We start from the raw sequence: 259,190 nt of genomic DNA on the forward strand, positions 1-259,190 counted from the left end.
GTATAAAGTTGGACTGTCCAGTAGGAAATTGTAACGGTGCACAATAAAACCATTTGACAAATCTTTGCTTATCCCGCTGAGGTCAAGCAACGTTATCACAAATTGCCCTGCAATCTCTCTTTCTGTGAAATGGCACATTTTAATCCAAATAAATATACGTTTCATATAGTCATGCATCAGAAAGATTTGATTCTCTTTTTGAAGGTAAAAGTAACAATCTGTAGATGCATGGAGTCACTCAGGTCAGTGTTTTCTCCTGGAATGACGGCTTTACATTGTGTAACATTATCAACAAGCAAAATCAAATTGTATTCTTTTCTTTTCTGAGATGCAACTAGAGCAAAACTGGCAGAACATTATTACTGCTATAGCTTAAAGAAAGCCACTTGCTCTTCATATTCTGTAGTGAATTGGAGGCCTTATGAAGTAAAGTTTACTTTTGCCTAGTATTGCTTTTCAGAAGCAATCCCAAACTATTCTTTCTTTGCCTGACAACAGTTGATTGTACCAGATTTCCATGTATCAAAATATAATATTAAATCTCAGTGAGACCAATTTGTGTGAGAAGGTTGAATGCATTTCTTGTTCCAGACATCCGGAGTTAAATAATGATATTGTTCACTTCATTTGAACTACAGGGATTTGTTGCATTTTGATTTCCAAAGTAATGGGAATTAATTAACTTCTAAAGTCACAGTTAAGGTGTTTTTTTTTTTTTTTTTTGTAGTTATGTTCTGCTTTATCTAGTAACTAGAAATTAGTGTTTAAAAAATCTTATTCAGAAATGACGAATTACTTGGAAAAATCATGAAAAAATTGGGGGAAATTATTTGGTAAAATGTGTGGGAAACCTTCCAGTGATATATAGAAAGTATACCAATTTCAGAGTTATTTCACATTAACTATAAAATAAATAGAGTTTGCTATAACTTTTAAGTACCAAGCGATATTGTATACGTGCACATAGCCTATAATGTAATGAAACCACTATCTATGACTTTACTAACTTAGATGCATTAAACCAGGGGTATCAACTGCACAGTTTAGCTCCAACCCTAATTAAACACACCTGATCCAGTTAATCAAGTCCTTCAGGCTTTCTCAATACCAAGTTCGCAGAGTCTGGACTTCCGTCCTTTCGAGTTTGGACTTGCCAAGTTCGACTCGGAAGAACGAACTCTCGAGGACAAACTGAATTCTGGGTTATGGCCCGTATCAAGTCCGCACAAGTCACCTCTCGATGCATCCTCGGTAAAAGGGGCGGATCAAGAACACATCCGGGGATTTGAACTGGACTTGGCTAGATGTGAACTTTGAATTGGAACAGTACTTCGGCAGCGACTGATGACGTTTCACAAGTCCACAAGAACACAAGTACAGATAAGTACGCATATTGAGAAACGGCCTAAATGATTTGTGTGTTGGAGCAGGGTTGCGGCCCTCCAGAACCGAGTTTGGACAGCCCTGTGCTATTATCACTGAACGCAAAAGGCACCACAGCGCCATCTGGCGTCATAAAAGTGCACTAATACAAGCAGAGGAATTTCCCAGAAACCATTGCGCTGAAAGAGTATAAAAATCAAAGCGACGCGTTCGTTCGGTCTCATTCTCCTGCGGCGCTTCAAGGGCGGAGCAGGTGATTCATTGCTTCGTTTTTATCACAGTACTCTAATGTTATGTGGGGTGTTTTATAATGTTAGTGTTTGTGGTGTAACGGTCATAAGAAGTTGAGGTTTATTTTTTTGTTTTAAATTCGATTCTGGAAGAAAGGGATTTGTTAATTTGAAGGGCGGTCCACGTGTTACAGGCCTCGAATGAGCGCTAAAATACTTGTAATTAAACTACCTTTTCAGACATGCTTCAGGTAAGTATTAAATGAAGTATTTTAGTAGTACTTTAACAAAAGCTAACTATTTGACGCTTAATTCAATTTTGTCACGTGGTTTGAAAGTACGTTGTGGCGAGTCATTCCCTCGTGTGCAAATGATGATACATGATGTTGGTAGGGACATCTGATAATATTTGATGAGAACCAACATCTCTGACATGCATAACTGTGCTCTGCGTGCAGTCTTAATGTCTGTTACGTGCAAAGCCTTTAAGGTTTTTTTTGTTTGTTTTTCTCTATATCTCCAGATCCAGTATCATGAGGACTCGTTTAAACGCGGGAGACACCTCAAGTCTTATATTAAATCTCTTCTGGTTGGTTGATTTGCTTATGATTACTATAAATGTATAAGAGTAGTGGACCGGAGTGGTCTCTCAGATTTTTAGTTTTGCACTGAAGAGTTGTGAGGTCTTTAACTGAGGTTAACTTTCTTTTTTTCTCAGGAATCGAGTGGATCTGAAGCAGCATTGTCCAAGGTTTTAATATATATTTTTTTTCTCGCAGGAAGAAATGCGTTTTGATTACTCTGCTTATGATGAATTAAAAAGAGAAATAAGAGTAGTGGACAGGAGTGATTTCTGAGAACCCATTTTCTGAGGCATTGTAAGGGTTTATTATTTTAAACTATAGTTGTTGGATTTTTGTAATTTATTTTTTTTTTAATGCAGGAGTGAATTGTGAATCTGGAAAGCCGTGTCAAAGGTATATCTTTTTATATATGCTGTGCTTTCATAGAAGTGTGTATATGATGACCCTATTTGCTACTCTTGAGTTTATGCTGATGAAACTGCAACCACCAAGATATCTTATCTGAAGCACAGCGTTTGAATATCATAGGTGCATTGGGTGTGGTCCCTGTTAATTTGTGGGTTTTTGTCATAGGAACATGTGCAGTCCAGTTGAATTGAAAGGTAAACATTTTAAAATGCCTCTTAAGCTGCAGTTATCCGCTGTTTATGATGATTGTTTTATAAAACAATGGGAATCTCTCTGAATTAGACTGAAAGACATCCGTGTACTGAAACAGTGCTTGTTTAAGACCTTGTCGTCTTTGTCTTTGTTCTATACTAACAGCAGTTTATTACAGGTTGTTTAAGATGTTGGCACAAGAGGGATGATTCCATCAGCTGAGCACGGTATTTTGCATTTTAATATTTAACTTTCTGTGATGCAAATGATGACCGCATAGTTCAGCAGAAAGTCCATGAAGAACTCAAAGCATAGTCTTTCGCTCCTATCTGATGCATCACAGGCGTTCTCTTTCTGTGTTTTAGTAGTTGCTTTGTCTTACTCCTGTTTCTCTCTCTGCAGCTTGACTTCTGCAGGGGCGGGCGTAAGCATGTCTGGTGAGTTTGGGATTTTTGAAATGGCTTTTTCTAAGATCTAATGCAAATGATGACTGCATAGTTCAGCAGAAAATCCATGAAGAACTCAAAGCATAGTCTTTCGCTCCTATCTGATGCATCACAGGCGTTCTCTTTGTGTTTTAGTAGTTGCTTTGTCTTAGTCTTGTTTCTCTTTGCAGCATGGATTCTACTACATGGGAGCAAGCATGTCTGTCTACGAGAGACTCGGCAGCAGTCTAAATGTGCTGCAGGGTAAGTCTAGTTAAGTGATTTGACTGCAGCCAAAGTGGTCTCAAACTGATGAATTAGAATCAGGTCTCTGATCTTTTTGAGGACATGTTAAAATTCTGATTTAAGGCCATGTAGTTATGCATTTAACATTTTTAAAGCAGAATGGCGTTTTAATTGTCCTTGTGTCTTTTAGGTCCGATGACCAGCATGATGTGCTGAGTCACTGTAAGTTAATTTTTTTTTTTTTTGGGCCATGGAGGATGGATATTAGCTCTGGCTGATCTGGTCACATGTTAAAATTCTGATCCTCATGGATATCTTCTGTTCTAATAGGCATCTGCTGATTGACCGATATGGTGGTGACCGCTCCTTCGTGCCATGGGGAGTACATGTGTCTTTAAAGGTTGGCTTTGTTTTTTGCTAACATACCCAATATCTATCTTACTTGGGTTTTTGTGATGCCTCAAATGTCTGACCTGAACACGCAATGTGGACAGTCTTTGACTGAAACCCAGGTGCTGGTTGGGCAACATGTTGACTGTGACCAACTAACCAATGGTGGTCTCTTTAGGGAGCTCAAGATCATCCAGGATGGCTCTGAAACTATCATGGTAGTATGATTATGGCACTCTTTTTCAGTGTTTCTTGCAACCTGTGATGACCCGATTCTGCCAAATGAATCTGCTGATTATATCCCTATACCGTTCCTTAAAATCTGAGGTTGACTTTGACTCAACGTTAACCTTTATTTGCACTTGTGCTCTTCTAAAATCTCTCCTCGTTTCTTGCAGAAGTTGCCTGCATCTGACTCTTCTGAACAACGTTCCAGGGCTTCAATTCTCTTTTTGACTTATTTAAAATGTCAATTGTTATCTTTTGTAAAGTGTCATTACTTCAATAAAGTGGTAAAATTAAAGGTCAGTCTCAAGTTTATAAGGTGTTTGTATGATTGTGTATGTGGGTTGGTTAACTGTAAATGTTGATCATTTAAACGGACACTCAGGTATTTGGTACACTTGGCATGTTTTAAGTCAACACTCCTCAAGCCATGCTATGGAAATCAATTTCTTACACATACCTTGCAACTCATTAACTGGGTTAATTCTGTCATGACAGGATTTGGAAGTTGATTTACATTTATTGACTTGTCTTGTGACTGTCACTTCCATGCATTTACTTTTGCTTTGAGGTTTACCAAAGCGTGACTCTATATAGGTATGAAACGGGATTTAGTAACTGTCACGTTCTCAGCATTAATGGCAGCAACTTTTATTGGACCGAGCATTTACTAGCATCGGTTCTACAGAAGCGGCTATACCTGATATGCAAATTAGCCCCAGCCATCTCATAACTAAAATACATCACGTTCTCAAACTACTGCGATTGAACAGTCTGACAAAATGAGCTGTTACCACGTGACAGTGCTACTTCAGCATGAGGTTAAACCGGAATATTTTTATTTGATATCTTTCATTGAGTTGTTTTAGTTTATAATAGCCACTGGTTTGATAAAACGAGTGGCAAAAAAATGCCTCTCGTTCTTACATGAAGCCCCGCCCTTTTTCGTTCTATTCCAATGACGATTGTGACGTTGCGTTTCAGTTCTGAACATTAAGCACAGAGGCGGCCTGCAGTCTACGAGACTCGGATGTATATGAATGGACGCTACAGTTACATCTAATAGCTCAATGTTACAGTCTTTGCAAGAACAATATTTCCGTCGGCACCGATGTTTTCACTCGTAATTTTGTTCTCACTCCTGGCTATATCGGCTGATGCGGATTTTTTTCAATTCGACAGCATTTCAAATGTTTCTACCTATTATTTAAATTACATCTATTGCAATATTTGGGAAGGGGACTGTCAATCACACCAGGATGATGCGACTCAACAAGGTAAAGATATAATATAGATATGTGTAATCAAAGTATATTTTAACATATGCTATGGTAAAATGATTATAATACAAAATATACAAAGCACATATATAATTTAGATAAAATGTAAGATCTAATGAATAACCAACGTGTCATGCGTTATTTTTTCTGCTAATTGTTTTATGAATGCGTTTAGAAATTTTCTTCCAATACTAAACAGAATGATGTATTGACTATAAATAAAATGCATTTTAAGTTGAATTGGATAAACTTTTCCGAGCGTATTTTTAAAGAATGGCAGAATTTGTAATGATTGTAATTTAACTCACTGCAGGCTTATGTAACACCTCTCTTCTCAGTGCCTACTGGGGACATTTGGTCAGGGTTTCCCCTGTACTACACTGGCATGCTGACTGCATGGTACTGCAGCCTGGGTCAGTGCTGTGATTCAGGAGACTGTAGGATTACAAATAACATCACAGGTAGAGCCATGCATGCGTTATTTTATGCAAATGTTCAGGTTTTTACAATTGTGGAAATCCTACAAATATCAGCAAGTTGAAACAAAAATCTTGTAAATATCTGAACATTTATTGAAGTGAATTTCTCTTATTAATGCATATTACAGGATTGGAAAAAGATCTACAGGTGGAGCTTCATGGGCAGCACCTGGTCCAGTCTGTGGTTCTGAAAGCCATTCAGGGATTCATCAGAAACCCTGAGTCCAACAAACCACTGACTCTGTCCTTTCACGGCTGGTCTGGTACAGGAAAGAACTTTGTGGCCGGGATAGTCGCGGACAACCTGTACCGGGATGGTATAAAGAGTGAATGTGTGCGTTTGTTCATTGCCCCATTCCACTTCCCTCACGTGAGATTGGTGGACGTGTACAAGGTGAGCAAAGTTTCAACATTTGACATTCACACAGCTGCCCATGTCATTTGGTCTGATTCAGCAGTCATTTGTTGATTTTTTACAAACAAATGAGTAGTATTTGGTTCCATTATAACATTAGACTATAATTAATTCGCTTGGATACATTTAACTTGAAAAAACTAAATGCAATGCATTTCACATAGGCAGGCATCTAATACAATCACTTTTTGGGGGGATTCTGGGGAACATTTATTGGATCACAGCCATTTGATGTCAAAGCTGTGGTATGATTGTATGATTATGCAATTCACCCTTGATATACTTGGATAATTCAGTTAGAAAACCTTACTCAATTGATTGCGGTCCAAATTCTGAAATATGCACGTAAGTTTTAGTGAATCCTGAAACTTTCAATCAGTGTTTGTAATTGTGTGGGTGTGTTTGCGACCAGGGCCAGCTAAGAGAAGCCATTCGAGACATGGTTCTGCGATGCCCACAGACTCTCTTTATCTTTGATGAGGCAGAAAAGCTTCATCCGGGACTCATCGATGCCATAAAGCCCTACATGGACCACTATGATAATGTAGATGGGGTCAGCTATAGAAGAGCCATATTTCTGTTCCTAAGGTTGGTGTGTTCTTTACAGATGCAAAATCTGAAAAATTTAATTTGTTGCTATGATCCAATTAAAAAAGAACCTAAAAACTAATGTTTGTTTCCTTAATATCATGCTTTAGCAATATCGGTGGTAGAGCCATCAATGAAGTGGCACTTGATTTCTGGCACTCGGGACAGAATAGGGAAGATATTGGCATGGAAGACCTGGAACATCTTCTGCGTGCTGAAGCCATGGAAGCAGGAGGTACCTGCAGTCAAGCACATCATAACTGAATTAATAAATCTAATTGTTAAACATCTGACAATATCTCATAGATGTTGCGTATTAAAATTCATATAAACAAGTCTGTGATTTTCAAGATAAAATGTTATGATTCCTGTTGTTAAATTACTTTTTACCTTTGCAGGAGGTTTTGCGCAGAGTGAGCTGATGTCAGGCCATCTGATTGACTTCTTTGTACCATTCTTGCCACTGGAGTACCGGCATGTAAAACTGTGTGCACGTGATGCATATGCAGCTCGTGGTCTTCAGCCGGATGAGGGGACTCTTGATGAAGTGGCTAAAGCCATATTGTATGTTCCGAAGGAGGAGAAACTCTTCTCTGCACAGGGCTGCAAATCCATTCCTCAAAGGATCAATTTCTTTTTTCCATAACGGAGAGCAACATAAGATCACTGACACACAGAGCATACTTGAATGAAGCAGAAATGACTGCTGATATCTGAAATGCAAATTATACAACACTGACAATGCAGAAAAAAACTTTATATGTAGAGTTTCAACTCTATATAGGACGGGGAGAGAGGGGTTTGCTCATGGTCAACCCTACTGAAATTATATATTTAAGAACTTTTTATCTATATCTAATCTATTTCTCCCAAGCAACGTTACAGTTTACATTCATTGATATGAACTTAAGCAACCTAACCTCTTTAAAGAAGACTGCATTTACAGTAATGCACTTACAGTGGAAGCCTCTTAGTCAAGCAAGCAAAATCACAATGTTTAACTTTTTTTTATTTTTTATTTACAGTTAAATGGAAATTGCTGTTTGCAACCTTTTTGTACTTCCATACTATGTATTTCTGAGTAAAACAGGATATTCAATAGAAAAATTTTATTGATTGGACCTGCTCGGCTTTTCCTGTAAGTATATTATTGTCAAATGTGTTTTTAAAAGACCATTTTAAATGTTTTTCTGTGGTAATCGACCGTATGCCACTGTTTTCTTTAACCTGGAATATTTCTTTTAGTTGCTGTTTAAGACCTTTTTTATATTTTTTGCATATTTCAGTCATCATTAACTGCATTAAAGATCATATTTCAAGACTTGCGTACCAATAATAAAAAAAAGTGTTTATTTTATATCTTTTGTATATCTGTCATGTATATTTAAATGTTACAACCTCTTCAAAACAAGTTAGTCATATGTGCTTTTTGTTCATTGATATTTCCATTTTGAACCCATTCTGATATGAAAATGTTGAAGTGATTCAGTTGTTGGTGAAGATATGCTACTGAAATGATCATTTTTATGTAGGTAGTAAAAGAGCTAGAGGGTTAAGCTTGACAAACATGAGATTGAAGGAACCATTGCTTTACAACTGAGATTTGATGCAATGCACATTTTTTTTTTACATGGGCCAGTATGCATTTTTCTGTAGTTTGCCAATTTATCAAATTCACCTGATTTTATTCACTGTAGGCTACTCTGTTTTCAACTGACAGCAAACTCATTGCTAAAAGTAAAAAGCTTCTTGATTTTTACGTGTCAGCTCTGATAATGTGTACTGAAAGAACTATATTCAAGTTTTTTGACGGATGAGCCATTTTATGCCACCAGCTAAAATTCTAAACTATTGTAAGGGTTTTGTCTACAAATAATGCCAGACAAGTGATGCCAAAGTCAACTTTTTAAAAGCGAAGATACTGTACTAAACATTCAGTTTCTGTTTAGAGTTTGGCTTTGTGCAGTTTGTTGTTATTAGCTAAACAAGCTTAAATTCTGCATTCCCTTTTCCCATTGATAACACAGAAACCAGAGGGAAATGGCATTGTTATACTAATATTTGTCTAATGTAAGAGAGAAATAAAAGATAATGTGCCAAGCTCTCAAAACTCTTGACTTGATATCTCTATATAGATTTTGCAAACCACTAAACCACATGCTTGGTTTAATAAAATGCAGTGGAAGTAAAAACCCATTACAGTAACAAGATCTTGTTTTTGAACAACTTCACAACTAAAATATCAGCGAAAAGCAGGATATCATGTTCATATGAGCACAAGAGATGCCAACTCGTGAATGAATATTCCTTCGAATTTGGTCGGTTCTTTTTAAAGAACGTCCTGAACCTGTTTCACGAGCTGATCTGAACGATTATTCACGAGTAAAATCGAACAATTCGTTCGCTAATCGAGTGGAAGCAGTTTTCGACTCAAAAATTCACTCGTCGAACCAAACAAATCTTCAAATTTCAGAAATATTACAAATGAAACTGGAAATATATTCACAACTTGATTGCACGACCATTTTTATTAACATAGATGGTTGTAATAGCATTTTATTGAAACGTGAAAAAAACAGTAACTTAATGAGATTGTTTGGCGGTTTTATGATCTGCCAAACAGTAGTAAGTATATACATGTGGCTATTATGAAATATATTAGATCATATACCACTATGTAATATAGCACTGCCAGACTGTCTGATGTCAGGAATCACGCAAGAACGTAATGGAACCACTGAATCCGTTTTCCGAACCGGTTCACTGAACCGATTCGCGGAAACGAGTCTTCTCATCTCTAGTGTCTGCCAAACGCGTGGTCAGCTGGCATTGGCCAGAAAGGACCTTCCACAGCATTCCGCAAAATAATCTGATTGGCTGACCGGTGTGACGCTATCGTCTCCAGCTGCCGTCCAATCAGAGCCAGCCATCTGTTCCCAGTCTAGAGGCGAGACCGAGCGAAAGAGAGCAGCGCACAGAGCTCATTATATACATATTCAAGCCTCGTATTTCTTATTAAATCGTTTTCTTTATATTATACCGTTTTGTCTCTCTTAAAAAGAGTATATATTTTTACTGCAAAGATGACAGCGTTATCTCTACTGTTTATGGCCGTGTCCATCGCTTTAATAACTGCAGAATCGTCTGTTTATTTCCGAGAGCAATTTGAAGACGGTGGTAAGTTTGAATCATTTGTGTTTTTATGCTTTTTGAATACCATTTATGCTTTCTTTGGCTTTCGAGCATGTGATGGAGTCACCATAGACCCGATTTTCTATGAGATGGAGTCACTATGCTATTTTAATGGCTTGGGAACAATGCTGTGTTGCATTCATTTAATAATAATAATAGTGATAATAATAATTTAAAATTGTAGTCTTGGTTTAGATAGTGGTTATCTTATAACAAAGGCATCATGGATGAATAATGGTCAGTGGAGCAAACGTCCTTGATTTAATCTGATTTTACTCATAATTATGCATATATGCATGCTAATAATAAAGCTTTTAATTTTATATTCATGTCACACATGCACATTTCAGACACTTGGAGGAGCCGATGGGTGGAATCCAAGCATAAATCAGACTACGGGAAATTTGTGCTCTCTGCAGGCAAATTTTATGGCGATGCTGAGAAAGATAAGGGTGAGTGTTGCTTCATTTATTACAGCCACCAGATAATTGACTCCGGTTTGTTTGAATTTGTGGTTTCCTCCGTTTTGCATTATTTTATGCTCTGAATAATACGCCAGGGGAGGGGCTATTATATGTGACGTCATTCCCTCTGCTGTACTGAACTGTAGGCATGTAACACCATCTGATATTTACTATGTTTCAAAACATGATAAAACCACGTGTACTGTAGGGCCCAGTTACCCTGGCACAGACTAGATTTATTTTCTCCAACTTTGTGTTTTGCTGAGGTTGAGGAATATAGTATGCTTTAAAAACCATGGGAAATTTAAATGATAAACATATGTAATTCAAATATATATTTGAGACTGTATCTTTCAAAAAAATTGACCAAAAATGTTGATGATTTGATGTTTCAAAAATATTGGTTGTTTAAACATTAAATGTTAAACTTGTACTTTTTTATGAGAGCAGTAACAGTAAAGAGACTATTTATAATGGAAAAATGTGACATGATTGAATGTGTTTATATGACTGAACGTGTTCTGCCTACCTTGTATCTTGCATGTTATTTGGAGAACACTGTGAAATAACAAAATATTTAAATAATGTAGATAATGGATTAAGATTTTTTTTTTTTTTTTAATAAAACATTTTTTGATTATTACATTTGATTAAACGAAGAAATAACCTGCAGATTAATCAATTTTTTAAATAATCGTTAGCTAAATCGTTAGTTAAAGACTGTTTTTGGATTTTCTATCCAATTAATAAAAGAAACAGTCAAAAGATTAATCAGTTATCAAAACAAACAATCACAAGTTGTAGCTCTACTCATCAGATGATTTATATGGGGATTTTAATAACTCACAAGTTACTCAGATATCTCACTTTGAACTTGCAGGTCTTCAGAGCAGTCAGGATGCTCATTTCTACGCGCTGTCATCCCGCTTTGCTGATTTCAGCAACAAGGATCAGCCTCTCGTGATCCAGTTCACTGTAAAACACGAGCAGAACATTGACTGTGGTGGAGGCTACATCAAACTTTTCCCATCAGACCTCAAACAGGAAGCTATGCATGGAGACTCCACATATAATATCATGTTTGGTGAGTATCTTAATAACCGCTTCATTGATGAACATTTTAAACATTTTGTGCTTTTGGACACACAAGATGATTTAACTTGTTTTGTCTCTCCCAGGTCCTGACATCTGTGGCCCTGGAACCAAGAAAGTACATGTAATCTTCAATTACAAAGGCAAAAATCATTTGATCAACAAAGACATTAGATGCAAGGTAATCCTATTGTTCATGTATTTCTTTTTTGTCCCATAATGCTCCATGGCACCAGTCCTCCAAGCTCATATACCATGTATTTTATCATCCAGGATGATGAATACACCCACCTGTACACGTTAATTGTCAATTCTGACAACACTTATGAAGTCAAGATTGATAATAAGAAGGTAGAGTCTGGATCTCTGGAAGAAGACTGGGACTTCTTGCCTCCCAAAAAGATCAAAGATCCCGACGCGAAAAAGCCTGAGGACTGGGACGAGAGAGAGAAGATTGACGACCCTGATGACAAGAAACCAGAGGTAAGGACAGTGTCCTTGTTGTTTATCCAGAAACCAAACTGATTTTTACTCTTGTTTGTCGCAAAACAGATTAACTTTAAGCCACTATTTGGAGTAAATGTGCACAGATCACCAAGTAAATAAGTGCATGCGTTGGATTTCCTGTATCTTAACAACAGCTGTTCCAATATAAAGTATAACATTTTATGTTCCTTGCTAATATCACTTTTGTCTGTATGTTTCTGTAGGATTGGGACAAAGCCGAGAACATCCCTGATCCTGATGCCAAGAAGCCTGATGACTGGGACGATGAGATGGATGGGGAGTGGGAGCCGCCCATGGTCACCAATCCAGAATACAAGGTACTATTGTTTCTTCAGTTGTGGTTTCTGTAATGGAATATTTTCTTCCGTATTGTGACGAACATCTGAGTAAAATGGATTATCGAAAATGTATGGCAGGGTCTTAGTTCTATCCATTGGTTGTTGATTGGATGGCGGCAGAGCTGGAAGTGAGCTTGAGCTTGATTTAAAAGAAAGGGTGGGTTTATGATTGGAGAAGCCTGGAGTATGGAACATATAGGCTACATGGATAAATGATTCACAATAAGATCAATAACATGGATTTAGAAAATTGATAGGGTGAATTTCTATTTCATGCCTGATTTAATATTGGAAAAAGATGCAGATTATGCCTAAAAACAGGCTGAATACTGGCTCTGTTTTCTGTTTTATTTCAAAAATTTAATTTTTAATATTTTCAAGGGTGAATGGAAACCCCATCAGATTGACAATCCTGCTTACAAGGGGAAATGGGTGCACCCTGAGATTGATAACCCAGAGTACACCGCTGACAACGAAATCTATAAATACGATAGCATCGGAGTGATTGGACTGGACTTGTGGCAGGTAGCAATTTGCCTTGTGTCTCAAACACAATTACAATTTTCAGATATTTAATACTGTTTAATGACACATTCTATACCACCTTTCCTTGTATTTTATATTTTAGGTGAAATCTGGCACAATTTTTGACAACTTCCTCATTACCAATGACCCTAAGATGGCAGAAGAGGTTGGCAATGAGACTTGGGGTGCCACAAAGGTATGTTTCTTCAATTATTATGTCTCCATCCTAAATAATTTTTCACTTAATTGTGGTTTTCAATAGAAATTTCTAATTGTTATGTATTGTTTATGTTCCTCTCAGGATACTGAGAAGAAGATGAAGGAAGGTCAAGAGGAGGAGGAGAGAAAGAAGCGTGAGGAAGAGGAAAAGACAAGAAAGGAGGAGACAAAGGATGAAGAGGAAGAAGAAGATAAGGAAGAGGAGGAGGAGGAGGAGGAAGAAGAAGAGGAGGAGGAGGAGGAGGAGGAGGAGGAAGAGGAAACAGACTCTAAACTCAAAGACGAGTTGTAGATTTCAACAGGAACTTGTGAAGAAATACCCCATGACTATTGGGGTACAAGGCAGAGAACTGGACTAATGCTGGACATTCCTTTTTGTTTTCCGGCAGGATTTTATTTTTTGTCTCATTCCACTACTACAAACCTATTTATAGATGAATTTTTTTCATAATTTTCATTTGCATGATGTCAAGCAAAGTGCCAAGCATTTTCAGTTAGGCAGGGTTGAAGGCAGCCAACATAAAAATCACACATCCCCATCTGTAGTGTGAGATATGATCCATAAAAATTCAATGCTCATCTTTACAAATGTCAGATATCCTGTTTGCTAAGCAATTCTGTGACATGAAACTTGAATCATAACAGTCATCAACTGGTAGCTACAATACACTAGAATAATTACCTCAAAAAACATTATCGTTATCTATTTTGTTGATGATTTGGAGCAAATTTGAGGTACTGTTGTCGCCATTTCGTTCCCATTTCACTTCTGTTACAGAATATGCCAATTTGTTTAGATAGATGTCATCTCATCTGCAGCATTTTGGCTTGACACAGTTGTGTGTGTGTGTGTGTGTGTGTTGGGTTTGAGAGAGTGTCCTCGCTTTATTGCATGTTTCATCTTAACCCAAACCTCAAATTCATAACCTTTTCCTTCCTCTTAATATCAAACTATCAGTGACTAGGTTAAATTCTTGGTTGTGTACTTTCCCAAACACACTGGATCTCACAAGCTGATACAATTTTGATCTTGCCCTGGTCAGCAAGCAAATTCTGACTCGCCTGGTTTCTCAAGAGTTGAAGTGAATAATTTTCTTGTCCAACTGACTGAATATTGGGAAAAGTGAATTAATATCAGCAATGATTTCTCTGAGTAGCTGCAAAACTCTTGTGTGTTTGCGTTGGTTCTGCTGATTGCTGATTCATTGAATTTGGCAAATATGGTAATCAGGCCCAAGCTGAACCTGGAGTAAGGAAAAATTGAAAGCTTGTGAGACTTCAAGGGTGTTATGAGGAAAGTGCTATAGTGATTCTAGTAACACTTCTGCTCTCCAACAGAGATTTCACAGCCATTGTGAATATTGCACTGCTGTACTGCTTCAATCAGATACTTCTCCCAGCAAAATAGATTGAGACCTTTTTTTTAAAGATATATTTTGTACTTTTTGTGTTTGAAGGATGTTCCTTGACATATTGAGAAGAAAAGCTCTAGTATGAAAGTTGTTGTCCAATAATAAAACTACAAAAAGAGTAATATACCCTAGTGTCTTTTTTTCGCTTAAACTAAATAAATTATTGTAAATTAATTACTCCTTCAAAAATTAATAAATCTTATGAATATAATAAATAAACACACTTAATTTCACAGCAAATGTGCACTTTTTGACTTTGTAGAATATAGCTTTTATGAGTAAAATATGTCTGTGGTTGAAATTACATGGTGTTTTTTTTTGTAGTAAATAAGCTGTTTTGTCAAGTGTAGTGGGACTAGGGATGACACTTAAAATTAAGATGACACAAGTTATCAATTTATTAATTCAAACAAACATGAAAATAGACCACTTTGTAAATAGACAACTACATTTTTAATTCGTTTTAAAATGTTAAATAAAATAATATTTTTTAAAAGGACAAAATTAAAACTTTAATTCATCTTTTAAGATACAGCAGCTTTAGAATGTCAACAAAGTGTGAAAATTAACCACACTTTTTTTTTACATACAAATTTTACACACACACACACACACACACACACGTTGGTTTTTGTGGTTTATGGGGACTCTCCATAGGCGTAATGGTTTTTATACTGAACAAACTGTGTGTGCTATTGCCCTACACCAGCCCTACACCTAAACTTAGCCCTCACAGGAGACTTTGTGCATTTTTAGATTTTCAAAAAAACACCATTTAGTATGTTTTTTTAAGCCTTTTGAATTACGGGGACATAGGCAGTGTCCTCATAAACCTCCTTCATATTGTAATGCCTCTGTCATACCCATGTAATTATACAAATTTGTGTCCTCATAAACCACATACACACACACACACACACACACACACAAAATCTCCATTATAAAACCTATAGTCTACTCTAAGGAAAGGAGAAATTATATTTTTCTGGACTTTAGAACTACAAAATCCACTGATAATTCCCGCGCCAGGTTTTGTATATCCTTCTGATCCCCCGAGAACTCCAGTGTCTAGTGTTGCAGTGCCATCGCACGTCACCCACCGCCTACAGATCCACTGAAAAATCCAGTGCCGGGTTTTATTCATCCTCAATCCACAAAGTAATCCAGTACCAGGTTTTGTAGCATCCCTATATTGTCCATTGCCTATCGCAACGCAGGATGAACTAGTGGGAACAGAAACACTATGGCTGCCAGTCTCTCTCTGACTCAGGTAACCTCCCTTTCTACACAAATATAGCGCTTTCCAAACCACTTTCCAGCTCGTTTCATACGTTTATAAGATCCGTTAAACTTTATTTTGACAGCTTAGGGTGGAAAATGATCACATCCTGCTATCTGACCGCAGCTGTTTAAAGTTGTTTTCAGCCATTTGCTTGGGCAGAGAAAAAGTTTCAGTGTGATCTTTTGGGGACTTGCGTAAGGGCGTAGTTTAGTGTGTCAGTGTTGAACTAAGCTGTTTAAAGTTTATTTATTTTTCCAGCTTTTGCATGTCTTCAGATCATCCAAAGTTACTGTACTTTTTTAGATCAGCTTGTATTTGTACATGTCTCGGCTATGAACGTGTGCGAAAGTGCTTTGCCTTTATGAAAACTTAACAGAGGGAGCAATGGCGAATGCTTCTTCAATTTATGTCACAATAACTCAAGTTATAATATTAATATTTCACTTATATCTGACATTGGTGTTTGGATTACTGGTGTGTTTTAGTGCAATAAACCATGCTCGGGGTTTCTCGAGGCATTGAAAAGCAGCAGGAAGTTTTGGTTCACTGCTAGCATACTTTATCTCTCTTCATGTATTAATAAATAGGAACTAGTCGCTGTTTTATGCAAATTTGGCATGTACTATCCTGTTGGAGACATTTTGTGTAAACGTTTATGGACTTCGTTATTCTATCCATAGCAAATTTGCCTCTTATCTAGAGTCTGTAAACTAATTAGCCAGCTAGCTAAAGCATTTGACACTCGCTATCTGGCTAAACAGATCATTAACCTTCAAAAATGGTAATAATAGTCTTAATAACATCTTAAAGAGTCAGAAATCTCAAACCAGATAAGTGTGAACGTATTTCCGGTGTGGTCTTTGTGTATAATGAAATATTAATGAAATGGCTTCAGTGACACTCATACAGCTGTTCTTCTGTAAGAGAGGTATCTGGCAGCATATGCATTACATGCATAGAGTCTGTTTTAATAGTCTGGAGGGATCCATGCATTGATTAGTTTGCGTGTTTGCTTTTTTATTGCTTTAAGAATAACACTTCTCTAATGGCAAGGATGGTTGTAGTGTTGACCACATTGCAGCTGATGGTGTGCTCAGTTTTAGAAGCAAGGCACACATGCATGAAATATGCATTGCAGCATTACCTCATCAAGGAGACTTAAGACGGAGCAAGAGACATGTCTGATATGTCTTCGGTCTCTTGTGCTTTTTATGATTCCAAGATCATAGGGTTTTTTTAGGCATATTGCAAGGAGGGAAAAGACAACCATTAAAGGATCTAGTGAGTCACCATGATCATATTCAAAATGTTGGTTTTTAGAATGTTGTTTTTTTTTTATTTGTATTTTATATTTTTAACATTGTATAAAAATCCATTAATTAAATTTTTTATATTTGCTGCTTTAATTTCACCACATTATTTCTTGCAGTTGTTTAAATGCATTTGTAAATGCATCGTTTTGTATTTTTTTAATTCAGCTTCTGTGTTGACTTTGCAGTGTACGGAAAGCATGACAGAAAGACATTAGGATGGCAAGATAATTTTGTAGATTTAGTTGATGGTATTTTTTGTTGTATGTTTAATCATGGGTTACTAAGTCTTTGCTTTGTCGGAGCGTGGTAATTGTAAGTAGAACATGCCAGAATAAGTTTCAGGAAATGAGTTGGAATCAGAACAGCCTAAAAGGCCTAAGTGGTTGGAGTCTTTTTTTTTCTTTCTTTTTTTAAAAGAAACACAACAAAAACTCCTACTCCTTTCTCAGCGGGGCAAGGAAATGTTTGGTGGCACTTAGCTGAATATTGTGTGCCAGCATCACATTAGCATGCACCAGTAACCAACTGATGGGAGGCAGACAGAGCTGTTGAACTACGATCAAAAAACGGTTGGGATCTGGCAGAACTTAATCTAACATGGCCAGAAAAGCAATTTGATGCTTATGCATCATGTTGATGTAGATGTCCGATATGTTAGATCATTTGAGTTCCTAATAGCTTTGGATTGGCAGAGTGTTGACGTTTACTAAAAACACCATTTAACAATCATGATTTGGTCTCCGTAATGCGTCTGATTTCACTTAATCTGTCCATATGTTATAAATTTGCCTTTTGGCCGTGACTAAACCCGATGTCAAGGGTTTGGCTTGTGGTCAGCTGCGCAAATGTGCGTTGCTCTTCCCGACTTTTGTGAATCACAACTCAATGGAAGCATAGTGTTTGTATTGTTCAGAGAATGGCAGGCGACTTAAGAAAGCCTCCGTTTATGTGTGAATGGGTGTTTAATCAACATCTTTGAATAAGGAAGGGTGTGTGAGTGCTTGAAGTCATTCTGAGATCGTTTATAAATGTTCACCTGGTTGCCAGATGGCTTTAACATTTCCTTTTCAGAGGTCTGAATGCATCAATGCTGCCAAGAAAGTCAACAGTTTAGAAAGAATGTGCTGTTTAATTGGTTTATTTATGTCCTTTTTTATCAGTTTGACGTATTTTAGAGAAATTGAACAATGTCTTCGGAATCATTTTAATCAAGTTTTGTGTTATTTGGTTGCAGCTTTCAAGTGGGAATCCTGTCTATGAGAAATACTATCGACAGGTAAGCATTTAATCAGCTTTCTGTGTTATATTTCGCTTTGCTATTATAAAGCACTTGGCGGAAGAAGAGAAATATAAACCTCACCGCACTGTCAGTTTGAGCTAAAAGCACTCTGAGGCTTCTGCCTCCTGTAAGTGTCTTTCTCTCAGTAAGAGGATGCCGTTATGAATTAGTGATGACTTTTGCAAACCGAACAGAACATGGTGAGTGAAGCAGCTTGTTTGAACCAGCATGTGGTTTAAAGATCTTGCTGCTGGTTTCTCATTCAAGTGAATCTCTCCAGATAAGCATTTGTGCAGTGCATTGATCCTGATTCATTTTTCAGATTGTTTTTAGATGTTAATATCTTCTATATACTGTGAAATCTGCCTTAAGGGCTCTTAAAGTGTCTTAAACACACTTCACCTTTAATTATTCGATGTGATTTGCATACTTGATTGATAAGTCACTTAGAGTATTACGTAATTTGAATGTGAATTATGACTTTATTTGGCACACACCCTGTTACTAAAAACGCCATTGTGTGTCATCCTATAGTTATGAAAAACCAAAAACCTGTTGTCACATTTGACAGTAATATTTATTAGCTATTTAAAGAAATTATTTATTAAGCAAAGGTGGGTTAAATTGATCAAAAGTGACAGTAAAAATTTGTATGATGTTACATAAGATTTCGATTTAAAATAATAAACGCTGTTCTTTTGAACTTTCTAGTCATTAAAGAATTGTAAAAAAAAAACAAGGTTCAACAAAAACAGTAGTAGCACAACTGTTTTTAGCAGTGATAATAAGAGATGATTCCTGATCACCAAATCAACATATTAAAATTATATCCGTAGGATCATGTGACACTAAAGACTGGAGTAATGGCTGCTGAAAATTCGACTTTGCATCACAGGAATAAATTACATTTGGAAATATATTCCAATATAAAATTTTAAATTCTAATAACATTTCATTAAAATTAGTTTTTACTGTATTTTTGATCAAATAAATGCAGCCCTTGTTGTGCATGAGAGACTTTCAGAAATGAAAAAAAAAACCTTACAGACCCCAAACGTAAAATAATTTGTATGCTTTATTCCACTACAGGTAGATCCGTCCAGCGGTGGGCGTGTAGGAGCTGCTGATGCGGCCTTATTTTTAAAGAGATCTGGCCTTACAGACCTGATCCTTGGCAAGGTAACATCGGTTAGCGTGCCTTCAATATAGCAGTGTGGGAAATGCAAATCAGTGAATTGATTGACGAGTGCTGGAAACATCAATATGACTTAAATAGAAAAGGATAGATGGTGTAATTTACTTACCTTCTTTATATTGCTGTATTGATTTTCTGCAGTTTGTTGTGTTCTGTTACATAATTGGTGAAAACATTTATGCTTATGCTTCTATTTAATTTTCTTCTTTGTTCCACAGATATGGGACTTAGCAGATTCAGATTGCAAAGGCTCGCTAAACAAGCAGGTATTTTGAAAAGCATTAATATTAAGGTAAATAAAAACAGTTTGAGCCATACGTTCTCAAATATATTTGTCTGTTTGTCGCTTTTCAGCAATTTTTTGTCGCCCTCCGTTTGGTGGCGTGTGCTCAGAATGGACTTGAAGTGTCTCTTAAGAGCTTAAATACTGCTGTCCCTCCCCCAAAGTTTGTAAGTCAGGCCTTAACTTCCTCTTCCTCTTAACCAGATCAGGAAAATGACATCTTGCTTCCCTCACAATAAAATGATCAATGACTTAAAAGCTGCTGAGTTGTTGGATTTTTTTTGCTTACGTGGTGGAAACGGCTTTATGTCTCTTGTGAGTTAATGACTGTTCCTCTTTTTCCTGTCTAGCATGACACTAGCAGTCCTCTTCAGTTTGGCCCCGTGCCCACGGACTGCCCATGGGTTGTCAAGGTCAGATATCACCAACAGATTTTTGGAATCAAGTTGCTAAATAAATGCTGTCATTAGAATTAGTCATAAATTAGGTTGACTTTCAGTTCAATGCACCAGTTGCTTAATTGCTCATTTATGAATGTTGGTGTGTCTTGCATGTCATATAGGCAGAGGAGAAGCTGAAATTCGATGTCATCTTCGACAGCCTCTCTCCTGTGGGCGGCATTCTTACAGGCGACAAGGTCAAACCAGTGCTCCTTAATTCTAAACTCCCTGTGGACGTTCTTGGCAGGGTAAGACGAGCAGGTTTATAATGATGTGGGTGTGGAGACACAACTTTTAACCTTGTCTTTTATATAAAGATGCATTTTTTTAAGGCCTAACCACTAGGCTATGCTCATGAGCCGTATTTTGAAAGTATTGAGGACTTTTTAAAAGGCAAAAACAAACAAAAACCTAAAGTTTAGCTAAATTGTCCATCCCACTTGAAACTGTATTATAATCAAACCACAAGTATTTAATTCTGTTCTAGGTTTGGGAGCTCAGTGACATTGACAGAGATGGCATGCTGGACAAAGATGAGTTTGCTGTGGTGAGTTCTTAGATTTAAAGCAGTGTTGTTTTAGTATTAAACAAATTAAATTAGCTTTAATTGTAAATTTTTATTTTTGAATGTAATTTTATTTGAAAGTTTTGAGAATTTATATGCTTTTTCAATTTTTTTATTTCTATTTAGCCTAAAATTGTTATTTCAGCTTAGTAAAAGTAGTACTTTAACTAAGATTTTATATAAATCTCTTTTATATAAATAACATTTTAAATTTTGCTTTGTTTTTTTTTTATATATAAATTATAACATTGATATTTTATTTTATTTCTGTTTTTTTCAGTTGAATTCAGAATGAGTTAAAATGATCTTTAATAGTTTTATGGTGTATTCTTTGGTCCAGACCAAATACAATGTTGATTTTTATTTTTTGTTTGTTTGTTTGGTGCAGTTTGCTTTCACACTGCCCTTTTTGCAAGTGAACCAGAAATTGTAAACAATATAACAATACGCAATATGAAGAAACTTTTGAGCATCATATGAGACAATGTCATACCGATGTTGTAATTACGACTTACCAAAAATAAAATCTATAGATATAAAATACTTAAAGCATATCACAATGTTAGTTTAAACATTTAACCTAGATAAATGTGCGCTATTAGGCGCATATCCAATAGTTTGTGCGGAGAGTGGAAGCTGAAGCACGCTTCGGGACATCAGTGGAAACAAATGAAATACACTTGTCATTTTTGCTCATAAAGGTATAAATAATACATCGTTTGGAACTGTAAAGGGTCTATTTTTATACACTCACAATATCAACAAAATGTTTCTTTTGTAAAATAAAGAAAAAACAAAAAGGATGTGCTTGCTCAGGAGCGCTTCACAGAAATGAACCGAAACTCAGCGAATATTTTCCTTACAGACATGATGAATATATCTAAAGAAAGCTTTTAATGACTACAAAATGAAATAATTCAAATCCAAGACAAAAACTCTTCCATTAGCCTATGTAATCCGTAAAGATGCATTTCTTTCTAAGTCAGGATCATCAATTTCATCTTTGCGACACTGACTCTGCGGCAAGCTTTAGCCTATTTTGCACGCTCGCATCATGTTGCTGTGCGCCACGATCACGAATACTCATCATTTGCATGCATTTTTAAGCATTTGTGGTTTAAAAACAAGTGATTTGAAATGCAAAAAACAGCACTACATGTTTCTGAGCGTGATTTCTGCAATTGGATCGGATCGAGGTTGGGTCATATTCACACCTTAAACGAACCGTACCCACCTCTTCAGCTGGGTCTCGGTACGGTTGTTTGGTCCTCACCCAAATGCGATTGCTGTATTCACACCTACACAAAAGATCCGCACCAAGAGGGGAAACGAACTTGAGTTCGAATCAATCGAACCAAACAAGACAGGTGTGAATACACCCTTAGTTTCAGTTTTAGTTAACAATAATAACATTGGTATAAAGCCAATCTAAACAAGTCTAAGCTGCAACTAACACTGCGTGGCTGTTCCCATGTTTCTGTTTGGTTCTGCTATCATAAAGGAAAACATGACTTTGTTTTATCAGTTATGTCTATCACAAACTTAAGTCTCTGTTTTTTAAACTCATAAATGGCTTATTCGTATTTGTATATTTATATTTCATCTTGCCTTCACCCTGTTTTTTACTTTCAGGCTTTCATGAAAATGCCATGAATTCAGATATTTGATGCAATACATCTTGTTTCCTTTTTGTACAAAAACTGCCTTTTACACTACACTGATTCTTTACTTGAAGATTTGTTTTATAACCTAAGAAGCTTGTTTGTAATTAAAACGTTCTGTGTGTGTTTGTGTATTTTAGGCCATGTATTTGGTATACAGAGCCCTGGAGTCCGAGCCAGTTCCCATGTCTCTGCCTGCCGCTCTGATTCCACCATCAAAACGGAAAAAAATAGCCACGCCTCCTGTGATGCCCCTCCTACCATCACCAGCACAGCATAAAGAGAGAGGCTCCGCCCACTCTGGATCTAAAACACTGCCAGCAAAACCCACACCACCACAGGTGACATTCTGACTGGGTTCGCTTGGCTTTTTACCGCCAACTTATTGTTAATTTAGATGTTATGAATGATACTTGCTGCAAGTGTATTTTGAAAATGTCTCAGAGCTTCATTAACAAACCATGTGTGTTTGTATGTGTGCAGTGGGTGGTATCTCCAGCAGAGAAAGCCAAATATGATGACTTATTCACCAAGACAGACAGTGACATGGATGGCTTGGTATCTGGTGCTGAGGTCCGAGATATATTTCTAAAGACTGGTTTGCCATCTGCCACTTTAGCCTGCATTTGGTGAGATGGCATTGCTTGGATTTAAATTTCTGTTATTGGTTTAATTTTACATAAATTCTCATACACAACTGATTAGAACTAATCTTGTAAACACTAAAACTGTATGGATTTGTTTTGTAATGTTAATTTAGCTTACTTTTTTGTGCCTGTTTCTGTAGGGAGCTTTGTGACATAGGAGACATCGGGAAGCTGAACCGAGATCAGTTTGCATTAGCTCTATATCTAATCAATCAGAAGCTGTCAATGGGAATAGACCCACCCCAGACACTCTCTATGGAAATGATCCCTCCTTCTGATAGACTGGCACGACAGGTATATTGCTTGTTGAACCATAGGTTGTTGTTTTGAGTGTGAAAAAATGGAAGATTCTAGGATTTTGTTGTTGTTGTTCTTTCTTACCAATTCCTGAATCCTTTGAGTTTTTATCTTTTTTTTCTAACTTGCTGCTGATGTTTTTCTTTTGTAAGTCTGTTTCTTTTATACACTAAGGTGCAAAGGTTGGGGTCAGAATGATTTTTTTCTCACAAGTTTCTTATGATCACCAAGGCTGCATTTATTTATATAAAAAAAAAGGAATATTATGAAATATTATTCACATTTAAAATAATAATTTGCTATTTTTAGATATATTATACAATGTATTTTTTCTGTGATGCCAAAGCTGAATTATCAGTCATTATCCAGTCTTCAGTGTCACATGATCTTTCAGTAATCATACTAATATGATGATTTGGTGCTGTAAAAACAATGTTGAAAACAGTTGTGCTGCGAAATATTTTTGCAAAACCTTGATCCATTTTTTTTCCAAGATATTTTGATGAAAATATAGCTTAAAAGAACAGCATTTTATTTAAAATAGAAATCTTTTGTAACCTTATAAATGTCTTTACTATCACTTTTTGTCAGTTTAATGCTGCATCCTTGCTGAGTAAAAGTACAAGTTGTTGAAAAAATTTTCTAACTTTTGAATGGTAGTGTATGTTAGATTAGTGTTTTTAAAATTAATTTATTTGTGATGGATTTCCAGTTTCTTTTAATGATATTTATTTTTATTTTTTGTTCTTTTTGTTCTAACAGAATAATGCTTCCACAGTACAGGCTGCCGATTTCTCTGCAATTAAAGAGCTGGACTCGCTCACTAATGAAATCATGGACCTACAGAAGTGAGTTACCGATCATACTTTCCCCACATATCCACAAGATAGCTAGTGTAAAATCTCAGTCCTGTACTTAACATATGTCTTGTAGACCCATGGATATTCATACATGAAGTAAGTAATGATGGGTAATCGCTGCATTGTTGTTCTATCTGTCTATAAGTCTTTACTATTCATAATATATTTAGCGTACAGTACTCTCCATTTCTCTTTTTTTTTTTTTTTTTTTATTAAACCATCTGGCCATCTGTTTTAATTTAGTGTGCACTTGTATTTTCCACACAATGCCCTCACACAGGTGCACAGAAGATTATGAAACCACAAAAACAGAAGTATGGGTCTGAACGTAATCTCAGTGTGTCAGTGCACCCAAATCTGTCCTCAGGTCATGATAGATGCACTTGAACTGATGAATGCTTTCTTTAATGAGTATCTCATTACTTAATGTTCTTCACTCTGTCATCATAACTTGCAAGGTCATCTCAAGCTGAATTAGATTGTCTTCACCCACAGACAGTATTTAGAAAAGGACTTATTTTAAAGCCAAAGTTCATCCAAAAAAGAAAATTGTGTTACAATTGTGTCATTCTCATGTTGTTCCAAACCTATATGGATATATATATATATATGTGTGTGTATATATTATTATTTTTATATTTTTTCTTTTATTTTTATATTTTAAGCTTTAATTTTAAAGTTTTCATAATTTTTTATTATAATTTTTTGCCTTCAATTTATTTTTATTTCAGTTTTAGTCATTTTAATTTCAGTTAGTTGCCAAGGAAGCATTTCTAATTTTATTTATTTTTTTATTTTATTTGAAGTTTTCCATCAAATATTTATTTTATTTTAGCTTTATTTTAATTCATAAAGTTTTTAGTTAACAATTTAGTTAACAACAACTATTATGCAATGTTCCAAGTCTTTTGGAGCCATATGGCAATGATTGTGTCAGGAACGGAGTGTAATTTAAATCTCTATTCACTGATCAATCAATCTCTGAACTGATTCAGTTGATTCATATGTAAGAGTGAATCGTTCACAAATCATACAACAAATTTTGGTCTATTCCTCACAGTCTCACTCCAGAAAGCTTGGAAAATAGAACAGAACTAATGCAGTCTACATTTATTTTTTCAAAATAAATCATGTTTTGTAGTTCTCAGAATTAAGTCACATGGGTTTGGAAGGACATGAGGGTGAGTAAATCATTATTGGTTGAACTAATCATTAGTAATTAAATATTTGTAGGACAGATGAGAATAGTAATAATACTGAATGCAACAAGTGTGTGGGTGGCATATACAAGCCCTTAAATCACTTCCTGTAAGCAATAATTCTCCAGAGAAGTTAAAACTCCTTGTGATGGGAGTCGCCACCCCACAGAGGAGAGGTGGAGCTCTCATTTACACAAACACTGAAAGAGGAAGATGCCCCCACCTCTGGTTTTCCCTCCATCTCTGGTTTACAGAGTTTGAGTAAAAGCAGATACAGTCACCTGTCAGCTCCTAGCACACTCAGTCTTACAGCAGTGCTAGCACTTCTCACTTCCTCCTTCATGGGAAGAGCACAAGATAAAGAGTAAGTGAGAAGTAATGAGTCTGCCTGAAATGGAGAGAGAAGAAGAAGATGAGCAGAAAGGATAGAAAACAGAAAGATTGTGTACGATGGGCTGTTGTTTGTTGCTAAAATGATGCGTGCGGTTAGGGATTGCCTTAAATCTCCAAGGCAACGGGCGACCTCAGGTGACAGGTAAGAACAAGCCACGCCCTCTTTATAAAAATAAAAAAAAGAAAGAAAAGTAATTATAGGCTGTTTGGACGACTTGCGCTATGTTGTTTTTGGCTGATCCGGGCTGCTTAAGAGCCAGTTTCTAGGTGGATTTAGGACTTTTGGCAAACTCTTATTTTGCCCTGTATTATTTATATATCCCATTTTAGTCTTTCTGTTTTCTTCTCTCTCTCTCTCTCTCTCTCTCTCTCTCGGGAGTCTCTGACTCACAGTGTGTGTGTTTGACTCTTGGTCAGATCCTTGTGAGTTTCTCTGTTGCTGGGAAGACTGTAGCATGAACTCACTGTGTCAGAATCTGGGAGGAAATGTTGAGTCAGAGCTTAATACAGTTCAGCCTAATATAGGAAAGGTGTTCTGAATCTTTTTGAGAAAGATTTGTTATTCAACTGTTTTATAAGGGATTTTTCTTTTCTAATCTTTCTGTTTTACTCTTGCTAGCTCACTAGCCTCATAACCTAAGAGAGATTCCGCACAAAGAAACATTCCAGCATCATCATAAACCAATTTTATTCGTTATTTTCTAGAAAATTAGTTTTCACACTGTGACCTGTGACTAAGATAAATTTGCTTTCACACTAGAGCACTTTAAGATGATGCTTGGTAATGAAATGGATTTAACATGCAAATGCATTAGTGTTTTGTTTCCCTCATTATACATGGATGGTGTGGTGTAGTAGTTACAAATTTGGCAAGCAGCCAAAAGGTGAATGGTTTGAACCTTAAAAGATGAGTACCATGAAAAATCTACATTGTACTCTGAATCCCTGGTCGACTCTCTATATAACTTGTACTTTTGGCATAAAAATCTAATAATTAGTGGTGCCAGCATGCATTACTAGTACTTTAGCTTGTAGCTTAGGTTTTGTTGAAAAAAGATGTGCTATTACTTTGCAAAATTTTAAGACTTTGAGTGAAGTGACATACTGCCAAGTATGGTGACCCATACTCGGAATTCGTGCTCTGCATTTAACCCATCCAACATGCACACACACAGCAGTGAACACACACACACTACCCGGAGCAGTGGGCAGCCATTTATGCTGCGGCGCCCGGGGGGGAGGTGGGAGTTCGGTGCCTTGCTCAAGGGCACCTCAGTCGTGGTATTGAGGGTGGAGAGAGCGCTGGACATTCACTCCCCCCACCTACAATCCCTGCCGGCCCGAGACTCGAACCCGCAACCTTTGGATTATGAGTCCGACTCTCTAACCATTAGTTCACGACTTCCCCTTTTTTGCATGGTGAAAGATTTCCCATTTACTCTTTTGAGCTGGGCCATTTTTGTGCATCAGATTTGTACTAAGCAACCATTCAGAACACCCTGGCAACTGCATAGCAACACAGTCATTTTTTGGCTGTAGAATATAATAAAGCACCCTATGAAGCATGCAGCAGTACACTAGAATAGCAGTTTCTAAGGTGTATATGCATTACAGTATATATGTATATACAGTACATATGATAGTAATAAGAATGATTCTTGAGTACCAAATCAGCTTATTAGAATGATTCTGAATGATCATGTGGCACTGAGGACTGGAGTAATGGCTGCTGAAAATTTAGCTTTGCCATCACAGGAATAAATTACAATTTAACATTATTAAATCTTATCAACTCTAGCTAGACATCAGACAATTAATGTATTGGTCTATCACTAGCATTCATAAAATGTATGTAGTTGATTTGTTTGCTAACCTGTATGACCTGAAGGTGAAGATGCAGACAGTGTGATGAGTGAAAACACCTCTAATGTATTCCAACCACACATCCCCCATCTCTCTTTCTCCATGCTTCCCTCCTCCCGTTCTTCCTGACGTTCAGAAAACCATCTGCTCATGTGCAGCTCTGACACACTCACTCACGGACAGCCTCTCTTCTCTCCCACATACAAGCTCCAGCAGCAGATGCAGAGATGGTGCTGGAGGGAGATGCTGTCCATCCTGTTCCAGGCGGCTGGCTGTCTGTACCCGCCGTCGCCACTGTGATTAAATACTCATGTCTGTGCTGGTCTTTCAGGGAGAAGAGCGTGGTGGAACAGGACATCAAAGAGAGGGAGGAAACTATACGACAGAGGAACAGTGAAGTCCAGGTATGAGTGATTTTAAAATTGAAGGAAATAAATTTGCTGTTTTTTATTTGACTGGTGATCCTGACGGAGACATTCAGATGTGCATGCATAGACAGATAGCTTAACAATCCACAATATACTGAAAGATATACTGCATTTTATTTTGAGTCGTTTTTATATTAACAAAATATTGAAAATTGTGTTAAAATGTATTTTTATTTTATTTTAAATCATTTTATAGTAGTTGTTTAAAGCTAGCTAATATTTCTACATTTTAACTTTATTTTATTTTTTATAATTTATATTAGTTTTTTTAAAAGCAGCTATTATTTTTTATCCTTTTTTATTTCTATTAGTTTTATACATTGTGTTAGTTGTTAAGTTCTGATTTTTAATTTGTTGAATCATTTGTTATTACTTGTTGAAAGGCAGCTATTATTTCTATATTTTTCTTTTGAATGTTTTATATATTAGTTGTTTAAAGGCAGCTAAAAGTTTTTTTTTCTACAATATATTGACTGTTTCATATATTATAATGTCTAGAGTTTACTGACCACTTATTGGATCAATAATGGAGAACATAAGCCAGCTGTTTTCCAAAGGCTCCCTTCTTGTCTGTGTGTTTTATCCTTCCTATCATATATCTGTCCACTCTGCTCATCGTGGATCGGTTCTCTCCTCACTGCCAGTCAGCAGAGTAGAAAGAATTTCAAGGTCTATACTGTATCTGCACTGGCTTCCTGACTCATAAATTTGGTGTTTTTCATTTCCATCGTGATCTGAGCTCCCTCCTTCCCTCTCACTTGCTCTCTCTCACTGTGTGATAATTTAATTTCCTGTGTGTGTAGCTGAAAATTAGCCGTTTTGTTGATTGGAAGATGCTCTAGACTGCTGAATTAGATGCCAGGTACAGATTCAGAGATGTTCATGTTAGTCTTTTAATATGTGGTCATTTATTTAAAAACATGAAGCATGCAACACTAGTCATAAAATGTATTGACAGATGGATGCCCAACGAGCCAGAAAACCAATAGTGTGTGTGCGCGCGCACGTAGGCATACAGGAAGAGAAGCCTGATGTGTGTGTATGTGCATATGGATATTAGATGGCATACTGATAGCACAGCTGGTCCCGCTCTCTAGGGCTCTCCTTTCCTGTCATCAAACAAGGCCACTTACCATGCTGATTTGCTGTTTTCTTTTCTTTTTTGAATCTGAAAATGTGCCCATGACACTTGTGATCTCTTACCTGTATGAATAACATAATTAAAATGGGTCTCTCTCTTACTGCAGTCTTAGTAGGGCAGTTCAGTTGATGTCCATTAAACCAAAAATGCCCATATGGCTTATAAGTTGTCCTCTCAAAGAAAATAAGTACTGCTTAACGATCTCACCTGTGCGAAAGTGCAACATTAAGAGAATTAAAAATCAATATTGTAAGCTATCAGAGGCACGGCCTCTCACAAATTATGAATGTAATCAGTATTTGTTTAGGCTCTAATAGATTAGCCTTGAAACACTCAGTGCTGTTAGGCAGCTCCAGGTGCTGAATAATTGAATAAAAATGTGTGCTGAGTTTTAGTTTGAGCCTCCGCTGTGTTTTTAAACCCTGGGATGATGAATAGATTCTATTTCAGGGGTGGTCGGCTCCCAGCACAGCCTCTGATTGGACGAGGAGACGTTTGTGCATTAGACGTGTGAAGGTTTCGATCTTCACCGTGAGCGGTTATTCAGTTCTGCTGCTGAAGACCTGTTATTTTTAGGACCCACTCAGTCACCCAGCGCTCTCACAGCACCACAAGGTGAAAAGGAAATTACATGGTTGTCTTGTCATCTTTGTAGGTCCTTTTCTTTTATTTCCTTTCGGATCTGATTCTCCTCTTAAATTTGATAAATTTATTAGCTTTTTTCCTTAGTCGTCAGTATCTAACCTTTGCTTTTGTACTGTCAGATATTCTGTATTTTCATTGTAGTTCTTATAGATTACTGTATACGTTCTGCCTCGGGTTTAACCTGCCAACCATTACAGCACACAAAAATAGCATGATTCACTGAACATTATTTTCATTTCATTTGACTGGGTCTACCCTTTTTGTGTGTTAAAAAATAAGGACTCCTCATTTTGTTAAATGTCTAATGTAATAATCACACTACCAATCAAAGGTTCAGGGCCAGTATGATTATTTTTTTTTATTTAGAAATGAATACTTTTGTTCGCAAGGATGCATTAATTTGTAAAAAAAAAAAAAAAAGAAATGTATATTGTTACAAAAGACTTCCATTTCAAATAATTGCTGTTTTATTCAACAAAGAATCCTGAATAATATGTATCAGGGTTTACACCAAAACTGTTTTCAACATTGATAATAAGAAATGTAATAACTCCGCATATTAGAATGATTTCTGAAGGATAAAGTAGCACTGAAGACAGGACTTATGGCTACTAATTTATTTATTTTTTCAATTCAGTTGAGTTTAATGAACTAAACTAGTTGTGTATTTTAATATTTATTTATTGTTTGTTTGTTTTTTCTTTGTATTCTCAGATATGTCAGTTATATTATTGTTATTATTTTTTGGTTACACTTTATTTTGTTGTCCTTGTTACAGTGCAATTAATTAAGTACTGAGTAATATTTATTCATAACATACTATATAGTTAGGGTTAGGATTAGGGTTTGGTTTGAGTTAGTTCCATGTAATTACATGTAATTTACATTTACATTTATTCATTTAGCTGACGCTTTTATCCAAAGCGACTTACAATTGCTTTATATGTCAGAGGTCGCACGCCTCTGGAGCAACTAGGGGTTAAGTGTCTTGCTCAGGGACACATTGGTGTCTCACAGTGGATTCGAACCCGGGTCTCTCGCACCAAAGGCATGTGTCTTATCCACTGCGCCATCACCACCCACCCAATTTACTGATATTACTATTAGTATATGTAACTTGTAAAAAATGGCACTAAAATAAAGTGTTGTTTTTAGTTAGTTTTTTTTGGTCTTTTATTATGGTATAAACCATTTCAAATAAAGCTGCCCCTAAATAGCACAAAATCAGAACTAATTGGTTGCTTAACATGTTCAGACGTTCTCTTCCTATTTAAGTGGGCAGCTCTTGGCCAGAATAATCTTCAGTGTGGACCAGACTTTATGGCCCTCTATGGGCCTCACAGTCCTCCTACGTGTCTACACTTTCCCTCATGGACTGTTAGATAATATTCAGCTCTGAAGTCTGCGTTATTGTAGGTTCGGCATAAGGCTGCATGGTGGCTGTGAAGACAAATCACACAATGTCCAACGGGACATTCTGTGGTCTTGTTCATTTCATTGACACGAAAGTGAAGGCCATGAAACCACAAGTCCACTTTAAGCGTGCCACTCTGAACAAGGCCATAATTGATGGTCAAAAGGCTAACATTATAGTTTTCATTGTTTATGCTTTCTGTTTCCTGCTTCTTTCTTTTCCTTTCAGTTTTTACCATGATCAGAACTGAATTTGATCTTTGTATAATGTTCTTTTCACTTCTGTGAGGGAACAGCTGCTAAGAAGTGAAAGCTGCTGTGCTGTGTCAACACTAAGGTGTCATTTCTTTGTTTGAGGATGAGCTGATTCTATCAGTGAAGCAATTGTGTTACTTTTGAGCAAATAATTGCAGTCTATCTGATTTAATTTCTGTTTACTTTGGCTTTGCTGACTGATTATAACTGGTTTACACACTATCTCAGTATCTTCTTGCCCCCTAGTGCTTTTTATCTTCATTTTAAGAGCTGCATGAGCTTTCTGCACTGTTGTCAGTGTTGATGAAGTCCTGTTTATTATTAGACCGATAAAGATGTGTTGAAAGGCCTTACAGCACAAACTCACTCTCTTTCTTTCTCTCTCAGGACCTGCAGGAGGAGGTTCAGAAAGGCTCGGAGGAGCTGAGCCGCCTGCAGGCGGAGCGACAGGAGGTGCAGGAGAAGCTGGAGAGGCTGGACGAGCAGAAACGCTCTCTAGAGGATCAGCTCAGACTCATACAGCAACAGTGCAGCCAGGAAAACCAGCTGGTATGAGAGAGAGAGAAAAGAAGCCTGTGTATATTGTGGGTAATATCGACCCAAAACGTATGCACTGATTTTAAAAATCCTCTTAAAACATGATTGAGCACTTTTGCATGCTATTTTGTCTTGAATGTACCAGTCTTAGTCTCGCATGCTATTTTGCATGATGTTTTCATATTCAGATTTGTATGTGACCAGAGAAAGAAAAGAGTGCAAGAGAAAGGGAGACACAGTCCAGCAGAATTCACACTATTTCACTTCGTCCATTTGAATGGATACAAATGCATTCTCACTAACGTTCCTTTAAAAGCCACAAAGTATACTGATCTCAGATCTTTCATTCTACTTTCTGCTCTTTTTCACCTATCTCTGTGTGTGTTCAGATCCAGTCATTGCAGGTGGAGCACTCTGAGCAGGAGCAGAGAATCGGTGACTATGAGGAGGAGTTGACCAGGGCCCGAGAAGAACTGCTCCAACTGCAGGAGGAGACACGTCAACTGGGAGAGAAAGTTCAGTCTGCCCGTGCTCAACTCTGCCCCCTTGAGGATGCTGTTAAAGAATCCCACATACACATTGCTCAGGTTAGTGAGTTTCTGTATTGTATCTGCATCAACTGTTCCTGAAGTCTTCTTTTTATTGATGGATATACACATCATACCCTACTTTTTTGTCAAAAAAGCCATGTCTCACAGTGATTTTACCTGAGCTAAAGAAATAATAAAAATATTTTGGCAACAGCACTGAGACACCAATGTTCAACAAATAATAAAAACTAATTTTGATGATGATAATAATCATCATAATAATTGAGTTATTGATTAAGTTATTATCATTCATTCCATCCACGTATTCCCCAAATCACTTGTCATATGTAGGGATAATATAATAATTGATGATTATAATAATGAATAAAATAATCTGGATTTGTATACAACTTGGCATATTAATTGCATTTTAATTGTGCAAGTTGTATGTATATTTTCTATTTTTTAGTGGCTTCAAACATTGCTCATCCAATCAGATTTTAGAACTGGAAATATCTGTTTTTATAAATATATGTTGATTTTTAATTGCAAATGAGTTGACTTTTTACTGTAAAAAAATAATAATCCTTTCTATTACCTTCCACATCCCAATTTTTTTTTCTGCTGATGGTTTTCTGCTTTCTCTCGCTGAGTATTTTCTTGTCTTGTTTACAAGTTTTGTAATGTTCTTGCTTTATGTTCTATATTTCCACTCCTGGTCACTATTAGACTTTTCTTGTTTGAAATATCTCACATACTAATATGGGGTTTGGTGTAGGAACAGAAGCGATTGGCTGAGCTTAAAACAGAGGAGAGAGAAGTGACTGCACGGCTTACGTGGAAAATCCTGGAGGAGCCAGTGCTTGTCAACGGAACAGTGCCCTCCTCTGAGGAGCCCGAGCAACTGCAGAGGCCTCGACCCACAGCACAGCCGCCGGAGAAACCCAAAGAGGATAAAGTCCAGGATGAAGAGGAGCAGTCGTCCGTGGATGAGCTGCAGGAGCTCAGAGTCACAGAGGAGCAGCCCGGGTCAGAAGCAGAGGAGCCGTCCACCAGCCCAGAGGAGCAAGAGCCTAAAGCTGACTTTTATAGCTCTGACCTTTACAACAGTGGGTTATCCACTGCCAGCCCCACTACTATGGCCTGGCCTCAGGGGAACACGGTTAGAAACCACTTCCTGTTATTGTACATCATTTAAAATGTCACTCTCGCATTACATTATAAATAGGTTCTCATGTGCGTCTGCCTTTTTATGCCACTCTGTTTTCAGGAAAGCACAACACAAGCTAACCCAGAGCCAGAGGAAGAGAAGGAAAAGGCAGAGGAGCAGCCTACCACCAGCACCCCAAAGGTTGATTATGACAAATCATATTTGTTGACCATTTTCATTAATATTGTAATTGCAATTATTTTATATATTAATTTATATTAATTATTTATTTTCCTTCATGTTAACGTTTACTTTTTTTGGGGGGAATAGTGTGGTGGTCATATTGTCAGTTCTGGTCTGATCATGTTGTTTTAGAATGTGTGTAGGTATAATTTCATCATAATTAGAAAAAAGTTTATGCTAATGGGTTTTGTGAATGTCTAGGCGAAAACTGTGGAGTCAGAGAAGAAGGAAGCTGCCCAGCCAGTTACTAACCCGCCCAGTGGTCCTGGCCTTGACTTCTTCCATTCAGACCCTTTCACTGACAGTAAGATCTGCACACAAAGTAAAATAATAATAAAAAAAAAGGTTTTTAATAAGATTAATCGTGCAGCCCCAGATTTTCTTTGTAATAAGTGTACTATAAGTTGTTTTGAATAAAAGCATCAGGTAATTGACTGACTGGCAAAGTAATGTAAAACCTTTTTTTGCACCTTACCAATTTTTGCAGGCGATCCGTTCACTGAAGACCCTTTCTCAAAAGTTGACATTTCAGGTAAGTATTAGTTTTTACAAAATATCCATTCACACCACAAATCCATTTTGGCTCAGAAAATGTTCTTTTGCTATCCAGATCCTTTTGGTGGGGACCCTTTTAAAGGCACAGACCCGTTTGCGGCAGACAACTTCTTCAAGCAGTCTTCAGTTGCTTTCCCCTCAGGAGATCCTTTCAGTTCCTCCGATCCATTCAGTGCCACCACAGGCTCAAAAGAGCCTGATCCATTCACATCCAGGACCAGTAATGCTGTCACTCCAGACCCGTTTGCTTCCGATAGCGGTAACATCCAAGACACTGATCCGTTCGGACCCAAAATGGATGCCCTGGGAGACTCTGATCCCTTTAGCTCGACTGGCACAGGACACGACCCATTTGGAGGATCAGATATTCCTTCAGTGAGTGCTGTAGAGCTAAACTCTCTTTGAAATCTCATTCAGATGTGTTCTGTTACTTTATTTGTAAGATTTTGTTTTATTTTTACAAAAGTGACAAAAGCCGATTAAAGTATTTTTAATACTTTATTGTGCCACCAATAAAGACAATTATTGGTGGTACAAACTGTAAAGCAAGCTTTTGAATTGTCCCACATTATTAAGATTACAGTTATACAGTGTTTTATTAGCATGACTTAAATATTTGGATGAATTTTGGCTAAATTCCTCCTTTTCCTTTCAGAGAGATGGACCAGCAGCAGCCAATGATCCTTTTGCTCCAGGAGGAACTACAGTAGCCACTAACTCAGACCCAGGTAGAACAAGCATTACCAGGCTGGGTTAACAGTATTTATTTCACGATTATAATCCGTGTTCATTTTGATGAACCAATATAGATTCTTAAACAGTTCACCCAAAAATGAAAATTCTATAATTAATTACTCGGCCTCATGCCTTTCCAGCGTTCTGTTATGCCACATTAAGGAGTATCAAAACAGCATTTATTGTTTGAATTCTGTGATAAAATGGACAGAATTTGTAAGCTAAGCTTTGTTTTATGTGAATAGTAAGTTTATTGTGATTATTGCATGTCACACAAGCTGCAAATAATGTTTACTGAAGTTTTGTTCATGTTTCAACAGATAGACTAACAGTATAGACTAAAGGATCGATCGAGGGTTTAAAGGGTTAGTTTATCCAAAAATCATTAATTACTGACTCTCATGTTGTTCAAAACCCGTAAGACCTTCAGAACACAAATTAAGAAATCTCTCAGATTTCATCAAAAATATCTTAATTTGTGTTTCGAAGATGAATAAAGGTCTTACGGGTTTTGAACTAACCCTTTAAATCCTCGATCGATCCTTTAGTCTATACTGTTTTCTGTTGAAACATGAACAAAACTTCAGTAAGCATTATTTGTAGCTTGTGTGACATGCAATAAATCACAATAAACTTACTATTGACATGAAACAAAGTTTAGCTTATAAATTCTGTCCATTTTTATTACAATTCAAACAATAAATGCTGTTTTGATACTACTTAATGTGGCATAACAGAATGCTGTAACTTTCTCCTGTTTATTAGTAGAGCGTGACAAAAAAATGTGAACATCAGCGTTGAAAGAAACAACAACTAACTGAAATGTCTGATGTAATCACTTAATCTGTTTCAACCACGGAAAAACATCAATGAAATTGCTTTGAAACAATGACTCGTAACTACATTTACCTCAGGAAAGCTTCACAGCTCATTAGCAACTAGAAAAAATAGCCCCACGGAGAAGCATTTAGCTACATATATGGACTAAATTAGATACTCATTTTATTTCATTATTTAATGAATGTTAATACATTAATAAATCTATCATGAAAACATGTTATGACAGCCACAATTTAAATGTTTGTTTCAACAACGAATTGGAGTAGAAACATAAATATATCATTAGAAAGTTGATATAAATTTTTCACATCCTTACGTTTTGTAACTGCCCACTTTAGGGTTGATGCTGCTCATGAACTATCAACAAGTATCCAAAATATCTGTTAAATATATTCTGTTTGTGTACATTACTTTGTTTCAGATCCCTTTGCTGCAGCATTTGGCAATGAGACTTTTGGAGGAGGTTTTGCAGACTTTAGCAGCTTAGCAAAGGTAAGGCTATTTAACGCAAACAGAAGCCCAGTATTCCAACTCTGTTACCAGTCAGTTTACCCACATGATTTAAATCAAGCTGAATATGGGTTACAGCTGTTGAACTTCTCCTTTGCATTGCAGTCTAATGGTAGCGATCCATTCGACTCGAGTACAAACAAGAACTTATTTAAGGAGGACACTCAATCAGATGTTCCTCCAGCATTACCGCCCAAAACCGGAACACCCACCAGACCTCCACCTCCACCCCCAGGTAAAGCTAGTGTTTTATCAGAATGAACCCAATATGATTTGACTGGCGTTTTTGTTGTCCTTTAAACTAATTTGTTGTACTTCGAGACATTTTGTTTCTGTGTATCTCCTTGAAGGTAAACGGTCCAACATCCACCGATCAGAGTCGTCCGAGTCATTTCAGAGGCGTGGTCTGTTCAAGGCTCAGGATTCTGGAGAGTTCTCCTCCCTTCCCGCTAAAGACTCGGTACCAGACCCCTTCGCCCCTTCCTCACCCCACCAAGCCCCGCGTGACCCCAACCGATTCGCCAGCTTTGACAAAGTGAGCTCCTCCCCCTCTCCCCCTCCTGACCCCCAGTAGTGACATTTCACCTCCTCCAAGCAGCAGCCTTGACCTCTTGACCAAACACAGCCTTTTACTTGTTGCATTTCTTTCCAGGAAAACTTATCATTCAATATTCCGACAACTCTACTCTATAATCTGTTTGTGAAAAGCCACAAAACATTGTCATTTTTTTATGTAATGTTTATTTGTACATATAAATGAGCTTCTAATGAAATTATTTATCTAAATCCCAGCTTATGCTTCTACTAAAAAGTGTTAAGTGTTTCTGTTAAGCTAAATTACAAAAAGAATGTATTTAAAACTACATATTTATGACATCACAACATGCCTAACATCACGCCTAAGTTCTCACCGGCTGTGGAAGGAGAGATGGGGCTGCTTGCTATTGGCCGTTTTCAATTTACCCCTGTGTTCTTTTGTCATGTTCTCCACCATTGGTTGAGGCTTGATTCCATCTTGCACATTCATTGCCTGCCGTACCTTGGTTGACTGATTTGCCTTGCCTTGCCTTTACACTGCACGAACTAATCACTGTGTCCACCTGTCTTTTTGGGCTGCTCCTTCCCATTCACTGGTAGAGCACTTCCTGGTTCCACCTATGTCCTATGATGTTTTTTTTTTTTTAAGAAGAGATCCATTCTGTTCTGTTTTTATACATCAAATTTGCTTAATATTTAATCAGCTAGGGTGCTGACAGCACTTGCTGGCTCCTTTCTGTATTACCATTTTTTAAATTTAAAATTAAAGAGCTCTTCTCAGATTTTCCCACTGTGAGCTTTCTTTATCAGATGATGCATCAAATAAATTAAGCTTTATAATGACAGTTCTCTGATATTTTAAAATGACTTTTTGCAAATGAAGAGACCTCAGGAGAGGCATCTTGAGATTGTTTTTGTTGTCATGTCAAGTTGTCTTGGTCTGGTGTTCTGTGTGTTGAGATGCTTACCAGCTAACTGTTGAGATTACGTCTCTCCATCCATGGTTGTCCACACCTTCACATCTGTGTAAAATACCTGCATGTTCAGCATGATGGGCTATATGAGCAATCCAGGCCTTGACACATTGAGTACATCATTTACAGTCACGTGAAAAATGAAATTATCATTTTATTATTCATTAGTCATTATTTCTCATTTCTTTGTAACATTTCAAACCCAAAGTAGAACATTTTTAAATAACTTCTGATTTTTGAGACACAGAGTTCTTTTAAACAGCATGTGGGTGACTATGTTTGCATTTTTTGAGTGATTTGATATGAAGTCTCATGTGTCAGCAGGCTTGTGAGCCAATGTTAGCTGAAAGGTTTCAAGGATTGCATCATGGCACACATCTTGTATCTCTCATCCTCCTGTGTCAGCAGCTGTACCACATTATCACGGTTTTTTCCCCCTCTCCCTTATTGCTTCCACATTTGTCCCCTATTTGATGATGAACTGCTTTGGTGATGTTGACATTGACTAAACAATACTTAAAGGAATAGTTCACCCAATAATACAAAATTGATGAAAAAGTATAGATAGAAAAAAAATAAATTGAATGTGTAATATAAAATATACTTTATATATTAAATATTAATTATATTCAATTTATTTAATGGAATAGTTCATCCAGAAATAAAAAATATAGAAAGACAAATAAATAAAATGTGTAACATTGAAATGATTTATTTAAGCCATAATAAATTAGTCAACGATTCTTGAGCTATTCCTTTAAATAGATTAAAATAAATGAATCTCCTTTATTTAGTTACATAAAACTGTAAACTTTAACAGACTGTTATGTATGTTGTAGGATAAAAAAATAAAATAGTTCACCCAAAAATGAAAATTAGCTAAATATTTACTCACCATCAGGCCATCCAAGATGTAGATCTTGGATGGCCAAGATCTTCATCGGAACAGATTTGGAGAAATTTAGCATTACATCACTTGCTCACCAGTGGATCATCTGCAGTGAATGGGTGCCGTCAGAATATGAGTCCAAACAGCTGATAAAAACATCATGATAATCCACATGACTGATCAGTTAATCTAAATGAAGAGGGGTCATGCAACTATTACAGTTAGTGTAATTATGTATGTATACCATTGATATAATGGTAAATTTATCCAAATCTGTTCCGATTAACAAACAAACTCATCAACAACTTGGATGGCCTGAAGGTGAGTACATTTTAAGCAAAACATAATTTACACTAACTGTAATAGTTGCATGACCCCTCTTCATTTAGATTTGTTAGATTAGTCTAATAAAACTGAGAATTATTACTTCAAGCAGGTGCATTTACAGGGTGTCTGATGGGGTTATGGTGTGTGTGTGTGTGTGTGTGTGTGTGTGTGTCTGTGGAGCAGTACCCCACAGAGGAGGACATGATAGAGTGGGCAAAGCGGGAGAGTGAGAGAGAAGAGAGGGAGCGTGTGGCTCGTCTGACCCAGCAGGAGCAGGAGGATCTGGAGCTGGCTATAGCCCTCAGCAAATCCGAGCTGTCCTGACCTAAGCTTGATACAGCGCCACCACCACCCGAGCCACATTAACAAGGAGGAGGAGGAACAGAGGAAGAGCTGGAACCACCACAATTAGAAGAATCCTTCCACCTCCATCTCCAGTCACTTGATAATCATCTAGGATTCCAGCTTCTTCTGAATGTCCACTGAGTTCTCCCGGTGTCCGGTTGGCTGGATAATGTATGAAGGCCAAGTTAAGATGGAGTTAAAGGTAACAGACTTATTGCAGCCTATGTGGCTTGAAACCTCTGGTGTGACTCCCTCTGTTTTTAAATGACCTCAAATCAAGTGAGCTCCACTAATCTAAAATTGTCCAGTTCAATATAATTGAACAAGTGTTTCTGAACAAATCTGTACCCATCTATTTGAAGTTTATTTTAGAGTGATTATTATAAGGTTACCAGTGCAGTGAATGTATGTAGATCTGTGACATGGAGGCTTAAAGAAATCCACAACAAGTGTTCCAAGATTCCTTCTCATCCTTTTATGGGCAATATTATCACATTTGTTCAAAGTTTACAAGCAGCTGAACTGGGCAGCTTCATTCGCTTTTCAAAGTTTCAGCAATAGTTCTCTGACTCGAGGTTTTTATTGTGGGCATGTCTGTCCACTCTCAGGAACATATCCCACAAGCCATGAAACCTCATAACTGCAACCTGATCAGTGAATTTCAGCTAGAATTGAAGCTGAGGTGCTGGTAACATTATCATCTTACATAAACCACTACTGCAACTGAATTTTACCCCACTAAAAGAGAATATTGATGAAATTTAGAAAAGAACAACCATGCAACATCCGTTTTACTTGTATAATCTTAACAGTACAGCATTTATACTTTACTCAGACTCATTCTGTCCTTTTGAAGAATCTAAACTACTAAGAGTCATTATTTGACATCACAAATTTATAAATAGCTGTAATAAATAATGAAAATGTACATATTTGTGAGTTGTTTGCCAGTAATCTTGTACTACAGTGTATTCATATCCTAAAACATTCTATTTTACCAACAAAACATATAGAATATAGGAAGTTTGCTTAATAAAAATGTCCCTTCTGTCATATTCCTAATGACAAGTGCCGAAGCAATAGGATAAGATGATTAAAAAAATATTGTGGCACAAAATGTGGAGCAAGTCTTGTCATCTGACGTTCAGAAAACTGACTTTGAGTAAATAAAAAATTAATTATATATATATATATATATCGAGCCATGGTAAATCAAGCAGTGATATTTTCTGTAGTGCCTACCTGTTCAGCTTTACCTTGGAGAGAGAAAATCCGCTTGTGGTCAATCAAACATTATAATAATCCCTTATAGCATTACTTTTCTCAAAAGCATTCTTAATCCTCAAATGCAATGTTTCCAGTGTCAGTTAGCATATAAGAACCAGCTGCTTTCCTTTTATTCATCTTGCACAACATTCAGTCACTGCCACATTTCAAAAGATGATTAAAACACTCTCTGGGGATCAATAGTGCACAATTGGTTGCATTTTTATGTGCACAGATCAGTATAAGCTTAACAGTTAGTAAATTTAAACCAAATACCAATGCAGTTGTCATTATATTTGTAACATGTCATAAACATTTCAATTGTCTGTTGTTACCAGTAGGTGGACTCACTAAGATACAACATACTTTGTGTGGAAAACAAGAACCTGCTGTTAAGGTTCAGTCTAATGGGCGGAGTTGGATTCTGGAGTAACTACAATAGATGTGCTTTGTGGAGATTTTCTTTCACACAGAATTTATATATGAAAGCATCTGACAGCAAAATGGTGTAATGTGCTCCTTTTTGAATGCTTTGTCCGATTTCCCCCCCCAATATTGGCCTTTTGGTTCAGGACTCTAGCTTGGCTTTCGGCACAGAAATATGTGGCTGAGGTCAAAATAATGAAAGAAGGGAATGGCAAAAACTGTCTAATCTGGCTCTTATTTAGCCAACCCAGCATTTACATGCAATTTATGAAGATTTGGAGCATTACTGTTAATCAGGTAGAAACACAGCATTAAAAAAACACCTGCACTCCTCATTTAAAACCAATGCTTGGCCTTCTGTTTAAGGCTGCTGCTCGTTTATTATTGGCCCTGCATATTGTTAAAAAGTTCTTATGCTCTGTCTATTGTTGTATGTATGTATGTATGTATGTATAAGCTTTGTGTGCCTCTAAAAGAAAACCACTTATATGCTGGCCACTGACTGCCTTTTAAGAACAGGCTAATTGTATTTTTTTTTAACGTCCCATTATTGGAGGCAATTGTTTAAATATGTCAAGTAACGTAATTAAAACCAACAAAATAAATATTAAACTATTAAAAATATATATATGGTGGTGCTTATTTCTCTTTTATCAATCTGCTATCAGTTTTAAAATATTTCCTACCCAAACAGGAAGTTTGGGTGCATGGGACATATTGAAGTGTTTGTGTTTGAGAATATTAGCATTCAAGAAAACATTTGATTGCACAAATACCTGTAGTGTTCAATATTTGGTTACACTTTATTTTAAGGTGTCCTTGTTACGGTGTAATTATTAATTTAAGTAATATTCATTAACTACATGTATTTACTCCTGAGACCCAGCTATGGAGTTTTTGCCTCTGTAGTGGACATTCTATTTTAGTGATTTTCTCTGAGACCTCACATGTCACAGTTGTAAGTCTGGATGTCCTGAACAGAGCACATTCAGGGCTTTATAGAGATACTAAATGATTGGAAGTTTCACCATGACCACTCCCTCTCCTTGGTCTTTAAAATGGCTACATTTAATTTAGTGAACATTTTTACATCCTTATGGAAACATGATTATATTTTGTAATTGTCATTTAAATCTGAATAATTTTCTAATTGTTTGCCATAAAGCAACATCTCAGGAAAATGTTATGGGTTTTCAAGTTCAAATATGACTTCATATGGCATCATTCATACATGTCCACTGTGGAGGACACCAGGACTAAAGCATGTTTATTATGCATTTTGGGAGACATGACATAATTGAATAGGAAAATAAATTATATATCTATGTTGTTATGAAATATTAGATATTATTATAAAAATCTGGTCAATTATTACTCCCATTATGACTTTTTCAACATGCTGTCCCAACAGCAATCCATTAATATGCAAATTAGATACAGTATAGATACACTGTGTTTAATGGGAAAACCAGTTTATGGAAATATTTACACACATATTGCATAAAACAAAATGGTATATCAAATCATTTTGTTATATATTTTATAACATAGTTGAGAATCATCCTTAAACGAAGTTTAGTATAAAAAAATCCTGAAACCTAAAAATGTATTGGTGATTTTAAAAACAAATCCCATTGTTTTTGCCTTTTTGATGTTTATTTATGCCATTTTATTTTTAGAAAAACTTAGTCCTAGTGTCCTCTACAGAGGACATAGAATAAAATATGAATAAAATATCATTTTTCAAAAATGTTAATTTTCCATTTTTTTCTAATGTTCTAAACAATGTAATGACATGAAAAAATACTTTTGGGGGGGTCTCAGGAGGATATGGTTAGGGTTTGGTTTAGGGTTGCTTGCATGTAATTATGCATAATTTATTGTTATTATAACAGTAAGCACATGTAAAAAGGACACCTTAAAATAAAGTGTTATCCAATATTTTTGCTCTATTTAGTTACGTCTCTGTTAAAGGTTCATTAAAAATATAAACAAAAAATCTGATTTTAGAAATATTAGCAAATAGTCAACACTTTCATGGCAATTCATAACTATTATTTTTTGCCAAATTTGTGACTAATTTGTACGATGCTTGTTATTTTCTAAATAGGGTACATTTTCGTACGAATCGCAACGAATTCATATTGCTCCCTCATAAAACTGATTTATTTTAGTTTTGAGATTTGGTTGGCATTCTAATAGACAAATATACCAAAAGCCGCAAAACTCAAATTTTGATTTTATAACCACAATATTTCATTAAGTTTGCCTAAAAGGCGGTAACCATAGCAACAGCTGGCCGTCGAAGCTCTGTTTGCTATATAAACAAAATACATTTATTTACCAAGGTGTTGACTTTGTAATGCTTTAGTGTTTTATTAAGTGCTTTGATGCGTGTTAGTGAGGCTAAGACCATTTTGTTTGCCAGAAATCGTTTTATAATTCGCAAACATATACTTGTAGTTGCCTACTTTGTGAATGTTGAACATGGAGGACTTTAAGACCAGGGAAGAGTTGCCGCTCAGCATTCCAGCAGTTTTCGCAAAGGATCGCTTTATTTGTGGAAATGGGTTTCTCCACACCTCCCTGTCTGCCTCACATGTTGAAAAAAGCCTGTATAGAAACACACGGCCCGCCGTTGCGTCTCAAACAGAAGTTCAGTGCTTACCTGTGCTAGGCTAGGACAGGTAACGAATGTCCAGGTAGCGACTAGCACACTCTCTACTGTCTTACTGGATTTAATATCTTCTCTTCCTCTTTGGAATGAGTTTCTGGAGACGCAACAAGAAGAATGACGGCAAAAAGTAAGTTAGCAATCTTTCAGTTTTTGGGCAGGTGGAGAGAATTCCCTACGGCAGATACGGGAAGATAATTTGCATAAATGAGAGAATTACGGACTTCAGTATTATGGTTTCAGGTGGTGGGTAGATCTAAATCACTGCCTCCTTACATCACAGAACAAATGGCATTCATAGGCACTTGGATATTAGGAATATTTAGTAACACTATAATTATATATATATATATATATATATATAATATAATTTTAAGAACATGATGCTTAGAATTTTAAACAGCATCTTCCTGCTTGCTGCTGTCTGTTAATGCTTAACTGTTTATTGTTTTATGACAGAGAAGTAGATGTTCCCTTCACACCGTAATTTGTTACACGTAAAAAAACATTTTTTCATTTTGCTAAATTGAGTAATTACTGATTTATTTTTATGAATTTCTAAAATGCAATTTTTTGTAGCTATTCAATGCTACTTCCTGTTTAACAGTGCACACATTAAGGTTGTCTTAATAAATCCATAATCATGTTTATGGAAACTGTTAAAAACTGATGAAATAGGATCTTGTTTTTTGAGTTTTTCCCAGATATTTTTTTGTGTTCAGTAATGACTCATTACTGAAGAATACAAGATCAGATTTTGTTCACATGCTTTCATTTGCTTTTAGAGATCAACTCAAGACTGAAGACTCGCTGGACAGCCCCACGTCTGCATCCCAGTGAGTGTGCCACGCTTTAAATCAACCCATGTTTCCACACTAGATCTATTGACAATGACAACAATTATTGGAACACATTCACACACACACTCTGTTAACTGATAAAGAATTGCTATCTACTCAAAATAAAAATGTAATTTGAGAAGTTCTTGGCTGATAAACTATAAGATTATTTCCCTTTTTTTTAGGTCACCTATTATAGAGAAAGATGGGCTGGACCCTGTCATCACTGATTATGGGTAGGATTCCGCCTCCACATTTCTTTCAAACTTCATTTTGCACTTTGCTCTGCCGCAGTCATGTTTTGTGAAGCAAACAATATAGAATCTTAGTTGTTCATGCATAAGTGAACATGAATACCTATAGCCAGATTAGCCTTTGTGTTGCAACAGGTACAATGGCACTATCATGTTACTTCCCGCAATGCATTGCATTATATGTGTATATAAATATAAGAGAAGCATAAATTAGTACTGAGCATTTGAGTAATAATAAATGTTTTTTTGAAGTTTTGACTGTAGATACTATAGATAGACTATTTTTTTTATTACATAATCTCACATCGGCAAACTGTGGAGGCAACATCACGTTAGAGAGATTTAACGATTGTTCTCATAGAGGGCAGGTTCCTACCACCCTCCACATGTATTATTCAAAGGTTCACTCCAGATGGCTTCCACATCAGCTGGAAGCTTTTTTTCTTAAAGGATTATCTCACCGTAATGACCTGATCATGCCAGTTACTGTACGGTCATGATTACTCTAATCTAGAGCTGAAAATGCATTGCACACCAACGTTATTGCTCTAGATGCAGATAGCTAACTTGTAATCAAAGCAATGTGCTAAAACCTTTTGCATGGACGAACATAATTTGTATTTTCTTCAGAAATGTTAAAAAATTCACAGAACTGATGGTTGCAAGTTATAGTATTATACTGTATCTGCAGGTTTGCAAATTATGTCTACAAAATCTCCCACAATCAGTTCACATTAGCACCTACTGCTCAGGGGAGCTTTCATTAGTCTTTTAGTACCTTTGCATGTGGATGTGTTGTTGTTTTTTAAGTGCAGATGCAGCCTGCGCAGTGAAGGGGTGTGCATCTGTCTAAACTGTACAGATTATTATTATTTTTTTAATATGTAAACTTTATAAGCTAGCCTACTGTTTTTTTTTTTAAAGAAATGTATACTTTTATAAAGCAGTTCATTTCAGCAATTCATTAAATTGATCAAAAGTTGATCATTAAAGACACTAATAATGTTACAAAAGATTTGTTTCAAATTATATTCAGATTATATTAAGTATCACTATTTCCACAAACATATTAAGCAGCACAACTGTTTTTAACATTTATAATAATAATGGAAAATTTTTGTTCAGCACCAAATCAACAAATTAGAATGATTTCTGAAGGATCATGTGACACTGAAGACTGGAGCAGTGGCTACTGAAAATTCAGTTTTGCCATCACCGGAATAAACTACATGTTAAACTATATTCAAATAGAAAACAGTTATTTTAAGTTGTAGTTATATTTCTAAATGTTAATGTTTTTACTGTATTTTTTTATCATAAATGCAGCCTTGGTGAGCATACTAAACTGATTTCAAAAACCAGCCCCAAACTTTTGAACAGCACTGTATTTTAAATGTTGTTTTTTTTACAGTACATATTTCACCAGTGCTGGCTTTTATCCTGGATTTTTGGCTCCATATACATTTGAATTTTTTCCTGTCTGCTGCTTTTGGTTTCACAGCTCAGGATGTGCTTTCATCAGCCAATCAGCTTTGTCATGTGGCTCCAGAGTATGCAAAATAGAAGCATTTCATCTTGCATACATTCTTTCTATAAACTTCCTTCTCCTCAACACGCCACAGGCTATGTCACTTCCTTGTGCTGATTCTGCGGTCTGCATCTGTTCTCTGTGTCTCATGATCCCCACTGTTGGGCACTGATTTACAGGCCTGTCGTTGTGTTGAATGTTATTGACTGCTGTTGAGTTCAGATTGTCACTTGACTGCAGAAGCGTGATGCCCACTTTAGGAGCATTTTGCTAGGTGGATTCTTAAGAAATTGGAACCGCCTCCATTGCATCATTGACCAACCAGAGGCCAGGATGTAGTGTATAGCATGAGGGTGATACTGAGAAGAGGAGGAGGCTGAGGTGGCGTGTGTCTGTGTTTGTTAGAAGGCGGGGAGACAGTGAGAAAGAGGCAATGAGAATATTCACTTTCTGTCTGTGTGATAGTCATCCCAATCTTATTAAGCTCTGCGTTCCTTTCCTGCTGTCCTCTCTGCAGCTTGAGTGAGTGAGAGTGTGTGTGTACTGTAGCCAGAGAGAAGCTGCTGCTCTGCTGATAGGAACCAGTACGAAGGCCTGTTCTCTCACACACACTGTGAATTACTCTGCGTCTCTTCTCTCTCCTTTTATTCCTCCTTTCTTTCGCTTTACTGCACTCCTCGATCTCACTGTACCAGATGAAAATGTCAGGAGAGGCAGAAACTCTGTCAAACGGGTAAGAACGCCATACAGCTGCGAGTGTGCTATTGTATGAATGTGTGTTTTAGCAGTGATTGAGGACTATTGATCTGTTCTCAACATGAGAATGCATTTACAGCCTGCATAACCAGAAAAACAGGGATGGTTTGGAAATATTAGACATCTAATTGTTTTGGATGCCCTTGCTTTCAGAACTGCTTGTGTTGTATAGAAATCATTTGTTAAAGTGTAGAGCACAGCTTTTAGTAATTGTTGTGGGAGTGTTCATCTCTTAGCACTGAGCATGTGTGTGTATTTTAGAGTCAGCTTGTTTGTTTCAATCATTCCGGTGATGATCATCAGTAGTCAATTAGCCCCCGGGTGGCATCAGCTCTTCAGAATCGCTTAGCATCATCACAATTAGTTTTGTGAGCACTGTAGGGTACAAGGAGTGCAAAGGTTCGTTTACCTCTGCTGTAGCTTCTGAACAAATCTCAGACCACTTCCTTTTACTAGCCAGGCTCAATGTAGCATGCACTGTTCTTCATTCATTCAAATCATCTAGCTCTGATATCCCATATCAGCATCAGGGAGGAAATTCACTCTGTGTTCCACCTCTGGGGGATGAGAAATGCTTAAAGCTGATTGTTGCTGTATTCTAGTTTTACTCACGGAAATAAAAGGTTTGCTTAGACTTTTTGGGACAAGTAAATTCATTCATTAGTCTAAAACTATGTCTTCTAAGTTTAGATACATTTTGGGCATTGTACTGCACAAAAAGTAGGTGTAAACAAGTCAGTACTATAATATTGACGATTTATTGGTTATTGATTAATGCATGTTGATAACTTGCATTAATCTAATTAAACTAATATATATATATATATATATATATGTGTGTGTGTGTGTGTGTGCTACACGATGCTGATCCAGGAAGGCAGGAAGATGAGGGATTCAGAATAATTAGGTTCTTTAATGGTGCGAACGTATTCAACAACAGAATAAACAGCATAAACATAACTTTAAGACACGACAAAGACTACAACGAAACTGAATGCTTATGAAGGAACGGAAACAAAGGAGTAAATGAGATGATTAATGAAACACAGGTGATCTGGATGATAATTAACTAAACAAGGACAGGAAATACCAAATAAGGACAAAAACGGAAGTAAATGGAAACTGACACGTGACAAAATATATATATATATATATACACGCACACACACACATGCATACATATATATAATATTATATATTTTAGTTTATATTTTTTTACTTTTATTGCTTTTTTAACATGCACTAACATAGAGATTAACCAATATTTTTGTTTCTATGATGTGGCCAAAATGGCAAATATTAAAATTCTATAGTATTTTTGACTGAAAAACAAATAAAACATTAAAATCTGATATCAGCCAATTTTAAAACAATAGTTTTAAGCAATTGTTTTATGTGAGCTTTAAATGACAGCAAAGGTAATCTAAATGTAAAAACAGGGGAATGATCTTGCACACTTAAACATCCTTTATCATCACTAACAGCAGTGCTGATGTATATTGTAGATCCATGTTCAAAATGTGCATCTTGGCTTTTAAATGGCATTAGACTACAAGATGACCAGCTTTTGTTTAATGTATACCACTCTATTTAAAACTTACAGATTATGACTTAATGCTGTAGATCTTTGGCATTGTTTGAGCAGGAAACCATGCTCCATTAATAGCAGGAGACGACAGCATTGAAGTCACCTGGCAGGCATTAGGAGGTGGAGAGACCCGACAGTCAAACCGTTCTGTCCTTCTATAGGTCAGTCAATAGCCCAAGCCATAAGCTGCATTGCTATTGGCCAAGCGGATCCCATAAAGAGCGTCTGTATTGGCCTTCATTTGGAACGCAAAGATGTGGCGCGCATTTAGTCACACTTATTGATTTGATTAGTTTCAGTGGAGAATGGCCAAAGCCATTATCTTTTTACATACTCTCAATTCCCAGTTAATTTGTCCACACAGAGAATCACGCTATGAATGGTTGGTTTCAGCAGAATGTTACAGGGTTGAAGAACTGTAAGAGGTTGTTGGGTTTTATTAGATTAGGAGGCGTGCTATAATCTTAGCAGGCCGAGGTCAAGACCATTACAAATTTCAACTCAATTTAGAAATTAATTTTAAATGATGCTGTAATTTGAAGAATGTTTCCCTTATATAGAGATACAATAGGCTTTGATCATGTTCATCTCTGAGACATTTGTCTTCTCATCATGTGTCTGAAGAAACAGTGGAACTAATTTTGTTCACTCATAAATGATGATTGTGTTTATCTGTATATATAAATTCTAAGAAACATAAGCACTCTGTCAGTATATTGTTTCATGCACAAATCAAAAGATAGCACACTTCGACTTTCCACTTTCTCATTATTCTTATACACTTTCCTCTTCACATTCTCAGTGTTTTTTCAGTTGACACTACAGATACTCACTCACCTGTGTTTCGTGACGTATTGTCAAGTATGGTGACCCATACTCGAAATTGGTGCTCTGCGTTTAACCCATCCAAGTGCACACACACAGCAGTGAGTAGTGAACAAATGCACACACACACACACACACCGTGAACACACACCCGGAGCAGTGGGCAGCCATGCTGCAGCGCCCGGGGAGCAATTGGGGGTTCGGTGCCTTGCTCAAGGGCACCTCAGTCGTGGTATTGAGGGTGGAGAGAGCGCTGGACATTCACTCCCCCCACCTACAATCCCTGCCGGCCGGGGACTCGAACCCGCAACCTTTCGATTATGAGTCCGACTCTCTAACCATTAGGCCACGACTTCCCCCACAAGTGCCTTAGTGCATTTGAAGGTGACATCTGTTTCACTGCACTTGTATCTAAATTGAGAGACTCTGGGGGGATTCTCTGCAGCAGAGAGCCGTGACTTCACATTCCAGTAGAATAAGCTTTTTGGGGACAGTGTGAGATTTTCTGCAGATGCTCAGAAGCTGAGTGAGCCTGTCTCCTGGCCAACATTACACCTGATCACTACTTCCTTGAGCTGCTTCACAAGCGGTTGTGTTGCCTCAGAGTACAATGGCTCTGTCCCAAATGGGATCCTTTAGACCTAACCAGGAAAATAATAAGTAGTGTTGATATATCATTACATTTTTGAAGATGTAGATGAGGGTTCTTTATTGAAACGGATTTGGAGAAATTTTGCATTACATCACTTGCTCACTAATAGATCCTCTGCAGTGAATGGGTGCCGCCATGAGTCCAAACAGCTGATAAAAACATTACATCAATCCATAAGTAATTGACACAACTCTGATCAATCAATTAATGTCTTGATGGATTTAATACACAGCATTTCACTTCACAAGACATTTTTACTTTAAACTAGGGCTGTCAAATAGATTAATCATGATTAATCACATCCAAAATAAAAGTTGTTTATATACTTGTGTGTGTATATGTGTATATGTGTGTGTGTGTGTGTGTGTGTATATATATATATATATATATATATATATATATATATATATATATACACACACACACACACATATACAGTATCTCACAGAAGTGAGTACACCCCTCACATTTTTGTAAATATTTTATTATATAATTTCATGTAACAACACTGAGGAAATGACACTTTGCTACAATGTAAAGTATTGAGTGTACAGCTTGTATAACAGTGTAAATTTGCTCTCCCCTCAAAATAACTCAACACACAGCCATTAATGTCTAAACCGCTGGCCACAAAAGTGAGTACACCCCTATGTGAAAACGTCCAAATTGGGCCCAAAGTGTCAATATTTTGTGTGGCCACCATTATTTTCCAGCACTGCCTTAACCCTCTTGGGTATGGAGTTCACCAGAGCTTCACAGGTTGCCACTGGAGTCCTCTTCCACTCCTCCATGACGACATCACGGAGCTGGTGGATGTTAGAGACCTTGCTCTCCTCCAACTTCCGTTTGAGGATGCCCCACAGATGCTCAATAGGGTTTAGGTCTGGAGACATCCTTGGCCAGTCCATCACCTTTTCCCTCAGCTTCTTTAGCAAGGCAGTGGTCGTCTTGGAGGTGTGTTTGGGGTCATTATGATGTGGGAATACTGCCCTGCGGCCCAGTCTCTGCTTCAGTATGTCACAGTACCTGTTGGCATTCATGGTTCCCTCAATGAACTGTAGCTCCCCAGTGCCGGCAGCACTCATGCAGCCCCAGACCATGACACTCCCACCACTATGCTTGACTGTAGGCAAAACACACTTGTCTTTGTACGCCTCACCTGGTTGCCGCCACACATGCTTGACACCATCTGAACCAAATAAGTTTATCTTGGTCTCATCAGACCACTGGACATGGTTCCAGTAATCCATGTCCTTAGTCTGCTTGTCTTCAGCAAGCTGTTTGCGGGCTTTCTTGTGCATCATCCTTAGAAGAGGCTTCCTTCTGGGACGACAGCCATGCAAACCAATTTGATGCAGTGTGCGGCGTATGGTCTGAGCACTGACAGGCTGACCCCCCCACCCCTTCAACCTCTGCAGCAATGCTGGCAGCACTCATACGTCTATTTCCCAAACACAACCTCTGGATATGATGCTGAGCACGTGCACTCAGCTTCTTTGGTCGGCCATGGTAAGGCCTGTTCTGAGTGGAACCTGTCCTGTTAAACCGTTGTATGGTCTTGGCCACCATGCTGCAGCTCAGTTTCAGGGACTTGGCAATCTTCTTATAGCCTATGCAATCTTTATGTAAAGTAACAATTATTTTTTTCAGATCTTCAGAGAGTTGAGGTGCCATGTTGAACTTCCAGTGACCAGTATGAGAGAGTGAGATTGATAACACCAAATTTAACACACCTGCTCCCCATTCACACCTGAGACCTTGTAACACTAACGAGTCACATGACACCGGGGAGAGAAAATGGCTAATTGGGCCCAATTTGGACATTTTCTCTTAGGGGTGTACTCACGTTTGTGGCCAGCGGTTTAGACATTAATGGCTGTGTTGAGTTATTTTGAGGGGACAGCAAAATTACACTGTTATACAAGCTGTACACTCACTACTTTACATTGTAGCAAAGTGTAATTTCTTCAGTGTTGTCACATGAAAAGATATTAAGAAAAAAATAGTTACAAAAATGTGAGGGGTGTACTCACTTCTGTGAGATACTGTATACATATATGTATGTATATGTGTGTGTGTGTGTGTGTGTGTGTGTGTGTGTGTGTGTGTGTGTGTATACAGAAAACAGCAACACAGCAAACACACACATCATGTTATATGTAAACAATACTTTATTTTGGATGTGATTAATCATGATAATCAATTTGACAGCCATACTTTCAAACATTGCTTATGGCCAAAATACCAGTCTAAAATTCATAATAATGCTTCCTCCAGTGGAAAAATACCCTGTTGTCCTTTCACATCAAATTCTGTTTTGGATTGTTTTTGCTTGTAAACGGTACTTCCATCTGTGAATATTTCTCTCCTGATTCAGATGAAAAGGCCTTTTCACTGAAGAAAGCAATGATATGAATAGATATGACTCATATTTTATCCGGAAGCAACGGTTTGAAGTTAAAACATCTTGATGATGTATTTGTTTGTTATAAACTTCACGACTTCACTTTACAAGATGTTAAATTGTGGACTGGAGTTGTGTGGATTACTTTTTAATCAGCTGTTTGGACTCTCATTCTGACGGCACCCATTCACTGCAGAGGATCCATTGGTGAGCAAGTGATGTAATGCTAAATTTCTCTAAATCTGTTCCAATGATGAAACAAACTTATGCACATCTTGGATGGCCTGAGGGTGAGAAGTTTTTCAGAAAAATTTAATTTTGGGTGAACTATTCTTTTAAGACAGATGATATGGAAATGATCATTTGTTTATTTAGTTGTTTTTCTTTCTGTATTTGTGCTAGGTCAGAGAAATCTGACCTGTCAGTGGCTCTTCAAGACTGCATGGTGGCATTGGATCTGTTCCTGCGAAATGAATTCGATGAGGCTTTGACCAGACTTAAGAGCAGGTAAGACCGCCTCGCCTGTGTGTTTCACAATAAAAGTTTGACCTGCTGTTTACTGTTTTTGTGTGAGGTTCTGGGTTTGGAACTTTTATGGAACTTTACACCTCAGAACTCAGGCTCTCTTATTTCTTTTACTTCCTCCTTTTGTGTTTGGGTGTGAGGCAGAGAAACCTTGGATTGTACCGTTTCATAATCAGTTTGAACAGTGTTTAAACTGTTTTGTATCTGGTTTTATCCATTAAGTAAGTGCGCAAGTGCATAATCTACTAATTTACGCAGTTGTTCTTGTACATCATTTTGTGAGGCGAGTCTTCATCCTCATTCATTGGGTGTTTCTCATGTAAATCTCACATAACCCAAAACCTACTAAATGAGTTCAGCTCTCTAGGTCTTTTCTTCGTCTCACACCACACCTTGTTTTCATACGTATGCTGTGTCTTATAGCATCTCGCATTTCTGCCTTCCTCACTACTCACAGCTGTGGATGGGTGTGTGCCTTTGTGTATGATAAAATATATAATTATTCAGTCCATTTTGTAATCTTTGCCATTTTTCCATCTATGTCCCCTGGGTCACTCCACTTTTGTTGGGTTGCATTCAGGATCCAAAATGAACTTTAAGCCACACCTTGCAATGGTGATTTTTTTTTTTTTAGTTCTCTTTATTTTATTTTATTTTATTTTATTCAATGAGAGTCAGAATATAATATAATTCTCAAATTATCTTCTTTTATATTCCATAGTTTGTTAGGCCGTTGTCGCCTAAACATTTATGTGCAATACATTTTATAAGTTCTTAGAAAAGCTAACTTATTTACTCACCAGAGGCAATATTTACTCTCACGAGTGTTAATTTTGGACACTGCTAGTTCTGTTTCATCTGTAAGTCTGGATATCATGTCAAATATTAGTTTGACACATTTATGTGTACAATTCAAACATGCATAATACACAAACATAGACACGCTGTTCAGCAAGTCATTGATTCAACAATCAGAGGATCCCACTTCTGCTGCTCAACTTGTTTGAACTTGCAAATAGTGAAGTCAAAGTTTTGTGATTTACCTAATAGGTTTTTTTTTTATCGCGTCCCACCCCATTCCAGCCAGCAGGGCAGGGCTGCTACATGCATGGAGCTAATGAAAGGTACACGTGCACAAGAGAGAAAGTTACAAACAGAGGCAGAATGAGAGACTCAAAAGCAGAACTATTAGAATCCATGTCTGTACATAGTTCATAGTTTAAAATAACTCTGCTGATAGTAGAGATGATCTTTCTGCAATCGCACAGTGGACTATTCCTTAAATAGGACTTTTTTGTAGCTCTATAACAACATCTTTATCATGTTTATAAACTGAAAGGCTGACAGACCTCATAACTAAAATAAGTATGAACAGAAAACATATTTAGCACTCCAAATTTGGCTGACAGCTGTGGTCTGCTGCTGTGTAAAAGTAGCTTCTGTCTCTCCTTCCACACTTCTTGGTGCTGTTTTGCAAGACATCTGATTTGACTTTGAAAGGATAATTACTGATTATGCATACAGATTGGTTTGGAGTTCAGGCCAGTGTCCGTGATTCCTTAGGAAAACAACAACAGCAGAAACAGCAACAGCACAAACACTATTTCAACGCCTGATATTCGTTTGCATGTCAACAGCTGTTTTGTTCTCTAAGCATTTGAACCATTTTTAGTACTCATAACTCTTACGAGTTCACAAAAAATCAGCGATGATACTTTTTACAAGTCAGCTCATTCATAAATTCAAAATTATCCTGTTCTAATATAAAAACGTAGGCCTTCATGTATGATTTTGGCATGCATTATGTATGTTGCCCTCATGGAGTATTAGAGGATGTAATATATGCCACATTCCTGTTCCCGTCATGCCAACATTATTCCAATTCCACCTGTGTAAAGGAAAGAGTGGTAAACCTGTTTATCCAGACATCTCTCTACCCAGGAATGTTGGACTAGTAGTGTCACATTCTATTCAGCTCCTGGAAGAGCTGAAACTGCACTGTAAATAGACACTAAATTGAGTTTAATTGCTGCCTAGAATTTAACGAAATCAAAGTTAAAACCTGCATAAAAATGCATGTTCTTTAAAGCACTTTTTAACCACTTTGAATTTAATTACAATAAGGTAAATAATAATAGTGCATTTTAACAAAATCTATATTCACATTTTGAATTGACAATGAGTGTTTTCTGGTAGTTTTACTTATATAATCATAATATCATTACTATTAGTGTTTTTGGTATGTTACAAGACTGTCTTCAGGATGGTCAGGTTACTCAAACACTTTCATCCATTTCCAGACCTCATTTGTGTTATTGAGTGTCTCAGGTGAATTTTCTTTTACCGTCATTGTTACACCACCCTCTCCTTTGTTCTATATATAGATCTAATGCACCATCTTCCTTTGTGTTCTCTGGCAGGAATAAAGACAGCATGTATCATGCGCTCACGTATGCCACAATACTGGAAATGCAAGCCATGATGACCTTCGACCCGGAGGACATATTGGCTGCAGGCAACACAATGAAGGAGGCACAGGCTGTGTGTCAACGGTGTGTTGTCTTTAATTCATTAATTGAAAATAAAATGGAATTTATTTAATTTTTCACTTTTTTTATATGTGAATTTTTTTTTATATTTTGTAATATACAATGTAATATTAGGGCTGTCAATTCATTTAAAATAATTATATTTGAAATATTTACATGTTTTAGAAAGAGAGAGAGAGAGAGCAACATAGTAACATACTAGCAGGTGTGCTTTTATTCCATGGACTTTGATTCTATTTAGGACGCAGGCCCTTCTATTAACATCCATACACTATTTTCAGGTTCTTTTGGTTATGTCACATATGTATTAGTGACGTAATGCCACAATGCAGCAGGTCTAGGGCTGTCACCACATCTCAAATGAAAGAGGAATTTCAGAGACCCATGACACGCTGTGTTGGGGGGGGGGTTCACAATCTGGTGTATGCTTGTGTTTCCAGGCAACTCACACCTCTGTGACTCTGCCACGTCATCCAGGCCCTGTAGCACTTGAATGCCACTGTCACCTGATCTCACACAAACTCAGAGCTGATCTTCAGCTACATTGTCTGGTCCAAATAATAGCCGCCAAGAATGCAGGACAGTAAACTGGTTCTGTCACAATATTACTGTATATTCTTCACTAAATTGATCTTAACTCGTCTAATAAGATAAATTAGGTATTTGGAGTACAGTAAGATGGGGAAGATGCACTCTTAAAGGGACAGTTCACCCAAAAATAAAATTCTGTCATTAATTACTCACCCCTTTGGTGATCTTTGGAACACAAATTAAGATATTTTTGATGCAATCCAAGAGCTTTCTGACCCTGCATAGACCGCAACAGTACTACCACGTTCAAGACTCAGAAAGGTAGTAAGGTAAGGACATTGTTAAAATAGTCCATGTGACATCAGTGGTTCACACTTAATTTTATGAAGCTACAAGAATACTTTTTGTGCAAAGAAATCAAAAATAGTGACTGTATTCAACAATTTCTGTGCATTTACCTTAAACTTTAGCATGTGCATAGATGGATAGATAGATCATTTATTTGTCCTCAGAGAGGAAATTCATTTTCACCACAGAAGGTGCGTATAACACAAAGACAGCTACACATAATGTGCACACTTGTCACAGTACATTCACAAAAAGTTGCGTCCCCCACAAAAAAAAAAAGAGAAGATGCAAGTGTAAAATGATGGCCGATTTCCTTTGTGTTTAAAGCTCGTATAGCTGTAGGAACAAAACTCTTACTAAAGTTAGTCCTCCTACACATAAGTAATCTTTACCTACGGCCAGATGGGAGAGGTATGAAATACCGATGGAGTGGGTGATCTGGTTCATTTAGGATTATGTGTGCTTTCCGTAGCTGAAGTAACTGTCTAATAATTTAGGAGTAGGAATACCAATAATCCTACTAGCCAAATTAGGTATCTTTAAAAATTTGTTTCTATTAACAGCTGTGAGCATATGAAAAAAAAATGGCACCATACATAAGAACTGGCTCAATAATACTCCGATACAAGAGAAGAAGGAGACGAGGCTCAACAGACAACTGCTTAAGTTTACGGAGAACTGTAAGTCTCTGTTGACAGCCTTTATAGATACCTAAGATTTGCTGATTAAAACTGAGATGATCATCCATTGTAATGCCAAGGTATCTAAAATGCTCCACTCTTTCAACCTTCTCTCCGTTAATGTCAATACTTGGATGGATCTGTGTTTTGGAGGAGCTAAAAACCAATTCTTTAGTCTTTGAAATGTTTAGATGTAAAAAATTGTCATCACACCATGTGCTAAAATATGTTATGGAACGTTGATAATCCAAAAAAAGAATCGTTATCATTGTTTTTGAGCAACGCAAGAATAGCCGTGTCATCTGCATATTTAAAATAATGGATTGTAGTAAATGGACTCTGACAATCATTTGTATAGAGAAAAGGACTTAATACACATCCCTGGGGGGAGCCAGTATTAAGAACAATGGTGGGTGATAATAAATTGTCCACTTTTACCACTTGCAGCCTATTAGACAGAAAATTATAAATCCAGTGAATTAATGGTGATGGAACTTGCAGGCCCTGTAATTTCTTGATTACCCGATGACGGGTAAAAGTCAATAAAAAGAAGTCTAGCATAATTTCCAGGGGTGTCCAAGTGTTGAAGCAAACTGTGCAAAAGACAAGCCACTGCGTAATCTGTACCTCTTTTCTGCTTGAGAGAGTCCAAAAATGGTGAGACATATGGAAAAATTATATTTTGGACCAATTTCTCAAATGATGATGATGATGATAATGCATCAGGCATTATGTTATTAAGATAAATAAATAGAAACATTTACTAATTTAGTTGTCATAGCACAAAATTTAGCACTAAAATCCCAGTAGAAAAAGTGCATAATTTATTCTATGAACAAGCATACTGTATAAATATATATTAATGTTTTCACCAAACTCTAGTCTCTGTTCATTTACACCATGTAAAAGCAGCAGTTTAAAAAGCGTAAACAAAACGCTCTCCTTCTGTTGTTTGTACTAAAATAAAGTGCTAAAATAAATGCCTGGCTGTTGCTCAGTGGCTAAACTGTTGACATCCATGTAGCTTATTTTCTTTGCTGTGGCTGTCACTTGAGTGATACAGAGTGACTTCTGTATTCCATAAATACACAGAACCGTGGTTGTCACTTATAAAACTTTGCAGGGTGTGCATGGCCTACTTATCTTAGCCCCCCAGCATTCATCTGCATATCTTGTATTTGTGTAAATTTAATTGAAGCCAAACTTACTTAGAATAATTCATGTTTGTCCCTCAGAGGGGAGTCGGTTTACTCAGACAGCCATTGTGTCCTCCTCAGATCCAACTGCTCTATTTATATGGCCTTAGGGATACAGTGAATGAGGTTTTTACTTTTGGATCGAGTGCAAGTTTGTCTACCAGCTTTCACACAGTAGGACTGTAACAGAGAGCACAAGACTGACCTCAGCCAACTGAGCGTGTTACCTAGTAACCACTACTGATGGATCATTGTGTTGTTTTAAGACAGGACTGATAAGGCTTTGTTTGTCTTTACAGATATCGTAAAAAGTCTACCTTCAACAGCAAAAACTTCACAGAAGGTGGGTGCCTATATATAATTGGCAATAAGTATGCATCAGTAGAAATGCAAACATTTTGAGATTTATGAAACTTCTTGTAATAATAGTAGTTTATGTAATCACTTCCTCAACCCATGGTGACCATATCATGTGCCTGTTTTTTGAAAAGGCCTTGTGACATACTCCCATAATGCTTAGATACACTGAAAGCGTAATTGAGTTTGTGTCCTTCCCAGAGGAGCTCCACGCTGAAGTGTGCTATGCCGAATGCCTCCTCCAGAGGGCAGCACTCACCTTCCTGCAGGTCTGTCCCAGTGCTGGATTCCCTTTTACTGCTAATATTAGACCTACTTTGCCCTGTTATTATGTATATGAGTAAAACATATTATTGTGAATAAAGTTAATTTGCTTATTTACTATTTCTTTCAGGATGAAAATATGATTAGCTTCATAAAGGGAGGAATGAAAGTGAGAAACAGCTATCAAATATACAAGTAAGACCTGTTGCAGCGTTGTTATTATTAACTATATATAAAAATTATAATCAAAGTATAGCTGAAACGAAACTACATATAAATATTAGATGGAATACCTATCTTTAAAAAAGTTTAAGTATTAAAATTACTACAATTAAAATTGAAATAAGTTAAAAGTAAAAGTTGTTAATTCAGTTAAAGCTGCATTATAAATAAATAAATAAAAATAGTATAAAATTAAATAGAAATATACAATAACACAAAATGACAACAGCGCATAACAAAATTACTAAGTTTAAAAATAAAAATGTAAATATTAAAATAAAAGATAATTCAAAATATTAATAAATGCTATAATTGTACATAAATAATACTAAAATACTGACCTGTGAAATAACAGTTTCCTGTGCCCTTCTCATTTGATGTGTATGAGCTTTTATTACACATGCATTTTTGTTTATTATTAATGAACTGAATTAATGAATGGGCCAAATAATAGAGTACATTCAGTATATTCATTTGATTCCTTGCAGTTCCAGCTAAATAAATTTTACTTACAAAAGTCATTTTAAGTGTCAGATCAGGCATATCTCTCTCTCTCTCTCTCTCTCTCTCTCTCTCTCTCTCTATATATATATATATATATATATATATATAAAAGATAATAAAATAATTAACAATAATAAAGCCATGTTTACAGTGTCATTTTCTTAATTTTTCTTAATCGGAAGAACTGTTTTTTCACTTACACACTTCCATAAGTTTATCTGTATGTTTATTTTAATGTGTGTTTGTGTTAATTGCAAGGGAGCTACATACAATCCTGAAGTCCTCAAATTATGTTCAAGGTGACAATCATAGTCATTTTGAAGGAGGCGTTAAGCTTGGGGTTGGGGCCTTTAACCTGGTGAGTGCATTGTGTCATATGTTTTCTTGTGTTGTAGCCTTAAAATACCTTCTAGTGTTCCCTCTTAAACCAAACCATGAGTACTTATGAATCCTAGCATAGAGTTCATTGAGGACAAGTCTGTTTTCTCAACCCCTCACCTGTGTTTCTCCCAGATGCTGTCGTTATTGCCAACACGGACTCTCAGGTTGTTGGAATTTGTGGGCTTCTCTGGTAACAAAGTGAGTATTGTGTAGTACTAAGCTTAGTTTGGCTGTGCTCATGTTTGGCGTGTACAAATGAAATTTAATCTGAGCTTGGCTATTTTTTTCTTTCTCTCCGTCTTAGCAATAAAGTGTGTCAAGGTGCATGCTGATGTTTTTTTATACTTGTCTGAATGTAGTAAAGCACAGAAGTGTGAATGATTTCCTGTGTGTTGTGTGTTGTATCTGTCTTAAAGGAATAGTTCACCCAAAAATAAAAATTTGCTAAATTTACTAAATTTGCACCCTCAGGACATCTAAGATGTAGATGAGATGAGATTGTTTCTTCCTATCAAATTCCTTGTGTGTGTAAACATACTTGGTAATAAAGCTCTTTCTGACTTCTTTATCAGAACAGACTTGGAGAAATTTAGCATTACATCACTTGCTAACCAATCAATAGGTCCTCTGCAGTGAATGGGCATCAGCTGTCTGAACTCACATTCTGACGGCACCCATTCACTGAAAAGGATCCATTGGTGAGCAAGTGAAGTAATGAAGCAAACTCATCGATATCTTTGATGGCCTGAGGTAAATTTTCAGCAGATTTGCAATTTTGAGTGAACTATTCCTTTTGGCATGTTCTACAGTTACATTATTCTACAACTAACACTGTGTATATACTTTGTGTTTTAGGAGTTTGGTCTTGAGCAGCTCCTGGAGGGCTCTGCTGAGCAGACATTTAGGTCTTTCCTGTGTAACATGTTGTTGCTTTGCTATCACACCTTCATGAGCTTCATTTTAGGTAAGAGAAAATTGCTTCTGAATCACATTTTCAATTCATACTGTATGTAGCACATCAGAAGTAACACTGTGTTATCTGGTATCTCATTGCATGTATCTGTGTGTCCTTTAGGCACTGGAGAGGGGGATGTAGAAGATGCAGAAAAACTGCTGCAGCCTTATCTGAAAAAGTATCCTAAGGTACTTGACCACCAGTTTCGAGTTACCAGTGATAAATCCCAAAACACTCACACTCTCATTTACATTAGGATATGAACAGCTGCTGCAATCACTGTTAATAGTAGAGTATGAATTTTATATTTGACAACTGCTGTGCTCCTGTCAGGGATCCATTTTCCTGTTCTTCGCTGGCCGAATAGAGGAAATTAAAGGAAATCTGGATGCTGTAAGTGATAGTTACTCTTATATAATGCATAAAAAGAGGAAGTTTTCGTTTAAATTCTTATTTATATATATTTAGTTTTATTTCTACCTGCCTGTGTGCATGTAATGATGTGCGTGTTCTTGTTCTTAAGGCTATCAAGCGTTTCGAGGAGTGCTGTGAAGCTCAGCAGCACTGGAAGCAGTTCCATCACATGTGTTACTGGGAACTGATGTGGTGTTTCACCTATAAAAGGCACTGGAAGATGGCCTACTTCTACGCAGACCTGCTCAGCAAAGAGAACGCCTGGTCTAAGGTGAAACCTTAAAATACACAGTTGACTGGTGCACTGAAGAGTTGCGTGATCTGTATGTAAAACATGGTGGGTGCCTTTCAGGGCCGAAAGGATTAAATGACTACATTTAAATTAGCGAATGATGGAATTAAAATGGGTCAAATTTCAAGTTTATGTATACATTTCCATTTAAAAGTTTGAGGTAGTTAAGATTTTTGAATATTTTTGAATATTTTTCTAGTCTCTTATTTATTTTTATATATATATATATATATTATTATTTTTTTTTTTTATAGATTTTTTATAAAAAGGTTTTACTCTGGGTTTAATAGGTCTGCTGATATAACATGAATGGAGGCTGAGGTCAATTAATATCCTGCGTGGATGTTTGTGTTTACTGTGCAGTTCGGAACTCATCGCTCTTTTTTTCCTCTCACACACTTTTTTAGGCCACATATGCGTATATGAAAGCTGCTTACCTCAGCATGCTGAGTCGTGAGGAATGCCAGCCGTTCGGAGAGAATGAGGTGGCTTTGTTTAGGTAATGGCAAGGGACTGTATGTTCTTGTTTGTTCACATGATTAAATGTAAATCTATAAATTGGACAACATGACTATAAAATCAAGAAAAAGTCATGTATGCCATATACAGCCTGTACTGTAATGCCAGTCAGTTCAAGCAAGCATTATAAAAAACGACCTAATATTTGATCTCATATTTAATTTGAACATGTAATGTAGCCCATCCTCTTGCAAATATAAAATGGTCATTACATGTACTTTACTGTATTAATGCAAACTGTGATCCAATTTGCACTTTTCAGGCAAGTTCCCAGTCTGAAACAGAAAATAGCTGGGAAGTCATTGCCCACAGAGAAGTTTGCCATCAGAAAAGCTCGCCGCTATAATACAGATAATGCCATTCCTCTTCCTGCACCTCCATTGGTCAGTGTTCAGTTTTAAACGAACTTTACTGTCTGTATTTATTTGAGAGTGCAAGTGTCTTATTTGCATAGTTCACACAGGATGTGCTCTTGCATCTTTGGCTATCTTTGAGTCTCACTGCGTTTAGAGTTACTATTCAGATGTGTTGAGTCTTATAATGTGCGTTGGCAATGGTGTACTGCATCTATAAACTTGCTTCCTGTTCTGTTCCATTGTGTTCCGTTTTGCTATTTTTAAATGCAAGAAGACATCCTGTGTGAAAATCCCTTTAATTAACAAAGAGTAAGGAATTAGAGCATCCTGATTTATGTAATCCCACTGCAAAATAAACAAAAGGAAACACCTGGACATGACGCAGTCTTAAATTCGTGTTCATTGTAAGGGTATGTTTGCATGACAGGAGATGATGTATATCTGGAACGGCTACACTGTGATTGGGAAGCACAAGGACCTGACAGAGGGCATGCTGAAGACACTGAACGAGGCCCAGCAGACGCTTGAACAACATCCAAGTAAAATCTCCCTCCAAACAATGCAGTACTGCTTATGCTGGTGTCCACTTTTAAAATAATAGTTCACCCAAAAATAATGCAATTATTTATTACCTCATGTCATTCCAAATGATATTTTGCAACCACTATTACTAATGACCATGAGTACCAAAAGTAACAGATTTTTTTTTTTTTTCAGTAGAACAAACTAAGTAATATTTTTTTCTGAAACATAAATGTCTCTGTGTTTTTGCTCTCAGGGACCGAGTTCACCACAGATGACCAGTGTGTGGTTAGTCTGCTTAAGGGGCTCTGTCTCAAACACTTGGGTTTCAAGGAAGAAGCTGAACATTACTTCACCCTCGTCCTCTGCAAGTCAGTCTTGCTCTTTTGCTGTACAACAAATCACACTAATATAAAGAGACGTGTTTGTGGTTTTTCTTGTGAAAACTTAAGTAGACATGGCCTATTTTCTTTTACTGACTCTACAGAAGAGGAAAGAGCCTCACTCGTAAAATGACGTGTTCTGTGATTTCACTGTATAGAATAAGAAATATTACATGTTTTAATCTCTAGTATGTCACAGATATTAGAGAAAATGTTTTAAACAGCTTCCTATCACAAATGCTCTTTTTTGTACTTGTACAGTGAGAGTCAGATTAAATATGACCACTACCTGGTGCCCAATGCTCTTCTGGAACACGGTTTACTGTGTTTGGAAGAGGGCAGAATAGACGAGGCCATCAAACTTCTGGAGGCAGCCAAGTAAGTTCAATCCTGACATTGAATGTTTTAAGGGAGATTGCCTCTAAAATTAATGGTTGTTGTCGACGGCACGTTCTTAAAGATATGTTCATCGCTTTGTTCGACATGGAAAATCATACCAACTGCTCAAAAAAAAAAGTTGATAAATTTTGACCTCACTGTTAAAAAAATTACAATAACAATTTTCTTTTATTTGAAAATGTATTTTTATTTATTTTAGTTTTCATAATTATTTTAATATGTAATATATTTTAAAATCAAGTCAAAATGTAAGAAAGTAGAAATTATGCTATGAAATTAAATTATTTACAGGTCGCATAAATTGTCTGAACGGTACATTGCTGTGAATGTTGCCTTGTAGCGGTGGCACGGTACACAGATGTCACGGTTCGGTACATACCTCGTTTTTTTTACAGTCTATGCTCACGGCATTCGCTGTTCTTCTGCTGGCGGTTATCAAACAGCATTGCTGCGGCGCCCCCTTTTGGATTGAGGGTGAATTGCCTGTATTCGTTGTAAGGCCTCATGCACCGAACCAAGATGCCGACTTTTTTTTTATATGTTGGTTACATAAAAACGTAGATAGTCTAAATTGAAACCAAACAATTAAACCGATTGATTACACCTAACTGTTAATTGGTCGGACGAGGCTAAGTTTATGCAACTGGCCCCAGATTTGATTTGCTTTAACTGTACTGTAAGCTGCCATTGTAATCTTAGATATATTATATTTCCACAAAAAAATGTGTGGCATTCAGCACATTCAGTCATTGACTCAATGTAAACAATTTCACAACTGATTCACAGAATTATTCATTTTATAATATAATAATAATATAATATAAAGGTTTTTTGCTCTGCACAACAATCACATATTTCACCCTGAAACACTCTGTGTTTGAGCTGATGTTTGACACACTCGGTCGTTGCCCTGTTAGTCTTGAACACTATTAACCATGATTTCTTTGCCAGGCAAAATTACAAAAACTACTCGATGGAATCACGGACACACTTCCGGATCCAGGCAGCACTACATAAAGCACGAGGCACAGCTGTGAACGGAGACTGCTCACCCTCCAGCCCTTAACGGTTGGGGTCACAGCAAGCTAAGATCAGGCTTGACTTGGGTTGCCATATGCCAAGAGGAGGACTAAAGGGCCACATGACCAATCAGACCCGAACTGAGCTTATAGAGACAAATCATCTGCAATTCACTCAAGACACAGAAGTGACGTCATGCTGTTATGATGGCATATACATAACATTGTGCTATTAGAATATTGTAAATGCACCATTATGAATAATAGTAATATAATACAAGTTACACCAGTCCAATAATATTATACTGGTACATCAGGCTAAGAACGTTGTCACTCAGAACAAAAGTAAGGCCATCTGTCAATCATTTTGGCTGCTTTCGAAGCTCTTGTTGGTAATGCTCTCCACTGTTGGTCACCCTGTGACATCAGTAGTCTATACATGGCTGTGCCTTATGGCTAAATTTGATTTGGATTTAAAACACATGTGCACAAATATTAGTTTACTTTTAATCTTTGGAGTATAAATAGGTAATGAAATAAGCCTATTTTATTGTCCAGAGGTGATATGATGAACGTAAGTTTTGATATCATGGTGTAAGGCTCCACCCATCCGGCCCAAAGAAGGTTTCCGATGGTGGATGAAGGTTTCCTGCGTGTTCGGTCTTTCCGGTGTGCAAAGTTCTTCAATTTTAAGTTAAACTCTAATCTGACTCCATTTTATTATTTAATCTGACTCCATGTTATTATGACCTCGTATTTAGCTTGAAATACAAATTGATTGCTTGTCTATTTCTAATTTGTATTCTTCTGATATTTGATTATTCTAGTTAACTCTTGACTTTATATTTACTCGTTCATTCGGTTGCTCATGTCATGTCTTTAACAAGGATGCAACGTAATCTACTAGAGTCAATAATTACAGAGTAAAACAGAATAAGGTCAAATGTAACAATTTATTCTCAGTCAGGTAAATACTGTATGTATTATCTCAACTCCACAGCAATTCAAAGAGATCAAATCATATCAATACAAAACATCGAATTCTCAAAGATAAATCTATGAGTAAAGAATGCAAACCTGACTTTATAGAAATACATAGTGTGAGTATTCAGACATACCACACTACGGGCTTCTGGCTACAGAAATCGCCCTGATCCTTTTGCCACATTCTCCTTAAGTACCTCAGACCAAGACCAACACCCCTGAAATGTAGGCAGGAACTAACAATTTGAATTTGCTTTGATCAAGCCAAGTTGGCACCTTTTGGGACAGAAGGTAATTTGCATGAAAACCACTAGGAGCTGATCCACCCTCTACAGTATGCAAAATATCTCTGAACTCTTAAGATCTGTATTACCTTTTAGTTTACTTCTTATAAGAATGAGACCATTGTACCAGTCGCCCTGAGACAATTCAAATGATACCAAACATGACTGTAAATAACACTTGCATTAATGTAGAATATTACATTCTTCTATTGACCATTCTGAGTGAGCTGGGTGAGGGGAAAGAAAGGGGATGAAAAGGAACTGATGCATATTTTAGAGAGGCATTTTCCCGCATTTTCTCTCAGTGGGATGTGGAGACAGATGTCTGTATGTTAATGCACTGTGTGTGTGTTGTCCATCTCAGAAGTTCAAAGTGTCTGAGGTTCTGTAATCCTTACAGATTCCTCCCTTTGACAATGGGTTACTCTTTGTTTGGAGTACTGTGGCCTTGTCAAATCTCATGGACAGGATTCCTGTTATAAGCGTCATTTTTATCATATAACATTATCTTTGTGTTTCCGTGTACATAATTAGTCTGTTTTAGCAATGTGTTGAGAAAACAAGCATCTTCGTTACAGCAAAAAAGGACTGTCAGAACTTAAACTGGACGTTTTGTGGGTTTAGTTTCTTTTTTAGTATTTATTCACTGTTATGGCGCCTTTCAAAATTGTCCCGTTTTAAGTGGGCAGCTGAATGTGTCTTTTAGAAAGGCAGTCTACTTCATGTGGACTTGGTCCAGATCGTACTTGAGCTCAAACAAACTAGTCTTTTAGATACATGCAGGACAGGCTGGCATGCTAGCTCCAGCCAAAGTGAGGGATGCATTGACAACCACTACAGCCTTGCACTATGAAGAGAAAGAAAATTTGAGCTGGTTCAGGACAGAGGATTGTACTTTGCTACTTCATGGAGCTTTTCCCTGTAGTGTGGAGTTCAACCTACTAAACATAGCGGCAGTGTTGTTCTTAAATGCGGTGTATTTTCAGATTTAGTTCTAATCAGTCAGTCCTGCTCTTCAAGGCTTGTGTGTTTTATTGTAATTTACCCCAGATTAGTTTAAATGTATCCATGGATTTTTATTCTTCTGCAATGTAATCTGTATAGTGCCTGTTTTATGAGATCCAGTTCTACCAAAGTAAAATTTACATTAAGCAAAAACAATCATCTGCTCATGCTGTGTTTGCTCAGAAATTTCACAGGCAATTTGTAACATGCTGCGTTTCAAATGTGGCAAAACAAAATGTTTGAAAAGGAATGATATATGGGTTTTTCATTGTAATGGCCTTTGTTTCTCCCTCATTGACATTCTTCCTGATTTAGATTGATTTTACAGGCTTTGTGCTATAGAGGTCAGCAAATCCTGTATATGGTGCATGGCTACTGTGTAAACACATTCCTGTAAATACTGAACTTACATTTTCTAATTTAAAATTAAATGATGTGATACCACTCCAAAACCACTTTTGTTTTCCTTTTTTGATCTAAGGGGCCTGGCTCCTTAGGAAGACAGTCCACCCAAAAACATTTTGTCATCATTGATTTTCTTCCATGAAAAACAAAAGGGGATGTTTAGCAGAATGACAGCTTCAGTTGCTATTCACTTTCATTGTATGGAAGAAAGATGAAGGTGAATGAGGCTGTCAATCTACATGTAGTCCTATATTTCTGATTAATCTTCATGTCTTCAAAACATAAAAGTGTGATTTAAAATGATATTACAAAAATAAAACTAGTCTGGCCCATTGTAATCAATAAAAACATCCTGGCTGCACTATATTCATCTGTAATAGTCAATGTCAGTATTGTTACTATGAACTAAAATCTAAAACTATTAAAAACATTTTTCATGAAATAAAACTCACGTGACGTATAACAAAATAAAAATATAAATGGCTGAAATACTTATGTATAACTGCAATAAAGTGTTTGTTAAAGCACTAAAATTATTCAAACTAAACCTGAAAAAAGGACATTAATGTAAAAAAATAAAAATGTCAGATGCACATGAAAAAATTACTAAAACTTAAAATTGAGGTCGCCATGCATTTTCATGACATTGTTTTACCTAACGTTAACTATGAATGTGAACAGTGACTGGGTACAGTCATTCTGACTAATGTCTCCTTTATTGTAACACAAAAAAGGGGTCGTGGGTTTTCGCAAAAACATGAGGTTAAGTAATTACAACAGACTTTTCTCTATAGAGCAAACTATGCCTTTAAATCGGCCTAATGCGGTCAAGTTTACAGGCTTTAAACCCCCAGTTGTTGGTGTTGTAAATCGGCGATCTGATTGGGTGACGAATAACCACTAATAACGTCCTTACTATAGAAGACACCCGCGGATTGGTCCATACAGCCCGGAGGCGGGACTTAGAATGACTGCCTGAAAGGCAACATTGCTTAAGTCGCCATTGATAGCAAGCGCATATTTGATATTGTAGAAATTATCCGTTGAAGGCTAACCAGTGTTTATTATTGAGACGAGGAGAAAAGGACAACACCACATACCACGGCTTTAGGGCAAATAGACGTATTTGATTTTATGTGTTTACAAAAACATCGTTTCATATGTGTGTCTGACACTTTTTGCCAGGGTTCTTTGTGTCGACAATGGTTTGTTTTTCTCCGTCAGGATCTCTCCTGATGATCGGATCGTTTTAAATGAATGATAGAGATTTAGTCATCCTGTTTAAAAGGGCGGAAGTCTGGTTGGAGTGATTAAGGGAAGAAAGCAGGGGATAGACAGGATTTCAACATTTAGACAACAAGGAGTTTGAAAAGGAGATGGGGAATTGTCTGAAATCTCCCACTTCGGATGATATCTCCTTGCTCCACGAATCACAGTCAGACAGGGCCAGTTTTGGTGACGCCAACGATCCGGATCAGGAGCCGCCACCTCCATATCAGGTAAGCTAATGAAGAACCTCCAGAATAAACAAAGAAACTTTCCTTTTGACTAAAACACACTGTGCCTCCTGCTTTTTAATATAAACATTCGCAATGCTATAGGCTATTCTTAATCTGTAATACAAAATCAAATGCATACTAATATACGGGGAAATATATCAGGAGCTCCATCTGTTTGATTTCGCCCTAGACAGTGTGCCATACTAAATCCTCTTTGTTCGACATAAACTTGGCCTACAATTCACGTCAGACCGTCCAGAAAGATGGACAGCCTGCCGCCTCCGTGACGTGTTGATTGACCAGCACCAGGTTTATTGCGACAAAGTAACAATTCTGATTGTGACGTCATAGTGATGTTATTCTCCCGGGTAGAGTTTCGCTTTTAGTATTTATAGAACTTGTTTTCTTTCCTTCAAATATCAAAAGAGAAGAATCACGTTTGTTTTGATTTATTAGCAGTTTTATAAGAGCCTTATTTGAAATCTTGCCAAGTACCCCTGCTGTACACATACCCCTGACTGTACTAGGGCAACCAGGGGGCTTGGGGTCTCTGCAAACTTTCATAGGGGCTTTCATAAGGTTTCCAACATGGTCTTAGAGTCAGAAAGGGTGGAAACGAGGGGATTTTCCCATTTTTATGGACATGTGGAATCAGTTGAAGTTCAAATCATGAGATCACGTTGTTTAAAATGATGTCATGCTGCATCATTCCTTTGTTTAAAAGGAAGACATTCATCTCACGTCAGCATGTTATAACTCTTCCAGGAGAGCTGGGTTTGATGGGATGGGTGTCTTTGTGTTGGGTGAAACAAGCACATTTAAACGGGTAATTATCAGTGCACAATAAGCAAACATTTTATATACTGTCACTGTTTTGCAACAACATTTATACTGTGCATATGCACTGAACTGAGAGGAAGTTCAGGAGCTGTCATGTTTGCTGTGAAGGCTGTTACAGCCTCTTAGTTGTGTATTGGATCTCTGCTTTACAAAAAGACACCAACAAACTTTGCTTCCCCATTAGCAAACCGCCATCGGCCCTGCAGGTTCCATATGATAGGTAATCACATATGCATCTCAAACAATCATGCAGTAATTTCCTCAGAACTACTGTGACGTAACTGTCTTATAAATCTTCTTATGCAAAACCTTCCTTCAGAAGTTTAAAACACTCTCTTCGGTCTTGGTTTCAGTTTGGCTGCATAATCTAATGTTGATTGGCACTGAGTGGAAGCAACCACCCATTGAAAGTAGAAGGTGGGAAGTTTTGTGCTGTACTCCTTGCGCTTATCAGCTGTACTAACAGCGTTCTGCCACTTCCTCCTCCACGTAGTCGCCTGGAAACAGCCTGAATGTTCTTATGGGCCAGGAGATTGACTCAGAGGAGAACCACAGTTTATAAAATAGCTTATCGAATCCTGTTGATGAAACATTTCTAGGTAGTGTTGAATGCATCATCATGATCACAGAAGAGTTATGGTGATCTCATTTTCCAGTGAACTGTGTTTTTCATCAGTACTCCTTTATTTGCTGTTTGTGTTCTGTGGCAGTTATCTATTTGCACTCCATACAATTAATAATTGTATGCTATATGAGAAGAAATATCATCCAAACCTCTCACATCTTACAGCTCAAGGGTTAAAATGCAAACAGAATTTCATTATTGGATAAATGCGCTCTTTCTTGTGTTACTGGGCTTTGTCTTTGAAGAGGAGGCACCTTTCTGCTGAACGCCAGCAAAAATTGTGCTCCGCTTTCTGTTTTGTGAAGTTATTGAGTCGCTAGGGTGCAAGATCAGACAAGGGTGTAAAAAAACGAGCAGAAGAAGACAGCACCATGCTGAATTTTCCCAGCGTTTCTTAATGACACTGCTGCTCTGTGCAATATTCCGATGGCTCGCTTCAGCCTATTGTCGGAATGTTGGACAGACAGGAGGTCTGTTTGATTCACGCAGTGGATGAAAAAATGCACAGCCTCCTTGAGAACCCAAATCATTCCCAATCTCAGCACATTCTTGCATTGCTTGCCAAGAATGCTTGACGTTTTTTCCCCCAGAGTCTCAGGCAGGGAGCTAGAAGGGGCTGTCTGTGCTCTCAAGTATGCACAGAAACGGTTCTGCTTATTTTAAGTTATAAAGGGATCTTTAAAATGCAGTAGTAGATAGTTGTAAATTGTCGTCTTTATTGGCCTTCAAAAACATGCTTCAAATACTTTGCCGCTACTTCTTTCAGTACTCAAACACAAGAAAGACAGTCATCTAAGTCTTCCTCTCTAAATAGTGTCAATGTAATTTTGGTGTTACACTGCTTAAGAGCCATTATATATTCACACATGCACATGTATGTGGGGTGAGAGTGTATAGTGTTTGGTAATGGAGGCCTGATTTTGTGCTGAGCTGGTACAGACCGTTTCTGCAGCGTTGACTTAGTAGCACTTCAAACAGCTGTTTGTTTAACCTTCCATGCGCTCAGATAAGCGTCCACCTCCTCAGCCCTCTCACTGCTTAGAAAAGGAGGACAAAGTGTGTGGGAGAGTGAAAAAGAAAAATGTTCTTCCCGTAACAGTCGATATGTTTACATACACTTTGAAAGTTTGTTTTTAGCCCGAATTGAAAAAAATATACATGTTTTTGAAAATCATGTAAATGCTATAGTTTAGGGCAGGGGTTCTCAACCCTGGTCCTGGAGGGCCACTGTCCTGCACTGAGTTTTGCTCCAACCTTGATCAAACTCACCTGCCTGTACAGTTTAATTAGCTTGTTCAGGTGTGTTTGATTAGGGTTGGAGATAAAATTTGCAGGACAGTGGCCCTCGAGGACCAGGGTTGAGAGAGCCTGGTTTAGGGGAAATCGCAACAGACTGTTTTTGTGAAGTTGGACTTTGACAATTTTCTGACTCTTTTAACTAAGAATGAATTAGAATAAAGAAGATTGTTTTACCTACTCCATTTTATTTTTATTTTTCATTATACCAGAGTCAGTAATGATTTTTTATGTATTTATGTATCTTTATTACTTTTTTTTTTTTGTAGAAATGAATACCTTTAACTTGCAACAACACATTAAATTGATCAAAAGTGACAGTAAAGCCATTTTTAAATGCTGTTCTTTTGAACTTTCTAAAAAATTATAGCATTATTCATAATACAGATTGTTTCAAAGCAGCTTTACAGAAAATGCCTGTTTCATGTTACAAATTGTAACAATATACCACAATGTTAATGTTTTTACTGTTTTTCCATCTGATATGCATAAAAGACTTCTTGAAATCTTGCTGGCCTTGTAATGTTTGAATGGTAGTGTATATATTTAAATGTGTGGTGTGTATTATTTATTTATTTTGTTAGTTGTACTTGACGTAAATTGTATGTTTACATTTAATGATGTCACCCTAATTAAAATTGTAATTGCTTTTGTGCCAGATAAATATAGCTCCAATTGTTAAAAACAGCATATCCTTTGTTAGTTATGCATTTAAAGATATATGCCCCTAACAGCTTCAATATAGTGTGTTGCTTTGTCTTGTTAGCTTAGCTTGGGAAGCTAATGTTAAAAGTAGTAGTGTTGGGGATGCTAAAGTAGCTCCTCATTCTGTCTGTAGTCTCTGTCCACTGTGGAGGGCGGTTGAGACGGTGTCTGGCTGAGTCATGCTAGCCTCTAGCCTTATTTTGGGCTATTCGAGTGAGGTACACATACAGGAATGTGAAGCACAGATGTCTTCACTTCTGTGTTTGTTGTGAAAGCACTGAATCAGGCTTGACGTTGATTTGATTTCTGATAAAGATGAAGTCAGTAGATGACACTGTTATCAGGAATAAGTTGTTTTAGTGGTTTATAGTTCTGTTTTATTATCTCTTTGGATTTTGAGGCAAGTGAAAGATACAGGGCAGTGACGGTTTGGATTGTTTTGTCTAGTCCAGTGAGTCCTGAGAGGGAGTGGTGCTTTCAGCCTTTACCGGAACAAAGTCGGAGAAAGAGAGCAGAAAATGGACCACTGGATGGTTTGTCTGCTTCAGTAATGAGGGAGGGCCGGAGACTGGACGACATGCTTTGTTTAACACCCAAAGCCTACCAGACCAAACAGAATTCCCCGCTCGCCAGCTCTTGTTTTTTTTTTTGTTCTGCGATTCCTTCACCTCTTTGTCTCGGACTGTCTGTTTCTTTGAACCAATCAAATCATTCTCTGTTGTACTCGTGGTGTTGGGGTGTCTGATGCTGTTCCTGTTGTTCTCAAATGAGAGCTGTGCTCTTGATGCCTGAAATGTCTGAATAAATTGGTATTGTAACATACTGTCAATTAGAAAGCCTTTGTCAGGTAAATGTTTAAAGATGGTATACAGTAGATGTATACCTCACTGCTTATGATACCCCACAATCCTATTTTTTTTGTAATTGTGATTTTCTTTTTCTTGTCAGTGTTGTTTTATGTATTAACAAGGTTAGCTTTGTTTTATTGATATATTAACAAGGTTAGGCAATTATAGTGCAAGTCTGACAGTTTTGACATTTTCGTTTAATTTTCTAGTGCCTAAAATAGTGTTCACAAAACACTGATGTGAATTTATGAGCCTCTGTTATAATATTTATAGGATTTGTATTTATTATAAATATTGTATGATGTATTATAGTATGTAATTGTTTTTAATAATAAATATAATATACATTGCTATATCAAATAGGCCTATGTTATATATTAAAATACATTATAAATTATTATATAAAATTATAAACTTATTAGATTTTGTTGTAGATTTTTAACATGCACACACATACAGTATATACAGTCATGGCCAAAAATATCGGCTCCCTTGGTAAATCTGATCAAAGGCAGCTGTGAAAATTAATCTGCATTGTTAATCCTTTTAATCTTTTATTTAAAAAATTCACAAAAATCTAACCTTTCGTTGGATAATAAGAATTTAAAATGGGAGGAAATATCATTATGAAATAAATGTTTTTCTCTAATACACATTGGCCACAATTATTGGCACCCCTAGAAATTCTTCAGAGTAAAATATCTCTGAAGTATTTTCCCATTCATATTCACAATTTTGAGTGCTCAAGGGTGATTATGAACATGAAATTATCCTGTTTCACAGAAATATAATTAGGAGGGAAAACAAAACCCAAATTCCCTTAATCATCCATCACAATGAGAAAAACCAAAGAATATATTTCTGATGTGTGGCAAAAGATAATTGAGCTTCACAAATTAGTGAAGTGGCTTTAAGAAAAGAGCTAGAGCAGGGAAAATTCCCATTTCCACCATCAGGGCAATAATTAAGAATTTCCAGTCAACAGAAAAAGTTACGAAACTGCCTGGAAGGAAGACGTCTGTCTGTATCATCCTAATGCACGGTGAGGAGGAGAGTTTGAGTGGCGAAAGACTCCCCAAGGACCACAGCTGGAGAATTGCAGAAAATAGTTGAGTCTCGGGGTCAGAGAAAACCTTAATTGTCACCTACATCACATGCTGTTTAGGAGGGTTTCAAGAGAAATTCTCCTAGCTAATCCAAAAACTTCAAATGGGACTAAAAAAATAGCTTTTTAGCAGCAAACACTCAAGATGGGTTTGGTGAACCCAGGGATAAAAAGTACCCCATGTGTACAATGAAATATACTGCTGTATTTTTTATGTTGTGGGGCTATATTTCTGCTGGAGGTCCTGGACATCTTGTATAGACACATGGCATCATGGATTCTATCAAATACAATATCAATAAGTGACTGACTCTGTTAGAAATCTTATAATGGACCATGTTTGGATCTTCCAACCGTACAATAATCCAAACACAAACCTCAAAAACAACACAAAAATGGGTCACTGGGCACAAAACCAAGCTTCTGCTATGGCCATTCCAGTCCTCTGACCTGAACCCTGTAGAAAATGAGTGAGGTGAACTGAAGAGAAGAAGCACCGTCATGGAGCTGTGAATCTAAAGGGACAATCTATTTATTTCATAATGATATTTCCTCCCATTTTAAATTCTTATCCAATGGAAGGTTAGATTTTTGTAAATTTTTAAAATAAAAGATCAAAAGGATTAACAATGCAGATTAATTTTCACAGCTGCCTTTGATCATATTTACCAAGGGTGCCGATATTTTTGGCCATGACTGTATGTATGTGTGTGTGTGTGTGTGTATGTATGTAGATATGTATATGTATGTAATAAGTATATTTATTTATTTTTTTCAGTTTATTTAATGGTCATATCATCTCAAATTTTGCTTTGTTTGATCAGCCTGTTCAACATATTTTATATTTTTATACTATATATTTAAATGCCATATGAAAACTTTCTCAGCCCAACAGAGCAAAATATTATATATAGGCCTATTTATCTGTATTTTATATGTATAATGTAAAGTTAATTGTCATATCAAAACATTTTGTTTGTTTGAACATGCCAACCAGCCCAACATAGCAACATTTATAGATTGCATAATTTATATTTAATTGTCATATCTAAACTTTTTGTTTAAACATCCTGACCAGCCTGACAGAGCAACGTTGGAGTTCGTTTGAGGAGGGACAAGCTATTTTTCAGCCAATGGCGGATGGGGCGAGTGTTCAGATTACTTTTGTTGTTCTTTTTGGTGAGGCTAGTGCCACAGAAATGCATATACATTATCTTTAAGATGAACCTTCATACAAAAATGCTACCTGTGAAGTCAGAAACTTGGGAAGCGACTCCTTGGTTAGATTTACATGGTGTGAAACACAAGAGTTTCAGAGACTGTCAGAGAAGACGGCGCCGTCGTTGTCAGAAAGATCGTGTTTCGGTTCTGCTTCCAGCTAAACACACACACCTTTATTTGCTGGATCCCAGAGTGCTGACCACTACATTATGAGTACATCACAAATGTTCTTTCTATTTGGTTTTGTCTTCAGCCGGTGTACAAATTAGTGTGTATTCAGATAGGTAGTATAACCTGTCGGTCAAGTGATTGTATTCAATATGGCCGCTGTGTGACCTAATTCTCAAGTGAGCGCTGAACCTGATCTCAAAGCTCACCTTTAATCTGATCTGAAATCAGAACTGCACTACGCCATGGTTGCTTTTCCCAGCAGCACCTCCCAGTCCTCAGGCCTGGTTTCTACAGAACGTCTCTCACTGCTCCCTATGGGCATTACTCCCCTGTGTGGAAACATGTCCTACATCTGATTAATCGTTATCATGGTGCGTGCGCATATGAATGTGGCTTAGAGGTTTATAATGTAAGGAAGTAATAAATATCTTCCAAGTATGAATGTCCATGGAGCAATATCTGAGCTTTGGCCGTTTGTGGCTGTTTTGAGCCAAAGCAGTGCTGCTTTTTTTTTTTTTTTTTTTTCCCAAGTGTGCAACGTCCAGTCCAATAACCATGAACACCACCATTCACAAATCAACACTCATTTACAAGGCTAATTTATTGTAGGGTTTTCAAGAAAGACATGATCTGAGCTCCAGGGTACAATCGTTGACACCTGAAACGATATATTAATGTCCTCTCTTGGGTGTAGTGGTTAATGTTATTGCACTGTAATGGTGGTTAGGTTAATACAGATTATGCACAGGGGTGTGTAAACTTTTGAGAAAAGAGAGGTATGTGAAATTGTGAGCAGAATTATAAGATGTTAAACATAGAAAATAATAAAGGGATTAAAAACTTACTGTACACTACACACACAAATGTGTGTATATATGTACAGTGGCAAAAAATTATTTGGTCCCCTGCTGATTTGTACATTTCCCCACTGACAAAGAAATGATCAGTCTATAATTTTAATGGTAGGTTTATTTGAACAGTGAGAGACAGAATAACAACAAAAAAATCCCGAAAAACGCATTGCAAAAAAGTTATATATTGATTTGCATTTTAATGAGTAAAATAAGTATTTGACCCCTTTGCAAAACATGACTTAGTACTTGGTGGCAATCACAGAGGTCAGACGTTTCTTGTAGTTGGCCACCAGGTTTGCACACATCTCAGGAGGGATTTTGTCCCACTCCTCTTTGCAGATCCTCTCCAAGTCATTAAGGTTTCAAGGCTGACGTTTGGCAACTCAAACCTTCAGCTCCCTCCACAGATTTTCTATGGGATTAAGGTCTGGAGACTGGCTAGGCCACTCTAAGACCTTAATGTGCTTGTTCTTGAGCTACTCCTTTGTTGCCTTGGCTGTGTGTTTTGGGTCATTGTCATGCTGGAATACCCATCCGCGACCCATTTTCAATGCCCTGGCTGGCTTCAATGCCCTGGCCCTGACGGTACATGGCCCCATCCATCGTCCCTTTGATGCGGTGCAGTTGTCCTGTTCCCTTAGCAGAAAAACACCCCCAAAGCACAATGTTTCCACCTTCATGTTTGACAGTGGGGATGGTGTTCTTGGAGTCATAGGCAGCATTCCTCCTCCTCCAAACGCGGCGAGTTGAGTTGATGCCAAAGAGCTGGATTTTGGTCTCATCTAACCACAACACTTTCAGCCAGTTCTCCTCTGAATCATTGGCAAACTTCAGACGGGCCTGTACATGTGCTTTCTTGAGCAGGGGGACCTTGCGGGCACTGCAGGATTTCAGTCCTTCACGGCGTAGTGTTAACAATTGTTTTCTTGGTGACTATGGTCCCAGCTGCCTTGAGATCATTGATAAGATCCTCCCGTGTAGTTCTGGGCTGATTCCTCACGTTTCTCATGATCATTGAAACTCCACGAAGTGAGATCTTGCATGGAGCCCACGACCGAGGGAGATTGACAGTTTTGATTCTTCAAATTGCGAATAATCACACCAACTATCGTCACCTTCTCACCAAGCTGCTTGGCGATGGTCTTGTTGCCCATTCCAGCCGTGTGTAGGTCTACAATCTTGTCCCTGACATCCTTGGACAAGCTCTTTGGTCTTGACCATGGTGGAGAGTTTGGAATCTGATTGATTGATTGATTGATTAATTTGCTTCTGTGGACAGGTTGTCTTTTATACAGGTAACAAATTGAGATTAGGAGCATTCCCTTTAAGAGAGTGCTCCTAATCTCAGCTCCTTACCTGTATTGTCAGGTAATCTTGCTGATTGATAAGGGATCAAATACTTATTTGACCCATTAAAATGCAAATCAATTTATAACTTTTTTGAAATGCATTTTTCTGGATTTTTTTTATTTTTCTGGTTATTCTGTCTCTCACTGTTCAAATAAACCTACCATTACAATTATAGACTGATCATTTCTTTGAGTGGGCAAACGTCCAAAATCAACAGGGGCTCTGATAATTTTTTCCCCACTGTATGTATGCATGTATGTGTGTATAATATTATTATTTATTAATAATTTTACTTTATTTTATATTTTTCTGTATTTCATGAAATTATATTGTATTTATATTTTTATAGAAATTATGAAATTATATAATATACATGTGTATGTATGTGTACACAAATTTCTATTAATTTCTATATATTCTATATGTTATATTATTATACATTATAATTTATAAAGCTGAAGTCCTGAATAAGCTGCATAATGGATATTTGAATATATTCATCAGGGTAGGGCTGAAAAAAAAAATATGATCATGAGTGTGTTAACTTATGAATTGTCTCTACACTAAAACAAGTCTTATAATTAATGTTCTTTACTGTTATACAGATTTTCTATGTATAATAGAAGTTTTGGTCTTTAGGAAATTCAAATAAATGCTTGTATTTTGATTCTCATTTGCTATGAACAATACTGTAACATCACTTGTTCTAATGTTTATAGCAGAATACATCGCACACAGATCTTAAACCTACTCAGTGTCCCAAACAGCTCTCATTAGTGAATGCTGAGCAGGCGCCTGTCTCAATGGGAGCTATTGTTCACCTCCCTCTCTTCATAAATACCCTTTGGACTCAATATGGTCCCATTTGGGCTTCTCACATCAAAATGGTGCAAAAAGGGAAAGATCGCCCCCTGGTGGAGCTTTGATTGCATATGCCTCAAATTAAGATGATTACTCATAACTGTACTGAGCATTGTACTGTATAGCTGCATATTCATTTCTGGACTAGCTTGGTCTTATGACTTTGCTTAATTTTGAGTGGAATAGAAGTGGTTAAATATCTCAAACCTCACAAGAAGTGATCCAATATTCACTGTTGTTATGTTCTTATACCATATGTGTGGGTGTTTTCAGGAGCAGATCCATGTGCCCGTGTATCACCCCACTCCCAGCCAGGCCCGGCTGGCAACCCAACTGACCGAAGAGGAGCAGGTGCGGATCGCTCAAAGGATCGGCCTCATCCAGCATCTTCCCAAAGGTGTCTATGATCCAGGCAGTGACGGCACTAAGAAGAAGATTCGAGAGTAAGTGATGATACTATGTATCTGTCTTTTAGTTTTTTAGTTATATTAAAGGTTTTGAAGTGTTTTTTCAATCTAGATCAAAAATATGAATGCACATTAAAGCATAACATGTTTATAGTGAAAAGACTCAAGTTAAGCTGAGATTTGGCATGACCAGGACTATGGTAACATGTTAAATTCTAACTAAGGTTATTTAAATGTTTAACGGCATTAGGCCTATATTTATAATGCATTGCCTTATGGTTGAATTTAATTTTCATCCAAGCGAGTACAAAATATTAATTTTATTCTTGCACAACAAGCAGAAATCAAGTATCAGCACTACAGTTAAACGCATGAATAAAGCGGTTTAAATGTTTTCATATCCCAGTTGAATATGCAGAGGCATCTATAAGTAAACCATTCTTAAGCTAAAGCCTTTCAAATGTGTAAACACTCTCTGTTTAAATACTCCAGCAAAGCTGACATAGAAACTTTAGGGCAAGTTTGAGATGGGACTGATGTAATGACTTGAAAATTCAGCTTTGCCGTCACAGGAATAAATTCGATTTTTAAATATATTAAAATAGAAAAAAGTTATTTTAAATTTTATTACCATTTCATAATATTATTATTTATCTTTACTTTATTGTTTGATCGGAGAACTGCAGTCTTTGTGCGCATGAGAGATTTCTTTGAAAAACATAAAAAAATAAAATAAAAAATCACAACAACCCCAAACTTTTGAATGGTAGTTAATATATTCCTAGATTGCTCTAATCGAAATGAAACCGGTTTAAAAAATGTAATTTTAATGAGGACACCTAATAAGTGCCTGTTCCTGACCATTCTGTTGTGTGACTATTGAACTTTTTTTTTAATTACAATTCAGTAAATTCATCTTTCTGCCATTCTGATTCAACATCCTGTAAGGCGTGACCAATTTTAAATTCTGCATTATGCCCAACCCTGTCAGCAGCCTATGGAAATACTGTGCCCTTTATTGCCAAGCTTATTGCGGTGTGTGTTAACAACACATTCTCTCTTTGCGCAGGTGTGTGATCTGCATGATGGACTTTGTGTATGGAGACCCCATCCGGTTCCTCCCCTGCATGCACATCTACCACCTGGACTGCATAGATGACTGGCTGATGAGGTCCTTCACGTGTCCCTCCTGTATGGAGCCTGTAGATGCTGCCTTGCTCTCGTCCTACGAAACTAACTGACTACTGCCTGCACTGATCCCCGCCCTACACACACACACACACACACACACACACACACACAACCCTTGAGTCCTGTCCTTACACGGCCCCTTTGCATAAAGAGAAAAACTGTCCGCTTGACTGGGGCGTGGGATGGTGTGCCGGTGGCATCATGGGATAAAGGAGGCCACACTGATAATTAAATCTCTCCTGCATGGTCCTGCTGGACAGGGAAATCTGCAGGAGCCCTTTTGCACCCTGACGACTTTATCATGTGATTCCTTTGTGTCTCATCGATGACACCCAGACAAGCCAGTCACGCACCATTCCACTGTAGCAACACTTACACTGGAAGGAGACGGACCTTCGAGAAACATACCGGAGGACTTTTAAAAACGCATCTTTAACATTCAATCTCTATTTATTCATTTCTCTCTCAGTCTCTGTTTCCATAAAGGGCTCGTTTGATTTCTGCCGAAGCTGCAGTGGAGCAAAACCAATGGCATTGCACATACACATGCAAAGAAAGAAAAAAAAAAAAAAGAGAGAAAGTCTCATGAATTTTGCACTTTTTACTCAAACAATTAACCCCAGCTTTACACACACATACACACATGCAAATGTGCATCACATAAGACTTTTATTTAACTAGATGTTAGCTTTTTTGAGTTTATATGTTTGTTTTGTTGTTTTAAGATACTCAATGTACACTTCAGCTACCCAATTTGTGTTGAAAAATTAGCATTTCTCCTGTATCACTTGCGAGCATCAAGTCTGAGTGGATTTGGTGCATCAATAAATATACACACACACACACACACACATATGTATACATGCAGTGCCTTGCAAAGGTATTCATACCCCTTCATTTTTTTCATGTTTTATGTTGCTGCCTTATGTTAAACTGCTTTAAATTACTATTTTTTCCCCCATCAATCTGCACTCAATACACCATATTGACAAAGCAAAAACAGAACTGCCACAACTTCGTAAATTTATTTAATATAAAAAAAACAGAAATAAGTACATTGCATAAGTATTCATACCCTTAACTAAATATTTAGCTGAAGTACCTTTACAGTCTCAAGTCTCTTTTGTTTGATGAGACAAGCTTTGCTCATCAACATTATCTGCCATTCTTCACCTCTCAAGCTTTGTCAGGTTGGATGGGGGCAGATACACATTTTCAGGATTCTCCAGAAATATTTAATTGGGTTCAAGCTCAGGCTGTGGCTAGGCCACTCAAGGACATTCACAGAGTTGTCTATAATTGACTCTTGCTGTGTGCTTGGGGTCATTGTCCTGTTGGAAGGTGAACATTCTGCCCAGTCTGAGGTTCTGAATGCTCTGGACTGGGTTTTCATTGAGGCCATCTCAATATTTTGGTGCATTGAGCTTTTCTTCTATTCTGATGAGTCCCTCAGTCCCTGCTGCTGAAAAACAGCCTCACTGCTACCAGCACACTTTACTTTTGGGATGGTACTCTGCAGGTGATGAGCAGAGCTGGTTCCCTTCAAACATGATGCTTAGAATTGAGGTTCATCGGACCAGATAATCTTGTTTCTCAGAGTCTGAGGGTCCTTTAGGTGCTTTTATTTTGCAAATTCCAAGTGTGTTTTCGTGTGTCTTACCTGAAGAGAGGATTGAGTCTTGCCACACCGCCATAAAGCCCATATCGGTGGTGTGTTGCAATGATGTTTGTCCTTCTGTAGATTTCTCTCATCTGCATATATGATCATGGAGCTCAACTAGACTGACTGTCAGGTTCTTGGTCACCACACTAACCAAAGCCCTTCTCCATCAGTTGCTCAGTTTGAACAGATGTCCAGCTCTAGGAAGAGTCCTGGTTGTTTCAAACTTCTTTCATTAAGAGTAATAGAGACTATATTCTTCTGTGACCCTTCAGTGAAGCAGAACTTTTTTTTTTTTTCCCCCCTGAACTCTTCCCCAGATGTGTGGCTTGACACAAACCTGTTTCTGAGCTCTACAGGCAGTTCTTTTGACCTCAGGGCTTGGTTTTTGCTCTGATATGCATTATAAGCTGTTATACAGCAGCTTTCCAAATCATACCCATTCAATTGAATTTGCCACAGGTTAACGTCACTCGTAGTATAGTGACATCTACAAGCAATATGTATGCTCTTGAGCTAAATTTCAACTGTCCCAGATAAGGGTATAAATACTTATGCAATGGAATCATTTAAGTTTTTTTAAAGATGTTAAAAACCAGTTTTTTTGCTTTACTATTATGGTGTATGGAGTGTAGATTGATTTGGGAAAAAAAATAAAATAAATTTAAGCATAACATTTAACATAGTTTAACATAAGGCAGGAACAGAACAAAACGTGAAAAAAATTAAGGGGTATGAATACTTTTGCCAGGCACTGTTTGTGTATATATACATACATACAGTATATATATATATATATATATTTTACATTTTATAATATATAACATTTTTTCCTGCATTACATTTTTGATGTTACATTAAAATGTCACAATAGTGGTTGATCTCACATATTTGGTCAAGCTGAAGTGATTTTTTTGCTTTGTGGATCATATTTTTTTTCTTTAGTTTTAAAATCAATACTGTTTATTGTAGTAACACAACCGAAAAATGTATTTACTGATAAAAAACACTGAAGTCATCGAAAGTCTGAAGGTGACTGTGAGGTCAGCCTGGAGTGATTAATGCAATATAGGCCGTAGTGACTCACGAAAGTACACGTATGAGTGTGTGAAACTGCTCAATAATGATAATTTCACCTTCTGTGCTGGTGCACTCGTGTGTTTAGTTAACTTTATTGTACATAGTGCCATGATATGTATTTTAGTGACTTTTATTTGAATTTTCTGTACCAGATACTTTAAAAGAAGTCTTTATGACATAAGGGACTCGTAAACCGCCGGGGGGGCGGGGTTCTCATAGACTTCAAATTCTTGGCATTAATTTGTGGGAATATTGTTGAATATAAGCCCACGAGCAGTATGATCACACCCAGAGCTGGGATGTGCTTGAATTGCTGTTTGATGTTTTTTTTTAATGAAAGATGGTTTAGTGAAATTACGCCCAGCCCTCTCGCTCTGTCTAAAAAAGAAAGCACAAGAGAGCATAGAAATCAAGTCTCTATTTTTCTTAACTCTCAAATTTTATATAAAGACAAAGTAATTGCTAGAAATTAGAAGTGGTAGTAGGTAATGCGCTTTTGGAATTAAATCTGTCCCCTTAATCAAAACGAAAAAAAAAAGTTCTGGTGGTTAGTGGCTGCTATTGAAGTGAAGATTTTCAGTTTTTCCTCGTGTTTGAACTCATGCCTTGTGTGGAGTGACTGTAAGTGTGTAGTTAATGAAGTTGAGGGATATCTTCTTCATAGAAAATCCATTGAACTGGTTTTGCACAGTACTTTTAGTTGTAGTTTTTCTCTTTTCTTTTTTCCTGTCTCTCCATACACCGTGGAGCTCCATTGCCTTAGACCAGACAAGCAGGAGGCTTTTGGCTGGACGTCCTGGGCTGACGGGGGCTGTACACCAGCATCGGGAGGACAGTGTGATGATGATTGAGCATTTGGACATAAGACAATTTTTGCTCCTGAGAAGACATGTCATCAATGCAATGCCATACAGAAACTGATTCTCCATGATGTGCTGGGAGCACATGGACATTATCTGTGATCTGTTTGTATGTGACAGTGTGTGTAAGGCTGTGAGAGTCTCCCGTTTGTCTGTCTGTGAATATTGCATAAACGTATGTATATATAAAATTATGCATCTTCTATGTACTACAGGCAAATAATAAATAGTATTTATGCCATGAAATTGTCTGTGTACAGTTTTGTTTGAATACCAATTTTTAATATTAAGAAGGTTGTCTGTAACACATCAAGGTAATTTTCATTGAAAAACATTATATAATAAATAGATTATTAAATGAGTCAAATATGTAGTGAAACTTTACACACAGACACGCACACACACACATAAAGCATTAATTAAAGTAGCAGGAATAAGTTTGTGAAAAACATGGATTTCTGCATTTATTATTTCTAAAATGTGGTCTTGTCTTAATATAATTCACAATTATAGACCAAGACAGTCTGACTTAATTAATAGCACACGAACAGTTGTACTTTTTAAATTTTAATTGAATACACCGAGCAATAATTGTCTGATTTCTGAATTGGCAATTCTAAAATCCATATATTTTCAAATAGGGTTCACATACTTATTTTTGCCACTGTACATTCATGATTAATGTTAATCTGAAGTCAGATCGTTACCGTTCTCTCTTTCAAATTATTGTTGGTGTTATTATTCATCATAATATTATTACTCATTCTTTATAAAATGACGTCAGTACGTAATGCGTTGCGTGGCGTGTTGAAAACCTGTTCATTATTACAGGCCTGTTATTGTTTATCCCGCAGTAGCACGTGTGTGTCACTAGAGGGCGCGTGTTGCTGTTAAAGCACATGAACTGCTGAGTCACTTTTGTTGTAGGCCATCCGGCCATTTTCACTTAGATTTAAAAACTTTATTTGGGGTGACCATTGCTAGAAAGTTAATACTGATTAGCTATTTTGTTATCATGCTGTTAAACACAAATCAGAGCTTGTTTTCTTATTGTGTATTATATTTTAGTGCAGTGCCATTGATCTGTTAGTGATGTACGTGATATATAATTCCTGCTCCATACAAATGCATAAAGAGAAGAATGGGGTCACACACTTCTTTTTTTTCCAGTGAATATTTCTCAGTGTAGGTTTATTTTCGCTTTCTGTTCTAGTACATACCTTAGAGTCTTGGCTGCAATAAGCCACTGAACACACACTTCTTGTCCCACAATTGTTTCCAAGGAAAAAAAAGATACAGGTTAACTCACACTACTGCGTGTAGTGTAATTTGGGATCACAAAGGGATCCTGCTTTGCATTGAAATTAACATTGACATTTTATTGAAAAAACAAAATATTACATTTAAATATAAATATTAAAAACTAAATACTCAGTTTGCATTAAAGATATTCACCCAAAAATGAAAATTCTGTAATTAATTACTCACTCTCATGTCGTTCCAAACCCGTAAGACCTTCGTTCTTCTTCTGAACACAAATTAAGATATTTTTGATGAATTACGAGAGCTCTCTGACCCTCCCATAGAGAGCAAGGATCCTTACATAATCAAGGTCCAGATACCACAGTACGGACATCATTAAAATAATCCATGTGACATCAGTGGTTTAACCTTAATTTTACAAAGCTACGAGAATACTTTTTGTGTGCAAAGAAAACAAAAAGGACTTTTCGAGCCCCTGACTCTTTGAGGTCCGAGGATAAAGTGCCCTTGCAGTACCACCAGGACACCTCCATCAGGGGGGCATTTGAATTTCTAGGGGAGGGGGGGGGGCACAAATCACGTTGTGTGTGTGTGTTGGGGGGGGGGGGGGGGGGGGTTGGTTGGGGGGGGGGGGGGGGGGTGATCATAATTGATGGACAACTATGCACGTGAAAGACATCAGAAATCCGGCGCTGAGAAAAAAAAAAGATGAAAACGAAGCCCTCACGTCACTTTCAGGTAGGCTACATTCATAATCAAAGAAGTATTAAGATAATATATATATTTATTTGTGGTTATAAACAGACCTAAGCCAACAACAGCCTTTAAATGACTAATAATGCATTATATAAAAACAATGAGGCAACCCTGCTGAAAAAATAACCCAATATAGACCATCACAGAAAATTCTAACACCATCACAAATGCCATTACAAACCATCTATTTTTAACCATTAAAAAATGGTTTTCTGTAGTGTGTTTTGGGACATATATTAGGATTTATTGGTTTTAACAACCAATAGAAGGTGACCAATTACCAGTAGAGTCCAATATGTTTCCATTAAAACCAATACAAGTCCCATTATAACCAGTAAAACCATTACAAATTTTGTGATGGTGTCTATAGTTTTTTTCAACATTACATGTTATAAATGCCTGTAAAGGGCGCCAAAGACCTGGTTATCAGACAACTGTATTAATAAAATAGGTAACTGTCTAGAGCTACAATTTGAATTTGTAAATAATACAATTTAATTACAATGTATTTATTTATTTACTTTTATATTTTATTAAAGTTCTATTTTTGACCCCTATGGTAGGTGTTTTTATTTTACTTCCATAATATTTGAGGGAGGGAGCACAACAATAAAATCCTACTTAGGGCACCCATTTGGTCTGCAGCGGCCCTGATAAAAATGTCTCCACAATCTGCTTTTGAAGAAATATCGTTGTATCTTGCTACAGCTGCAGTTCTGGCACCGCCGTATCAATATACTGTACAATGCCACATACATTCACATCAGTAAGAAGATATTTTGAAGAATGCTGGTAACCAAACAGTCAATGCAAAAAAAAAAAAAAAAAGTTGAGCCAACTTAAAATTTTAAGGCAACCAGCTTCAGCAGATTTATGAGTTTTCTCAACTTGTTGTTTTAAGTTTTCCACCTTCTTCAAAATAGCACTTATGTTTAGCAGAAGACGGAAACTCAGGTTTAAAACAAGTTTTGAGTGAGTAAATGAAGGTACAAAAATAAAACACTTGTCTATTTTAATTCTTGGGTGAATTATTCCTTTAATGTTAATAAAACACCAAACACAAAGAGAAAAATCACTCACTACTCTTGACTGAAAAATATATAATATATAATGTTTTATTTTTATATTTGTTCATTCAGTTTCTTGAATGCTCCTGCTAAATACACCTATTGTACCTGAAAATAAAACACTGTTTATTTTATTTGTATATTGTGTGTATTTGTAATGTGTATCTTTGTTCTCATTTTTTAATAACAAAGATAAAATGACAAATATTTTTATCTTCACCCACTTCGGCCTAAATATCTGCCATAATTTTTTATATTTTGTTACCTAGGCTTTGTTCATAATAGGGAAATTAGTTTGGCTGTAATGCTCAAACAGCTTGCAAAATAGAAAAACCAACATGACAAAGAATCGTGATAAAATCGTGATGCCCCTAGCCGAGGGGGACCCGTAACCAACCGCCCCCCCATTTCGCCCCTGCCCCTCCGGAGACCTGTGCACGCCACTGTGTAAGAGGATATGTTGTTTAAGTTCAGATCAAAGCGTAAACATATCAAATCAAAGTTCAGATCAAAGCGTTCTGGACCTTGAACCTGTTAGGATCCTTACTCTCTATGGGAGGGTCAGAGAGCTCTCGGAATTCATCAAATTTATCTTCATTTGTGTTCAGAAGATGAACGAAGGTCTTACAGGTTTGGAACGACACGAGAGTGAGTAATTAATGACAGAATTTTCATTTTGGGGTGAACTATCCCTTTAATGGCTTTTTAGCATCATGTAAACACTTGGAAAAAAATTGACATGAAAACGTTTTACTATTATAGTTAAATAAAATAACTTTTTTTCAATACAATTATATTAGGAAATAAATATATCAATTTATCTGAAAATATACACAAATGCATTCAAAAGCATTTTATTTACTGATATTTATACGGTTTTCCTTAATATAAATGTGGCAACCTGACCTGACCTGACCTAAAAGTCCCTGAAATTCCTCCTCTATATATATTTACATACACACCACATTATATATGCAAATACATATTTGTTTAATAGGCTATCTACTGTACAGCAATATACTTTGCATAGACACCCTGTAAACTGTCAGTAACACAAAACCTCATTCCATGCACTTTTAACAAATAAGGTTTAGGTGTAACAATTCCTGATAGGCACCTTAAAAATGGTGCATTTTGAAATACTTTGTATGTGACCAGAAGCAAAGAAGGCCATTGGCATGTCATCTATCAGCATTGCTATACACGGTTAAGCTATCATAACTATCATAACATGACAGGGACAGATAACCTGAGCAGATCAATTTCAGCAACATTGTCAAATCCTTCTCCACATTTTGTTATTTTTATTATTTTATTTACTATATCCATATTGGTTATTTCAACAGTGAAGGTCACAATGTCATCATTGTGTGTACGTGATTATAACCTGTAGTAATAGTTTCAAAGTCTATCTATCTATCTATCTATCTATCTATCTATCTATCTATCTATCTATCTATCTATCTATCTATCTATCTATCTATCTATCTATCTATCTATCTATCTATCTATCTATCTGTCTGTCTGTCTGTCTGTCTGTCTGTCTGTCTGTCTATCTATCTATCTATCTATCTATCTATCTATCTATCTACCTATCTATCTATCGGCAAACTCAATTCATCATTTGTGTATTTGTGTCACAACCCCCAGTGCCTGCAGAAAGTGGAAGGAAGCTGCACTTGAATTGAGTTCTGTGCTGTCAGTCACTGCGACCACAGATGAACTTCTCATGAAAATAGAAAGCAAAATGCACAACAGTTCTTCCCAAAAGTCTGATAAAAGTGGCCCTGTTGACTGGCCAATGGCTCACCACCACAGGGCTTTTGGACATATTATATCACCCCTTCTGTGGGAAAAACTAAGTTTTCAAGTGGCACTCCACCTGGCAGCTGCTCACACAAGCTCTTGTACCACTCATAAATTACAAAGCAGCAAACTTGTTAAATTGGCCACAAAATCAATGACACTTTGGATGTGATACAGTGGGTGTTTTATTCAGCATTCTGCTTTAACTTTCAAACATAATGCAAGATAGGTCGGCCGTTATTTCATAATACTACACTAAAAAAACAAACAAAATAACTTGTTTTGTTCAAGTCAAAAATACCATTTAACATCACCGAACCATCCTATATTTATCCATTTATATCAACAAAACTACCTTTTATGGCTTAGAAAAGGCAGAAATAGCTCTTTACGGTAATAATTGCAGGTTACCACTTTTTACAGTGTATTTTTGCATATATATAAAATTTAAAAACAGTGTTTTAAAAAAGCATGGGGTTGAAAAGCAATTATCCTATGCACACACTTAAACTACTATATTATATTGATGTAGACATGACATAAATAGATATGCACATAAATAGACCGGGTCAATATAATGACAATTTTCTAAGATGAAAAATTTTAACACTCAGTGACCTCACTGGAACAAAACAAAATATTGCAGTTGAGCAATTAAACATAAGACACTGGAAAAAAAATAAAAAATCAGACACATGCCTGGGCAAACAGTTTGTGAAATGCAGATGAAAGGTCTGCCACATGATGCTCCCTCAGGTCTCCATTTGGTTAAAATCGAACTGATCTTGTAGCAGGGTGACTAAAAAAATAAATAAATATTGTTAATAATTATACACATAATTATAATGTGTATAATTACTTTTTTTAGAAATTATAAATCGTATCATTGTGTATGTTTTTAAAATAGCATTTTGAATGAGCAAAAGGGAACTGTAGTGTTCACTGTTGGAGTTCATGCAATCAGAATGAACCCTTATGCAATTAATTTGACTAGAATTAAAATAATAAAAAGTCCTCTCTTAAAATGTTCTCAAGTGTAAAAATATTATTTTTTTGAATTGGTCACTCAGTCCATTGTAAAAAAACATAAGACCACTAAAGCAGCTGTTCCCATATAACTGTTAACTGTCAGCTCGATCAAACTCTCCTAAAAGGTCATGTGGAGACCTCTGCACATATTCTACAATCAATGAACAAAACATCACAATTTATCACAAGATACCACTGTAGCACTGTAAAAAGTGATGACCTGCAATTGTTACCTTGAAGAGTAATTTCTACCAGATTTAACCCATAAGATTGAGTTTTGCTGGTACAAATTAATGTCACCATTTTTAGGTTACCATTAGGATGTATGCAAATACTGTATATGCATATATAGAGAGCATATGCTTATACAATATAGTGTTTATCGACATGATTGAGGACGCAGGGTCAGGGTTTCATATTTTTCATCACTGACAACTATCAAAATATTTTTCATTGTCATCTTTAACTTTCGATTTCACATGCTATGCATTCAACATATTATAGATTGATTATAAATGACTGTTTTGACTTAAACAGTTCTACTAATAACATGAAAAGCTTTCTTTTTTAATTGTAAACTATACATGAATGATAAACTGACCACAGACATGCCCAAACATGTCTAGAATATTTGCACATTTAGACGTTGTTTTATTTACCTTTTTTTCTCGTTGACGGTTGATATAAACCCATGCCGAGAGCTGAATAATTGCCATAAATGTAATTCGTTACATTTGGAGCATAAAGCTTGATCGTGCGTTTCTAGAAGATTTTACGCAGCCGCGCAACCAGGAAGAAGATCACTGCATGGCATCTCCATAAACAAGAAAACTGCGTTTTGAAACGCCAAACACCCTAAAAGTGTCGTCTTCTCTCGCAGGGTAAGTTTGGAGAGAATCGTGAGCGTTTTTACACCGAAAGCGCCTAAATTTGAAAATCTTGGCACTGCGCACTGGACTGTTTCCTCCCACCGATCTAACGGATTTCTGCTGCTGCTCGACCATGAAAACCCTCAGAGTCACCATTTTATCATTCATCGTCTGTCCTTTTGTATTCTGCAAACGTAATAACAACAATCCATGCATCCACGACGCATTAACTTTAAAATAAAAGCGCACTGCTTATCCAAGAAAATATGGCACATTATTATACGAATTCGTGGTTGAAACGTGTCCACTCACTTTTGTTTGTGGTCTGGTTTAGAGATGGATGACTGCTACACACTACACGTCAAAATATTTGTTTTAGATTACTGCGAGAGAAAGCACAGAAATAATGTGCCCACATGACGCATATTTAGATTTCATTGTGCTTGCGTTTCTGTTGCTCTTTCGATATGGGTCAATAACAAATAAGCATGTTCGAGATTTTGAAAAGGATATTTGATAATCTAGTTTAAAACACATGTATCAAGATCATATGTGATCTTTGAATTCTTGATTTCATACATTTAGAGGGAAAAACGAGTATGATTTAGGCTAATGACTATAAAATGTAGCTTATAGTATTACCAGATACAGCCCTTGCACCTTAATGTGAGTTTACATAACTTTTAGTAATCAATGTAAAGCATTTTTTTATTATTATTAAATATCATGAATTTTTGAGTCTAGAAAATTTAGGATTAGGCCTATACTCAGTTCGACCTGAATAACACCTGCCTTGTCACGAAAAGGTAAAAATATCTGAAAAAAATCTTCCTGTTTGTTACTTACGCCACAGTATTTGTTAAATGTGAACATTTTTATATTAGAATTCTTAAAAGATATAAGTAACAAAACAACAAAAATATTTTAATGGAACTTTTTATTACAGTCTCCAATCAGTTACACCACCAGTTATAATTAATTGTTTTATTTTAATCCCTATAAATAAAAATAATAAAATTACTTTTATTTTAGAAATTTAAATGCGTACTGAAACACAATGTGCCATTGACCCTTGCAATATATTAAAAGTGAGAGAAATGTAGTTAATTCCATTCAAATGAATTTTTGGACAACGGGAATTAGAATATATTAATTCAGTTTCGCTTTTTCACTACAATGAAAAATAAATCGGATTATTGTCAAGGCTCTGTCTGTTTAGGGAACAACTTGTGCTCTGTATGCACACTAAAAATATACAACTGCCACCGCGAACGTCACAGCGTTTTATTTTTCTGTTTTAAACATTCGACAACACCAAACAACAGTTCTCAATGTTCAGCCAATGATATTTCATGTTTTAATACAGTCTCATAAATGTTTTCTAGGCCTACCCGTATTTCAGTGACACGAGGCCAGAGTTAAACACACAACTTCAGGAAAGCGTTTAACAGCTGTCTTTGGTTATTTTGCAAGGTTTTAATAATGCGACACAACACACGTTTTCACAGTAAATCAACAGTTAAAAGGCATTAATTACTAGCAAAAGTGCAAGTTCAATATCATAAAACTAAACAACAAAAACAGAGCAGTCAGGGGTTAAGTGGATTTTGACCATTATAGTGCAATGACTTCAATAAAAAGGGAGATTGGTTTCTTTACGCACATCAGTTAATTTATAGGTTATCTTTTTTCTTGTTATAAAACAGGACATATAGGACAGGCCTGACCTGCCTGGAAGTTAGTGAAAGAAATGATCAATACAAATCTAAAATGGACACTTAGATGACCTGAAAAATATCTTATATAAAAAAAAACAATAAACTGAAATCCATTTAGCCAGTTGAAATTGGGGGCAATATGAATAACACGCAACACCAACTGAAATGTTAATTGTTCTTCACAAACAGACAAGCCCCTGAGCCCAATATTTTACAATGCAATGAGAGGTAGTTGGCTGAAATGTCTGCAATGCAATAAATCGCTCATTCAGCGTTTGTCTGCTACCTCTGTTACACAACAAAACACACAGGCCCATAGTCATAATCTCTAGCTGGACTGTGAAGGCGCAATGTTCTCCAGCCACTCAACAGTTCTGTGTTTTTTGTGCATGAGTGCCAGGTCACGAGGCGTGTAGCCTTTTGCGTTAGGCACAAAAGGCGGCGCGCTGCAGTCAGATACGAGATACTGCACGACATCCAGGTGTCCCTCCCGCGCCGCCAGATGCAGAGGCAGGTTGCCGTCGTTGTCAGGGAGATTGACATCAGCACCGTTCTGCGCGAGCACCCGTAGAGTGTCCAGATATCCGTCTCGCGCGGCGTCGTGACTGATGGTCAGCCGTAGGATGGGGTCGCGCGCGTTTGGATCGGCGCCCGCTCGAAGCAGCGCCTCCGCTATGCACGGACAGCCAAGTTTCATCACCTGAGATACAACCCAAAGAGATGTGTTAAGGTGCTTAAAAATATTGTCATATTAATCAATTACATTAATCACTTTTTGGTGAAAGTGTGCATTTTATGCATGAGTGCATTATTAATTTTTTATCAAGATAAAGGGTAATATTTGACTGTTTAAGGTATATATATATATATATATATACACACACACACACACACACACACACATATATATATATATATATATATATATATGTATATCTTAGTGTACCTATTATTATTATTAGCCTACTAGCCTATTAAAAGATACTTAATTATTAATTAACTATCATGTAAATAGAAAGACATAGAAAGAATATTGAAAAAATAACCACGACTTCAAAACCTGTGATATAAAAAAAAATGTTCGTAGTTGAAATCAGTTTTAGGCACATAACGACCTACTAAATTATGACTTTCTGACCTCTGATGATAAGTTATGAAGTGATGGCATAGACCTAATCGACATACCCAGTAAAAAATCCTCTATATTATGAAATGTGTTTATGGAAATTTCACGAGGAAGTTCACCATACATCAGACAAGTAGTTTAATATAGGTAAGGCTCCATTTTACACAGCTCATTCTCGGATAATTATTATGCACGCATTTTTTAACACATATTAGCCTAATAGAGAACACATGGAATACTTATTTTATAAATTCCTTAGTCACATCACAGAAAAATTACCCAGTGAAGGTAAAAGGTGATAAAACGGTCAAAACCTAAAAAGCAGTGACCAGTCACATCACCTAAAAGCTAATTTTCCTTATGCACTCATATAATTTTTAACCTAAAATTGTAATGTTGTTAAAACAAAAATTCACGAATATTTTGTGTCATGTAGGCTGGCCTACCTACTATATGCCACATATGCATAGGCAGAAATTGACATATGTTACGGATATAAACATCAAGGATGGGGTTTACCCAGTGTTCAAATTATCACTCATTCTGAAGCCAAGAGAATATATTGTGTGAATATGACACGAGAACATGAGTAATATTAGAATATTTCATACTGACAGAAATTAAACAGCTACATTGTGCTTGGTGTAAGTCCAGACGGCCTTCTGATAAGCAGAGCATTTTATAACTGAAATAATTTAAAAAGCAAAAACAGCCTCTTGAGGTGTGTACAATTTTAATTGATTTATTTTATAGATTTCTAGAATTTTATCCTACGCCATAAAAGGAAATAATAAACAAGCATCTACAACCACTTCGGGCCTTATTGCCTATTAAAACAGAAGCTCCATGATCATTAAAAATACATTTTATCTTTGTTGTTGCACTTACGTTGTATAAAAAGTATAGAAACAAATGCCATTATATCTGAATGATCGTGTAAAAGGCTGCCAAAAACTGTAATGTCAGATTTCATTTAGCTCGTGAGCTGACTGTGGTGTAATAAAACACTTTTCAGTTTCCACAATAAATTCTTTATGTATCAGAAAACGAGTGACGCTAATTTATTGGCATAATAAAATATAGATCATTTGTAACAGGTGCGTACTTGCTGGTTAGCAGGTAAACGTGATAAAAAACCACAGGTTTAGTTAGAAGTAAATCAACCAGGCCACTGCTAGTGACTGCAAGAAAGAAAAGGACAAAATGTTTTCCTGAGGCTGATGCACTATGCATTATAAACATCGTGTTTAGATATGAAAGTCGTTCGTGGAGATGTGAGTCTAACCTGCAATGGTGTCCTCCCGTACTTGTTCTTCTCATTAACGTTCACGTTGCTTTGCAGTGTCTGCTCAATTTCTTTCAGATCTCCAATCGCAGCTGCAGTGCTCAGTCTATCTATAGCTGTGTCCTCGGCCATTATATCCTGACAAAGGAGGTAGAATATCTCTGATGCTTGCGATTTAAAAAAATGTCCGCTGCTTTAGATGTAAAAAGTACTACAAAGCTGTAGTAAATAGCCCGATCCTCCAGCCCCCCTAAAAAATATCCGTTGGAGATGCGCCAAGGTCCACCCACATTAATATCGTCCTACCGAAGCCATCAGAACCAGCGGAGAAAACAGGGATGCCATGCCATCGCTTATCAAATGCACAATCAAGAATTATATGGGATAAAAAAAAGAAACATCCTCTTTTATATGATCAATGCGCCCGTGTCCATGAATGACATGCAGCTCTCCTGTGGTCTTGGTCCAGTTATGATCTCACATTCACACAGATCTGTAGTAGTTACACGAAAAAATGCTCGAAACTTTCCTTTCATGAGTCCTCTGATATTAACTATATGCAGGTGCAGCGGGCTGGAGAACTGCGATGCGTTCATGGCATTCGCAGATGTTGTCATTTCAAGCCTCCGTCATGAAGACTGTTACTCCGCGAGGAAATTTCTATTATGCATCCCCTTGGGTTTGCGAGGATGTGTTTTAAGTTTTATGCAAGCTTCCCGCCCATTTTGAATAGGCTATGAAACGTCAAAAGCGAATCTTCTTTGATGTGCACATCAAAGAACGCTGACGTGAGGGTTATCAAAACTTGTTAACTGACACTAGTCCGGTATTTCAAACTGACACGCGTAGACAGAAGCTTTAATAGGTTTTCGGTCTGCGATCCCGCATTTCAGTCTGCAGGCGTGAATATCTACAAGTGATGATTCCTCGCGCTCTGAGGTGCAGTTACTCTGTGACGACTGCGCCGATGATGGACGACGTCATAATGGAACATTTAAAAATGAAACATTGTATCCATTACCTGCAGAATGTTTAGGCTACGTCTCGGGCATCGAGTTATCCTCTTCGAGCGGGTTATGGGCGTTGAAGGAGCTAGTTAGTAGACAGCTGATTTTGTCAGAGAGTCTGCCGCTGTTGTTTGACATCACTCCGTTTTTGAAATAAAGGGCCGACACTTCCGCCCACTTTTACTAACAGACGCGGAGTGAGGCGGGACTCTCAACGGTAATATTGCTGCTGCTGGGGAGAGGCTGAGAGATGCACTTTCTGCTTTCTTCTCACATGTTCTGCCGTGTTAAACATTCATCCTTGAGCTGTGAAGGCTTTGAAGTGTTGGTATTAAACAAAAAATCCCTCTCTCCATAAGTGCGTGTTTGAAGTTAAATTTAGGCTATTCAAATTACTAGTAAGATGAAAGGGTGTAAAACGGTGCAAGGTTTATATTCAGTCATGTGAACTGCCGAGATGAAACCCTCAAGCGCACCACAAGTACAATCTGTCTAAAAATGGCCAGTTTATCAATATTTCACCATGGCATTGTATTGTTTATTCATTGTAATTAAAGACATATAGCTAGCCTAATATGTTTACATTAACAGTCCACACTAATATATTAGTAGTAAGCTATACTGAGACATACAACTACATCCCTGCTCAAACTAAACTAGATGTTCTGGGTTTTAGGGGATTTTGGGCACTTTTCACTGTGCAAGGCTGCGAGACCAGCAAACTAGCTTAGGCTGGTTTATTATTTTTTTTTTATTTTATGATTTTTTTTCAGGCCAGGCAGCCAAGGCAAGGTTTATAAAAACTTAAGTTTAATTTTAACGTAGGCTATGTCTCTGGTTTACTGCTTTAAGATGGTCTAGCTTGTTTTCTTGCCTAAACCAAGGCCTCTCTGCCTGACTCACTAAAAAATGATCTAAACACCTCTAAAACCAGCATTGTAGGGCTGGCATACCTGCTAAGACCATAGTGGACTGGTTTATTGATTTGTTTTTGTTTTATTTTTATTTTTGAGACAAGTTTTACATTTGTAGGTTAATGTTTAAGTAAGTTTAATTGCAACAAATGTCTCTAGTTTGCTGGTTTAGGATGGTTTGACCTGGTTTTAGCTGGGCAAGGTGGTGCTCTGCTGTTTGACAAGCTAATTTCTCGTTCTGACCCATTTAAAATGGCTCTAAACCCATCTAAAACCAGTCTGGTAGGGCTTGCATGTACCTGCTAAGACCAGCAAACCAACTTAAACTGGTTTAATTCTTCTTCAGCATAGATGACATAAAGGAAACCTGTGAGTTTAGTCAAGAGTATCCATTAGTAAGATTAAATCAGCCCTTCTAAAAATTTGTTTTAAGATTTTTCTAAAATATTACTAACGTTTGGTTGTTCATCATGGTTGTGTTATATTTTCATGTTTACAAAATAAAAAAACTCATTTTGGGGGGTGGCAGTCGGGTAGTGAACTGTGAAAAATTACAATCATTTTTTTTAGAACTGCTTACAGTGCCCATAAACATGTTTCAGAAAATATTTTTAAAGATTTTTTGTTGTAAAATGTCTTAAAGTAGTCAAACATGTCGCTTGTGCGACTCGATTCAAATTCAATCGCGGCCCTGCTGCTGCTGCTGCTTTAAAAATATACAGCTCTTTCCAACCGTGAGAGGGGCGCGACAGTTCACGGCACTTCTTTACGGCAGCCGTAAGATGTTCCGTTGCTTTGAACGCCGATCCAGAAGAGCAAAGTGACGATAACAGAAAAACCGAAAGCCCCCAAACACTGACAACACGGCCCAAAAGAGCAGCAGTTATACTCAGTTACTTGCCGCACACTGATAAGCCGTGTCCTGAGCTGCTCTTTTGAAATCGGTGGTTGATATTTTTGGGGTTTTTACATGAGTCGTTAGCCTCTCACTGCAATGGCCTCCGACAGCAACATGGACAGAGAAATGATCCTGGCCGACTTTCAGGTGGGTTTCCTCTCATAAATACTGATAATCTGTGATTTTATAAGCTCTGGATGTGTAGATCAGACCCGCTCTTGTGGCTGCTCAGTGTTAGCCGGGTAACGGCTATTAAAGTCACTTCTTTTTGTTGACTTCTCTCCGGATAATCAGCTGTCAGTGGCTTTGTTTGAATTATTCAGCAAAAATGAAATCTGGGCAGCACATGACTAGACAAAAGAACATTAGACAGCCTAAAATACATTATTTTGGTGTAGTCTGCTCATCTGGGACTAGAAAACATAACTGGACTGTCATCTGAAGCCTGATCTGTGTTTTTATGACCCTGTAATGGCCTGAAGCTGTCAGATGACCCTGTACAGTTCTCTCGGTTTCTACACTGCCATCACCTGTCACATTCATGTTTTTCAGTTTGTTTACCTTGAGATTTAAAATATGAGTCAGCTTACGAGTGTTGACGATATGTATTTTGATTTGCAAACGGTTTATTTCATAGAAACTGAAAGAGATCAGAAATATGTAGCAATTACAAATATTTTGAGGTGGCATTCACCAAAATTGAAGGTTGCTTATATACACTGTTACATTGTCACTATAAACTTTAAGGTTTACAATAAATATCTCTCATATAATTGAATAGCTTTTCCTGCGTTATATTGAAGAAATATTTAGCATGACCTTACATGTAAAGTGTATGTGTGTGTGTGTGTGTATATATATATATATATATATATATATATATATATATATATATATATATATATATATATACACACACATACATACATACATACATACATACAGTGCCTTCCATAAGTATTGGAACAGTGAAGACAAAATTGCTCTGTTGGCTGTGGAATCAAGATATTTGAAAATATGATTAAAAGATGAATATGAGACAAAACTACAGAATGTCACATTTTATTATTAGCCGTTTCAACACATACATGTTTTACCAAATAAAAAGAACAGCACTTTTAGAGTTCATCCCACTCATTGATGCGAGCATAAGTATTGGGACAGTTGAACATAAGGCACATATAAAAGATTCAAAGCTATTATTTAGTTGCAGATCCCTTGCGCGCAATCACATCAGTGAGTCTGGGACCCATAGACATCACCAGACTCTTGGTCTCATCCTTTTAAATGCTTTTCCCAGCCTTTAATGCAGCCAATTCCAGTTGTTGCTTGTTTTGGGGAGTTTCTGACTTTACTCTCCTCTTCAGCTGGTGAAATTCATGTTCAATCGGATTTAAATCTGGAGACTGACTTGGGCAATCTAAGACTTTCCATTTCTTTGCCCTTATAAATTCCTTGCCTGAACTGGCAGGGTGTTTTGGGTCATTGTCCTGATGCAATATGAAGCACTTCCCAATGAATCTGGTGGCATTTTCTTGAATATTGGTAGGCAAGATGGTTTTGTACCCTTCCAAAATCATTCTGCTACTGTCATCATACATTAAGTCGTCAGTAAAGTTGAGAGGGCCTGTTCCAGAGACAGCCATGCATGCTAATGCCATGACACCACCTCCACCATGCTTTACAGATGAGGCTGTATGCTTGGGATCATTGCAGTTCCCTTTTTTTGCTCCACATTTTTGCTTTCCCATCACTTAGATAAAGGTTAATCTTTGTCTCATCGGTCTATAAACAGTTCCAAAACTCTTCTGGCTCACCTTTGTGCTTTTTTGCAAACTCTAATCTTGCCTTCTTTTGGTGCTGGTCAGAGGTTTGCATCTTTCTGTGTAGCATCTGTAATTATGTGTCAAAGTCTCCTGAGGACAGTAGATTGTCAGAGCATCACCCCAGCTTTCTGGAAGTTGTTGGTGATTTTACAGACATATCTTTTAGGGTTCATTTTCACAGCTTTTATGATTTGTCTGTCATCAACTACTGTTGTTTTCTCAGCCGATCAGGTCGTTGTTGGTTGCTGGTGGTTTCCAAACTCTTGATTTCTCCATGCCCTTTGTTTTTGCTAGAGCTCTAACTGACTTCCTCTTTTCTTTTAGCATCCAAATTGCTTGCTTTTCTCTCAAAGTCAGCTCCCTCGTCTTCATCCTGGTTTGTGTGTGTCATCATCGATTGCAAGATTCAGAACACAGAAGTAATGGATATAACTGATACGACACATTCCCTGCTTTTAATATCTGAAGAATTAATGCAACAGGAGACAGCTGATCACTTAGAAAGACCTGTGAGGCAACTGTTACAATACTTATGCTCACATCAGATAGAGGGATGAAACTCTAAAAGTGCTGAACTTCTTAGCTGGTAAAACATCTGTGTTGAATCACCCAATAATAAAATGTGACCCAATAATAAAATGTGACATTCTGTAAAATGTGACATTTTGTCTCATATTCGTCTTTTAATCATATTTGTAAATGTCCTGACTCCACAGCCAACAGAGCAATTTTGTCTTTGCTGTTCCAATATTTTGGAGGGCACTGTATGTATGTATGTATGTGTATATATATATATATATTCTCCGTGCATAATGCATATTTATGTAGCCTGCAACAAAATAGAAATTAATTTGTCGTTCTCAGAAATGTATTTTTGATCTGTTGTGTTATTTTGTTCATTCAATATAAAAAGAGGACTTTTTAGTTAGTTATTTTTAATATGCAAATATCAAAACCAGTTTGTTGTTTTCGTTTCAGGCATGTACCGGAATTGACAACATTGCTGAGGCGATCACACTTCTAGAGCTCAATAACTGGGACTTGGTGGTAAGATGCACTTTATTTGTTAAATCAGTAAGACTGACACAGCTAGATTTGTTTCAAAGTACAAACAGTTTTAACAGGTGATTATGTCTCCTGTTTATTGTTTGTTTGTGGATTGTGGTGATGCTTCGGAGACAAAGCCACTATGTTTAGTGCAAATGCTATTTAATGGTACCATTGTTCACAGGACATTCTGGCACAGTTCTGTAGTAGCTGCGTTTCCATGTACCAGTTACATTGACTTACAGCAGAAGAACCTAGTCTGACATGTTTGTAATTCAAGGCTTTAGTTTTATTTATATTTTTGACAACAACGATGAACAATTGGTTATAATCAGGGGCATCATGTATCTAGGTTTTTTAGGAGTCATCAGTTACAGTTCTAGCACTTCTTTCTAAGAGTCATGATTGAGTAGTGGTGTAATTTTATAGTAAGAATGGGGGAATGGTTCAGATAATATATTATAATGTAAATCTTTATAATGAACCAAGCAAATTTGTAGCTGTACTCGACTGCATTTCCATGTATGGAAAACAGTAGGATGAACTTTTTGATAATACCATTTGTGCTGCATAGGAAAAACCCAAACCCCAATTAAAATAACTGTTATTATTTATAATAAAACTTAAGATTCACTGTAATAATTACTGCAATGTTATCAGAGCCAAGTATATACTTGAACCAAAGTGAAAACATGTTATTAAGTCTGTTCCAGAATATTAATGATATTGTAAGCCCTGCATTGATTCATGTATTCTGTAGAAACAAATTCATTTAAACTATCAGCACTGGACAATGCAAAGCTAAACTGTGCCTTATCCCTGTGTTTGGAAGTGCATTTTGCAATACAGATTCCTTTAGCACATGTCATTCATTTCAATATGTGCTAAATGTTTTCAGTTATGTTGTTGACAATCTTTTTGTACAAAACAATTTTTTGTAGATTTATTTCCCCAACTAGGTATATGGTTCTGCACGAATCACTTAGGCTAAATTACATATTTTGCCTTTAAAACTTTTAATTTTGTACCACAATAGTTGTGGAGCTTAATTATCAAATGAAAAAAATCTTATTTTTTTGGATTGGTAAATACTTGATATGGCACCATTAGGGGTGCATGAATTAGGACATTTCAGGTCAATAATGACATTCACTGCACCTTAAAAGCTGTTAAGAGCTTTAAGCCACATGCTATATCAAAATGCACTGCACTGTAAAATCATGTTACAGATTGTGAAAGATTATTACATTCAAAAATATAAACAGTCTATTTAATACTGATCCAATGATAAAGCATTAGTAACTCTGAATTATTTGCTCTCTTATAGGATTTTGTTTAGGTTTGGTTATATAAATCAATAGTAACTAAACATTTGCAAAAACATGACTAAGTTTTGATATGGCAGGATAATTGCTATTATCAGTTATGCCAATATGAGCATGAACCGTTTCTATCAATTTGCATCTTTAATTCAGTCTCACTGTTGTTTCATTTGTTACATCAGTTTGCATTTCTTTTTCCTCTCTCTCTCTCTAATTATATGCTGATTTTGTGATACATAGAATAATATTACAGTTCATATACATTTAGAGAGGCGTCATTAGAGGCAATACACTGCAGTAACGAAATGCATGCCCAAACAAGAGACAAGATCTGTACCTTTTTTTTCAAGCAGGAACTTTTTCACTCCTACTGAACAAATAGTAGCTCCTTTGTTGCTCCTACTGTGCAGAGCTTATGTGTCTAAGTGTCTGTTTCAATCGATAATGTTATTTGAACAGGCAGTAATGTCTGCTGCAGACTAGTCTGCAGATACCCACACCTTTTTATAACCTTTCATCGTATCTTTTGCAAACAGGTCATTTAGACGGATCAAAATGGTCCTAAAATGCCTTGTTGCAGGAGCCCATCCCACCCTTTGAATACATGGTGTGGAAATTGTAATTGAAGTCCTCGTAGTCTTTTTACAAGCATCCTGGTGATTTATAGTCTGGTATATCACCTTTCATTCACAGCCGCACAAACATTTCATCTCTAGAGCCTAAAAAATATGCAGCTGTGACAGGTGTCACACCACAGACAAAGGCAGACCTGCAGCGCTTGTTTTGATTGGGTGAATGTAAGAGAGGGCGTGTCCTCTAGCAGTTTCCGTAGTGCAAATTTGCATGAGGGACTGCGTGTGACCCACTCTCGCCCTAAAATAGGGTTCAAGCCATCTCGTATTTACAGACAGTAATGGTGGTATAAAGAATGCAGTGTCAGGACAGATCTAAAGTGACAGTTTTCAAACAAAATGAAGAAATTGTGGTTTTGAGTTTTCCTCCACAAAGTTGCTTTTTATCTTAAAAGCCGTCTGTTTTACTATATTTAGCAGGAAGCTGGTTGTATGCTGGCAGCAATTCAAAGAAAACAGCCCGGAGACACGGCGTGGTTAAGTGCACCTGTGAATGTGATGACTCGCTGTTCTACTCAGGGTTGTGAGGGTGATTGAGCCGGGACAGCCAGCGAATGTTTGAACACCAAGATGTGTGCCGTGCACACTTGATCATACAAACACTGCGCTGCGCCTGAGCAAATCTTTCATGAGAAGTTAAATGGCCTTAGATGTGTAGAGCACTTCGTCTACATATTTGCAAGCGTTAAAGGGTTAAAAATATCTGATGTTCTGTCTCAACGGCAGACAAAACATCATTTCTGTGGCCTCTACCAGCATGGAAAAAATTTCGGAGCATAGCAAGCGTTGCGATGTACGTCTCTGTATACACTTTGTTATTTGGCTCAATCAGAAGCCATTCCATTCAGATCTGTATCCACTGAGTGTAAGTCTCCTTATCACAGTCTGGCTCCAGAACCCACTTGCTCACACACACACAGACACAAACACATCAGGCCCATCTCTGTGCATTTCACTTCAGTCTGATGAGAGAAAGAGAGGGGAAATATGTGGCCCACATTGCTGGATACTGCTTGTGTGTTTTATGTTTGGGTTGCTGTGTATCTCTGTTATTTCCGTTATCATCTTGATATGTAAAAATGATCAGTATATTTAGGCCACTATTTATTTAGGTATTTGATGTGAAATTTCAAGTAATGACAGCACTTATGTCCTGCAGTGTGATACGGGGCTCTAGACTGCGACCCTTTTTTGAGAGTGTGTGAGTAAAAATTTGATGTGGTCGCTCTTGTGCGAGTGCATGGTCTGCGCTGCTCCAAAGCATCTGCTTCATACAGCGCGCGCTGCCAGCCGCAGCACATTGTAGCAGGAGTCAGATTACACTGATCACTTGAAGAGAGGCGCTTTCAGTGCGAGCGCTTTGTGGGTAGAGCCTGGTTTATACTCGCCGCGTCAGCACGAGCGCAAAGTGGAGCGCAACGGAGGATTTGATTTTCAAACTAAAGTAAAAGACCGCTTCTTAAACCAGAGAAGGTGAACATGTTGGTATTCTTGTAGAAAAAAACATGCAAGCCCTGTCAGCAACAGCCAGTTTAGCAACAGCCAGTTTAGTTTTACTGTTCTTTTTGTTTTCATTTTGAAAAGCTTGTTATCTTTGTTGTTTACCTCACGTTACGCTATGGAGGCTTTCCTTAATTTTTTAATATTATTATTTATTTGATTCCTCAGTGTTTGCTAAACATTCTGTAATTTTTTAATCTGTAATACAGAATGTGATGTGTCCTTTGCCATGCCTCGTCTTATTAGTTTTTGTTAATAAAGGTTATGTAAGCTGGTTTGTCATTGTAACGTACCGTTTTATTGTTGTTGTGCTTTTTAATTAAGAATAACAATGAATCCATCTTTTGTTTTAGTATTAAAAAGTGAAAGGTGTATAGATATTAGCAAAACAGACAATTATCTTTTCTTGTAAAGCGTGACACCAAGATCGCGAATTTGAAAGTGAAAGCAAAAAAAGGAATTCCTGTTCACAAAGTTTACATCACAAATAATACTGATGAAAAAGAACGGGCTGAATGTTGAACACTTTCGTTACCATATAACTATAAACTATGATAAAAGTTCATCAGCATGCATTGATTAGTCAAATGTTGTATCAAATAAATAAATATATAAATAAATAAAATATTGCAACCAAATGATGTGCGTAATGATGTATGTAAATTGATTCTCGTTTATTACAGTTCAAAAGTAAAACAGTAAAAACTGCAGTATTGTGAAATACAATGTATTATAATTTTCTATTTTAATGTTTTAATATGTAATTTATTTATTGATTATTTATTTATGAATTTATGTCATTTATTCCTGTGATGCAAAGCAAATTTTTCCAGCAGCCATTACTTCAGGCTTTAGTGTCACACCATCCTTCAGAAATCATTCTAATATGCGGTAACACTTTATTTCGATAGTCCACTTTAGACATTCTACTAACAGTAACTTTGCAATTCTAGTAACTTTGCAACTCAATGGCCCGGTTTCACAGACAGGGCTTAGACTAAGCCAGGATTAGGCCGTAGTTCAATTAGGACATTTAAGTAATTTTTATAAACATGCTTGGAAAAAAACATTACTGGGGTGCATCTTGAGACAAAACAAAGGCATTGATATATTTTAAGATCAGTCAGTACAGGTTTATTTCAGCTGAAACAGTTAAGACTTACATTTTAGTCTAGGACTAGGCTTAAGCCTTGTCTGTGAAACCGGGGGAATGTAAACTAGCAGTCATTAGATTATTAGTAGATTCTCTGCTTAATGTCTTCTAACACTTTATTTTGATGGGTCCACAACATACTGACTATTAGAAACTTTGCAAGTATATGTCAACTTATTCTACTATCCCTCAACCTACCCAACTGAGAATTAGTTAACATGTAGTTACAAAATTACTTACTATAGTTAGTAGAATGTCTAAAGGGCACTATCGAAATAAAGTGTAACCTAATATGCTGATTTGGTGCTCAAGAAATATTTCTTATTATTATCAATGTAGAAAACAGTTGTGCTGCCTTTTGTGCCTTTTATTTAAAAAGAAAAAGTTTTGAATGGTAGTGTAAAATAAATGAATTTATGAAACAAGAATGTATGACCTCATTAGTCAAGCATTTTTATGACTTCATATCAAAGACTATGTTTGTGCTAGTTTTGTCACATTGCAGGATTATTTACATGAACTGCAAACAGTAGAGTGATTAACAGTGCACCAAATTTGCATACTGTGGAGTACATTCTGTATTACTTCTTGTATTATTCATCAATACTTTGAATCTCATTAAAATATATTTGTTTTTTCTTTGTAGGCAGCCATCAATGGAGTGATACCACAAGAAAATGGGATCTTGCAAAGGTATGATGTTGATTTGTAGATTCTTATAAATCTAAAACCATCAACTCAGGCTTTCCATTTACAAGATTATGGCAGAGATTCCACTCCATCGAATTGCATGTGGTAGTCTTTAGAGTAGAGATTAATTCTGGTAAACTCCAAAGTCGGCACATTACCTGAATCAAGACTGAGCTTGATGGCCCGTACGAGGTGGTTACTGTTTTCATGCCCCTGTAAAATGAAACTGGCCTCCTCTCAAAAGGGCATTCGTCTCTAAGCTATAATGAGACCCAGCTGTGGCTGCTGCTGGTTCCCTGAATGTTAAGGAATCGAGGGGGAAATGTCAGAGCAGCGTGTGTTTCGGTGTAGGGCCTTTGGTAGAGCTCTTATCACATCTGCTCATCTGATTAGTCAAACCAGAAGTCTGTTCTTCCATTTCATGTCTGGCTGATCAGCAAACTAACTACTGAACACAAAATCCTGCACTTTAATATTGATCTAGCTTCATTTCATAATTTACAATTAGCCTATGTGTAAAGGAATCAATGCATGATCTCTTCCACAGTTAGCCTAGGTGTCAGTGTCTGGTGCAGCCCAGTGTAAGTGAAAATTTTGCTCAATTTAAATCTTGAGGAATTGTTACATGAAAGGACTAAGCAATATTGATATGATCTACCTTCTCTCTAAAGGGATTTAAAACTTCTGGAATGCTATAGTGTAATAGAATAAAATGTTATGTCTACTATCATTAATAACATTTATATATATATATGAATAATTATAGTAGACAAATAATTAATTTATTATGCAGTGTGTATATGTACACATACACAATGTATTATAATGTAATTTTTGTGATCAACGGTTATTAGAAATATGACTGAAAGAGTTTTAGATTTTAGTGGAAGTTCATTAGGCCTGTAAGACATTGTTTATGATTTTTAAATGCAGAATTTTCTTCTTGTTATTATTTTTTTGTGTAGTTATATCACATTACCGTTCAAAAGTTTGGAATTGGAATTTATTTCTTTCTTTTTCTTTCTTTCTTTCTTTTTTCTCTCTTTCTTTCTTTCTTACTTTCCAAAACAATATATAAAGAACAAAGTATTTATTGTGCATCACTGTAATGTATATAACATTTATTGAATATTTATTGTACATCACTTTGGTACCATGTCTTAAAACCATTCTTTTAGCTACTTTAGGGTTAGGGAAGAAAAAAACCACTAGGGGAGGAAAAAGAAAGTGAGAGTTAAAGTGTGTTGCGGAAATAATTGCGGTGAAATAGCAGTGCAGAAAAGGCTGTCATCTCATTTCCCTCTGGAAGTCTGCTCCCCAGCAATTACCCCCTTCATGCCATTTCAACACCAGAGTCACAGGAAATCAAACAATCAAGTTTACTGCGGGGGTTTTCATAGCGGTTGTTTGATGACCTTGTTAATGGAGGAGAACAACCAACAAAGTCGGGAGCTTTTTATAGGACTCTGCACGGATGTAACCAACTGTGGGTTCTGCGCCGCTGGCCATATTTTGGTGTGTTAATATAGTGCCCTCCCTAAAAATAATGTTTAATGTGATGTGTTTGTGACCAGCGGTTAGATAATTTAGATGCTCACCACTGTTTCATACATGCACGTTTTTCTTCTTATTTTTTCTTTTTGAACTTTTTCCAGTGTCTTTAGTTTGGTCCGCTTTGGATGGCAGTGAACTCATTCATGGTGGGTAAGAAAAGTAGTTGACAGCTTGCATTGTTGAGCACTCTTCACTGCGTTGTGAAGGTATATAGAGGGGCCAACCACCTTGGCACAGCGTAGGGCACTAAACCGTTGACGCCCACAATTGAAAATGCAACAAACAGTTCTTGTTGTTTGTCTGTCTCGCTTGAAGAGTTTGTAAAGTGTTACACTATGCATTTAGCTGGATTGAGATTTCCCTCAGTCGCCTTGGCCTGAAAGAGAGAGAAATTGAACAGAAACGCACACAAACACAACAGCAAAAAAATCGGACCCAATAAAAGGAATTGAAACTTTGGGCAACAAAAGGCGTTTGTGAACACTCATTGTGTCCGCCGTCCATTTCTCCTTCCTCAACGGTCAGCGCTCATGAATGCACTAGAGTCTTAAGAACAAATATATTCAGACGGAGCGCGATCTGTGACGGTTTATTTAGAGGGTGTGTGAATGTAAGAGCTTGGACACGAGGACATGTTTTTCTCAAAGGCACGTAATTATGAATGGAGCCTGGCATGGCGACTTCCAGCCTGTGCATTCAGTGGGTGGCTGGCACCATACTGCAGGCTGTAGGATGGCACGGTTCACTCAAGTGCCCCCATTGAGTTGCCCGCCGCCAGCTGGATCTCTGCTCGGCGGGACCCGGAGAACTACGTGCTGCTGCCAAGCCAAGCGTGTGTGCAGACTGCCATCTAGACGCTCACGGTGGAATAACTGTTGACTGAATGCCAGTGTCTGAGAGAGGGGAGGAGAGAAAAGATAGACCTTAGTGGGTGAAAATTATATACAGATCACAAGATTGTTTAAAAAAGGGATTGAAGGTGCCGCAGGCTGTGGAACTCTACTGTTGCAGCTCCGCTCTAGAAAGATGTGTATTAACCACTCTCTCATAACACCATGGAAGAACAAACATCTAGATTTGTTAATTATCTTGATGTAGCGTCTCATTGGTGAAGTCTAGTTCTAACCACGTCAACTTCACAAATGTCATCTTGTGTTGGCCAAACTCTGAAATAAGTACAAGGGAAACCTCATCCTTAATGTCTGAGGTTTACCAGATTTGTATTTTGTCATTATCTTGGCCTTGTCACATGCTGTTTCTTGGTTTTGTTTTAGAAGTATCCAAAGAAAGATGCATTTATTTATTTTAAGCCTCACGTTTTATTTCAAAGGGATAGTTCACCCATTTACTCACCCTCAAGTTGTTCCAAACCTCTGAGTTTCTTGTGCTTAACAGAGGAAAGAAGGTATTTTTAATTTCTGGAACTATTCCTTTAAATACTACTTTTCTTTTGTTCCAAAATCTGGAAATGTGGATTTTTTTTTTTTAACAATTGTGAATTCCAGGCATGTAAAATTAATCAAAATTAGTTCATTCATAAAAATGTATTGATTCTGTTTTGTTTTGAATTAGAAATGGACCAACATTTTAGTGGTTATTCTGTAATAATGTTTCTCTCCTGGAAGCTGTAAACCGCTACGACTGGATTGAGTCAGCGAATTCTGGAGTTGGTGATCTAGATTAGTCAGGTTTGATAATGAATCATTTAGACTGGTTTTGTGAACCGGATGAATTGGGTAATTGATATCTTTCTGACCTATATGAATGATTCGTTCATTCTGTCATGAACACTTGACAGCTAGGGCAGACTGCCTGATTTTCTCTTCCTTTTTTTTTTTGTCACAATATGTGATCACCCAGAAAAATGTTATCACCCAGCTCTTATATAAAGTTGGATATATAAATATGTACATACATACAGTAATCTCGTGTAGAATGTTATATAATACATAGCATATCTCAACTGCTATATTATATACACTATATTATAGCACAGCTGTAATCTGCTAAATACAACAAGGCATGAAGATATTATATTAACATTATGATTTTCTGTAAAACTGCTTTGAAACAGCGTGTATTGTGAAAATCGCTATATAAATAAATTTGACTTGACTTTTCTAATTTTGATTCCTCATACAAAGCTGTCATAATAAGACTGCTCAAATTTTACATACTATTATATTATACTATTATATGATATACCGTGTCTGTGCTTCTTTTCCATCATGTCTAGTTGTTTTATTATAAACATTGAATTGTGTGACTATTTTGACCTATAGATGTCACTGAGGCTGCAGCAGTGACTGTGCTTTTCTTATTTTTCTGGACATTTCTTTAATTTATCCAATGTTTGGGTTTTCCTTTTTGTGTCTAACGAGTTTCTGAATGCCCCCGGAGCCTAACGTCTTTAACCTTTTGGTATTGTAATAAGATGGTATAAAGTCAGGCATTGTGTGCCGCTGTGCCTGGCCCCCCGCTCTTGCTCTTACAGCGATATGTGCTGACCCTGGAGGAGAAGAGAGGAGCCTTTGTCCCGCCAGCGCTCAGAGAAAAGACATTATTTACTGCCACAGGGGAATACGGGGGCATGGGGGAATTCAGCCATCAGCCGCTGAGAGAGAGAGTGCCAGAAAAAGCCGTTTTGTGTCCTCTGCAGAGCAAAAAAAGGGTGATTTTCTCTGGGTTGGACAATCGAGCGTCTGTTGGGCCCTGCCCATATTATTATACCAGTAAAGCCTGTTTACATTGAGTCTGATACTGTTTGGATTTCAGCACTGCCGCCATTGTGGATCATGCAGAGTGGTGTAAGAAGGTGCAAGCTTTTCCGTTCTCTCTTTTCGTCTCTCCCTCACTTTATCTGTCTCCTTTTCTAAAATCATCAAAAAAGTTTTCTATTTGGATCTTGAAGTCGATTTCCGCTTGCAGTGGTCAGATAAAGTGAACATATAATTGACAGGAGGTTCTGTTTTTAGATATTGTGCATTAAATGGGTAGTTTTGCATGATTTTGGGGTTATTATACAAATTTGTGTTCTCATATATCACAAAAACACACACACACACACACACATATTATATCACAGTATATCAGAAAGTTATTTATTTATTTATTTTTTAAAGAATTTACTTTTGCTCACTAAGGCTGTATTTATTTGATCCAAAATAAAGTAAAACCAATAATATTGTAAAATATAATTGCAATTTAAAATCACTGTTTTCTATTTAATATATTTTAAAACATAATTTCTTCTTTTGGCAAAGCTGAATTTTCAGCAGCCATTACTCCAGTCTTCAGTGTCACATAATGCTTCAAAAATCATTCTGATAAGCTGATTTGATGCTCAATAAATATTTCTCATAATTATCAGTGCTGGTTAATATTTTTGTGGAAACAGTGATACGTTTTTCAGGATTCTTTGATTAGACATTTTAAAAGAATAGCATTTACATGAAATGTAAAACTTTTGTAACATTATAAATGGCAATTTAATAATAAAATAATTATATATATATATAATTTATGTATACATCAGATATGCTTCTCGTAACAATTTTAACATTATTGGGCTAATCCTCATTTTCCTCTGTTCTGTGTAGTAATTTCTCAAGTGAAGCATCTCAGACCGGCCCCTATGGACCCCACAACCAATCAGAAGCCACAGCACCTGAGCCCTCAGCCCCGCCTTCTTCAGCATCAGCATCAACATCAGCATCAGCATCATCATCTTCCTCACCCCCATCCTCATCCAGCCCAGCCTTCTGCCCTGTCCAGCCCTCTCGGCACATCGTGGAACGGCAGTCTCGGATGCTCAACTTTCGTGTGGAGTACAGACAGCGCTCCACAGAAGTGGTGCTGGAAGAAGCCAGCACAATCGGTGAGCGCACATAATGTTTTGATACATTAACACGGTATACATGATCTTTAATCGTTCAGTCTTTTTGTAGTAGACAGCTTACTGGCCCACATCCAAAGAAAGAGTCTGCATGTCAGTGCTGCTCTTGCAAAGGTAGCACATATTATTATCACTGTCCTTTCTTAGAAGTACACGTCAGGCTGAGCCAGAGCATCTAGTAGCAGGTTTTATGTGCTTGTTGCCCACAATGCTGACAGGTTTCTCCATTTAGATTGGGCTTTTGTCAAATAGGCAATAATTAGTATGTCGTCTGCAATAATTAACCTGCTTTAAAAAGTTTTCTCAGAAATTATTGGTGCATTTTCTTGGTAGATGTAGATACTGAGCTTTGATTCTTGGTATGACACAAGCCACTGAACTGAACCACATACGGTTTATGTGACTGTATTTCTGTGAATGAAAGTTGAATCTTATGTCAAGAGTGAAGTCAACAGGAAGAGCTGTGAGCTGCAGGGTGTGTAACCCTCAGCAAGCCACACAAATACAATGAAAAAGGAAGAAAATTGCTGCTGTACCTTTTTGCTGTTGGTATAATAGTCGACTCATTGGTGTGTTAAACATACAAGTGTTTTTTTATATACTTTAAATGTATTTTAAATAATTAAATAAATGTGTTTTAATAATCTATTTATATAAGTGAATATTGTTATTATATATGAAAGTGTGCATTTGTTAATAATATAAATGAATAGTATTAATTTGTTTAAAATATTACAATGTATTATGTTTCTTTTGTTTGGGTCCTTTTTTTTTATCTTACAGTTATTGTAAATATGTAATGTGTTGTGGATATGTGTCCTGCAGCGGTTGTTTTGTGGGTGACAAGTCTTTGACATACAGGCATGGTTTCATCAAGTTTCTGTCTGAAGCTTGACATTTGTTATGCATTTCAGTATAAATGCAGTTTAGATCACTATGCTCTCAAACCAGTAGCTAGGATAAATAACCTAGATTTAGAAATGAGGAAAAATACCAAACACTTTAAGAACCGATGTTCTAATCTAGTGAATGCTTGTCTCCAGTACACATATACATTTACTAGTACACATATGCTTGCTGGTTTGACAAGTGAAAGTGTTTATTTATTTTTTTGGCAAACCCCCCCCCCAAAAAAAGAAACATTATCAGCATGGCTCCTGAATTGGCTAAAGATTAGAAGCACTTTACTAAAACTTGACAAAACCATGACAAAACTAGACTAGGTACATGCTGTCCCCTAGTGGTAACATACTGAACTGCCATGAAAATGTTATAACCTATTCTTATTTCTTTCTCTCTGCAGGAGATATTAAATCTATATTAGAGACTGAGCTACAGGTACCTGTCTCTAAAATGCAGTTAAAAGGCTGGAAGAGTGGAGACGTATCTGACACTGTAAGAATGACACTATAGAACGCATGCTTCTGATATTCAGATTATTGCTGCATTTATTTTTTTTAACGCAGCAACGATGCATTATCTTGATTTGAATGTAAAACTTAGACATACATATGTTTACAATTATTTGAATAAGTTGCAAAAATATGGTGAAAATTGCGACTGCCATGTTGAGGGGTGGGGTTGAATCTAAAAATATCAATTTTATTATTAGTAGTAGTATTGGTGAAATTATTTTAGTGTTTTTTGTTTGTTTGTTTTCCTTAAATTACACTTTGTAGTTTTTCTTGTATGTTGTACTTAGAAAATGGCAACTTTAAAAGTATTTATGACCTCTTTGATGGTTTTCTTTTTTTTTTTTTACTTTCTCTCAGACTGTTCTGCGGAGTTTACATCTGCCCAAGAACAACAGTTTGTATGTGCTCACCCCTGATATTGCCCCTTCAGCCAGCACCAGCCAGAGCAGGTATGTTTTTTGTTAAGCCCTGAGCGTCTATTTTCTGCATTGACATTAGGCATACAAGTACATTGCATTTATTTGGCTACATTGCACTTTTATTTGACTTCAGCTCAAACTGTGTTGCTAGAAGCTAAAACAATGCTAAAAACAACTAATGTACATGCTCTTTATGGAGTATACAAAAATGATCAAATAGGTTTGACACTAGCTCTTCTAAATAAAAGGTTGGACATCCATTCCTGAAATTGCCATTTACATATGAGTGGCCCATTTCTTTATACAAATATAGCTCATATGTGGGGGCACCATACTTGGCCACACTTCCCTTCCCTTCCCTGACCCCGACCCCCTCTATATCTAAACACTGAAGTTTGTTTTTTAGGAGTCTCAAAATCCAGTTTAATCCCATTGTCTAAAAGCTGACCATATATTTGTGTGAATTATTTATGGACATTGTACATTTGTGTTCCCAGTACTTCAAAAAGTGGCATCCAATTCGCAGGATCTAGGCAAGGAAGTCTATAATTCCTGGAGAATGTCTATAAAGCATTTCTATAATGTGTTTAATATAATGTGTCATTATACATAGCAACATGTGAATTGCAGTCAATAGAGAAAAGATGTTTTTTGGCAACAAAATGTTGTAGTTAACATATCTACCAGCAGGGGTTGACTGGACCTTGTTAACCAGACATTCCTTGATCCCTTGCGTTTAAGAGAATTCCCACACTAACCGCTAGGTGGCGTTGCATGACCACATTTTAGATAGAGACACTAGACAAGCATATTGAGTGTAAGGCATTTTATTCAATTGAAGAGCTTCCCTTTTTTCATTTATTTGTGTTATTATTTTTTTAATTTATATATATTATATATATATACAAAGGTTTGAGATCAGTAAGATTTTTAGAAAAGATAATGCTTTTTGTGCAGCAAGGATGTGTTAAAAATATAAAAAGTAATAGTCAAAACATTTGTTACTTTCAAATAAATGATCTTTATATACGATAAGTAAAATAAATAATCTTTTGATCTTTGTTCATCAAAGAATCCTGAAAAAACATTGGTTTCCATGAAATAGACTATGTTTAGCAGAACAATTGTTTTCAACATGGATAATAAACATGTTTCTTGAGTACCAAATCAGCATATTAGTGAAAGATTTCTGAAGGATCATGTGACACTGAAAACTGGAGTAATGGCTGCTGACACACTTTTTTTCAGCTTTACCATCACAGGAATAAATGACATTTTAAAATATATTAAAATAGTGATTTAAAATTGCAATAATAATAGTACTGTTTTTACTGTATTTGTGATCAAATAAGAAACTTATTTGAAAAATAAATCTGACTGACACGTGTAAATTGGGTCTGATAAACAGTTTAGGAATTTAGAAAACACGTGAATTTAGAGATGCTGTGACTCGATATACATTACATTAAAAAAAGAACTACATAGAAGAAATATATAGCTGATTATCGCCCTATGACTTTATTTAAATAAGCAAGGTGTTGTCATTGTGGTCAGAGCAGTGCGATTCAAAGTAATAAATGTAAGTAACTTCAATCAGAAAGGGCTGCGTGTGCGTGTGTTATATTGATGTGCATGTGTTTGTGTGTGTAATTATGTGTTGATTAGCACTGCTGTAAGCCCCGGCGGGAGGTGGTCGCGATGCCGTCGAACGACTGGGTATAAACTGGCATATCTGTCAGCTTGTGTGGACACTGTACTCTAGAGTGCGAAAACATTCTGTGTGTTTTGTTTTTTCTTCTTAGCTCTCATTTTTTTTAGATTGCAACAAAAACACACATTACTGTGACGTACTGCATGCTGTTGTGGACCACATTGCTGGTCACGGCTTTAACAGATCCGTTGAGATCACATATATTACTGTGATCCTGACACCTGCTCTCACTCGTCTCCTTTTTCCCTGTCGGGCAGGCGACGTGCCATAGAGACCTTGTCACCTCTGTCTTTAAATGGCACTATATCTAATATCCAGCACCTACTAGAGCTCATCATCAGTGCCAGGCTCTAATTATTTCCCAGAAACTATTTTAGAGGAGTTGAAATAGGGGAGAAAAAGAGAGGGCCGGTGTTAGCTAGGTGTGACCCCATTGTTGCCCGTGATTGTCCTCTCCTGGTGCATTGAGAAGAGGGCTTCCAGGAGGGTGAGGAGACAAGCTGTTAACTGCCTTTATAAATAACTGTCACAGAGAGATGGGAAGAGAGTCTGCTGTTCTTTGGTTGTATCTCTCAGGGGCAGTTCAGATGCTGTTTTCTCATCTGCTCAGGCATCTTTACTTACACTTATTTTGAACCTGGCTTGAGCAGAACACCAGTGTTTCTGTGTGATTTAGCAAATTAATAGAAAGAAACTGTGTGAAATGATAACTGGGTCACTTCTGTGATACAGTACTTTTTCCTGTCCCCGTCATGCATGTCGTAATTTATTGGATAAAATGTTTAATTACATTTTTACAGATGGAAATTATATTAGTTGGCTTTTTAAAATTACAAAGTAGCGAGCAAAATGGCGAATATGAAATAAATGTAATTTCACTCTAAGGTACTTTATTGGTATGATTGTTTTACAGTATAAATACAGCAAGAGGTTGTTAAGGATTGCCTGAGAGAAAGAAAAATGAAAAATTATTGATTTATGGGAATCATTTATTTCATTATTCATCGATTTATTTTTTTATTTTTTGTTATGCGTTTTTATTCACAAGTACTGGTAATTAGAAAAAAAAAATGCAATAAAGTAAAACAAAGTTTTAAGCTCTCATTTTCTTATTATCCATTGTATCCATTATAAACTTGATTTAAAGTATTTTTTACATATACATATTTACATATTCATTTAAACATTGCTTTCATCAGAGTGGGCAGTGTCAGGCGATAACAATATAAGCTTACATATGAAGGTCTTGTACATCCTTTTATAGAAATAATTTCCTGAATTATTATTATTATTATTATGAATTTTTCAAAATGACAGTAAAGACATTTATAATATTACAAAAGGTTTAATTTCAAATAAACGCTCTTCTTTTTAACTTAATTTCAAAGATTCACGTGTGCTTTTAACATTGATAAAAAATGACAAATGTTTCTTAAGCAGCAACTCCGAATATTAGATTGATTTCTGAAGGATCATGTGACACTGAAGACTGCAGTAAAATTCAACTTTTCCATCACAGGAATACATATGTTAATTATAATATTTCACAATATTATGTTTTTTTACTGTATTTTTGATCAAAGAAATGCAGCCTTGGTGAGCACAAGAGGCTCCTTAAAAAACAACATAAAGATCTCTATCTGCTTGTTTTTAATTTAAATGAAAGTTTGAGGTCTCAGGATGCAGGCTGTGAACAATGGGACAGTACTCAACAAATAAAAGCCACTGTAGGCAATTACTGCAAAGCATACCTCAGCACACCATATCCAAACATATTAATCAAACCCGTCTTCACACTGCGTCGCCTGCCTCATTTTCTTCCCTCTGTTTTGAATGCAAATACTGCACAGGCTTTGGAGCTTTCAAGACAGACACTCCATCCAAGGTAGTTACTGAAATCCAGTGATGAGCCAAGCTCATCTTGCTCGCTCTCCCTCTCGTGGAGGTATCCAAACCCCTAATCTCCAGCATAAATAATGGAACTTTATGAATAATTTAAAACGAATCATCTATTTCTGTTGCTTCCAGGAGATGTGTGTGTTTAAGGTTATTTTAATTTGAACTTCTGCTATTTCAAATACAAATGAGCAAATGAGTCAGTGCGCATTTGGTATTTATCTCATTTTCTGCATCTGATCTCCTGTGAGACTTGGGGGCCCGAGGAATCTGCTGGTTTTGGCGGAAAGGAAAAACTGTTTAAACTACAGCAATTAGTACTTAGACTTGTCAAAGCAAAACAGGCGGTGCAGAAAAAACATTTCGAGTAAGTGGCGGATGCTAAAATAAAATGTTAAAAGAAAGAAGGAAAGGGTATGTTTGTGTTTTTGGGGTGGTGGTATAGGTCACCCTAAGAGTGTGCGTATGGGAAATTAGAGCAAGAGCCTGGTACTGAGGAATGAGACGGTAGGACTTTAATAAAGTCTCAGTCTTGCAGGTTTTTGAGACGGCAGACTTATCACTGAATGAAACCAATCTGCTCTTCATTTACACAGTGGTTTATTTTTTGTCTATAGCAGCCAGTGACATTCTATTTCCAGTGTCTCCGATGGTGTGGAGAAGCTTTTAGGGTGAGTTTGGGGGGGTCAGCTCCAGGTGCTGTTGGGACCACAGAGGGCTGAACCTGGTTAAGCTCCTACAGATGAACCTTATGCTGTAGATCTGTTGTGAGAGGAAATTTCACATAGTTGTAACTCCTTGGAGAGAAAAGTTCTACTTTGCAGTTTACTTTTAACCCACAGTTTCATAACACCATCTTAAGTGGGACAAACCCAGAGTTCCGAATAAATTTATGTTCTTTACATTATAACAATGCATTTTGCTTTTTGAAATATATATACATACACAAACAAACAAACAAACACATCGTTCAAAATTTTGGGGTCAGTAAGATGTTTTTTTTTTTTTGTTTTAAGGCAAATTATTTTTATTCTTTTATTCAGTGAGGTCACTTTAAATTAATCGAAAATGACATTAAAGACATGTATAATGTTAATATTTTTTATGTTTCCAAGAAATCCTTTTCAACTTTACGTATATTCAAGGAATCCTAAATTTAAATTTATCATAGTTCCCACAAAAATAGTAAGCATAATAATAATAAACATTAACATTTTAAAATATATTAAAATAGAAAACTTTTAAATTGTAATATTTCATAATAGTAGTTTTACTGTATTTTTGAACAATAGTGTGTTTTTATATAAAAATGAGTTTTGTGTGTGTAAGATAAAAAAATAATATGAATATATAAAACATTTCTATAAAATGTATTGTTCTATAGGAATCTATGAGATTTTGTGTTTTCACATTTAGTATAATTGTAATAATTTAAATACTTTAAAAAAATGTACAATTCTACTTTTGAAGAAGGATACTTTTGAAACTGATTTCTCTATTCAATTCATTTGTGATCTGCAAGTTCACAATTCTGATTCTCACTTGATTCAATATCACTTAAGTTAGAAAGTACAGTTATAATGTGTATTTTGCTTTGATGTGAAGTACATTATGTGAACAGTACTAAATGAGCTGTTTTTATATAGCTAGTAGTATATAGCAGATAATAAACACTGCTTAGCAATATATCAAACAAGGTTTTGATTTTGAGGGAATCAATATTAGATTGTCATTAATCTTTAAATCAATATTTCTTACCCATACCTTATGCGCATTAGTCAATGCAAATATATTGTATCAGAATGCAAAATGTCTCCAAATCGTTCTTATTTGGTGAGTCTAAACCCCCCCTTTTACAACTTGTATTCATGACTGTGTTTTTCCACTCTCCACAGCATCACATATGCATCCTCCTCTCCTAGGCCACCGTTTCAATCTTCATTGCTAGCTACAACAAACATTACATTTACATATTGATTTCGCAGTTTTAGTCAATGTAAATAAGCTGCCATTACAGTAAATTTGGTCCTCTGTTAACATAAGCTTGTCCAAAGCTCCTCAGATTAAGGCGCTGGTTGCATAATTAATGTATGCGTTACATATTAATTCCCAGACTCTCCTCTTCCTAACTGCTTTCATTCGAACCCTGATTAGCCGTCAGGCTCGCCTCTAAGCTGTTGATTCATATTCACACACACAGACGGAGCATTTGCTCAAAGCGCTACTTAACCCCCATCGTTTGTCATCAGATGAGGCCTTCTCTCCTACAGCTCGGCACCACGGCTCCCATGAATCTCAAACCCGCTCTGAGGTCTGTGTGACGGCGGAGCGGACGAGCTGCACAAGACCTCTTGTCCTTTTGTTTGACGTTTACACCTCTTAGCCCCAATCGATACCTCCAGATGGCCTTGGTGCTGGTGTGTGCCCATGCTGTGGCCCTAGGCTTTGCCCTGGCCTCCCGCTACCCAAGCAGAGCAGTGGGGTGGCACAGGCTTGTCGGAGCCCAGAGACCCTGGGGAGACGTAGACGAGCCCTGACTCGTCCACCACTGAACTCTAATGCTACACTCTCTCTCTTTTTTCCCCCTTCTGCCCTTCCCGCCGTTTAGCAGTGCCCAGCAAGGGTTGTCGAATCAGAACTACCTGCTCGTCATTAGCCACCGTGAAGCACAGAGAGATTACAGCCTCAACTTCCCCGCCAGCAAAACCATCCAGGAGGTGAGACAACCGCACACCTGTCTGTCACCTAGCCCCTCTGCCTGTCTGTCTACACCTGCTGTCTGTCTGTCTCTCCACTGTGTTTCTGCCCGTGTTCTCTCAAACTGCTCTGATTTTTTTTGGTGGGGCGACAATGTAATTATTACATGCTAAAATAATAGTCCTCATTGTGCTGGAGAATGGTACCAATGATTAAGGCCTGTGTTGAGCCAAAGCTAATTATCTCCTAGTCAGATTTCTTCCTTTCCAGAATGCCCATGGAACTACTAACCTCAGGACTGCCTCAAAATATCACAACTGTGTGTTTAGGGTGAAACTATGCATACATTTTGACATGTGACCAATACATTTAGAATGGGCCCATCATATACAGTGTCCTGTGATTTAAGAGATTCACATTGTTTTGTATTTCAAGGCAAATTGTCTGCTTGGTAATTTATTCAAAACAAATTTTATTTATGTCTACTAAAACATTTTGTGCAACATTCAGATATTAAGCTTAAATTTTATTTAGCATGCCGCACAATAAGACTTAGGAACATAAGTAGTATATTTAGAATAGTTTTTTTATTTTTAAATGTAATTCGTTGACATTTCCCCTTTATTATACCACTTGATACAGATTTTTATTTGGGATATTGTGCGTTTTCTTCTAATTTCCAGTGATAGCAGACATTCTGAAATATAACAATTTTTAACTCTTTTTTTCCTCTTATTTCTCATTGACTATTGTACAACTCGAGTAAAAATTATTACAGCTAAATTTGCCACTCTCAGCTGTTCTGTGAAATGGAAATCTCTGAAATCTTGAGGGAGTAGGGGTTTGCTTATTTCCTCTTTCTGATAACATTATATTTTGTAGCCGGTGAGTTTAATATTCTAGAAGACTGTTGTCTGCTGTGCGTCTTTCTGCTCATCACATTGTCTGCAATAACCAGAACTCAGTATTGAGCAGCATAACCCCCCTGTGGCTCATCAGCTCCTTTCCCTCTCCCATCAGACCTGTGCAATGCCATTCTTTTCATCACTCTCCTTTTAACTACACTGTGTTGTATTTAAGGTTGGTTTGTATGGGACACAAAACCCAAACGCTCCATTCTGTACACATCCAACCCCTCCCTGAGTCCCTTGCATTCTCCTCGGCCTGCCCCAGTAACCTACACGCAGCTTTCTGGAAATGGCTCCATTAATTATTCACAGCAGGTAGCACGCACCACGTCAAGTGTAACAAGCTCCCTGTGGACTGACAGCGCCACTTGAACCCCTCCCTTAGTGCTGGGGGAGTCATGTTGGGCCAGTGCAGTGCTGTTACTACATGCACTTACTATATGGTTATGGTTAGGATAAGGGTTTGGCTTAGGGTTACTTGCATGTAATTATGCATAATTTATTGTTATTGTAATAGGAAGTACATGTAACATGTAACAAGGACACCTTAAAATAAAGTGTTACCGCAACAATATATAAAATATTAAGACTTGTTTTCTGGGAAATTATTTTTATTTTTAAAAAGATTCTTATTTTCTACTGAAGTTTTCTAAAAATCTTTGAAACAAGATCAGTTTGCTTGAGTGCTAACACTGCATAAGATATTAAGACTTATTTTTACTACGGAAAAGTCTTCAATATTAACAAAAAAAAATAATAATCTAAAAATCTTACTTAAGAAGCACTTAAGATATTAAGATTTAGATTTTTTTCTCTCTCTTTTGGAAGTGTGATAAGCTCGATGCACCAAAGGTTCCATTTTTGAAATTCCATTTATTTGTAAATATCAATTGTGTGAAGCACAAGGAATTTTGTAAGAAACTGTTGGGTCAGAACGTTCTTCCTTAAAGGAAAAGTACCATTAATGTCCTTATTTACTCATCCTCATGTTTCATTTTTGAATAAGCTCTTCCTTTAGTAGATAATACGTTTCATACTCTATATACTTTTATGTCAGAATTAGTTCTTTTTTTACTTAAAGAACAGATTTTTTCTACCTAAGCTTTGTCCACGCAATCCCAGAATCCCTTTCCCGGCGAAACTGCCGCCTTGATGGTGCTGGTCACCATTACAGTAATCAGACTACTTGACAGGTTTGTAATGGTGCTAATTGAAGAGATTAAAGTGAGATGGGTGAGCGCTCTCTTTCCCTCAGCAGATGGTTTTGATGAGCACCTACTGTGAACCTTAAGTGTTTCTGCCGGGATTACAACAACTGGAGAGTAGAGCCCGCAGGGTAGAGAAAAGAGAAGCAGGAAGCGAAGCTGTTGGCTTGGTAGGGGAGCGAGTGACTGGACAAAGCTGAATCAAACGGGCCGCTGTGGCCCCGACTGGCTTGATCCTCAGGCATTCTGTTTCTTTCTTCCTAAGATGGAGAACGAGGGGGAGAGGGAGAAGATTTGTTTTCTAAGGAGAAACAAATTGCGTGCGATACAAACTGTTTTTGTAAGAGAACACCTTATTGATTGCACGTCTCTCTCAGAGTTGGTTTAGTTAGCTGGAGAGTTCATTAGTTACTTTGGCTCCACAGGAAGATTTTCCCTCTTTTGGGATGGGAACATTTTTATCTAACGTGTCCAAGCACTTGCTTTTGTGCCCGAAAATGCCAGAAAATAAACATGTGAGCGAGAAACAAAAGCTCAGCGGGATCCACCGCGTTTCTTCACAAACGTCTCGTTGAGAAAAAGTTACTAACAAGTGAGAAGTTTTTGTTTTACAGTTGTGGCCCTAAAACTGAAGGCCTGTGTGAAAATGCAACAAAACAGCAACAGAGAGCTCTCACAATCTCCCCTCTCTCTTCTTTTCCCCATTCACCCCCTCGCAGCCACATATGGAGAGGACTCCTCTCCAGCCTTTCTTTTTCTGCTCATCTTTTGTCTTTGCTGAAGACCAGCCGATGCGTTTCTGCATGTGCATATCAATAGGAGCTGCAAAAGAGAGAGAGAGAAGAGAGACCCTCAGTGCTGTCCCGTTGTTTGTCTTTGCCAAAGGCTCTCGCTCTGCCTCCAGGCTCCCAGGGAACATACCCTTCCACTATTCGGCCCCGGGCCCTGCTCTCCTCCTCTGATTGGCATTCCCAAACCCGAGTTCGGGGCTACGCTTAAGCCTCAGAGCAAATGTTTGTCAGGAAAGTGGCGGGGAGAATAGGGCCGTCCGATAGGGCTCTGCCGTCCGTGACCAGACGACTCGTCCCAGGGATTTTTGCCGGCCCCACAGTGTTTCTCTCCGCAGCTGGAGAGATGAACGCAGAGGAAGAAAAGAAGGATGGAGAGTAAAAGAGTGTGAATGAAAGGCATCTGGTGCTGAAGAGCTTGTGACTGTTTAACGGCAACCTTTTCTTCTCTTTGATTTCTCTCCAGCCAAGGATTACCAGTACTTGGCATTTAGAAAGATTGGATCATTAATGTGCATGTGTGTGTGTGTGTGTGTGTGCGCACATGTTTGTCTGGGAGAGTGTACGTGTTTATTGACGTCTAAGTCATTTAATTTTGTATGATTTTTTTTAGGACTTTGACTAATCTTTTTCTTTTATATGAAGATATTAATACCATTAGTGAATTTAATAAAATAATCTTCTAGATTGTTTAATTGATTAGTTGAACAATTTTTCTTTTTTATTATAAATACATATAAATGATTAGATTAATCTTCAAATTGAACTCTGCAGTTTAGGTTCTGTCAATAAGGGGGCAGCAATACACAGATGCCTTTCAATTTCTTTGGATCTCAAATACTATTCTTTATCTTTGTAAATTTTGTGCAGTCCATCTTCTAAGCGGGATTCTTTGACACCGTGGAATTATTTGTTCTGAGGATGATATGTAATATTTATCTTATATGGCAACCACACTGGAGAATATATGAATGAAAGAAAACCTTTTTAAATGAAAGGCGCTGTTACATGCAGTCCTTAAGAATATAATCCCGGCAGCTGAAATGTCTTTATCCGTGAGATCTTCCCGCATTTTCTGATATAATGTCAACATTTTCTGCTTTTTTTCCTCATCCTCTTCACAGTGGATGTCTGTTCCCTGATGCTAAAAACTCTATTGTGACATTTAAAATGAAATGTCAGCGGAACTGGGTTTAATAGGACTGAGTCTTTTCCTTCGTTGTTTAATCAAACCTCATTGTTCCTTATGGGCAGTGGTTTGGGCAAGACAGAACAAATGTCAACCGTTACGAACATCTTCAAACTCTCTTTACTTTCTCTCGGAAATCAGTGGTAAATAAACTTGTTATTTGGAGGATTTGTTTGTTTATCCTTTCCGTGTATATTTTTTCTCATTTAGTTGGGTAATGTTGGCTTTAATTTGCAGACCCCTGACTGCTAAGAGGAGGAATTCGTAGCTCATGAATAGGTAATGACACTTGTGTTTGTGAATATTGCAGCAGTATGGGGCTTTCTCCTTTTAAGTCAATTATAATTCGCAGTAGTTGCAGAAAAAACCCATCACCCAACAAGTCACCTCTGATAAATTAACTTTTTTCACTGACAGGTTTGCAGTGTGGTTTTATTTGCTATTTTCTTTTCTTATTCTCCAAGAGCGTTTCAAATTCACCTTCCAATATAGCTAAATCTGTTTTGAAGTCAAATAACAGTGAATAGCTTCTCTTTGGATGTTTGTCAAGATGGGATGAAGTCTGGCTGAAGTACCGAGTGGTATAGGTATATTGACAGTAGGGCAGTGCTCATAAAAAAGACCCAATGAAGTAAAGCGGTGAAATATCAGATTCTTGCAGAGGGCCGATTTGTTATAGCAGCTAAATGCTTCTGTCTGGCCCTTGGTGATGGCATTACTTTCTACTTTCTCTTGGGCTGCGGTGCCATTTGACCCTAAACGGTTCATTACAGCCAAGAGCCGGTGTTTACGGCAGCCTGCCGGTCAGGCCTGGGCGGCCAAATCCCTGTAGCCCTCTGGTCAAACACAGATATTACACTCTGTAATAACATTGGCCAACCCAGCTGACCCTTGCTCGCTTCAATAAGAAAAACGCACAGCCCAGTGTGTGGGCTTGTGGATGTTTGAGAGTGTGTGTGCATGTGATGGTAGAGTCTCCGACTTCAGCCGACCAAGGTGATGTTGTCAATATCTGAATTTGTTTCCCTTTATTGAGTTTGTGCCTGACCAAAATGGTCTGGAAGCTCACTTTAGCCATGGTTCTTTATGTGTATATTACTGAAACATAAAAATGTAACTTTCATATCTATATGGAAAGCCTTTAAATCATCCTTGTATCCTTACAATAATCATCTATAAATTAATGCAGTGGTCTTAAAGTGTGTTGCTTCAGAACACAGATTTTACATTTTGTAGGTTAATAAAATAATTATAGCAACTGTTTTACAAGAAAATACTTTCATTTTTTTATACTCCAAAATTTCATATTTAATTTAATGTTACTTTTTTGCAAAATCTCTTAGCAGTTTCTAAGTGAAAATCGTTTCTTCCAATTTTTTTAGTTTACCAAAATTGCTCAAGAGTAAACAAATGCCTTTGTAATTAAATACATTTATTAATATTATCATGAACTGAAAGCCCAACAATATGCTTAATTATTGGCATGACATAGGATAAGTATTAATCATTTTAATTTCTGAAGTCTTGAAAAAATATAAAAGTATATAAAATCAGCTGAGATATTTTGGGTCACAACCCTCCAGTTAAGAAACTGTATTATTCCATCCATAAATATTCACATTGTTAGTGGTTATGTTTTGTCAACAGAAATGTCATGATTGTATTTGTTAATGAATTCTTAAGCCTTAAATCTCTTTCAACCCTGCTTCATGTCCTTTGTTTTCACAAGCATCTTGGAGCCATCGTTTCTGCCTCCGTGGGCACGAGTCCTCAGTCTGGCAGAGGATACATGTCCACTCAGTGCGCTGGCGGTGGGATTTAGCCATGCGCTATGAGGGCTTTCTGCCACAATGGCTAGTTTTCTCTGCCTCTGTATCTAGCGCCGCAGGGTAGTGCATTCTCTGGGGATAATGCACTAGAATCTGCTGCCCATCCAGCTTTGGGCGACGCCTGCTTTGATCACCCCCGTCCTCCGCACATCAGCCTGGCGTTGGGCTTTAAACCAACAGCGGCATAGGAGCAGGGGCCAGCATCAACTGTTTAAATGCACGCAATGTTATTAAGTGCAATTACACAGGGGTGAATAGCAGAAGGGAAATACTGTCCATTTTTCGAGTGAAGGGCTGTTGGCATTGGGCATTAGGACAGGCATCTGTGGAATTTTTTAGAACACAGAGCTCTTTTCCACTACTTGCCTTGTCTGCCTCCCATCACAGTCACTTATATCTTAGCGAAAATAGTAGGTACACTTCGTGTTCTGATGTGCACTTCACAGTGTATAAACAAAGTGTTGTCTGGTAGTGTTTCTGAAATAAACTTGAATGTGTTTGTGTTTGTGAATTGTGTTGTGTTCTTGTACCTGTTATCTAATATTTTTGTATGGTTATATCTCAGGTGAAAAGGAACATTTCAGACCTGACAAACATCCCTGTGCGACATCAACAGTGGGATGGTTGGCCTGCATCTGCCTCAGATGACTCGGTATGTTTTTTTACTCTCTCTTTTCGTTTTTCTTTTTTAATCTTGTGATGATTGTGCACCTGCCTTTTGCTCCAGTTTAATTAAAAACTGCCCAGATTGAATAATTATGATATAAAGAATAAGTTGTAAATTAAGATTAGTAGAAGTTACTCTAAGTATATATCTATCTATCTGGCCAATCTAACTCTAACTTCAAGTATGTTTTGCTTTGCTATAATTGTTGCATTTTTACTTTCAGTGTGAAATGACAAATTACATGACAGAAATTGTGCCTTAGGAGTGTAAGAAACAGGTTTCTTATAGAAGTTTAGACAAATTGAATAGAATTTCTTCTTTTCTGTAGTGGTTTAAGCATCATCCAATGTGAAAGTAAGATGTTGGTACTAATTAAGATGTCACACTGCAGCTCCTCTCCCTTGTCCTCTCTGTGTGGACATTACAGCTCATGTAGTGGGGGGTCAGTGACCTTTCTCGCCCTGTTCTGTGCTCCCAGCCTTTCAGTACGACTCGTTCACAGTGATCAGAGAGGGCCCTAACACCGAACCCTGAGGAACCCCACCTCCCAGCTTAGACATCCACGATAATCATTCGTACAATAACCATGGGAACTTTTCCTTTACTTATCTCTAGTCATTGGGCAAATGACCAGTTAAGCATGGAAATTGCCCTTGTGTTTTTAACCATGTGTTTCTTAGGTCTATGCTTGTCATTGTGTCTTCATTTGCTGTCAGGTGCCTAATTTAGGGAAAGTATGATTTCAAAGGGAGTGGCCTGATGAACAAACCTGTTTTGTTAGCACTGTTTGTTTCAGGTGTTGAAAGTCCCCCCAACCCCCCCAACTTCCAAATTTGCATTGTCAACTTTCAAAAGAGTAAAATGTATCTGACCACTTTTTTTTTCTGAAGCTATTAAGTTGGTTTTGGTTACCACTATTTAAAGAACGAAATAAAACATAAAACCCTGTGACTACTTAGTATTTTAGAGTACCAGAACAAAAAACTATGACCCCATTGTCAGTAACTTTACGAGCAGTGTTTCACAGAGCTCTTCAACAATGACTGCATTGTATATTTTCAGTGTGCGTTTGTAAGGCTCATGTATCTCACCCAATTCATTTAGCTCATATTGTTAGAAGGGCGGCTGGAGTGATCGTTTCGTCCTTTAGCAAAAAGCACAACAGACACAAGGTCACTGAATTACACCCTCTCACCACAGACTGCCCACTTGAGTCGGGCCACTTCAGGGCTGAAGTGCACTCACCGAAGACCTCAACCCACAATCTTGTTTTTTTGATGAAGAGGGCACCGCTCATGAATACTCTTTGAGGCACATTGAACCGTTAATGCCCAAGCAGTGATTGGTTATGTGTGGTCGTCATGCACTTGGCCACAGACCAGATTTTCACCTCAACTCGTCTTAGCTTATAGGGAGGGACATATTATTAAACCACCAGTCTTAATAATGGCTCCCGGCCCTTATTGAAATGCCTAGCCGTGCATTAGACGCAAAGCTCTCGCATGGCAGGCAGGCCGTTTTTTTGCGCGTATCTCATTAACCTTCCCTCATCTCCTGGGATTTGTACCAATAAACATGACAGCCTAGGCTTAGAAATACATTTACCAGCATTCTGAGTCAATGCCTACTCCGCTGTGCTTTCATTACCCTTGGCTTGCTCATATACAGCGAGTCTCTCTGTGCTCCGTTCCACCTCATAAGGGTGAAAAATAGAAAACTGATCAGTAGTCAGTTTACATTTCGCTTTTAAGCATATTGGTTGTGAAGAAGCTAGCGACAGGTTTTTTTTTTTTTTTCTTGTACTGTTGAAATGGATTGAACTTAATATATTAATCAGTTTCAGAGGGAAGTCGGAAAGTATACTTGGCTCTCAGTGCATCTTCAGTATTTGTGTATTGTATTACTGTCAGGGAGTCAAATGAAGAAAATATGGTTTGATTTTGATCCATTCATGCAGTGAAACGGTTTAACCAGTTAACATTTAAACAGTGCAGTTGTTTTAAATGGATTTGTGATTAGCATTGTAAATTCGTCTCCGGGGAGAAAGGGATTACAATGTAAAAATCAGCGTACCTTCTTATGCCTTTTGAATCTAGGGGTGGATCTTAGCGGTTGTCTTGACGTGCCAATGCAGTGTCTGTAAATTCAAAGGAGGCTGTTTACCATAGTCATGTTTTAGCCCTTGTTTGTTTGAGTGGGTGTAGTCAGGATGCATGTGGTGTGTTTGAGGGGCTGACACAGGCTTCTTCATATGGCAGGCCACTTGAGGACTGCTGTTTGCAGGCTGTGTTTGGCATTAACCGGCCAAACTTCGATATCTTTTCTGCCCGAACTTGGGCTGCAATACATTTTTTGTTGAATCCTACTAGTGTGTTCTGGAGATTTCCAACGATTTATGTAAATAATGCCAGTTCATCATTTTGTTTTATTAGTGACGATTTATTTAATTGCTTATGTAAATATAGTAATCTGAGAAAAATTAATTGTGTTCAAGATTGATTGACTTTGCACTGTTCCCTTGACGCTATTATTAAAAATGTCCCAGCGTCAAATTGTAGCTCATGTTCTTGTTTATTTTATTTGTTCTCTTAATTTAGGCTCCTAATTGGTCCATTTCCCACCTCTGAGTTCCCTTTCTCACACACACACATCCTGAGCCAAAACTCTTTTGAGCTCTTTTCATATTTCATTGCCAACCTTGTGGAGCACCTATGGGAATGATTGACAACTTCTGGAACGTCCTTATTAGAGTCTTTTCCCCCTTAATTGCTGACATTTATCCAGTGTTTCTTGGTGTTTGCTAATGTATTACTGCTGCTGCTCTCTGAGGGTCTCCGTGGCCCATGGCTGTTATGGGCTTTCAGCATCACAGACCTGCGGAGGCGGCTTATTGGGCCCGCTGGTTGCTGTAGCGACGAGGCTCAGCTCTAAGCCCGTACAGAGCCCCTTGTGAGATTGCTGTCTGCAGGTGAAGTTTTCGAGAGAGAGGTATATACACTCTTATATTGCCAATCTTCTGTCTTCAGAATCGTCAGCTTGCTGTCGATCTCCACTCCCTGTCCCTTACTGGGGCCGACTGACATAAATCATGCTTTACATGTTTAGATCAACACCCTGCTGACTATGCCAGTGTCTTATTTAGCAGTGTGTGGTGGTGATCTATATAATGCAGGTGAAATGGATCTGTAATGTTTGATTTCGAAATGGAGGGGTTTTCCATTCATCTCTGTTTTAGTAAAGACGTTTTTCACACTGCATTATAGATTTGGAAACTTTTTTAATTTAGGAAACTGTAAATAAACATTATTAATTTTTTTTAAATGTTTTAAATTTTTTTTTTTAATTATTTGTATTTTTTTTATTATTTTATATATACACTCACCTAAAGGATTATTAGGAACACCATACCAATACTGTGTTTGACCCCCTTTCGCCTTCAGAACTGCATTGATTCAACAAGGTGCTGAAAGCATTCTTTAGAAATGTTGGCCCATATTGATAGGATAGCATCTTGCAGTTGATGGAGATTTGTGGGATGCACATCCAGGGCATGAAGCTCCCGTTCCACCACATCCCAAAGATGCTCTATTGGGTTGAGATCTGGTGACTGTGGGGGCCATTTTAGTACAGTGAACTCATTGTCATGTTCAAGAAACCAATTTGAAATGATTCGAGCTTTGTGACATGGTGCATTATCCTGCTGGAAGTAGCCATCAGAGGATGGGTACATGGTGGTCATAAAGGGATGGATATGGTCAGAAACAATGCTCAGGTAGGCCGTGGCATTTAAACGATGTCCAATTGGCACTAAGGGGCCTAAAGTGTGCCAAGAAAACATCCCCCACACCATTACACCACCACCACCAGCCTGCACAGTGGTAACAAGGCATGATGGATCCATGTTCTCATTCTGTTTACGCCAAATTCTGACTCTACCATCTGAATGTCTCAACAGAAATCGAGACTCATCAGACCAGGCAACATTTGTCCAGTCTTCAACCGTCCAATTTTGGTGAGCTCGTGCAAATTGTAGCCTCTTTTACCTATTTGTAGTGGAGATGAGTGGTACCCGGTGGGGTCTTCTGCTGTTGTAGCCCATCCGCCTCAAGGTTGTGCGTGTTGTGGCTTCACAAATGCTTTGCTGCATACCTCGGTTGTAACGAGTGGTTATTTCAGTCAAAGTTGCTCTTCTATCAGCTTGAATCAGTCGGCCCATTCTCCTCTGACCTCTAGCATCAACAAGGCATTTTCGCCCACAGGACTGCCGCATACTGGATGTTTTTCCCTTTTCACACCATTCTTTGTAAACCCTAGAAATGGTTGTGCGTGAAAATCCCAGTAACTGAACAGATTGTGAAATACTCAGACTGGCCCGTCTGGCACCAACAACCATGCCACGCTCAAAATTGCTTAAATCACCTTTCTTTCCCATTCTGACATTCAGTTTGGAGTTCAGGAGATTGTCTTGACCAGGACCACACCCCTAAATGCATTGAAGCAACTGCCATGTAATTGGTTGATTAGATAATTGCATTAATGAGAAATTGAACAGGTGTTCCTAATAATCCTTTAGGTGAGTGTATGTATATATATATATATATATATATAATTTTTTTTTTTTTTTTTTTTTTTTTTATATAAAACAACTGTTCTGTGGGACAGTAGTACAAACCAAAAAGTAGCTGTACAAATTTAGAACCCATCCCACCCCCTCGTAGACTTAAAATAAACAAATAATAAAAATATATTAATTAATATTAATAGATAAGCAAGGAACAATAAAATATTTTTTTACAAAGATTTTAGAAAAGGAGACAAAACATTAAAAGCATTAAAAGCTGAATGCCATGAATGAACAGTTTTCACGTTAGATCCATGTATACGAGAAGTAGAGAGTTCCATCGAGATAATGTCCAACAAATACACAGTCCAGGTTCGTCTGTCCATTGTGTGAGGAGGATTCCAACGGTTGACCAGCTATTTTTTTGCTGCTGTGAGAGCAGCTAACAGTAAAGATCTTTGATGGACGGACAAGGTGAAGTCCCAAAAGTCATTCATGACAAAATGGCGCAGAGTCAAACATATCTCAGTACCCAACAAATATGATAGGTCCAGTGAGAGCTCCACGTGCCTAAAACTCCTTGGGAACAGAGATTACACTTAGGAGAAGATGACAGATTCTTATAAAAACGTTTCTTTGGAGTCAAGTAAACCCTATGCAACAATTTCCAATTAATCATTTGATGATTAGTGTTTTTAGAAGACAGTTTAAACATACCCCATACCTGATCGGAAAATAAAACATGCACATCCTCATTAAGACCCTTAGCCCAAACAGTAGTAATAGATAAAGGTTTGTATGAATGCTCAAGAAGAAAGAGATAGATGACTGAAGCAGAGGAGGGAGATTCCTTAGAAGGAAGGATTAGTTTGCGCAAAGGGTGAACAGGCAGTTGAGAGTTCCAAGGCACCCCATATGCCCGTAGGGCCGAACTAATGGGCAAATACATAAAAAAGGAGCTGCCTGGCAGATTATATTGAGTTTTAAGATTCTGGAAGGATTTTAAACCACTATCATCATAGATATCTCCCAGAGTGTTTACTTTTACTGAGTGTATTGTCTGAGAAACAACGCTGATTATCTCTAGTCAGATTCTGGAGCTGTGATTCCAGTTCAACTATCTTTTTATGTCTGGTTTTTCTGAAGGAAAGAGGCATATGAAATTGAGTTATTCCTTATAAATCCTTTAACTGCATTCCAAAGTGTTCGAGGATCATCCACTGAACCTTGGTTAATTTCAATAAACTCAGCTAATTTATTTCTGAATTGACTGCAAAAGTTTTCATCCTGTAACAATTTAGGGTTAAATCGCCATCTAGTGGCACAAGATGGCCGAGGGATCAAAGATAATCTGCACAAATTTCCATCATGATCTGACAGAGATAAGGAACAGATATCGGCATCACGAACAGCTGAAGATAAAGAAGTAGAAATGAAAATATAGTCAATTCGCAAATAGGATTTATGAGTAGCAGAAAAGAAAGTGAAAGACTTAGCAGAAGGGTTTAATAAACGCCAGCTGTTCACCAACGAGGATGAGGTTACACATTGCCGAAGTTTGTCAGAACACAAAGCTTGAGAGTGTGATTCCTTTGGTCCAGATCTATCTAGGATATGTGACATTACAGAATTCATATCTGCACCCAATACAGTTTCAAAATCTGAAAACTTCAAGAGATAGATTGACAAAACAGAGGAAAAAAGTAGGGTCAGGAGTACAAGGGGCATAAACTGAGAGAAATACAATATTCTTATTCTCCACTATTGTTTTTATGTGTTATTCTACCATCTGTATCACCTTTCTCTAAAATAGTAATATTTAAAGTCCTCCGCACCAATATTATGACTCCCTTGGTTTTAGTATCCGAAGATTAGTGAGATACCACTTCATAAAACTTATTATTACACCTGCGTATATCCTCGTTTTAAATTCTTGAACTAACACTATATCAATCTTTCTTCTTCGCAAAAAATCCAGAAAACCTGTACGTTTGTGAGGGCCATTTAGCCCATTAATATTACAACTCAGAATATTAAGGTCAGTCATAGGTATTAAACAGAATTACTGCATAATAAGACAAAATACAAGTTTGAAAATAAAACCAGTTGAGTCTACCATTAAACCACCCCCACCCTCCCCGTTACCATAAAAAAAACATAAACACATTCCCATGAACTATGGCATATCAAACCAAGAACAAACCTTGATCTGCCAGCACCCCTTAATATGGTCCGTGGCGTCAACAAAAACCTGCACATTACTGTAGCACCAACATTTGGCCCATAATCACACATTGATTAGGTAGTATTTCTATTTAAAAAAAAAAAAAGAGAAGAGAGATAAAGAATACAACTAAAACAAATAAAATATCATAATCAGTAAGCGATATTGTATGCACAATGAACTATGAATTAAGAAGTGAACATTAAAGTGAACAGTGAAAGACACAGTCACCTAACCATTTAGAGCATCTCTTCTCCGATTAGACAGCAAATGTCCAGCTGAAGTTCACTGAGAGTTGGTGGATGAAAGGGATCTGACAAAAACTCTTGCTTCTGGGGAATGTAGCATTTTAGGTTCACCTTGATTGAGAATGACCTTCAGCGTTGCAAGATAAAAGAGACAATTCTAGATGCCAGCGTCTCTCATCTCCTTCCTAATTGGTGCAAATGCACTTCTTTTTGGCGGTGACCGGAGAAAAATCTGGAAAGACAGACAGCGTTGCTCTGTTTTCACCGGGGCATGAAGTCTGGCAGCCCGCAGAATGAGCTCCCCGTCCGTGTACCGCAGCAGTTTAAAGATGAAAACCCGTGGTTTAGCGCGATCTGAGGAGAGCCTTGTGTACACACGATGCGCTCGCTCCACTTCAATCTCTTTGCCCGCCAGAGACGGGAGCCTCGTCGGTAGCGATCTTTTCAAAAAGCCCATAGGGTCGTCCTTCTCGGAACCTTCAGGCAATCCAACCAGACGGAGATTGCTGCGCCTATTGCGATCCTGTAAGTCCACAACCTGTTGCTCGAGCGTGGCTACTCCCCTATCGTGATCTGCAACAACTTTTTGTTCTCTCATCTCCCCTGAAAGAAGATCCAGTTTAGATCATAGCGACTGAACAACTGACATGTGAGAAGCGAACTTGTTCCGCATCGCCGTCAACTCTGTTCTTAGAATGTCCTCAAAGTGTGTAACAGTGTTCGCCATCTTGTCCATCATATCGCTCGCGGCCGGTGACTTGGATTTCTTCATAATCAGAGAAGCCGATGAAGACAACTCCTGCTGTTTACAACTGCATGCCATCAGGTAAAGCACCACCAATTAATAAAACTTGAAACAAAACGAAAAAATCTGCAAAAAGAGGCCAAATGTATGGAGCTCTACTCGAGTGCGACTAGGTTCATAAGCACATCACGTGACTTTGTAAATATATATTTACCTAATGCATATAAATTTATCAGCACCAGCTTTGGTGATTTTTATTTATTTATTTACTTTTATTAAAGTTTGTACCTGTCAGTTACTATTTTTTAGATCAAGTATTTCAAATAATATTTTGTGTTAAAGTATCACTATTTTGACACTGAGATTTGTACTATAGATTTATAAAATGTTATTATTGTAAGAGGCATTTGCTGTTGTCTGCCATCCCGCATCCAGCAAATCGTAGCAGTTACAGATTACACCTTAAACAGGTGAAAACAAAACATCGCCTAGCCTATTCACACTTCTTTTTTTTCTCGAAGGGCTTAGTTCTGAAAGGTTCACTGAGCATTTTAAACACTGTATTTGACCCTAGATCTTAATCAAGACTGACACCTCTTCAAACCCCAACCTGAAAGGGTCCAACAGGTGTTTAGGGTGGGGCTTCTTATTTTTCTTTTCTTTTCTGGACTCCACACTCTCTCACTTTTTTCGCGCTCTGTAGCTCTCTTGTCCTCATCTATCAAAGAAGGCAGACACAAGGTGCAGCTTTGGGGGTTTCGGACAACTAGAGCAGCTGTCAGCAGTAATTATCTCCTTCACAGTCTGAGCGATGGAGAATGACAACAAATAGCTGAAAACAACCAAGAGGAGAAGTAAAAGTTAGCCAGATAAATATATTTAGTTGATAGTAAATGGAGAAGTCCTCTAAGATGAGAACAGAGAAAAATAAATGGAATTCCTCTTTTGCATGGCGCTCAGTGCTAGGGCCTTTAATGCAAGTGTTAATGAAAGGGGTCCAAAAGAGGAGGATTTTGTTCTTTGTTTGGAGGTGGAGAGGGAGGTGTGGAAAGATGAGGGGGTGACCTCTCCCCTGTAGCCTGCGGCTCTGAACACGCACACACTTAAGCACCCAGACACTCATACCGTTAGGCAGTGGGGTCAGAACATGGAAGTTTCACCACTTACCTGTGACTTTAAGTGCCCTAATTCTTCCCTGCTTCATGTGTTAAATCATGGAAACAGGACTTACCTGGTTAGATAATGGTTATTTACTATGTAGATGTACAGTAATATGTACATTCCTGACTATTTATGAGAACTAAACTGAAAAAATATATTGTCATTATGAGCACATTAAAGGGGTAATTCTTGCTAATTTAATGTCATTAAAAACCTTTATGACTTACTTTATTCAGAGGCTATGAAAATGTCATACAGGTTTGAAACAACATGAGCATGAGTAAATGGTGACAGAAATTTCATTTTTAGGTGAACTATCCTTATAAATATTAAAAACTAACCATTTGGATATCAACAGCTATTCAGGATTAGACCCGATGATCCGATGGTATGTGAAGGTGTGCATAACAAAGGTTATTTATATATAGACGTCTTTACAATATTTTAGGTCAGATAAATAGTTATGGAAAACTTAATTACACTGGGGAAAAAAACAATAAGTAAAATTTACTTAATTTTTCTTTTGCAAGTTTTTGCACGCAATTTTTTTTTAAGCAAAATTAAAGTAAGGAATCAAGTAAAATCTACTTAAAAAGTTAAAAAATCTACTTAACTAAGTTTAATATTAGCAAAGGAAATAAGTAAATTAAACCTGGCCAGTTAGCGTTTGATGAGTAAAATCTACTAAATTATTTTAAGTTTACCCTGCAATACTCAAGTACATTTCACTCAGTCATGGTTTGTAAACTTTACTCAAACAACATAGCACTGAAAAAATGAAAGCATGTGGTTCACTTATCACTTACAAACGTGTAAGCAAATAGATAGCTTGTTATTCTTTTTTTTTTATTCATGATTTATTTATTGAATTTTCAAAACAAGAAGACAGACAGAAAGTAATAAACATACAAACATTAAAGGAAAAGGAGAGAAAAAACAGCTAAATTAGGTTAAAAAGAATAAGTTAAGAAAATAAATAACAATAAAAATTAAATAAATAGCTTAATGTGTGCTACTAACATGATAATACAAGTGCACAATCGGGATAAATCGAGTAATAATTGTACAGTGTAGATGGATAATTTGCTGGAAAACAGCAAAAATTAACCTTATTAATTATTCATGCCCAAGTGCATGATGGGAACAACAGGATCATGACTTTGATATTTACTTAAACAATCTTTGTAAAAATAACAAACAATTCCAAGTAAACTTTAAATTCTACAAGCCTAAATTGAGTACTAATATTGAATTTACTTTTCTTTTTTTTATTATTATTGGCTGAACTAAATTATTTAATTTATTTTGTTTTTCTGTAGTACTTCACCACAAAATAATTTTTATTTGTATATGACTCTGCAGGCACCTTCAGTAGTGGCACAGTTTACCCTATGATTTCTTCCCTAGTGAGTTCTATATTTTCTCTGGCCTCCGACACTCTGATCTTCCTGCGAAAAGAACATGTCTGATGCTTGGACAGTGCTTTTGGTTGTGTCACACAACAGTACTGTACATTGTGTCTCTTTACAGACAGTCTGTCTTAAATTAGTCCTTTTAGAAGAGAAACACTGGGATTCTTCTCTCTGTGTGGGCCATCACAAAGAAAGAGAGAGAGTGTGTCGTGTTTTGGAGGAGTTAGCACCTGTTAAAGTACTTGACACTCTGAAATCCAGAGTTGCATTATGGGATATTATGGTGCTTAAACCAAAGCTTCTTTACACTTAATCTGTTATGTCTGATAATCAATACCAAGACGTGACATCAGGGGGGGATTGCTTTAATTTTCGGTTAACATCTGCATATGTCCTAATGGCTAGGCAATGGGAACTATACTTTTAACTTTTAAAATGTAAAGTTTGGTTAATGTTTAAATTATTTAAATTTATAGCCCGATCAAGATGCTCAAGAATGTTATATTTTTATTGGGTAAAGTTGCAAATCAGAGATATCTTATATTTAACAGCTGATTTTTTTGTTTTGTTTAAAATGTCCAATGTGCAGAACAATTTTAATAATAATAGTAATAAATTATATTATTATTGATGTCGTCATTGTTGTTATCCTTTCTTTTTTATGCGCATCTAAATTGTCACATTTATTTTTATCTTTGTTTATCATGTATTTCACGTTGTCTGCTGTTTCTTAAAAACTGAGTGATTGATGCAAACAGTACATTAAGTAATTTACCTGTGAAAATAGTTATGTCCTGTTATGTAAATGGTGTTATTGGGTGCAATTTGTTTTGAGTTCCACCTAATGATGCAGTTAATCTGTCAATCTACACTTGAAGAACAATAACTTAAGGTGATAAACTGGTATAAATATAGCTTGAATTGAACCAAGAATCTCTCTAAAACACATGAGAGTAAAAGAGCACAAGAGCCCCCTGCAGTAAATCCATTTTCTCTTTGTCTCTGTGTATTTTAGTCTCTTCTGATGTGTCTGTCTTGCTACTATAGACCGGTTTAAGACAGGCTAAGAGCTGAAAAATGTTTATCATTACTGTTGGTATAAAGTATTGACCGCTGTGGTCATTTAGGTATTGAAAATGAATATGTAAAAACACACTGATTATAGAGTGTAATTGGTAATGTCAGGTAAGAGTCGAGAGAATAGACCTCTGTGCTGTAACTCCAGGGAGGTGTGTGTGTGTGTGTGTATGGGGCTGTTCTGTAATGAGTCCCTGTAGTGTGGAGTGCTGCTGACATTTCCACTCTAGCCTGAGAGTTAATGAGTTACTCAGGTCTTCACCAACAGCTCACCGTATGCTGCATGTGATGCTCTTTAGAGTGCCAAACAGACAGTACCTCTGAAACCCTGCGAAGATGAATACTGGTGGTCTCTGCAAACTTTACTGGGAAATTATATCTTAAAGGAATAGTTCACCCAATAATTCTATCATCGCAGGCTCCTCGGGATGTTCCAAACCCAAAACGATAACTTCATAAACGTTAGCTATGATGACTTTATGGTCTTTTATGTTAACGAAAAGGGGTGTTTCATTCTACACACAACAAAAAGGTTGGAAAAACAGTGCTAAAATGTATAATAAATCAATTTTTTAATTGCACAGATGACTCTGGCCTCCAGTGGAATCAGTTACCCCTGCCACCACCTGACTGTGTGCAGAAGATCTTCCCCTGCGCTCACGGTGGACCAGACAGAAGAGGTAAAGCAGAACAATGCACAAACAGTGTCAAATCTGCTGTTGTTTACCTGTAGATGAGAACCATTAAGAAGTTCTGTTTCTCTCATAATTTTTACATTTATATATTTCATTTCTGCTGTTTTTGTTTTTAAATTTTTCAACATATGGTAAGATAGCATGTGGTGCCAGTTTTGGCAATTCTAATGTTTTGTGGGATTTTTAATTAGACTGCTCCGCTCAGCCAAAATGGATAAATGATTGCCATTTTTATCTTTAATGAGAAACTCGTTGTTGGAATCGAAATGCAGTACTGCTCTGAATTGATGAAATAATGTGTAGTGGGCACAGGGATCGCTGTTGAGTTGCCAGGCGTAACACTGCAGCCAGACTTGCCCCTGTGTTTCAAGTCTGATGGCAACCTTTCAACAGATTGGCAACTATTACATTCTCTGCACCGTTTGTATTAGGTTTGGTCCCCAATGTAGAATTAAAATGAGAACTATTTTGTGAACTATTATACTTTTTTATGGAGTTGTAATTGAGTGGTCACTAATAGGCATTTTTGGCTGAGCTATTTTTGTTGTCATTGCCAGGATTATAAATCTTTTGTTTGTTTTTGTCCCCCCCCCCCCCGATTATGAACACAAATACATTTCAGTGAAATTAGGATTAGAAATGAGATTTAGCATTTTGATATACAGTAGAAAATATTTTTTTGTAGTTTTAGAACCTTACATAGAAACACATTTTTTTAAGAGGACTTTTTAGTTTATAACTGATTAATTAAATGTTTCTTTTTTATTGTAATTTTACTTAAAGAATAGGTTTTGATATTGTCATTAAATATATTAGCCTAATCTAGGAAAATTGCTTCTGTGTCTGTGTTACAGTGCACAGATGTCCACATGGTCAGTGACAGTGAGGGAGATGATTTCGAGGATGCACCTGAGTTTGGTGTAGATGAATCTGAAATCTTTGGCATGGGAAGCTCGAGTTGTCGAAAGTCTCCGATGAGTAAGTTATACTGTGTCATTTCATCTGTGGTTGACCATGAAGGAATGGTGTTTACTGGATATCTGAATTGATATATTCCTTCATCTTTCCTCAGTGCCAGAGAACAGTGAAAATGAGGGTGATGCCTTACTGCACTTTACTGCTGAATTTTCTAGAAGGTGAGATCCCTGGACAAAGTAACATTTGTCATCCAATTTCACTAAAGAAAACCAAACATAAACTGCATTTCTTTGTAGCTCAGTATGTGGTGTCTTGTACATATTTTTTCATCACTGCTGGTTTTGAATAAGATGTTTTTAATGTTTGAAAATAGCTACTCTGATATTTGGTATTTGCTTATTTGTGTGATATTTGCTTAGTGTGTGCATGTATGTTTTGTAGATATGGTGATTGCCATCCCGTGTTCTACATCGGCTCCTTGGAAGCAGCAGCTCAAGAGGCCTTTTACGGCAAAGCCAGAGATGTGAGTATAAACTCCGTAATTTACCAATCAATAAATGTGTAATTTATATCATGATTTTATTTAAATGTATTTTTTAATTAAACAATTTACTTTATTATTGTGATTTATTTTATTTTAATATTATTAATGGTGACAGTCATAGGTGGTACTGGAAATGATTGGGAAAACAGTGGGAGGTGGGATCAGGAAATGACCCGAGCCAGATTCCAGAAACCTACATTGCCCACATATAACCATATGCACTACCAGGTCACGTCTCTAACATTTCTTCTGAGACTCATATGCACAGGTATATAAACAACCCTAAACGTTTGATTGGCAGAACTGGCCCCCCCCATCATGATAAATCCCCATCAAATTTCCGTTTCCCATTTGAACAGCTGAAGCTTTATTTAGAACAGCTTTGCGCTGGTTTTCCCGCTATGTCCTCATAAGGAGGCTTGTATCAACTGACAGCTTGTGTGGATTACGGTCTTATTAGACTGGGAGGATGCAGCAAGATGTTCAGGGGGTTTTTGAGCATGAGGAGCGGGCTGGAATGGCTTCCTGCCTGCAGCCCAGCTGATCTCCTCCTCTCCTCATCACAGGCACAATATGGCCGCCGCTCTCCCCCGAGGAGACAGTTCAGTGTGTCAGTGAAAACAAACTAATGTAAGAAGAAGGGATGACCCTCTGTGTTCCTCTTTTGCAGACAGTCAGTGTTTTTCTTCATGGGTCATACTTTTTCACTCTTTTATCCATGTGCGCTTCTCTAGTATGCCGTGCGCAGTTGTTCTCCTTTTGGGCTTCAGCCAGAGGATTTATCTTTAGTAAGGATTTAACAGGACATATTTAAGGTATGCGTCATTAAAAAGTACTTTAGAATAAAAATGATGAAAGATGAATAGAAATTTCTAAAAATGGATCGACGTCAACTGGAAGGTTTTTCCGGTACAGCAAAGTCCCAAAAGACTTAAGAAAATATTTTTAGTGTATTTTACAATGAACACTAAATTGTGGTATTAGTTAATTATGACGTAACGTGTTTCCCATAGGATTGTGAGAATATGGGGGATGGACCTTGGTCCGTCTAATGGGGTCTAGGAGAAGCCACCCCCAGATGAGCATTTTTGTTCATTTTGAAGTTAAATGCCTCAATCTGGTTTAAAATGATGTGCTCCAACTAATTTTTAGTGTCGAAATTAAACAATAAAAAACCTTGCATTGATTTGCATTGATGTTAAAGTGGAAGCCAAATAATTAGAATATAATAATAATAATATTTTTGTTGTTATTATTATTATCCATAAGACAGTAATATATTACTATTGTAATAAAACTACACCGTAAAATAAATGTAAATCAACAATACATTTAATTTGAATTTCATAAAATATATATATTTTTTTTATTTTGTCTTAAAATATCTTCACTTGTAGGCTTTTATTTTGGTGGAAAATTGCAGTTTCAGTGAAAACAGGTTTACAACACATCTATTTACAAATCTTGTGAAATGCTTTAATCATATGACCACAAACATGTTGGAAATTATGCAAATGTGAAAGTAATGCAAACTGGTGCCTGTTGCATTCCCAAATGCATGTTAAGCTCATGTTAAAACATCAGATCACGAGCTGATCAAGTGCACACTTCTCTTTCAAAGGTGCTGTGCAACAGACAATATATTTAATTAAATAACTTATTTTTATGTTGGTTTCATTGACAGATGCATTGTCAAAGCAATAGTGCAAAATGTGTTATTTTATTATCAAAAGTGCACAAAATATTTTCAATACAAAACTGTGGCGGGACAGATTAGATTGTGGCAGGATGCCAAAATCTAGGCTGTTAATGGGAAAACACTGATGAAATTTCGGCACACTAACATCACCATATAGAACTGCAAAAACAAAGACCAGTAAAATAGGATTCTCAAAGGGAAGCATTCAAGAAACCCATTTCAACTACCCAGGCCGTCGCTTGAGCCACCGTGCTCACCACCTTTCAGTCAGCCGGTCTTCTCGTTATAAGTTTAGGTTGTTTAGCCATGGCTGTGAACATTTCATTTGCACATGTGCATGTGTGGGATGGACTTTTTTGAGGGCACTTGTGCCCCTCACTCATAGGCCTGAGAGGCTAATCACTAAGTAAAACACTACATGTGATGAAGTGTTTCTAGAGTGGGAGATGCTCCCAATCCATCCTTAATGAAAATGCTGGAGGCCCTGGAGTTCATCCGGAGGATCAGCAGAAGACTCTTGAGTCAGGCCACCCATCAGCACACAGACCTCACCACAAATCCCCTTAACATCCAGCTAATCACGCTAACCCTCCTCTGCCACCCGCACAAAGACGGCCATCAAAATTCATAGCTCCTTTGCGCCCTTCATGGCTTTTTCATGCATGAGCTTCATAGAGGAGCCCCCGTGACGAAGTGATTTTTCGGTCCGCGAGAAAAGAGATACAGAAAAATTGGTTTCTGATACCCAAAAGACTTGTTATTGACACTGCGGTTCTACTAGGAGAACTGATGAAAATTGACACTTGTCTATATACACTGATCAAAATAATTTATTGATGTGTCAGTCGTGTACGTCCACAAGAGAAGTAACAATGTCTGATTCAGAGTGAATCATTCTTGTGAGGCAAATCCTAATGTTTCACAGCACACTGGAGAGGAAGATTATAATCGCTGTTATAATTTAACAAATAATAATGACTTGCATATTATTCTGTTTGTTTCATAGCTATCAGAAGACTTGGAATATAGTGCGTGAGTCGTTTGAACCACTTTTATGATACTTTTATGGTGCTTTTGCATCCTTTTCAAAACGTAAGAAAAAACATTTCTTTAAAAATTTTCCTTTTTTTGTCCTGTGGAAGAAAGAAAGTCATTTGGGTTTTGGAGTGACTAAATAATGACAGAATTTTCATTTCTGGGTGGACTGGCCCTTTAAGAGTTGTATTACAAATACAAGGCAGCTCTTAAAGCTAAACTCTAATTATGCAACAAGATTATTATTATTACTATATTATTGTTCAGTTTTTGTGGGAGAATCTCTTATAGTATTGTAAGTGCCATCTGTTAAAGCAGTCTGCTACAGGTCAAGAGAGAGCAGTAATATGAACTCCTCATTTCCCATTGTTTGCTTTCCTACAGGCAAAAGAGGATGATCACTTTCACCGTCTCTCCCCCTCCAGCACATAGCCTACACATTGCCTGTAATTAAAAACATCCTTGCACAATACTTATACAAGATGATCGCCTATATAACTAGCGTTACACTCATGGTTGAGCAGGTGGAGCCATCAACAGAATGTCTTGCGATTAATTTGAAAAGATCAATATATTTTTTTAGTCAGTAGAAGTGTGACCAGACTCCAGGAGTCCTGTTGGCGCCAGTTGCATAAACTTATCTTAAGACAGTGCCTTAAAGTATGAGTTTGACCAATTAGCAGTTCACCAAAGGGTTTTCAGTCTTATTTTTGGATTCAACTTAGACTAATCTATGCTTTTATTTAACGGAGTTAAAAAAATATGACCACTCTTAAAGAAAAAAATTAGATGACCAACTTATAAGACTAGTCTAAACCTTTTATGCAGCCGGCCCCTGTTGATAGCATTAGATAAAAACTAGCTGTTTCTTACATCATAAGAAATAACATGATGTTAATATCATTAGCAGGACATTTTGCCTCTCGCTTTATTTCGGTTTCTGCAGTGTTACACTGGTAGCTCTGCCCACAGTGAAATCTCATTGGTCCAAAATCTCTATTGATAGCGCATTAATAAAACCACAATGTAATGGAAGTAGTAGCAGACTGCATTGTGATGTACATCCAAGTGAAGTAGATTATTAAAAAAGAAAAAATGTAGGATGAGTGACTTGGTTCTGTTCTTTGGTTGTTGATTGAATGGAGGCAGATCTAAATGCAAGCTTGCAATTGATTGTATAAAAAATGGCGGCGTTTAATCGGACTTAAAGGCCGTTTTTTAACTGGGAGATCAAGTTATAACATTTTGATTAAAAAATTGCAAACTCCAAAAATGAAAAATGCTTGGATGAATCATTCACAAAAAGATCAATAAGTTTAATTTAGAAAATATTTTTTCAAATTTTCATTTCATGCTGACTTTCAAAGTTTAAATGTGTCTTGCTTAGCTTTGATTTTTGCTTCATAGCATTTCACTTCAGTTTTTAGAGTCACATTAATGCTGGAAACTTTGCCTGGTTAGTGCACCGTTGTAATACTAAATTTCGAACCATTATTTGTACATTTGGAAGATACTTTTACAAATTGCTAGGGCTGTCCTCGACTAAGGATTTTTCTGGTCGACTAGTAGTCGTTCATTTTAAGCAGAAGTCGACTAATCGCACGTTTATTAATAAACCATTTAAATCATTATAATGAGCTCTTAATTGCCTGCATATCTTAATAAAGCTATGCAGGCACAAGCACACGCATAAAGCTTGCCACAGCGCACCGGCAGAAGTAATGATTATGAATGTGTCATTGAAAAACAGTAAGGAGGCTGCATTAACATTTTAATAATTCACTTATAAACGAGTGCTTTCTTTGGCTTTATCTTCATACAGATTACATAATCTGAGAATATTTGTTTTCCATTTGAATTGGTTCATTTGAAAGTAGACATTTCACTCTCTATTGATAGCTTATATTTTTAATGTCTGTAAGGCAAAGATATGCATGGAGTTTCCCTCTCAAGTTCACAGAGACCGAGACGGCAGAAAGCGCATCTTGTTTGCTTTCATTATTTTACAAAAGCACGTTTTATTGTAATTGTGAGTGCACACAAATTAAGTCTTTACAGATTTGAAAGATGTATTACTCTTATCTGTATGACCAAAAATTACGGAGTATTTTAAGAGCAAGTGAGCGCACCGGCGCCTCCATCTGTCCTGCCGTGAGCTCGTTACTGTTCAGCTTCCACTCTCTGCACAGACACTGAATAGCACACATTTCTCCAGGTTAACATTAGATTTAGCGGCCATGTAAAGTTGCTATTACTTACATATTTCAGATGATAAGGCATATTTGTTGTGGATGAATGATAGGCGAGCGTTTGGATGTCCTGCCGGATGTGAAGTGAAGTGAAGTGACATACTGCCAAGTACTTAACCCATCCAACGTGCACACACACACAGCAGTGAACACACAACACACCGTGAACACACACCCGGAGCAGTGGGCAGCCATTTATGCTGCGGCGCCCGGGGAGCAGTTGGGGGTTCGGTGACTTGCTCAAGGGCACCTCAGTCGTGGTATTGGTGGAGAGAGCGCTGTACATTCATTCCCCCCACCTACAATCCCTGCCGGCCTGAGACTCGAACCCGCAACCTTCGGATTATGAGTCCGACTCTCTAACCATTAGGCCACGACTTCCCACATGTACTGTATTACCATAGACCAGCTGGATGTACTGTATTACTGGATGTACAGCCCTACTAATTGCAAATGCTTCGTTCAAGGTGGTTAGCATGTCCTTGATTAGGTAAATTCAATCGCAAGTCCTGTTCACATCAAGTTTGACGCAACTAAATGACAAAATTTAAAAAGTGCGTCTTTTTGCATTCAATTTCCATCATGCTCCAAATTTCGATATCTGAATATTTTTTTTTTAAATGACTTGTATCTGAATAAATAATGACTGATTTGTGTGAAGGACTACAAAGTGAGACATTGTTTCATTCATGTTTTTCATGCCAAACAGCCATGCTTGGTGTGAATAGGCCATCATTTTGCAGATAAACATGCTTTGTAGTCATGCTGCTGCAACACTGACTCAAATGTCCAAAGTTAGCCTGGGAATTCTGACAACTGTGTGAAAGCTAGTACTGTACCACTCACAGGACAGATCAGCTTTCTCTCTCCTTCTACCCACCTCCCTCTCTGTCCTCTCCTCCCATGTTCCTCTCGCGTCTCTACCCTTTCCTTCTCACCATTTCAGGATTCTCGTCCCGAGTAGGTGGGGAACAGCTCAAGGTGACCGAAAGAGCTTTTGGGTCAGTTTCTTCCCCAGAACAGACCCAGTAATTTGGACTGAGCGCTGATTTCTGCAGGCTAAGAAAAGCCCCACAAAAATGAGGGAAAGAAAGGAGGAGAAAACAATGGGATGAAAGTAGAGAGGAGTGACTGTGGGTAATGGAGGGGCGTGAAACGAGGGAGCTGACCAAAGACTGTTATTAGCGAGAGTAGCTTCTCCCCACCTCTTCAGTGAAATCTTAGAGGCCTCAAAAGGTCAAAATGTTTTCGCAGCTCGGAGCGAATACGTTCATGTCAGTTTTAGGAAAGACTACAAGAGCGGAGTGGAAAAGTTCATGTCTCGTTTTCATCCACCCCCCTTCTAGTTTTTTACGAGTAAAATGTCGCCCTCACTCTAGGTCCTATTTGCTTGTCTACCCAGCGTGAGTGTTTAATCTTTTCAGGGCCTTGAATTGGGCTAGTGAAAGAGGCCTGAGCTCTCTCCCGCCAGGGGCCGTGCGGCTCATTCGAGAGCTTTAATCACTGTGCAAACACAGCAGCGCTCCCTCCATACACACCTCCGTAGAACCCAACTTTCTCTCCTCCGTTGACGCCCTCCTTCGCTTCTCTCCCCGATTTGCTTTCTGTTTTTCCACCATCGGACTGTTGAGAAATCCCTCCTGCAGTATTCGACGAACTGTCGGGGGTCAGAGCTGTAGGAAATGTTCAGAGTTGATCTGTAATTCGGTGGGTTTTATTCTCCTGTCTTGTCTGGCAAAACCTTTCATGTTTGTGGCGGTGTCCGTTTTTTTATTTTAATTAGTTGCTGGGTTATGCGAGCGAGTGCCGTCCATCTGACGACGTAAATATCTGTGGATTTGGACGTGCGTTGACATCAGCGGTGCCTTCCTGTGCTAACCTGCGACGATGGAAGGAGGCACTGGCATTTGATGCAAAACAAATAAAGCGATTTGTTCGGTTTTTGTTTTTCAAAGAAAGTTTGATTTAGCCTGCATCAGTTTGATTTGGTTTGGATGTTTGTTTTGCTCAGGGTTTGCGGGGAGGGCACTCGCTGCCTTTTTCTATTCGTGGACCCTGGTGAAGCATTAGTGGCCTTAAAGCTCTCAGAAAGCCTGATGGGGAATCATGAAATAAGGGTGGATCAGTGAGCCGGGATTAGATGGGTTCTGGCTTCATAGGTAGTGAATTGGCCATTGAGGCTTCAGTTTTCATGCTTTTTTTCTGAAAATTGGATGTGGGAATGGAATAACTTGTGTGAGCATTAGTTTATAAATGGGTGAATGTCTCTCTTTATTCAGTGCAGATATTTGAATGGTTTGCATTTTTATTTATTTAGTATTTTTGTCAAGTGTGCATTCTTCCCCTGATGCAAATATATAGTTGTTCAAAAAAAAAAAAACTATATACAGTTGTAACTCAAAAGTTTACTTGCATCCATATTATTTTGATAAAATTATTAACATTTTGCGAATTCTGCAAGATGTACATTTTTGACCACAAGTGTAGTTTTACATAATTTTAAAATATTAAAATGTTATTCTATTATTATATTAGAATATTTCAGTTTTATTGGTATTTATGTTTTAAAAAACATTTTTATATTATTTTATTTAAAAAAAAAAATTCTGCAAATTAGATATTGGGGATGGAAGAACTTGTGTGGCCATTAGCACCTATTTGGAAGTATTTTTTGAAATTTAATTTGATTTGTTTTATTTATTTTGAAATGATTTCTTCATTTACCTGCAGACTCTTGTGGGAAGCAGTTGCTTTTCTGTTTTCCAGATTTTCTTTAAAAATCACTAAAACCTCATTAAATGAATTGTTAAGGAACCACAAGAATCAATATGAATTTTAATCATATCCATAATCTCAATTAATGTGATTCCTATACCTAACTGTTTGTATATCTTGTGCTTCTGTCATTCAGAGAAAACTGCTGGCCATCTACCTCCACAATGACGAGAGTGTCCTCAGTAACGTGTTCTGCTCTCAGATGATGTGCGCAGACTCCATAGTGTCATATCTCAGCCAGAACTTCATCACATGGGCCTGGGACGTTACTAAAGAAGCTAATAAAGCCAGGTAACTCTGTTTAGCATGCTCCTTCCTTTCATCTCTCTCATCGAATACACTCACAATGGCAGTCAAACCATCCAGAACGGTGGGGATCGGAAGCATTTTCACACTCAAAATGTATGATCTCTTAATGAGAGGCATTCCTCCCTTCCCCCCTCTCCACTTCTGACTCTCTCCTCATAGAGGGCTTTAACAAAAGATGTTGTGTTTGCTCACTGAGGCCCCGGTAGGGCAATCTGCACTAATCTGCCCTGCTAAAGGGTCAGTTAGACACACAGCCATCATAGAGCACACTCCTCAGAATGTCTTCATTTCAGGACGCCAATTACAGAGGTTTTACATTTTGTCACTGAGCAAATGCAACTTTTGGCCCTCAGAAGCAAGAGAAACATGCACCTAAAATAGCATTAAGGTTGCAAAAACAATCTATTCTGCCCTGTTTCATATGTACTTTGATTAAATCCATACAAAGGTGTACTCAATGGCTTCATTTCGCTTTGGTTTTACACTTTGTCTTTGTTCAAATGCAACTTTTAGTCCTCGGAAGCAATAGAAATTTATGCCCAAAACAGTATTAAGATTGCAAAAATAAATAATTCTTCCCTGTTTCAAATGTGTTTTGTTTTCGAGATGTTGAGTAAACTGTACGAAGATCCCAGATTGCTTCAGGTAGAAGCGGAGAGTGCAAAATAAAAACGTAAGGCCAGAAAAGGAAACGAGCAGAGAGAGAAAAAGGGAGAAGCTGGTCAGGCAGCAGATGGATTCTTGATTGGTCCCAGCAGGCTTTGCTTCTGAGCAGGCCTCTACTTTTCCTTCCAGTAGGCTTCACCCTAAAGGCCTCCCTCTGGAGCGTACGAGGAGAGAAAGACCAGCTAGTGACCTGCTTCTGCAGGGGCTCCTTCAGTCTAGCCTTGCCTCTATACCCCTCTCCCTCCCCTTCTGCTTTTTGCCCCAGCTGAGCCTTTCTACCACAGATTAAAGGCGGGCAACATCTGGGGCTATTCATAATGCGAACACAGAGAGAGCGAGAGAGACACACACACACACAATCCCACATCCTTTTACGCTGATATACTCATACACACATACACACCTCATTCTCACACTCCCGAGCCAGGCCTGACTGATTGGTGATTGTGGATGGTGACTGGCAGTGTTTTTCAAAGCTAACTCTGTGAATGAAGCCTGTGAATCGCTAATCGCTGACACCGATCACATAGACTTTCAGCATAATTGTGCATTAATCCAGATCCCAAATGTAATTAGAGTGAATGTAATTAGCACCCACAGGTGCTACAGGTGCTCTTTGTTACTGGTATATGTAAGAAAAAGATGCAGGTCAAAATTTGACAGTGTGCTCTAGCAGATACAAAGTTTTATTTATTTTATTTTTCCTTCAATCCATTAAATTCTGATGATTCATATAGCTGATTTATTGACAGTGATAAAAATCGAAATAATTGCAATTTAAAGCTTTATTTTTTCCAACAGAAGTTTCTTTTTCTGCAGCAAAAAGTTGGAAGAAATTTTGTTTTTTTCTGATCTATGAGATACATTGGGGGAGGTATTTAAAGAATAATGTAAATGCATTTTTAAAAATACCGAGTTGAATTGTTGTTAAATCAAATTTGTGTATTGAATCAAACTGAATCATTATGAATTAACAAAAATTATGAAAACCTGTGAATCATACAAGTTTTCAACCCAAAATTCATGCCATAAGATAGTATTAAAAGTATTATTGCTACAATTGATTTTTATTTTTTTTGCCTTTATTTAAAGAACAATTGAGAAGAGACAGGATTATAGAGAGATGTCCACAAGGCTATTTTTACAGCAATATAATTAATAACAAAATTCTTAATCCAAAGTATAAATTCTGGTTATTTCTTTTCCTGTTTTGCAACAGGTGTAAAGGATGCCTCAAATCATGTCACTTTTTGAGGATGGGTGGACTATTGGAGAGTTGTCCTTGTGGATGATAAAAAGTAAAAAAATAAATCTGGTAGACTTAGTGAAGACAATGTAAAAATATGGTGTTCATAATTCATATTAAGTAAATTAACAGAAGTATTTAAAAACTCTTTGAATTCTGTTGTTGTTGCTGTGCAATTGTGTCATTGAAAATCAATGCATAGTTTGAGTATCATGATCATTGTGATCGAGAAACTGTTTTCTCAGGGAAACAGTCATAGAGCAGTGCACGCCCTGTGGCCTCAGCAGATGGTCTGATACTGTGCCACACCTCTGTCGGTTCAGGCGATGGGGAAATATTATGGTTCACACACTCAAGAGTGTGTGACTTGAGCAAGGGTTGAGAAGGAGACGAGAGCGTGTCACTCCAATTACAAAGCCGTCCTTGATGAGACTTGAAACACCTGGTGTTACTAACTAGAAAATCAAAAATAACTCCCCTGAGGTCCTTTGAAAACTCTTAACATTCTTCAAGATTTCTTTACGCATCACTGATGTGACAATGAACTGCCAACTGCAATGCCTGATGGGACCTCTTGAAAAACAAGTGTTATTTGTATGATGTTTAATTTTTTTTTGGCAGTGAAAAAGTTCTGTGGAATCTAGTCATCTGTATAAGTTACACAGAAGATAGAATCGCCTGTTGTCCTGTTAGTTAACCATGTAAATACAAAATTTTTAGTACGCTAACTAATTTTTTTTTCACTCGTTTTCACTTCACTTCCTAATAACTCTAGTAATTGCAAGTAATTAAAAGAGTCAAAGATGAGATTATGGATGACATTGCTACTGCCTTATTCATTATATTAGAAATAGAAGGCCTGGTGGAGTGCATTTAATTAGAAATACATTATTCCATGTAGTGTATTTTGAATAACTACCGCACATAGTTTACATACTATTTTATAAATTATAGGTAGTATGCCTGTCTGAATATACCCAGAGTCCAAGAAGTGCTCACTCTGATGAAACTTTTTATAGTTCTCTGATAATAGGATGAAATTTGGTGTGAAAAAAATCTTCAATTTTTTTTTTCTTCCCTCCCACGCTGGCCTTGGGCCCTCAACTCTAGTGTGTTCCATCTCTCCTCTATTTTACTTTCCAGTTATTAAAGCCGATGTTATTAAAAGAAGAGAGAAGCTAATCTATATTTGCATTTGCTCTATAGCAATTCATTAATATTATGACATTTACTGCGAGCTCTCTGAGTCTGCCTGCTACCCTTTTCCTTCAGCGAAACGCTAATTTAAAGTTCTGTCTTTGTAATGGAATAAGAAATCCTCTCTGCCCTATCAAATTCGGTGCGGCGGGAGCTGAATACTAATTCAGACCAGGGGAGTGTTTGGAGAAGAACCATCCTCTGAGCGGAGAGCAGAATTGGTTTTAAAGTCTGTTAATATGATGAGTTGTGTACTCTTATTAAGCTCAGTGATTGTTCAGGGGAGTTTCACTGGCTGTCTGTCCACTGTTCACTTAAATTACTGACTCTCTCTCTCTTTTCTCTCACGCTCTCTCTAGACTACTCACGATGTGTACAAGGCACTTTGGCAGTGTTGTTGCACAGACCATTCGGACGTACAAGACTGACCAGTTCCCATTACTTTTAATTGTCATGGGCAAACGGACATCAAATGAAGTTTTAAATGTCATTCAAGGTAAAATGTATATCTAAATGAACTACAAATTAAATGATAGATAATACTTCATCAATTAATTAAACTTGCTTAGTACTACCAGAAAATCTGAGACCATATATGGATGGATGGATATAAAAAAATGATTCTGTCAACATAACTATTTGAGGTAGAATTGAAAGCTTAACTTGCAGAATTTCTGAAAATCTTTGGTTTAATAATAGCAGCGCTTTAGTGGCCTTGAACTCCACAAATTTGTGTAAAACCTGTCACAAATGTACTTGTTTCATTAGTGATCAAGAAATTGTGCATAACTTAATTATTTATTATTAATTTTACATTTTAATGTTTCTTATTTCTTTCAAAATTATATTAAAAAACATTTTTTAGGTTTACTTTAGGCTCAGTTTGGTCTCTGGAGGGCCAAATTTCTCCCAATATATTGAAATTTATATTTAATTGTGATATACATAATTAAATTGTTAATAAAAACATAAAGATAATTTAGTCATTTAATCTTTAAATATATTTAATACATTTCTTTTTCGCATTTGCATTCATATGCATTATTCAGATATGAATATTATATGAAAAAAAAAGGATAAAATAAAAATTAAATAGTAGATCATCGTGTCTCATGTCATACCGAATGCAGTTATTTTCCATGTGGAACATTTTGCATGCATCTCAAAAGAACTACAAAAGTCTGCTACAGTTTTTTTCTGTTTGTGTGATGAAGGCAACACAACAGTGGATGAGCTTATGATGAGACTCATGGGAGCCATGGAGATCTTCACAGCACAGCAGCAAGAAGACATCAAAGATGAGGTGAGGTCAAAGATGAGCTCTCTTCATAGGCAGCATTTTAAGGTCTCATTTCTGAAACAAAAATAGATTCTAAGATAGCACTGCATGTATCCTTTATAGAAAAATCAATCCCACATTTTATCGTGACAATATAAACTCAGTTCGTCCAAAAAATGATGCAGTGCACGCTACTTGTAATTCACTACACCAGACACTGATTAGCACAGTGAGGTGCCTTTTATTAGGCAGATTCAAAGTCAGATTTTTAGGCCACAAAAAGGGGCATGTTGGGGCAGATGACCACTCATTGTCTGACTCATATGAGTCGGCCCATCACACAGGGGTAAGAATAGACACACCGCCTGCGTCTGCATGTTTGTCTGGGTTTCAGACAAGCCATGGAAGAAAAAGCACAATTGTGTAATGTAAGCTTGCGGTGGCCTTTGCTTGTGAAGTCGACACAATGCTGGCAGGATGCGATTTTGATTCATGTCTGCATGCGGTATGTGATCATTTAAATCAATGCTAGGTCTGCAAACAAACACATATACAAAGAGCTGAAACAATATGTGTCCATCTGTTCAAATGAATTGAAAACGTTTTTAAGTGGTATATCTGAAAGGTTATTCCTAATAGTGGATCTCTATGCTCTGTGGCAACTTTCAAGAGGACATTAGCTTCCTGCCTAATTAAAAACACTAATTATTAATGTTTTGTTACATGTTATGACAAGTCTGTCCACACTTCTTTGAGTTGAGCTAATTAGTCCTCTTTCTTCACCTGTGTGTGTTAATGTTTTTGTCTGTGGTTTGGTGGGAAATATTCAGACAGCAAACACAGGTTACTGTCCCCCTGAGGCACATTAACTCAATGATTTGATAAGTCATGACATTTCATGCCTCGTCCCAGCATTCTCTTTTCTGTTCACACCCCTGCGTGGGATGCTTTGAATGAATCAATCACGAAAAGCAACAGAAAATATTTATGCCATGTCATAATTGTCATAGTCCTTGCCATTGTCTCAGTGTGAAAATATTTCTGCTAGAATCAAGGTAATTTGTTCAGTCTCCTTCTGCTATTAAACCGGTTTCCTGGCTTGGTGAATAAGTTCAGTTAAAAACGTTATTTTCAATTTGTATCTGTTCCATTAGATCCATTAGGCTGTGAAATTTCTGCTTCCCTCAGTCAGAGCGCTTGACTAACTCTGACACGTTGATGGATTTCTGCTGGAAGCGTCTTGACGGTTTGCTCCTCGTGGCAATTAATGGTTGTAATCTGTTTGGCTGTGAAGGAAATGTGATGAGAATGGACACAAACAGGGAGCCGGGGTTAGTGAGGTGCCAAAGGAAACGCAGAGGAGATATTTTGCACTTTACGTAGTTCACACATTTGGCCCTTAGCTGGAAAGTGAAGCAACAAGATTTCCATTCATTTTCTGTTCCCTGAAAAACAGTTGAAAAACAGAAATTAAAGATGCTAAAACGTGTAAAATGTTAATATTTACTCCCTAGGGTTGGGTATCAATATACATTTCAGCTCTTTATTTCAGTTATGTCTAAACTATTCAATTGAGTTTTGAATGATTAATTAAAAGGACTAACTCAAAAAGAGAAAACATTTTAATCATAATTTTTCATGAATTAGACTACACTGGTTGTGCAGAATGTTTTTGATTCAGCAAAAAGAACCAGTTCATAAAAGTCCTTTGTTTATGAATTGGACAACACTGGTTGGATGAAAAATATTTAATTCAACAAAAAGAACTGGTTCAAAAGAGTCATTGCTTCATGAAACCGATTACACTGGTTGTTGTAAATGTATTTGAATCAAAAACAACAAAAAAAGTTCAACACAAAAGGGCTCATTGATATTTAACACACCTGTTGCATTAAATGTTTTGATTCAGCAAAAAGAACCAGTTCGTTGAGGGTTTGTCTATACTGGTTGCGCTTAATGTTTTACATTCACTAAAAAGGAAAAAAAATCAGACTACGAATGGTTTTGAAGGGTTAAAGTAGTGTAGCATTGACCTAATTTGTTGATTGAAGTACAGCTAGTGATTACAGCTCATTTCAAATCATGGGTGTGATGCTTGAATTCAAATCCTTTGTTAACCTTGTGTTTGTACACAAATGAGTGAGCCACCTTAGAAATGTGTGGGAGTGTTTGAAAGCATTTGTTGTTGTGCCACCACTAACAGCCTGCCATTTGAGGCAGTTTAGGCTTGCCCTTTAAAGTCCTTAACCGAAATGTCCCTGTGTGTGTGTGTCATCCCTACCCCATGCAGTCAGGTGACTCATAGTGACCTGTGTGTGTCTGTCCATCTGTATGGACAGATATACACCCCTTACACACACTGTCTGTATCAACAGACAAACCCAGACAGCACACACTCATCCACCAAGATCACACCAGCATTCCTCTGTGTGTAAGTGACATGACCTGGGGTTGTGCAGTCAGGGGTAAAATAGTTATACGCTTGCTACATTAGCTCTAGTACAGGTCACAGCACTGACTCATTGTATGTAGAGTGTAACAGAGAGAAAATAAAACATGGGAGAAAGCTTTCACATTCTTTACTCACCCTGTTTAATTATTTTCATCTTACACTTTCTTTTTCTTTTTGACAGAGCATTGAAAGAATGCTTTGCCGTCTTCATGTAGAAGGATACAAGTGGAGTAAATGGATAATCAAATTGGTCATATTTGACCAGTGAATTTGATCATTAACTAGTATGTTAAAATTCATTGCTATTGACCAGTCTGGTATGTTGGTATGACCAGTCGCAACATCTTTTTTTTTTTTAATCTATTTTGTTTTGTGTTGTGTTTTGTTGCTCTAGGTTGCCGTTTGGATAATGAACTATACTACTATACTACACTAAAAATGTCTACTATTAATGTTTTTAATGTTGTTTAGTAAAAATAAATTATTCTTTCATAAGGTTGTTGTCACTATTTCGTGAACCTAGTAAGTTGTGAGGTATCTAATACCTTGTATCTAACAACACTTATCTATGGCGAATTCCGTGTAAAACATGGCCTCTCATGACTAATTGCTTTATTATAACACTGGCTTTTGAAAGTCCTTTTGAAAGATTTTGCCTTGTACGAGCAGTTCTTCAAAAGCACAGTGTGGTTGGAAAAGTCAGTGTATATTTGTTCTTATTTCCAGCCCTCAGATAAAAGATCCAGTTGTTTGTAATCCTGATTAACCCAAGTTGTTTCAGTGTTCTGACTTTACGAATAGAGACCCACACACATCAGCCCACAAACTCTTCCTATACCACAACATGGTTTTCACACACTCTTTTACAGCTCGTTTGAATAGAATTTGAGGATGTATCTCTCCTTTGATCAGCCTCTGTGCTCTCTCGCTCCTTTCTCTCCTCTATCCTTCCTTTTCTTCTCGTCTGCTCTGTGTAGTCACAACTCTTTCACATTTCCACACAAAGTCCAGCCAGGAGAAAAGACCCTTAGTCTTAAAAGCAGACGCAGACAATCGCACGAGCCTGACTGCACAAAAGCAACAGTAGTTATTCACAGTCTTCAGTCTCAGCAGGTAGACCTGCAGCTGGGTCTTAACAAACAGGATACACACACACACACACACACACACACACACACTCACAATAATAAAAGAGCCCGTCTATTGTATGTAGAGGAACTCCATGCATTCACTTCTATAAGATACTCTTTCAGTCGTCCCCAGTTAGTGTGTCCGACAATACAATAGTATTCAGTATGTGGTCATTACTGCTGACAATGACGAGGAACCATCTCATACGTCAAAGATCCAGTGGGATTGTTATCTGGATAGACATGCTCTTATTGGCTAGCTGGTATAGGATTTAGATAATAGAAATATAATGATAATATAAATAAATTCTTGGACTACAGCTAAACAGTTTAAGTAGTTAAAAGTCTTTTTGGACAAGTTAGTTCACATGGTCAGTGTCTACTTGCTTTTCCAATCAGTGATCTAAAAATAGACCTAAAAATGTAATTCTAACCTTGGTGTTTATTCATTTACTTATTTTGAAACATTATTATTATTATTAAGTTTATTTTATTATTATTATTTTTTTTTTTACTTTTAGATCCCACTACATGTAAATATTAATGTTCATATTCATTTCAGAAATTAAAAATTGTTCTAATTTTAGATGATTATTTTATGACATTAGTTTTATTCACCCTCGTTTTTCTTTCAGGACGAACGTGAAGCCAGAGAAATGGTCAAAAGAGAGCAGGATGAAGCTTATCGTTTGTCTCTGGAGGCTGACCGTAAAAAGGTTTGGCAAGATATTAAATGTCCTTTTTTGCTTAGATTTCCTTTTTTGTTTTGTTGTTTGTTTTTATTTATGTATTTATATTAATTTATTTTAATTTAATTTACAACAATTTATTAACAATTAAATTAGAAGTATAATGAAATATAAAGTTGCTGAATGATTGTGTAAAATTTCTCATTGAGGTATTTTAGTACAGTATGTTGCTAGTTAATGTGATATTGTTTTTTTCAGAGAGAAGCGCAAGAGCGAGAAGAGGCAGAGCAAGTCCGTCAGGAGCGAATCAGGAAAGAGCAGGAGGATGAACGAGAGGTAAGGTTTACTTTGAGTTTCACCAGTTTGGTGACTGTTTCAATAACACTGTGTATATGACAAGCTCAAAGTTTGGTGAAAAGAAGAAAATTTGAGAATGACCCTAAATAATTCACCTTAAAAGTAGCACGATACAGGCCATGTAATCATGATCCTTTCTTGTCAAAGAACTGGAATTCACAGAAATTTACTAGTTTCCTTGTTTTATTCTATGTAGAGTCCAGCGAAGCTTTGTTTGCTTGCCAATTATGACTGATTTCCTGCATTATGTTACTATTACCCTGCATGGCCAGTTAGTTCCAGTTAATTGGTTCAAAAGAGCCATTAAAGCTTTTGAAAATATCTTAAATCTTTAAAATCACTCTTTCTCATCCATTGAAGCCGAAAAAATTTGCACAAAAATGACACCCATGCTTTAAGTCCAAATTTAAACCTGACAGTTTCAATCGCATTGACATTTAATGTGTTTCTGGATATTCTAAACATGTCACTTAAATGGGATTTCACGCCTCATAAGATGACAAATAGCAGTGGCAGCCATAAAGCTTCATGTCATGTCGTAACCACTCTCATCAAACACAGTTTACATTGTTGCACAAATCACATACATATTTGCAATCCGCCTGCGTACTCCTGCAGTGTTTGCGCTTTCGTCCTGTAAACGAGCTGTACAAAACGACAGGTGCACGTCAAAGCACTGACACACTCACAAAGACGGCATCAAAAAGTGTCACGGAAAGTTAAATCTCACCTGTAGATGTAGGACTAAGCAAATATACCCCTTCCCTATCAGCTGATCAGCAGAATACAATACCATCGTATTAACATTCAAATGTATTACAGATGGTGCGGTTTAGCGCTCTTTCTAGAGACAGTTTGCGGCACAAAGTGTACTTGTTCATTTAGTGTGCTTACAAGTTCAACACACACTCTTTTTAATAAGATATTTGCTCACCAAAAACACAAAAAGCCGCCACACCAGTCTCGCCAGATTATCATCTGTTTATTCAGCAGTAAATACTAACCGGACCAGCTCAGGTGAAACTGCTATATGAGATAATTTATCACTTTTAGGCTTCAACAAAAGCATGTAATTAGTTCAATCTCCTATTGCCTTGGTACCATTCTTGTCAGGACGTGGTGTGTAGGCTACAGTATAGACATTCAAACATACGATACCCTACAATAGCTCACTTTAGCTTCATTTAATGCTTGTCTTGAACAAAGCTTTTAATATGAGGCATATTGTGGAGAGGTAAACACAAAGACGGCCTGGAGGTGAAGTAATTGTGTCAGTCCTGTGTGTGTGTGTGTGTGTGTGTGTGTGTGTGTGTGTGAGCTGTTAACTCAGCAGCAGCCTTGTGTTTTAATGAGAACAGGGTCTAAAGTTGTTCACCTGCTGTCTATAATGAATCCAAGGGGAGAAGAGGCTTGAAACACAAACACCCACACATGTTTAAACAGATAAAATCACCTGCACTAAGCACCAAACAGCCATTTTTCCCTTCCTTGTTGAAACGTCACGCCTTTGGACGTGAATCTCCAAGCTGTGAAACGGGTGACGTATCTTTGGTTCCTGAACCTTAGAGGTCACCTGTTTCATGACATCGTTTGGATTCACACACAATCGTAATTAACCTCTTGCTCTTGAAGGGAAAGATTAGATTCAAATGGCGTACAATCATTTCTGCGATTTTCACCAGCTGTTACAGTTTGGCCGTATGTGGCGTGCGTGTATCTGCACTTCTTCCCGTGCGTCATATTTGTGACTCTGTGTGTGTGTGTAAACAAGGCAGTAAGATGCTCTCCACCTGGAGTCTATCCAAGCACACGAGCACCCTCGCACACGGCCAAACCACAGCACCTCGGTAGGTCTGTGGCGACAATAGGCGCATTGGAGGGAAACAATCAGCAGAAGTGTATAGAGAAGTAGAGAGGGGAAATGCTCTGTGATTTGGACTCTTTTGTGACCCAGACAGCGCATGAAAGGCAGAGGGGGAGTGGGGATATCATTATTCTCTGTCGTCAGGTGCTACACACACACTCTGTTTGTTTAACGCAGTGAAAAGGATGCTCCTTAGTGCCCTTTGTGCGCAGGGACCAGGAAACACACAGACACGTACGTGCACACATACATCCCGAGCAGGGATTGGGAGAGACGCCGTTCACCCCCCCCCCCCCCCCACCCCCAGAGGGCTTTTTACACGCGGCCCCTACCTAAGGGAGCGGGGCCGGCACGCGCTCACACAAGCCACCTGCTGCTAATGAGCTACTGTTGTACACTTTGATGAAATATAATTGCATTATGGTGTGTAAATAAAGCCTGCGTGTTTTGTCACAGCATATGCTGCCCAGTGTCACAACAGGAACAACAAGCTGGAGTTGAAAAGCCCAGAGGAGCAGCAGGTCGTGCTCCGTGTCACTAGAGACTGTGCAATTCCCTCACCTCTCCCTCTCACTTTTACTCTTATTCTCTTTAAATGTGTATGCGACTTTTCGCTGTTTCCCTCCCCGTCCCTCGCTTTTGACTCGTTTAGTTTATTTATTTATTTTTTTACAGTGTGATATTTCTGACGTGCAAAATGGAAAGAATTTTTTTTTTTTGTGGCACATTCAAGCTCTAAATTTAGGACCTTTGACGCATGACTTGCGTGCTGCGACTTCATAAGATCCATGCATACATACGTTATGCGGTACAGTAGTGTGGTTTTATAGTCATTTTAATAATAAACGAGCTTTAAGCCTTCAAATTCAAAACAGAAGATTTATAAAGTGGTTAGTTTATGAGATACATATGAGATATGATTGTTTTGCCATAATGTTACCGTTTTTCTGTCCCCTGCGCAGGCTATCCGTCTCTCATTGGAGCAGGCCCTGCCACCAGAGCCCAAAGAGGAGGGCGGAGAGCCAATCAGCAAGCTGCGCATCCGGACGCCAAGTGGCGAGTTTTTGGAAAGGCGGTTCCTGGGAAGCTGTAAACTCCAGGTCTTGTTTGACTTCGTCGCCTCCAAGGGCTACCCATCTGATGAGTTCAAACTGCTCACCACCTTTCCACGCAGAAATGTGAGTTCACACATGCACACAAACATTTACTAGATTTATGTAGTTTTCAAATAAATGTCTTAGAATTTCTATGCATTTTGACCCTAAAACAATCCTTAAACTTACAATAAAACTTTTTACACTGTTTAAAATAAAAGTATAAATAAATATGAATAAATACATAAATATATGATTTAAATACAAATATATATATATATATATATATATATATATATATATATATATATATATATATATATATATATATATATATATATAATTTCTTAAAATGACATATTAGTGCTATATATAAGACACAATAGATACTTTTTATATTATATATTTAAATTATATCTAATTAATTTGGTTTATTTTAACTGTATATGTGTGTGTGTGTATATATAACTTTTATAATTTCTTTAATAATAATAAATATTAAGATGAATAATATTATTATTTAATAACTTTTTTTAATAAATTATATATAAAGTGTGTATATCACTAATGTATTTTTTATTATTATTATTGTGTATTTATGAATAACTTTTTTCCTTTAAAGGATATTCTCAAAAAAAGGAGGCATTGTTTATTTTTCTGCAAATTTGGGTGCAAATACATGTATACAATAATGATAACGGTCATGACCATTACCCCACTCATAACAGCTATTATAAGTACCAAAGTGCGCACAGAGTCCTGGAACACCCGCCTCCTTCCTGTTCAATATATTTTCTGTGGGCAACTTTCCCCGTGCTGGAACATGACTGATATTAGTATAGAGCCCCACTGATGGTGAATATCTTTTAATTCCTGTCCATCTGTAGTGCACTAATAACTGTGTGTGTGTGTGCGTGCGTGTGTTTGTGTGTGTGTGTGTGAGTGTTGCAGCTCAGCAGGAAAAATAGAATGTATAATTGGCTAGTTAATCCCAGCGTGTGGCAGAAGTTTGTTGCTCATCTTAGTTTGTGTGTGTGTGTACTGTACAAGTCCACAGATAGTCACACACCTGCACATTAATTAAAAGCCATGCCTGGTTAATTAGTATTTCTTTTCCTCCTGTGTATTTAATTTTTCCTTTTTTTTTTACATCTATCCATAAGTGCATGAATAATTTACGGAATATTAATTGCGGTCCTCAGAAGCAGAAAGGTTCACTGGCTACTTCAGATACAGTCAGCAGTTCTTTTTCCTGTGTGTGAGTGTGTGTTTGTGTCATTAAAGATCCTGCGTTTGTGCACTCTGCAGCAGGTAGATAACAAGCGCTGCTCTTAACAGCCTGACTAATTAACAGCATGGAAACAGAAATGGGCTTTCCATTAATCAAGAGATGTGCGCAGGCCTGCCCAGACAGCATGTCATCCAAACCCTTTGGGGACGAGCGCTAAGGCCCCCAACAAACGCACACTTTTAAACACATGCACAAAATACCTTATCGTGCACATAAACACTCAATGTCCGCCTTAAACATTGCTACTCGGCTACAGCCTCACACCCAACAAACACCATTTCACACATTGTATTGCATTTATTCACAGTCTCTGTTGGGAAAGCAAAAGAGAATCGAGTTGCGTGTTTCTGCAGAGGGTGAAATGTGTATCCATCAAAAGGAGGGAAGCAAAAGCAGGAAAAACAGGCTGTGTTTGTGACTGTGACTACAGTGCTTGAGTTTAATCCTCTCTCTCTTTCTCTCTCTCTCTGCCTCTTCTAATTAAAATCATCTCTGCCACAGACTCGCTCTATCCCTCCCACAGGATTAGGCCATGAGCACTATTGCATTTGTAATTCTGCACAAATGTTTAAACTTCATCTCTTCCCCCCCCCTCTCCTCTCCGCATCCAAAACCAAGATAATTGCCAGCAATAAGAGAGTGATTAAACAGAGGAGTTTAGAAAGAGAGCGATGGAAAAGTGTCTGAAGCCTTTTGTTTCATTTGCGGCCTGCGAGGGTTGTGTTTGTCAGTTTGTTTGTTCTTTTCTTCTCTTTGATGGACAGATCCAATGCACCTGCACTCTTCTGAGCGAGAGCGTGAGGAAGGATTAGAAAGCAGCCTCAGGATTCCCTTTCTATTCATAACACTCATTAATGTCATGGCACAGTCACATTGCCACTCACACCAGCGCTTAGAGGACCTCCAATCATCTGACGAGCTCTTTTTGTTTTCTGTTGTTTTTTAAAGTTATCCAACTCGGGATACGTGAGGATCTCTTGGATGAGTAATCTAATCTCGTGTGTCGCTTGTAGAACGATGCTCCTCAGATGGTGGGTTCTGACCCAAAAATGAGTAACAGGTCTGTTCGGAATAGAGAAAACAAAGCTAAATGCAAATAATAAAATGAAACTAAACATGAAATGAAGATAAATGAGCTTGCCAACTTTTTCTAGAAAAATTCATAAATGGTTATATAATTTTGTTAATATTTATAATTGAAAAATACAATTTTTTATATATATATATATATATATATATATATTATACCTCTTATTTAAGTAAGAGGTATATATATACCACAATAAATAAACAGATTAATAATAAAAAAATGATCTGTATGCCACAGGTTATAAATATTTAATACACCTACATTATAATATTGCACTTCTGTAAACAGTGCACTGAATGCAATAAATGTATTAAAAAACTGAATTAAATCTGATGATCTGATAAAAGTGGCCTAAAGCCCAAATTATGTGTGTAGAATCTTTTTTTGCATGTCAGCTTATTGTTTACATAAGTGCAATATTATATATTATAATTTCTAATATAATATATAATATAAACATGGATGTTATATATATTTATAAAGTGTGGCCTAAAGATCACTTTTTATTATTCATCTTTTTAAATCTTTTGTGGTCATCATGTGACGTCCAAAGTCTGGGTCACCAGACCAAACCAGTTTCAAAACCACTGCTTGATAAAACATCTGTTCTTTCTACCCTCAGAGAGCCATTTGGATGTGTAGTTTCACATCTCTTACGTCAGCGCCTGGCCTGTCTGTGCATTTGCATTGGCTTCTTGCCTTTAGACCCCCCCTTAGCGTCCCGTGGTCATGCTAAAGACAAGCAGGGAGCCAGAATTGACTTCTCCACAGAGGTGGGAACCCTCCTTCCCTCCTCCGTCTTCACCCTCGGCCGGCCCTTAGCAGAGTCTTACTCCAACACTGCGAATGCTAACGCCCTCACCGCTCCTGCAGGCAGATAATGATCTCCCACCGCTTTCCTAATTGGCCAAATAAACACTCTACAACACAGCGCTAGCACAGACCTGGCTATTGGGTTTTAATTAATGGTGGAGGACCCTAAATGGCTTCATTAGAACCGTTGTTTCAGCTGTATATTTTTTCTTTTTCTTTTTTTGTTGGTTTGCTTTTTTCCCTTTTCTTCTTTCCTTCTGTTTGGAAAACCACATCTTGCGTGTCTGGTCTTTATTTTCTTTCTCTATTAGCCGCTTATTGCAGGTCCTTTTATTAGTGCTAATGAACGGCAATATTTATTTGCCTGGCCTTTAAAGTGGAGATGTTCAGTTTAAACAACTCTCGCAGCGAATCAGCGAGGACTGCCATTCAGCTTATTACTAATTTACTTTAAATGTTTTGACTACGTGATTCGGAAGCCAGACCTTTCTTAAAACCTGTGTATTCTTAATTTATAATGATGCCTTCGCAGAGTTTACTTTACAGCGGCCTGGTAACATACACCTGCTTTATGATGAAACTCTGTATTGTCATTTTAATGAGTTTACTGTGTTATTGATCAGGTTAATCCTTAAGTATACTAATAATGAAATTAATTAAACTGAACTGGCAGCTGCAAGTGACATCAGTTAATCATGCTCTGAGACATTCAGCTTTTATTTTATTTTCCGGTGAACTCCGTATTGATTCCCTCAGGACTTTTCAAATAGTCTGGTGGTAGAAATGTACACAGTACAGTCAGTGATGCAAATTAATTTTCTTTGTGTTCTTTTTCTTTTTAATCTAAAAGTACTGCTCAAATTTCACATGAAGACATATTTACACTAACAGTGCTGGTGCATTTTCCCTTCACCTGCACTTTTTAAAAATGATTAATGTGTATATACTATAGAAGCTTATTATACTATTTATATATTGTATATTTGTAAGTCCCACAATATTTGGGCCTAATTTTTTACATTTAGCCTTTAGTTGCATTTGTTTATTTTATTTAATTTATTTATTTTTATACACTACCAATCAAAAGTCGAGTAATATTTTCTTTTTAAATAATAATTATAATAATAATAATACTTTAATTCAGCAAAGATGCAGTAAATTTATCAAAAAGTAACACTAAAGACATTTAAAATGTTACAAATGATTACCATTTCAAATTAATGCTTTCCTTTTGAAATTTAATCATAGAATTCTGAAAAAAATCAACATATTGGGATGATTTCTGAAGGATTGTGTAACACTGAAGACTGGAGTAATAGCTGCCGAAAATTCAGATGTGCCATCACAGGAATACATTTTAAAATATAAAAGAACAGTATTTTAATTTATAGTTACATCTGACAATATTACTGTTTTTACTGCTCAGAAAGGCGTTGCAGCCTTAGTGAGCATAAGAGAAAAATAATTTTGACCATAAGTATTTTTAATATAATTATTCAACATAATCTAATAATTTATACAGTGAGGATAATAAAAGAATTACAGTCCAACAGACAGATTAATAGAATAGTTTTTTTTTTTTATTATTAATTAAAAGTGACTCCAAATTAGCATATTAGAATGATAGCTGAAGGATCATGTGACACAATGCTGGAGTAATGGTTGCTGAAAATTCAGCTTTGCCATCACAGGAATAAATTACATTTAAAATGTGTAAAAATACTGTAGAAAACGGTTATGTTAAATTGTAATAATATTTTACATTATTTACTGTATTTTTTTTTAGCAAATTAGACTGGTGATTGATGAGCATAAGGGTCTTTCTTTCAAAAACATCTTACAGACTCCAAACTTTTGAACAATAGTATACATTGCTTCAACTTTTTGTTATTTTTTTGCTCCTTTTCAATGGCCTCTAAATGGTCATCATTCCATTTAGGGCTCAGCAGTCGAGTAGCACTCTACTTTTGGAGAGCAGGGTTCCCTCTCTCTCGCGTGCCCCTTTTCCTGTGGTCATCTGTGTTTGTTTGGTGACTGTGTGGGGCCGTTGAAGATGAGTGTGTTAAAGGTTTAACAGGATTACCTGCCATCAACATCATCAAGGCCCAAAGAAAACAGCCGCCTGGGCCTCTCCTCCATCGCACGGCCACTTCTTGCTTTAATAAACCTCTTCAGGATTACGGTGATATGAGTCTCCACACCCTTCAAATGATCTCTTTTCTTCTTCTGTTTACTTTGGCCATTGGAGAACGTATTGTTCACCAGTGGAGATCACACTACCCGGGCACATTTGAATTCATTTGGTCTTAACGTCCCCCGTCGGTGCATTGCGGGTTAAGTTTGTCAGTCAGGGGAGTTTTAATCGTACTTTAAATCGCTGTTGCACAGCGAAGTCTAATTTAATTCAGAAGGGCCAAACAGAAGGTTTCTGAAGAAACTAACAAGTGCTGGGAAAAGAGAGAGGGAGGGCGTGAGAGTAAGAAAAAGAGCGAAAGACAGGGAGAGTGGAGGAAAACAACAGCTTTGTTTGTTGACAGATGCTTCTCCTCTTATGGTCTGTTAATTGGATAACAATGTAAACAATCACCCATGGCATCTGTCTCCTGCCATTGGAGTGCCACCTTGTTTCTCTCATTCCCCTTTAAAAGAGAACAGTCATCAACACAAACACACGCACACATCTGCGCCACCCTAGAACCTCATTTAATTCTACCTGATGCTGGTGTGTTATAGCAGGTTTTCGGGTTCATTTCCATTTGAAGTTTTTCTTAAGCGCTCGTATGAAAGAAAGGGAAGGCATCCTGGTGGGAGCGAAAGTGTTTTTACGATGTACTACCCCCTCCTGTGCCCTCAGGTCAGATTGAAAAGCAAAAAAGGCATAAGTCACACGCTAAAATGAGGTTTGGGGCGACACAGCTAATGTGCTGAAGTGGGTGTGATATCTGTACTACCCCCCTTCGAGATGTCAAACCGCCGATAATACGCTGTCACTTTGAACTTACTGTCGTCTGCACAGTGCTTCATGTCAGGTGTGTCCCGATGAGGCCTTTACCTCAAAACATTTCTTTTTTTTTTAATGTAAAATTAGTTTTTAGACATTAGAATTATTGTTTTTGTTATGGAGTATATTTTAAGTATATTTCAAGTTAAATAAAATTTATTGACAGTATATGTGTGTGTAATTAGGTATCAAAAATTAACTATGAAAATTTTTATTAATCTTGATTGATAATTTCTACCTATACTAATGTTCAAAAGTTGGATTTTTTAATTAATACTTTTTTTCAGCAAGGATGTATTCATATTTTAATAAAAGTGACAGTAAAGACTTTTAAATTGTTACAAAAAAAATCAAAAGAATCCTGAAAAAAAAGTCTGGTGCAGTTTCCACAAAAATATTAGGCAGCACAGCCGTTTTCAAAATGACATATAATTATAACAATAAGAAATCTTTCTTAAGCACCAAATCAGCATATTAGATTGATTTCTGAAGAGTAATGTGACACTGATGCCTGGAGTAATGGCTGCTGGAAATTCAGCTTTGTCATCACAGGAATAAATAATATTTTAAAATCTATTCAAATATAAAACTGTTGTTTTAAATTGTAATATTATTTCACAATATTACTGTTTTTACAGTATTTTTGATCAAATAAATGCAGCCTTGGTGAGCTCGAGAGCTTTCAAAAACATGTAAAAAGTCCCCCCAAATTTTGAACAGTACTACACACATTTGTAGCTATTTAAGTTATGTAAATTAACATTAATGAACAATAGAATAATTATTATTAAGGTTAATCTGTGGTGTAAATACTATACAAATTATTATTCATGATTTCATGATATAATGTATTCATTCAGTGATATATATATGTGGCATGCTGCCAATTACCAAAGAAATTTTTTAAATTATTCCTCAGTGTCTCAAAAAGGACTTTACATAGCTTTTTCTCATTATTGTGGCAATAATGAGTATGTTTTTTGATTTGGGCCAGTAAGAAAAACACCCATGACACCTTAGAAACCATGAAATATGGAACAGTTTTTGAGAATTTTTTTCAGTGTCCTGACCTCTTTAACAGAAATTACACTATACACCGGTTTATTTTCCAACCCCGTGACCTTCCAGTCCAGCTGCTTTCAGCTCTGTGTTTTAATTACAAACACGTAGAGCTGGAGGGGTCTTCGGAGCAGAGAATAGGCCTTAATCAGAGCCCTGTCACCAGGCTGCAGTTAAGCCCCTGTCCTGAGCACTGTGGCCATACGATGTGTGGACACCCAGGTGTGAGCAAAGGCCCCGTGTAACAAGAGAACGCTCTGCTATTAGCTCACTACAATACAGCCATCATCTCCCGCTCTCCTTTTCTCTCTCGGCGCAGGATCACAAGACGCTTACACAAGCGCTCGACAAATGTCAGTTAGTTTGCTGTTAAAAGTGTGGCCAGTGATTGCATTGCTCTTGGATAATGAAGTCGGGCTTCACTCATGGAGATTATTAGTGGCTGATGAGTTCTCACCCCATTGCTTTTGTGTTTGGCTTGGATCGGTCCATTTGCGATAACAAACAGCTACTATCCCAAAGGGAAACAGGACACGTACCTCACACAGGGACATTATCGCATTACGGCATTAACCAATGACATCAGAAGGCTAGACCCCACACATCGCTTAGTTTAAGAGGAATGGCCACACTTAACCCGCACACCTCATGACCTGCCATTATTGCAATATCAAAATTGTAAAAAAAAATATAAATTTACAATCTTATTGCAATAATGGCCTGTTCATAATAAGAACGAAAAATTACTATAATAATAACTATATTAGCGTCCATAAAGAGTTCTGTTTATTATATTATAGTCTGTCGTCTACCACTTGAAAAGCTCAAGTTCTTAAAACAAATGGATTCTGATTGGCTGTCAGTGTTTTTAGCATTCGTTAGCTGGAAAATAGTCATTCTGAAAGCGATTCCAACTACATCATTCATCTGTGCTGTTATTGTTACAGTTTTGATATGGACGTGGCTACTCTATGGAAGCTTGTTTCCACCACGAGATTTATACATTTTTATACATACTGAGACTTTTTTTCTCAGAATTGCGAGAAAACTGAAAAAAAGTCACAATTGCGAGAGAACTTGCATTTTTGAGAAAGTTAGAATTGTGACATATAAACTCGCATTTGCAAGAAAAGACCTCAGAATTGTGCGATTTAAAAAGTTGCAATTGCATTTTATTTTTATTCCGTAGCAGAAGTCAGAATTGTGAGCTATTTTTTCTGCGAAAAAGAAGGTTCTGAGTTTATAGATTGCATTTTGGACACTTTTTCAGAGTCAATTCAAACTTTTTTTGCTCATAAGTCTAAATCGTGAGGTAGAAAGTCACAATTACATTTTTCATTTTTTATCCCATAGCGGAAACAGGCTTCCATACTATTTACTTGTAGTTATGTTGTATGTATGCAGTTGTGCTTTTGAACTTTGTAATGCTGCCAGGATTTGTTTGTCTGTTGTTAATTTTTTGTATTTTATTTTTACTATTTTGCTTGCTGTAATATGACCTTGGGTGTTTCCAGAGTTACCATTAAATAAAATGCATTATTATTATTTATTATTATTCTTTCAAAAGAGCTCATGCTCCGGCATACCGGCAACAACAAAACAGGACAATCTTACACACTGAACTTGTCAGAAACTCTCAGTAGAGGTGTTCAGCCTTATATGTTCGAACAGGAATCGGACAATGAAGGAGAGACTCTTGAAGAAGTGACAACGTAGAATGCAACAGGACGTTTCTGAATCAAGAAAACAGTAATGGCAGACTGCTGCTTCTCACTCAGGGCTGTGTTTAATAGGGCAGAGATCGTCACAAATGGGTGGGATTTCTTCCTACAATGACGTGTTTGTAGGAAGAATTCTGGAATTGCGTGTTCAGTGTTTTATTTATTGGGATTATTTTAAAAATGAGTGGGTGTATTTTGTTTTTACATTATAGGCTGGTTGTTTTCACACACTGCTGCCACACAACTGTATTCAAACACCTTATAAAAGTGATTTTTGCATAATAGGTCCCCTTTCAATTTAGAATGATTTTTTTTATTATTATAAGTTGTTAAGTCATCGTCATTGGTGTAAGTGGGCCTTAAAATTAGTAAAAAAAAATTTTATTCCTTAAGCATGGAAAAACATCTCAAATTTGCTCTTTTTTTTTTTCAATCTCTTCCCAGATAACGCAGTTAGACCCGGCATGGGATCTGGTGGAGGCTAAACTCTTCCCTCAGGAGACCCTGTTCCTGGAGGCCAAAGAGTAGGACTGATCGGAGATGTCCTGAGGCGAACAAGAAGAATAAGCAAAGAACTTTTAGCATGATGTCCACAGCAACCAGACACACACCCACATACACACAAGCCTTCACACACTATCACACAGTGCGTTGTATATGAATGCTGGTGTACATTTTATGCACACTGAGGCCTTCACAAGCACATGGATAAACGATCACTCTCCCATAACTGCAGTGTAATGTTCTTTTTCCACCCGAAATGTAAGGTAACCGAAAAGTTAAAAAAAAACAACAAAAAAAACCAAGCAGAGGTGTGGAAGTCTAAAACAGCCAGCCTCACAGACAAGGACTTTTCACTGCGGCTGCTTTTTAGACATGTTTTGTGTTGAAATGAGATGAATTAATTATCAATTAAAAAAATTACAAATAAATAAAAGTCATACAAAGAGACATTTCCTGGAGAACGCTGGACCATTTCCTTTCCCAAGGTTCTCAGAGTCCTTGATTCTCAGCACGGCCCTGGACAGCCCATCATCACGGCTTCTTCCTTGTACCCAAATTGATTATACTTGGTTTAATACTTGTTTATTTTTCTCACTTTCCCCCCCATTTTTAAGTTTGATGCTGTATTAGATTTAGGTTAATATACATTATATAAAGAATATATGAACATGCATGTGTCTTGCCACTCTAAATTTATTTTTACCTTCATGTGTGGGTGACTATATCATCATGACATCATCAAACCAGCACATGGCCTCTTCGCATGGAATTTCTCCATTTTTAATACATGACTGCTAAGGTAAATTTAAAGGATTCTTACATTATTTATTAACTCACTCGTCGTTCCAAAGTTGGATTTGTGTTTTCCAAACAGAAATGATGAAACACTGTTCTGAGGACCATCTGAATGAGGACTGGAGCTTCAAAAAGGACACAAAAGCATCATAAAGATGGTCAATCTGATTTGTGTGCTATATAGCAAGTCTCCTATAGACATCTGAAGTTAGAAATCTAAGTCATTTTTAATGAAAATCTATCATGGTGGGGTATAGCAATGTTTGATTCATTTTTGATTTGTTATTGAATCGGACTGAGCGACCAGTGCAATTCTTGAAAAAATCAGTTTTTATTAAAGTCATACAGGTTTGGAACAATATGTGGGCAAACAAATGACAGGTTTTTCATTTATTGCTTTAAACTGTTCTTTTAACATCCTATGACAGGAGTAAAATAACATCGCACCAATTTATTGTTACCCAATTATTTTCCAGATTACTGCAGTAAGGATTGCTACAAGTTATTATTTTTAAATATTTTGACTCAATGAGGAATTGACCCTGGGAATACCACAAATATCTTCACTGCTGATGTGAACTACTTATGGGTTAACATTGTAATTCACTGGAGCTTGAGCCTTTTTTTTTTTTGGTCTTTTTGTCTGTTGTGCATGAGAATGTAGCCAGTGGCGGTCACATGACTGGTCATGTATTCTAAAAGGACTCAAAGAATATTCACTGGTCACTTTGAGGAACTGTCTGGATGCTACATAACATGCAGAGACACTGAAGTACTGACAGTAGATGTTGTAGAGTTTGTTTTTTGTTTTCTTTGAGGTTTTCAGACATCACTGATGAGAATTATTAGCCATTATGACTATTTCCCCCATTGAACCTTGAAATTAAATGCTGATTGTAATCTCTGCAGCTCCATTTTAATGAGTTTATGATTGATCCAAGTTAAATAATTAGTTAAAATATGATATATATATGATGGTTCAGTGATCCATCCTGTATTTTGGTCGATGTATTGAAAGCTAATGAAGTGATCTGTTAACTATAAGTAGTGAACAGAATTTGTTTAATGTAAAGTACAGTTCCTCATGTGCATTTGACATTTTTTAAACTGGATAGAAGGAGAGTCTAACCTGCAGGCTGTTTCATTTGTGTTGTCTGTCTTCTCACGCAAGGAATCTGATTGTCTAATGTGTGCATCCAGTCATACTTCCACTGGTGATGTGCCCTGAGAAGACATGAATCATTCTGTTTCTCACACACACTGTTTGGTGAGAATGAGCGTAGTATGTTAAACTAACTCAAACATTGTGTTGTTCTGGTCAGTGAGTTCAGTATTCATTTCAGACAAAGGAGAAAGCAGCCTTATTCAAAGTGACAACAACAAACTAAATTACAGCTCTCTTCAAGCTTGGTCGGGTAACACAATTCTCTGAAATCGGCTCTTGTGTGTTCGTAAGCCCCAAAATGAGCATTCGCAAAAGGTGAATGTTCCTTCCTTCCTTATGGTTTATATTCTCACTTCTGCTCTGCAATTTAATGTCGTCAAATATGAGTAATGCCTGTGTAAATTGGACTTGAATCTGTTTCAGAATCAGCTGTTCTCCAGGTATCATTTTAAGTTTGGCCTAGTCTGCTCTTCCGTGTTCATGCCTTCAAGAAAGGGCAAGCATTGAAAGGTAAGATTTTCTCATTTTCATCATGCTCGATCAGGTGTGAAAGACTGGTAAATCCAGCCCGAGGGAGAAATGCTGGTTATGCAGCTCCTGTGTGCGTGTGAAATTACTGTTTCAACGACTGAATGATTGGTTAATGCATGCAGACATTGACTTTGTACTGACACAGACAGCAGTGATGAGCAGGTCGGAAATGCTGTCTTTTTAAGAAGTGAACTGATATTTCTTTTAGCTTGATCCAGCTTGTCTACACTTCGTTATCGGCGTTCTTTTGGCAGGTGTGTTTTGAGCAATATGAGAAGAGCACAATAATTCACACAATTGAAACAGTAATCCTCCTGTTTGGAAAAAATAATCCTGTATCAGAGGACATAATGGGTTTTTGATTTTCCTCCCATTTTGAAAATTTTTATTACCTTTTAGAATTTATTCACTGTAAAAAAGAAAGAAAACAAGACCAATAAGTTATGACGTGTTTTACATTAACGCATCAAAAATAAATTAAACAGTTTTCCACTTTAAATTATCAGTTGTACAAGGTTCAACTCATTTTTTAAGCCAGTTTAATGTAATTTGTAAGTTGATTGTACTTCAAAATTCAAGTTATTTCAAAATTCAGCTTTAAGGGTCAACAATGGTGTTTGTGTGTAATATATGTGTGTGTGTGTGTGTGTGTGTGTGTGTGTGTGTGTGTGTGTGTGTGTGTATATATGTGTATATATATTACATGTCAAGTAAAGTCACCTTATATAGCACTTTTAACAATGAAAAATAGTGTGTAATTGCATTTTTAAAAAGTTTTATTAGTTGTATTGAGTTTTGTATTTGTCAGTGATTTTCTTTTTCAGTCAGTTACCCTGTTGCCCACTTGTCGGATCTGTGACATCTCAATCAGTGACCCTGAATCGTAGCTGCTGTCAGTCAAGAATCCGATTTTCCAATGCCATCATGGTTTGATCCCAAACTCTCTATTTAGGGACAATAGAGTTATTTTGTGGCTTCTTGTGAGACAGATTCTCCTCTGGCAACATCAGGTGGTGGCTCGATTCTTCAGTAACAAAAGGGAAGCGTTCAATAATGTTTGACTAGTCTTTATAAGGGTCAAGAATGCTGCTGGCCCTTGGTGAGAGAAGAGAATTCCTGACGCAAGTGATCTCTTCTTTGAAGCAGTTCCTGATCCCACAGCATCCACTCACCCAACGATGCTGAAATCCCAGACTAAACTAACCTGGAGGGTCACTCAAAGTTTACTTTCTCAGAGACGCTAGAGAAACAGAATCTATGCGGCTTAAAGAGTCGCCCGAAAAAGGGGCTCATTTGTGGTGGGCAATGTGTGCGAATGGAGTGAGTGAGACGGGAGGGGTTGGTGTGAACAGAAATTGTTTTATTGGCTGCTTCCAAAAGGAATGCTTCAGTCATCTTGACCGATCTCCAGGAGTTTTCAATAGAGTTTTCATTTCATTAGGTATTGAGCACTGAAGGTTACTGTAGGTGGAAATTACTTTTTGACTATTGATGGATGTTTCTTCAATTAGGGAAACGTTACTCTGTGTATTTAATGATTGGTTTTGGATTGTTTATTTGTTTTTAGTAAGTTGAATTTATTTTTTTTATAATTTATCTTTATAATTAAAGATATATAATATATGGTCTTTATAATTTATTTAAATTTGATAGATTACCTCTTCCCCTCTTTAATGCATTGTTGAAATTCTAATTTGCAATTTTTCCTAAGAAAAAAAATCACTTTTAATTAATTTAATGTTTAATAGCAAAAAAAAAAAAAAAATACTGTAGACAATACTTCTTCTTTTTTTAAGAACAATTTCCTAAAAAGGGTTGAGTTTCTATTCAGGAGAGCACATCTCTGCCTGAGAAATGTCATTTTACATAATATTATTTTAAACTGAGAAATCGCATTTTTTGTATAGGCTATATATATTTTGATGGCATCTAGGTAAACCTTCTACTTTATTGGCAATTAGCATCAAACGTTTTTCCCAAAACGAATACAAGAAATACGCTGAAATGCACAACTATTGTATCCTTAAATTAACCAATAAATCACAAACGCCCTGTTATGTCCTGATTTAACTGATATATTAAGACGTCATCTTTCCTTCAAAAATATTTACTCGGCAAAGCAATGAGGCTAATATTCAAGATAATAAAATAAACTCTTTTGTGAGAACTGTTGTGCATTTTGCCGTTTTACAAAGATGCCTAACACAGGCCTACAATGCATGTTTATTAAATTAAATGTTTTTGCCCCCTTTTTTTTACATTGAATGAAAATTTGTGTTTTATACACAGTGTATAAGCAGTTTTCCACACTGCAAAAAATAGTGTTTTATACTTTTGCAGGACTATATTAATAATGCAGCTTAGAGGCATAATGTGCTACTTTTAAAAATGTGATTTATTTATTATCGTTCAATTATTTTAATTATCGTATATTATTATAATACGGTTGTCCTTGACATTATTGTCAGTATTTTTTTTTTTTTTTTTTTTTACATGTCTGCTTTAAATATTTAGCCTAGATCTCAGGATAATTTTCATTTGGCCCCTCTTCAGAAAACAGGTTTAATTAAGACACTACTTTATTTTTTGTGAGTAACGACTTGTAAGCAGTATAGGCTAATTCCAGAAAAAATTAAACGGATGAACTTATTAAAAAGAATATATCGTATCGTTCAGCAGCTATTAGCTGTGACACTAAGCATTAATCTTTCGATATTAAAAAGTTGTCCAGAAAGTAAGTTGACACGGGCATTGTCCAGGTTAGCACAATCCCCGTTTCCCAATCCCGTCTCATAAGAAAATTCTGCAAGGGAGAAGAAAAAATAATAAAGCTGTGGTATTCGGATTATCGTGGACGGGGATAAAGCATTAAATGGGGCTAAAGGGGCCTGAATAGACGCAGTGGCGTGCGAAGAGAAGTAGAGTAATTATTGCTTCATAATTGTGTTCTTTTTCTTTTTTCAGGCAGCATCGCGCTGCAGAGCCCCACTTGGAGCGGTTGTGACATTTAGGAGGCCGGTCTTTGTGCTCAACACTTCAAGTTTAAAAAACAAGGCCAATTGAGTCGGCGCAGCTCAAAGCCCCAACCATTGTGAGGGACCACATTGAGTTTGGATTTGGGACAATGGTGTTTCTCAAATTTCTTGCAAAAACCTATACTCCATCTGTGATCTCAATGAGCGCTCTTTCACTGGGTTCCTGCTTTTCTGTTTGATTCGTTTGTAAAGGGAGGCAGATGTGGAGGGATGGAGGCCGCATTTTAATTGGCTGCTGCCTGAACACACACTCACATAATTTCTTCTGTCATCGGCGTTGTGCATCCTCGGTGTAAAAAGTGGAAGTGAGTCTACAGAGGAAATTTAGAGTAATAAGTTGTTTTTATAATATGGTCTTGTATAGCCTACCCCCCTCCCCCCACACCCCCCAAATATAACCTGGACGTCTTAATAAAGTTATTTCCCATCTTGCAATTTTACAGTTTGCAGAACCAGAATATTATAGTAGCCTATATAGTGTAAGCATCAGACCAAGAATAGATTGCATTATGATTTTAAAATTAAGAAACAGCTCCGTTTCAAAGTTTCCGTTTCCATCAAAATTTAAGAAACTTCTTTTGTAACATATGAAACCTATATGATTCTCGAACTATTTTGTTTTATTAAAACAAAAAGGCACCAAAAGGTACAAAGTACCGCTCACTCTCAGAGAAAAAGGTACAAAATATATCACTGTAGCTTTTCAAAATGTATCATTTAGATGTTAATATATACACTACTAGGGTAAAATATGTAGGCCTAGGCTACATTTAAGGTATAAATGTGCTATATTTAGGGCTAAATAAGGTACAAAATTTTACCTTTCGAAAAGGTACCACCCCAGTGACAGTTTTTGTGCCTTTTTTTCTGAAAGTGTATGTGAGGATTGTTTAATTTCGTAAATTAAAATAAGTATACGGATGGATAAATAAGCGTTAATTAATAGCCTAATTACATAATAGGCTACGCTAAATGAGTAAATATTAAAAATATATATTTTTAGGTAAATAACTAAAGCAAGCCACATCGAGCGTCCATCCTAAGCCAATAAAAGCTTAATTTAACGCAGTTATTTTAAGCGCTTTGTTCTGTGCCTTTAGGGGAATGCCATTGCTGCGCTCAAGGGTCCTGTGCGGTGCGGCAGCTTTTCATGTGAACAAGAGGTTAACAACCTAATGAGAACCTGGAGACGAGATGAAGCGTGTAAATACACTGGTTTTTCTAAAAACCGCGCGCTCGGCACCCTCATTCCCCTTTTTATCTGCTACTCTAACCTCTGCTGCGCTCTGCGCACTCAAACCATTCCAGCAGGAGTTCCGCAGGGAGGCAGTTCGGGTCCAGCCGCGCTCCGGCCGGGTATCAGCGGAGAGAAAGGTCCGTACAATAGCGCTCCGGGGTGCTGGAGGAACAGAGACATGCTGTTACATATGTCGGGTCAAGCATCTCTTTTGTGCTGCTTTAAAACGGTGTAAAACTCAGTCAGCGGTGGAGATTCAAAAGGGAGTGAAAGCCTTGTATGGGTTTTTGATGCATAGGTCTGATGAACTGTTGAAAGAATGTTGAATTTCCTAAGTGCCCACAGTCAGTTTTAATTGCCCGGGGGCATTTAATTGGAATTCACAGAGACGCCCATTCAATGGAGAGATTTTCTTTTTCAAGTAAAGTGTGTAGAGGGCCGGATTCATTATTTAAACTTCATAAAATATAGGTTCTCCCTGAACAGAATTAGTAAATGTTGCCTACTCTCTTAAAAATAAAGTTTCTTCTTAGTCTCAGAGTAGAACATTTTTCTTACCAAAGTTTGCTCTGTGGAAGTTCTGAGAATTAAAAAGTTTTTAATAGAAAAGTGCATTGGCTCCTGGGTTCATAAAGGGTTTCTCGAACGGATATAAAGTAGCCTTATTGTGAAAGCCATGTATATTAGATGGTTTGAAATGCATTTGATATTCTACATTCTGCACTAAATGTTTTGCATTGAGTAAGTGGGTTGCATGTAAATATCTAAATATTGCATGTAAAAATATCGAAGTCGTTTACTTTGTTACATTCCGAAAGTTGTGACTCTTCGACAGAACAGCTTACATAAAACCGGCTTAGTTCTCATATAAGATCACAATTATTCAGAGCTGTGCTTTCATCATCTCTCGGTTTATGAACAATCAACGCCTGCTTGCGGTTTTGTAATGATCTCGGGATGTCTATTTTCAGTCGCGTGAGATCGCTGCAGAGATAATGACTTTGAATGTCAAAAAGCTTTAGTTTAATATCGTCTCTATTAGTGTGCTGGTTGGGTAATTAAAGGTGCAGATGAGAGTGACGGGGGGACAGATGGCATTTGCTTACTGTGATTGAGTGTGTAAACAATAAGAAACCGAGCGACAGGGAAACAGTACAGGCCCACATCACTTTATCGAAGGGGGCGAGAAATTCAGAGTCCAGGTACCAAAGAGAACCATGGCGATCTGCTTTAAATTCTTTGAAAAATGCAAAACCTATTGGCGATTTGCATTAATCTCAAGGAACAAGAAATAATGTTCAGATTTAAGTCTGTTGTTGTCTAGCAGATTTGTTTATTAGACGCCAGCAAACATTACATTTTTAGCTGATAAACTTCATTTTTTTATTTTGAAAAAAAAAAAAAATAATAATAATCGTACAATGAATCCTTTAATAAGCAAGCAATAGAGGAATAAATTCAGTAATCATGTACTGAGGCTACAAGAAACTCGTATTTTACAAGAACATATTTCAAAAGACATTTTAACATGCTCAGAAAAATCAATTACTTACCATTTTAGTATTATGACACCACAATCTTGAAATATTGTATAATTATGTAAATAAAAAATATGTACATTGTTTAAAAAAACTACGCTAATCTAAGGGTAGATAAATTGAAGCATTGCAAAAATAATTTTAGGCATCTCACTGACATTTTAAAACCTGTCTAGTTTTACAATAATAATCCTCGCTTTTAATTCTTAAACGTGTCGAATCATAACAATACAATTGCATGTAATTCTAAAATCATTTAACAATAATAATAATAAGGATGATGATAATAATAAAATATTAATAATAATAATAGCACTTTCTGTTAATGTTCTTATTTTTAACAATCCGCAGACTTTTAAAAGTTTGAGCTAAAAGCTAAAAAATAATCAAAAAGTCACATGAAATGTATTCGAGAAAAAAAAAAAAAAACTAAGAATACTCTTAGTTAAGCAACGAGAACAACGCTTACAATAAACAATACAATGCCGGTGAGAAATAGTGTCTTAATAGTAGCTATAGCCTAAATGATGGACAAATACAGAGCAACAGAAGCGATAGCTTTTATTGCAAAGGATAGACTAATATAACTATTCCTATGGCGTTAAACCACATTAATACCATGTCAATCAGTACAGTGTTCATTTAGTTCATCTTAAGTAATTAGATTACAATCAAATATCGCAATGTTTTGTGAGAAATCGATGAGAAATGAGCACATTGAACCTTCTTGACTCTGTCCGGCGTTTAAATCAGTAGTTCTACAATAATGCTACAAATGAATGACATTTTCAAACGACGCAACAATGTTTACAGTAAACAATTACAAACATGGAGTAAACAATTACAAACTTAAAGTCTAGCGTAACAAACTTACCGTTGTGCCTTTATCGACATTGAAGTCATTCTACGAGGAATTGGCTCTTCACTACAGCAAATCCCTAGAAATAAATATTGTCTTTTAAAAGATAAAATAATACGAAACTGATTTTGGCTAATAATTACTTGTAAATAATAATAAAAAATGTCTGAAAAATAAAAGTTTCAAAAAATCCCGTAATGAACTTTTTAACAGCCGTTTTGTCTAAATGGCAGTTAGTAATGCCAAACAATGCGTTTAAATATTATAGTATCAATAGTCAGTTGTCTAACGGGATCTTTTGCCTGAATTTTAGTAAATAATTTCTTATGATAAAAGTTTTATGTTTTAGCTCTGCGTGATGCTTGCTATTTGAGAAAAGAACGCATGTGGACACAGTTGAAAAAGAGACAAGCCAATCAGATCGCTCCTTCCCCCTTTGGCCAATGACAGGCGCCACATTGTTGTCAAATTTGTCTAATGAAAACGTGGGCGCAACAATAGATCGAGAGGGATCTGTATCCACTGAAGATCTCTCGAGGAAGTTAGTGTCTCACACTGGCTCCAGCAGCAAACTCTGCTCTCTCTCAGACTGTCGGCTGATCATTGAGTTTAAAGTTAGTTTTGCATTACCTTCGATGGATTTATGTGTTTTTAAAATTGATTTTATTAGATTTAAACATATGTTTAAGTTCTAAAAGAGTTTATTGGGCTGCTTGTGGACAGCGCGCAACAAGTTGAAGATCTCACTGGAAAGAGGACTTTCATAAGCAATCATAAGTATTTTCTGATCTCTTCTTGGACATTGGCATTCGGGCTGTGTTCATCCTCAAGTGCCGTGCTGAAGAAATTCGCCGTGTATTGATTTTGCTCAATGCTTATGAAACGTCTCCGATCGAAGACTTCGGTTGCGCACGTTTTTTAACCTATCGATCGGCTGTTTGTTGTTTCGGAGAATATGGATCTTCGTCCAGAGATCCCACCCGCCTCCCAGGCAGGGTCGCAGGTTCACCCTGGTTCCGCTGCCGCCTCTATCCCGGTTTCCATGGCCGGTAGCCTCTTAAGGGGCCCGCCGTTGTTGCTTCGTGCTACGGAGAAGTATCCACGAACCCCCAAGTGCGCCCGGTGCAGGAATCACGGCGTGGTGTCCGCGCTGAAGGGGCATAAGCGCTACTGCAGATGGAAGGACTGCATGTGTGCCAAATGCACTCTGATCGCCGAGAGACAGCGCGTCATGGCCGCTCAGGTTGCGCTCCGCAGACAGCAGGCGCAGGAGGAGAACGAGGCCAGAGAACTGCAGCTGCTCTACGGCACAGCAGAGGGTCTGGCCCTGGCCGCTGCCAACGGCATCATACCTCCCCGGCAAAACTATGAGGTCTTTGGCCAACTTAACAACGAAACAAACTCTGGTAGGTGGATAAATTATACCCGTATACATATATATATATAAATTGTTAAAAATAAATTTAGGCTATCAGTTATATATTTTAAGAATTGTAAATACAAATTAATTCTCTAGAAAACGTTTACGCACTTTTTTAATACACGCTGTTATACTGAATCCAAATAAAACATCCAAAACTTGTTGAATATCAAAAGAACCATATGGAAAACTTAAAAGCCAAAGTACCTCTAATAATTATTTGAAAAGAATGGCATATCTAGCTAGTGTATGTATAATACAAATAGTATCGTATGTAGGCTAATATCAAGTTGAATTCCAAGTTTCACTCTCATACGGTCCAAGAAAAAATAAGGCATGTTAGCTGATGGCCATTATTGACGTGCATCAATCTATTTCAGGTGAATCGAACATCCAAAAGTTCGAGTTGTTCCCCAAGACACCTTTATCTGGATCGGTGACCCCACAGCAGGCGGCTGGAAAGTCCGTATCCACAGACACCGAATCCGTTCCAGGAATGTCATCTCCAGATATGCGTCACGGCTCGGGTTCGGAGAACGGTGACCGCGAGTCCATCGTGAGTTCACCGATTGCCAAACCATTAAAAGACGGCGATGAGACGCCAGGCTCCATCAGTCCGCTCGGCTCAGACTCCGGCTCTGATAAAGACGAGCAGGAGCCCTCGCCCTCCTCCGCAGCATCGCGACAGATGAACGCCATCGACATCCTAACGAGGGTTTTCCCCAACCACAAGCGCAGCGTCCTGGAGCTTGTGCTGCAGGGATGCGGCAAAGACGTGGTGCAGGCCATAGAGCAAATCCTCAACAACAGCGGTCAAGCCAAGGGCCCAGAGGAGTCCTGGACGGCGGATCGGATGCTGCAGAGCACACAGCCGAGCGTGTCCTCCACCCCGCGGCCTATGTTACCAGGAGCCATGACGCTTAGCAATAGATCAGCCTTCTCTCCTCTGCAACCCAACGCGCCACACTTTGGTTCCGACCCGAGCACGTATCCTCTCAGTACGCATTTGGGCTTGAACCCACTCCGGCTGGCGTACTCGGCTCACAGCAGAGGCCTGGCCTTCATGGCTCCATACTCCACCACGGGTCTGATGCCAACATTGGGCTTCAGGCCGCCAATGGACTATGCCTTCAGTGACTTGATCAGAGACAGGACTCTCTTGCATAAAGATCAGAGCTTCACCAATGGACTGTATGGTTCTCTGGTCAACAACACTCCAGAGAAACCGTGAGATAGTGTTTCCCAAATGTAGACGAAAGTGTTTCTTGTCTTTAAAGACTACTAATCCTTAAAGACTCGCGGGCCTTGTGTTTCTGTATATAAAATGTCTAGTTTAATCACCAGAAAAAAAAGTGTTTGGTGGTCGTGGCTTCTTTGAAGTTTGTGATTAATCAAAAAAGAAAATGGTTACGCGTAAAGGTTAAAGTAGTTTTTACCCATTTTACTGCAGAATGGCGTTACTGACAAGGAGCCAGAGGGGAATTATTTTAGACCTTTAGCAGGGTAACCATAGTATTTTCGAGTAATGTAAATTGTGTATTTTAAAATCCTTCACGTTTGTTACAATCCATTTAGATTATTTACCAAACGGATTAAGCCCCCGTGTGATGATAGTGCAATTCCTAGAATAATAATTTGCTTCATCATTTAAAAAAAAAAGGGAATATTCTAGCATTATTGTTATTGTGGAACGTCTACTATTCACTCTTTTTCTGCTCAGTGTCTGTAAAATCGTGCCATGTTCATGCAACAGAAGAGAAGTTCTTTGGATTTAATATGGTTACTGGCTCAAGTACACATTTGTGTTCCCTTTGTGAGTGATATATTGTGTTACACGACTAAATGATGTATATTGCATTTCTTGATGATAAAGTCATATTTGTCAAAGTCATTTTCTCAAAAAAACATCAAAAGGGACCTAAAAATAAAAGATGTAAAACGATTGTTTGTTAAATGAAATCTTGCTGCGTTGCGAAGTGTACATTTCTCTGTGTAAATTTTGCAAAATAAATAAATGTTATTTTATTCTTATGTTTTGTTTATCATTTTGCGCACTGTGACCTATTTCAAAACACATTTTGCATATAATACAAACTTTAACAAAAATCAACAATAATTACTTAATAAATAACAATAGCCTGTTTAACTAAATGAATATCCTAAGTTTAATGTATTTTAATATTTTTTTTTCTTTTTTTTAACCATGCGTATGTTTACATATATATATATATATATATATATATACATACATTTTTTTTTTTTTTTTTTTTTAAACGAATTATTTTAGAAAGTAATTTTGTTAATACATTCATAACAATACATAGGCCTATTGTTATGAATGTATTAACAAAATTACTTTCTAAAATAATTCTAGTTATGTTTTTCGTATCGAGAGTCCAAGCTAAAGAGAGATGACGATATCAGCTCTTCTCTTCTTGTGAAAGCCTCTAAACCGAGACAGTCTCAAAGCAGGAGTCCACTGTATTTTCGCACGAGGAGTGTATAGCTGCACTATTGAAACGCGATGCCATGGAGACATAATCCCCCTCGCCAGAGCTCAAGTGTTTACTTTCTCCCAGCAGATAAAACAGTGTAAACATCAGTGTCGGATTGACAGTGTGCCTTCATTTAACGGAGAAACCGAGCACTCCAATGTTCATGATGCACATTTGATGAGGTGCATGATAACACACACCCTTCTCTCGGTTTGTTTAATATTTACATAGTGTTTTAATAAATTTTAGATAATTCCTCTGCCCGGGTTCTTTCTTCTCAACTCAGTTTTTATTTAGTTCAGTGTTTTTATTTATTTTACAATCCACATAAATATTACAATTTATAGGCCTACATTGTAAATCGAATAAAAATGGCTATGTGAAATAATAGGCTAAATTATAGTAGGCTAATGAAATCGTAGGTCAAACAATTTACGACAAAATTATTTTAAACTCTCAAGCATATTTCATCTAAATAAAATAGCCTAGCCTACATATATGCTAAAATACATTCAAAATTTGTGCTTATTTTTGTTGCTACATTTAGCCTAACAAAAAGCGTTGCATTTTGAAACAGAAAAAAAATTTATTAGACAGTTTTTGTGTGTGTTCATACAAAACTAGCAGATTTAATCTTAGTTTCAATCTATTTTTTTTTTATTATTATATCTATTTTACTTACATTGCTCAAGAATAAATAGGCTACATCCTACGCCTGTTTGTCTTTTTAATTTTACATTTAGGCTACTAGGCTATTATTCAGAAAGAGAACAGATATAGCTACATTTAGCTTGGCCTATATATTTTTCTTATTATGAGCTTACATTTTATATTGTAGCCTAATAACACGCGGATCTTGCTGTAAATTTAAGATGCTTCTAAAATGCAAAGTTTATTATTTTCAAAACGATGAAACAAACAAAACAAACAAATATGTTGTCGTTTATTCTTGTTATATTTGTTCTTATAGAACAAAACCCAACATTAGGTGGTTTCATAGGCTACAGATATCAACTGAAAAGAGTTTGAAGAATATTACGATTCTAAAGTAAAATAAAATGAACACCAATTACTAATATAAAGAGTCATTAAAAACGCCAATACAAATAACAGTATTGATAAACTGTCTGATGAAATTCCCTTGTTTCAGAATTTTGCCATCATGTTATAATTGTAACCTTCAATGCGAGAGTATGTCGTCCTCTCATGGTAGAATGTGGAAATAAACGGAGACTGTCTGGATTCACAGGTGACTCTAATAGTCTAATAGTTTAGTCTTTGATTATATCGCCACCTTGCGGTGAAATGTATGTAGAACAGACAAGGAACAGTTTTTTTTTTCAAGGAGCACAAATAATAACAATACAAATTATATATATATATATATATATATATATATATATATATATATATATATATATATAAAAAAACTAAACAAAACAAAAAAAAAACACACAGAGGTACCTTTTTTTAATTTTATTTTTTTATTGAATGCCTGAAAAAACAATAACGATTGTCGTCATTGTCAAATCATAACAATACAACAACAGTCCAGGGTCATTCAGTCTTTCAGTCCAGAGGAAGTACCAAGTCCTTTAGGAAAGCCATTGTTCTTATTGCTTTTAAGTTCGAAGAGAACTCAATAGATTCAAAATACATTTTCATTTCAAGCTTGTATCTTAAAAAAAGAGGTTTGCATTTAGAAAATGTACATTTATGAATATGATATTTAGCTAACAGAAAAGTAAGGTTTATGAAATGAGTAACACATTTTTTTCACATTCATGAAAGCCAATTTCTATAAGTAAACTCAAAATTAGGATTCACATAACATTTGATAAATTCAAGAATGTCACACCAAAATGATGTTGTATAAGAGCTATTCCAGATTAAATGTAAAGAAGTTTCAGGGTTTTCTAAACAGAAAGAATAGTTGGTATTAATATCATTTTTAAGTCTTTTAAGAGAGCACGTATCTGGATAATTTCTATGAATCAAATTAAATGTCATTTCTCTCATTTCTCTCAGGTAATGACCAAACTTTCTTCCAGGGAATATCAGTTCACTGTAAAAAATGGAACGAGCTATCTACTTAAAAAAATCACAGTATCAATATTACACATAATATTTTTGAGTAGTTTTTAAGGCTTGATTTTTTAAATGGAATCTACCTAAATAAATCATGTAAAATCTCCTAAATTAATTAATCTATGACACAATGAATTTAATATAATTAGTGAAATGTGCTCATTTATTTTAAGTTGATTCTCAAAAGTCTGTGAGTTTGAGTGAGCTTGTTTGTATTTGACTTTGAAAGACTGTATACAGCCAAACAGCTCAAATAGGAAAATACTTGAGAAATACTGGTTTTACTGCATAGCACTAGAAAGCTACTGCTCATTGAACAAGGCTTAATTCCTTATTAAAGGAGTAGTATCCATAAGCATAAGCGCTACCCTTCTGCACAATGGAAACTTCAACGTAACAGAAACTCTTTCAAATGTCAAACATAACTGAACATTAAACATTAATGGATGTTTCACTTCACTCAAAAACACATAAAATAGCATTTCATTTCAAAATTTACCCAGCCATATGCAAAGAATACTGGGAACTAACAATCACCTCTTAAATAAAACTGCAAAATTGAGCAAATTCTCTTCAAATAAATAGGTAGCCTTCTTTCCTTGATTGTTTTTAGTCTAATCAGTTCCTCAATTCAATCCTCAAAACTGCTTAAGTTTCCTTTAAAAAAAAAAAAGAGGAAAACACATCTCTTGGTTTTATTAGTCAAAAGTCCTCAACATTTTCTATACAACACTGAACCATAATTTCTTTAATGAAATGTGAGAAATAGTGAAACAAGTGAGAGATGTAAATGTAGAGATATAACTGCAATATAAAATCATATGCTTAAAAGTGATTAAAAAATAAGGATGAGGCACAATTTGATTATACTTTTTTTTCTCATTTGTACTATTTGTCTCTGATACGAATTTGCAATAATACAAGTCTACTGGACTGTTACTGATATAATATTATTATTTTGCCTTTTTTATTCCATCTTACTGCTTCTTTCTTTGTCTTTTTTTGTGTTGAACAGTAACAAAGATTATGCTTAAACACAGTAAAAGTTTAACAGTTTTACAAACCAGTAGTGCAATGCAACATTTTCTGACCATACGGATTTCTACAATGGTTGAAGCCCAAAATATGTGACCCTGGACCACAAAACCAGTCAAGGGTATTAGTGTAGCAATAACCAACAATACATTGTATGGGTCAAAATGATAAAAAAACCATTATGCCAAAAATAATTAGGATATTAAGTAAAGATCATGTTCATGAAGATATTTCGTAAATTTCCTTCTGTAAATATCAAAACTTAAAGATTTTTTTTGCACACTCAGATTCTCAAATAGTTGTATCTCAGCCAAATATTGTCCTATCCTAACAAACCACACATCGATGCTTATTTATTCAGCTTTCAGATGTTTAAATCTCAATTTAAAAAAATAGTGGTCCAGGGTCACATATGAAATAATAGTCTATTTTCTTGAAATGGACCAGTTTATTGAACCTTTAAACAAAAAAAAGTTTGCATGTATTTTATTCACCAAAAATATGCAATGTGTACAGTTTCAGATATTTTTAAGTAAGGTGAAATTCTGATTCTGAGCTTGTAATGTAGCCAAATCAATGATATAATTTATACTTCATAACAGTACTACTACAGACTATTTATATTGTGACACAGTATATCTCTCTATAAAGTTTTAGAAAGATGATACTTGAATGTTTAGTTTAATGATCAAATCATTTGGAGGGGAGGGGGTACATATAATGCAATGCAATACAATGATGATTAAAAAAGGATGTATAGAAAATCAAGTAGACCAGATACACACGTGGTCAGAATTGTTGGCACCCTTGGTAAATATGATCAAAGAAGGCTGTGAAAATGAATCTGCATTGTATATCCTTTTGATATTTTATTAAAGAAATTCACAAAAATCTTTCATTGGAATATAAGAATTTAAAATGGGAGGAAATATCATTATGAAATAAATGTTTTTCTCTAATACACATTGGCCACAATTAACGGCACCCTTTTATTCAATACTTTTTGAAACCTCCATTTGTCAGTTTAACAGCTCTAAATCTTCTTCTATAATGCCTGATGAGGTTAGAGAACACCTGACAAGAGATCAGAGATCATTCCTTCATCCAGAATCACTCCAGATCCTTCAGATTCACAGCTCCATGACGGTGCTTCTTCTCTTCAGTTCACCTCACTCATTTTCTACAGGGTTCAGGTCAGAGGACTGGAATGGCCAGCAGAAGCTTGGTTTTGTGCTCAGTGACCCATTTTTGTGTTGTTTTTGAGGTTTGTGTTTGGATTATTGTACGGTTGGAAGATCCAAACATGGCCCATTATAAGATTTCTAATAGAATCAGTCACTTATTGATTTTTTATCTGTTGGTATTTGATAGAATCCATGATGCCATGTGTCTAAACAAGATGTCCAGGACCTCCAGCAGAAATATAGGCCCACAACATCAAAAATACAGCCGTATATTTCATTGTACACATGGGGTACTTTTTATCCCTGTGTTCACCAAACCCATCTTGAGTGTTTGCTGCTAAAAAGCTCATTTTTTGTTTCATCTGACCATAGAAGCCAGTCCCATTTGAAGTTCCATTCATGTCTGATAACTGAATATGCTGGAGTTTGTTTTTGAATGAGCTAGGAGGATTTTTCTTGAAACCCTCCCAGACAACATGTGCTGATGTAGGTGCTGTTTTACAATTTTTTAAAGGTTTTCTGACCCTGAGACTCAAGTATTTTCTGCAATTTTCCAGCTGTGGTCCTTGGAGAGTCTTTAGCCACTCAAACTCTCCTCCTCACCGTCGTGGTTTTCACTCGCTCCATCACTGCTCCATCACGAGTAAAATTCATGCCAACGACCCGTAATATGCATATTTAGCAAGAATTCACATGTTAAACATATATATTTAGCTAGCTAGATAGAAAAGGATCACTCAAATCAGAAAGAATGTGAAGGCTATGATGACTGCAGTGGACATGAGCGGGAAGTTATATTTCTCAAGGAATTTATTTGTTCCTTCTGAATATTTTCAGCTGACAGCTGACTTTTTTCTTCTGAGAATTGCGTGATATAAACTCGCAATTCTGAGAACATTTAAGTCTTTTCCCCCCTCAAATCTGGACTTTAACTCGCAATTCTGACTTTATATTTCACAATTGTGAATTGTGAGATAAAAAGTCGCAATAACCTTTTTTTATTTATTTTTTACACAGAGTAACAGCTCACTACCAGTTACAAAATACACTGTAACAGTCAGTCATAGGCAATTCTGGTTGCACTTTTCATCAATTAATATCTTAAATTATCCTTTGACTATGTTCTGGCCCGCCATCTAGTCCTTTAACATCTGAAGAACCTTTCTGTTTCACAAAAGGTTCTTTGTAGCAAAAGATGTTTCTTCAGATTATAAAAAGTTAAGAAAGAGATGGTTCTTTAAAGAACCTTTGACTGAATGGTTTTTTGTGGAACCAAAAATGGTTCTTCTATGGCATCACTGTGAAGAACCTTTTGAAGCTCCATTATTTTTAAGAGTGTACTGAGTGTGGTAAGGCCCCGATATACTTCAAACGAAGTTCGTTTTCGTTCTTCGTTTGGGGGCAAAAAGAAAAGACTGAGCGACGGTTTACTGTTTTCGAAGATTCTGCTGGAGGCCGGGTGTGGATTACTGTAAACGTGTGTCTGCCCTAAACATAACAATGATGCAATAAAGGTGTATCTAGGTCTTTTATTAAACTGGATAAATGATTACACGTTTTTATATTTTATAAAATTAGTAACAAGAATGTATTTTTCCTAAAGGAGCAGTTAACCCCAAAAGGAAAATTTGCTGAAAATGTACTTAGGCTAAGGTTATCCAAGATGTAGATGAGTTTGTTTCTTCATTGGAACAGATTTGGAGAAATTTAGTATTACATCACTTCTCTCCAGTGAATGGGTGCCGTCAGAATGAGAGTCCAAACAGCTGATAAAAACATTACAATAATTGACAAATAATGCACATGACTCCAGTCCACCAGTTAACATCTTGTGAAATAAAAAGCTGCATGTTTGTGAGAAACAAATCCATAATTAAGTTGTTTTAACAAACTGCTATATATGAGTTTTAAATACGAGTTCTTTGTGAGGCCTCTCCAGTGAAAATATTGTCTCATCTGAATCAGAAGAGAAATATGCATAGATTGAAAGCGAAAACAGTTCAAAACTGTTCTAAAAAAATATGTTGGTAGATTTGGTGTGAGAGGACAACAGGTGACTTTTTCACTGGAGGAAGTGTTCTCATGGATTATGGACTATTTTGGCCAAAAGTGATAACTTCTTTAAATATGCAGTTTTTTTTACTTTATAAGACATTAATTGATGGACTGGAGTCATTACTATGATGTTTTTATCAGCTGTTTGGACTCTCATTCTGACGGCACCCATTCACTGCAGAGGATTCATTGGTGATCAAGTGATGTAATGCTAAATTTCTCCAAATCTCTTCTGATGAAGAAAAAACTAATCTACATTTTGGATGGCCTGAGTGTGAGTAAATCTTGAAGAAATTGTCAATCTTGGGTGAACTATTCCTTAAATGCATGCATGTATGTGAATAACGACACTATTTAAAAGCAATTTGGTAATAGGATCTGCCCTCTGTGGCATATTCTGAAGACAGAGGATTATATTCATTCATTTGTTGCAAATTACTGAATTATAGCCTGAAAGCAAATGCATAATGAATGCTTGTGCTCATTTTTGTTTGTTATTGGTTTGTCTCTGGAGGGCTTTTGGGCTGTGTTGCAGGGTTATTGCTTTGTTACACCTGCACTCTTTGTAAAACCTTTTCCTTCCTATGAATTATTTGCTTGGCTCTTTGTTGGTTAAGTAGACCCAGGGAGCAGCAACCATTTGTTTTTGTTGTATGAGTGTGTATTAATCACTTGTCAAATTAATTAGGCGTAACTGGTATTATTTATTCAGTACACTGCATCCATTCACCCAGTCTTTGCTGTCTCGGGAAGCACAGAGTAGAATTTACCACAACATTCTTCTGAACTTGAAGATGAAATCAGTGTTTCTAAGTATTAATATATTTTAGGTTAGATTCGAAAGCAAGCATTGATATTAATTTGGCCTGGCCTAGCAGTGTTAGCTTGCTAAGAGACCCCGTAGAGACCATGTAGATGGAGTTCAGGGGGTTTAGGTTGTGTATCAGGTGGTCTTTTACACTAGATGGCAGTCTTACCACACAGATGTTTCCCATGATGCTCAAAGCACTTTTAGTCAGTCTTCTGCAGTGGACACAAGGTCAAGCTGTTCTGCTGCAGTGTTTCTCTGATCCTGTTGGACCGATCAGAGAAACAAAATAAAAATCACTTGTTTTTGCTGACTTTCAAAATTTGATGCATGCAAGTATGGATTAGCCAGCTGTAATTTTAACATTCTTTTAGGTGCTGTATGAAGAAGGATGTATTTTGTTGTTGTCGTAAAAAAAAAAAAAACTGGCTGCTGTTGTTATAAAAATACAGTGCCGCTGTTTCAACTTTTGCATAATGGCATTTTGTTCACTTTATATGTTTAAAGTTTCTAACTGTATATATTAATGAAATTATGTAATGTTAATATCACTTGGAAAGCCTATTTATTTCAGTTAAAAAAGCAATATTTACATTTTTGCATGTACATCGCATTCAAATCAAAACTTAATTAAAAAGCAATCATGCATTTTTTTTGTTTATGAATCTTTATATGGTTATACAATAACTTTCCAAAGTTTAGGATCAGTAATATAAAAATAGTGCTTTTATTCATTCAAGGATACTTTAAATTGATCAGAAGTGACAGTAAAGACTTTCACATTGTTCCAAAAAAAATTATATTTCAAATAAATTCTATTCTTTCTATTCATCAAACAATTCAGAAAAAAGTATCATGGTTTTACACAAAGGTATTAAGCAGCATAACTGTTTTCAGCATTGATAATAATAAGAAATGTCTCTTGAGCACAGCATATTAGAATTATATCATGTGACACTGAAGACACAAGTAAAGGCTACTGAAATGTAGCTTTGACATCACAGGAATAAATTACATTTTAAAATATATTAAAATAGAAGAGTTGTTTTAAAATGTAATAATATTTGACAATATTTCTGTTTTACTTAATAGACAACATAAAAATATTTTGCTGACCCCCAGGCCTTTGAACAGTAGTTTGTTTTTAAAAGATTGAAATTACATGTTTTTTTTATTTTTATTTATTGTAAGGTAAAGCACAGTTAACAAATTAGCAGGTTTTTACAGTAACATTTTTTTACTTCTAATATATATATTTATATCAGTATTTTGTTTTATTCTTGAGTATGTGAAAAATGTGAAATGTGAAAATATCTGAATAGTCTTACTTATCACTATGCCATTTCCCCAAAATTATTTTATAATCATTTTAATGTTTCCAAACTTCCAAACACATTTAATTAATTAAAATGAGAAACATGACCATGTGGTTGCTCGTTTTTTTCTTTATTCAGTGAAATGTGTCTGTTTCTCCATCTACTACCTCACAGCGCTTAGCCTCCATTGTGTTGTTGTCAGTGTGACAGCTTTCCTGCAGTGAGCTGATAGGTTTGTGTGATGAGCTGGGGCCCCTGCGATTAGAGAGTGTCACACTGGAGCCACTGAAGGGCATGACTGGACACAAATGTCACTGCTGTGACATCAGTCAGGGAAAGGTGAAGGGTAATTATGAATATGAGGTCAACAATAAGTAGTCCACTGCCTGGGAATCACTAATACGTGGTGGACAGCAGTGATTACAGAACATGCAGATGCTTTAGTGCACCGCAGGAGACACGCTTCTCGCAAAATGCACAAGTTCAAACTCCACCTGTGATGAAAAACATTCAGTTCATCGCTTCCTCCTGGATGCTGTTTGTGCATTTACAAATCAGTGTTTCTGAATATTTTCCCAGCTATCAGCTGCTTACGGTGGGCGTCTCCTCCAGAAGCTCTGCCAGAATGAAACGCATTGAAGTGCAAGAATCTTTTAAGAGGCGAAAGCAGAAAGTAATTTTGCAAGCGCTTCGCCGCTGTTATCTGACTGTGTTTTTGCGAGTTTCCTCTGGCTGAGCTGTAATGAATAATTAGTGGAGGGAGAAGATAAATAGCCATGGGGCTTCCTGCTACTGAGGAAATCCATTTAGGTTATTACTCCTTACATAAAACTCATTTTCACTCTAAGAGCTGCCTTTACTGTCCATGCTGAATAACAAATAGAAAGTGCATAAACAAACAAAAGAAAGGCAATTACTTTTCCGCTCAATAGAGAACGCTGGTGAACGCTCCTTGTCTCCGGGGTGTGAGGATGGTGTTCGGTTAAGAGGGGATGCAGTCTCATGGGGGGTGGAAGGGTGACTCACTTTAGTATTGGGTTGATGGCTTTCGGTGCATTACCTATGCGGGGGGTCAAGGTAAGGGCTCTGACCTGACCCGGCAGGAGTGGATTGGAGATCAGAGGCAGGTGGAGGTCAGCAAACTGTGCATTTTTTCAAGGAACACCTTGAGAATTCTTGATTTAGGGGCATCATTTGAAACATTGATTTAAGAGTAATTGAACTGTAGAGATGAAGGTCTGCAGAGGGCTTTTGTCCCCATGTGACCTTGGCATCTGCCCTTTCAGGCCCTGTTCATGACCCACATGATCAGTGTCATATCACAGCCAACCTGCTGTCCTGTGTCTAGTGGGATTAAATGTCAGGACATTGTAGGCAAAGGACAGTTTTAATTGTGTGATTGCCCACAACATCAATTTTCAATCATGTGCAGTCCAATATAATGTGTACATAGAATTCATTTACTTTTTATATATGTATAGATAAAATTTAAATTTAATATCTATTTGTTCTTAACTTTATATATTACGTGTGTGATTGTGTGCTATTACTTGTGTGATTATTATATAATTCCTGATTGAAGTAAAAAGTATTTAATAAAAGTATCATTAAATATAATAATCTTTTGTATATATAATTTATTATGTAAATAAATTATGTAACAGTAATACTTTGATATTTTTTTATTTTACGTATTATTTAATAATTGTTTGCTCAATTATATATACATGTAAATTTAATATATGTAAATGTGAAATAATATAAATATATTTTATATTTCTATATAATACTATTAATATATTTAACTTTCATAAAATAATACATTTATTAAATTAATGCACAATGATTTGAAATATATTTGAATATATGTATATTTTTGTATATTAAAACTTTTAATTATAATTATATGAGGATAGTATATTTTATATGTACATTTAATAAATAAATACACAATGATTATAATTGTTTGAATGTATTTAAGTGTAATATATTTTGTATATTTCAATTATATATATTTTTTAAATTATGTACTACTGTATGTGTACTTATGTACTTAGTTGAATAGTTTATGTGCATGTATAAAGCAATAAATTATTTTATACTACACAATAAAATATGGTTAGACCAAAACTGCTCAACAAATCATATGTTGTTGAAAAAGATAAAATGATAAAATGATAACTGAACAGTTGGTCTGTGCTTTTTTGGTGGTGTTTTTTTATGGTGTGTGTGGTGTGATCCGTCTTCTTTGGTTTTGAAGTGTCAGAATCTCATCGGGAGGAACACAATTCACCTCTCCCACTCAGTTTTACCTGAACGATTCACAGTCTATTCACTGCATCTTTCTGCCTCAGGACGTTTTTGGACAGGAAGCACTGTTTGCTATTGCTCTTGAATCTTTCATTAACATAAACACAATGGTGTTTTTGTGCCCCAAAAAAACTCACCACAAAAAAGATCATCACTCAGAGAGACTAATACTATGACTTGGCATGTTGATTTAGTACCAGGAGCTGCTGCGGCCAGTTGATTCGGTCAGTATGCGTGGTGGTAATAATTCCCTGAAGGTGTCTGGTGGTTGGCTTCAGAAGAGCTGGCCAGGTTTTCAGTGAAGTAAGGCATTTTGTTTACCAGTGGAAGCAGAACCTCTGTGTCACATTTTATGCATCATCATTGTATCAGTTGGTTAGACAGGAAAGTTTGGAGGATGGACAGTAATATTATGCAGAGCAGTGGTTTTCAACCTTTTTTATCTCCAGGTAGGTCAACATACAAAATTTCTGCTGTTACTGCTGTAATGATGTTTTCAATAGGCAAAAACAACTATAATTTAAATTTGTTCTATTTTGTGACTGCAGAAGTTTCAAGAACACTGATTTTTGACTAATGAACCTGACTGGATAAGGATTTTTCACAAATATTTTAGTCATTTAAGAATCTATGAAATAAATTAATCACAGTTTTGAAATTCACTTATATATCTGGGTTTTGTCAGCTTTATAGGGAACGTATTCTTAAATGAATATGAAGGGATGAATTAAAATAAGAAATAGCTTGACTGTGAATTTTAGCTGTTTTATCTTATTTTAAAACTTGTTTTGCTTTTTTAAAATCATTTGAAAGCTATTGAAAATCCTTGAAAGTGTGCCACCTGAACCACTTCTGGTATCTCTGTTACACTATATGCCTATTTCACCAACTTTGTAGTTGCTTATAAGTAGAAAAAGGCCTTGGTTTGCCTTCCTGTTACTCTGCTATGTATTCCCTCGAATATTCTCAGATTTAGCAGACACATAGCAGACATTCGTCTCACTCACAGTGTGTGATTGTTAGATCAGTTTGATATGCGTCATTTTGAGCAGCTTTGATTTTTTTTAAACATAAAAGATGAGACACAAAGTGCTCTCTATTAAGTATGACTGTGCCAACTCTTCTATTACCCTCCACCACACTCCCCCGTCTCAGTCCATTGTAGCGTCGGACGCTTTCAAAGCAATCGCTTCGTCTCTGTACCTAAGATGAGAGACAATCGACGTCTGATTGGCAGAAGTAGGTCTGTCTGAAACGTTGAGTCTGCTATGTTGTACCTTCTCGATATCTTTCTCACACACAAGCATACACTCAACAACTTTTTTTTCCCTGTCACTTACTACCTCATACACACTTTCATTCTCTCTCATGTTGAATAATAGCACAGCGTACAAGTATGAGAGTCATCAAATGAAGATTAAAGACAGCCCTGTTTCTCTGACAGCACCGTCTCTGGGCCTGTCCTTATGCCTCTAGGGAACAGAGACAATTACATTTAAAATGGATTCATTCAAAGCATTGAACAACTCATTAATTGCATATTGCAAACAGTACGTTTCAGCAGAAAGTACTGACGAGGAACAGCAAGCCACCATTTGGTTACGTGCCTCAATTTATAATTTGAAGTTATAGGCAGGCACCCATTGAAGGGATTGAGAGACTATCGTGTTTAGCTGACCTGGAATACCATCAGTTGTCTCTTGTGTTTAAGAGTATGCTGTAAAAAGCACTGTAATCAATGCTAGTATGGATGAAATTTCATAATTAGATACCAATTTTATTACCACAGCAAATATAATAATAATAATATAGCAATAATAATAATAATAATTATTATTATTGTGTAAAGGTAATATGTAATTTAAAGGGAAACCGTTTCATTTAGCTCAAAGGGAATCATTTATGATTTTATAGGGAATTTGAACAGACTGTTTCACGGCTGATCAATGAGTCGGCAGCGATTCACTGAACGAGCCGTATAATATCAACTCTACTCTGGATATTACAATCCAAAATATAGTGAAAACACTATTAAACAGCACAGTAACAAGATCGGCAGTTTAAGACATTAACTTGCAAGCACAAAACACAAGATACTTCTCTTTTCAATATAAATAAGACTTTATTTGATAAATCTAAGACATTTGAACTAATCTAACACGAACACACACATTCACACGTTGCAGAAAGAGAGAAAGTGAGGAAAGGATGTGTGTGATATCCCAAGTTTACAGCAATATGTTATTGCATAGACCTGAACAACCATCAATCACTTATTTAACCCTCGCTTTGAGTTTCTCAATGAGGCAAAAATTTGTATTAAATGCACCAGCTCAGCAAAAATCTGGAAGTTGCTTGCTTGCGTTGCCTTTGTGTTAAGGAATTCCCTTTTCTCCTCTCATTGCAGAAAGGTTTCCCAAAGTTGCTGATTGGCTGACAGTTCAGTGGTTGTTTGTAGTGATGTCTTGGGAAGCCAGTCGTTGGGCGTTGGCTGGAGATGGTTTCAGTAGCTAGTTGAAGTTTGAATCGGGTGCAGTCGAACTGGACTTTGCAGCAAACTTAACTTTTGAACACGAAACTCAACGGAAAGAAAGAAGAAGAAACTAAAATAAAAGGATAAAAGGATGTAACGAGACTAGGTGGTTTTTCTTCTCATCGTGGTAGCAGCTGGCATGCAGGCCGAAGCATCCTGGAATGGCACTCAAAGAGCACAGAAAGTGATGACAAAAAGCATGGCTAAAAGTTAGAAGAGCAGAGAGGGTCTAGAAGCAGAAGAGCAGAGAGAGTTTGATGAAGTCCTGAGTTTTTAAACTCGGCTTTTGAACCCCTCCCAACTGGTGTGTTGATCAATTAGAAATGATCTTAGCTAGGGGTCTTGCTCTATTTCTTTCCCCCCCATCATAAATCAGCATGTTATCTGATACATGTACGAACTTTACACGCTCTTGCAAAGTATACTTTTGGATGTGATTTATATAACAAGACTATGATACATTTGACAAAGAATTGATTGGAAGAAACATTTAAAGCATGATTTTTCAAACTCATACATACCAAACACGAATATAAATCCTTAAAGTCGTTCAATAGTTATTCAAAGACATACATAATATGTGATTAAAACATGATAGTCTAATGTGTGGGTTACATACATAATATGGAGTTATGCATAGAAATGATTAGTTGCTCATAAGTCCTTTTAGGATGATTTTAGGTGCATATGGAAAAGACAGTCTCTGTGAACAAAGGAATTTCAGTCTGGTTCTTTGTCTTCAATGTGGGGGAAAAGTCAATCTAAGGAAGCTCGTGATTTCTATCGTGGAACACATGTGATGGCCATCTCTTTGACCATAAGTCTTAAGTACTTCCCCCAAATTTGACAGTCTCCTTCCTGAGTTGGACTTATCAATAAATATTCTTTTGTCTCAATGTTGCAAGCTGTTTTGTGAAAGAGGTTTGCTGGTTAGGCTTTCTTCAGACTAGTTGGAGCTAGGAATCTGATTTATTACGTCCTGTTGGGCCTGAGGCCTCTCCGTGGAATTTGCTCTTTTGGTGGTTCTAACACCAATCTGATCGATTCTTCGATTCTTAAATGGTCTGATTCGCTCTGTTATCCTACAATTGACAGTATTATATATATATTAGTATTTATTAATAATTAATTATATACACATTAATATTATAGAAATGAGCAAATCAGATTAAAATAATGTAATGTACCCTTCAGTTATTCTTAATGAAGTAATTAAGTTTTTATACTTTCATAATTTATTAATTAGTTTAATTATTCAAATAAATATTCAGGAAGAAATTAAAAACAGTAAGTGTTTTACTATTTTCCTTGTCAATGTTGTTGACCGAAAAATATTAATCAGTCAGGCTGCACAGTTATCGAGATGAGTCAGTACTCTGTACTATACGACGAAAAATCTAGTACTTTTTAAGTACTTTTCCCCTAGTATATATTTTTATTTTACTATTCACTTGGTGCTAAAGTACCGGTACTTTTGACATCCCTACACAAAAAAATACAAGTTCAAAACTGTGTTTGCCATGTCAGCTTCTTGGACAGAGATAAGTTGCTAACAGGTTTTCTCCTGAACAGACAACTTCTTGTATAGCCATTGTCAGTTACTCTCTTGACCATTAGATAGCAGATAGCAGACTTACTGAAGGGGGCAGTTTGTTCCCTGACAAGGCATATGTTGGTCTGCCAGTGCTGTAAGCAGCCCATTACAAATGCATTGTGACTCACAGGCCTTCTTCGGCATCGCTGTGCAAAAGAGTGGGAGAGTTTTGAAAGAAATAGGGAAAAAAACCAACAACAACAAAAAAAAAACAAAAGAAGTAGGAGTTGCACAGCAGGGGCTTTTGGAGTGGACACTCTTCCAAAGTTGTTAAGGGCATTAATATTTCAAGAGCCCTTTGTTTTCCTCCAGGGTGATCTTTTACAAGCAGCCAATTAGCGTCGGAGGAATCGCGGAGGCCGGTGCTGCTCCTCCTCGTTGACTGTAAATTAGAGGCCGTGCGGTTTTGGAAGGGACAGCTGTTGTGTGTGGACGCTTGGTGAGACCCTGGTGTCTGTTTGACCAAAGCCAGTGGGGAAAACATGAATCCTACTTATGATAAATTAGTTATAAAGTCCATTTAAGATGCTCACCGATTTTCAACGCTCCCCAGCTCCTCTTTGGCCCGCAGTGACCCGAGTTGTTGATTGGATAATCGCGCCCTGCACACGGCACATACGTGAACGAACGCCCGTGTTTTTGGAATGGGGAATTGCAGCAGACACAAACAATGGTTAGCATAGTGCTGGGACTCAGTGTAAATTAATTAACAGCATATCACTCTGTAGAAGCAGTGGACGCAGCTGAATGCTCCGCTAACCCGCCGAGTTGCGTACTGATTCTGGTTCCCCTGATGGTGGAGGGAAAAACAGGAAGAAAATACACACACATCTCTGAGGGGAAATGCTGTGAATCCATAATAGCCTACAGTACAGACAACTCAGCACTCGGTACTTTTGTTTGAAAACACGCCTCTTCGGCTGCCGCTCTTTGACGGTTAGTCGAACGCTTCTGATCGACTTGGAGCTAGATGTGAGCAGCGTCGAAAGACTTGATGTTATAACCTGTTATTTGATGTTATGAAACAATGTTGGAGCATGTTGTGACACTGCAACATTTTAGTAGCTAATGTGTGATGGATGTCAGAAATTTATACCCACCCGCTGCTTTAATTAAGCCAGAAAAAGCAAATCCCAGTTGCTTGGGAGCACAGAAGGAGTTGGGAAATGTAGCCTAGAATTTGGTAGATATGAACTGTTAGGTTTCCGGGATGGTTCAGAGGGTTCCAGGCACGACGCAACACAAAATGAACTAGGGGAGTACAGCTAGTGCTGGAGAAGAAGAAAAAAGTGGAAAATATGTCACCTGGTTGTGTCTTTCTTTGAATTTGCCCTTGTTTAGGATGGTAAATCTATTCATATCCTGCTTTGGTCACCGCTGAATCTGATGCATGATATTTCAGCAGCCCATAATTTTGCTATAAATATATAAACATATTTAAATCGGTCGAATGATTCACCCTGTAGACTGACTCTCATTGTGAAACTTATAGTGCATGTTGTTTGCACTAATTAGTAAATATTAGCAACCATGGCTAGAAGTAAAACCACTGCAGTTTTAATTTAACCTAGTTAAAATCTCACAAGAAATTTTAAGTTCATTTTGATTTGGATGTAATCAAAAGTTGTGATGTCTTACTGGGTTAGCTGTTTTCTCTTTAATTAGCCCATCTGTTTTTACAAGTTTAACCCATTTAGGCCTGGTTGTGAACGTGATAGACAGGAGTTAATACATTGACGGGGTAATCAGCGATCAGAGTGGTATATCCAACCTAATCTCATCAGAAAAACATGCCTATATCTACATTTTTGCAACCCCCCCCCCCCCCCCCCCCCCAAAAAAAACAACTATTAAGGGTGTGCGATAATGACAAAAAATATCTCAATATTCTATGGAATTTTGTTGATAACGATGATTAGACAATATTTTGATGAGTGCGTTATTGTGCTGGCACTTTGGCAGGTTTAGGACTGCCGTGGACAGTCAACTCCCTAAGCTTTTGATATTTTTCATAGTCTGTGCAGTGATTAGTTTGCAGGAATAACAGAAATGAACTTTTCCAATAAGTTTAAATGGATTTTTACCTTTTATGAGCATTTTAAAAGGCCAGTTTTTTTTCTAACCTAATTAAATGTGTCATCTTTTGTGTCAAATTCGTAAATTTAATCAATAAATTAAAATAATAAGACTATAGGGCTGTTACCAATCAAATGAAATCATTTTGACCAAAATTAGTGTTTGCGATGCAGAGGTGGCACAGAATCTGCATCTGAAGTGGCATTTAGATACATTTACACAGACTTTTAAATGCAGGACGTGAATGCATTTAACCTGCAGTTACAAATGCATAAATAATGTTTTGATGTTTAAAAAAAGTTGGATACTAAAATTTGAAATTATTTTGGGAAAAATGGAAAATATACATTAAATATAAACTTAAAATTGCCAGTAGTTGGCGACAAATCACTGCATGAGTGAGTCATTGAGTCATTCATTCAACCGATTTGTTAATTCTTTTCGATTTCTTATCCACTGCGCCATCACCACCCACCACCCACCCATGATAAATCGCATATTGTTTAAACAACAATTACAATATTATCATTTCATTAACATTTGAGGCAGTAAAACAATATCAGCTTTTATTGCTCTTCACACAAATTATGGGGCATATTATCAATTAATAAAGACTTATTTTTGCATGATAGCTTGCACAATACAATAGTTATATGACCGCAAAACACTTTTACCATAGTGCATGATTTGTTACTAGAACAATTTGAATTTTGCATCACATAACCAGCTCCATATGTATGTTTTTCTGATGTGGTAAACTTGCTTGGTAACCCACCTGCACAGCATTGGACTTAAGATGCGAAGGACTCGGGTACGAATCCTGTAAAACATGAGTCATAATAGAAGAGCTGAAAGATTTGGAGAAGCAAGCTAACATGTCAGTTGTTTCAGTAAATGTGTTTCTATCTTTTGTTTGTTTTTGTTAACACTGTCGGTTTTGGGTTTAGTGTAGGTGGAATGTTATTTTCAAAGGTAACAAGAGAATTAACCTTTTAGCTCCACTCACCAGACATTTAATTTCCGAACTGATGGAATACATGCAAAAAATTATCATCAGATGTTACCAGATTGGATAAAGCTGGATAAAACTAAATGCATTTTTAGTGCCACTCACTGGACATTTCACTACAAAAGTGTTGTGAAATGTGCAAGAAGAAATAATGCAATATTAATTTGCAGAAGTTATTTTTCCAGTGAGCCTGTGTTGGATATTTCATGTTTCTTATCAGTTTTTCAGTTTAACATTACAACAATCTTGACTATCACTTCCAATCAATTCTAAAATAACAGCATAAACATAAAATAAATGTAAAATGATAACTAAAAATTAAATGCAATTGTTAAAATTGATTGTCGCCTCTAAACAAAGTACAGTTCTTATTTTAGTACCTTTGCTGACATCTTCATCTATAGCTTTGTTAGAGTTTTCTGGCCAGTGAGAGAGTGGATAAAAGTGGTGTGAGAGAAGCCAAGAAGTGCCTGAACTGGGTCAAAGAGAGGGGAAAAGAAAGAGCCAGTGGCCATACTGTCTTTAATGGCCTCCCTCCCTCTGACCAGCAATTACAGGGACCCAAATGATGATCTATATAGGCAGAGAGCAACGCTCCGGCCAATGGAGACAGATGGGGTGAGAGGACAAGACTGCAGATTGATTATTGATTTAGAGGACAATGATGGATCGCGATTTGAAGGAGAGTGTGTGAGGAGAGAGTAGGTTGAGAAGGAGTTGAGTTTAAGGGGATGTTTGTGTGTGTGTGTGTGTATAGGTTGGGTTTTGGAAAAAAACAGTAGTGAAACCTTGCAGTAGGCCTTCAGACCTTTAGAGGGAGCTCTTCATGTTCGGTAAAGATGATTCAACAGCATCTGATGAAATATGATGAGGATAGAGTGGTCAGTTATTATGAGTTGACACTGTTGTGGATGCTTTCTGTGGATAACTGTGGCTAATATATAAATATCATTTATTTATAAATTATATAAATATATTATTCATCTAAAAATTATTAATCTATTTGAATGTCCAAGCATTTGACTGTTGTGTATGTTATGTAATAGTCGCATTCAAGTAGAGCTGCATGAGGTGTATGAGAGTATTTATAGTATAACTAACCATCATCGAGTGCAAGAACATTTTAAGCTCAAGAGTATCAGCATCTGCTGACAACTGAACATAGTATATGTTAGAGAACATATTTCTGTTGTGAAATTACTCTTTATGGAGCGTTTTTGGTGTTATCTACATGTAGAAGTCAGTGTAGCTGGTCCACATGGATTGTCAAGACACTATTTTTTTGTGTTGACATATTTCCTATTGCTTCTAGAGGTTTAGGTGGGAAATGATATTGAATCAGCCTGTTTATTGTTGCCAAATGAAATTGTTTGCTTCACAATTTTTTACATTTAAATTAAATTAAATTAAATTTAAGCCTATTTTTTATTTTTAAATATCTGCTAAAAGCTAATTTTGTCAAAAGTCTAGCATATAGATGGCCTCAAAGCTACAACACGTGGATTAAAAGCCATAACACTCTAATTTAGATTTCCTGTGGTCTTTCATGTAATCTTGTTCTGCACTCAGCGTCTGTCCACTCTAACTGCAGTCCACACGCTTTGATGTTCTGTCTGTGTGTTTGTTTCTGAACAGATACATTCAGCTGGTTCCCTCCACAGCTTTAATGTAGAGGATTCTAAGAAGAAGAAATGACCAGACAAAAGCTCCTGTGAGACACTGCTTCATTTGACGAGTGGTACTGTGATGGCCACGCTTCAAAACACCACTTTTATGTGTGTGTGTTTTCTCCTTTCAAATCTTTCATTTCAAGAGAAAGACCACAGGGAATTGAAAACATACTGAGGGCCCTTAGGCTGATCACATGTTCTCTTCCTATCATAAACGGGAAGCAGTAATGCTGGAAGGAAACTCAGCATGTGGATATCATGCACTCATTAGAACACACAGTCAAAAATAATTTTGCAGCTTGCTTAATTTACGTAATTAAAGTGAGCTAATGCATCACAATTCATGGAGATTTTGTCACAATTTAATTTAATTGAGTGCAATCCATTATTTGTAAAATAGAAGTTTACTTAATCCATTCGCATTAGGACCACATTAATAATTTCTTCTGGTGTTAACCTAGCATAGGGAGAGTAAATGTTGAAATTAAGTGTGCATTTTTGCACAAAAAGTGAAAATTTGCTGGTTTTTAATCTTCATTATGTGGGGATCAGTGCTATTTCAGTATCATTAAGATACTATTATAGTTTTTAATATGTTTAATAATTTTTCATTTTCATATTTAAATTTTAGTGATTTTGTTAACATTTCTTTCAAGAAACTTTTTTTTTTTTTTTTTAAAGGAATTAGTTTTATTGTCAGTTTTAGTGAACTATAATCCTGGCTGGATTTTAGCTGAGGGAGTGACAGCAAATTTGACATTGTTCTCCCTTCTGAGTACAGTAATCAATAATTCAATTTTATTTTATTTTTTTTACTTTTTGGAAAGTCATAGAAACACTATATCATGGATTATTTATTTATTTTTTGGTATTGGCTCAAATGGTAACATAAAAATTAAATTTGTTGTAGTTACCATTCACCATATAAACTATAGAAGTTTATCCAACTATGATGACTTTTGAAACTTGGAAATGTGAAAAGGGGCCATTGTTTGCCTTAAAAACAGCAACAAACATGTTGCTGGTCCAGAAATCAGCTAGTTTCCTCTTCATGGAAATCTGATCTCATAGTTACCTGATAATAAAAATGCATGAAGTCTGATGTAAATGCCTGCTTGGTTGGTCTAATTTGATATGTCTAATCTTATTGGGTTTACTCAATTCTGTTCCACTTCACAAGGTTCACAGTTTAATTTAACGTCAGGAAAACCCATTTCCAAAGTGTGGAAGTGCTGTTCACAATTGAATTAAAGTTCAGCCGAAGAATTCTTCTTTTGAGTGCACCTTCAGTTGGTGTCATAACAGTAAATCGGGATTATATCCGTTTCCATGTGACAAACTCCATCTGATGATATTGGCCGCAGTCTCTGTGTGTTACAAAACCATGAGGGATTGTGGGAGGAAATCTTGATATGGTAGATTCTGCCTGTTTAGGGAAATCTTTTTCTTTTGAGAACTGTACGTTTCACCCTTCCTCGACTTTGAACTAATCACTGGCAAAAGACTGATGAGGGCTGAATTAATGCCCGTAATGAAGCCATTAGTGTAATTATAACCATGGCAATCAGCCTGTGTTTTGACCAAATTTTTTTTCCCGACTTGGCGGAAAACACCTTCGTGCTGCACACAAGTGCTCTTAAATCTGCCACATGTCCTTTCCTCTCTGAAATACACCCACACACACACACACACATACCACACACACACACACACATACACACCCTCATCACAGATACATGCACTGTACTGTCAGTCTCCAGGGGGTTTATGCTCCGGTGGATTCTCTCTCTCTCCCCTCTGTCTTCTTTGCAGTGTGTGCTCTCTGCTCCATCAGGACTTCCTGTGTGGGAGGAAGGTGTATGTGCCAGATTCTAAGTGCATTAGAGAGATTTTGCCTCCAAGGCTTGGACCAGGAACAGCCACGCCTGACCTCCACCTTTACGGAATGGAAGACAAAGAGAGTAAAACAGGCAAAATAGTACCAGCCTTGAGGGAATCAGACCTTTTTTTTTTTTTTTGTGCCTGTTTATTGGTCACTACATTAAAGTTAACTAAAATACATGATTGCAGTAAAGTAACAGGGATGACTTGACGCACCTGTTGCATTAGTTACTGTATATTACTTGCAATGTTCCTCATTTGTAAATCGTTTTGCATAAACGTGTCTGCTAAATGAATGCAAGCTATACAACCTTTTGCTGTATTCTTTTGCTGGAGGACCATGGACATTACTAAATGCCTAATTTACTTCATATAGTGGAGTTGCATAATATATTGTCCCGATTATTAGAGATTTTATTGTATTAGAGATTAAATAGTATTAATAATAACACTAACAATAATAATATAATTTTAATATTAATATAATTTTAAAAAAAGTCTATAAACAATATCTAATATCTAATAATTATTTTTGATAATGATATAAATTATTGCATTAATTATTATTTTAATTTTGTGTGCTCATTTCCTTTTACTATTTTTACATTTAGTTTACATTTGTCATTGTCTAGTGCTTAATTATAGTTAATCTTAAACACTAACAATTCCTTGGCACTCTTAAAATCAAATTTTACAATGAATTTCCATTTTCTCATATTGAATATTATACTTTTGTAATGCCTCAAATCATCTGTAGCATTTAAAATGACAGATTTTTATTTTTAGGGTTTTATTTTTAATTTAATTACACAAAATATTATAGAATTTGAATATCATGCTTTTATTGATTAACATAAAAAATAATTCTGTCTCATCAATATCAGCCATTATTATAAATATGGTGTGGTTGTGAGCTTTGCATATTTGTGTGTGTCTGGGTTTTGCTATTATTAAAGGTGCCATAGAATGGAAAACTGTATTTACCTTGGCATAGTTGAATAATAACAGTTCTGTACATGGAAATGACATACCGTGAGCCTCAAACACCATTGTTTCTTTCTCCTTATGTAAATCTCATGAATGCAAAAGACCACTGAAAAATAGGCGAATCAGAACATAACAGCGACTGTGACGTTACAGTTGGGATCACTACTAGTTACGCCTCCAACATTTGCATATACCCACCCATGTTCTAGGCCAACCGAACCTACACAGCCGAATCATCAGAAGTTCTGCAGGTATTGCAGTTCTGCAGGTGAAGAAGCAAGCGAGCACAACAGCCAAAATGGCAGATCATGGAAATAAATGTTATGTTCCAGGCTGTGCTGGGGATGTGATGGGTAGGGATGGGTTGGTGTTTGTATTCAGAAAGGCACAGAAAACAAATAACGCGTTCTAATAAAATAACACGAGCCACTAAAGGGAAATAGTTAGCTCGTTGCTAGCGGTTACATAACAGTACATAAGTTTTCACTTACCACATAAACAGAGTAAGGAGAGATGACTGAGGATGATGGCGAATGATTTACAGATCCTGAGCACCACTGACAAGCAACTGATCTTGTAAAATGTGTGGTAAGTACTGGCAAGTACTGGAGTACATGCAATCGTGAATCTCGAAAGTGAAACTAAAAAGCGATCGTGCATTTGAAATCAGTTTCAATGCCCATGCAGCATTTTAAAAGAGGCTCCCTGATGCCTGCATTTTATTTCTAGTATAATTACCCAACGATATAACGGGACGAGAAAGTATTGAAAAATATATTTTCCCTGTGTTTCCTTCCTGCTGTGTGAGCTACTGAAATGAGCCGCACTGTGAAACAGCCAATCAGAGCAGAGCTCAACATTGAGCAGCACTGTGAAACAGCTAATCAGAGCAGAGCTCAACATTGTTATTCATGACCCTTACAAATAAGGTAATAGCAGACCATTTCATTCTAGGGAAAATTCCTAGGGTTGTAAATGGACATGTAAAACCGTTTCTGGAGAATTTTTGCCCTTATCTAAGCCACATACCTTCTATGTAGATATCAGAGAACAATTTAAAATATTGTATCAATGCATATGGCACCTTTGAGTAAATTCAAATGTAAAATTCTGTTCGATAATAATAACAGCTAATGACTTTGTTGTTTATTTTAGGGTTAGTGGTAGTTAGTCTATAGTTATCATAATTAGCATATATTAGGAACAAGCCCCCACAAGGGTGTATACAGGGTTGTGCATGTATGCGTTCAGGGCAAAGTACCAATGAAGTGCGAACACGAATAGCTCTTTAGGAGTGAGCTGGTGTGTGTGATGCGCCGTGTTGCCTACAGTCCTGCCAATTAGCCTGTTTACGTCTTTAAAAAGCTCTTTTAAGGCACATTAAACATGCACATTTCACCACATGGCTGTGTGGCTCTGAGGTTAATGAATTTTCTCTTCAGCAAGGCACCAGAAATTAACAAGTGGATCTCGAGATGGCAGCCTGAGAGAGGTTTTTACGTGTAAACAAACGTCATCGGAATCCTCGTGTCCACGCACACACACAAACTTAGGCATAAGCAGTCTCGCTTAAAGGAGCGTTCCTATCCATTAGATCACAGTGGGGGGTCCGTCTATTCACCGTGACGAGCTTGAGTTGGAACAGGGACTTTGTAAACAGTCACGAAAGCACATGATCCTGCTCACCATTCCCTACCTCAAAAACCTCCTGATGTTTTCTCTGTGGTTTTCTCGTATCTGAAGTGCCATTTCAGATTCTGTATCTCTATTTCTGAAGACCTTGGCTGGATGACTGACAGATTAAGAAAACCTGCACTCTGTGGAGGTTTGTTTGAATGAAATGATGTGAATCATGGTCATCTTTTTGTGTTAAAAAGTAGTGGAGATGGTTTGGGTTGTTGGGCTAGTGGTGTAACAAAATGCTTAGCTCATGAATATTAATTAGGTTACACACAAATAATTTAACATGATCTTAAACTGTTTAGTGGAGGGATTGCCAAACTTTTTTTGTCAGCCAAACCCTTTGATGTAAAAGATTTACTTAAAGGAATTTTAAGTTATGCACTGCGCATTATAACCAATCACACACAATGCTCTTGAGCTTATGAATGCAATCACCAATCAGAGGCGTTCAGATGAGTCATCGCTAAAATGCAGTGTTTTCTTCACGCTCGTTGACTGAATACCTCTTTCTGGCAAATTCTTTAGTTAGAAACAACAACAGAGTGCAGATGTGTGTATGAATTTGTAAATAAGATCTTAATTTCACAGTGTAAACTGCTTCAGTGATTTTAATGGGAGTTTTTGAGAGTCCTTAAACTCTAGACTGTCATGTTCTTTGATAATGTAAATGTTCTTTCTCTCTTTCTGTGAATGTGTTATAAGTAGCCTAACTTACAATGTTTTTATTCACATTAACTTTCAATGTTAAATTCACATTAAATATAAAGTCAGTTGTATTAAAACTATGTTATGGCATGACACCCATATCTGTTACTTAAGTAAACAGGCAGGTTTTTATGCATAGTATTAGGCTACTTTGACCATCGCCCACTATAGATCAACTAACATAATCTATAAAGATGAGAATCGAGATATTTTATGATATAATTAATGCGTTTGGGAATCTTTCAAATAAAAAAAATTAAAAATAAAACAGCTACATAGGTGTTATTGTGCACCCCCCGCACCCCCCCCACACTCGTGTCCTCTCAAAAATAATGAGTGCATGACGCCCCTGATGTGACATGCAGGTAAATAAATTTATTTGAAATGTACATTTGCATGGTTTAATTACTAGCTTTTCATCTACTCACAAACTCTCTGCAGTTGCCCATGAAAAAAGTTTGGGAAGCCCTGGTTTAGTGCATGTGGTGTATTGATCCAGAAATCAGGTCTGAAGTGATCAAAACCAAAAAGATTTATTATTAGAAAAGTCTAAAAATCATTTAAACAACAATTTGTGTAGCACATGAAGTTATATAGTTAATTTAAAAAAAAAGTGTTATTACACAGTGTTTTTAGAGAGTGTCATGAATCTGGTTTATGAACTTCTTTTAACTCACCACCAGAAGGTCACTCGCTCACCACATGGATTCTTGCACAACACTAACTGTTGCACGCCACCTCAGACTACAATTCCCATCATCCATTGCACTGATGACACACAGCTGATTGCACTGATCACACACCCTACATAAAGCATGGACTTCCTCTTCCTCTCTGCCGAGTATTGTATTGCGTCCATCACTCCCCTAGTGTTAGCGGCCTTACCGAGCCATTCTGTGTTTTTCTGTTTAGTTCCAGTATTGTTCTGCATTTATAACTCCTAGTTTTAGCTGCGATACGGAACCCACTTTGTTGTCATAGTCTTGCCTTGTGTGTTTTTCTAGTGTTTTAATTCTTGCCCGCGTTTCCTGGATTTACCCCTTTGCCTTTCCGTTTGGACTCTGTTTGCACCTCTCTTGGACTACTGCTCGTATACCTGGATTATCTCTCTGCCTTGCCTGTTGGATATTGTTTGCCGATCGTCGACTCTCGCTAGCCCTAGGATTGCTCTGTGTCTTGCCCGTACCATATCTGTTTGCCATTGTTTGACCCTGCCTGTTTATTGACTATGTTTATAAATAAAAGCTTGCACTTGGATCCGCACGTCTCACGTCTCATTCGCCCCGTTACAGAGAGCAGTCATTCTTGCTAAACAATTCATGATACACTTGTTCAAAACACTTTAAATTTGATAACTCTACATCCATCTGTGATTGCCATCAGCCATTGATTGTAAAGTTTGACATATTGCAAATTTGTAGGAGTTCTTGGATTTGATTAAATCTTATTTGTCTTTTTATTTTATAAAACATCCGTGGATGTATTTATTGTATGTCAGTGGATATATATCAGTCACATTTTATTTGTGATTTCACAAGAACTGGACCTGAAACATGATAGATGGGAGTGTGTTTATTTCTCATAGGTTGCTCTTTAAGCGCTCTGGGGACTTAATGGAGCTCTTAATTATGTTTCACTTAAGTATCTGATAGACACAGATGAAACTGTTGACATTCAGCAGGAGCATAGAGATATAAAATTAATGTGTGGCATAGCCTTTGATGAGAAGAGAATTTTATGAGAGTTCATATTAAAATCTCTGACTTTTGATGACTTTGGTATCTTAGCAACTCTGAGCAGTTTGTGGCATTGTTAAGATCCCCATCTGAGCTCTAGAGGAGACATGAGATTACTAGGGTCTGAGGACAAAGCTGAGAAGCAGGAGATCTGAAGGTGAAGTGTGTAAGTTTCAGACCAAACAGAAATGAATGAATGAATGAAACAAATCACCTTTGTTTGCCTCGGTCAGACAAACTCCAAATGCTATTTTTCAAACCTATGGGTCACAGTGTTTACCCTTTCGGGTGAATTAACCTAAGAATGTCTTACTTATAGTTGTCTCTAGGATAAAGTATTTTAACTTACTAAAAAAATTCACCTTTAAAAGTCAACATAAAATGAAAATCATCTAAGTGTTATAACTTGATCTTGTCTGTGATGACTTATGTTGTACTTCTCCAATCATTTGGTCAGCCTAAACCTAAACCTATAGCTTCTTTCTTACAGTCGACTACAAGCTCACATTCAGCCATTTAGTTTCCATCCAATCAACAACCAATGGACAGAACCAAGTCCCTGTCCTATTTTTTTCTTAATGATAATCCATTTCACTTGGATGTACGTAACAATATTGAGGAAGAGATCTGTCACAGCTAATCTTTCATCACAAAGCAAGAGCATACATTTGCTTACCATTTACTCTCACATTGCAGTCGAGGAGATAGAGCTGAGATATTATTCATGAGATACACTTGTGATGTGTATTTATACTTGTTATCTCTGTTGTGCTTACAATATCTGTGACATGGGTGCTGCAGGTGTGGTCCCCTCACTGCAGAAAGACCTACAGCAGAACAGAGCGAATTGAGGAACAGTTTCATAAGTGGTTCATTCCGGTTAATGAACAAAGAAAAAGACATAAGAGGGAGCAAGAAAGACAAGAGGGAAAATAATTGTGAATTATATCCTTGGTTGTTAAAGCCCTCTGCTAAATACTGGACCAAATCCCTCAAGTTCTCATAAAAAAAAAACTCCAACAATTTTGCACTCTAGTAATCTTCAGATTTAATAACCTTAAGCTTCCCTAGTTCTATAAATCTGAGCTTCCAACACCCTCCCTTCCTTCTTCTCTACCACCACTACCCTCTTCCTCCTCCTCCCTTTCTCGCTCCCCAAGCGGCTGTGCATTTTATCTCTGTAATAACACAAAGCCGCCGTCACAGCCTCCCGTCAGGCAGATAACAGAAATTCCTGCCCATATTTTAATAGCTTCTGGCCGCTATCTCGCGCTCCCAACTCCTAAGGAGCGTGCGCACTCACCTTGGAAGCGCAGCCTGGAGGAGATTCCCCGAGAAACCTGCGACTAGTGTGCTTGCGATCGGAACGCCACTGGAATCTTAATGCCGGGCTCTACTGTTGCCATAGCGCTGCCTCCGAGTCTTACCGTTTTCTGTAGTGTGTTGTAGCTGAGGAGGGCTGGAGACCACGAGAGTCTTGCGACCCTCAGGGGCCTACGGAGACGCTCTTAAGCAGCACAGACTGGGCGGTTTTTAATGCTTTTACTAAAGACCATGTGATTTCCCTGGAGTCAAAACATATTCAAAATGTCTGTCAGAGGGAGGCGGGGTGGATATTGTCGAGTACATTACAAGATTATTATATGTTCTGTAAAATGGTGAAAATGTATGTTATTTTCCAGCACTGCTTCTGCTATAATGCAGGGAGATTAAATTCAAATGGTATTCAGGCCCTACAGATTTCTAATGTCTAGCTCTTGTTTTGTTTAAAAAAGCACAAAGATGTACGCTACGTGTTTTGAAATGTGAGCATATCTGGAGCACGGACCTGGATGAATATATTATGTTTCATGGCATGAATCCTGCATGTATCCCCCCGACGCTTCACGCCAAATGCATGGGAAACTTCACTGAACATGCTAATTACTTCCCGTTCGGCTTTTGACATGTCACCGGGGATCCGTGCAGCAGAAAGCCGGCTGGTTGTCGCAAACATCTCGGCATAAATTGTTTGGCGCAGCTCTGGCAGAAAGGCACGTGCGAGGAGCGCAAACATGTCCTGATGACTTTAAATCCTTGTGAGTCAATAGAGAGGTGTTTATTAACTTTCACTTGACGCTGCCAGAAATATCTGATGGGATTATGCATTAGTCCGTACGGGGCGAAAACATGGGGAAAAGACTGAATTCCAGCACACTAGGAAGGAAGCTGTTGTGTTCTGATAGGACGGATGCCAGCTGGAAAGAATGTGGACTCACACACACACACACACACACACACACACACACACACTTTCACCTCTTTATGTTGTGGTATTAGAATACAAACTGTAAAGTTACTATGACAGGAAGCTGATGTCAGCTGGTTGCCTTGTGTTTGTCTTCCCGGGGTGTTTTCGGTTTGCAAGAAAAATACTCATTTTGTCCTGGCAGATCTAAGGTGTCCATGTACAGAGTATTGTTGGGGGGGGGGGGGGGTATTGTTGCATGGGGTCTGGAGTTCTTGTTCATGATTGTGAACCTGCAGACGGCGTACTCAGGTGAATCCTCAGGTGTTAGCAGCATTAGCTCTCTGTCTGTGCCGCTTAATCTCTGTGGCAGTGAGGATTAAGAGACGTGCTGCGTGGGATTGTAGGATTGAGTTGATGCTTTGTGAGTCAGTGTGGAGATGTGTGTGGCAGCCCTGGTGAGGTGTGTGTGACACTGTGTGCACCTGAGTGTTTTTTCCAGTTAAACGTGAATTGAATTTGAATTATATCTGTATCAATACCCATATTCACCTTTGTGAACAAATTACTCTTATGAACTGATTCTTTTTAATGAGTCAAACTTTGCAGCTCAATTCATGAACAAATGTTTCAGTTGGTCTTTTTTACTGAATCATTTCGAAAGACCAACCCAGGAATTATCATTTGTCACTGTCACATGTATATCCATCTCTCTCTCTCTCTCGTTCTATATAACATTTATCATTTATAGTATAATAGTTTTAAATGCAATTTAAGACAAATTTTACAATAAAATACCAAGTTTGAGGATCTCCTGTGTCGTTTATAGCATAACAGCTGAGAGAATTGTTAGAAAATATGACATTAATAACTGTCCAGAGCAATTGTAAAATGAATCAGCATTAAATCAGAATGTATACTCGTACCCATGTTTTCCATCTATGAATATATACCAATAAATCCCTGATGTGTATCTATACATGCATGTTTGTATGTGAGTGTACTAGGTTGTGTATTGGTGTGTGTGTGTGCACAGCAGTGTATTTCAGTGTATTGCTTCTATTTGTGCATGAGTGTGTTACTGTGTGGTTGTTGTGTAAGAGAGCTGACAGGAGCAGCAGCGACTGGGATTGAATTAAACAATACCATTCAGAGTGTCTCATAAGAGTATGAAATATACAGCATACCTTCAGGGAGCGCTTGGGGTCTGGCAGCAGCTTCTCTCCCTCATTTTCCTGTTTTTTTGTCTGTGTGTCTGTCTACCACTATCTCTCTCTCTCTCACATGCTCGCTCACTTTCTCACCTACTATTTCCTCCCAGCTGAATGGATTTACTGTATCTTCACCTCTGTGGGTTTGGTGTAATAAACTCTGGTATGCCGGGCTCCTGGTTGCTGTACGACAGATAGAGGGTGCGTGATTTGTCTCTTAGAAGCCCATTGCTGGAAATGTCAGGGACAATCATGTTCAGTAGAGTCATGTTGGGAGAAGTTTAGTCTGTCTGTGAATGTCACTGCGAGGGGGGAAAGCAGGCCAGATTCATCCCTGTAGCGATCGAAAGTCCTTTTAAACTCTCAGAGAATTCTCACGGAGCATTAGACGTTCCGGCGTCGAGGCTGGTGACTGCACTTCCTTTGTGTCATGGCACACTGAAAATCCTCCTCGCTTTAGAGCGATATGCTGCTTTATGTGGAACATTTCACAGCATGGATCTTCAGAACGATATTATTGGTGCGTTAAATACCCAGGACTGTGAAACGGCTCTGTTTAAATAGTCTCATTAGTGTGGGATGCCACATTTAACTATGACTTCCGCTGCAAAAAATGGCAGGGGCCAGTTGGATATTGGAAGAGATGAAGGATACTTGACCTTGGTAATCCATTGCCTGAGGATGTGAAAAGACAAATGTCTCGCTCTAGTTCCATCCGCCGTCTTCTCATATTGATAGAAAGAAGACAGACCTTTGAGATCTATAAGACGGATCGGCCTCCACTGACAGCCATCCATCATTGCAGCTGAAATGTGATTAATGGTGTCGAATAAAGGGAAAAAATAACAGACATTAAAGTTTAGCACACAAGTATGGCCCATTAAGTCTTTTTCCAGTTGCATTTATGGCTACCTTAATCCTTTTTAATATGGCAGGAAATCGATGGCTTCATATTGCTAGCCTAGCTTTTCAACACACTCAATCAAATCCACAGAGGATCTGTCAATAGACCTTGGGCTACTCTGTGAGGTTTGTTTAGTGCTCATTGGACATGCCACTGACCACAAACACAAAGATAGATGATTGGTGAGTAAGAACTGATGGATCGCTGTGTCCGGTGCCTACTTTTCCACTCTTTGTTGTTTTTCACTTTCTGTGAAGGGAAATTGTCTTAATAATAGAGAGGTCACTGATGGCATTTTATCCTGATATCTGAGTTAATGCCATCAATATAGCTGCTTCTAAAAATGTGAGCAGTTAAATTGCATTTTTTAAATTTAATTTTAAATAGACTGCCATTCAGTGTGATTTCCTGTGAGAAAAATGGCTAATGCTGTACAATTAACAGCAAGTTAATGCATTAGGGATCATATTTTTGGTACAACTTTAGTATAGGGACCAATTATCACTATTAACTAGTTGCTTATTAGCATGCCAATTATTAACATATTGGCTGATTATTAGTACTTATAAAACATATTCTACATCCTTAACTATTAATAAGCAGCGAATTAGTTGTTTATTGAGGCAAAAGTGATAATGTTTTTTTAATAGCAAGAATTGGACCGTAACAGAATTCATCTTGGTTAATGTTAATTTATATTCCACTGTTGTATTTTTTTGTTTGTTATTCATGTTCATTATTAATAACTAATGCTGATGTATACCATTTTAAATGTTAAAAACATATTAAAAGCATATTTAAAAATAAACAAAAAATTAAACCAAGATTAATAATTGCTTTACAAGTATTGTTTATTGTTATTTCATGTTTTAACACGTATGACCTATTGTAAAACTGATATTTGTTTAATATCATCAAATGTATTAATTTTATACATGCAGTTTCATTCTGCACTCAACAATCCCATAGCCAGACTTTCAGTTATCATAAATTATCATAAATAGTTGAAGAAAACTTTCTTAACGGCTCATTTATATATAAATAAAATGCAGATTAGACTTTTAACAAAGTTCAGTTATTTGCAGACTTTGTAGAAAATTGTAGAAAATAGAAAAGCAACCTCATATTTTGGATTTAGAATATTTCTTGTGACCTAATCAAAACCTAGTTGGCAGATATTATTGAAGCTTTAAACCTCTGTTGCATCACAAAGTTTACATGTGCTTTTCAGAAATGTGACTTGATGATTAATAATTTACTTAATAGATGTGACTTAGTAATATTATTTCTGTCTGTATAACCAGTTAGAAAATTTAATTGCATTTATTCATGTTTAATATCTGGGGTCCCAGATATGTTTTATATTTGAGACCTCAATCACAATGCAATTTTGTATTGATGGGAGACATGTGATCAGTGACTTCAAGCTCATACTTTAATGTTAAGTAGTTTTTTTAGGCTATTAAAATGGTGTCTCTCAGACACCAAATGGAATATGAGAGGTTAAAATAAATTCATTGCACTGTGTTAAATGAGTGATTTTATTTCTGTTATAGTCTTGGGAATCAGAGAAACATAGAGAGCCCTTGAGTGTGCACATTTTCCTTCTCTTTCAGAGCAAGGGCAGAATTCAAAGTGGAAGGAATTGTAGTGCTTTCCATCAGTAATCTCTCAGAGGGAAGAATCATCTCATGCTATGATTATAGAGAAGGTGAGAATTTCTTCATATGTTCAGATCTCTTAGAGTTGAGAAGAGCATCTCTTTCTCTTCGTCTCTTTTTCTAACTCTCACGTTCTCCAGTCCTTTCACTCTATCTGTATCCCATTCTCTCCCTGTCTTGCTCGTGCTCCATTTCTTCTCACGTTTGCTCTTTCCTCCAGTTTTCTAGGCTGGGAGTTTCTTCTAAACCCTTAGTGAGACCCTGATTATCTGTATTCAGAAGAAGGAAATAAGTCTGTAATTCCAGCAGGGCAGGGTGCTAAAAGACCTAATTTGACAGAACAAGTCCAACCATAAAAAGTCTTTATGTAATCATGTGCAGGATTTAGCATCAAACTAGAAAAAACCTGTAGTAAAGTGGGTTTACTGCATCTCTCTGCATGAACAAGGATTATTACCATGGCTCTGTGAGTGAAGCTCGCTGATAAATTCTGTATTAAGATGTTCCAGTATATTGAAATTTCTCCCGCACACGCCGGAGCCGAAGCAAAGAAAGACCATTATAATGGTGAGCAATTTATTTGTCACAATATTTTTTTGTCCCTCTGAAATAAAAAGCTGTTTCGCCTTATAAGTTTTTTTTTCCCCCATAAGGCCGTTTTCTCCTTGAGGCACCGGATCAGGTGGATGGCAGCTGTTATTTGTCTATGCAGTGAGGCTGAACGAAAGGAGAGCTGTGGTGTTTAAGACTGTTCTAACACCTCCGTTTTCTTGAATAATTACCTCCATCATAGCTGCTGTGATCCACAGTGCCCCGGACTCACAATCCTACTGCTGTAGACTCTTAAAACAGAGAAACTCAGGTATACCTTGCACAAAACATGCTGACTTTTAAAGGTACAGTTGGTCCATGAAAAATCATAAGGTTGCTCCTTCGGTTCTGTTGTTTAGTACATTTTGTGTCCTCATCATAATATTAATATCATCTTAAGATATTGTATAAAACTTTCTACTCACAATGTGCAAAAACAGTATTCATTATGTTAATATTTGAATTAATGGTGCAATTTTGCCGTAGGTGGTAACAATTGTATTTAAGTGAGTGCACAAGAAGTGGCTGAAGTGTTGGTACAAAAAAACTATTAAAAGTTTTCATTTATTGAAAGCCTAAACAACTTAAATGAAAATTACAAATGTTGCCTTAGAAATGTTACTTAAACTATAATCAAAATAAATTAAAGCTAAATGGAAATATATAAAAAAAAACGAATAAAAATGACACACGCACATAGCGAAATTACTAAAACTGAGAATTTAAATATTAAAGGTAATAAAAATATTCATAAATACTATAATATAAATAACATTAAAATAACACTAGTTTGTGAATAAAATCTGTGCTGATAGTCACAAAAGGCTACTCATTTAGCCTGGAGGAGACAGACTTGTGCAATCAAACAATATTTTTTGTTTTTCATTATGTTGTATTAGTGGTAAAAAAACTCTGTCTTTGAGAAAAAAGAGAGAGAAATATGTGTGACACACCGCACACCATGTCTTAATTAAGAGTTCTAACATGGAAGTAGGAACTTTCCAGGAGGATTTGAGCACAGCTGCAATTACTTTTAACATGGAAAAACTAATTTATTAAGAAATATTCCAGGTGCTTCTTCATTTTTTCCTTTAATTTATTCTTGGTAATATTTTTTTTAAATTAGTAATTGATTTGTAGTTGTTTTTCCCCCATGTCCTTAATATCACTTTCCATTCTTTTAGTTTTTCATAGTAGTAAGAAAGCAGGTCCTTAATGGTATCATCCTCCAGGAAGTGACATTATTTTTTATTGGAAAACCACAAAATCAAGTTAGAGTAAGAGATTAAATGAATTCTGTGAAGTTTTATTTTGGTATTACTTAGTTTCTCTCACTATAAAAAAAAAACAGTTTTGTGCTTTATGCAATTCTTTAATTACAGAAACCATTGGATAAATATCAAAATGAACAGCAACTTGACACCTCATGTAAATTTCAGTCTCCCATTGAGTAATGGCTAACTTTAGCTCTTTATTCCCATCCTGCTAGGTTCCCCACTGCTAAGCATCCTTTTCATTTTCTTGCTATGGTATAAATAATCAAGTTATAATTTATAAAGCTTGACCAGAACATATTTCTAAAAGTTAGGCATATTCATTTACAGAGTTCAAAAGGTGCTGCATAGCAGCAGTGACCCCCATAAACATTGCATGTTTGAAAGAAAAGTTGGCCCATGCATCCAGTGTTAAGAAACTAGCAAAGTGCTCTATGATTGGTGACTTGAAATAGCTCCGGCTGTGCTTTTGGTGTGATCAGGGGCGTGGGAACAGGGTGAGGGTGCTGAAGCACCCCCAGTTTTTTTCTGTGGGCAACTGTAAACTCATCTTTGAGTTTGTGTGGAGAGTGGAAGCTGAAGCGAGCTTTAGGACACGGAGGCTCCAGCGTGGTCACTTGTATTTTTTTTTCATACAGTAAAAACAACTTAAAATACGCAGTGTGATTTTTGCTCATAAAGATAAGAGTAATATATCATTTGGAACTGTAAAGGGTCTACTTTTATTTGTGTGCATTCACAATATCAACATTGTGCTTTTATAAAATAGGAAAACAGAGAATGCGCTTTCTGCCGGTCTTGAACAAGAGGGCTTCAATGATGAACCGAAACTCGGCAATTCGAAACTGGCTCACAGATATGATATATCTATAGAAAGCTTTAAATTACTACTTTAAAACGAAATAATGAAAAGCAAAGCAAAAACTCTTCATTAGCCTATGTAATCCGTTAAGATGCATATATTTCTCTCTGCGCGTCCAATGAGGAGATGGCGAGTCATTTTTTCCCAGTCACCGTCTAAAATATAAAAATAAGGGAAAGCCTAAAACAGGCCCGATTACAATTTACGTTTTATTTTATAATTATATTCAATAATAAAAAAAAAGTATGGTGATAGGCCTATGTGAATTATTTATTGGCCTATCTTTTTAATCCATGCATCAAATGCTTTTAAAAACAGCTTTAAAATTACTTTATTGCATTCCAGATGCTTTTAAAGAACTTTTCACTATACATTTTAAGGGCTTTTAAGCTTGAATGTAGCTTGAATGTAAAATATTGTTATGAATTCATTGTAGCCTATTCCCATTTGTTAAATAGCTAATTGATTTCTAACACGATCTCATGAAAGTGCGTTGGCTATAGCACGATTTTCTGTTTCTATTTGGCGTAATATTTATACGCAGAAATTGACTAACCCGCAACCCCACATCACCCCCTACATAAAACACCTTCCCGCACCCCTGGGTGTGATGCATTGTTTAGCATTCAAACCTGACCTTCATGAGCCTTTTCATTTATAGTATAATGCAAAAGATCAGGTTGAAAATGTGGTTCCTTTTTCAGAAACTTGAATGTGTTTGTGCACCATGGCATTTTGCGTCACACGTGTTGCGTGTTGTGTACGTGTTGTCGGGTGGGGTGGTAAATGTGGGGTTCTTCCAGCGTCCATGCACCTCTCATTTCTCTTTGCCTTCATGTTAATGGAATCAGGGGAGAAATCCATTTTTTCTTAAGGAACAAGTGAATGAAATTCACTGTAAATGCCAGCGGATGACAGATCGTAGAGATTGGACAGACGCAAGGGGCAAAGAGAAGGAAACGGCGAGCGCAGGGCGAGGGGGCGGAGGGGAATAAATGGTGTTTCTGCTTTTCATTTCTAGCTGTGCCGTATCCTCCCATTTCCCCTCTACAGAGCTACAACCAGACATTAACCGCAGCTTTACAGCCCCGCAGTAGATGCGATTGAATAATGTGGGTGTATGTGAGCTAGTGGAGGCTCACTGCAGTACATTCCCTTTAATTAAAAAACACCATGAACACAGAGCACGAGGAAGAGGGGGGGGGCCTCAGGACATTCTGCTGATTTTTACAGCCATCTACAAAGTATTTTATCCCTCTGCAATGACATGTACCCATGCTTTTATGACATGGCAGTAAAGAGAGACTCTTGGGATGGAAGACCGAGGGTCTTACATTTACTAGCTGGTGAATTATTACTGGTACGCATCACAGATCTGCCCGGGTCCCAGATGTCCCCACTGTGCGGTGAACGGTTATGTGGTAGTATGATATTGTCGTGTGTCTGGATGCATCTATTGCTTTATACTCTGTATTTAAGTAGGCGGTATTCTCTGCAGTTGAAAACAGATGCTAAATGTATGTTTTTGGTCGAGATGAAATGCTTGTTTGCGTTGTCTTTGTGACTGTCAACCTTATTATATGGAAATTTATTTGTGCAGACATATTTTTCTTAATGATTGCGTTCTGGAGCCCAATCACTTGACGCAGCGTGGTTAATTTATACATTTTATTTACTTGTGCATTAATGATTACAGTTTTTGTAACACAAAATTCAAAATCTTCAACAGCTGCTGAAAGGGTGTTTAATGGTTTATTAGCTTGATTAGCTTATTATTCATGTCGTAATATATTTTAACCAAGGCTGACACACGCTAATGAATCCTCTTGATTTTTTTGTGGTATTTTATTTTTTTTGCTTCTTATGTTCTCAGTGTTTTTATCTGTGTATTTTTATTTGTGTCTACATCCAAACTGTAGAATTCAACACTAAAGATGCCCTGATGGGAGGATAAAAGATCCAGCCAGTTGTCTGAACTACGGCTTAAATTTTGCATTTAATCGGTGATATAGTAAAAACTGTAATATTATGAAATATTATTACAGTTTAAAATAACTGTTTTCAATTTTAATACATTTTAAAATGTCATTTATTCCTGTGATGGCAAAGCTGAATTTTCAGCAGCCATTACTCCAGTCTTCAGTGTCATATGATCATTCAGAAACCATTCAAATGCTGATTTCGTTGCATTTTTTAATTGATCATAAAGGGGTCATATTACGTTGCTAAAAAGAACATTATTTTGTGTATTTGGTGTAATGCAATGTGTTTATGTGGTTTAAGGTTAAAAAAACACATTATTTTCCACATACTGTAAATTATTGTTGCTCCTCTATGCCCCACCTTTCTGAAATACGTAAATGTTTACAAAGCTCATCGTTCTGAGAAGTGAGGCGTGCTCTGATTGGCCAGCTATCCAGTGCGTTGTGATTGGCCGAATACCTCAAGCGTGAGACGGAAATGTTACGCCCCTCACCGCAATGTGATGCTGTGTCCCGATGCAACGAGACAAAAACAATAAATATAATGATTATAATGACTTAAATTGTCTTTTTGCGCGGCGCGATGCAACGCAAACATAACCATGTCTGCATTTGTGATCGGAGAAACGACAAACAACAAGCACTACTCTACACTGCTCAAAACACGCGTTTGAATAGTCAGTAGCAGAAACGTACTGACAGGCTGTGAGTCAGAAGCGTCAGACTGTCCTTGCAGAGTTGGAATTGCCCCACTTTTCGCCAGCATTGTAGGCTACTCTTCCAAGTTCAGGAAATAGTCCTCCATAAAATGCGCTGCACACACTCTAATATTTGGGTTGAACTGTTCTGGAACAGTGTTGTAAATACAACTTAACCACTGATTTCTAGTTGTGTCCTCTTTTGGAATATAATATACAGTGAGAATAATAGTTCCGCCCTCTTTCTTTGCGTATACATTTGGGCGGTGTTTTGAAAATCTTGCCACACCGTGACGTAGACATGTGGGGGCGTGTTTAAATGAGCCATTTTAGGGGGTGTGGCACAGTCTTAACTTTTATAAAGAATATCTCTTTGGTTTTGAGACTTTAGTCTTTGCAACTTCAGGGATATAATCTATGCACAAACAGCTTGTAACACTCCAAAGAGAAAGGAAAACTTGAAATTTTATTATATGACTGCTTTAAAAACAAATGTGCTGCTTAATATTTTCGTAGACAATCCAAAAGAGTAATTAAAAAATTCAAAGCATAAATTTCTTTAAAGGAAAACTAATTTTAGAACTCCCCTAGAGTTACCGTTTTAGAATCCATTCAGCCGATTTCCGGGTCTGGCGGTAGCACTTTAGCTTAGCTTTGCATAGATAATTGAATCGGATTAGACCATTAGCATCTCGATCAAAAATGACCAAAGAGTTTCGATAATTTTCCTATTTAAAGCTTGACTCTTCTGTAGTTACTAAGGCTGACAGAAAATTAAAAGTTGCGATTTTCTAGGCTGATATGGCTAGGAACAATACTCTCATTCCTGTGTAATAATCAAGGAACTTTGCTGCCGTACCATGGGTGCAGCAGGCGCAATGATATTACGCAGCGCAAGCTTTAGGAAAATTATCGTAACTCTTTGGTCATTTTTGATTGAGATACTAATGGTCTAATCCGATTCAATGATCTATGCTAAGCTAAACTAAAAGTGCTACTGCCAGACCCGGAGATCGGCTGAATGGATTCAAAAATGGTAAAACTCAACTGTTTAACTCTAGGGGACTTGGAAAATGAGCCTATTTGGAGTGTTGGAGTGGAGCGTTCCTTTAAAAAAATGGTACCGAACCCAGACTGTTGAATGGTAACTCATATGCAAATATATATAAAATTTGGTTTAATATCCAACTATTATTGCATATAAATACATAAACATTTTTTTGTAAATAAAACCAAACATTTAATCTTAATAAATTCCACAATCAGCACATACAACTGCCCAACAACTTTTGAAAAACAAATGACCTTGATATATCTTGGCCCCAAGCTCAGATATATTCATAAGGTCCACGAATCCTCCCTTTAATATGAAATTGTCAGCACATACATTTTTTTTCCTTCCCTCAGCTTCTATTCTTATTTTTATGACACATTTGGGTACATCCATTTGACAGTTTTGCCTGCAGATGAGAGTTTGATTGGTAATGAGAAAGGACTTTGATTAGGGCTGTTTCAGTAGAGTTTGTGCGTCAGCTCAGGAGAGTCTGACACTCCAAACAGGCTGCTGGTCAGAGTTGCCAATCAACATTAGTCAAATATATCAGTCAGCTTGTTATTCCAGACGAGTCACTGTCTTTATTTCACTCGAGTAATTGTTTGGACCTTTGACCTTATGGCAATATCTGTAATTTCATTCCCTGCACCCTGTAAGGTTGTCAGAAATCAATGACAGATGACATAATCAGATGTCCTTAGAACTGAAGAATTCATCTACTGTCATCAGAGATTAGATCCAAAGGTGCCTTATTCTACACTTGTGACATTACTTCTTTCCAAGTGTACTTTTCGTGTTTCATGTACCAAAAATAGTTAGAATTTACTTTAACATTTTCTTTTCTACAGTATGTGAATGTCCTCTAGATAACTCGATTGCAGAATGAATTAGAAGCAGAGGTGGGTAGTAACGAGTTACATTTACTTCCTTACATTTACTTGAGTACATTTTTTGGGTAACTAATACTTTTAGAGTATATTTTAAAATGGGTACTTTTACTCTTACTCAAGTATATTTTTAGAGAAAAAACGGTACTTTTACTTCGTTACTGTGGGCGACTCTCCTCTCGTTACTGTATCTTAATGCAATACAAGTTAAAAATGCTTCGGTTTATTCCAAACGCGCCGTCTACTTTTCTCTGGGCAATGAACGATGCCCATTCGCGAATGATTCATTCTTTTGAGTCGATTCTGTTTAAAGGCTTTATCAAACCAGTTGGCAAACCAGTGAATCGGTTCGCGAATCAGTTCGAACGATTCGTTCAGTTCCCTGCCGCACGCGCTGAGTTTCTGAAGCGGTTCTCACTCAGATAACAGAGAGTTTAAGAACATCAAGAGAGCTGAAGACGTGGCTTTGGATCTACAGTCAGTTGAAAGCAAATCTGCAAAGGCTTGTTTGCTAGAGCTATATGAAGATCTTTATTAGATGAACACCGCGTGTGCTGTCTACTGTTCCACACGTATATGCCACGATACCACTATGACATTACCAGTTTGTTGTACATGTACTTATTACATTAAATACAATGTATAATTTATACATTAAATAAGCTGTCACAGAGTATGAAATGAACACCCGCGTTAGCTCTGCGCAGCGGCGCGCGGCATGTTCTAGACACAATATTCATATTTTTACAATATTTACACTTGCAAAAATATAGGCTACATTTGTTTACATTTTGCAGAACAGAAGATCCGTCAATATGCATTTGCTTCGTTATGTTCAGAGCAGTCATGTGAGGCGTTTTCAGAGGTTTCAGTGTCAGAGGTTATAGGATAATACATAATTAATTTACTTTAAAATATAATTTAATTCAGTGATGCAAATCAGAATTTTCATCAGCTGTTACTCCAGTTTTCGGAGTCATATGATCCTTCAGAAATCATTACAATATATCGATTTATTACCAGTGTTGGAAACAGTTTTGCCGTTTAATATTTTTTGGAACCTGTGACATTTTCTTCAGTATTCTTTCATGAATAGAAAGATAAAAAGAGCAGCACTGATAATAAATCAACATGATTTCTGAAGGATTATGTGACACTGAAGACTGGGGTAAAGGCTGATGAAAATTCTGATTTGCATCACTGAAATAAATTACATTAAAATATATATACATATATATATTGAACGGCAGTGTGTGTGTGTGTGTATACACATACACATTACATAAATGTAATCTATATATCTAAATAAAAATAGACTATATTCAGTACCTATATGATCCAAAGTAACTAGTAACTAACTACTTGAGTAGTTTTTTTATCCAATACTTTTTTACTCTTACTCAAGTAACTATTCAGACTATTACTTTTACTTTTACTTGAGTAAATATTTCTAGAAGTACTTTTACTTTTACTTGAGTACAGTTTTTGGGTACTCTACCCACCTCTGATTAGAAGTTATCAGTCGTGAGCATCCTCTACTTTATGAATGACCTTTCTAATTCCTGATGCTGGGACAATGAGAATTTAAGAAGGACTAAAGTTAAGAGATTTGCAAGGACGCTGAAGGAGGCAGACCATACGGCTGTGCCTGGCAGATGTGCTCTCTCTCTCTTTCTCTCCTCAATACTTTTTTGCTCTTTTCTGAACGCAGTCATTGTCTGCTGTACGGGACATTGGGCACGGAGACTCTCATTACTCAAGTGAGGAGGTCTCCAATAACAAGGGCGGCTAGCGGACGATGTTTGAACGCATTAGCTGTGCAGTAATGCATAATGTATGACATGGTGTTTGCGTGCAGGATAGTCTTCACCTGGCCTGTGGGCCAGAGATTATAGGCAGAGAGATGGAGCGAAGAGATGACATTATACCGAGGGAGAATTTCAGTCCATTCATCTCTGCACCACGACTGCTGATGGGACTCGGGCGCAAGAGCCTGCTTGCGGCAATGCAGTGAGAATGCATTTAACACCATCCAAGATCCAAGAGTCTGAGACAAGAGTGCAGTGTTTTAATCATTAATGTGGAAATCATTCGTCTGTTCTGTGAGTTATTACTCCTCGGTAGGTAGTTCATCTCAGTGCCCTGATGAGTTTAAATCGTTTCTTTTTCCTTGAAAACAGACTGTAGTTCCAATTAAAACAGAGCCTCAAATATAATAATAAATTATTGAATTTGATTTACCCATTGTACTTAAGCCAAAACATTTTTAAATATTAAAAATTTGTTAAATATTTTAAATATTATTGGAAAAGTATTTACTTTTGTATTTACTTTACATTTTCTACCCAATAAACTATTGTGTCTTTCTGCCTAGCAGTACAGAAACAGTTTCAGTTCAGTTCAATGTATTTTTATAACACTTTTCTCAATAAATATCATTCCAAAGCAATATGTTGTCACACAACCCACAGTTTGAAAAGCCTGCAATAAAGAACTCAAAGAGGAAGTCTGTCTGGATTCCTGTGCATTTATAAATTTACAGCAAGTAGAATTTTATACAACTGGAGATGTTGGAAACTCTAATGTTGGAAACTCCCATACATTCTTCACAATGACATAGCTGCCATCTCTTTGACAAGAAGGCAGGTTTCATGGAACGCCAAGTAATGGCATTAAGTGAAATCAAAATCATAAAAAAGACTGAGGTGACTCATAAATTGTCATCGACTTGCAGCATTCTCCTGAGGAAAATGGTTATCTGTTCCTGAGTTGACAGTTTCTGATGGATTCTGCCTACTTATAGACATTAGATCTGTTCCAAAACTTAGTGAGCTGCCTCACCGTCTACTGTCTGTCTAGACAGCTGCTTTCTAATGTGGCATCCTGAACATTATGAGACCTCAGTGATTGATTTAGAACACTCTACATATACAGAGGCAGCAACTTCACATGGGACACTTAACTCAAAGTAAATTTCAATTGAGTTTGACATGCTGCAAATCTAACAGCGTAAAATAAAATACATAACATAAATATTGGGTAAATTATTAGTTTTTAATCACATTGAACTTTTATTTTTTATTTATAAGCAACTTTTCTCTCACATCATTCATCTTGGATTTATTTTTCACAGAGCCTGTTGCAGTGCCTTCTGGGTTTGCCTTCTCAGCATGGGATGAATGTAACACTGCCTCAGATTTTGGCCCCGTGTATTTTAGGCAGGCTTCATGTTCGGAGTGCACCTATGATTGGGGTGATGCATTGCAATGTTTACCAATATTTAGCTGTCAGTATTATTTTTATATATTTTTTATTACATAATACATTTTATTTTGTATTTTTTTGTTATATTTATATTTTTAATTTTATTTTGTGTTTATTAATTATTTTATTTTATTTTAATTTTATTTAATTTTTTTCACAAAAAAAAAGATTATTTGGTGCAGATCGTGAGAATGCAAAATGTAACTGCTGGAAACTCACAACTGAGTAAAATATATCCCAGTTTTGAATAACTGTAAACTGACACTGTCACAGTATTATCATATCATGAGCCAGATAACAGTATCATTTTGCATCGCCAGGGCCCTGCTGATTCCCACCCCTGGTGCCTCTCCTTAATATGTAGCCTCCGTAGGCAGCTCATAAGGTTTTCGACCGAGCAATTTAGAGGGCTTCATTTGAGGGAGCGTAATGACTGTACTTGGACATTAAATGCAAAGAAAAGTCATCGGAGCAGATCTGACACAATTCAGCCATGGCCAAGCCGCTTTTGTAGAGGGCATTTTTTTTAGTGGGGGCTAAACGCAGATGAGACACATGGTGGTTAAACAGCGCTGACCGAGCGAGTGAGAAGAAATGACTGAGCGGCTGAACTTACATCTGCTGGGGGCTGTGCTGTTCTCATTAACTCTCTCAGTGTGAGACAGTCCAGTGCGCTCTCATCCACTCCCCGCGTCCGACTCTGACTGTTACCGCGTTCAAACAGTGTGGGCCCTCACAGCCTGATAGCAGAGATCCTGTCATCAGCCCATCAGACCCATAATGCACCTCAGATGGTCGCGCAAGCCACCGTGTGTTAAGCTGCCCACACTGTTTATATTTAGCCCTCCTGTAGCACTATGTCAGTGCTGCAGGATGAGAGATGCCTGTGGGCCTTTTACCAGCGAGTGTGTGTGACAAGGAACACACACGCGCACACACATGCTGTGTTTGCTGTGTTGGAAGCTCTTAAGATAAGACTTAATGAGAATCTGTGAGTGGAGTGACAGTGGTAGTAAAGGTGAAGTTAACTCTGTTGTCGTCTCACACTGCCCTGAGCTAAACAACATAAAGCAACACAGATGGGCCTGAATGACAATGCTGACAATCACAATAACCGTCACATCCCACATTTCTGCGCAGTACAACCAGCTAATTCATTGCAAACAGTGTGTCGCTGTCCCATTGGATATGTAAGCACTTTTTGTGCTGTAAAATGGTAAGTGGAGGGAAAAAAAATCAGTAAAACGAGTCTTATGAAACCAATTTAGTCTATAATCCTTAGCAAAAGAGAAAGAAAAAAAAAATGGTCTGTGCACGCACCGAATGCTCTCTAGGTGAACGTTCCCATTTGGAAAGGACTGCACCTCTATATTTCCTGACAAAGCAGTTTTATCCTCTGATTAATAGACCGGTGAGAGAAAAAATGTGTTTTAATTAGAGAAGAAAATCTATCATCACCTCCTCAGGATAATTTGCTCCGACTGACAAAACCATTATGAGTAACAGGGGTGTGAGTGGAAATGTGGTTACCTACAACAGCAGGCTGTATTTTAATTAGTTGTTGTATTAACAATCAAGAAGCAAGATCAGGAGGGTTTTTCCTATAGTTCGCAACACCTAAAAAAAAAACTACAAATAAACAGAAACGAGACAAATAGTGGCGTTCCTGTTAGGGTATATAAATATATATATGATTGAGTGAATGTGTGTGTGTTGTATTGTGCAGTTTGTGTATAATGAAGACAATTTGCCCAGGAACAGATGGCGGGTGTTGATGCTCTCGTTGACAGGTAGCATGTTGTCAGCGCTTGGTGTTGTTATCATACAGAGAACAGCAGCTTTGAGTCTTAATTGGGACCCAGAAGGATTTTGTTGGGCGTTGAGGAAGAGAGAGATGGATGGAAAGAGAGGGAGACAGACAGAGAGGGAGAGAGCACGAGAGATAAAGAGAAGGAAAGAGAGAGAATCTCAGCCAGGAGAGGAGTCAGAGTCGGTATTAAAGTGAAACACATCAAAAACTCACCAGCTGGCCCAACACATTCCTGAAAAGAGGAAAGAAGTCAAGTGAAGGGACTTTTTCTTTTCACTCCCTCTCCAAAGAAGGTTGTGCGCACAGGAGAAGCCAGAAACAGAGACAAAAATAGATGCCATGTGTGCTTTTTTATTTATTTAGCTATGTATTTTTCAGCACATGCTTAATGCCACATCAAAGTTCTCTTCGACTAATACCCACAACGTCTCTCAATCTGGGCGTGAATATTAAATACTCGTTTTGGCTGTTTTCCACGCTTCCCCTGCAGGCACCTCGATGAGGTGGAGGCAGAAACGGTGAGAGCGAGAGCTGGGGTGATTTCACAGTGACTTGTTGAGACCACTCTAGTCTCTTCCTCCACACAAGAGATCCCTGGAAAGGAACAGACATGGCAAATGATATCGAAATGTTAATTTCTTTCGTCTGTGCAGTGCGAAAGCATTTTTTTTTACGTCCCGTGTTTTTCCCCGCCGTCCACAGGCACCATGATGAACGGTGCTTTCTTGCAAATGTATGGTTAAATGGTGGATGGCGGCAATTGGTTTGCATAGGGAAGCCTGGGTAATGGAGTGAAAGAGATGACAGCTGCTGGAACCGGGGAAATGAAATATCTGCAAAATTGTCCACTTTTTTTCTCTGCGTTTTGGAGGGGTAATTTGAACACCATTACGCAGGATCACATGACTGTCTCTTTGATGGATTAGCCCTATACATCTACAAATTAAATTCTCTTATGTAAGTCGGTCACAGAACACCCGAATGAGCAAAACTCTTGATTGGCCCCACTGTAAGTTAACAAAATACCACAAAGATTGTAAGTAAAAGGAGCAGTTTAACCAAAAATGAAAATACTGTTATCATTTACTCATTCTCGTTACTCACCTTCAAACTCGTATATACTGGTAGCTGTTTTCATTCGTTTATAATTAATGGAGTCTGGAGCATTTCAAGCTTAAAAATGGGCAAAAATCCACCACAAAAGTAGCTCTGTGTGCTACATTCCAGTTTTGAATTTCTTGAAATCTGAACTAGTTTTCCTTGATGCAAAAATGCAATGTCCAATTTGTGAAAAGAACAAATTCTCCTGCATCAAATCTTTTGAGTTAATTGGTTGTTTCATTCACGGATCGAACTGATATGATAATAAAAATGATTCTTGAGCACCAAAACAGCGTATTAGAATAATGTCTGAAGAATCATGGAGTAATGATGCTAAAAAATTAGCTTTGCATCATGAGAATAAATTACATTTTTAAATATATTAAAATCAAAAATAATTATATTTCACAATATTGCTATTTTAATTGTATTTTTTATCAAATGAATGAATCCCCAAAAACATTTTTAAAAATCTTACTGACCCAAAACTTTTAAAAGCTTCTGTATGTATTTGGAATTCAGCCCACACTTTGAATTGACTGTTATGATGCTTGAAAGCACAGGCCTCCATTAGTTGCATGGAAAAAAGCATCAAGAACCTTTTTCATAATATCTTCTTCTGTGTTCCACAGATAAAAGAAAGTCCCACAGGTTTGGAACGACATGAGGGTGAGTAAATGATGACAGGATTTTCATTTTTGGTTGAACTATTTCTTTAAACTAGAAATAGATTAAAGTCATGCTTTTAGGTATATTCATATAGGTTCACTGGTGTTCTGACAGTCCTATTTGTCTAGAAATGTGTTTAAAAAATGTGTCAGAAATCGAAATCTAATACATAGATCAACGGGAGTATGTTGTCACAGTGTGGTGAAGCAGCTTCCTTTGACCTGGTGCTGGATACCAGCGATAATTCAAAGTTAGAGACGAAGAAACAAAGTCAGGCTGTGATCATTTATGTCTACCTCTGTTTGGCTCATTGACCCTGATCCCACAGAGAAACATTTAAAAGACCTCCTCCTCATGCTGTCATTGGGCGGATTCCATTTAAAAGTATGCCCTACACACTCTAAAGGGCAAAGCACTTGCAGTGAGCACTTTGAAGGGTGTAGGGTATGCATTCGGAACAACTTACTATAATAACATGCACCACTGCCACTTTATTCTAAATGAGAAACATCATGATAGCATGCATAATAGTGCAAAATTAATCTTTTCATTGTTTTATGCTTGTTTGTTGTGACAAAATTTGTCCTCTTTGTAAGTCAGATTTCTTACAAAATGCTTATATCTCTGTGTAAAATTTGCACATGACAGTCTTTAAATTCCCTGGTAAGATTTCAAATAAAAGACCATAGGTTTTAAAATGAATTGCTTAGGCACCTTACGGTTCAGTGGTCTTCTCAGACCATAAGACTGTAAGTAATTGTGCCTTTTGGGAAAAGGCCAGATTCATAGTCATCGAAAATATTGTCCTTCATATACACTTCATAAAGTACAGTCATAAATACAAAATTTTGCCAGTATTCTTGTCCTAAAAGTGACATTACCGCCATCTGTATGATACTTTGTGTTCTCCACTCAAGAGGACTTAACTTTTGCCTTTGCCGAAGGCTCTGACGACAAAATAAATCCATTTACCGTCGCAAGACACCATGCTGAAATGGTCTCATCTTTCTCATAACTTCCCACTGGTCTCTAGCCAAATAAGCAAAGGCATCTCATGACCTTATTATTGAGGAGAAAATGGCTGTTTTCTGTTTGTTTTCGGACCATATGGCTCCATTAGTGGCGTAATGACCCTGAGGCCCCTTGAGCGCTCCACGCTGCCCCCAGTGGCCACTCATCCTCTCGCATTGTTGATGGTTTTTTGCATGCTCCAATTAGCACCCACAAAATGCTCATTTGCTGTTTATGATGTTGTGTGTCTGTTTGTGTACCTGTTGATTTGACTGCACCACTGCCTTTGCACATGCATCATGCAAGTGTGCTTGTCAACAGTTTTTTTTTTGACTAGTTCATATAATAGCAGATATATTCTAAAATCTCTATGGTAACCTGAATTTGTTTTTCTTCACATGCTTATCGTTATATACTTCTGTTTTATTAGAATTGTTTACATGGCAAAATTGCTTTTATCCAAGGTGACTTTCATTGAATTCAGTGTATACCTTTGAGTATAGTGTTTGAGCTACAAGCATTGAAAATAGAGATCACACACTTGTACTGGATATTGTCTGTAGGTCGGAGTTGAAGTGCTGTTATGAAATACAGGAGAAAATGGCAGAGAGTGCATGATGTTCATCAGTCTCTAATTTGGTAACTGAAGACTTTTTTGGATGGACTAATTTTTGCAGGAAGAGCTCAGATAAATTTGTGTTTCAAATGTTTGCAGTTAAAGCTACTTTTCCTTTCTTTTTTTTACAGAACTATCTGAACCTTCTTTATAGATTGAAACATTTTTTTGCCAATTCTCTGGGTAAAAATAACAGTTGGTGGCTTCAATTCTGCTGGGATCCCATCCGAATTAAAGAGGGAATCAATAAGGAGTCCAATCATGTAAACTGTTCAGAACAGCCACTGGAGTAGCATCGACTGTATGATCTTCATCCTAATCAATTGCTTCTCTTCATTATACAGTATACATAACTATTTTACATATATTACACATATTTTAGGTTTTGTGATGTGTGCATTGAGCACACAATCTTCTGTGACATCCTGTGCTAAAACTATAACTCATACATCATTCAGATATCAAATTCCTTCCAAATAGCGCTTAAGTTGAGTCTCAAGAGTTTATTTACAAATTTTCATGAGACTGATTTCTCAAGCTCGACTTTCCATTTCTGTGTGATGGTTTTTTTTTAAGAGATATTTCAGAATGCTGCGCAGCCTCCTCAGTCCCCTCAAGGGATTAGAACATGGCCTTCAAACATGATTTGATGTTAATCATTAATTAGTGTGTGTTTAATGAGACCAAATGCTTTAGTAACAAGCTGTGTAGTGATTCCCTTACAAGCCTGGCATTAGCAAGGTCAATCTACATGGCGTTCAACGAGTGGAGAAGGAAAAGCGATGCTCTGGCGTCACGGCAGTAACAGAAACATAGAACTTCTGACCAAATTTGCATGCAGAAGAATAGGATTTGAGAGTCAGCATTACATGGGTCTGACGAAGAGAGAATGACTCACCTGTTTGCTCAGTTAAGGGTAGCATGCCGTCCTCTCGGATTCTCAGGTGGGTGCCGCAGGTTAATGAATGGAAAGCCGAGAGCTCAAGAGTATAGTCTTAATGCCTGTTATGATAACCACAGACTCTTGGAAAGTCAGAACAACTTCTCATTAAACAGATGGTTCAGCCTAGAATTAAAGTTGTATAATCATTTTCTGACCCTCATGTCCCTCCAAACTAAATCTTCCAAGATAGAAATAGAATATAATTTTTTTTATGAATGCACCATTTTTATGAGGCATTTCTGGTCTTTTTGTAGCTTGAAAGCTTCAATTTTTAACTATTGTCATTTCATGGAAAACACTGACCAGCACAGATTTTAAAAGAGCATGGGAACGAGTAATTGATGACAGAATTTTTGTTTTTGGCTGAACTATTCCTTTAACACTTTTCTTTTCCTGCTTTTCTCTCTGTCTGCCATTGTTTGGAGAACTTCAAAAAGACAAAGGAGTTTACTGTGGAAAGACAAAGAACTTTTCTCTGCATAATAGACTTTACATTTTGTTTCCAGTATTTCAATTAATTAAACCCTTGAAAGGTAAATTGTGATTGACATTAATTTCCCATTGTTTTTGATATGAGAACAATGGAAAACTGTCAGCAAGGCATAAAAACAACTTAATACTTCATGCAGAGAATGAGTTATCTGTGATTTAAATGTAATAATCTGATGCGCATGTGAGACAGCTTAATTAAATCAGATATGATTTGAATATCATCTAAAGGATGTCTTTTGTAATGAAGGCATAGGAAAAATTGTCCAACGACAGTAATTGCTGTAAATTGAGGACTTTATACAAGAATATATTATGGAAATTGCAAAAGTGGTCAAAGACCAATGTAAATCATTTAAAACATAAACTTCAATTTTTAGTCTTTTCCATCTCTGCAGCTAGGTCATATGCTGCCTAATATAACAGGGTTTTGAAAGATGAAAATATGACGATTACAGATGAATACTTTAGTATGAAATCAAATTCTCTCTCAAGGCTCATTCTCTCTGTTTTTAAATTATTTAATATTTCCTGTCTAAACTAACAGATGCATATATAAAAAGAAATATTTCTAGTATATGCCATTAATAAAATACATATTTATTATTTATGTTATAATTGTTATTCATGTGTTAGGGTTTGATTTGATTTACATTAATTCACTTATGTTGAATGAATAAATGTAATGTAAATGAAATCAGTTTCACCAAACACATTTTCAAGGCTCAGCAAATAGTGCTTCATAACTATTCATAACTAGACATTTGCTGCACAGAAACCTCAGGATGTGAGACAAGTCCATTGGATCCTATTGCTACCGATCTGGGTTTGGATCGAGATCCACTATGTCCTTTGAAGGTAGTGGTTAGTCCTGATGTTGTATTGATGTGTTATTGGTCTAAGAGCTTCAGTTTGGCAGGTTCACATTATTTCAGCTCACAGTTTCATTAAAGTTGTTGATCAATGTAGTAGTTGTGGCCTTGAACAGAATAATGTGCTTTGGGCAGAAACAGAAGCCTCTAACAGAATCTGGTCTTACTGACTCACCATAAGCTTCATCAGGATTTCTAATGGTTTTTTTTTTACAATAGTGGTTTTGGGTTTTAAAATAAGATCTGTGGTTAACATTACATGACGAGACTTTTGTTTCTGGTTTGAAAACTGTACCTACCACAGCTGTCTGATTCAACAACAGCATAAACTCACATCGTTGTTGTAATATATTTAGCAGCTCATGTCTTAAAGTGTTCTCTTCTAAGTTTTATGGCTGTAAACTAAGCAGCTTTGTTTGCACCCAAGAATGATTTATTTTGCATGAAAATTAATGTTACTTTTTTGATTAAATGAAAAATATCTGTTTACAAATATGTGTTTTAATTTTTTTATGAATCAAGTTCACAATTAAAAGTTAAAATATATTCTGCTTTGTAGTTTAGGTCTACTAAAATCTTAAAAATCATGTTTTTAAAATATATCCATAGCTGTAATTACTCATTTTATACACAGGAATTGGGAAGGGGTTAGCTGAGCTATACGAGTATTTTAACAGTATCATTGATAGTACGAGATATCAGATTGAAAACAAAATACATGCTATCAGCCATCCCTAAACACCATGCTGCTACAATAAGCACTTACCAAAGGTTCATGGCTTTAAATGTTGATTAAATAGCCTGTTTCTTTTCTAAATAGGTCAGAATGAGCAGCAAAGTTCGTCTACTTAAGATTAAGCCTAGTAAATGTCACTTTAGTTAGCCTACTGAATATGCCAGAGTCTTGGGAAGTCGTGGCCTAATGGTTAGAGAGTCTGACTTGTAATCCGAAGGTTGCGGGTTCGAGTCTCGGCCTGGCAGGGATTGTAGGTGGGGGGAGTGAATGTCCAGCGCTCTCTCCACCCTCAATACCACGACTGAGGTGCCCTTGAGCAAGGCACCGAACTCCCAACTGCTCCCCGGGCGCCGCAGCATAAAAAGTGTGTGTTCACGGTGTGTGTGTGTTCACTGCTGTGTGTGTGCACGTTGGATGGGTTAAATGCAGAGCACGAATTCCGAGTATGGGTCACCATACTTGGCTGAATGTCACTTCACTTCACTTGCACTTTGCATTGTGCTGGTAACAAAATATATACATTATGTAACCATACTGACCCAAAAGTACCCTTAAAGCATTCCTGCCCTTCCACCCAATTGTGAAATCCTGCTCGTGCTGTAATTATTGGATATGCAAAGCTGAGCAGATAAGGCTTAGAGTCGTTGTCTAATGTTATTATAGAAGGGCTTTAATAGAGGTAATGGGAGGCTGATTGGGGAGCTTTGTTAGGCTGTGGGGTGTTGGTGTGATGATCTGTGATTATCCAGGCTGTGTGTTGACTGGAAGGAGACCCCCTACCCAGCGGCAGCAGCCAGGGAAGCCCACCACATCATTACAGTGAGTTGTTTTGTCATGGAGGTAGAGCTAGTCCCTCATTAGAGCCAGTCGTTCTCACGACTGCCTTTCCTCCCTTTCTCTTTCTCTCTCTGTCTCTGTCTATGTGAGCTCTGTGGCTCAGAGTGCAGTCCTTAGCCACTCACTCACGCACACACACGCATGCTCTTACTACACCAAGAATCATTTGTAACAAAAAACGTAGATAGTAAACACACATACATTTGGGAAGTCCAAACTAACCTATCCGTTACTCTGTATGCACACACATATAGGGACACTACAGTTTTTTTAAATATAGTTTATGATTATATTTTTAGAGTGAATGACTTACATTGTGTTATATTTTGTGTCAGTTTGGTTTTTAACAGTAAGGGATGGCATCAGAGTGTTTCAGGCCAGTTCATGGAGCTGTCACTTATTTTATCTGATTGGGAAAGTGCTGCATTGATCATAAAAGGTCCGTACGTTTTGAAAGCATTTGGCTATTCATTGAACAGTTATTCTAATTGAAATATAACACAATGGAAAAAGATCTGTTTGCATTGCGTTTTGATTGTTTGAATGTGAAAAATCCTGTTACCAGGATATACCAATAAATAAGTTAATGTTTATAAATGTACATATAAATTACTGTCAAGGATAATGTAACAATACTAATACATCAACTAACTTTTTTTTCCCAATTTCTGTGGATAAAATGAGTAAATAAAGCAATTTAGCATTACATTTAAAAAATAATTTTTAAGATATGAATAGACCCAAAATACAAATGGTCAGATTTCTATTTCTGAGTATTATTTCTAAGCTCCAACTAGAAAACAGATGACATTTTATCTTACGCATGTAATTTTACGCATTATTCATCAAAAAATTAGAATGACATGTCCTACAGTTCATTAGTAAATGCATAGTTAAAATATCAATATATCAAAATGTATATATGTTTGTGTGTGTATACATAATCCTGAGTTAATTATTTGCTAGTTTTTTAATTAGATAAGGTTATTTGATGAAAAGGCAAAAATGTGAATGTAAAAATTTTTAAAATGTGGCAAAGGAAAGTTAATAGGGAACTTGGTGTTAACTTAGGTATTGAGAAGTGGTGTAAATATGTGCAGAACAGAGACGAATACTGATTGGGATCAAATAGGACTCACACAGGGCAAAAGTGTGAATGTTGAAAGAATGTTTGAAGACTTTATATATTTATATAACAGGGCTGCCAATAGATTCAATAACTGAATTAATCGAGATAACGGAGTTACTGTCTAAGGAAAGAAAAAATTCTGGGTTCAGTAATTCATTTGGACAACAAATGTAGCAGAATATATGCGCAAATTGGTTAAATTTCTCGTATTCCTTCCCCATATTTCATACTTGTTGAGCTTAGATGATAATTAAATTCTGCAAATGACTTAAACCCAAAAGGAAAGGAACGTGAAGTACCCAAGAAAATTGTATTTACTGCAGTTTTCCAAAACTTGAATAATTATGTTTACTTTAAAAATATTGCTTTCGGTTTTGCAGTTTGCATTGTATCAATTTATCAATCGACCGATTTCATCTAGAAGATATGAACATTTACCTTGAGGTCACGTTGCCAAGTACCCAAATGTGTGTATCTTCCCCAGTATACAGAAACCATTTATGTGTCAATTTCGTTAAACATCCCATCTGGGTTTGATTTATAAGATAAATGACAAAAAACACATTCAACGAGTCCTACGCATAACGCTTGTACTGCCAAACTGTGCTCAGCAGCTCATTGTTGTCCACAACAGATAGCAGAATTTGCTAAATGATTGTATCGCACTGCGGTAAATGCTGTCTGTAACCCTAATACACATACAGATGCACGATCAGAATGTAACCGCGCTCCACTGCCAGCCATAACAGATTCAGACTCATATCAGCTGTGCTGCACATCTTGAAGCAACAAACTGTAAACTCAAATCATCCGGGTCTGAGAATTCCTGGTCCAGAAAGGCTCCTGCAATGGCGTGTCAACGTGCGGCACAGTATGGTTTCAGATCACATGGTATGGAAGGACTCTTTCACTGTTCTCTGGCAGAGGCTTTAGCATTCTCGGGTAACAGGGTGTGTGTCCCCCGACAGGGGCCCAGTGATGGAGAGTGGCTGGCCAGATGCTGTTTCATGCTAGATTAGCCCTCCTGTGGTCAATTTGCTTTTCCTAATGTCAGCTCCCCTCTGCTGTCGCCTAGCAACCGCTGCTGCAGCCAAGAGGCCCAGCCATGCATGCAGAATTCCACCTGCCATTTGTAAAGGAGGGTGTGTGTGTGTTTGTGTGCATGCATGTAAAACGGGGTGCTGTGCATGTGTGAACTGGATCCAAATGCCTTCCAGATTCGGGGATACTGAGGTAACCATAAAAAAGAATGACAAAAAATCTCCTATGAGGATTTTTTTAGCGCTTGTTCCTTATACCGACTCTTCACTTGCAACCGTAAAGTCACATTCCCCTTATTTTAACACATTTCTTCATAGGTGTGTGTGCTTCTCCATTTGTCTTGCGAAGGCGACTGCTGTGTGATGATATATCAGCTGCTGGATTCTACACGTATGTGTCTGTATATGCGCAGGAAGTAGTGAGCGAGCGAGCAAGCGAATGGATCTTGATTACATTTGCAAGGTATGAGCTGAAGTGAAGGTCTGAATGAGATGCTCGTGCTCAGCGTTAACGGCACAGGAGCCTGATGCTCCTCTAAATGCAAGAGAAGGGTTTTCTTTTGTAAGTAACAGCAGCCACGTCAATACCAGCTCGGCCCTCCAGCTATATAGGGTTCTGAATGATTCGGCACCGGGACGATGTCGTTCCAAAGGAAATTAGCTCTGTGTCATGCCAGAATGTGTTTAAGAGTGAGCTGAAATGTGTTTTGTGAATGCTCCAGATGTTTTCGGCATCACGATTGTGTAGTTGACGGTTGATGAAACCCTGTATGTAGTTTTTTGATAGTCTATGGCAGTGGTTCTCAGTTGGTTTTTGGTAGTGTGTTGGCACCCCAAAACTAACAAAAATTTATTGTTTTTTTTTTTAAGTCAAACATTTAAATTCCTATTTTCTTTTACTTTGTATAGTGTTCATGATTTGTTATAAATATACAGCTTAAAGTCAAGCATGAACACTTACTTATTTTTAAGTTGAAACAGCACATTATTACTTATGTGATGTTGAATTTTAAGTTGTAACTTAAGTTGTTTGTTATCACAGCCATCATTTTTTACAGTGGCTGTATTTATTTGATCAAAAATACAGTAAAAACCGTAATACTGTGAAATATTATTACAATTACAATAATATTTTTATATTTTAATGTATTTTAAAATATCATTTATTCCTGTGATGGTATATCTTTGTATCCTGAGTGACACAGAAATATATATTAATATATATTTATCATTATTATGCATGTTGAAAACATGCACACTGCTTAAGTACAAAAGAACATTTTTTATAGCAATCTTTTGTAACATTAAATGTCTTTTATTATCACTTTTGATCAAAATTCATCCATTAGTTTTTATTTTTCTCCAAAGAAAATCTGACTGACTGCCCTTTTGATTAACTTCTGCTTATTGACAGATGAATTTGGGAGTTTAGCACACAACTTTTATGTTAAATTAAAATAGGGATGCTGAAACCATAAACCTTGCAAAGGTACCATATTGCGTTTTTTCCCCAATAATATTGGATTTTTAATTGTATATGCTCATTTTACATTTAGATGACCATTGTTATCGTCTAGCACACAAAGCTAATCTTGAAAAAACCTCCTCATTCAATAACTGTTAAATCACTGTTAGAATCAACAGAATTGTATTGGATATGGAATAGACTGAAAACTGACTAGGCCTGTTTATTTTGTATGATTAGTATTTATTATTTTAATTTACCAATGTTTCCCCCCGCTGACCCTATCAGAACAGACGTAGGTGTAGATGTAGGTCACGACCCACCAGCTGAAAACCACTGCTCTATGCCGCCGTCCTATGAACTATCCTCTTGTTCAGCAATACATGTAGTGTTCTTAATCCAGCACCCGTATCAAGATTCCGGGCAGTGCTACAGAAGGGGTCAAGATTTGAACTCTCTCCTCAGCCGCTCGTTCAATTTGATTATAATTGACCGGCAGGCTGAGAGGCAGTGAGATAGAGAGAGAGCTGGTGTGCAAAGTTAACGAGAGCTGATTGTAAATACAGCAGCTAGAGAGCCACGTGTCTGCCCAGCCCTCTTCAGCCCGACTCGGGTAGAGTGTTTTAAAAGCACTGGAGCATGGGCCACTCGCCTATGGAGCGGCAGCCGAGAGCTTATGATGGGGCTGACCGGAGGTTTCCGCCTGCTCTCATTCTCTTTTTTTCATAAGCACGAGAGGCTTGTTCACACCAATGTTCTGGCCTGATCTCTTAAAATGGCCACCACTTCATCAACCACCCACCTCTGCTATTAAATACATCCGAATATATCCTGACACCTCTGCGGTGCTCACAGGGCACTGAATGCAGAGAAAACTCTACAAGGTGTTTATAATAGTCTCAGCGCTTTCACTAGTTGACTATACTAAGATTCTGAAGCTTCTTACGCTATTTGAAGGAACTTATATGACTTTATCATGGATTTAGTGTAGTGAACAACTTTTTATGGCATTTATTAATATATTTTAGTAATTTTGTAATTTATAAATATACTTTTGTTTTGTTGATTTTGGTGCTTGATCTGTGCATATTTCTTCTGATTCAGATGAGATGACTTTTTACCTTTAGAAAGCAACAATATGGATAGCTGGAAGAAACACTTTGTTTTAATGATGGATTTGTTTAGCACAAATACATAGCTTTTCACTTCACAAGATGTCAGTTGATGGACTGGGGCCATGTGGATCAGCTGTTTTGACTCTCATTCTGATGGCACCCATTCACTGCAGAGGATCCATTGGTGAGCAAGTGATGTAGTGCTAAATTTCTCCAGAACTATTCCAATGAAGAAATTGCTCATCTACTGCTTGGATGGCCTGAAGGGTGAGTACATTATCAGTCAATTTTCATTTTTGGGTGAACTATTCCTTTAGTTCTTTACTAATTTACTAATTTCCTTTAGTTCTTTACTATTCCTTTAGTGTAGACCATAGGGACTGTCCTGTGCACTTGACCAGCTTCAAGCACACCTGAATAACAACTTAACTGTAATGGTGTTAGATGTGTGTACGCATGTTTGCTTGTGTTTGATTGGAGCCGAGTGGGAGGTGTGCTGATGTTGACCCAGAAGTGAAGTGATGCGTGGAGGACAGACAGCAGTGACAGCAGGAGAGAACAGGTTTCTCAACAGGTGAGAGAAGCTGTCGGTTGTTTGTCCCACTTACACAGCTAGTCCAAAGTTTGGACACAACTGCTCATTCTTTATTATTTTAATTTTAAAATGCTGTAAAGCAGTTATAATCAAGTCATATAAAATATTAATATATTAATATATATTAATAACTAAAATGAAAATATTGGCATTATGTAGTGACCAAAATGTTAAATGTAAAATTTGTTATTATTAATAAAATGTTAAAGGGCACCTATTATGCCTGTTTTTACAAGATGTAATATTAGTCTCAGGTGTCCCTAGAATGTGTCTGTGAAGTTTCAATTCAAAATACCCCACAGATCATTTATTATATCATTTTGAAAAATGCCCATTTTGAATGGAAGCAGAAACAGGCTGTTTTTGTGCATGTCTCTTTAAATGCAAATAAGCTGCTGCTCCCCGCCCCCTTTTCCAGAATAGGCCTGTGCCTTTACAGCTCATACCTCAGATACTCTGACTGACAAAATAAAACATCTGGATGGTTTTGATTATCATGTCTATCCTGCTGAAATCATGCATTTTAAAACCATATCAGTTTGAACTTTGATTATACGGTTTTCTGAGAGCACACATTCGACGCACGCGTAAAAAAATAGTCTGTTACACAGCATGTGAGTACTAAACAAAGTTCTCTTTCATGTCTTATTGCGCTTAAACTGCCAAATACACACAAGTTTATGTTAAAGACAAACACAAGTTACAAAAACACAGTCGGTTATGTGATGGTTTAGATCCTCCCTGTCCGATCGCTACCACTTTGTTCATTTAAATGGGGAGTCATCTCAATTATCAGTATCAGTATCAATTATAAGTATGGAGTACCACAATGATCTGTCCTAGGTCCTCTGCTATTTTCAATATACATGTTGCCCCTTGGTAATATTATTAGAAAATACGGGATTAGTTTTCATTGTTATGCTGATGATACTCAACTATATATATCAACAAGACCAGATGAAACTTCTCAACTATCTAAGCTAATAGAAAAAATGTAAAAGATTGGATGACCAATAATTTCCTCCTATTAAATTCAGATAAGACAGAGATATTACTTATTGGACCAAAAAACAGTACACAGAATCTCTTGGATTACAATTTGCAACTAGACGGATGTACTGTTACGTCCTCTAAAGTCAGACAGCAACTTGTCCTTTGAAAATCATATTTCCCATGTTACAAAAAAAGCATTCTTCCATCTTAGAAACATTGCCAAGCTTCGAAACATGCTACCTGTTTCTGATGCAGAAAAGCTAGTTCATGCATTCATGACCTCTAGACTGGACTGTTGTAATGCACTGCTAGCTGGTTGTCCTGCATCTTCAATAAACAAGCTACACATAGTCCAAAATGCAGCGGCTAGAGTTCTTACCAGGTCAAGAAAATATGAACATATTACCCCAATTTTACAGTCTCTGCACTGGCTAAGTTCCGTATCATTTACAAAATATTATTACTAAGGCCCTAAATGGTTTAGCTCCTGCATACCTAACTTGTCTTCTACCACGCTACAATCCAACCCACTCCCTAAGGTCGCAAAACTCTGGACTTTTGGTAGTACCTAGGATAGCAAAGTCCACTAAAGGAGGTAGAGCTTTTTCACATTTGGCTCCCAAACTCTGGAATAGCCTTCCTGATAACGTTCGGGGTTCAGACACACTCTCTCTGTTTAAATCTAGATTAAAGACACATCTCTTTAGCCAAGCATTCACATAATGCATTTTATAATCTTGTACTGCAGTTATATCTGATCAAATGTACATTATTATTATTCTTTAGCTTGGGTTGAACAAATAATTTTTGCTTAGATGGAACAGCAGCTACGCTAATTATGTCTCTATTTGTTTCTCTGTTTCTGCCACGGGATTAACATCCTGTGGTAACTAGGAATTACAGAAGCTTCAGTCTGGATCCAACCCTTAAATGATCTGAGATGACCGAACACCAGAGAAAAGATGATGCCAACCCCTCAGACGACCTCAGAGGATGCCAACGCTCAGACAACATACAGAATTACCAAATTTTGCCATAAGTTAAATATATTAAGGTTCTGCAATATATAAATATTGTGGAAACATAATTTCCTGTAAAGCTGCTTTGCAACGATTTGTATTGTTAAAAAGCGCTATACAAATAAACTTGAACTTGAACTTATGTCTGTGAGGGTAAACAGCTGGGAAAGAAATTGCATGTTTATATTAGTTCTGTGTATTAAGTGATAGCAGCGTAATATACAGTACTGCTGTCTGTGCTGACTATATGACCCAAACAATGAAATAAAAACAGAAAATAACTCACTGCTCTTGAATTAATCATTTCTGTAGCTCTAATAAGAAGGAATTTCTTACTTGAATACTGCTTTTAAATGCTGTCAACAGTCGTGGGCTGGGTCTGTAAAATGTGAGCTTTTTCTGAGACACTGCTCATGATTTATGGGGATTAAAAAATGATTAAAATATTATAATTATATGGTGGTTGTGTACACACTGCCAACACACATTTATGTTCAAACAACATGTAAAAGTGAATTTTGCATGATAGGTGCCCTTTAAAGGGATATTTTACCCCAAAATGAAAATTGTCATCATTTACTCACCCTCAAGTTGTTCCAAACCTATATGGTTTCTTTCATCTGTTGAACACAAAGAAGATATTTTAAATAATTTTGATAAGAAAACAGTTGATGGTAGACATTGACTTCCATAGTTTGGAAAAATATATGTGTATATGCATAGCTTGTGTCTTTATTCACTTGCTTTTCTTCTCATTGTGGATTACAGGCCAAATTAAAGTAATTTTGTGACTGACATACGACTAATTCAGTACTCCGCAAGCTGGCTGATGATTGGTTCCCCTCAGGCTGGCCACAGACAGCGTCAGGATACAGGACTGTTTGTGTGTGTGTACCTGTAGGCTTCTCTGATATTTACAGCAGGGTCCGTTCTTTATTTAATCATTGCCCCTGGGTTTCTCTTGGATGTTTTGCCTGCAGCAACTTTAGACAGCTGATGCCATATTTGGTCCATACCAACAGGTCTCCCATTCATGGTACTCTCAGTTGAGACGGAGGATTCATGGCTGGACTAGCAGTGTTGACAGGTGTGAAACAAGAGGAGCAGGGCTGTGTGCATGTGTGCGTGCAGATGTGTATGTATCTGCTTGCTCACAACACATATCTCATCTTTCATTTCAATCCTGCACATTTGTGAACATAAAAAAAGAAATATCCCTGTTTGGATCAAAAACCCTGATATCATGATTGAGCACAGAAGATATATTTTCTCTTTCATTCGTCTATAAAATCCCAAGGCTTATAGAAAAATAAGTGGGTATTACTCTGGAGATAGTTTGGATATTGCACAGAGTAGGACAAAAGATCAGGGTATGAGAGCGAGTTATCTCCAGCTTTACTCTACAGGCCGCATTTACAGCCCAAGCTGAAGGAATGCGCATTCAAATTTCAAGCTTTGTTAAATCTTATCTTCAGGACGATCGTTTTAAATGAGTGTACTCTCCAACACCGGCTTCATCAGCAATTTGAATACTTTTGCTAAGATCTCTAGTTCACTTTGACCTTCTGTAAAAATTCAGCCTGTTTAAACATGACTGTGAAATTAGTTTTGGACAATATATGTCAGGGGGTTTTCAACTGGGGGACAAACACAAATAAATAAAATGTAAATGAGTTAAATGTTTTTCAAAGAACTATCTTATCAAAAATACATTAAAAACTGAAAAGTTGTGAAATATGATTAAAATAATATTAAAATAAAATATTTAAAATAACTGTTCTATTTTAAAATATATTAAAAGTATAACTTAATCCTGTGATGGCAAAGCTGAATTTTCAGCAGCAATTACTGCAGTCTTCAGCGTCACCTGATCCTTCAGAAATTATGAAAATATTCTGATTTAAGAAGATTTAAGAAACATTTCTAATTATTATCAATGTTGAAAACTGTTGTGATGTTTAATGTTTTTATGGAATTTTTGAGGATTCCTTGTTGAATATAAAGTTAAAAAAAACAGAATTGATTTCAAATAGAATTATTTTGTAAAATAAGAAATGCATTTATTGTCATGAAAAATAATTATAAAAAAATAAAAATCTTACTGACCCCAAACTTATTTTGAATAGTAGTAAAATTGTGTTTTTAATATATTATTAATATATTATTATTATTATCAGCCTCTGATGGTTACTCTAAAGATGAATGAATGAATGAATGATGCATTTATATAGCGCCTTATTGTGTATTGCTGTACACCCAAAGCGCTTTACAATCATGTGGGGGTCTCTCCTCAACCACCACCAGTGTGCAGCATCCACTTGGATGATGCGACGGCAGCCACAGCACAACGGCGCCAGTGCGCTCACCACACACCAGCTACAGGTGGAGAGGAGAGAGTGAAAGAGCCAATCAAGTGTATGGGGATACAAGATGAACCTGTAACATTTTTTTACTAAATATTTTATTAAATATTTAGTTTTTTATTTTCTTTGTCACTATAGATACATAAATGATTTACGATTATCACTGTATAAAAGTGGCTTGCCTTTGGTTATTCGTTTATACAGAAATGCTGCTTCAGTAGGCTGTACTAAAAGCAGTTTGAGAGCTGCATCTTTTAGTAAATAGTTGTCAGTCTCTGACTGTGTGAATGCAGCCATCAAACCTCCATCAAGTGGAGGAAAGTTTGATGTTGAATGTCTCAGAACTAGCAGGTGTGTGTTGTTGGCTCAGAGCCAACTGGGTCCATGAACTGTGCTGACTGGCTGTGTGTGAATGATTTAGGAACTGGCTATCTGTCTTGCCCCAGTATGCTGTGTGTGTGTGTGTGTGTGTGTGTGTGTTTGGAATACAGAGTGAGAATTCATGGGCCTCTGAATGGAGGTTTGGCTCAGAGACTTCACTGTTGTATGTGACAGATGGTGGAAAACAGCAAGTGCTGAGGAGAGATATTCAAATCTGATCTTGGAGAATGTGAAGAGGGTTTCTGGCCAGAGCAAAGCCTCTTGCAGAGAAAAAGATAAAGAGCGGAAGGGGAAAAACTGAGGTGAGATCAGACAGAGGGAGAGGGCTTGATCAGATTTGTAGGGAAAACCAAAATTGCTTTTTTGTTTCTTTATATCCATTCAGGATGTTCTGAAAGTGGGAATTCGTTCTTCCATTCTCTATTTTCTCCATAATAATTTGTCAAACTGATTTTACGGTTAGCTGATTCTCACATTAAAGCTCTACCAGAAATACTGATCTCATAAAATGTAAATACAAGAGGCCCCAACGGCAGTAGATATTTCTGTCTACACCACTACTAGTTGGTGGATCGTTTAAACAACTAGAGTAATTGATCTTAATGAGGTCCAAAATAATTAAGCTGGTTTTAGAATAAAAATGGAAATGTTTGAACCTTGCTGAAAAAGCTAAATCTAAAATCTAAAACATGCAGTCTAAGCTGGTTTGCTGGTTTTATATGGTCTTAGTTGGTCTGACAGCCTGGTCAAACTGGTCGTTAGCTCAGCCAACAGATCAGAGACCAGATCAAACTAGGCTGAAGTTTTAGTTTTTTTCCCCCGGTGTGTTTATTGGTGTTTTCAAAAATAAATAAATAAATTACCCTAAGAAAAGTTTAAGATATAAGGACATATCTAAGATTAGTTATATAAAAGTAATAATGTGGCAGTTGTAAAATATAAAATCACAATTTTTTTCCCCCCAAGGTATAGCTCTAGTTTTTTGTGTGCAAAATGTCCTTTAAAAAGTCTTTAAAAACAATTAGGCAATTAGTGTTTTTTTTAAATTATTATTAAGGTTTTTCAAATACAAAGAATCACAATAGAAACATTAAGACCAACACACAAACAAACAAACCCCCAAGCGCTGAGAATTAAATAGCACATCCCTGAAAATATTCATCTCTACCTGCTTAATTTAAACAAAAACATATCAGGAAAGGAAGAGCCGAAGCTCTCTTAAAATAAAAGATCAGAGACTTTGTAAAAAAGAGTGGAGAGATTCCCAAAGTCTCCGGAATTTGTCCGACTTGTGATTGAGATCATGACAACTGAGATATCCACATAGTAACAGTTGGAACCTGAGGCGTAGACCACTTCAGTAGAATACATTTTTTAGCCAAAAATGAGAGGATTATAAATAAAGGCTTACAGTCCGAGTCAAAAAGATCTTTAGGAGTGTCATTCAACAAATAAAGTGAAGGTTTTAAAATGTTTCCCTGTTATCTTCTGGGTTACAGAATGAACACCTTTCCAGAATGACTGAATGTGATCACAAGACCAGAATACGTGAAAAAATGTGCCCGTATATGTCTTGCATTTAAATCAAAGATTTGAACAACCTGGGAACATTTTGTGGAGACGAACAGGTGTAAAATAAATTCTATGAAAAAATTTGAAATTTTGTTCATGTAAAGAAACTGAAGTACATTTAGGAAAAATGCCATTACAAATCTCGGTCCAATCTGTTAAATGATACTCCTAGGTCCCGTTCCCACAGTGGTTTCAAAAAATCATAAACTGAAGAGTCAGAATACACCAATAAAGCATAAAATTAGGAGATAATCCCTTTAAAAGATTTAACTGAAATTATGGATTCTTCCAGTTCTGATAAATTTAAACGAAATTTGTTCTGCCTTAATAGAGACTCTATGAAATGCCGGATTTGAAGATTTTGAAACAGATAGTTTAATCGGGGAAGAATATTCATTTTAATAACGTTAACGCTCCCGAAAAGAGAAGTTGGCAAGGAGGTCCACTTTTCCAAATCTTTCTTAATTTTTTTTAAAGGAGAGTAATTTGCCTCAAACAAATTATTCAGGTTGGGAGTGATAAAAATGCCTAAATATTTAAGACCCCTATCTGAAACCTGAAAAGGAGATTGTACAGGAAGATTGCAGGTGTGGTTAAAAGGCATAGAAACAGATTTTCCTAAATTAACTTTATAACCCAACACAGTACTGAACGAAGCTAAGGAACTCAGAACTGCTGGAATAGATGTCTGTAGGTTCTCCAAATACAAGAGAACATCATCTGCAAACAAAGAGATGACATGTTTTTCCCATTGACTATGATCCCGGTTACATCAGGGTTAGTCCTGATAGATTCTGCTAAAGGTATAATCAATGGGTCACTTAAAATGACACCACTTCCATTCCGTATCATATCAATTGAACGATCATTATTTTGAATCTTTAGTTGGTGAGCAAGCAAACGGCTGGATTTATTGCCAAATTCGTAAAATTTTTCTTTAGTAAATAGCAAAAGCTCCCAATTTGGAAAAACCACTCAATTTGGTCCTTGCATTCACCAACGCTTTTAGATTTGAAACTGTGGGGGATTGTGACTTCCTTTTCAAGATTTTTCCTATTACTATCTCTGACTCTTTTAAGATGGGAAGTATAGGAAAAGTTGGGAAGTCGTGGCCTAATGATTAGAGAGTCGGACTCGTAATCCAAAGGTTGCGGGTTCGAGTCTCGGGCTGGCAGGGATTGTAGGTGGGGGGAGTGAATGTACAGCGCACCCTCAATACCACGACTGAGGAGCCCTTGAGCAAGGCACCGAACCCCCAACTGCTCCCCGGGCACCGCAGCATAAATGGCTGTTCACTGCTGTGTGTGTGCACGTTGGATGGGTTAAATGCAGAGCACGAATTCCGAGTATGGGTTACCATACTTGGCTGTATGTCACTCTCACTTTCAAATAAGATGTCCGCGTAAAGTGGCTTTGGAAGACACTGGAGAATCTCTGTTATCAAGCCAATATTGAGACAAACTGTCTCCATGAAAAAATTGTTTACGAAGGAAAAAATAGTCAAGCCTAGAATAAGAATTATGGGGATGTGAATAAAATGTATAATCTCTAATTAGGATTTAATTGGCGCCATACATCTATCAGACCAGTATCTGAGCATAAATTATTAAGAACATTAGATGATTTGGGGTTCGATACGTTTACAGATGAGGATTTGTCTAAAGAAGCATTCATTATACAATTAAAGTCTCCGGCAAGAAAACCTAGGCCTTTACAATGATAATTAAACAGTAAAATCATCTTTGATATGAAGTTGGGGAAATCAAAATTTGGTGCATAAACATTGAGAATTGTTATATGATGTTTAAAATTGAGCCTGTTATCATAATAAATCGACCTTCAAGATCTGATTCTTTATGTTCTAAGGTAAAAGGTAGATTCTTATTTATAAGAATGGCAACACCTCTTTTGTTTTGTGAGAAGGAAGAAAAATAAACTTGACCTACCCAGTCTCTCCCAAGCTTCAAATGTTCAGTATCAGACAGTTTTGTTTCCTGAAGCAGTACTATGTTGGGTTTTAGTTTTTTCAAATGAGTTAGAATTTTTTTCCTTTTTATTACATGGCTGATTCCTTGGACATTCCAAGTTACGAGTTTAAGCGAACCGACCGTGGAAAACATGACAGAACACAAGTATATAATATGAATAAAACAGGGGAAGAGAAAATAAAACAAAAGCTTTTTTTTTTTTGCAAAATAAGACGGCAGAGAATTGACTTAATTGAACAAACACATGAAACATCGTAAACAACATTACAGCCCTTACCCACCCCTATTCTGTCCCCAAACGACAGAATAAAACCACCCCTAATGAAGTCACCGAGCATAATAGACATAAACTAGGGTCTCTAACTCAACTGAGAGACCACAATAACAGCTCAGTTGCAAGAGACAACGACCAAACCAAGGGTTAAATAATAAACTCAGGTGCGAATCCCCTTAAGAAAAATAAGGAAAAAGCAAAAAACAGAACTGTAATTAAATATCTGGGGAGCTGTATTTAAAACTGATCAAACCTCAAATAACACTTTAAAGAAAGTAACAATAAAATAGGAGAATAAATAAAATAACAACAGTGATAAAATAAGTAAATAAAAATGACTCTGTAAATAAAGTCAGTTCCAGTATACAGTCATTTGGAACTGTAGAAAGTGATGACAGGGACTGAAAGAATACCTCAATTAAGAGTTTCCAGGAAAGCGGCAGCTGACTCGGGGCTGTCGAAGAGTCAAATTTACCTGTTATGAAGACAGCGAAGCCGTGCTGGATAGGCAAAACCACGATGCATATTGCAACGGGCCAACGATTTCCCCACCGAGTCAAACTCACGACGTTTGCGCAAAACCTCCGCCGACAGGTCAAAATAAAACCGTAATCTGGAGCCATTGTAGAGGATATCATGCTTCTTTAAAGCTGCTTTGAGTACCGCTTCTTTCTGGGAGTATCGAAGAAACCGGACTAGGACACTTCTCGGAGGTTTGCCCGCGACCGGATTTAATCTCCAGAGGGGGAAAGTCAGCAGGTAGGCTGACTAAAGTCGGGATAGAAGCTTGGAGAGAGTCCACGAGTGGGGTAGACCCCTCCGCTTTCTCCGGGAGATTGACAATCTTTTAGATTTTTCCAACGGTCACGGTTCTCCACATCATCAACTTTGAGCTGTAGCATATCCACTGCCTTTTGCAAAGCAGATAACTGAGCGTCACGGTTGTTGTAACTGTCCTCGGTAGCAGAAATCCGAGTTTCAGCCTCATCCATTCGTTTTTCTAAGTTGGTCGCCCGATAAGATAAGTTGGAGAGAGAAGCTCAACCGACGCAACAGATGTTTTTATGTCGCCCAAACCACTGTCAATCAAATCCAGGCGCGCTTCCACAGATTCATCCGTGTTATTAACACGCGAAGCCACAGAAGCTCCGGGTCAAGTGACTGCCCTCCGCAATCAGTGTTTTTTAATATGTATACTGTAAAAAAAATCTGAAAAAAAAATGACAGTAAAAATTTGCATCTGTGGTTGCCAAAATTTACCATTTAAAAAATATGGTAGCATCATTTTAGATTTTACTGTTGTCATACACACAAATACAAAACACTATCATGGTAACAGATATGACACTAAAATCATGCAATAAAAACATGAATTTAACAACATAAGATGTCATAAAACCCTAATTTACATAACTGATAAGAAAAAACTAAATGTGAGCTGTCACAGAGAATTCTGGCACTGTCAATTTACAGTTTTTCCACTGTAAAATATAAGATGACTTGTTCTTTTTCACTTCTAAAAACAGTAACAGTATTACACTAAAACATTTAACAGTATTTTACTATAAAATTACATGAAATTTCCCATTAGATCTATTACAGGTTTTCATTAGCTGCGTTTCCATCCACCTATTTTTATGCGCATTTTGGAATATTGCATAAAAAAACGCTGGATGGGAACGCCAAGATGCGCATAAATTCTAAAAAGCGCATAAAAAACTTATGCACACATTTGAGTAGGATAAACTTTTTATCCGATAAGAAAAAATGTGCATAAACTACGATGGAAACACATTTAGCGAATAAATTCCTCCATGCGCATCAAAAAGGCATGTGACTTTGCGCTATGAGACGGAATAACTTGACTAGCAGCGGACCAATCTCGTTGCACAGCATCTATATGTTGTTATGGTCCTTCCGAAAAACATGAGCAAAGTCTGTCGTCAAAGTATTTCTGTATAATTGTCTTACATGACTGTGTTCCCAAACAGCTGGCATCCACCTCCGAAAGCTAGGATCTATTGTGTTTTGCCTGCTCGCTCTGAGGCGCAAATAATTTATATCATATATGAAAATTATTATATTCAGTGGCTTCTCCTATATTCTTAGTGATATTTAGTGCCACAGTTTACCAGGATTTTGTTCTCTTTGACTCGTTTGATGGAAACGGTGCTTTATTCGCATATGTTTTATGCGATATTCCAGTTTTGCGCATAAGTTTAATTTGAATCTTTGGATGGAAACATAGCTACTGTGTATATAATAAGGAAACTTACCGTTAACCAGTTTTACTGTAGCATTTTTGCAGTCCTTTACTATCAAAATTACTATCAAATTTATTTATTTATTTAACAAAAATAATCATAATGGAGATTAAAAGAGACTTAAAACTTTATAAAACTACAACAAATGATTAAATAAAAATGTCAAATGCATACAACAAAATTTCAAAACTTAACATTTAAATGAAAAAAAAAAAATAAATAAAAATAAAGCTAAAAACAATTCAAAATATTAAAGAACAAAAGGTATAAGAGTATAATAATGATTCTAACATAACACTAAGCCAAACACCCAAAAAACAACAACTATATATATGTATATGTACAACCACACACACATACATACATAAATAAATATATATACATACACATTTATAAATTATATATATACAGTATACACACACACATATATATATATATATATATATATATATATATATATATATATATATATATATAATATAATTTCCAAAAGACCTATACAGACATAATAAATTCAGACATTATTTAAATTAAATTAAAATAGATAACAAATACAAATCACGACAGTATAGTTTATCAGTAATCCTAACAAATAACACTACCAAACACACATGCTAAAAACAACAACTTAATTACACATAGTAAGAAATGGTTATAAAAAAATGAAACAGAAGTGAAACAAGTAGTAGAAAAGAGGAAAAATAAAAAGTGATACTTATATCCTTTGCCGGTGTCCCAGCCCGGTGGAGTCACACGGTAGAGTCGATGGTCTTTAAACTCTTCGGTCATCACACAAGGAGGCCTTCACATGACAACTGCCGTGAACGCTGCTACGGTAAACTAAGCTTTTTTATAGACATCTAACAAAAATACTAATTGAATTTAGCTGGACACACTTTCCTTATTTTTCCACAACAAATGGCCAAGCAAGCGCAGACACTGACAAGATACGCGAGACAGAACGAGACTAAACGTATATATTATATTTAATATATATTAAATATGTATATATATATATATATATATATATATATATGTATGTATGTGTGTGTGTAGATTAGTAAGTTTGAGACCCATGCCAGCGGATGGTGGTACTGGTGATGGTGGACGGCCTGGTCTGAGACTGAAGAATGAAGTGAGTGAAGCAGACCTATGCCGTCTGTCTCCTAATAAACAGGCACCAGATCCTGGGCCCTGGCCAGAGGGGAGCCCTGCCACCCAAACCGCCTTCTCTCCCTCGCCCCCAGAGCCTAGCAGGGAGGCGAACGGCCACACGCCGTCTGACAGAAAGACAGAGAGAGCAAAGCCAGCGGGCCATATGTGTCTGGTTGTGAGAGGAACTCAAACCACAGACTGTCCAACTCAGAAATGCTGCAGCTGCCCAGCTCTTCCTCATGGCAGAATTAATGGAGCGCTCAGCGTGGAAAGGGGTGAAAAAGTCACAACTAAACTATATCCTTTTTGATGAATATATTGATTAGTATATAAGAGGTATATTTCTTTCATCAAAAGTACATTGTAGTCCAAGCTTGTAGTATATTATTTCATTATAGTATATGGACTAGACGGTTTAATCAAACATGTTTTGAAATACTAAACCATGTTATAGAAGTGGTAGCTCTTCTTTGTTAATTGCAGCCTACAGTGATGAATTGTGACCCTGGACCACAAAACCAGTCATAAGGGTCAATTTGTCCAAATTGAGATTTATACATTTTATGAAAGGTGAATAAATAAGCTTTCAATTGATGTATGGTTTGCTAGGATAGGACAATATTTGGCTGAGATACAACTATTTGAAAATCTGGATTCTGAGGGTGCAAAACAATTTAAATATTGTGAAAATCACCTTCAAAGCTGTCCAAATGAAGTTCTTAGCAATGCATATTACTAATCAAAAATTAAGTTTTGATATATTTACAGTAGGAAATTTACAAAATATCTTCATGGAATGTGATCTTTGTCCTAATGATTTTTGGTATAATACATTGACCCATACAATGTATTTTTGGCTATTGCAACAAATATACCCCAGCGACTTAAGACTGGGTTTGTGGTCCAAGGTCACATTTTATGTGTATTATTTTTACACAGAAATATATGTTAGGTGTGTTTTGTATAGAATCTGCTTTTTTCATCTCTAACAAAAAACAAAACAAAACAAAAAACAAATGCAAATTATGAGCAATAAAGTTGCATCTGTGGTGTATAAATGATAAAATAATTTTGAAATATAAAGTTGCAATTATAAAATACTACAATTAAAGAAATAAACTTGCAATAATTTCAGTAATCAAATTTGTGGCCATTTTGTTAGCTATTATAATATATTATATTATATTTTATAGTATTATATTATATTATACTGTATTATATTATATTATATATTTGGAAACTTGAGTTTGATATAATGCAAATAAATGTACACAACAGACTATGATAGCAAGTGGTGTTTTTTAAAAATAATACACAAGCACATTTTTCAGGCTGAATGTAATGTGAACTAAATAATTTTTAACTATTTTTATTGTGACTGAAGTGTCCAAAATACATCAGTATTATATTAGTCATTTTAGGCTATATTAGGCTGCACTAGTCTTGAGATATTCAGCATTGGTGAATGTGTGAAGATACCTGTGTATGGTCATATGTTCATATAAAGAGAAATCTGTCCAGCTGTTGAATGTATCCATGTTCCATTTCATGGTGAATGACATAACTCCTTGTCTTCAGAGCAAATGTGTGTCAGATTGTGAGAAGCATTGCATAATAATTTGTCACATATGGCATCATGCCAGATGTTTACAGAAGACAGCAATCAAATGGCAAATGTGTGCATTACTCATCTGCCATGTCTTTTCACAGCAGATACCTCACAAGGTGAAGCCGTCGTGTAATGAAGATATGAGCCCCATCAGTTAGATTCAATATCAGACGGATCAGATCTCCTGCCTCTGTGGGTAGTAGAGGAATTTTTAAAGAGTAGGCAGATGACTCATGATGCCGATTCTCTTCCTTCATGGGGCTTTTGCCTCATTAAATCCTTAACGGTGTGAAGAGACTTGGAACGACCTGATGGCTCTATCACACCCCTCGCCCCTTTTGCCCTTCAGCTCAGCATTGAGTCCTGTCCACGCCAAGGACATAGACCACCATTAAGCCCTACCCACCCCAACGCCACAGGCCACAAACCAGGGCCAACCATCCATGTGGTGAATCAGAGCACCCACTACCATACTAATTTGCTTTAATGAATCCTACGCCACATTTTGATATTATAAATGCCACCACAGGCAAATTGCGTATCCAGTTATACGTCAATACAAATGCTGTTTGTTCAGTGACTAGGGCTGTACTTTTAGTTTCAGGGGTAATAAATGAATTAAATCTATTTGCTTACTTTTTATTTAAATTATATTTTCTTCATGTGGCTCTTCTTCATCCTAGCCGTTTTAGACTTTGTGTTGACACCTGATGTGTGAAGTTTGTTTATCCGCTTCTGCTTTTTTACCAAAAGCTGTTTATCGTTTTTTGTTCCTTTTTTGAGTATTTGAGTTGGAATTTGAGGTAAGGTGGCCATATCTCACAGAAAGTTTAACTGGAATTAAAGGAAGTTAATTTAGCACAGTTAATGGAATTCTGGGAATGAAGAGCTCTTCCAATTTGGTTTCTAGATTTAAGTACAAATTTTTATACTTCAAACATGTTTGTTTATCTGTCTGTAATGCCTATAAAACCATAATACTTTAATAATTTTTAAACATCTTTAACTTTCAGACAAGACTTTGTGAATCCATCATTTAAAGTGGTTTTAAAGTGGATTTAAATCTTTTCTAGATATGAAATGACAAGTGTTGTTTGTTAGGTGGCTATGCCTTTTTGTTTCAACAGTGATCACTGAATTATATTTGCTTACATTTTAGTTAAAGATGCACTATGCTTTCTTTGTCGCTTCAGTTTTTAGATTTCAAACATCTGTTTGTTTATCTGTCTGTAAGTCCTATAATACCTTTTTATACTTCAAGAAGTTTTAAGCAATCTTTAACTTTGTGAATCCATTACTTAAAGTTTGTCAAACTTTCTAGTTAAAAATGACACTCGTTGCAGTAGTATATGCTTCTTGGGTTTTTAGTTCATTTAATGCTTTATTCAAATTCTGCATCCTGTTTGCTACCACAATACAAATTCAATTCTAGTTCACACAAACTTGGCACTTGGCCTCTGATGTCCCATGTATCCTTGTTTTCTGGTATATACTGTGTTCTGTGGTTGTGTTGTGTCTGTAATATAGTGTTATTATATTGTTTGTTTTAATTGTTCTGTTTAGATATACTTTATAAAAATGTCTTGAGCTCTAGCTGAAAGCACTATATAAGACTATTTATTATTGTTTTTTGGATGCCAGGAGACGAGATTTTTCTAGAAGACTGATGTGACTGGACTCTTCCTCTCATGTGAGTGTACATCATTTTGAATATTAAATACCATTGTATTCAACCATATTCTACTACTATTTGCTTTTTATGAAAGCTTTTTAATTAAAAATTGTGTGTGTTTTTAAAGCATGGCTGCTTGTAGTATTTGAAGGGCAGAGAGCTGCAGTAATCCTCCAGGAAGGAAACAGGGGGCGCTGTGCTCTCATGTCTCACTACATCACATCTGTCTGTTTTGTATTGCAGCCTAGGAGAGGATATGCTTAATGTAATAACCTACTGGAAGTTTCTGTGCCTCTCTGCCAATCTCAACTTTTGTGTGAGTGATAACGCTGGCATTCACGCTCATTGGGATAACTGATCAAATTCTTATCAAAAAGGTGCAGCTCAAGTGACATTTTGTGCGTCCGGGGTCTTGAGAAAATTAAACTTCCCGGGAATATTTTAAAGATTAGTGGGTATTAGTTAAACCACCTCGTGTTACGTGAGGAGCAAGCCTATTTTTCTTGAACACAACATGGCAGCACACAGCTTTCAACACCTTATTTTATTGTCCCAACATTCAAAAGTACAAATAATTCAAACACAACAGTTTTATGAAAAAGAAAAAAACATTTACAGCAAGTATTTTTTTCCATATTTTGTTTCCAGTTTCAGAAATGACCTAAACTAGCAAGGATAACATGAAGTCATTCATCGCAGTAATTTGATTCGTAATAAGAATAAGGATAATGAGAATAATATTAATCATAGTAACAATAATCAATAATCGATAGATAAGTAATAACGTAAGTAGGAGAGACCAGCTTGGTCCGGTGAACTTTTTTTTTTTCTTTTTTTTCATCTTTTTTTGTCTTTAAAGATTTATAGATTTTTCAGATAGTAAACAAACACATTTCAGGAGAAAATGAATTATGACAAGAGCCTTGTTCCTCACTTTGCCTTCCCTCCTACACTACTGGCTGATGGGTTCCTATTGGCAGGCTGCCACTATAAGGCGCTACAGGGGGAGAGACACTGCGATATGGGCACGCACTATAGAGGCACGGCCCCGCGTTTCCAACACCCCCGCAAACTCTCGCGCGTCCTAGACGCTCTCCCGTGCAGTCATCCACGCTCAGACACGCGGAGGGTGATGCCATTAACCAAAAGAGGAGGACGTAATGCAGGAAATTTGTTCGTACATCAGAACAACATTCTACTGGGGTCGTTGCATAATTCAAACTCCCAGCCGTAGCGGGGTTTGAGAAGGGCCGTGCCGCCACCGCCGCCGCCCCTTTAGAGACGGAGCAGAGGAGGATGGATGGCATTAGAGGTGAAGGAATGTAAGACTGCTCATGAACGTGACTTTTGTTTTTCGTTCTCCAGCATTCACACCGGTCTTTACAAGAGCCGAGCTCTCCATTCAAGAAGTTTACCTCTCAAAATAGACCATATCTTAGAAAATATATAACAGGTGTCATCTATCAAATATTATCTGCTATAGCTATTTTTGTTCAACCAGTACAATCAGAGTCAGTGCTTTTTATTCTTTTCTCCTTTTTCTGGAGTGTCAGTGTGGTTTAAATGAAGGTTACAGTTCAGATGAGTCGATGAATCATACTAAAACAATGGACACATATCGATCAATCAAATTAGGGCAGCAAAGCCTGACATGAACGTCATCGAGATCCATGAGAAACTACATTTCAGACCCACATTTTTGCATAAAGTTTAATCACAAAGCAACGGTAGTGTGTGGAGGGAGGGCGGGAAGTGGCTTTTAAAACTACACAAACTTATCACAGGTTATATTGAACCAGAACAACTGTTATAACATTCTATTAAGACTAAACTTTATTGAAAAAGATTTAAAGATTTATGTTTAACAAGACAAGAAAAAAGCAATAGCAAATTGAACTATCGGCTAGGTTATGCATAGCGAGTAACTGTTTCTATTAATAAGGGAAGAGCCTCACCAACCCTCTTGACATTTTTTTAGTTTTTGACTTTTAAATTTTTTTGTATTGTAATTTTGATATATTGGTACAAAGCACAAACGTACTAAAATTTCTCAGTGCACAGGACTAATGGAAGAGCGTCTCCCCTAGTCATTTGTTCCCTTTAGCTCAGAAAGACCCCCCACCCTGTACCAGAATCACGCAAAAACACAGACAACATAAGAAAGGAACAAGTAAATAAATAAATAATCGAGATAAATAAATAATTTAATCCATGAGACAATCAATCAATCGATCAATAAATAAATACAGATTTTTCTCAAGAAGCTTTTTGTTCGATTTCTTTTGCTGCGGCGGTAAATCAAATAAATCGATCCAATTTTTCAGTTCTTTTTTTGCGTTTTTTTCACAAGCGACATGACAACATATTAAACAGGATTCCTCACGAGTTTTTCTAAGTAACTGAACCATCACTTCATAAAGTTTTCATATGAAAAAAGACAATCCCGAACGAAAAACAGTGACAACTCAGATAGATATAGATATTGGAACAGAAAATGTTGACTATATATCATCTATTTGTACACAACAAAGAAAGACAGTTGTAATAGATCCTTTGAGGAAACAAATACTAGACTAACAGAACTAGCTAATTATCGCTGAATTTCGACAAACGCTGTACACTCAGCAAATAACCTAGAAGTAAGCAAGCCAAAGGAAAGTCGTCGTGGATGCCCGAATTTGTTCGTCTGGGCTTTCTCCAGACCAGACGGCGACGGCGATTTCGAAAGAATAAACATCAACGAAAGAAGAAAAACAGCAGCTTAATATAATGCCAACATCGAAAATTTCTTTTTTTTCTCTCTAAACAACACGAAGAACAACAAAGTTGGATATTTAAGATATGTGAACCATGTAATATAGCACCTACTGTTGATCGCTAAAGGAAGTACATCTCGAATGCGATATCACAAAATCATAGCGAATTAAACGTAACCATGTATATGTCGTCCGAATGGAGAAAGAAGTGTGTGTGCGCGCGTGTGTGTATATCTTTATTACTTATATCCCAAAGACGGATGGTCTAACGTAAATGAGTGGACGATGAGTGGCCTTGCTTTGGGCTCTTGACTGTGAAGATGTGGTTGGCCTGGGAAGACCCCTCTCCCTCTCCTATTGGGTATC

The 259,190-nt window shown here is 37.0% G+C and overlaps 8 protein-coding genes and 1 long non-coding RNA gene across 19 annotated transcripts; 8 read left to right on the forward strand and 1 right to left on the reverse strand.

Moving 5' to 3' along the window:
- The first annotated feature begins 1,602 nt into the window (after window positions 1-1,602).
- On the forward strand, window positions 1,603-4,385 carry LOC306849544. 5 transcript variants are annotated; one of them, XR_013782346.1, is made up of 12 exons: window positions 1,603-1,636; window positions 2,137-2,202; window positions 2,332-2,364; window positions 2,557-2,590; window positions 2,771-2,799; window positions 2,976-3,024; window positions 3,200-3,234; window positions 3,414-3,486; window positions 3,659-3,690; window positions 3,799-3,877; window positions 3,963-4,076; window positions 4,257-4,385. It is a non-coding gene; the product is annotated as an uncharacterized lncRNA (long non-coding RNA). The 5 variants fall into 5 exon arrangements; XR_013782347.1 differs by having other exon boundaries at window positions 3,799-3,868; window positions 4,257-4,381; XR_013782348.1 differs by having other exon boundaries at window positions 3,799-3,868; window positions 4,037-4,076; window positions 4,257-4,381.
- A 650-nt stretch (window positions 4,386-5,035) lies between these two features.
- Window positions 5,036-8,951, forward strand: LOC306849538 (torsin-3A-like). 2 transcript variants are annotated; one of them, XM_079384648.1, is made up of 6 exons: window positions 5,036-5,360; window positions 5,702-5,824; window positions 5,971-6,236; window positions 6,670-6,845; window positions 6,956-7,080; window positions 7,244-8,951. In XM_079384648.1, exons 1-6 carry the CDS (start codon window positions 5,195-5,197, stop codon window positions 7,489-7,491), a joined length of 1,104 nt encoding a protein of 367 aa, XP_079240774.1. In that variant the 5' UTR covers window positions 5,036-5,194; the 3' UTR covers window positions 7,492-8,951. The 2 variants fall into 2 exon arrangements, with proteins under 2 accessions (XP_079240774.1, XP_079240775.1); XM_079384649.1 differs by having other exon boundaries at window positions 5,066-5,360; window positions 5,677-5,824; window positions 7,244-8,602.
- An 822-nt stretch (window positions 8,952-9,773) lies between these two features.
- On the forward strand, window positions 9,774-14,826 carry LOC306849537 (calreticulin-like). Its single transcript, XM_079384647.1, has 9 exons — window positions 9,774-10,022; window positions 10,388-10,489; window positions 11,382-11,585; window positions 11,680-11,774; window positions 11,867-12,076; window positions 12,304-12,417; window positions 12,820-12,963; window positions 13,067-13,159; window positions 13,265-14,826. Exons 1-9 carry the CDS (start codon window positions 9,929-9,931, stop codon window positions 13,472-13,474), a joined length of 1,266 nt encoding a protein of 421 aa, XP_079240773.1. The 5' UTR covers window positions 9,774-9,928; the 3' UTR covers window positions 13,475-14,826.
- A 957-nt stretch (window positions 14,827-15,783) lies between these two features.
- LOC306849692 (epidermal growth factor receptor substrate 15-like) lies at window positions 15,784-42,232 on the forward strand. Of its 4 annotated transcripts, none has more exons than XR_013782362.1 (26): window positions 15,807-15,864; window positions 18,424-18,465; window positions 19,558-19,647; window positions 19,882-19,929; window positions 20,018-20,113; window positions 20,297-20,359; window positions 20,509-20,634; window positions 20,874-20,933; window positions 22,753-22,953; window positions 23,096-23,241; window positions 23,400-23,553; window positions 24,319-24,404; window positions 28,203-28,275; window positions 32,141-32,302; window positions 32,680-32,877; window positions 33,599-33,982; window positions 34,091-34,171; window positions 34,415-34,517; window positions 34,701-34,745; window positions 34,824-35,143; window positions 35,424-35,496; window positions 36,765-36,835; window positions 36,959-37,088; window positions 37,204-37,388; window positions 39,764-40,127; window positions 41,530-42,232. XR_013782362.1 is itself a non-coding variant. In XM_079384927.1 (25 exons), exons 1-25 carry the CDS (start codon window positions 15,838-15,840, stop codon window positions 39,902-39,904), a joined length of 3,105 nt encoding a protein of 1,034 aa, XP_079241053.1. In that variant the 5' UTR covers window positions 15,807-15,837; the 3' UTR covers window positions 39,905-40,377. The 4 variants fall into 4 exon arrangements, 2 of the variants coding, with proteins under 2 accessions (XP_079241054.1, XP_079241053.1); XR_013782363.1 differs by having other exon boundaries at window positions 33,605-33,982; XM_079384927.1 differs by lacking the exon at window positions 41,530-42,232 and having other exon boundaries at window positions 39,764-40,377.
- Window positions 42,233-44,212: 1,980 nt separating this feature from the next.
- On the forward strand, window positions 44,213-68,275 carry LOC306848937 (tetratricopeptide repeat protein 39A-like). 2 transcript variants are annotated; one of them, XR_013782289.1, is made up of 21 exons: window positions 44,213-44,421; window positions 45,077-45,127; window positions 45,316-45,366; window positions 53,540-53,644; window positions 56,083-56,214; window positions 59,266-59,309; window positions 59,525-59,592; window positions 59,718-59,782; window positions 60,572-60,671; window positions 60,827-60,892; window positions 61,550-61,658; window positions 61,770-61,837; window positions 61,983-62,042; window positions 62,173-62,334; window positions 62,763-62,854; window positions 63,137-63,257; window positions 63,658-63,769; window positions 64,009-64,123; window positions 64,397-64,513; window positions 65,486-67,052; window positions 67,204-68,275. XR_013782289.1 is itself a non-coding variant. In XM_079383727.1 (20 exons), exons 1-20 carry the CDS (start codon window positions 44,381-44,383, stop codon window positions 65,598-65,600), a joined length of 1,794 nt encoding a protein of 597 aa, XP_079239853.1. In that variant the 5' UTR covers window positions 44,215-44,380; the 3' UTR covers window positions 65,601-68,275. The 2 variants fall into 2 exon arrangements, 1 of the variants encoding a protein (XP_079239853.1); XM_079383727.1 differs by having other exon boundaries at window positions 44,215-44,421; window positions 65,486-68,275.
- Window positions 68,276-69,200: 925 nt separating this feature from the next.
- On the forward strand, window positions 69,201-81,754 carry LOC306849810 (RING finger protein 11-like). The gene is made up of 3 exons (XM_079385132.1): window positions 69,201-69,730; window positions 79,880-80,049; window positions 81,083-81,754. The coding sequence occupies exons 1-3, from the start codon at window positions 69,608-69,610 to the stop codon at window positions 81,252-81,254; spliced, it is 465 nt and encodes a 154-aa protein (XP_079241258.1). The 5' UTR covers window positions 69,201-69,607; the 3' UTR covers window positions 81,255-81,754.
- A 10,766-nt stretch (window positions 81,755-92,520) lies between these two features.
- On the reverse strand, window positions 92,521-96,929 carry LOC306849766 (cyclin-dependent kinase 4 inhibitor C-like). Its single transcript, XM_079385060.1, has 2 exons — window positions 95,724-96,929; window positions 92,521-94,012 (listed from the first exon to the last, which is right to left on the reverse strand). The coding sequence occupies exons 1-2, from the start codon at window positions 95,853-95,855 to the stop codon at window positions 93,641-93,643; spliced, it is 504 nt and encodes a 167-aa protein (XP_079241186.1). The 5' UTR covers window positions 95,856-96,929; the 3' UTR covers window positions 92,521-93,640.
- Window positions 96,930-98,412: 1,483 nt separating this feature from the next.
- On the forward strand, window positions 98,413-170,662 carry faf1 (Fas (TNFRSF6) associated factor 1). 2 transcript variants are annotated; one of them, XM_079384324.1, is made up of 19 exons: window positions 98,413-98,689; window positions 101,347-101,415; window positions 106,669-106,715; window positions 111,866-112,143; window positions 113,465-113,556; window positions 113,934-114,025; window positions 120,211-120,319; window positions 126,784-126,870; window positions 138,898-138,993; window positions 139,863-139,986; window positions 140,081-140,144; window positions 140,368-140,449; window positions 148,365-148,519; window positions 152,006-152,142; window positions 152,861-152,949; window positions 157,143-157,223; window positions 157,455-157,532; window positions 160,380-160,595; window positions 169,931-170,662. In XM_079384324.1, exons 1-19 carry the CDS (start codon window positions 98,639-98,641, stop codon window positions 170,012-170,014), a joined length of 2,031 nt encoding a protein of 676 aa, XP_079240450.1. In that variant the 5' UTR covers window positions 98,413-98,638; the 3' UTR covers window positions 170,015-170,662. The 2 variants fall into 2 exon arrangements, with proteins under 2 accessions (XP_079240450.1, XP_079240451.1); XM_079384325.1 differs by having other exon boundaries at window positions 120,214-120,319.
- Window positions 170,663-179,656: 8,994 nt separating this feature from the next.
- On the forward strand, window positions 179,657-182,600 carry dmrta2 (DMRT-like family A2). Its single transcript, XM_079384133.1, has 2 exons — window positions 179,657-180,556; window positions 180,951-182,600. The coding sequence occupies exons 1-2, from the start codon at window positions 180,106-180,108 to the stop codon at window positions 181,799-181,801; spliced, it is 1,302 nt and encodes a 433-aa protein (XP_079240259.1). The 5' UTR covers window positions 179,657-180,105; the 3' UTR covers window positions 181,802-182,600.
- The last annotated feature ends 76,590 nt before the right edge of the window (window positions 182,601-259,190 follow it).

Source organism: Barbus barbus, assembly GCF_936440315.1.
Source record: "Barbus barbus genome assembly, chromosome: 29".
NCBI classification, from domain to species: domain Eukaryota; kingdom Metazoa; phylum Chordata; class Actinopteri; order Cypriniformes; family Cyprinidae; genus Barbus; species Barbus barbus.

Excerpts from the sequence above, each read along its gene's own strand:
- LOC306849538 (XM_079384648.1), top strand. The coding sequence starts at position 5,195 with ATGTTTTCACTCGTAATTTTGTTCTCACTCCTGGCTATATCGGCTGAT. Across the intron at positions 5,361-5,701 it reads GGATGATGCGACTCAACAAG|TGCCTACTGGGGACATTTGG; the intron begins GTAAAGATATAA and ends CTCTCTTCTCAG. Across the intron at positions 6,846-6,955 it reads GCCATATTTCTGTTCCTAAG|CAATATCGGTGGTAGAGCCA; the intron begins GTTGGTGTGTTC and ends ATCATGCTTTAG.
- LOC306848937 (XM_079383727.1), top strand. The coding sequence starts at position 44,381 with ATGAGTTTCTGGAGACGCAACAAGAAGAATGACGGCAAAAA. Across the intron at positions 59,310-59,524 it reads CAGCAAAAACTTCACAGAAG|AGGAGCTCCACGCTGAAGTG; the intron begins GTGGGTGCCTAT and ends TGTCCTTCCCAG. Across the intron at positions 61,659-61,769 it reads CTTCATGAGCTTCATTTTAG|GCACTGGAGAGGGGGATGTA; the intron begins GTAAGAGAAAAT and ends TGTGTCCTTTAG.
- LOC306849692 (XM_079384927.1), top strand. The coding sequence starts at position 15,838 with ATGGCTGCCAGTCTCTCTCTGACTCAG. Across the intron at positions 20,635-20,873 it reads CTGTGGACGTTCTTGGCAGG|GTTTGGGAGCTCAGTGACAT; the intron begins GTAAGACGAGCA and ends ATTCTGTTCTAG. Across the intron at positions 37,389-39,763 it reads GATTCGCCAGCTTTGACAAA|TACCCCACAGAGGAGGACAT; the intron begins GTGAGCTCCTCC and ends TCTGTGGAGCAG.
- dmrta2 (XM_079384133.1), top strand. The coding sequence starts at position 180,106 with ATGGATCTTCGTCCAGAGATCCCACCCGCCTCCCAGGCAGGGTCGCAG. Across the intron at positions 180,557-180,950 it reads TAACAACGAAACAAACTCTG|GTGAATCGAACATCCAAAAG; the intron begins GTAGGTGGATAA and ends AATCTATTTCAG.
- LOC306849537 (XM_079384647.1), top strand. The coding sequence starts at position 9,929 with ATGACAGCGTTATCTCTACTGTTTATGGCCGTGTCCATCGCTTTAATA. Across the intron at positions 11,586-11,679 it reads CACATATAATATCATGTTTG|GTCCTGACATCTGTGGCCCT; the intron begins GTGAGTATCTTA and ends TGTCTCTCCCAG. Across the intron at positions 11,775-11,866 it reads ACAAAGACATTAGATGCAAG|GATGATGAATACACCCACCT; the intron begins GTAATCCTATTG and ends TTTATCATCCAG.
- LOC306849766 (XM_079385060.1), bottom strand. The coding sequence starts at position 95,855 with ATGGCCGAGGACACAGCTATAGATAGACTGAGCACTGCAGCTGCGATT. Across the intron at positions 94,013-95,723 it reads ACGGGAGGACACCATTGCAG|GTGATGAAACTTGGCTGTCC; the intron begins GTTAGACTCACA and ends GTTGTATCTCAG.
- LOC306849810 (XM_079385132.1), top strand. The coding sequence starts at position 69,608 with ATGGGGAATTGTCTGAAATCTCCCACTTCGGATGATATCTCCTTGCTC. Across the intron at positions 69,731-79,879 it reads AGCCGCCACCTCCATATCAG|GAGCAGATCCATGTGCCCGT; the intron begins GTAAGCTAATGA and ends GGGTGTTTTCAG. Across the intron at positions 80,050-81,082 it reads ACTAAGAAGAAGATTCGAGA|GTGTGTGATCTGCATGATGG; the intron begins GTAAGTGATGAT and ends CTCTTTGCGCAG.
- faf1 (XM_079384324.1), top strand. The coding sequence starts at position 98,639 with ATGGCCTCCGACAGCAACATGGACAGAGAAATGATCCTGGCCGACTTT. Across the intron at positions 112,144-113,464 it reads GGAAGAAGCCAGCACAATCG|GAGATATTAAATCTATATTA; the intron begins GTGAGCGCACAT and ends TTCTCTCTGCAG. Across the intron at positions 138,994-139,862 it reads CGGTGGACCAGACAGAAGAG|TGCACAGATGTCCACATGGT; the intron begins GTAAAGCAGAAC and ends TCTGTGTTACAG.